Source organism: Pseudopodoces humilis, chromosome 3, assembly GCF_049639895.1.
Source record: "Pseudopodoces humilis isolate 2021_Gansu_Grassland_sample_001 chromosome 3, ASM4963989v1, whole genome shotgun sequence".
NCBI classification, from domain to species: domain Eukaryota; kingdom Metazoa; phylum Chordata; class Aves; order Passeriformes; family Paridae; genus Pseudopodoces; species Pseudopodoces humilis.
The window spans coordinates 4,957,826-5,160,923 of NC_142202.1; the positions used below are offsets into that span (position 1 = coordinate 4,957,826).

The 203,098-nt window shown below is 44.2% G+C and overlaps 5 protein-coding genes across 13 annotated transcripts; all 5 read left to right on the forward strand.

The window, feature by feature from the left end:
* Positions 1–25,075: 25,075 nt before the first annotated feature.
* Positions 25,076–59,729, forward strand: LOC106628309 (uncharacterized). Of its 8 annotated transcripts, XM_014254688.2 has the most exons (5): positions 25,076–25,509; positions 34,888–35,031; positions 36,289–36,392; positions 50,802–50,844; positions 51,377–51,650. In XM_014254688.2, exons 1-3 carry the CDS (start codon positions 25,116–25,118, stop codon positions 36,387–36,389), a joined length of 639 nt encoding a protein of 212 aa, XP_014110163.2. In that variant the 5' UTR covers positions 25,076–25,115; the 3' UTR covers positions 36,390–36,392; positions 50,802–50,844; positions 51,377–51,650. The 8 variants fall into 8 exon arrangements, with proteins under 8 accessions (XP_014110163.2, XP_087909381.1, XP_014110164.2 ...); XM_088053255.1 differs by lacking the exons at positions 50,802–50,844; positions 51,377–51,650 and adding an exon at positions 59,706–59,729; XM_014254689.2 differs by lacking the exon at positions 50,802–50,844 and having other exon boundaries at positions 51,377–51,649.
* On the forward strand, positions 52,503–66,267 carry LOC102112814 (D-beta-hydroxybutyrate dehydrogenase, mitochondrial-like). Its single transcript, XM_088053252.1, has 4 exons — positions 52,503–52,845; positions 59,706–59,858; positions 62,567–62,697; positions 65,259–66,267. The coding sequence occupies exons 1-4, from the start codon at positions 52,503–52,505 to the stop codon at positions 65,604–65,606; spliced, it is 975 nt and encodes a 324-aa protein (XP_087909378.1). The 3' UTR covers positions 65,607–66,267.
* Positions 66,268–71,976: 5,709 nt separating this feature from the next.
* Positions 71,977–87,766, forward strand: ANKEF1 (ankyrin repeat and EF-hand domain containing 1). The gene is made up of 10 exons (XM_005525439.2): positions 71,977–72,046; positions 76,720–77,106; positions 77,536–77,735; positions 78,726–78,875; positions 79,348–79,471; positions 80,335–81,145; positions 83,684–83,910; positions 85,133–85,302; positions 86,459–86,596; positions 87,644–87,766. Exons 1-10 carry the CDS (start codon positions 71,977–71,979, stop codon positions 87,764–87,766), a joined length of 2,400 nt encoding a protein of 799 aa, XP_005525496.2.
* An 875-nt stretch (positions 87,767–88,641) lies between these two features.
* Positions 88,642–138,866, forward strand: LOC102112625 (uncharacterized). Its single transcript, XM_088053891.1, has 16 exons — positions 88,642–88,662; positions 89,810–89,966; positions 90,047–90,150; positions 90,274–90,621; positions 90,760–90,888; positions 90,968–91,082; positions 91,179–91,277; positions 91,511–91,679; positions 91,752–91,900; positions 91,973–92,219; positions 92,296–92,728; positions 92,801–93,718; positions 118,939–119,023; positions 136,166–136,302; positions 138,253–138,503; positions 138,656–138,866. The coding sequence occupies exons 1-16, from the start codon at positions 88,642–88,644 to the stop codon at positions 138,864–138,866; spliced, it is 3,573 nt and encodes a 1,190-aa protein (XP_087910017.1).
* Positions 137,851–199,439, forward strand: SNAP25 (synaptosome associated protein 25). 2 transcript variants are annotated; one of them, XM_005525438.3, is made up of 8 exons: positions 137,851–138,052; positions 170,421–170,555; positions 171,203–171,244; positions 179,436–179,484; positions 187,456–187,573; positions 191,591–191,716; positions 193,823–193,967; positions 198,118–199,439. In XM_005525438.3, exons 2-8 carry the CDS (start codon positions 170,484–170,486, stop codon positions 198,184–198,186), a joined length of 621 nt encoding a protein of 206 aa, XP_005525495.1. In that variant the 5' UTR covers positions 137,851–138,052; positions 170,421–170,483; the 3' UTR covers positions 198,187–199,439. The 2 variants fall into 2 exon arrangements, with proteins under 2 accessions (XP_005525495.1, XP_005525494.1); XM_005525437.3 differs by lacking the exon at positions 187,456–187,573 and adding an exon at positions 187,711–187,828 and having other exon boundaries at positions 137,870–138,052.
* Positions 199,440–203,098: the final 3,659 nt, after the last annotated feature.

Below are 203,098 nucleotides of genomic sequence, written 5' to 3' on the forward strand. Positions count from 1 at the left end.
AGGTGCATTGGAGCTGTGTGGGGTAGATGTGCTGGGCCAGGCAGAGGGAGGTGCAGAGGCTGAGGCTTTCATGGCACTAAGGCTCCCAAGGCCTAAATAGGTTTTTGCATAAGTGAAAAACCCTATGTTAACAACAACAGCTACAAAAACTCCATCAGAAATGTGTTCTTCCATTACCCGTAGTGTTTGCTTCTACTGTTTTTATGTCCCACTCCATCACTGCTCTACACGATGCTGTGAGATGAAAGGAGCTCCCCTGGTTCTTGACAGCACATGGTGTGTCAGTGTGTGCTGGGATGGTGAAGCTCCTGCTCCAGCCTCAGCACCTGCCCACGGCACTGCTGGGGCAGCACCAGCACAACAAGGGCTACTCTGCTTTCTGGGAGGGACATTGGGACAGCCCAAAATATAGCATAAAGCTATTCAAAAACCCTGGACCATCATTTTGACCTCCTAGATGTGAAATTCAGGGACAGGCTGGCTGGGTGCACCCTGAGTGGGTGGCATTGTTGAAGTCACTCTGTTGTTCCTGGTTTCAATTCCTTTGCAGCGGGTTTTGCATCCAGAAGCATAATTTGGAATCAGTGGCTACTGAAGAACATTTAGGCTTCTGGTAAAAACCCCAAACAATCCAACCCTTCCCCAGAAAACCCCATGCCAAGCTGAAACTAGAAGGGAAAATACCCAACAACTTGGTTTTAAACCTCACCACAAAGCTGAAGCCTTTCCCTGGTGCATCAGGGCAGAAATAATGTGGGACAAGGCAGTGAGGGTTTCCCTGCTCTGAGTCGGCATGAGTGATGTGTGCCTGTAATGCAAGGTGTTGCATGTCACATCTTGGCATGGTACATACAGCTTCTGGCAGGGGAACAAAAAGAAATCAAGCCTTTGCTATATTGTCTTTAGTCTTAAGTGTGATTTGGAGGAAACTGTCTCAAGGAATTAATTGGCAAAATGGGCTGATGGCTGCCAAACTACAGCACCAGGAGAGAGGCACTGCACCATCCCAGGAGTGACGAGGCAGGGTGGGAGGAAGCAATAATCCCTCTATATCCCATGAGGTGCTGGGAGAATGGGTGGCACAGAGGTTCAGTAAGAGGAACATGCTGAGACTCACACTGAAGGGAGGCTGATGCATCCATCAGCATAGGAAAATCCCATCCTGTGTATTCCCAGAGAGTCCTGGACTCTCTATCTTCGTGGCTGAAGCCAACAAGAAACCAGGTCTCTAACTGAGACATTCGTTTCTCCACTGAAGTCAGCCGAATTACCTGAAGGATGAATTTGACTATCTGATCCCTTCAATCTGAAAAAGAGATGTGTATTTGCACAGATCTACCCTAAAGCTTTTCAAAAAGGGTTCATTTGGCTTTTACCTTCTTACACACAATGGTGTGAATAAGAAATACGACTCCTCGAGTCATTGCAGCTGCCCTGAGGTAGAGTTGATGCAAATGAAAGGCAGATAAAAATTCAAAATGTCCTTTTTTCCAGAAAAATCAGAGCATAGGATTATTTTTTTCAAATTTATCATTATACATTTAAAATTTGATAACTTTAATTTAAAACCTGAACCAGTGGCACTAAACATTATGGCCTAAATTTCACTGTAATACTAAAAGAAATAGCAGTTAACCCCTACAAATTTTAGATTAGGTCAAGCCACTACAGTGGCTGAAGTATTTGCTTCAACCAGATCAGAGGATTCTTGAGACTCTAAGCCCGTTTCCTACAGACCCATTTCTTCTCAGGACACACAGAAAGATGTTGTTTCCTTCAGTTCACTCCAATTTGAGAAAACCATCAGGGATTGAAAACAAAGAGGGAAGAGGAGATTGCACTTTCCCCCACATGAGTCTTTATAAAGGTTTGATTATTAGAAACACTCCAGCGTGTTGTCAAAGAGGTAATATTTCCTGTGTTTAAAATGTCCATTTCAAATACAGAATCAGTTTTGATAACTGTGTTCTTCCCCTTGCCCCATCTGTCTGTCATATTTAAGATTAGCATGTGATTTAAATTAGAGCACAGTAACTAATGCATTTTACTTTTTTCTGCAGTGCACCTTAACACAAACATTAAAATAAGTCATGGAATAGAGGCGTCAGTCATCAGTTTGGCACTTAAATGAAAACTGTTAAGTAACTTTAGACTTAATATGCAGATTCTTAAATAAATATGGTAATAGCATATCCTGATCACAAGTGAAAAAAGAGTACCAGGCTCCAGTGAGGATGTATCAGTTGTTCCTTAGGAAAATAATTAAAAACCACAAATGAAGAACAAGATTAATTTAAATAATCAATTTTGTGTTTCCTGCTAGCTGATTTAAATCATGATGAAAATTGTTGATTAAAACCCCTTATTTAAATCTGTGCCCCTTAATGAGAGTGCAAGCCTGTGAACATAAGCCCATAATAGTAATAGAAGACTCTGTAGAGAAAAAATACCTTTCACAAGAATAGTTCCAGGGCTGGAAAAACATCATCTGTCCTTTGCAAAAAGAAATACATCTTGCCCAGCCAAGCAATTCTTCTCCCCTAAGCTCTTAACCCTGTGAAAAGATCAGGGCAATAAGTCATAGGATATTCACAGCCACATTATGTAAGTTCGACTGAACTGGTGATCCTTTTTGCTAACCGTTGGAGAGGAAGATGAAGTATTGCTGGAATAATTAAAAAGACAGGTTTGAATTCCCCAAATAATGCAGACAAACTCCCTGTCCAGCTATTGGTCTTGGTGGCAGCAGCCTTTTAAGGTCTTGAGCTGTTGCACAGGGAGGATGGCTGAAGGATGCTGCGTGGAGTGGGATTTGGCTTTGCCAACCCAAGCACCATGTGCTCTCGTGTAGACCCTGGCCTCTTTCCAAAATGCTGTTTAAGAGCCACTCCCCTGGTACCAGAACAATGACTCTCATAACTACATATCAAATCTCCTCTAAACTTAAGATGCCTTTGCTTTTCTTGTCAGTCTAAATCCAAGCCCAGAAGCACTCATTATGAATTTATAGCAAATGTAGACAACTGCATTTCACTGAGGGCTGTATGAGTGTCATCAGCCTGTACAGGTATTTTACATGTCCACCATCCACTAAAACGACTTTTCCCAACAATCCACATCACTTCTGGAAGTGCATTGGTGCAGCCTCATGGCCTGCCTCTCTATTAGCAGGGGTGACAGTCACCTCTATTTCTGTGCTGCTTAGTCCTCCCTCCTGCAGTCCCTGCTCCTGGGCTCGCGTGGTATCTCCCACAGAGATATCTGCCCTTCTGGCAAGTGTACCGTGGGATGAAAGCCTGAAGGCATGACCTTCACTGTTACTGAGATCAGTCACCAGAAGACAGACAAAGAGAACAGATAAATTTCATAAAGGGGTTTTTAAAGTTATTGTATATTTTTGAGGTATGATTTCTGGTATGCCTGGTATTGCTACTGCCAACATTCTTACTGCTGAACGAGGATACACAAAGATCTATAACTAAGGATATTTACACAGACTTATCCTCACACACCTGTGATTCTTCCCCTTCGACTCACATTTCTGAGGGCAGCAATGAGCCCCGACCCTGCAAGGCAGGGCACAAGATGCTCTGCAGTTTGCGTCTTCCCAGGATGCTGGTTGCAGCACAAGGCTGCTCCAGCTCCAGAGATAACTCTGTGACCTTGCAGGAGCTTGAGTCCTGTGATGTGCCCTGAGCATGGCCTGTCCTGCCTGAAAGGATGGCAGTGTGGGACTTCATCAGGCTCAAATCGCTGTTCCCACCTGCCAGAGCCTGCAGGTCCCAGCATCAGAGCACAGGGGCCCTGCTGTATTTTATCAGTGGGTGCTGAGCAGATACTAGTTCAGGGACTTCTTGGCCTCTGTGATAAAGTTATAGGGATCCATGAACAATTGTATTTACTCCTTTTCCTCCCCCTTGCATTTTGCAAAAACAGTATTATGCTTTTGTGTCACACTGCCCTGCAAATCTGTTTCCAAAAGGCTGCCTTCTTTCTTCAAAGATCATTTACAGTACTAAGAAAGATCTCTCAGAGCCCTTGACTTTGCAGCTGGCAAAGTTTACAACATGTTTACAATACCCTGCATAATTTGGCCATGAGATAATGTATAGTATAGTCCTTCAGTGGTGCACAGTGGGAAAAGAACAAGTAGAAAAAAATAAGGTAATGCAAAGCCAAGAAAAACAGATGGTAGTGCGCTCTCCAAGGGGCAAGAATGAATAAATAACTGCAGAATTTTTTTTTTGTCTGAGGAAAAATATATTGTCAAATCAATAACACAGATTTTAGGAAATGCAAACTAGATCAAATGTGCATTTTTTCAGTATTAAACAATGGCACTTCATCAGGAATGATGGTCTGCACTGCACGTGTTTGTCTATATGAAACAGAGAGAGAAGCAAAAATACCATTGCTCCAAAAAGTTCTTGTTTGACCTCAAGGTCACATTTCATACTTTGTGGGAAGTTCTGCTATAGGTAACAAGCCAAAAGTTCAGGTGGAAATCAGAGCGCCCCAGCACACACTGTGCCCTTTAGCAGCACTGTATCTTTGATAATCTTAGTCAGGACTGCAATTCTTAGAGAGAAGAACCTCTTGACAATTTTAGGAACTTTCCTGTGCCTGCTGTTAGGGCCACAGGAAACTATACTCATTTAATACATCTGTGCATGCTTCCAGAATGGTTAACTGATACCTTTTATTCTTTTTGACCACATCAGGTCAAGCCAAAGGGGGAAAAAAGAGGCCCTTAAAAATGGCCAAGTATACAAATACCCTAATTCTCCTCCAGAAAAAGATTTTTTTGCTTCTCTTAAGTCACCCAGAGGAAGCTAAGCAACATATGGGATGCATGAAAGTTGCTCTCTGCAAATCTGTCAATCCATTTTAGCCACGCCGCGCATCAATCCCAACTCTGCTCTGAGCACGGCGTCCCTGTGCAGGCGCTGCCAGCTGGCCCGTGCTCAGCTCTTCACCAGGAGACAAACCAGCTCCTGCCCTGGGATCCAGGGGCCCAGAGAGCAGGAGCTGGAAGGCACCGAATCTCTCATGATCTCGCTCTAGCTGTGGTGCAAGAATAATTGTTGCAGCATCCCCAGTGCTCGCTGGGCTATGGTGATGTGGAAGGCTGGGGAGCAGAAGGAATCGCAGGCTGGAAGGAACTCTGACAAAATAACCTCTTGACATTGTGGCTGTGCAAGAGCCTGTGTGCTCAAGGTCCCAGGTTAGGTCCTCTGGGCTATGATGGGGACTAGCACAGACCAAACCCTGTAATCATGGAGATCTCCTGGTGAAGTTCCCCAAGAAGTTACATCTGGGTAGAATCAGCCACACCCCAAAGCAGAGAATGAGCAGCCACCAGAGCTGAGGTCCCAGCTCACCATCACACAGCAGCGCTTTGGAAATACCGGTCTTTCCTGACACACGTGAGGTGGGGAGTCTCCATTTTCATTTCTGTTCCAGAAGAGCTGAACTTACAGTGTTGGCTGATTGTAAAAATTAACTGCTTTTCCCCAGCATATTAATAAATCAGAGTGATGGGGTATTTATTGGAAGCCAGAAGCCAGCAGAAGCAATAGGAAGGGTCACCTCTTCACCTTATTGCTTTTTGGGATGTGGTGAATGCTCCATTATCATCCCCACAACACCATTGAAAATATTTTCATTGAAGCTCCATTTTCTGTTTTGCCCATGCAAATATGAAGAGCAAAGTCACTGCTACTGCCTTAGTTATTCTATCTTTCTGCTGGGAGTAGAACCTGAGCTCTTTAAAACCATGTACTCCTAAGTTCTGGAAGCAATCACTTTTCCTATGCAAAGGAACCCTCTCTCTAAAAAATCAAAGTCTTGGGAAGCAATAAGCCCACAGAGGAGCTTCCCAGCTGCTAAAAGCCCTTGCTCCTTACCCTGCAGGTGCCAAGCACTCCTCCATCCACAGGAACTCCAAAAGACAACCAAGCCCCAGTGATGTCCAGGAGCACTCCAGAATATACAGCAGCACAGCTGGGTCCATGTGCCTTTAGGAGCAAAATTGGTCAGAGGTGGCTCCTTTTGCAACAGGACAGGTTCCAAAGGGACACGAGATCTCAGAAGAGGCAATCACTGGGAATGCCTCCAGCTCCAGCCCCAAGCTGCAAACTAAAGTACTTGCTTTTGTTAGAACATATGGCAAAACCCTGCATCCTACACGTGTTTTAATGCCAAGTGTGACTCTTAGTTTGGCATCCTACACGGCAAAGAAGCCAGCAGGGGCTTTGTCCAACAGAGAAGAGGGATGAAAGCAGGCAGTTTATCTCACTGCTCTTTCATCTTCTTTTCCTGGTCTGCATCACATCCCTGGGTCAGTCCAGCTCTGGCCATTCTTGGCTGTCCTCAGCAGTCCCTTCACCTGAGAGAAAGTGTTTCTGTACCTGACCCTTCTGCTGCAAGCTTCAAAGGCCTGCATTGGAAATATTTTGTAGCCCAAAGCATTTTTCTGTTACAAACAATGCTTTGCAGCAAATTCTAGGTAGGCTGATATTATAGAGTAACGTAATTCCAATCACCTGGTAGAATACTTTTCTGATTCTCCTTTACGAATATCAGTACCCAGCCTATATTCTCTCTCTCATACTTAATCCTCCAAAATTACACTGATCAAAGCAACCTGCATTTATAAACTGATGTGCTCCTGAATTCGAGAGATTTGCCAAGTGCTAAATATGAGGTTTCTCATTATAGTCAAAATCAAATTCATATTCCAGCTGCCTCTCAGCTAATATGCAGCAAAGGTTTAGCAGTACAAAACCGTGTTTGTAGAACCAGACACCAAAGATGATTAAATTAAACTGCAAGGGGAATCAGTACAAGCCTGAAATTAGTTTGCTGAAGATAGCAGAGTTCATTTCCTCCCCATGACAGATGGAGCCACCTTGTGACCTTTAGTGATGAGAGCAAACAGGATCATGGCTTTGCCAAGCCTGCCCCCTCTCCATCCCCAGCAGAGCCCTGACTGAAAAATCAGCTTCAGCCTCCGCTGGCCAGGGTGGAGGGCCTGCAGGATGCTCAAACCCCAGTGCAGCAGGTTCAGACACTGCCCTCTCCCCCATGGGCTGTGATCCATCTCCTCCCTCTCAGTGGATGCTCTCCAGCAGTCCAGGCATGCATTGAGATTGGAAGAAAAACTTCTGGGTTTATCCTGGTGGTCTCTGTTCAGAGCAAAAGAGTCTTCATGCTTTGATTTGATCACGATGGCAAAGCCAGGAAGGTGCCTGAAGTTGGCAGGGTGAGTTGATAAGATGTTGAGAGCAGGCAGGAGTAGGAAGGCATCCCAGGGGTGGGTAGGCAGTTACTTCCTTGATTTTGCTTTGCTAATCTGGCTCTTTTGAAACAGCATAAAAATTGCCAGTGGGAAAAAAAACAAACCTAACTTTGGCCATAGCAAGAGAGCTGAAGGGATTTAAAGCCTATGTCAGTAATAAAAAGTTGTTTATCTTCTCTCTCTCACCCTTCCCCATTAGCTGTTTTTGGGCATTATCTGTCTGAGCACCCTGGATACTGCAGTTACGCTGATGGCTACATGGGAGCGATGGAAAACAACCCGCTGAAAACAAAAGCTTCTCTTGACTATTACATACACACAGGTTTGCCAAGACACCTTGTTCTCTCCTAGCAGCCCTTCTGCCAGTACCATTCTGGGTCTTCTCGGAGCACATATGGGAGAATAGCACCAGGTTGTTTGCTGTTCTTGCCTTGCTAATGTCAGTGACCTGATTTACAAACCAGACTCAGACCACTGCTCCTATTTGGTGCATGGTATAAACTGGTGCTGGTCCTCAGAGACTTGCACACAGTCAATTTTCAACAACAGAAAGGATTTTCACCCTTGAAGAGGTGAGGGTTAGCACAGCTCCTTGGCAACATTTAAATTGAAAGGATAAATTGTAGGAGTGGGTATTTCAGGGCAGTAGCACAGTCTCTTACAAAACCCCCCTTCTATCCAAATATCCAGGCCCAGGAGGGAAAGAAAAAAAGAAAATCCCACAGTTGTGCAGGTCTGTCAACATGGGGTATGTGACACCTGTCCCAGCAGTAAGCAAGTATGGGAGTGGGTAACCTGCTGATGGAGCTTCCTCTGCCAGACAGTAGCTGGGTGTTTTCTCTGCTTTGCTCCAGGGGTAGATGTGCCCTCTTTTGGGCAGAGCAGAGTCTCCCAAGACTGGGCATTGATGGCATGAAAACAAACCTCCCTGCCTCCATCAGTGTGGCTGAGCAGGTGTGGTGGCAGGAGAGGAGATAACACTGACCCTCAGTTGGGCAAGGAGTGGAGAAGGGAGAAGACCATATTATACTTGAAAGCCAAGGTGGCTGATGGGCTGCACTTGCAAGGCTGGGGTAGAGCAGCAGCAGCCCTGACAGAGGGCAGGGAGGTGATCCAGTATTGCCCAAAGAGAACTTTTAAAGAATGCAGCCGAGAAGGGAACACACAGCAGGACCTGAAGCTCCAGTTGCCCTGCCTGAGGTGGCCTGACTGCTCCACCCAGCTCAGCTGAGCCTGGGCATTGCCACGGAATGCAGGCCATGCTCTGGGCACCATCACGCGTTATTACCATCCTTCCTCTTGACTACAGAGGATGCAAAAAAGGATATGAGGTTTGCTGCCAGAAAATCCTGTCTGAATAAATAATGCAGTTTTAAATTTGAAATGGTGAAGCTCTTGGGGAGCTGATCCTCACTGTGTTTGAGGCAACTGCCTCCTGCCAGATAAATGCACACACCACTGAGTCCATGTGCTGCTGCAGCAGTACCTAAGGCCAGTTGGAAAAGCCAATATGGTCCATTTCTCCTGCAAGATCTCCCAGGGGAAAAGTGCCTCAGCCAGGCTAAATACTTCACTTGTGCTATATCTGTATGGAAATTGCATGTTTTAAGGTTTTGTTTTGAATGAGAAAGAAGTCAGACCTTGCTAAAAAGGCTTGGGCATTTTCGGAGAAAAGCAGTGCATGGTCCTGCTTCCTGATTGCTGAGCCACAGTAACTAACAAATGAGGGCCATACTGCCATAAACTCTGTTTTCCAGGCTTCCCACACAAACAAGGCACTAACTATGGGTTTTCTTCCATGGCTGGAGACAAACACACCTCTGGGCAGCATGGGGATGGCCCTACACCAGCTAGTTTCTGTTGGCTGACAAGCATCTCCTCCTTTTCTTCTTCTGGCTAAAGGCTGACTCAGTTTGTCATGGCAGAAACCTTGCAGGAACAATATTAATGGTGCTTATAAAAACAAACAAGCACACCACACCACACTCCTGCCATCATTTGTCACCTGCCCTAGCCATGTTTTACACACTTCTCACTTGCAGGAAATCATCCATGACTTGAGGAGATGCTCTTTTTGACGTCTTCCTTTCTGTGAATTTTCTGTTTCCAAGTGAACATGTCTAAGACACAGGCCTGGGAAAAGGAGCTGCAAACAAGGGTGAGGACCAGCCCTGGGGTTGGCAGTGCCACTCTACCCTCTCCTGCCAGGCTCCCCAACAGATGCTAATCTACTGTCTGTGATTACTCTCTCTAGGATCTTTAAACCCAGGCTTTGGGGATTAAGGTGCCCCCCCTTCCCAAATGAGGGAATCCTCCCTTAATCCATCCCTGCTGGCACAACAACACCAGGGGCATTTTCTGGGGGGTGTGGTCCTGACTCTGTATTTTGAGGCCTGTACAGAATACCACACCCAAACGCCTGTGCCTGAGAGTCCTCCAGCATCACAACTCTGGTTACAGATCACACCTTATAACCAAAATCCCTTTCACTGTCCCCTTTTGGTGTTGTTGTGGTGTTATCTGGAGTCTCCAGCCATGGGAAGCACTCTTCTCAGCCTTACTGCTCCGGGTGCTCTGAAGCAGCCCCTCCATGAAGGACAGAGCCTTTTGGGTTGGTCATCACTGCTTTGCACCCAGTGGTTGAAGCAAATAGAAATAAGAACTGAGGAAAAGTGCCAAAACAGAGTCAATCTTTAACCAGCTCAAGGAAGGTATGGTCTCATTTGTCCTTATTCAGCATTCATCTCTGAGCGGCTTCCACCCGTTTCAACCCACATTTCAAGGCTGCCAAAGCCTGCACAAACCAAGCAGGTTTGTTTCATTGTAGTCTTCCCCCCGTCCTCCCGTGCCCAGCTGCTTTTCCACCCATGTTTGCAAGAACCCCTTTCTTTCTGGGGATGCTTTTGCCAGGTGACCTGTGGACACAGACCAACCCACAGCAAGGAGCACATCCCACTTCCCACTTTGGCTCATCCACAGGGCTGTGCTCACTTATCACAACTTTTCACTCTATTTTTGAATTGTCAGGGCTGGCTGAGCATCCCTCTCCCACCCTGTACTGTGTGAGTCCTGGTTTATGGGACAGCTGTTGGGGGAAAGGATAATTGACAGTGTAATGCTGCATCACTCTCAACCTGAAAATTCACTCCTCCGGCTCCCAGACTCACGTGGCTCCAAGACAGTCAGATTTTGTATGTAAAAATCTTTTAAAAATTTCAAGACCTATATAGGCTGTTTACAAACTGCATAAGACTAATTTACACAAGGGGTGAAAAATATAACTCTTCATAGATCTAAGAAAACAACAACCTGTCTGCCAACATCAGCTATTAAAAGCATCCTGAAATATAACCTGTTTCCATCGTTCTGGAGTCTGACTTGGGAGGGAGGGAGCACGACAGGGCACTTTTGCCGTCTCAGGAGCTCCCTCCAGCGTGGCGAGCGGCGGCTCCGGCTCGGCCAGCACACCCGGGCACTCACAGCCACCGGGGCTCCGGCTCGGCCAGCACACCCGGGCACTCACAGCCACCGGGGCTCCGGCTCGGCCAGCACACACGGGCACTCACAGCCACCGGGGCTCCGGCTCGGCCAGCACACCCGGGCACTCACAGCCACCGGGGCTCCGGTCGCTGCCCTTCTCAGGCCGCTGCTGCTGCAGGTGCAGAGCGCACAAGAGGGGTCGGAGCACACCCCGGGTCCCCCGATCATCTTTGATTTAAGCCCCTCGTTAGCAGCGGCGAGCCCAGCCCCGGGGCAGAGCACCCTCCATCACGCCGATTTATACTCTCTTCATCTGCTGCAGCAAGGATGATTTTTCTCTTTAATCCGTTTTGGCTCTAGTGTGTTCCAGCTTAGCGCGAGCTTTGCTGGGGGAAGGGAGGCTGGGTTTGATTTGTGCCAGGGCCGGGAACAAAGGGACAGAAAGCAATCGCCTTGCACTGCTCGAAGCCCGAGTGGGGAAGGGTCCTCGGCACCAGCCAGATTCCCCCCCGCCCCTTTGTTTTCCCAAGGCTTTGCCCAGCTCTGTTTACGCGTGGCACTAATAACCTTTGAGAAGCAGCAGCATTGCTTTAAGCTTTGAATTGCTGTTCACAAAAAGAAATGTTCATCCCGACAGGCTCATTGTCATGGCAACGGGAGATCCTCCTTCCCTCTCACAAGGATGTCGCTGCCGGAGAGGCGATGCCTGCTGCCTTGTCCCGAGGGATTCAGCCCTGCTCAGGGCAGGTATGCTGGGAGCCGCAGTGGGAGGAGGATGCAAGCAACAGGAGAGGCACATTCCCCAAGGAGTGTTTCTAGGTCTCCAGCGTAGCACAGATCCAAAGGAAAGATGGGGACTGGTGAAGTTTAGGTGGCTCTGACATCAGTACATAGCAAAGGGAGGATGATGGAAGTAGGACCTTTGGATAATCCTAATACCTGCTCCATTTAGTGAGTTACTTGGATGGATAATATTCTTCTGCAAGTTACATTTTGCATGTAGCCCCTGCTGCCCAGGTGTGGTGATGCTGCTCCACTTGCACACTCTGGCACAGGATGAACCTTGTGTTGGGAGATCTTATCGGTGAAATAAAATTAATACATTTTCTCTTCCAGTCATATAGAGAATGCACAGACAGCAAGCCCCACTCTTGGGAGCTTCCAGCTCAAAACCTGGGTCCTTTTCATGAGAAGGACAGACAAGGACCTAGAAGCAAGTTGGGCACAAATGCTACAGCAATGTTCTGCCTGGAAAACACACAAATACCCCTGGCAATGCCAAGCATTGAATGGAATCAGTCACAATTAAAAGTCTACCATCATCATCTCTAAATGAGCGCCATGGAGAACACAAAGCAAAAGGAATCTACTTCCCCCAAACTGGGAATGACACTCAGTTTTTCCTGGCCACCAGCTTTCAGCTGCAGCAGGAACCCACATTCCCAGCTCTGCCTAAGCCTGTCAGTGAGCAGGTAAGAGCCAAGGTGACAAATTCTGGGTGAATTAGAGAAAAACCATTATTTTCCATAGATGCTGCATTGATTTTGGATGGCAGAAACTCACCTGACCCAATATAGACTCAAGAGGTCATTTCTTTCGGAAAACCACTGAGAAGGAACAGGTACTTTTGTTTGCTGGACTGGCTGCTGTCATCTGCTCTTTGTTGTGGAGATTTTTGCAATACCACCTCTAGACCAATAGTGGGAAAGCAAGAGCCACGTGTTCTGCTCTTGGCTTTTCCTTTCTGTCACAACATGTATCATCAAACGAGTGCTGAAATGCTGCCCATTTCACACAGAATTACTGCCTCTAGTAAGATTTCATTAATTGCAAATGAGAGTAGGACTTGGCCCACACAGTGGAAGTAATAGATGGTCCCTACAATTAAACATTAAGTGTATGTCCATTGATCTACCCGCAGTATTTCGAAATAATTAGGCTGGCACAATAGATCTTAGTCTCTGTGAATCTAATATCCCAGAAATGATTTAAAGTCTTTCTGATTCTACCTGCTTTGTGGAATTCTGCATTTCTCCTGTGACTCGGTGCTAAAGCAAGGGCAATTTAGTAAAATCCAATGAGGCGTGCATTGCATGCTAAAATACAATTTCCTTTTCAGTTTCCCAGGTGAACAGTTTTCAGTTTTACACCAGTTCTTTTTCTATATGTTTCCTTAGATTTACCTTCCTAAAGAATTTGAATTTTAATGCGTCCTTTGCAAATCCTTAAGATGCTGTAAACAAGAAAGGAAGGTTTCAGGAAGAATGGAGAGAAAGTTTTCAAGAACGTTTGAAGCACCCCATAAAGTCAACATCTATTTCCATAGTCCCCATTCCCAGGTTACTTACTACAGTGCCACTGTGAATGATTTACCTTTTCTGAATGTATCTGACTTCTGCCTTTATAAAACCAGCCTTTAAGAATCCTGTCTCAAGGAGGAAAAAATAAAAGATCATCTGATAAGCCTTCAGGTCTGGAGCTTGGTGAAGTACAAGGGACTTGCAGCAGATACAGCATCTCCTTACTTTGCTGGTTTAGCTTTGAATGAACAAGTAAATCTGGAGCTGGAAAAACAAGATACTTATTTCCAGTTAATGAAATGAGGGACAAGGCAAGAGCTGCTGGTTATGAAAGAGAAGAACATGGAGACCATAAACCACTTCAATTTGCCAGCTTTGGGTAACATCACCCTTGTTGGCTAGCACAGCACTGAATACAAAGTACATTTGGTAAGCCTGGGTTTTGCTTCTGTATCCAACACACTTGATAGTATTTCATATACCTGAAGTCCACTTATTTGCATGCTTAATTACATCCTGGTTTCTACCCAAGAGCTATTGACTCAAGTTGCCAGGAAAAAAAAATTAAAAACAGAACACACAACCCAAGTAAATGCTAAAGTTAGAGCATTATGTACTGAAAAGCCAACATAAACACCACACATACTCAGCTCCAATTTTTTACCTGTATGTGAGGTATCTTTTTGTTTGGTGGAGAGGCTGTATTTAATTACAGATGGACACATTTGAAAGATTAGCAAATGAAAACCAGTTTTCATTAGATGAATGCCAAACTCAGCCAAAAAACCAAAATTTAATATTATCGACAACTGATTTATACCTCCCCTTCCTCCCTAAGGTCCACTTGCTTAAAAATGCAATGCTGAAACTGAGCCTCTTGCATCCAGATCATTTTGCAAAGCTCACTGAGGCTGCTAGAGAGCTGTGCTCAAAAATTAACAAATCCTTACACAGTGGAGTGTGCTCAGCCCTTTGCTCAGGTTGCATCCTAGGCAAAGGGCTGGAAAATACAGTGTAGTGATTTTGCCTGCCTTTCACGCACAGACATTATATAGAAATTTTGGATCGTGCCTAAACAGTCTTTAGGGAACATGAGAAGTACTAAAAGAACCAAGAGAGCTTGGTCACTTCTGTAACTCTGCTCACAGGTACACAATACTAAGACTGGCCTTAACAAGTGTCCACTTGTGTGATGGCTGCTCTGTGAGTGACTGTAGTTATCTCCTGTCACTGGTGTTTGGCACCAGCTGAGGCAAATAGCAAAGGCACAACAGCTCAGTGCTGAGCAAAACAAGGACTTTGAGTTGCATGTCCAGCAAAGCATCCAAGAGTTAACTGGGGACAGCCTCTGAATTCAGTCTGCCTTTCAGTTTGGAGACTGAGGCCACAAAGGACTGAGATACAAGTGGCTTGTGGGGAAGCTGCCACCTCTGTGGGCAAGGACACAGCCTGGTCAGGGCCATACCACCTGCTAAGGAACAGCCTTGCTGCCAGCTGGGATAAAAAAGGAAGGTGGAGGAAGGACTTGGGTTTTTCTGTCTCTCTCAATGCGCTGAGGCCCATCCCTGCCCTGACACAGCTGCTGCAGCTTGTGCTACCAAACCCCCACTAATTCTTCTGAAAGTGCTGCAATTTAAGCATCCCTTTGCAAGCTGTAGGGGCTGCAGCATTTTGGGACCCTCAGCACAAGAGGTTGTTTGCTCCTAGTTGAACTGTATCAGTCCTCTCTAATATTCCCATAGTGTCAAGTCAGCTGGGTTACCTCAAAACCCCTTGCTGGGGTGTGAAGTGACTGATGCTTTCTCTGAAGTTCTTGATGTAGGCCAGGTTTAATATCTTTTGATATCAACAGAAGCCTACCCGCTGAGCTCTATATACTTTGAATCAAGCACTGTGTACATAGATTTACCACTTAGGGCAATGAAGAACTTGGTTTTTCTGTCCTCATTAACACTGATGACATCCAGGCATCCAGATTGTTTGTGTACCTTTAGAAATGCCAGCCATATAAAGCACAATGTACTCATGTACAGCATATGTGTCCTTTTCTTTGCTGGGATTCAGCAGAAGCTGTTTCTGGTTATAAAACATAGTTCTTGGTGAAAACAGCCTGCACCCAGTGCAATGATGAGACAGTGGAATTTATTCCATCACACAGACCTGTTGATTAAAACCATCATTCATATCACTGAAAAATGAACAAGCACAGAGACAAACTACCCTGGAGCTTGCTCTTTCATTCTATAGTAATCATTTCACACAACATAATTATCTTGAAAAGTTGCTGATGACAAGGCTAAAATACAAAAATATTCATGAGTATCTCCACGAACAGTTTATTGATGTGCTTGCTAAATTTTCAGCACATACAGAGGTTGGGAGAGGTCTTTGCTTGTCTACATTAACATTTGCTGTTCATATGAAAATACAGGCTTGATGATGTTAATTGCAGCTCTTTCATCTTTCTGCTTCAAGCTGTATTATGACTGACCTAGCTTAAATCTGCAGAGCTAAAGGGATCCAGAACCAGAGGGGTACATCCTGTCTCCTATCTTCTGTGGTGTTCCACAACATGCCCTCCAATCTGATCTTCAAGGCAGCTAAGAGACCACTGCCCAAGCTCTCCTGTCTGAAGGCAGTGCTGGGGTAGCTCTGGTAATTTGGGCAGAAAAAGGATGCAGAGGTCTATTTTATTATAATTCTCCTGTGAATGGCACAGTCTCACATGGAAGGCAAAGCTTGTCTGAGGTTCCAAGGTTGAAAATGCCCACGTAGGTTGTACCACAGCTGTAGGCAGCAGTTCAGGACTGAATGAATCACGAAGCACAGAGGCAGCTTCTGTGGTTACAGTTATCAGCATAATGAACTGCCTGAACAGGCAGAGGAAGGTTTGCTTTGAAGGAAAGTCATGCAGCAGAGAAGTTGGGCCACTTCTTTTGGGTGCAGTGTAATTAATGAAAGCCACTTTCCTGGGAGAAATTCCCAGGTCAGCTTCCCTTGGGCACAAGGCACTGAAGTCCAACCTGATGTGCTGCAATTCAGAGCCATGCCAAACCTTGCACCCAGATGGAAGAATTCTTCTGTCCCTGTCTCTGCTGCACTTCCCAGACAGCACTGTCAACTCCAGACATACTTCAGGAGGAGGAATGGAGAATATAAAAGGCTGAGGAGAGCTGCTGCATCCTTACAAAAATGTGAAGGACAGGTAGATATGGCTTCAGCAATGATTTTCCTGGGAACAGACCGACCAAGCAGTGAGGGACTGTGGTATCAGCGTGATTAAAGCCTCTTGGTGTGCTGTGCTTTACGCTTCACCCTTCTCTCAGATGGAGACTGGTGACACAGGAAGGGAGATAAAAAGTTCTTATTTCTGACAACAGCCCTGGAAAGCCTGGCTTTGCAGCAGGCCAGGAAACGCCAGGCTTTCAGGAGTGGGATTTGTGCTCCTTGCAAGAAGGAGGCAGTGGAGCATATGTTTTTAGACACAAAGTATAAAAACAAAATGAAAATACATAAGCATTTGTTATCTGAGGCTATGAGCTATATCTTGCAGATTCAGGGAGGCAGCTTGGCTGAATCCCTCTGGAGGCACCAAAGCCTGACTGGGAGCAGGGCCAGAAAAATCAATGCTTGGAAAAACACTGCAGAAAGATTACAATTCATTCATACAGGAGCAATTAGGATTTTCCCAGTGAAATTATTAAGTCCAGGCAAGTATACATGGAAAAGACACATGATGCCTTCTGGAGGAGAAGGAGGTTGACCAGCTGGAGTGATGCCAGTGGAGGGCCACCAGGCTGGTTGTGGGCACTGACTGGCCACACCAGGGCTGTAGAGCCCAGAGAAGAAGAAGTCTCCATCCTTGGGACGCTGAGAAAGAGGATTTACACCACAACCAAACCCTTACAAACCCCATCCTCACCAGACCCTAATCTATTGCTGTCAGACAGGTCTCTAAAACTGACACTTTTGGGGCTTGCACAGAACGCTTTGGAGAGACCAGAAATGAAGGTAATTCAGGTAAAATGTTGGATTATCACAGGTGAAAAGGACTCCCAACACATTTGCAACTGGTTGATGTTATTTAAAAGGTATTCTGTATGGAAGAATCCTCTGCAACAGCTTATCCAAATCAGGGCGTTGGTTTTTCCTGCTCAGTGCCCTGCAGGGGGCTTCCTTTGCTTTTCTGTGAAGACAAACCTCTAACAGAGACCACTAAATATTTCTGATCTACGCTGGTACACAGAACTAGAGAATGTGTTGACAGGCAAAAGCAATTTCATTGCAGCCAGGTTGCATTTTTAAATCCCCAGCCCCTGACTTTCAAGAAAAGTCTGACTATGGTGAGCACGGAAAGCACATCCATCAGTGTGCTGGGGAAAAAGAATGGGAAACCAAAAACCAGAGTGTGTCCATTTTGAAAATTAGCAGCTCATATTTTTCCTCTGCATTTAATAAGCTTCTGATTAAGAAGATTTTCAGGGTTTCCCAAATACGGTTTCTTCTCTGGCTTAAGTCAATTTGGTATCTGTACACTCAAGAAAAGCCCATGTGTTTAAGTCAGAAATTCTGCATTAATATTAATGTTGAGCAGGAAAGGAATTTGGGAGTTGGAGTATTTGGCAGTTCTAAGAAATGTACTCAAAGGTGTGCTTAAGCCAAGACATAACCCATTTTTGTCATCACCCAGAAGTTTCAAAGAAGTGCCATTGGCTTTTTCCAGCATGGGAAGGATGCAGCAAACATCAGGATCCGACTGATAATCCCAGGGCACCTCCACCCTAATTGTCACTCTGACATAGAGCTCCCTGGTGGCTTCCATCAAGTCATTTCTCCTGTCTGACCTAATTTTCTCAGCTGCAGAAGCAGGATAATACTGACTCATAGGATTTATGATGGGAAAAGGATTTATTTTATCTTATAAACCACAACTGAGAGATGCCAGGAGTTAAAGGCCCAGTGTGGCAGCAACAGAGAAACATGGGATCTCTTGCATTAGGAATTTGGTGTTTAATCAGCAAGGGCTGACCCAGGGGGAGGAAGCAGCAATTGCATTTCTAAATGGGGAACAGTTGTTCTGATGAATTATTCTGTACTTTATCTATATGTTTAATTTTATGTTTCCATTCATTCAACTAAGAGACCATTGAATAATCTGTGATTTTGTTAAATGAACAAATTGCATGATGAATTTTGTACTTTTTTTCTTTATAAACATGATCATTTTGTTCCACTCTGTAAACTGGTGATTGCTGACAGAGTTACATAAAACTTTGAGAATGTTTATGGCAGGGAATCAGATTTCCCAAACAATAAGACAGATATGCCAGGTACATAAGATCACCCTAAAAATATGGAAGAATGCCTGCCCGTAGCATTTCTGCTGCTTTCAAGACCTGTGTTAGTTTTCCTGGTTTTCTAGAGAGAATCATTAATGTTCTCCTGTCAAGTGAAACCTGATAAATCTCCACTGGGGGGGTCTCTGTTCTTCAGAGTTTCCAGGTTCAATGCCAGCTCAATGTCCTCCTGAGATTCGAGGTTCTCAAAGGGGAAGGAGACTTAATAGCCTTGATGAAGTGCAGGAGGGCTGTGGGCAAAACTGTGCTGACTTCCCAAAGGGAGGTCCTGACCAAACATCCAGGTCAGGTGGTTTACAGAGATCACTGGGAAGCCCATTTTCCAGCACTATTTCATTTTCTCAACTAGTCCCCCTTTGGATTGTTACCCACTCATGTTCAGGGAATACTTGGTAGCCATGAACATGATCATAAAGAATTACAGAGCAGTTGAGGTTGCCAAGGATCTCATTTCCCTAGTCTAAGTTGCCCAGTCAAGCACAGCCAGCCAGAGCAGGTTGTCCAGCTCTGTATCCAGCTGGATTTTGAATGTCTCTACACATGGAGAGTTTCCAAGACCCACAGCAGTGTAATTGTAGTGAGTTCATCACAAAACTCCTGAGAACTGAACCAGCTCTGAAAAAGAGACTGAACTTAGATGTCCACCAAAGTTCCTTTCAACTCAAATAATTTCACAAGACCATGACAAGCAGGACCATAATTCTGGCAAGATGCATTGCTGTGTTTTGGAAGAGCTTTCACAGCTGTAAGGAACCATGTGAAACACAGGCTCCTTGGCCCATGGATTGACCTAGGGCTGGAGTTCAGAGAAAGGGAAAATGCACATCTACGAGCCATTAGGGGGATGCAGAGGAGGCTCCAGAGGATGCCAGAGAGTCTCTGGCTGGAGTGGGGAACAGCCTATGGCTCTGTCCTGAGGAACACTTGATCTACAGCTGGCCTTGGAGGCCAGTTGTTCATGGCAGAGTGCAGCTCAGGCCTGAGGCTGGAAGAAAGGCCAAAGGGACAACAGGATTTTCAGAATGCCAGGAGCAAACAGAAGCTGTTTCTGCAAGCAATCGCGCTTCAGGAATAGCTGACCTTTTCAGGGATTTGAGATCCAGTACAGAAACACTCAAAGAATGTGAATATACACCATTAGAACATTACTACTAGTCCCCAGTGGCTACAAAATTCACTGCCAAAATCTGAGAGAAGACAAAAGACTTCTACTTCTAGCAATGTATTAGTCAAGTTAATTAACACAGGACTTTGTTATAACTTAAGGGTCTCAAACTGACTGATAATATTTGTGAAGGTTTCAAAAATTTCTACAGACCATAACTTTGCTTTAACCTTAAGAAATTATATGGAAGACATAAAAGGATATTTTAACTGAAAAGGTCAATGCTTGCAAGTCAACAAATTAATAATTTAAAGTTGTCTGTGAGATGTAAGTTTGACCCAGTGCTACTCGTGCCCTATAATGATGTGCTTGCACACTGATTTTCAGGCACTGAGGGCTGTGTACCCTTAAACCTCTTGTGGTGCAGCTGTGTGAGGTGGCCATGCTGTCCACACACCATGCACCTCTCATCATTAGCTGCCTTTTGCATTTTCTCCTGTTTGCTCCTGCTCCACTCAATTAGTGAGCTGTGACTAAACTGTGCTCAACAGTGAGCAAGAAGCCTCAAGTGAAAGGAAATTTGCCTTCAGAAAAGAAAAATGGGAAGAGTACCAGAGCATCTAATGAGTTATATACCTAAATAGGTCAGGTTTTTTTGAATCACAAAGGAACATTCTTTGTAAAAGATTTTTAAAAAAAAAAGAACTGGTAGTTTTCTTCCTTAGATTCATGGCCAGAATAGTAAAACATCATGTGTCAAACATCACAGAACACTTGGATGCATCCATTAATAAGCAATGGGGAGCTTTTCTAGGAGTCAGGTAGGACTAAGCTGCCAGCTAATTAGTGAAAGAACTCTTTTATTGCCATCAAATATTGCTTCTGGTACCAAATTGAAAATTTAAAAGGCATTAGCTAGTCATTGTTTTCATTTCACTTCAGGAAATCTGCAGGAGTTACAACATTACTTACTCAATGTACAAATTCTCCAGACTTACTGAATGGGAATCAAACCAGCATCTCAACTTTTCTAATAATAAAAAATTTCAAGAGAGGAAGTGAAAAAAATTGCAACTTTTATTCTCCCCCACTCCTCTTTTCAACTTTTTTCTCTTTTTAAGCCTAATTTTAACTCTTTTCATGTTGCTACTGAAAACAAGAGAAAGGAAAACAAACACAAAGGGAATAGAGCAAAATTTAAACTCTGTTCCTGTGCTTGGGAACAAAACCATGCTCTGTGGCTTTAAACAACAACTTTCCTTCAGTGAGGAACTGAATTTCCTGGTGATCTTTCATGCAGGTATAATACTTTGGAGTAAGGTTTACAATCAAACAGAAGGGGAAAAAGAGCTGCTGACCACCAGAGAGCCTCTGAAGGCTCTCCCTGCACTTACCTTTGAGCTCTTAAATCTCTACAACTCTCCTGAGCACACTCCAAATCACAAATGAATTTGTACCTCCCCTTCCACAGCAGAATAAACCCAAAGTGTAGGGAGGCCATTTTAAAGCTGACATCAAATTTAACAATATTAAAATTATTTGATTAATAAAAAAATATTGAAATTATTTAATTCATAAAATTAAAATGCTCATGGTAATGCAGGCAGCAAAAGGGAGGCCAAAAGACAACTGCACCAACATTAAACCTGGATCCTCAACAAGTGCCTCAAAGCCCTGTGGTGCCCCTGTAAAGCCTTCAAGTTTCCTGGAGGTTTGACTTCAAGGGTGTGGTTTCTAGGAAAAACATTGCTTTTTATTGCTCCTTTAGTAGTACCAGGAACACAGAAAATAAAAGAGTTTTAGGACCTGCTTGAAAGAGGTTTAAGGTAAGGCTCTAATTATACAGAGCTTAAATAGCACTGACAAAATTAAAAAAGAATATACAGCTCCCTGTAACAGGCATTTTGAACCATGTGGTCAAATCAAGCCAGTGTTGACAGACACCAAACCTCCAACACAAAGGTGTCCCCTTTACTGGTGGCCAGCAATTTTGGCAAATAAAGGCCAATGTAGCTATTCTAATAGATCACTGTTGATATGGTTAAAGAAGTATCAAGCTCAGAAGCAAAGGCAGATCAGTGCTTGCTCTCCCACAATAATTTCCAGCCATCCTGCAAGGAGAGTGAGCCCAACAGAGAAGTCTGGCACAGAGAACAGCAGCACTGTCATCCCAAATCTCTGCTCCCCTGCACGGGTCTCCCTTTCCCTCTCACAAAGCCCGAGAATTCAGCTGATACAAAGACAGCACATATGGTTTCTTTCTACCTCTTCTAACACACCAATTTGTGGAGAAAGCTGTAATCAAGTGGACTCAAGCCTGACATGAGATGTCCAGCACACACTGTCCAGTGAAAATCCCAAATCACTCTGCTGAAAACAGCCAGCCACTTTCTATGAGAGCCCAGGAGACCCAAAGGAATCACTCAATAACCCAGCTCACATGACACACGTATTCACCCAACTTCTTGCTCAACATGAGAAACAGCAAACCCCATGTAGAAATAAAGCATTAATCAGTCATTTCTTGAACAGGCTTGAAAAGAGCAACCTACTAATTTTAAATGATGCAGCAACTCAAGGGTTAATGGTGCTTAGGAAAGGATTCAGTGGAAACCCTTGGAAGAGTTAGGTTGGTAACTGTAGTGCAAAACACAAACTGGTGACAGCCAGAAGAGGAGCCAATTGTGTCATTGCTGCCCCATGGGTCACCAACTGGCAAAATAGGTTTAAGCTTGCAAATATGGTAATATAAAACCCAGGGCAAAACTGAGCTCCTGACTGTTCCCAGATATTGCAGTAGTGGAGACAGAAATAAAAATCACTGCTTTTGAAGTGTTTTCTTGACCTGCACTAGCACCTTTCATTTTAATATTTATTTGTTGACTACGAAGAACCATTGAAGAAAGAAATCATTCCTTGAGAGAAAAAAATTACAAATAAAATAATTTTCTCAGTGGTTCTGGGTAGCTGGTGGTTCATCTCTTAAAACCAGAGGATTTCTGGGGAAGAGCAGAAGGGTCAGCCTAGAAGAAGGGTGGGAATACTGACATCCCCTATCTCAAGAGCTGCTGGTGTCGGTGTGGTGGGGGAAGCAGCCGCTGCTGGTTCCAGAGGGGTCACCCAGGGCTGCGGGACCCCCAAAATAAGGGGAGGGATAGCCAGGGTTGCGGGTCACCCAAAATGAGGAGGGGAGAGGAGCGAGTTTTGCCAGCCCCCGCTGCTGCAGCCCCACTGGCGGCCAACAGGTGGCGTCACTGTATGCATGATAAATGGCATTTACTAGAAAAAGGTAAGTTGTTTTTTTTTCCTATAAAAAATGACCCTAAATCTGATGTGAAACGTCGGCCTTCCGTGCACCCCACACAGAAACACACTTCCCCAACTCCATCACCATGGAAGTGCAGTGAGGAAATAAATTCCAGCTGGCCTCACCGAGAGGTAAAAGCCCACACACCCGAGGCCAGCGAGCGAAGGCTGGGGCCAGTGCCTCCACTCGCCTTCTCCTGCCTTCTGGGCTGACCTTTAGTCTCCAGTGTTTAGAGGAGCGTGAAGGCTTTTCACGCTCTGTCAGTACACCTAACAAGCAGGGTGTTCAAACTCATTGTTTACAGAGGCAGTGCCTTGAGTTCTTCCTTTCTGGCAGCAAAAAGGACCGTGACCCTTTTTTGGCCAGGACTGCAAGGATACAGGAGGCTCAGGCTGCCTATTCAAAGCCTGGCAGGTACAGCCTCATCAGCCTGCAGACAGGAGACAGGAGCTTGCCCTGCTCACACCTCAAGCTGGTGAGACACACCAGTCCAACCAGGGCCACCCACTCCTGCTCATCCATGGCTGGGGAGGGCCAGTGTCCCCCTCAGGCATGGCAGCCACAGCAACTCAGTTTGCCACTCACTCTCCCTGCCAAGCATGGCAGCAAGGCCAGGGCTGTGCTGTCCTCACCAGTGGGGAGAGACTCGTGCTTTCCCAGCCCAGTCAGAACTGAGCACAGGCATTTACAGTCATGGCTCCTGTGCCAGGAATAGGAATGATACTTCTTTCTGCTAAATAAGCAGTGCAGGTAGTCCTTTTCCACCACAGATTTTTTGCAGGCCATGTCCTGCCCACTCTTCTCGCAAGAAGGGCTTAAAGATTTGTAAAAGCTCTTGGTGAGTAAAGTAAGTCCCCCAAATCCACACAGCCCTGCTGCCTCTTGCTGCTGCTGAGCCACTGGAAAGCAAATTGGATGTTACATCCCCTTGTCCATGCCAAAGAATGATCTGCATGTTTGTACACATGCTGGGTGGGGTGCACAGTGTGGTTTTGGGGTGCAGCTGACAGTAACACCATCCCAAAAGCACCTGGAGCTGGATGGCTGTGATAGCACATCACTACTGATCCACACGATGGGATCTGCACGTTTGCACGGAGGATGAGCAAGAAGGACCAGTAAAACGTGTGCGGGTCGTGCTGACAGCCAGTCCCACGCTCCCAGTGCCTTTCCAGCTGGAACAGGGAATGAACACAACTCCCACCTGCAACACAACCACACCTTCTTAAGGGGGACCCTTTACATGGGCCCATACCAAAAATAAATAATAAAAAAAATAGTATTTAAAGAGCAGGTTTTGATGCCAAGGGTTTAGTGTGATCAGCAGCACTTGCACTGTGACCAAGAAGGGACAGAAAGGCCTTGCCTACAGCCTCAGTGAGAAAGCACAAGAAGAGCTGGCAGCATCCCTCCTGACCCTCTGCTGGAGGTCATCTGAGTTTTGATGCAGCATTCACCTTTGCTGGCCTCACTCACAAGTTTACTGGGCTCCCCCCAGTTCTGCAGAGGCTACAGCAGTCGTAGGGAGCCCTGCTCTGTGCCCTGCAGTCAGAGATAACTACACCCCGTGCCATGGCACTGCTCTGCCTGCCTGAGAATCGGCAGAACCCTTCCTTAAATCTCTGTTGTCATTAAAAAAAAAAAGCTCTTTCTCCAGCACCCAGCTTGTTTCTTGTCTCTGACCCTCCCTGGACTGGCACAGTTCCTAGAGCCCAGCAGCACAGCGCTCCCAGGGTGGTTTGTTTTACAGCACAACAGGGCTCCCACTCCTGTGCCCACTTGGGTCCCTGCCCAGATTCACTGAAACCACCTGCATTACAGCAGTAGAAGAGTGGCAAATTTAAGAGCCTAAGAGTGCCAAACAGATATGGGGGATTATTTCAATTTCATGGTTTCCCAGTGCTATGCACATGCCCTTTGAAGAAATCCCTTAAAACTGTCTGCTTCCAAATAACCTATATACATCACTGGCCCCAAAGACGACACATGACGAAACGGCCTTACAAAACAAATCCTTACATTTCAGCCCAGCAGAGCATCCAAGTGCACAGCAAAGCCAAGACAAACTGCTTTTGCCTGTACGTGGCTTGAAAATCCCTACTGTTGCTCTATCCCAGAAAATGATTCATCCCCCCACGGGGCTTTGCCTTGCCTCCGCACATTTCGCAAGGCTCCTGGCTTTATAACAGCGTGGTGCACGCGGTGACTCCTGGCAGATTCCTCGGCTCACTTGAGAGTGAGGAGGCAGAAGCTAATCCTCCTAACAATGATTTTCCTCTTGCAGCATTTCTTCCTGCTGGCCACAGACTTAGTGCTTGCCATGACCCTTTCCTGCCTCTTTTATGCCTTCGCGTGCGTTTCCATCGCGTTTCTGACCTGCTGCGTTATCATCTTCTCCTTTGGCACCGCGGAGAGGAATGTTGATGTGAAAAGGAGAGCAATTGTAATTCTTGTGTCCAACAGTTCCATTGGGAGGATGTTTGCAAGGAACCTGGATAAAGCAGGTTTCGGGGTGTCTGCTGCACAATGGTCTGCTCAAGAGGCGAGGACAGTGACAGAAGAGTGCTCATCGAACAAGGAGGTAGCCCAGCTCCATCTGACTGAAGATGAGTATCAGAAGACAGTGAAAACCTTCATAGAAGGCCACTTATCCCTGAAAGGTAACTTTTAGGGCAAACTTGTGGATTGTAGAAATTAAAATGCATAAGATTGTGAGATTGTAGTTCAGCAAAAGAGAAAGGCAGGAATGCTTTAGCAAATGGCAATAACACTCTAACTTCATTGCATTTTGTTGTGCAAAAAAAAAATTTTGCTTTTTCCAGGGGAAAGAGCCTGCTTTGGTGGCTGTGAAGGGCCCCAGCAGACCCCAGTCCCTGAAGGAAGGCAAGGTAGGCCAAGGAAGGAGGGGGAGAAGGTCCTATCAAGGCACAGGGGGCTGGACTTGCTCTGAGAAGAAAATACAGAAATGAACAAGGGGGAACAAAGCACAGACAGTGACCTGAGGTGTGTCTGATTTTTAACCTCTTCCAGAATAAAAAGGAACCCAACTGAGCTCCCTCTTGACTCCTTGGCTGCTATGGGATTCATAAGAGTCAGGTCAGAGCTTTGTGTGGCAGGCTGGGACAGTGTCTCTGAAGCACACTGCCATAATTTCTGTGGGAACACAGGGCCAAAAGCAGCCTGCAGAGCTCATCTGGAACAAGCATGGGGCAAGTGTCCTACTGAGGGGATGGATGTAAGCACTGCTGAAGAACCTCCCCTGTCCTTCCTAGGTGAAGGGTGCCAGTGGGAAGACTGGCTTCTGCCCTGCTGAGTAACCCCTGGGATCCAGGGATCTGTATCCCCACAGCCATAATTTCACATCACTTGGGAGTGATGGAGAATTCAGCCTCAGCCATCAGGGCTGTACCCTCACTGCCCTCAGGGCTATGGGGTTACAAGGGAAGAGGCCAACCCCTCTCCTCCACTGTGAACCTCCCTAAGAGCCCACTGAGCTGCAAAGATCTCTCTGCTTCCCCATACTGCTGCCTTCCTTCTCCAGCTTCTCCATCCCCCTCCTCCATGCTCTTCTCTCTGTGGTCCCTCCGAGGCTCCTTTTGGGGTTTCCGAGGGCAGCGTCTCTGCTCACTCGCACCGAGCTGAGATCTCAGAGAATACCCACATCTCCCCCAGGACAAGTAAGACCCTTGCTACTGCTGCCCAGCACTGAAAGTTGTCTCTGTGCTCCCAGGCCCTGCAGAGGAAGGACATTTTGGAAGTCAGAGCATGCACCATGAAGCCTCCTGTACTGCAGACACCCTTGGAGGGGTGGTAGGGAACACTAGCCAGCACCTGCTGCTGGCTGCAGCTATTCAGGACACAGTTCTCTCACGTTGCTCTTCTCCTCAGAAGCACCCAGTAGACCAGCAGTGCCTGTGCAACTCTGCATGGCCCAGGATACATCCCCCTATTCACTGCCTGCCTGCAGGCTCCAGAAATGGCTCCCTGCACACCAGCAGTGGGTTTCAGACTGAGTGCTCAGCTGCCTGCATGAGAATTTAGGCCCATTACCCTAGGAAAATTACTCTGGTAAAACCTTCTTGTGTGGACAAGGCCTAAAAGCTCTCCAAGCTGAGTATCAGCATACTTGTGTTCTGGAAATGAAGAACAGAGGCTTTCTTAACCAGTGGGAGCTGGTGATTTCTGTGGGCCTGTGCTGTTCTAATTTGGCACAGTGATACCTGTCTTTTTTTGCTCTTGGTTACTTTGGTCCCCATGCCAGTTAAAGGCTTTTGTGGGTGTCTTGTTGTTTTGACAGGGTGATCTGTTGTAGGATCTGTGAGGTTTTACTTTTAGGATCTCCTGCATAATATTCACATCACAGATGTGGAAATGTATTTCCCAAGTGCTGACCCAATTGCATGGCAGATCAAAGCAGTATGTTGGGAGGGGGAAAAAATAAAAATAAAAGAAAAATAAAAAGAGAAAGAAAAACCTCATTTTTTTTCTTGGGTTTCTTTGTTAACACTTTCAAGTAAGTGCTGATATTGATTTTGCAAAATTTACTATGATATTTTTGGCATAGGTGAACATGAACACTCACCACCAACCGACTGATAAAAGAATTTAAACCAAATCAAAAGCCTGCATTAATGGGTTCCCACATGCAGTTTGGTCAGCAGGATCTGAGAGAGATCCTTCTCCTTGGCAGGAGAAGAGTTAATCCTGTAGAGCAGAAGCATTACACCATCTTCTCCATTTAAAAACTTCTCATGCACTTTGTGTATGCAATTTTTAGCTTCTAAAGAAATGAACCTTTGCTAATTTTTATGGGTTTTGTTTTTTTTTTTTTTTTAATTACTTGTCCCCATAGGACTTTTTTATGGTTGTATCTTTGATATGGTAAATAAAATGATACTTGTTCTATATAATCAAATTCATCCTAAATGCCTTTCAAAGTAACACAGTGAAGACAGAATCCCCTAGTCATGGTTCCTTCTAGAATTAAAATACTTGTAACAGCTAAAATCATCTGGCTTTCAATCTAGTACAGGCCCAGCAACCCAAATTTTCAGGAAAGCTAGTACATTTATTTTGCAGTGACTGTACAAATGAATAAGATGCTACCAGGCCTAAGGAGAATGTAACAAAGACACAGAGAAGTGCAAGTCAGCCCCGTTCCAAATTCTTCCTTTGCTGTGTGATTGCTTAACTTGTTTCATAAAAAGCCTTTGTTTCTTCTGGTTTTTAGCCTTTGGTGCTTTTAGATCAGATATTCAAACTTTCTGTGACCAAGAGGTCAAAGAGACAGAGGGAAAAAGATGAGAGAAGGAGTTTTATTGCTCACCTCCAGTAGCTGAGCTTGTACTATCAGATATTGCAAGAGCTCTTGGCATCATGTCCAAGTCCTCTGGGATCGAGCTGCTTGAGAAACTGCTGCGCCGTGTTGCTCTTTGGGCAGGTTGCCTGGAAATAATGGCAATTGCTTCACAGTTTTCAGGATTGACTGCAGGGAGGGTGGAGTAGGGCAAGGAGGAAAAAATGTAGTGGGAGGCAAGACCCAACAGACAGCAACCTGACCTGACTCAAAAAGTGTTCAGACAACCAAAGTGCTCATCTGGTTAACTGCTGGAGCCTCTGCTGTCACAATACCTCAGGGTTCACCTGATCACACACAAGTCACAGGGCTAAGCAAAACCAGCACTGACTGTGCCAGAGGATCACACAATGGTTTGGGTTGGGAGGGGCCTTAGAGGCCATCTAGGTCCAACCCCAATGCCATGGGGAGGGATGCCTTCCACTAGACCTGGTTGCTCAAAGCCTCATCCAGCCTGGCCCTGAACAGTTCCAGGGATGAGGCAGCCTCTGTAATTCCTCAGGCTCCCAAAGGAGAGATGATCCTTGATGTGACCAATGCCTCACCCTGGACAGTCTTCCTCTGTTCATTCAGATCTCTGCTTTGCTGAAGTTGCTTACAAGAGTTCTGTTGGTTTTCATTGGGTTGGGATTTACTTTCTTGTATCTGAATCTCAGATAAGACCTGGCAACTGCTGGATTCTTTGGTACTTACCCATCCCCCTCCCTCTATCCCTGTTTCTCAAATAGGAAGGGCAGTAACTTTTACACAAGCACAGAAATAACTGATGCAAATTAATAATATCAATTCCTAAATAATGTTAGGACCTGTCTGTCACCACCACACTTCATGTTTTTCACACCTGTAGCAAATGCACGTTTCCAAGCCTTGTTCTGCAGGCTCCAAAGGGCCTGGGAAGAGCTGCCTCAATGCAGACAGCTAGGCCAGTGGGAGATATTGGACTGTCACCCTTGGCCATCTGTCCTCATCTCCATGTTGCTGCTGGCAAAGTGGCTCTCATGACCTCTCCCTAAGTTAGTGCAGGTAAGATCACGTTATCATTTGATCAGTTTAAATGAGTGTGTTAAGTCGTGTTAATCCAGCTCATTACTTTCTTCTGTGCACTGTGGGACACTGATGAAATCTCTTTGAGCAGAGCTGTGAGGGCAGTCACACCAGCCTGTGAAGGTACAGCTAATCCTGGGCAAGGAGGGGTGTCCACAGCTGCAGTGGCTTGCTCAGGGCTGTGCACTGAGAGGTTGGCAGAGTTATACAGAGACTGAGTTGTTGAGGTTTCCAGCAGCCCCATGGCTCCTTGGACAGTCTCCACCTCTTCCAAAGGTCAGGCTGCTTTTGCAGTTCTGCTGTGCAGCAGGTAGCAGTGGTAGATGCTCTCCAGGTACTTCCCCTTGCCTCACAACTCTCATTCAGCATTCCCAGACTTTAGTTTGCTGTACAGTTTAGTCCAGGAAGGCACTCTTGGGATAGAGATCCAGAAAAGAAGACCCTACAGTGAGCCTGAACAGGAGACAGAGACATTGGAACTGCTGCCTTGTGTGGTGACCACACTGTAGAAACTTTTGCTTCTAAGGATGCCAGTGTGGTTGATCAGGTTATGCTATTAGAAGGTAACCCTTACTCACTTTCCATGCTGTGCTTTCCATAGGATAAAGGCAAGGCCATCCAGTCATTCCTACACTCACAGCAGAGAGAAAGTTCAGCTTTCTTTTGGAACAGTCTAGCTTAGTGCATGGCATGAGCAGCCGTTCCCACAGCTGCAGAGATGGATTGAACAGATGCAATAATCATTGACTGCAATAAACTACGAGGGAGTAGGAATGAATAAAGCAAACAAAATCATATACTCATGCAATTTTAAAGAGTACTGCATTATTTAACTTCACTCAGTTACAAAAACTGCAGGCCACCTTGGATAAATCAGCCCATTTTCCAAGCTGTAAATGACCATGTTTGGACTTAGGAGTGAAATGAATAACTTTTGCAGCTATGTTTTTGTGTCTTTAATGGGGGTTATCCAGTTTTTGAAAAACTGGCTTGCAATTATATTGCCTTCCTGTCTCTTGGGGATTTATCAAAACGAGAGAAGCACTTTGATACAGCAGAATCAGGGCTATGAAACCCAGAGAGAGAAAATAGATCTCATTCTAAAACTATAGGCTGGGAAGAGTTATTTATTTTAAGATGAAGGGGAGTTTCCCAGTCAAAGCTTCTTTTTAAAAGTAGGAATCTATGCATCACCTGGAGTCAATGTGTCTTTTTCTTTTTCCAAATGAAGCCCTGAATCCAGTTCCTCTGGACATTTTATGGGAGGCCAATTTTCACTTCCTTAAAGTGGTTTTGTAATTCTCTTTTTCTGACAGACAACTTCTCCTCCAAGCACCGAGCACCTGGGACAGCCACATAGAACCTCCTGATTAAAGTCTTACACAATCCAGAAAACCTGCAGCAACACTTCTCTTCTGTCCCCATCCCTCACTCATTGCCTGTGGGCAGAGCCCATTTGGGTTCAAAACCTCCATCCCAAAGCTTTGGTTTTTTGTTGGTGGCCAGAGGATCACTGCTTGCAAACCAAGATCTTTAAGCAATAATTTAAAAAGCCTGTTGGTCTGCCCTATGTTAAAAAGAGGGTTATTTATTTGGGTGCATTCAGAACACGTTGCCATGCTCACCACCAATGTCAGCCATGAGTACAATATGGAAAGAGAAGGAGGTGAAAGAGCCATGCACTGTCAAGGCATTTTTTTATCTTTCTTCCAAACCTTCTGTTTACAGACAGGAACAGAAGTGGATCAGTTCTCAAAAAGAAACCAAACAAAGCCCAGGCAGTTGGATACTTATTTTACACTGTCTCCTAAATTCTGCCAGAAGCCGTTTTTAGCATCCTAAACAGAATACTCCTCACAATGCCCCCGCTTAGCTCATGTGAATTTTAGTCCTAAACCATAAGTTTATCTTACAACAACCCCTAGACAAGAGTTTTATTTCCAAGCTGCATCAATCATTAAACCACACAAGACTGAAGAGTGTTTTTAGAGACTGCCAGAAAGATATCTATATTTATGATATGTCATTCTTTATACGAGCGATCAACACCTTTTCATGCAACTGCAGTGGCAGGATTGGAGATACAAAGTAAAATAAACCCAAATTATCTGGGAAGCTATTTATTTATTTATCATTTATGCATGATGCTAAGCTAATCTCTGATTATGGAAGTCATTGGAAATAATCACAGGTGTAACATAACCCTTACACTAACTAAAAACTTCCCAGGAAAGAGCTTATCATTTCACCAGTTTAGAGATGTTGTCTTCCATTAACCAGAGCTGGGCAGCTTCTGACCAGAAGATATTTTGGAAAAATACCAGTATTGAAGCCCAAAGAGTTTTCAAACAATGCAGTTTGTCAAAGTGTGTGTGCCCCTGGATGTTTTTACTCTACCCCTTACCTCAGTCCTTCTGAAAAGGACTTTTTCCAGAGGTCAGTTTTAACAGGGAAAGGGAATCAAGTGAGAGAAAACATTTCTGCATCTCTGCTTTCCCATATTACAATGTTTGGAGACAGAAACCTGCTGAACAGTTCTAGCACATATGCTCAGAGACTTAATTTGGATTATATGGTAAAACTGAACATGCATAAAAATTGAACACTTCTGTATATGATAATTAAATACTTCCCTGATACAAATAAATTATCTTTGTGATTACACAACATCTGAGTAGATTATTTATTTTAAATCTACTCTTTTCATATTTCCCATTTAACAAACTGTTTTCCCAACACGTAGGCTGCAAACTCCAAGGTAACACAGAAGGACTGTGTGGCATTTTTGGTAGGAAAAGTGGGACAGAGCAAACTCTTGTACAGAGTTCTCCTTGCAGCAGGACAGAGAAGTTGGCCAGGTCTGTGGTCAGCTCAGCCCCTGGAGCTTTGCTTTGGCACTACACTGTTCCTCTGCTTTTCTGGGGTGGTCCTGAGGGGACGAGTCTGGCAGATATAGCCCGTGGCACTAAAGCTCTTAAAAATCCCAACACAGAGCTGAATTTCACCCCTTGGTAGGCTGACTTAGTAATACTGATTTCAAAAAAAATGGCATAAGTTTAGGCCAGGCAACCATCTGCCACCAGAGGGTTAAAAATGAACTTGGTTTTTTTCACATCTATTGGATTAAAAATGCACATGGTGAAAACATTTTAGACCTGATGTTTCAATATCATTAGTCAAATAATTTGTTCTGACTGTGTTGTCAAAAAAAGAAAAAAAATAAAGAAAAAAAAAAAAAAGGAGTACTTTCCTTCTGTTCTTAGGTGCTTTTCCCTGGTTTCTAGAACTACATTTATTCTTTAGTTTTCACTGCTCTGGTTTGGTCAAATAGCTTGAAATCTATGAGCTGTCTGATAAGAAATTACCCTGCCAGGCAGCATTCATTTCTAACCCCTGACTGAATGTAACTTTTTAAACCAACAGACTGAGGCACAACAAATAGGTATTTTCAATAATGAATAGCATTCATATTTCCTCCCATAAAAACATTTCTCACCAGAGAACCATTCCCAGGGGTTAATCCAGACATTTACACCTGTATGTGTCTATCTTGCACAACACCTGTCTGCTTCTCTTACTGGCTTTCCCCTCTAGATCCCAGTGTTGGCATTTAAATTCCATTCTGCCTTGCCCTCAATGTAGAAATATAAACACCACAGAAGTCCATTTAAACCTTAAAGCAGAGCCAAAATTTAGTAGCCAGAAAGTTTTTGATTTTTCTAATCCTGTTCTGGATTTGAAGCGCTCTTTTCCTGTAAGTCCAGGTCCCTGTCCTTCATTACAGCCTTGTTTCACCACTCCCATTTCAAGTGGCCATTATTAAATTTACTGAGATGTCACCAATCTAAAGCTAAAACTCCTTTCAGGTTGCTTGCCTTCCTCTCCTTCCCTTCAGCCACCTTTGTGGTTTCACATTAAATATACTAAAAATGCATTTTCTCTCTTTTTTTTGCTACTCAAGACTTGAACAAAATCAGGAAAGCTTTTAGTCCTCATTAGAGATTTGAATTTCCATCCTGTTTTAAATTATGGAGGGTACATTTTCCAATGAATAAACACACTGATGGAAAATTCCCGAGCATTTCCCATAACCATACACATAACATTAACTAATTTACCAGGTATCAAACTGCAAAGGGAGGGACCAGGTCCTTCTTATCCATCCATTCAAGAACAGCAGACTCCAATGTTATTTATATAAGGTCCAGAAAATAAAAATACAGGCAGAAAGATGAGAGTAAGTTACAACATTTAAAAAAAAAAAAAAAAAGAGAGAGAAGAGTCTATAATAATACAAAAGAAGCAAAGTCCCCAGATGTTTGGATGCCAGAAACAGAGGTGACAGGAAGAATGCTCCCGTCATCCATTTGCTCTCTGTATCCCTCTCTTCAGACCTCTCCAGCAGATTTTTATTCAAGCCACCAGCTCCAGGGCACAGATCATGTCTGTCTGCATCAGTCATGTGGATACTGATGCAAAACAGGTCGATGCATTGACTCTGCAACTCAGCCATGGCAGCAGGTAAAAGGAGACTTTGACTCTTAGCTCTGTTTTCTGAGAAGCAGAGAGGCAAAGTGCTGAGAAGGACAATTCTTGGCCAGAAAAAAGTCACCTGGAGCTTTTCTTGGGCTCTTGCTAGAACATTAGGGAGGCATTATTCTGGCTCTCTCTCACCAAGGCCAGGCAGGGCATTTCTTTCCTCAAGCAGGAAGTCACTGTCTCCTCCAACAGCACCCAGCCTTTCCCCTCTCCCATGGATGCACTATCTGGAGACAATCTGGAGCAGCCACCAGGTATTAGAGAAACATGACTCCTAAGTAGACACTGCATTCTTATGGGTCAGAGCCCCTTGGCACTCTCTTTTGAAGTTACCCAAGCAGATTAAAATCCCCTTTCAAAGATTATTCAGACAGAAATGCCCCAGTTCTGATTCATTTTTATTACAGAGTAAAAAACTTTTGTGCCTGGATATGCCCCCATGTGATATTTGGATGTAATGGCTTGGCATTACAAAGGGCATAAGAGCCTTAAAGAGAACAGGTCTCATTCAGTGATGGTTTCTAATAAATGTAATTTGATTTTTCCTCAAACATATTTCTTGGAAAATACTGCCCTTGCTTTGCTTCTAAGAAAAGCAATTTGCTAACATTTGTCTGATCATAAAATTGATTTGACCTTCTGCAAGTAATCTGACTTTCCAGCAGGTTGCTGAACTATTTGAAGTGCATTAGGTTGTTCATAGAACACAGCTTTCTCTTGTTTATTCTGGATAATCTATTCATATAACAGATGGAAACACTTCCAAAACTTTCATAGAAAGAACTTCAAGGAACTGATAAAAAAATAAATATTTGAAATTCCAGGGGAATATGTAATAACACATTTTGGTGGACACAGAGAGGAATAACTACCTTTGAACCAGCTCTGTTTCTAATGCTGTGACTCTTGCAAACTATGGCCCCCTCCTTCCCAGCATGGATGGCTGCTATTGAGCTCATTACCATCAGGTTTTTAATTAGAATGAGCTGCAAGTGGCAAGATTTCATCTATACCTGTTATGTCTTTGGAGAAACATCACCACGTGATTCAAGAATGAGGTGTGTGAGTTAACTTAGCTCATGTCCTGTTGATTTGGCAGGCATGTACGGGAAGATGAGGAAGCCATCGATCCTGATATGGGATGAAGGGACATCAGACACACGTGGGGTACCTGAGAGAAAAACCTCCTGTGAGGGGAAGAAAGCTTTCAAGGCTCCACGCAGGAACTGCTTATTGCAGACAGGTACAGCTGAACATATTCCATTTTCTGACAATGTCTAGATGAGGGGAAAATATCTTTATAATGTCACATTATAACATTCTTTCCAAAATTTCAAAAGCAAAGTTCGTTTGTGGCTGCTTCTCACCAGGGCTGGTCACAGAGAGCTTAAAATGTGGGTTTAAAGGTTTTAGCTAATATTCTGGAAAAATGTTGCTCTCAGATTGGTCTTTTAAACAAGACTACCTGGGTAGGACAGAGCTAAGATGTGCAAAATCAGCTCTGCAAAGCTCCCACTGTTCCAGGGACCAGCTGCGTTCCCTCCTCCTGACACAGAAAATAAAACCTCATGGCTCCCATAAGCAAAATGGAATTCAGTAACTGGCAGCACTGGGCCTTTATCAGATGGCAGAAATTCTCCTCCTGGCTTGCTCTTCCCATGGAAAATACTGCTGTTTTAGCATTCACTTGGAAGAACTGTATTGTCAGGGCTAGTTGCTTGTAGGAAGACTTCCTGATTAGAAATAACCCTCTAATTAAAACATGTCACATTCATTTGTAGTTACTTATTCAATTATAAACTACAAACAATAAGTTTGTAGTTTAGCTGTGTGTGAAATGTCCTCTGCAAGACTGCCACCACTGGAAGGTGTTCTTTGGGCTTGTAAGGGTCTCTACAACGCAGGCAGGTTCTGCCCCTGGGGAAGAGATGACTCTGGCTGTGGTGTCCCAATGCACTTAGGAAAAGAGCAGTAACAAAAATTAAAAGAGCAGGCAGCTAAATACTCCTTTATGAAATTGAAGGAAAAAATAGGCATCTCCTCCTTTCTCAAGTGGTAGGGATTAGATGTGGAATATATCCCAGAAAGATGATGTAAACAATCCAGAAATCTGTCTCCCAACTGCCTGATTGTCCCACCCATCCTTTCTCCCCACAACCCCTCTCTGGATCCCAGGCAGTCAGCACTGGGAGGTGCAGCACTGATGCTCACTGCTAAACCTCCTGCTGCTGGCTTCCATGACTCAGGTCATGTTTGGGGGGCACATTTGCACTGTGTGGAGGGAGCTCCGCTGTGAGCAGCCCCTTCCCCACAGCCCTGGTGCAGAGAGCAGTGGCAGGAATGGGACAGGGAGCAGTACCTCCAGGGTGTTCACTCTAGGAATCCAAAGCCCATTGAGGCTGTGCTAACAAAGTTTGGTTTTCTGGGTTTTTTTTAAACATTAATGTCATCTTTTGCTATTGAGTTAGTGGTTTAAACAGTGTCACTTTTCTATTTGCAGCTCTCTGCATCTCAATCCTCTTTCACCCACTGACCTGTGTCTTGAGTTTCCTGAAGAGAAGCCCACAGCTGCTCGTGCCTCTGCTGAAGTCCAAAAACTGACAGGTGAGGCAGCACTCAGGGCTCAGTTTCCTGCCAGAGGTAACCAGCACCTCCCTTACCCCTGCTGGGACAGGGAAGGGGGACCCAGGTGGTGGGGAGAGGGCTGGGAGAACTCCCAGGAGCAGCCTCCTGCAGCACTCTGACACCTCAAGGACACTGCCTTTCTGCCTCAGTGTGGCCCTGAGGAGTCCAGCCCAGGGCACAGCAGTACATTCAAACCAGTAGCAAACAAGACCAGCCGGCTCAGTCTCCAACACTGAGGCAAAGCATTAACTGCTCTCCAGCAGCTCACTGGATTTTAAGATGTACAATAGTTCCTCTTAAAGGGGAAAAACCCAAAATATCCTGTATCTTGTTCATTGCTGGACCATCTGCCCCAGTTCCTGTACTCTCACTGCTGCAGGCTCTGAAGGCCCTTGAATTCCATTTACTCCAGCACATGGCTGGAAGAGCAATTGAAATGGTGTTCCCCAACATCCCTGCTTGAAAGGGAACACCCAGGGCACCCTATGATTCCAGGCTTTAGGGCAGGAGAGAAAACAGAAAAAAAAATTAAAAACAGAAAATAAAAGACCAGACGGTTCATGAGATGACCTGTCAGTGTCCCCACTGGGCAGTCTGATCTTTTCTTGCTAAAGGGGAGAGGGTCCCTGGCTCTCCATCTAACACTGCTGCAGGTTTCTGGTTCTCAGTAGCATCTTTAACCTTTCTGAGTGTTGGATCAGGGCCCACAGAGCAGGCTTTGGATGCTGCATGGAACACAGAGGGGGATACAGCCTGTTTGCCCCTGCCCTGTGTCACCAGTGGCCGCTGCAGCAGCTGGGCTGAGGCAGCACATGCAGCCAAACAGCAGCAGGAATGAACTCAGGGAAATGAGCAAACAGCACTGAAGAGTTGAAACACTCCTGCTGTCTTTCAGCCAGGAAGGGAACCCACAGAGCACTACACATTAGCACTGTCACACCACAATGAAAAAAAGGAGAGTAGCTGGGATCAGAAGTGACAAACTCCTGGCAGCAGGGGATTATGAGCAGTGACTTCAGTTGCAAGACAACAAAAAATGTGGATGAAGACAGAAAACACCTTCAGAACCATGACACAGGTCTGCAACTTCCTTGTAAGTCTAATCTGTAAGGAAGAGAACACCAAGACACTGAAATTTTGGGTTGTTCATTACAATGCTGTACTGTGCACACTGGGATATGCACAGAGGAAAAAACATCTGAGGTGAAAGGAAATAAAGGAAGAACTCTGCTGGGAAGCAAAACGCTAGGGTTTGGTTTTTATTATCTAAAGCCACAACTCAGAACTGCCTGACTGATGATAAGAGATGTCACCCTCCCAGGGAGCTGGATCCAGGGAGGAAAAGGAAAGCTTTCAAAACAGCTTGTGTAAGACATTAAACCAGCTTAATATCAAATCAGACTGAAAACAAACATTTTAATTCTGTAACATCAAAGCACTGAGAGAGAACATGCTAAAGCAGAAAATTCCTGAATTAAAAGCTTGAGGTTTTAGTCTTTACACATTTGGCAAATAACCAGTTACATGAATAATGCCAAACCCATATATTCTGCAGAACATCCCAGGAAATGTTTAGTCAGAACCCTGCTCTGTCAATTCTCTCAGTGTAAAATCCCATTCTGTGCACATAACCCTGTACAATTTCAGCTGATAACTGTTATTTTCTCCTCCAAAATATGGCAGGGGACATGTGTGGGCTGCTGCATAGCTACTGCTTCTCTCCCAAAGTGACATTCAAGCAAAGGATGCTGCCTGCTTGTGTACACTGTTGTATTCATGGTCTGAATTAGAAACATTATTAGAGACATTATGTGAGCAAAGCTCCTGAAGACCTCAGTGGAAGTTTTGCTGGCCCTAGGACTTGGGAACGGCCTACATTTGTTTATAAAGCTTTGCAGTCCATTGGGATACAGGGAACTACTGTGTGCAAGCATAAAATTATGACTGTGAGGCAATACCACCATTAGATAAATTATAACTTCACTTAAAAGTATGTTTAACACATATTAGTTATATCAAACTAACACTGAAGTTATAGACTGCTGAAGATGACTAAGGGATCTGAATGCCCAGATGCTTTTAATTTGAGTGGGAATGAGGGATTTGAATTCCTTAATTCAATAGTGTTGAATGTTTCATCACTAATGTATAACACAAAAAAATGAAAGCAACTGGCTTTTCAAGCCTACAAACCTGGCCAAAAGATTCTGGCAATGTCTTTTGAGACACATTTCCCCAAGCATACAGCCATTAAAATCAGAGATTCAGAAAATCCTGAAAGTATTCCAAGTCTTGATGAATGTTTTCAGAAAAAAAATCCAACAATTCCAACATGATTTTCAATAGATCACTTGGATCCATTTAATAAAAATGTAATTGGGCTATAAAAGTCTGCTAAAAGAAAAATAGCTTTAGCACCAAAATTCCATATCCTGCAACTCAGAACAGAAAGAACTGATCATCCAAGACCTGTTCTTTCACCTCAGTCTTAACTGCAATACTTCCATTTTTTTAACCTTTTTAAGAAAGTGCAGAATTTAACTTCAAATAGAACAGATTTTCCTGGGAAATACGGTAAAATTATTTCCCAACAGAACTGAAATGTTAGTGGTGATAGAGAACCAGAGGGAAGCTGGTTACATGAACACATCCTTTTACCACTTTAAATTATGTTAATAACTAATCTACAAGCCAGTATTATTCCTTTATAGATGTCTGCATGCCTGTCAAAAGATACTAAGAGAGGATCCCCTTGGATTAAAGACTCTCCAGCACTGTCACTCCCTTAGTAACAATATCACTCTATTTTTGGGGACATTTTTCTCCTAACTTTCCTCCCCTGAGCAGGGGTCAGACACAGGAACAGCTCCACTGAAGCCAGAGCAGGTACTAGCCACCTCCACGGTGGATATTGGGAGGTATTTCAGACAGCCTGAGGTGAGAAACTTCCCTTCATGTGTTTATTGTATTCAGGAAAGGACAAAGAAGGAGGAGAAGGCAGGGAAGCAAAATAATGATTAGTGTAATGGGATTTGCTATTCTTGTTAATAGTTTAATCAATATAAACATACAGAACCCTCTGACGTGCTTGCCATGCTCAAGTTTCTCTATAATTAGCTCAACACTCTTAAGCCATGGTTAGTACCACCTGCATTTCTACTGCTCACTTCTGCAACAAAGAAAAAAGCAGGACTGGGATTTTCTGTATCTAAAATTCAGCCATGCACAAGTGACCATGCCTTGGTGTGTCCTGGCTGTGCTGGATACTCCAGACACACAATGTGGATGTGACAGGTCTTGGGACAGGTGGGACTTGCTCAATATGAGCAGAATGATTTTATGTGTGCTGTGCTCCAAGGCTCTGCTTGCACCAGACTTGCAGGTAGAGCCACACGTTCTTCTCACCTGCACTGGAGATAGCCCAACACTTCCAAGGCTTTGCAGATCACACACACCTGGAATCTATGCTTGTCACACAGTTTTTCCTTGGAGGAACAACTCAGCAGCAGCCCCTGAGCTGAGAGTTCATCAATGAGGTAGTGAAGAGATGCAAAAGACAGGAAAGCAAGAGACACAGTAAGATGAGGCAGAACTGGTCCCAGGGTGGGACAGCACCAGGCCCATGGAGGTCACTGCAGTGAGGCTGGTGGTGCCACACAGGCTTTGCTGAGTTTTTTACTAGAGCAGTTGTGTCTGCAATTTGTGCCATGTCAATCAGGGGATGTTACTGGTGTCATACCACAGGACACAGCATGTGTTCTAAGGAGCCACAGGCCTTCCTTACAATCCTTTACCTTGATTTTAGGTAGAGAGAGAAAGAGAATTTGTGTTAACTTTTGCTCTCGTCTCTCTAAACAGATAGAGCCAAAAGCATATATAAACATTGTATTGGTGTATCAGTATAAAGCTCATTTAAAAGGCTTAAAACTGACTTTGAAATAAGCTGAGACAATCTCCAAATTGACAAGTGCAAGGCAAGAGGGGAAATAATCTCTACAACTGGCAGATTTCCCTGAGGAACATCTTTCTCCACTGCAAAGCTCGAAGAGGGGGGCACTCCTCCATCCAAATGCCTGTCCCCACAACCTCAGGAGAGGGAAGTTGTGCCATTTATAGCTGCTCATCTGTGAGCAGACACTGCATTGAAACTGTGACTGCCACAGGCAGCATCTGTCCGAGCAGCCTGGGTCCCAGAGTACAGGAACTCAGAAATCATGAAGTCACAAGATTAGTTTGCTATAATGTGTTTAATTTATTTTGGCATTCCCTAGGGATGAAAATAAATAGCAAAAATGAGTATGGGCAATGCTGTTGTATCAGCTCCGAAAAGCATGAAAAACCACAACTGCAAGAAACAATGTCTCATGGGTAGTTATTTTGGCCTTTTAAATATTTTTTTTTTTTAATAAGGAACAACTCACAAGTTTCCATTGTGCCACTTGGATGCACTTTGCACTGCACTGTGTCACAGGTCAGCTCGTGCCCAAGGCAAAGCCTGAAATACCATTCCCCACTGGAGCGCCAAGATTGTCACTGCACAAATACGTTCAAACAGATGCAAATACTGATAACGCAGCGATACGGGAAAAGCTCCATGCGTCCAAGGAGAAGTTAAATAACAATCCTCTCTTGCCTAGGACCAGCAGAACAAACTTCAAACGCCGATCAAAACCTTAAATACCCACTGCTACGGCTGAATCCTTGTTTCAGAAGGGATCTCCCACTCCTCTGCCTCTTTTCCAGTGGATGTGAGAACCTGTCCACCCCTACAGAGAGGACAGTGAAACTGATAGGAGCATTACAGAGTGTGACTTGGGGAAAAGAGAAAGTCAAGGGGTCTGGAGTTCTAATCCAGTGCTCCAGACAGGCTTTGGATAATGCTGCTGACTGATCGTCCCACAACATTTGAACTTGAGCATTTCTGTTAAAGAAATCTTAACATTTTCAAGAGCTTGGGTTTAGGAAACTGAGATCAAGCCAATTAGACATTGGTTGTCCCACCAATTAGTCAGTTTTCCTAATGAGGAGAATTCAGTGAAACTGCTTTCCTGGGAGCTTGTTTATAAAGCAAGTTCAGAAATCAAGCAAAAAATCCAGTTACCTTGGTTATTCCCTATTTGCAGTACTACTTCTGCTGCTGCTTGGAGAGCTGTCAGAAACCTGTTCTACATTACTGCTCTCTATCAGCCTCCAAAACCATCACTGAGGGGCTCAGGCAAAGTTGAACCAAATCAACAACTGGTACTTCACACACTACTTATCAAGTGAGTTTCAAGTTAGATATTGTGATTTACTCCTTGCTGCATGCACCCTCCTACCCTGTTCTTCTCTGTACTCACACATATAATACTTGTTACCCTAGAAAGTTACACTTACACATTCAATGCTTCCAAGATGGAAAAACTCTGGATAACTAGAGCTGTACTGCTAAGAAAACAAGATACCCTTTCCATTGAGATGATATTACTGGCTCAGACTTAGTTAAGTCAGCCTGGATTTATGCTGGTAGATTAGTGTAAATCAGTCCCAATAGAACCAGAGGTCTAGAATGGATTTCCAGAGATTATTTAGTCCTCTGGTCTGGGTAGGGGAGGACATGCAAAGGCCATTCCTGACAGGGTCTAGCTTATTTTGAAAGAGTCACAGACCTCTCCCAGGAAATCTGCTCCAGTCCTTCACACTCCCTTAGAATCAGATTAGTTACTAAAAATAAAGTGCCCTGATTTTCCCCGGAAGCAATTTAGCCCAAAGTTTCTTATCTTAACTGCCAGGGTCAGGAAGACCAAATTATTGCCTTTTTCCTTCACAGCAGCTGCCAGTGTTTTGGGGAGAAATAGAGTCTTCCCCTCAGCCTCTCTCTCCTGAGGATGAAACCCCCACCATCTTCCCTAGCAAATCAAGCCTTTTAGACCTTGGATCAGTCTTCCTGAGCCTTTTCATACTCAACCCAGTCCAGCTCAACTTTGAAGTACCCTAGGCAAAAGCAATGCTCCTGCTTGCTGGATTATTGCACTTGCCACAGGGGGAACAGTCCTGCTCACACACTTCATGTGCCTTTTCCGTAACAGCATGGTGTTTATTGATGATCAGCTTGTGAGCCATCAAAATCTTTCATCTTTATTGATAAGTCACCTACACATGTAGCTGTTGGTCCCCAACCTGTCCTAACTACAGAATAACCTATATGGAGAGTTTATTGTGATACATAAATCTGTTTCAGGAGAGGGACAATGCACTGTTAAAGCTGCATGGCAAGATGATTTTGGTGGGTTTTTTACCACCTCTCCACCTGCAAGCCTCATACTGAATTCTAACCCTGCCCAGTGTGCTCACAGCTTTCCCAAAGTGTTGCCAGCTGCAAGTTTAAAGTGCATTCTCCCTCTTGCCTCAGCCATCCCATGAAAGACAAAATAAAACCCCCCCTAAAACACATCCCTGTCAATTTTCCAACCAGTTTTGCATCCAAATATTTTCAGCCATATCATCATTATAAGGGCACATGTGAAGCAGCTTCAGAATTCAAATCTTTGAGTCTCGTGTCACAAAAAAAAATTTTGCTGCCTGTTACTCATCCCCTCAATTACTTTTAGGTGCTCTCCAATAGTTTGGTTATTTGTTCCAGTGTTTTTCCAGGAACTAAAGGTAAGCTGGCAGGTCTGTAATTCTAGACCTGCTTGTTAGCACCACTTTTGGACCTACAGCTCAAACCTGCACTACTGGGCTTTGCTCCAACAGACCACTTTAGCCCATATTTAATTAAGAGGGAGAGACATCTGTGGCTGTAGAGTGGTTGAGTCACATGCTTATTGCTACACATGTGCTTGGATGTTTTACTTGTTCCTAAGAATAGATACATATAAAAAAATCAAACAAAAAAACCCAACACACTAAACCCAAGCAAAACAGAGATGTATTTTCATACAATGCTTACAACTTTAAGAATGGAAATAGCAAGAAATACTAAACATTGATTTTTCACTGATCCTAGGAGATCATTCTCCAATGCTCTGTGATCATCTCCACTATGGTGACTTCTCCTGCTGCTTCATTCTCTTGTTTTGTTAGATCTCTCTCAAATCTCCCATAATACCTATTACATTATGCCTCCAGCACATTCTTCAGCCTTATTAGTTCTTCCTTTAAGGGAGATAATGAATTGATTAGATGTCACTTAATCTGTCATGAACTGCTATTGACACCTCTTGCAGCAGCATTCTGTGCATTCCAAGGGTGTTTTTATGCTTCTGAAAGAGAGAGTACTGACAGCTCTGGAGAGCAAGATTGATCTCACTCCCAGGCCAGCTCTGTCCAGAGCAGCTCAGACCAACAGAGCTCTTACATCTCCTGACTTCAGGATTACCTCAAGCAACATCCCAGAAGGAAACAGCACATTGAAAATGGTCAAAGGACCAGCACACAGCAACAGAGCTCTCCCAGACTCCTCTGCTGCTCCCCATTGTCCCCTCCAACCTCTCCTGATCCCTGCCTAAGGCAGTTTGCTTAAACACAGCCCTTGATCTCATGCTGCTGAAGCAAATGAACCACTTACAGCAGTGGAGTGAGCTGGACTGCCCTCCCCACTGGTAATTCCTCAGCTCTGCCAGCCCAATGGATAATTGTCATTGGAACAGAGTCAATGGATCATCAGGTGCTGAGTCCCAGCCCCTAACTCCCATCAGTTTTGCTCTGCTGGGTTTTCCTTCTTTCTGTTGCTGCTTGTTCCTCCCTTCCAAGCTCAGGATGGATGTGGTCAGTCAGGTTTTCTTCCACACCTCTTCTATCTAATTTCTTAACATTCTCTCCACATGAATTATTTCCCCAGATCAGCAAAGAGACCTCAAACCACACTGCTTATTCCAGATTAAATTTATCTTATGCATACAGAATTGGGGAGGAATTCCAGCTACCAGAGCTCTCTTGCAAGCTAATTATTCTTCAAAGAAGTTTTAGGCAGTCCTGGGGAGCATCTAACTATTGATTTTCTACTCTGTATAATTTCTCTGCAAAATGTAATCATTCTCCTCCTTTCTCATACTGTCACTTGTCTCTCAGAACAACCTGGGAACAATAAAATAGTGGGATAGAGGGCACCAAGAAGGGCACCATCAAAAAAGATATATCTCTGTGCAAGCAGGGGCTGTAAAAGCAAACCCAAGAAATGTCTGTAGACCTTGTTTAATATTCATCAGCCAGTGTAGGGTATAACTGAAACCCAAATGTAACTGTTCTGAAAATTCAGGCTAGAAGGAAATCAAATGGAGACAGCGCTCTCAGTGTGCTGCCATTTCAGAGTTTCTCATTTCAGGATTTCTAGAATAAATGTACCACAGAGGGAAATGTTATTGAATACATTGGTTGCTTACAAATGGCTACATTTTTATAGAAATACACTTACTGGGAAAAAAAAAAAAATTGGCAATCAGAAACTCCAAAGAACTGGCCTAGTATAAATCTATTCCTAAAACACAATTTTATGGAACAGCAAAATAAAAATGGAATTGAGACCAGCACATCTTAAAAATCCTGTTGTGCAATATTAAGCTGGGGTTTTTCCTCCATCTCCTTGCACAAGAAATTGTGATACATGATTAACTTAATGAACATTAAGAATGCCTTTTGGCTTCAGAAATTTAGCACCTTTAAATACACCTGTAATCAGAATATTTAAGCAGATACTGAATTCCCTGCTGCTGTTTAATTCCTGTGTGTTTGCTATGAGCTCCAGCCTATTTAAGGACACCAGGGAATCATGCTGAGGGACAGGCAGGCTCTGGAGGGGCCAGAACCGCCTTGATCATAATCAGGCGACACAGACAGGAAGATAAGGGCTTGTGAGGAGGGAACAGGGAGAACAGGGCAAAGCACTACTGCTCTTCAGTTCAGGGGTTTAGGAAAACACCTTTTTTCAGCTTCTGAAAAAAAAGGGCCTGTATGTTTTCATAAATGTAGGATAATATGAGGAGGCAGGGCAAAGGGCTCAGAAACTGCCCTAAACAATAACATTTCCATCCTGTTATCCTCAAAGAGCTGGCCCTGCCAGCCATGAACTCCCTCTCTGAACCCAGAACCTGGCTGTCTGTGCTGTCCCAGTGCAGGGCCAAGGAGGTAACCCCATGCAGTTGTTCAAAGATGTCAGGCTGGACAGTGCTTCTGGCAGCTGGAGATGGAACTGTGTCAGAAAAGCCAAACCTTCTTTTCCCTGGGCTTTCCAGGAGGAAACCAGACCTATTGATTAATTCCTTTTGCATAATGTGAGTGAGGTTTGGGACCAGAGGCAGGTGGGTGAGTGGTAGCTGCTGTCTCGAGTCACTCTCTGTGGGTCTCACATTGCACCAGTGAGCTTAGCAGCAAATTTCACTGTTTCTTCTGTTCAAAAGCCTTTCTGCTGTCTATGATACAGCTCCTCTTGCACCCCTCCAACTCTAAAATATATTTCCATCCTTTGGGCTTTTCTTTTTGGCTTTTTTTTTTGGCTTTTTTTTTTTTTTTTTTGAGGGGACATCAGTGTCTGCATGTATTATTCTTGTCCTGCACACAGGACGACTCAGACTTGTGAATAAGGAAACCAGGCTTCTCTGTCACGTTCATCTGATTTGATCTGTTCTCTTAGACCACTTCTCCTGCACTTCCTTACCCATCCTTGTGCTCTCACTACCAGCTGATACACTGCTAAGAAAAGGCAAATTATACTCAGTACAAAATTGCAGTGTAATTTCCACCAAGCTATTTCCAATAGAAATTGGTGTCTTGGATCCTCCAGCCTGGACCAACTGGCAAATGATGTGCCACCTTCTGGGCTGTCCTTGAACAGCTGAACACAAGGGCAATAGGAATTTCAACCACCCAGTCTCTGATTTATACCCTTAGCTAGAGAGGGATGACAGTAAAATTATCCACACTTTCCCCTGTACCAGCACTTCTCAGGATGACAGACCTGGGTGCTTTTCCAGCAGACTCCTGGCTGTGCTGGTCATCACCTCAAAGCATGATCTGCCCTTCACATGAATGTCACTATACTCTAGAAATACACAGTGATCTGGGGTTATTCAGCAGCAGCATCACCACGGGTTCTGTCCAGGATGAACAAACACAAGCCCTTCTGAGGCCTGTAAACTGATGGCCCCACGGAGCAGGGAAGAGAGATGCTTTTTGCTAAGAGAAAGAGCAGCACCCTCCTGTGCTCATGTATATTTATTGCACTGCAAACTCAGCTCTTTTGCTGCTCATCAGCACGAAGTATTTTTTGGCCATCAGCCTCCTGGGTCTCTTTCATTGCATCCCCCTCCAGCTGTGTTTTCAGGGATGGAACTTTTCCGCTATTCTTCTAAATCATCCCAGCCCGCCTGGTTTCCCGGCGGTATTTCCTGCTTGTCCGTTTGTCTGGCTTGCTCCCTGCCCGTCGGATCCTGGCTGATGTGCGGGCGCTCGGCATTATCGAACCCCTGAACCTGGGGCAGAGGGTGCTGCCCGGGGCTGCAGGGCAGAGGCCACTGCTGCCTGCACAGGGGAGGGAGAAGGTGTTCAGGACAACCCTCTTTTCCTGCAGGTTTCTCCCGCACAGGCTGCCACCTCGCGGGGATGGACTGGCACAGGCGTTTTCCGGGAAATAGCAACTCCCAAGTGCAAAGAGCTCATTACTGTCAATATTCTGCACTGATGATCCAAGGAAACCGCAACCCTTCGGGTCCCTGGCTTGGCAAAATTGTACAAGTGTAGAGATGATAAAGTTGTTCAGCTTCTAATGTGGTTGGGGGGATAAGTTCTCCATAAAAACAAGAGCTCTAACTGGCAAATCTATAGGTGCCATGGTGGAATATTAGTCAGAAAGAGCGACATTGGAACACTTACTCAAAAGCTACAGCCCTGCTGCCTGTGTCACTGTAGGAGCTCCTTGTATGAGTCAGATTTCACATTTCTATCTCTTGCACGGTCAGAATCTGCATCAATCAATGTAAATATGTCCTCTGCATTTTCAGGCACTTAATTTACACCATGAATCAAAATTACTGGAAGTTAATTCTGGGCAGATTTCGAGTAGGATATTTAAGGCCTGGGTAAACTTCTTTAAAATCTGCTAATTCTTATGCTGGATCAGTTTATTGAAAAATCATTGAACCTATTTTGTATTTACTCTAATACCACTGGAATTTCCCAACAGTGTGACAGTGTAAGGGCTTTTCATCAACTGGGAAGAGTCCCTGTGTTCAGACATACGCTGTTTCTCAAATAAAATTAACTTTTAACCAGAGATAAATCCTAATTTCATGATGTTGTACCCCTTTTTCATTAATCCTCAAGTTCAAAACAGTTGACCTGATGAAAGCGTATCTGCACTGTGTGCCTAAGGTGAAAATATGTCCTGGATGAGACCATTTTGATTTCAGCACTTTCCACATCTTGTCACCAGGAAGAAAAGGAGACTTGATCTCCCCTCATTCTTATCCTCCACCTCCAACTGAAGTTCTCAGTTTGCTGTGCTGAGGTAATCCTTCCATGACAGAAGTGTGTATTAGTCTGTGTGGACAAGCAGCCCAAGCATTTTTACTCCCTTGGGATCATTTTGCAGTAGCATTTGGAAGTCAGAATCATCCCACATTTGTCTTTCAAGTCAGAAATGAGAGACATACAGCAGTGTTTATTTTTTTGTTTGTTTCTGGAATGTGTTATTTAGAAGGTATAGGGTGTCTTTTCACTTTCCACACTGCCCCTGCATAAGGAAACTCCAGCTGAACCATCTGTCCCTGGGCCAGGGGTGTTCCAGCTGAAAAAGGATCAGTCACTTCAGGTTAGAGAAGATGGCAAATTTTCCTGCTTCTAGGAGAATTTTCTTTCCATGTCTCTCTCTTGCTTTGTTACCACTCCAGTACTGCCATAAAGTACTTAATCTTAGGGATTTACTAAAATAACTTCTGACAAATGGAAAACTTAATCTCTGGAATAGTCTGGACACCGTATGCAGCGACAAGTATTTGAAAATGTTTCATGGGTAGAGATATTCCTGCCTTGCCTTTTAAATAGAAGTCATCTCCCTTTTTTTGACACATTGAGCAATATACATAGCATCCTAAATCTGTTTTGTCAACTGAGTCCAGAGTTTTTTAAAAATATGCAGCAAGATTTTAATACAGCTCATCACATTATATAGAACCAGACATCCTGCTTAGTCCTCAAAGGCTCGATATTCCCCATGCACAGCCCACATGCAACTGCTCCTGTCTAATTCCATGGGATGACAGCCTCCCATTGGCTCCTTTCCTTTGACACCACGGCAGAGCCTTCTCCCAAAGTAGGACATGCAGCTCTCCAGCTCAAAAAACTGTAAGCCTTTCTGTTCAGACTATCTTTGGCTGTTTAACTGCACCAAACCCCCATATTTTGACTTTCTTCCTGGAAAGCTACTTGTCTGAGTCCTGAAATGCTTGCCCACAGATGCAAATTCAGTGTCAGCTTTTTGGGTATTTGCAGCAAGCAGCGTCATTTATGTGTTAGCATTAGAAGTAAGAACTTAATTTGCTGAACTTCCAGATGGACTGGTCAAGATGACCTATATGTTTGTTTTTTTTCTTTTGGATAAGCATAATTTTCACCAGCACCAAAAGGTTCCATAAGCCTGCCATGCTGTTTACTGTACAATAGCAAGAGGAGTGTTACATGGTCTGGGGGCTGAGGTGACAAGACAGAATGGATGCCAAAGAGAAGTCACATTTGTCAGGAATTGTGTGATACAGCCAGCTCCTATGGGTCAGAGATCCTGATCCTGCACCTGAAAATCATGAAAGCTCCAAAAGCATTAGAATGTTAAAAGAGGGGTCTGTATTTATAGTTCGCTGGAGCTTTTTGGAGGCACTCTGTCAGATTATCAGCATTTTTACAAAGCTTTGTCGAAGTGGATCTCTGCACCAAAAGGGATTCGTGTGAAACCAAGGATGGCTCTGCAGTTATCTTAAAAGACATCAGAGTTTCCTTGCTTCCGTCCTTGCTTCAGAATACAAAAAAAATAATGACTTCCACATGATGCCGGAGAGTTGAGCCTGTAAGAAAGACATCAAAGACCATTACTCCTCCTACCCACTGCTGAGAGTGGGCACCACTGAGCATGGCAGATGGCAAATTTTGAGACAGCTCCAGTTTGCAATAAGGCTGCCAGGAGGGGTAGAGGGCTGAGGGAACAGGAACAAGAGAATGAGTAAAATAAGCAGAGGTGAGTAGATATGATAATAGGGAAAAATGTAAGATGATTAAGAGCAGAGAAAAGCTACACTGCCTCCTCCCTTCCCTTGTAGCTTGATTTTGGCTGGAGTTGTGCTGGACAAAGATCTGTGCATATTATTTAAATGCCCCCAAGCAAGCTCTGCTACTCACGGCCACTGATCCTCTGCTCAGGAATGAGGTAAAAAGGAGATCTGTGTTCCCTGAAATCAACCTGGAAGTCCCAGGGTGCAGTAGAGGAACACAGCCCATCCCAGCTCTCCTTTATCCTGGTCCTTTACAGAAACGTGACAGTCCTTTAGAAAGGAAGTTTGTTTTGAGGGTAGAGATAGCATGGCAACACAATAGCAAAAAAAAAATATTATGATGCCTTCCCAGAGCAACTTGTTATTTCACACTGTAAAATTTACTGGCATTTTACACAAAATAAAGCTATAAGCTTTGAAGAAAAAGCTTCAGAGGTTGCTGTTCCCAGAAATGCTCACAGAAAGAGCTGAAGATTCCTGGACATTTTCTGAGAGCAGAATTTTCCAGATCCCCATCAGTATCAGTCTCTAAGTCTCTTCCACTTCCTCATCTACTTCCTCAGAATCCAAGCCTTCACTTAGACTTGCTACAGGTAAACCACAACTAACTGGAATTGCATAAGAGGTACAACAGATTAAGATAGAGCTAAAAACTTCATTTTTTAAAATTAAAATAAGTCCTAAAGATGGGAAAGATTTCAGAAACTAGACAAAGTATTAAATTCAAAATACATATTATCATGCAAGCATGTGTATGTGTGTGTACACGTGTGTCTATATATTTGAGTTAGGAACAGAATACTATAAACCAGAGGAAAATCATTCGCAGAAATAAATAAATTTTACTGCAAATGTGCTGCACTGGAGACCTAAGTGGCCTCATTTCCTGGACTAGGTAGTCATGAAGTTGTTTTTAAGTGTGAAGGACACAGTTGCAATCCATAACTTTCAGCCTAAATGATTCCATTGCTTTGAAAACATACTGCTCCTGTTCTCAGATGGGAGTGTGTCACATTTGTGTACCACCTTTTTAACACCTTTAGGTTTACTTTTTTTTTTTAACAGAGCATAAAATTCAGAGGTTAGTTTGGTCACCTCTTAGTCTTCAAGAGAATGGTTTTGTCACTGCCTGTGATCCTTATGTTATTAACAGGATACAAAAGCTGAGAGAAGAGACTGGCACACATGGATGAGAGGTGGGTAGGAGTCATGGAGGAGGAGAATTTGGAATCCCTCCCTGTCTTTTTATGCCTGAGGGAACCAGACAGGGAAGCTGGCTGGAGGACAGGCTGTTATCAGCTCTCATGATTTTGAAAGTTGCATAATTAATTTGTTAATAAAAAGACAAAGCTTTGTGACTCATGTAGTTGCAGAAGACTGAGTGATCTTTTAAAGGCTAAAAAGGGGAGGCATCTCCCAGTGTGATGGAACACGATCAAATAAATCCTACTGAGGACAAATATCTGGGTATCTTCTTTGGGGTTTACCTCTCCATGTCCTACTTTGTCTCCCAGCAGCAAAGCACAACCTGCTTTCCCAAGCCACTAGAGGCTTTGAGTCCTATTATGCAATGCCTATGGAGAGCAAAGCAGAAGAAAGGGAGAGTACTTAACAATTTAAAGTTGAAATAAACCTAGGCAGATGTGCAGCCATCGAGAGTAAAAATACAGGAATGCCTTGGCCCCTGGAAAAGCAAATTAAACAATAATTATTCCCTTTCTCCTTCAGATGTCATTAAAAACTTTGTGTCAGTGCAAAGGTATCCCCAAGCAAACACAAACCACAGCTGACTGCAGGGATCACACAGTTTCTGGAGACTCCTGGACAGCCGGGCAACACCAGTGCAGAAACCCACCTGCCACAAGAAGATACAGACTGTTCACTAAATATAAACAGGGCTGACTGGAGAGCCACAGGGATGTAGTTTAAGCAAATATTTGGGACCTTCTCTGTGTGTGTTAAGACCTGCTGCTTCTTTTGCTGCTGTGTATATGTCAATGAATGACTGCCCCCTTTCAACTTTAAATCACAATTAATAAAGGCATCTGGTTCTTTCAGTCATTTCATTTTACTCAGAGGAGGCAGATATGATAAAGTATCACTTTCAAGAGCTGCTTGGTGAGTTGCTCAGATAAAAGAAAGGGCAGAGAAAATCACATTTCTCCTGTAATTGTAGCTCTCGGGGATTTTTTTTTTTTTTCAGCAATGTATAATTGTCACTTTAGCCTACAAGAAACAGACATTTTCCTTCACCATGGGGTAATGTAGCCACCCTTGAGAAAACAACACAGACCTGAGCCGTAAAAAACCCACGTGAATTTAATACTGCAACGTAACAGATAACATAAGATACAGCAACTATAACATAATAATGCAGCTGTTTTAGAAATCCCCACCTGACCGATCTAGAAACACTCATGGCTGCTTCTGTGTGTGCCCTGTGGCCAGTGTGTAGTGGCGGGACTGTGTAAACTCAGCTGAGCCGGGAAGCCGAACTGCCCATACCGCTGGATCTCGGCATAACCCAGCTCCCTTTCGCCGGCGCAGCTCCAGCTGACCAGGACATCATGCTTCCAGCCTGCGCTTTCTTTTTGAAACCAAAAGTGGGGAGACACCCCGGTGGGAAGAAACCAAGCCCCGGCCTTCACGAGCATGCAGCCGCTCGGGAGGGCCGGGAACCGGCGGGATCGCGATCCCGGGCCCTCCGGGGCGGGGCGGCGCCTGCGGGCGCCCGCTGCTCTGGGGAGGGGATGCCGGGCAGGCGGGGAGGGGGTGCCGGGCTGGGAGGGCTCTGCCCGCAGGTTTCCGTTCCTCCCTCGCTTCCAGGCAGCGCGGCTGTGGCGGCGCGGGCGGGATGTGGGCAGCGGCCCCTCTCCTGCTCCTGCTCCTTCTCCTGCTGCTGCTGCCGCCGCTGGCGCGGCTGTGGCGGCGCGGGGCGGCGCGGCTGGAACCGGCCGGGCGGGCCGTGCTCATCACGGGCTGTGACAGCGGCTTCGGGCACCTGCTGGCGCTCCGCCTCCACCGCCTCGGCTTCACCGTGTTCGCCGGCTGCCTGTGCCCCGGCGGGGACGGGGCGCGGCGGCTGCAGCGGGAGGCGGGCGGCGCCGGTCGCCTGCGGGTCCTGCGGCTCGATGTGACCCGCGCCCACGACGTGCGAGCCGCCAAGGAGCTGGTGCTCAGCCACCTGCCCGAGCGAGGTGAGGCCGGCGGGGAGAGAGGGCGGGGGGCTCGGCTGCCGGCAGCGCCAGGCACCGGCGGGCGCCGTGTCGCCAAGACGGCGGCTCGGTTCGCCCGGCACTGCTGGCTGGGAGGTACCTGAGAGGGCCGGCTGGACTGTCACAGCGTGAGGGTGGCGAGCACCGTCACTGATGGGCTAAGTGCAGTTACCGCTATCGGTAATGACAGCAGGATTTTATTAAAAATCCCTTGGTGCGTACACGGACCGGTGTCTGTCCGAAGGTGCCGACGGTGTAAAGTGGGCGTGCTGCTCAATGGCGCCACGGGGGAGCTTCACCTTTCCACCGGGACAGGATCTCCCAGAGTGGAGCGGCCCTGGAGCCACTCTGCTGGTACCCAATAGAAGAAAACGGCAGAGAAAGTGCAGAACAACTGTGCAGGCATTGGAAGGATGGGAATGTGATGCCTTTCTGGGCATGACTTGTGAAAGAGGAAATAGGTACAAGAAACGCAGCGAGGGCAGCCGCCGTGCCATACCAAAGCAGCTGATTCTTGGAACCACTTGAGGTTTGCCAGGCTAGTCCCTGGAGAGGTTACTGAAAGGGAAACATGTCAATTATACACCCTACAGGGAGTGTGCACCCAGGGGAATGGATAGACTTAGCTCCAGAATAACTGCAGACAATCTAAATCCTGGGTTATCCCTTCAGCACACATGACACAGCGCAGGTGAGGAGGCCACGGTCACCTCCTTTCCCACTGGGACTGCATGGTGAGAATTAGCCAGTGTAATTCTGGGATACGCTTGGTGTAGAGCAGATTTCCACAGGCTCAGAAGTGGGATTCCCTCCAAATCACAAACACTTTCTGCTCATACAGGGAATAAAAGTGGAGAAAGAGGCACAGGGAGAGATAATGAAATGCAAGGCTTCTGCCTGCCTGGCTTATTAGCTCATTGGGAAGGGGATGGAATGAGAAGTGAAGGAAAAAAAAGCCACATTGCTCATTAAGTACCTGTATTTATGGTTGATCTTGACCTTATTACAAAGCACAGCTTTTCTCCTCAGGCTTTTCCTCAACCTACAGACGAACACAAGTGTCTCCCAAAAACCCTTAAAGGCTCCATGGGGACCAGGCCACTTGAAACTCTGGGTTTCACATAATTTATCCTGCAATTCTGACAGCTTATGCTGTCCTGCAGTGGTTGTGCTCATGCTGCCATGTAGACCCTGGAGTCCAGAGTCAGCACTAACTTGTGGGCTCTCCTTGCTGCTTACAGGTTGTGGTTGTGCCTTCAGATCAATTCCAGGTCCCTCCAGACACCCAGCACGGCTGCTGTGGAATGCAGCAGGCATACAATGTGTGCACAGGGTTGTTCCTGGGCTGTCACTCAGGCCCTCACGCCCGGGACACTGGGCTGGGCAAGCACATACATTTTATGAAACCTTTTTACATGGCTGGGCAGCTCTGCTGCTACAGAATTTTGAGAGTATTCTGCAAAGGCAGAAAAGTAAAAGCAATGTTACAGATCCAGGTAGTGCAAAGGCACAAGAACCCTGAGTGATGAAACCTTAGGACATTTTCCTTTGTGGATCATGGACAGCCACATCCAGGGTCTACAGCAGAGAACTGACCAAAGTGGAAATCAAATGCAGCTCAGACATTTGTTATGAGGAGAGCAAAGAGTGGGTGGTGAGGCCGGTAGACTGTTGTAAATAAGTTCTGAACAGATAAAATATCCAATGGCTTTTGGTTTTTGCACAAACAATTCAAACTGTGTGGATGTAGGGATCCAGTAGATTGTGCTGAAAGGTTACAGTAGATCATGCATTACCTTGCTTAAAAGCTGTGAAAGCTTCCACCTTTTAAGTAGCTGCTGGAAGTGCTCTGTATGTCACTGTTAGCTTTTAAGTACTTTGGGACAGTTTTCTCTGTTTCTCCCTCTCCCTCCTTCACAATAGGACAATTCTCTTCAGCAATTTCCTGTAGAAACTGTGAAGAGGAACCTATCCCTGGGAATCACTAGGTACTGCTTAGGGATTATTCCCTCTTGTTTTGCCATTTTAACTATAATCAGTTTCACACAGGTATGAAAGATTTTAAATTCTGAATTCTGATCACCAAAACATTCCTGTATCGTTCCAAAAATAGTCACTTCAATAATCCCAGGCCTAGTGGTAAGTGTGCAAAGGCCACGGATTCCAAATGCAAACTCAGAAGTTGGGCCAAAATAAAGAGAAAACAGTTAAATGATAATTGTTTTTTGCATGCCTGCATTTAAATAGTTCAGAGTAAATCCTGGTAAACATTAAATATTCTTTATGATTACAGCATCATCCTTTCCATGGACTATGCATCTCAGACTAGTAGGGCTTTTTGGGAGATACGCTGTTTTTTGAGTCTCCTTAATCTGCCTTTTTCCTGGACCCAGGATAAGTAGACTTAAAAAAACTAAAAGAGACTTTCTGCTTGAAGTAGGCCATTTGGTATAAAATGTACACAAAAAATATGTAAAATATAAGAATAAAATCAGAGTATCAGGAATAAAATACAGTTCTCCCTACTAGTTCTGCTGTAACCATAACTAGCCCAAGCTCTTCATTATCTTCTCTCTCTCTGTTATGCAAGAGTAGAAACCCAAAGCCGATATGAAGTAGACCAGGACTTCAGAGCATGGTGATTTGCAATTCTATTAGACTCTAGAGCAAACCTCAGAATTTTTCTGGTTTTCTTCTGTTTCAAACCAGAATTTCCCTTCCTTTTCTTGCCTGTTGTGAGTGGGTGACAACTAGTGGGCTAGCTGGAATGGAGGGATATTAATGTTAGTCCCGCTTCCTACTCCAAGGTTATTAAGTACTCTCTTACACTTAATTATGATTTTCTATTCATGGCATTCACCCATGGTACAATATTTTAGTCCAGACTCCCTATAGAAATAGATTATCCTTACAGTGAAGAGAATTTCTGTATAATATTCCAAGCAAAGGCTGGTGACTCATGAATGGATGTAAATATAACTCGGGAATCTCATCTGGCCTCGTCTGCATTGCCACAAACAGACTGGGTTGTTCCCTCTCCTCATTTTTCCAAAGGAACACGGCAAATCACACTATCCTGCCTTTGGCTAGGTCTGGAATCTATCAGAAAAGAACTTGTCATTTTCACATGGGCTCAGACTTAGAGAAGAAACTCCAACGATCAGTGATCCCAAGAAAACCTGTTAGAATTTGGAGAGTGTAGCAGAATTCTGGTATTATCTGAGTGTTGGCACCAACACAGAAACAAACTGATTTTCAAAAGGTTTTGCAAACCTGCAGCTGCATTAACTTTAATAGAAAGAGGACTTTTAAGAGTTTGTGGAAAAAAATATCAGATATCTTTTGGGCCGAAATAAGGACTTTGGATTTGTGCCTTTTGGTCACCATGTTGTGAAGCAGAAATTATTGGGGAGCTTATGTGAGAGCTGGTGTTCTCCAGAAAGCTTCTCTCACTAATCTTAAGTTCAGTTTCCTAAAGTGATTCTTAGACCCATGGCTGTATCTTTTAATCTTTGTTATCAGGATCTATTTTCCCAACGAAGAGACCAGTGAAACTCTCTGTGACATCCAGTCCTGCTTTCCAGTTTATTTTTTCCCTGTCTTCTGAAGCATAGTCTAACACCTCTCTTTATAAACTGTGTTTGGACTGAGTTCTGTTTTGACAGTCTGACACACCAAACATCAGCTGCTTTTTCCAAATGTGTCTCTGCATGGACATTGAGGAAATGCAGCATCAGTCTCCTTCAGCTGTTCAGTCCTTGTGCCTTGGCCTTCAGGATTTCCATCCGCATTTTTTAGGTTACCTGAGCTGCATTTGTCTAAGCAAATTTACAATATGTTTTGAATGCACATTTATAGCATTAATTTTTACCACAAACATTTCAGGAAAGGAAGACCAAAACAGATTCAAGTACCCTGAATACAGAGCTGAGCAGGTTGTTTCTCAGGAAGTAGGAAATATCCTGAGAAAGTGGCATAAGGGAATAATGAACTGTTTTTCATTTGGGTAGAATTTTGTGAATTGATTCAGCTAAGCAAAGTGCCAGGAAACATTCTGGAAAATATCAGAACATTTCCCATTTGGGAATTCCAGAATGTTCTAAGAAACAATACATTTTGCTTAAGGGCAAACAAAGTGTTTTGAGATGACCGGGTGCAAAGTGTCTTTTTTTGTTTAACTTAATCTTCTCTTTAAAAAGTCTGTCTTAGTTTAACTCCCACCAATTTTCCTCTTCATGGCTTTTGATTTGGATACTACACAGAAGGAAGGAGCCATTATTTTGTGAGCTCTGTTGATACACACAGGCTGGCCTCACCAGCAGCCACCTGGAGGCTTTGAAGCACACAAGGCAAATGGCTGGAGAGAAAACTTAAGCCTTGCAAGCTAAATTCTGAGTTTCACAGTTTAGAGAAATAGGAAGAAAATCAATTGTCTAAAGATTAATGGCTATATTTCTGAAGGACTGATGAAATCAGGGTTATGTGGAGCAAGTGTTCTTTCTGTGCTGCACAGAGTTCAGTGGCAGAAGCAAAATGACTGTTTTTAATTAGAAAAGGTAAAGCTGAAAAGATCAGAAAACAGCTTTTGTTATGATGCCAGGCTTTAGTTTGGGTTGTGTTAGCTAGGTTATGTAAAAATAACCCTGAGTATAGAAACCTCCAGCTTTGAGCAGAAACAGATGGGGTGTGCAGCCACTCAGCCCATCTGCAGATCACATCACATGCAAATACAAAAATACTGATAATTAGCTTCTACAGAGGGCTCTCTAAGCCATTGATCTGGAAGCATTTTATGGGGAGGTAAGTCCCATGGGGCTGGGTTCCATTTTGAGATGGAGAAATAAAGCCAGAGAATGATGGAAAGACATGGAACAATACAGCAGTGGCAGGGGGAAAAGGAAGTCCAGGATACCCAATTCTATGGCCAATTTTTAAGGGCATTTCCTCTCCTCTATCTGCTAACATTTGGGGCCACGGAACAGAAGTGAGTCCAGAGGAAACTGTGGCATTACTGGGCAGCAATCTGTCTGTAACTGAAGTTGTAAGAACGGTCCAGTGTCAAGTATTGCTGTGTGACAGGCTGCTGAATAGTGATTGATTCTCTTTGGAGGACAGAGTTATCCAAGTTCTGGGGGGTAAATTCCTGATTTTGAGTGTTTTGCCCTGCAAATGAGACATTCACTAAAGGAAAACAGTTTCTTTCTCTGTTTAAAGGCCGATTTTATTAGGTAATACATGTAGTAGTGTACATATATGTTAGAAAAGCTTACAGGGGTCTGCTTTACAAATTAATTCCAAAATTTTAAAGTTTCATCTTTCACTACTTTTGTGAATGAAATCTAATACTGGCAGTTCTTGTCAGGGCTCTGGAAGGACCAAGATACCATGAAATTATTTCAGTAGGTTTGTTGGAGAAGATCAGAAAGGAAAGGGTTCAACCCAAAGGTTTCTGCAGTGCCTTCACTAAGGTGATCAAAAGTCCCTTGAGAATCACTCAGCTGCCACAGGTACAGGAGGCTACAGCTGGGTCAGCGTCACTTTTTCCCCAAACTCTTGTGTCCAGAGGGAGGAAGAGAGGCACTAAAACCTGCTGTGCCTCTCCAGAAATCCAGGATTGGAGGTCCTGTAGAAGGCACGACAAAACAACTATTTGCCTTGGACACCTACAAGGGTTCTTTAAAAGAAATGCATGAGAAAAATTGTCAAGGCTGGCAGAACTAAACTGCAAATTCAGCTGTTTCAGCGCCAGTCAGGCTGCCCTGGTACTCCTGAGTTACACTGATGGTCACCCTGGAAATGCTGTCAGTCAGGACTGGAGGACAGGAACAGAAATGCACTGCATCACTCTGTGCTTTGCTGTACATGCACAGTTACAGGCTGTGCAAGGCAAGAACAGTCAGCACGGTTTAATCAGCGCTTAGGCAGCGTGTCAGCTCCAGCCTGGAGTGCTCCCCACTCCAACACACAGCATTCCCACAGCCCTGTTAGCACTGCACAGGGCTCACAGGAGACCTGCTGTGCCTTTGGGCTAAAGGCTTCAGCTTCCTGTCACTGAGCTCTGCTAGAAAAAGTTTTGCTGCCAATATGTTTCTGCTTGTAAACACTGAAATCTTTCTGTTTGTCAGGGGGCAGGCTCTTTAGCACCAAAATCTGTCATTACATGGGGAATAAAATTATTCAAAAGTACAAAACTGAAAAAATACTGACCCTGATTGGTAGCCACTGACCCTGCTTGGTTACTTTACCTCATGTTGCAGCCATGTACCTGATTGTGGCTGATTTCAGAAGAAATCAGAGCTCAAATCTTGGAAAAAGATGCAAGACGTAGGCTCTTAAATTAGTCAGGCACTTTTAAAATAGTGCCCCTTAGCCTTTAGACTGCTTAATATAATTTTCACAAAGCTGCTCATAGCACACAGTGGGATTAAAGTAATTAAAATATCATGGTAGACCACACTGGCAGTAAAATGTAGTCTCAATGAAGCCTCCCAGATCATGTTATTCATAAATATCTTAAGACAACTGTAGAGTGAGGGATTATTAAATAGCACTGAGACTTACAGGAATGGTGTCCCTGAACATGGGAGGAGGGGGATAGAACTGGATGATCTTTAAGGACTTTTCCAACTCAAACTATTCTATGGTTCCATTTAGTCCAGATTATGGCTACAATGGCATTCCTTCATTAAACAAAACATGCCTGCACTTTTAAGTGGAAAAGATAAAAATGTTATGTAACTATACAGTTTCCCCCAAGGGTCCGAATCAGAGGTGTTGCTTTGTTACCTAACAGTGCTTGCTTTGCAGTTAAAGATGCTTCCTGACTCATTTCTCTTCCATAGGTTTCTGGGGGCTTGTCAACAATGCAGGAATATCAACATTTGGCGAGACAGGGTGGCTGCCTATGGAGACATATGAAAAATTTGCAGATGTGAATCTCCTTGGGAGCATCAGGACAACTCTGGCATTTCTCCCCCTTCTAAGGAAATACAAGGGTAATGCTAATCCACTGTTATTTAGAGTTGTAGAATAATTAGCTTACTATAATCAGGGTAATGTAGCATCTATAAAAGAGGCTTTAATTGTCTCTCATTGAACTGAAACGACAGCTTCCTTCTGTGTGGCCTGAAAGAGCAACTTGATCCTGAAAAGAGGGTAAAGTCATAAGGGGAAAAAATATCCTTAAAGAGTCTGTCTTTGCAATCCATAGAAAAAAATATTTAAAAATAAGGATTTCTCTCAGTGTTTGACTCAAAAAAGAGACGAAGAACATTTACCATAAATCATTAAGCCCAGGCAAACCTTTTTAAGCACTGACAATCTGAAAACACAAAAATCCATTAAACTCCTTAATTTTGTTATTTAGGCTTTACAATTTTATTGTTTGGCAACTAGGAGAGGAGGAATGACCCTGCAGAGGTGAACTAGAGACATCCAGCTTCCAGTTCCAGCTCTGTGAAGCCTCTGTGACCTTGGGCAGGAAACTTCAAGTATGTAGAGGTGCATGGGTATCCAGTGAGATAAATGCATTTGCATGAACCTCCCTACATGTGGGGTTTTTCCTTCTTTCTGAGAAGGAATGGTTCAATAACCCTCTTGTCTTGGGTGCTCTGCAGTTTGTTCCCTACCTGTCTCCATCTGTGTTTGGGGAAGAAGATCCCCTCTTCCTTGTCTGTTCTGGCTGTAGGCTCTTTAGAGTGAGGATTTGTGCTCTGTGTGCAGCATCAAGCAGAGGAAGGGGTAGATTTCACCTGGAAACCCCAGGTGTCACTGCTACACAAACTGTTGGTAAGATAAAAGCATCCCTTTTTTGGGCTATTCTGCTTCTTTCTGTTTGGCTGGTTTTGGTTGATGATATTCTGACATGAGAAGAAAGAAGCCTTTAAATACTGCAAGCTGGATGTGTTTTTGTAGAAGAATGTGCTATTGTGTGTATCCAGTGAATGTGTTATGTGGCCATTACACAGGGAGACATCTCTTTTCCCTGTCATGTCCTACTTACTGGTGAAACTGTGTGATGCTGATGCACCTGAGGCATTTCTCTGACCCCATGAATTGCACAGGGTTACTTTGAAGCAAAAGTGACTAATTGTGTGTGCAACATTAAGCACATGCATAAACCTTTAGAACGTTTGGGTCTGGAGGGCTGAACACAGAGCTTAGCTCAAAGGAACATTTTATATCTCTCTCAAGGCTGTCAGTGTTTCCTTGATTAAGTCCTGCACTCCATTTTCAAGTACCATCAGTGTAGGAGAGGAGGTCAAGGCACTCCAGGAAGAATCCAAAAGAAGAATCCTAGATTTCCTGTCACCTTCCTTGAAGGAATAACCAGGACAGCTAAAGCTTATGAGATTGGGGACAGCAAGTGACCTCTCCAAATGAAAAACTTGAATTACAGACATTAGAGCATCCTCTTGGGAAATCTGGGTTTCAATTCCCTTAGGCACAAAGAGAAGTTAAATGAGGTGTCCCACATCCTGGGTGTGTGCCCCAGACCACTCAGCTACTGGACAAAGGAGGCAGAGGTTATCCTACCCATGGCTTACTGCCATGGATGTGCACCTATTCCAAGAAACACTACAAAATTATTAATACAATTATTATTACTTTTAAAGGGAGGTAATGCTCTCTAGCCTAGGACTTAAACATTCTACCCTGAGAGGAGCAACATTTCCCCATATCTTTTCCAGCTGGCCAGGCCAGCTGATAGAGCATCTTGATCAGCAAGCTGGTAGTTATTTTCCTTTCACTGTATATAAGATTTATTTGGGATGTTGTAGGAAGGCAGGAAAACTAATTCAGAATGACAGATTTCACTGCATTCCCATGATACCTTTTGATATCCCCCAACACTCTTCATTTTGGTGAGATCTGGGGCCCAGATGTTATCTGCATCTGTGGCAGGAGTGCAGCTGTGTTCTCTGTATTGAAGGCCATCTTCTTCCTCACCTCTGATATTTGTATATCCACACTCAGACATTCCTTACCCCATGGTGGGACTAGGTGACAGAAGTTTACAAGGAAACAATGTAAATGAACCACAGTCCCGTGCCTCAAATGAGGAATCTGCTACTTAAGGCATGCCTGCACTCAGCAGGAGTTAGAAAGGAGGCAAAAGCAGCACAGATCAGGGAAATCATTGTAAGGTATTACAAACCTGCACACATTTGGCAAGTCATGTTTCCTCAGTGAAGCTTATCACTGTACAGTCTGTCTTGGACTTTATATGCACAGTTATAAAACCAGGTCTCAGTGCAGAGATATCATTAGCACAGAAAAAACTGATATTAGTAACCATATATCCAGCTCAGGGAAAATCACCTCCCCTCTCTTCTGCAGTCCTCCTCCTCTTACTAGCACAGTCTCTTAGTACTATTTTTCAGTCATTAGGGCACTGCTTTGTTTCCATCTTTTTCATCATATCTCAGGCTCAGAAGGAATGACTAGCACACTGGGAATGTGTTACACTTTGTATAGTCCAAAATCTGTCACTAGGTGGAAGATTTTTGTGTGAAGTTTTCAGCTTAATGAATGCCCTTCTGTGCTGGACTGCACACTGACACTGCCCAGTTTTGGCACAGTGTACAGTAGAACAGTCTCCTGCTAAACACCACATTCTTAGCAGCTCAGAAGACTGAGATTAATTGATTCCATGTTAAAGACTGAGAGTGAAGTTATATTATTTGTACTGTTTTCTTTCTAGGACGTATTGTTTTCATGTCCAGCATCATTGCCTATTTTACTTTGGGAAATGGCATTTATTCTATGACCAAGGCAGCTATTGAAAAATTTTGTGATGCTTTAAGACTGGAAATGAAGAAGTTTGGTGTCCAGGTAAGTGATGTAACAAGAACCTGGAAACCAGGTACGTGATGTAATGAGTTATGTGAAACAAAGTAACAAAGGTAAAAGATCAGAAATGCATTCATGGATGCAGCTTCCTTTTGGAAAGAGGTGGTTTCTCTGTGGCTAATCAGTCAGCTGGAAATCACTGGGAACAGCAGTCCTGGGTGATGTTTTTGGTTCTGAGAAGCTGGTGGGTAACAGGTCTGTGTGTCAGCAGTGAAACTTCCACCCTTTCTTCACATCCTCCGCAGTGAAGCTTCCTGACACAGGCTGCCTGAGCTCCCAAAAGCAGTGAGGAACCCAAATGTTCCCTGGGTGGCTGCAGAGAGCCCAGACACTGAGTGCTGTGCAGCCAGAAGGAGGCTTGTTACTTGCCTGAGGGGTTCCTTCTCTCCTCTTACAAGACTAACTCCTTGCTTTTTGTGAGAACAGCTATGCTGCAAGAGGCAGCATTGTGCAGAGTAATTATGTTTTTATTCTCTTAACCTAAGAGGCTCTAAGAGTGCTCTTAGAGCCCTAAGCAACTCTAATAGTCAAACCTGAAGCTTAGATCACTAAGTAGATTCACTGGGCTTTTTCCTTGGAGTCACTCTATTGCTGAAACATTTTTCTCAAACACTCAAAGTCTTCCCTGGCAGGTTTGCATTGGTGTATTGTGTTTATGTACTCAGATTTACAGCATTGTTCATAAGCTTTGTGTTGGAAAATATTACAGCTATGCATCTATTAGCTACCCCTGTCATATAAATATGAAGGGCTGTAAAATACAAGTGACTTTACACATCCTAATACCACACAGCACGATGAGGATTTCTGCTGATTAGCAGAGGATAATCTCAAATGCATGGAAAGGCTTAGTTTAACAGGTTAGCTACTCTGGTTGTCTTGAGATTTTTCCTGTTCCACCTCTGCAGTAGTCCCAGCCCATAACTGAGTGAGTCAGGCTGACAAACATTTTTGGAGTATCTTTGAGAGGTGTTTTTCTGTTTCTCACTGTATGCAGAATGCTGGCTGGTATTTGCCTGAGAGCCTACACTGTGGAGAGTCTACAAAATACATGGTCCTTGTTTCCAGTGCTCCCTTGCACTGTTCTGTGCTCCTCTCTGTCCTTTCAGGAAAAAGCTGCTCAGAGGTTGCAAGAAGCAGATAGAGCTATGGCTCTGTCCCACTGAACTCTGGCCAGGCAAGCTGACAGCCTACAGGAAATAAAGTGTGTGTCTTCCAGTGGAAAGGCTACAAAAAATGTGGGAAGGGCAAAAACTAAACCATCTATCCTTCTGTCCAAGCCAGCACCAAAAAAAGAAGCTTTCAAAACCCCTTTGTTAACAATAAATCTGGGAAGTTTACTGGTGGCATTAGTTTGGCTGATACCAAGCACTTTTCTAAATAGCACCAGAAGGGTGGGCTCCCGAGGATGCTGTGTGACAAACCTGCTTGAGGCAGCACATGGTGTCCCAGCTGTGCACACCATCCCTCTGCTGGAGTTTATCTGCATCCCTCCCTTCTCCCTGTGCATAGGACCTGCACCCCAGTCCTCCAGAGAGCAGCAAATCCATCACCACACAGGTCAGCAGGCAGGGACTGACACAGGTGGGAGCCTCTGCTGGGTGGGCTGGATGGCTGAGTGAAAACATCAGGGTTTTATATCATCACATACTTCCCAGAGAATGCCTGTCAGATCACCAAGTCTCTGACACAGCTCAGCATGGGTTTTCCTCACCTTGTGTTGCAGTCTTTAGAAATCAGGTCAGTTAAATGCCACGGAGCTTTTAATGTTGCATATCTACAAATAGTTTGAACAAGGCTGCTGCTAACTGAGGAACAGCATGTGTGCTGTGAGTGCTCAGCCTGCTCCAAAACTCCTTGGAATACTCAGAAGGGAGCAGAACAGCAGCAACACACAAAGAAAACATGTGGAGCAGAAAAGGACTTGTGTGCTTTTCATTTAAATCTATGCACACAGATCTACAGAAATTTGCTAGTGGCTTCAATGTGAGGCAGAGCAGGACCTGAGATCCCTCTGTTCTTTGCTGACAAGACCTGGTTTACTTTTAATTACATCTACTTGAGGAAAACAGCACTTCTTTCCCCAAGACCCGATAATTTTCTTTGATATCTCCTTTTGTCCCAAATTGGGTCAAAAAATTATCAATTGCAAGGTTCTCCACTGAGTGAAAAATCCAAAGTGTTCCACTTTGGAGACATCAAAGTCATACTGAAATGCTTTGTCTCAGTATTGTCAAAACATTTATACTGTTAAGCATTCTACAGCAATCAAAGATGCTCTATTGCATTCTGAAGGTGTGCTGAGTAGTCAAAACAAGAACATTAACTTCAGAGCAAAATGAGGAAGTCAGAATAAAGCACCTCTGCAATCTTAAATATTTTACAGGAATATATTTGGTTTCAGTCAAGTTTCCAGGGTTAAAATTTCAACAAATCAGCATTTTCTGGCTGTCTGTAGAGAGCTTTTGTGTTACTGACTGTAGTATTTAATTGAATTCACGATGACTGATTGCACCTTAATAAGTTTTACATCTTCCTTTCAGGTCTGTATTATCCAGCCAGGAAACTATGCACGCTCTACAAAAATTCAGCCACCACTCAGTGCCGAAGAGATCTGGAGTGAACTCAGTGAAGAGGAAAAGGCTGTTTACAACAAGGAGTATGTTCAAGAGCGGGCAAACTTTTTCAACAGTATCCTCAGTGAGGGAAGCACTAATGGCAATGAGGTTGTGGATGCTATGGTGGATGCTCTAATATCTCCTGCACCCAAGGCACGTTACATGGTGGCAAAGCTGAAGGAGAAGGTCCTGGTGTTTGTATGTGCTTTGTTCCCAACTGCTGTGATGGATTCTGTTCTGTCTTATGCTCTGAGCAAAGTAAAACTTGCATAGCCTACAGTGGTGCTATTCACTGACTCAGGTGAGGCCATTTATACAATGTGAAAGTCAAAGCTGAATTTAATGCCCCCATGTGTCAATAAAGTGACACCAATTAACCAATAAAAACTTTGGGGCGACCCCCTAGTCAGAACTGTCACTGATTGCTAGGGAAAAACATACAGGATTTTGTGTAAAATTAAATCATTTGTTTAAGTAACTTTATCTCTCCTCTGTGGAAAAACCCCATCCACTTAAGCCGCTTTAGTTATTGCCTGGAAAATTTAATACATCTTTTCCTGAAGCAATAGCAGGTTATTGTGTTACAGACATGATGCAGACAAAATGGAGCGCATCCTAAAGGGCAGCTGTACACCTGAAGTCATTACAGCAGAGATGAAAAGCCCTTACTTGTAGAAACCTGAGTAGCCATTTATTTAGGGGAGATAGGAAGAGGTTAATGGAAAAGTCATAGAAAGGAGCATTGGACCTTGAAATACTTTGAATGGAGTTAAATGGCTGTAGCAAGTTAGGAAGTCTTGAAGCTCCGAGCAACCTGGTTTAGTGAAAGGTGTCCCTGCCCACAACAGAGGGGCTGGAAATTGATGGTCTTTAATGTCCTTTCCAGCCCAAACCATTCTGTGATTCTATGAATAATAAACTTGTAATATAAATACATTGTCTTTGCTAACTAAAGTTCAGTCCTTTTTCAGGTGCTCTGGATAAATCTGTAACAAAGCAAATATATCACAGACTTTGGAAAACAGGTTACATATCCCATTTATAAATGAGTATTTAATCCTAAATGAACTCTATTTTTTATCTAATGTCTGGACTAATCAATGTGTTGACCTGAAGTGTAGTGAGAGAGCTAAACACCAAGGAGACATATTAGTATACTTGGAGCTCAGAACATTCAGGTTTGGCTGCTATTGTAAGGAATAAGGTCTAAAGAGAAGAATACAGGAAATAACAGGAAAGGGAAACATTAGTAACATTTATCTGTGAGAGTAATTGATCATGGTAGCCCCATTAACACTCTCCTAGTTGTCATGCAAAAGATTTACACATACAATTTTAAATTTGACTTGGTTATGGTATTTGCTCTGGGGCCAAAAGATCCCAGAAGAGCTGGGATCAGCTGTGGTGGCAGGGACAGATACAGGGCAGCAGTACTGAGCATTAGTTCCCCCATGCCAGGTCTCCCATATCAAATCAAAGACTCTGCTATAAGTTGACATAGTTAACTTTTTTATCTGAAGCAAAAATTTCACTCTATACCTGGGAAGTCCTTCCTAACATAATTAACTAACTACTGAGAAAATTTATGCTCTCTCATGGTGGGTAATTTGGGCAGTGTGAGTCAGGAACATAGGTGAGATGAGCCCACAGAGTGACAATTCCAGGCTCTCTTCTGGTATACTCAGCAGTGGAACAGCCACTGCACCTGTTGGAGATTGTGGAACATGTTATTTCTCTTTCCAAATGCTGAACCCATCCCTGGAGCTGGCATTGGCAAGAGGACAAGCCTGGGCTCCCAACTGTTCCACAGACTGTCACTAGCAGGATAATCAGGTGATTATTATCCCTCTCCTCATTTAACCACAACTGAGCAAGGCCAAGCAAGGGAACAGGAATGAGGCTTATTCCAACTGAACCAATCAATTTCTTCTATAGGAATTCCCCCTGCTTGACCTCAGGGATTTCAGCAGCCCTGCATTGCTTTGGAAGCATTGCTTTCATGCTCTTAGCTGTTCTTTGTGCAGATTACCCTTCCTCACAGTAAGCAGCACAGGACTCCACAAGCAGCTTTGAAGCCCAGATGTTTCTCCATCAGGCCCATGGTATGTGTGCTGATCTCTGCCCCCAAACCAAAGTCACTTATCATTACACTGTCTCCCTTCTATTTACATTTCTAAAAGCTACTGCACTAAGTTTCTGAGAGCCAGCACCACCAGATCTGGCTCACAGACACAAACTTCCAACTGAAAATTCTTTATTTGCTGGGTATGGGGTAAAGCATGTGATCAATATTTCAATACCCTCATGTAACATAAGATGAGAAAGGCTCCAGAACATTTATTCCTTCACCTTGAAAACTGAGAACTTGCAGTGCATAGGATTTTAAACTGGATACAGTGACAGGGTGAGAACTGGTGGAACAAATAAGACAGTTTGTATTTTCATTGTCATCTAACCATTGGCATGGCAGCTAACTGAAAACCAACTACAAAATTATCATCTTTATTCCTTCCCCTCAGTTTTTTAACATTATGATCTGCAGATAAAGAACTAATGAAGAGAGTCAGAGCTTGTTATTAACAGAACATCCCACTGAAGTAATCTGGAATCCTCCCACTGAGTTCTATGTGTTCCAAGGCACAGTGTTAGACAAATAAACATGAAAATAAATAGTAGAAATAATTTCAGAATCCCTGGGCTTAGTAGAAAAGAGACCCTCAGAGGAAACAGTGATGGAAGGGGTGCAGCATTCTCTCCTCCACAAGTGCCATAGGGTACAGAAGCTGCAGGATCAGTAACAGAAGGTTTTAGTGAACAAACCTTGCTAATCAAGTCAGTGATGAACTCTGAGGACTCCCAGAGCTGTCCGCTCTTCAGTGAACTCCTGCCCTGCTCTGTGGCCCTGGAAAGCTCCCCTGACTCTAGGGATCCTAGCCTTCATCCTGGCCATGTGGTACCTGGGAAGCACATGCTGGGAGTGCACAGTTGCTGGACTGCCCCACCATCCCTTTTTACTTTGCCACATCCCTGGCTGAGGAATGCCTCCCTCTTCCTCAGTAACTCTGAAATCACCTTTACCTCAAGTCAAGTTGAAGTGCAGGGGCATACAAGTCTATATTTACAACATCCAAAAAATAAACCGTTTTAGGAAAAATTCAGGTGATAAAGATAAAAAAACCAAACAACCCTCCCCCCCCAAAAGCCCACAACCAAACCTCTGATGACATTTCTCTTACACCTGAAATACCCCTCTCCCAAAACCCAGCTAAGCTGCTGCAGACCCTTTCCTGAGACTGTTTTTCTATGTAGCATTCATCTCAGCTGCATTCAACATAGAACTTCTTGGAAAAACGCTTCAGCTTTTATCACTATTTGTTTATAAGCCTTGCTGACAATTTGAGAACTTTTTTTTCCCTTTGAAAACAGCCACGCCAAAAGAGACTCAGCTTTCTTCCCAAGTCTCTTCTCCAAGGACACAGTATCAGGTACTTAACAGTTATTTCACGGATTTTCTCCTTGATGAAAAGGGCTATTCCTAAGAGTGCATATTAACTGGTAGAAAGAATCAGTGTTGGTTTTGACATTAAGCAGTAACAGAAAGAGTATAAAGTAGCATAAAAAAAGCTACACCAGTTTAGTAAGTTGTACATTGAACTGAGTGATACCAACAGCTCTGTACAGTGGCATCAGAAACAGAGCAGATCCCAGGAAATATAGGAGGAGGAGCTGGGTGGTACCTGCCAGCACAGTTCTCAGGAGGCTGTGCTGCTGCATGAAACAAAGATTGTCTCAAGGAGACGATTTCCCTCCCTTGAGAGGGCACAGTTGGAGCAATGCCCCCACAGCAGCTCCCAAGACGACCTTCAGAATTAGCCAATGTGTAAATTTATGTCATTCTCCCAAGCTGGCAGGTCTGAATAGGGAGATTTTGGGTGGAATACACCACACAGCAGATTTTTCTTGCAGTAGCATCAGAATCCAGAGAGATGAATAGCAGTGATAATTACTTCCACGGTAGAAAGGCATAAATGAAAACCAGACAATCCTCAAGCACACCTTGCAGCAGAAGTCAGGCTGCCACCAGCCCAGCTCCCTGTGATGTCAGCAGGACTCCAGTGCCATCCAGCCTGAGTCCTTGTGGTGCACGGCCTCCCTCCAGAGGTCAGCTGTGGGACAGCTGCAGCATCCTTGTGCTTTGACATCCACAGAGAAAACCCAGCACAGTCCAGAGACAGCAAGTGGAACAGAGGATGGCAGCTGCATTGTTCCACATGTTCCAGGAGGAACTGTGTAGTGCGGTCAGCCTGGCACCTTCTGCTAGCACCAAACCAAACTTCACAGCCTTTGTGTTTTGAATATTTGGAAGCACCTGTTCAGCACTGAAACGTTTTCATGTGTCATTTGATTATTTTGGAGCTGCAAAGTGAGCATGTCAGTCATGGGGGCTTTATCTATCATAGGGAAGAATGTATGTTGCAGGAACAATTGAGGTTAATGTTTAAGAATATATAAAACAAAGGGGAAACATATGCTCCTCAGTAATTAATGCTTTTTGAATAATCTTGATTTGGAAATGATTTAGTAGTGATCTCGTTATTAGACACAGTAGGTAAACCTATCTACTGTGGGTTCCATAGGTTGCATTCATCCAGGGAACCACAAAGCCAGTGAAGCACTTCTTGGATTGTCCCAGAAGCTCCTTCCTAGCTGTGAGAGATGTCCCACGTGGAAAGGGAGGGGAGCTGCTTGCAGCACCCAGGAGAAAGCAGCCTCAAGGCTGTCCTAACTCACAGCACATCGGAGCTGTGGGCAGCACTGCCCTCAGGTGAGGACTCTTGCAGTGACTCCTGGGGCCATACCAGAGCACATGCACACTGTGCCCACATCTGTGCTGCGCTGTGTCTCCCAGGTTTGGCTCTGGGAGCTCCAGGGTATGTTCAAAGCTCAAAGCTCCGGACAGTTTACACCTTTCCTTCCTTAGTGCAGTCAGTTACATTTTTACCAGCACCATCCCACTTGCATTCCTGCAGTAGCCTGGCACTCCTCCAAAACTGAGCTGTCAGCCAAAAAGAGCCCAGCAGCTTGAGGCTTCAGACCTTGGAATAATTTTCTCTGGTGTGCTTTATTTATCTCTACAGGCAGGGAATACTCTGAATTTCTCTAAGAGGATTTTAATCCTATTTATTTTGGAGATGTTGCAGTACCCTAATACCAGAGCAGCACCTCTGCTCTTGAAGCCACATTGCTTTGAACCATCCAATATGATGCTGAGCTGCTAAAAAAGGATGTTTTGCTTCTTGCATCATGAATCCTCATTATCACTCTCAAAAAGCTCATGGAAAGCTGATCACCATGAGAAAATAAGCCAAGCATAAAAATCTAAACATATACATATTCAGTTACATGCATATTTGGGGTAAGATGCCAAATACCCAGACTGGTTATAGTCTGTTTAGGGTGTTTCCACAACTTCCAGAGAAAAGGCATGCAGATGTTTCAGACAGGATCTTCAGTTATTTTCATATTGGACTAAATTTCTAAATACATGTGCTAACTTTTCTAGTGGGCATTTAATGTGTGCTGCTCAACAAAGTGAAAAAGGAGAATTTACCCCGGGGCTTTGGCCAAGACATGTGTCTCCTTATTTGTGGCAACAGCAAAAACAAAAATCTTACACAGAACAGGCTGAGGAATATCTTCTACTGTGCCATGTCTGCATCAACCATTTAGTGCAACCAAGGAGAAAGAGAAGGGCCTGGATGCTATGTTTTTCAAAGAGGAAAGCAATCCACCAAGGCACAACAGTGCATCACTACCAATCCAGCCAATTTGCACCACAGAGTGCTGACATGAAATAGCTGCTGCACTAATGGCACTCCTTGCAGGGTAAATAATAAAACTTTATGCTAAAATAGTGTTTTCTCTTGTTGTGACTCACCACACAGTCCCATGGCTTTCATCAAATGCCTTTCCATGCTGTTGGACATGCATCCAGCTGTGTCATCACTTTCCTGGGAGAAGAGATTTCACATCAAAAAACTATGTTTTTTTTGTTTTGTTTTGTTTTGTTTTATTTCCTAATGCTAGAGGTGATTTGCAAATAATTCAACAGCCAGCTGGGCCAGGAACAAGACAGGTAGTGTCATAGATATGACTATTGAGCCTGGCAGGAGCACTGAGGGTTGGGAAATTGGAAATTTGGCACTAAAGGAAATGGACAGAAAGGAGATACAGAGAGCTTGGATAGTCACAGTGTTAGTGCTGTAGCCTTTTAGAATGATTTAGGCTTCACTTGACAGGCTGTGAGCGTTTGCAGTTGGCTAATACGCAGACCTTGCCACTCCATTTTTGTGGCAACTCCAGTAAACCCTGGAGGTGCCACAACCACACAGCGTTGCTAAGTCAGCTACAAGAAAAGAGAGCCCACGATACCCAAGTCCTTCCCGTGTGCCCGCCTCACCCTCAGCGGCTCGGAGGGCGGCGGGGCGCTGATCTGTACCCATCTGGGGGACGCGGTGGTGCTGAGGGGACCGAGAGAAGGCGGTGGTGCTGACTGAAGGGCCCCGCCGGCTGAGGGGAAGCGGTGCCGCCTCACGGCTCCCGCCCGCCCGACGCCGTTGCCAAGGAGACGGCCATGGCGGCAATGGCGGCCGCTGAAGAGGGCGAGGGTCCGGCTGCGGCCCCCGAACCCTCGGCGTCTCCCTGCTCCTCAGGTGAGTGCCCGGGGCTGCCGAGGGTCGCAGCCGCCGCCGCTGCCGGGCGTGGTGGCGAGAGGGCGGCGGGGCTCGGGACACCGCCTGGCCGGCGCTGCGGAGGGGTTGGGGCAGAGCCGGCGGGCTGTGGGGACCGAGCGCAGCCTCGCAGGACACGGACGCGCTGGACATCGCCCCCCTCACGGCCCGCACCTCTCGCCGCGGGCAATTACCTCAGTTTGGATGTTTGCACGGCCAGACCAGCGCGTCCTTGGCAGGGAACACTGTTTGGGTCATCACCAGCTCTCCAGCATCCTCCCCTTCCAGCAGTTTTTCTCCCGTTAAAGCCAGTCTCCTCTACAGGCCTCCCGTTCCTCTGAGTCGCAGTCCCAGGGAGAATAAACCAAGCCCGGATTTATCCCTTACCTGGCTTCCCCAGGGCCCTGGGCAGGAGCGGCTGCTCCCCCTGTTCCTTTTTTCCTGGCCGCAGCAGAACTTCATCCCCGACTCCAGAGCACTCCAGAGGCTTTCCTGGAGCCCAGCTGTGCTCCTGGCTGAGGAGCCACCTCCCCTGAGCACCTCTGTCCCCGCAGGTGTTGCTCACAAACCCGACTGCCAGGTGCTGGCTGGCCCCAAGGGCTGCCTGCTGCTGGCAATTTGGGCTCCATGACATCCCAGTTTGGATGGATACTGAGGTGACTGGAAGTTGCAAGGCAAGATGAAGACAAAAGGATGCACATCTTTTGATCCAACCCAGCCAACTCGGGACTGCCTTTACAACACTCAGGACTGGGTTCCGTTTCCCAAAGGACTGGATCTGGGCTGAGGTTTCCACAGGACATTGAAACCTGCTCAGTTCAGACCTAAGTGCCCATCACTGTGCTCAGCTGTGCCTCAGCTCAAGGCAAGGCATTACTGGAAAATTAACACCAAAAAACCACAGCATTATAGGCAATTCATGATACTGGAATTCAGTTTTAGGAAGATTTTGTTGCATCAGAGTGTTGCATCACTCCTATTAAACATTAGTCACAGCCAAAAATCCAGTGCAATTTTACATAAAGCTGTAAATACAGCATGGCACTGTTACCATATTGGTTCCTTTTATACTGACATATAGGGCTCATGCTTATCTCTGTGCCCAGCATGCAAAGGGATTACATTTAGAAACTGCTCAGCTATTTTCTCCCACTAAAGATAAAACACATGAAAATTTTGTTTACTGGTTTGTGAATAGTGATAAAGGGATGTTTTCAACTGGAAATGTTGAAACTGAAAAACATTGCAAACTTTCAAGAAGGAGTCACAAGTGCTTCCAGCAGCAGTCAGGCACCGGGCTTTGACTGGGAGACAGGGAATGAGAGCACTGGCCACCAGAACTTCCCTCTCTATCAATCTACCTCCATCACAGCTTGGAAAATGTTGTGGGAGAACAGGAGACCAACTAAAATGATTTTCTTAATACCAGGTGTACCGAGAAAAGGATTAATCTGGATTTGAATGAGTTCATGCTCTCTATCAAAACAATGACACAAGCTGGCAGAATGAAGGTAGTGAGTCTGTTGCTGTTTGTCAACAGATAAAATTGTTGCTAAGCAAATGTTACAAGCTTGGGATGTGTGGTTAGGGTTTCAGGAAGCCCTCCCCAGAGCATGTCTGTCTCAAAGTCACACTAGCAATCCTCATTTTCCATTAAACCATCTGTTACAGGTGAAGTGATAAAAAAATTTATGAAGTATACAGGGTTGATAGTATTTACCTAATGAAAATTGACAAGATGCTGCAGTTATATTTTCACTTTAGAAGCTTTTTTTCCCTTGCTTATAACTTTACATGACCCTGGATAGCGTTTTTTTATCCCACCTGTCTTTCTTTGATGCTGCTACTTTAGAAACTTCTAATAAAATTTGATCCAGTCACTTTCAACAAATGCTGAAAAGAAATATTAATTTTAACAGTTAAAATGTTATGGTTGGTTTCATATCAATTGTTGGCTCTTAATGCTTTGAAGCAAAGACTTCAAACTGGGTAAGGACTCAGTGGTGGCTGAATGGTGATAACAACAGACTTCACTATTGCAATAAAAATAATTTCAGTTATGCTCATGGAAATAATTTTATTGCTGTGTGTGAAATATTAAAAGAATACTGGGATAAGCATCTCAAAAGCACCAGAAAAAAATCTGATCAGGAATAAAATTCTACTGAATTATGCATTATACTGTAAGCAGAAATGAAAGTGTGCAGTAAGTGTAAGTTGTGCCATCAATCCCATGTTCTGCATGGGACAGAGGTTATAGGGAGCAAGCATCTGAAGGAATATCCAAGATAATCCATGAAGTAAATCCAAATTCATATGTATCGAATATTATATCCATTTGTGCCTTCATAAAGGTTAGTTACTAGCAGGTTTTTACCAACTGCAGTTCTGCTCATGTTCTGTGGCATTACTAACCTATGTTCAAGGAGAATGTCACTTCTTCAGTGTTTGCTGCTTCAGGGGGAGAAAGAAAGGAAGAGAAAGCAAGTTCTCATCTTAAACAAGTTCCTGAAAAAATGCTGTGCAAAATCCAGGTGCAAATCATGAATAACAGAGGGAAGAAAGTTTTTTGAAGTAAACCCAAGTTCCTTACTGCTGCAGGACGATGGGAAGTGGGACAAAACCATAAGAGAACATTTAAGCTTGTCAGTTCCATCTAAGTATCTTAAAAAACGTTTCTTTTGCTGAATTTCAGTGGTGTAAGTACTGTAAGAGCCTTCCCTGCAGAACCTTCCTGCTGCTGCTCCTCACAGCCCCTGCAGAGTTTGCATCACAACTTTTCCCTGTACTCAGGAGTCAGAAAAAAACTTCCTGTATTGAGGGTTTGCTCAGAAATTGCTTCCTGAGGCTTCAGGCTCTAAAAGCCAGGCTCTGTGGGGACTCCAGTGTTCACTTCTAGCAGGGCATTACTCTGAAGTACCCTTATTTCTCAGCTCTAAGCTTTAAGACTATAGGTGTAACTCCTGCCAGCGGGATAAAAATCTCTGCATTTATTCCCTTTCACTGGACAAAATGCCACAGAAAGCACAACATGGTAGGGATGAGAATGAACAAGTCACATGTGACAGATTTAAGTTATTGCTATTTAAGGATTTAATTGTTTTATATAAGAATATACTTTGTTTATGATCAGAATGAGGGTTATGTAAGACCTAAACAGAAAGGGATTTAAATAATGCCATGTTTGAATGGAGAACATCTGAGAGCAGCTGACCTATTCAGATTTCACTGCAAAGAGGAAGACTTTGCATTGTTTAACTACCCACTTAAACACTTCTGCAAAGGAGCAGCTTCTAACAACACCTTCACCCAGCATGGCTGGACGCACAGGGAGGGAGCTGAGGGCCTTCTCTGGCAGGGAAAACAAGAGGGACAGTTCTCAGAAATTTGCCAACAGTTGACCCAACCTCCAAAACTAGGCTGGACACAGAACTTCCGAAGAAATGAAGGGCAATAGCTACAGAAACTACAACTGGCATGTACCTATGGTACAAAAATTACCTTTCTATGTATTCCCAACCCTCAGTCACCTTAGGTCATCTTTTTTCTACTTTTCCTGCAGTTTTCTCTCAGGCTTCCTTTCCAGAATGGGAGGTCTTGCCTCACAAAGTCTGTTGGAATTGTGCATCCTTCTGCATCTCTCTCTGCAATCTCACCTTCTCACAGACATCCACAAAGCACCCAGCAATAGCCAGGCAGATGCTGGTCCCATGTACAGACTACACTGCAATAAATAAAAATCCCAAACAAACCAAAACCCAAGTATTCTCTAACAGATGTTCCTTCACCTTTTTGAGTTGTATGTCCTGTAAGAGTTCTGGAGGATGGGCTGACCCAAGACTTGCTGAAGCTGATAGGAAGCTTCCAATCCACTTAGGAAAGCTTCAGAAAGGCTCCCTACAATATCTGACCCTTCCTGAGCCTCCAGCCGCAAGTGCTGAGACTAACTAAAAGAGACTAAAAAACCTAAAAGAAAAAAACCCAAAAAGCATTCAGAATTGAGGAAAGTGCAAAGTACTGTGTTGAAGTTTTGTCAAGAAGCATATGATGCATGACCTGGAAGAACCTTTTCCCAGACCAGTGCCTTGCTGTCTGCATCTTTTTTCCCCCCAAGGTTTCTGTTGCAGAGAAATTCAACTTATACTTTTATGTACATAGCCTAGCAGGAAGATCATGCATCAGCTACCAAAAATAAGGAAGGTGCTCAGGCACTGATGAGGTGATGTTAGTATCAATTTTAGTATCAATTTTATGTTTCAGCAAGTGCAGAGGACACGGTGTCTTGCCATTTTTTTTCCCATTGAAAATGACAGATGAACAGCCTCCCGTCAGGCTTCCAAGTAATTGTAGATAATAACAGTTCCTTGAATGGAGAGCAGTTACCCTACAGCTTCTTAACTTAATTTTCTCCTTGAATGAGACCTCTTCGGAACAGTTGGATGACTATAAAGAAAAATTTTGCAAGGTGCTATTTGGGTTTATGTAGTCTTTATATGTGCTGCCCATAATAAAAGATGAATTAGTTCAAAGCCTAGTGTTCTGTCAAGGTAAAGTGGATATTTTCGTGCTGTGAATATTGTCTGATTCCTGATTTTACTGGCATGTCATTATAATCTCATCTGTGAGATTACATGTTTTCTTTTTTGTCCATGCAGAAAGTACTTCCTTGAAAGAAGACAATCTTTCCTATCCTGGGATGCTACCAGTAGATAAAAAGCTTCTAAACTTACAGATCTACAAACTTCTTCAGTGTGTTCACGAGAAAGACAAGAAGCAAATAGAAAATCTGATCCAGAAAGGATTCCCAGATCTCATTAATTACACAGAGCCTAAGGAAGGATACAGCGCCTTACACTTGGCCTCCATGAAAAATGACATTGAAATGTGCCGCTTCCTGCTGGAACACGGAGCTCATCCAGATGTCCACGACAACATGGGATGCACTCCAGCCATGAAAGCAGCTGAGCTAGGCCATGAGGTGATTTTGGAATTATTAGCAAAAGCTAATGCAGACATGACTGCTGTGGATAATGAAGGGAAAGGTGAGTGAGAAGGAAATACCACAAAGCAATCCCTTAACTGTATGATGCGCTTACTACATGTGATGTGTCCTACCTGTGGAGAGGAGCTGTGGTTGAGGATTATCCTTACAGCCCAACAGAAGCTCTTGGCCATACAGCTTTGATGAAAATAATTCTCCATGAAGAGTCTAGGCTTTTAAATCATGAGTCTTCCAGTAGAGAGCTGAGAGGTAATTTATGATTGAGAACTGCATTCCTCCTATGACCTGTGACATAGTAAACTCTGGTGTACTCCCCAAGTAAAGACTCTAAAGTAGAAATTTCTTTTGCATGGATACACCCTCAGTGAAGGGATCTCTACTGCAGACTGGTCAGCTGTGAAGCTCACAGCCTCATTACCCTTCTGGTAATTTCCTTTTGCACCCTAATCTCCACTGGTTTCCTTTGCAGGTATTTTGTTTTACTGCCTTTTACCTACAGCACGCCACTCCCACTGCCTGCAAATTGCCTTGGAATATGGTGCAGATGTCAACAACTGTACTACTACTGGGAGGTCTGTGCTTCTACAAGCCTGTGAGCAAGCTCATGAGGTTAAAAAAATATGCCTGATTTTCCTGGAGAAAGGAGCAGATCCGCATGCGAAAGACCCGGTATGAGCATTTCTGTAACTAAGAACAGATAGAGGAGTATACAGCAGATTACATGGCCTTAAATCCTCCCATTAAAATAATAAAGCAGTGACAATTGCTTAACTCTGCAGCCATACCTCTTCTCTTCTGTACCACCCTTTCTTTGGAGGAGAGGGATTTAAGTCTTCTTTTAGATTTTTGTAGGTTTAGAGCACAAATATTTCCCCGAACTTAAATGTAACTGGGCCAGCTCTGAGGAGCTCCAGTTCACTGTACCTCAGCGGAGAAGTGCTGATTTGTACTTGCCTTGATGTGTCATTAGATTTTCAGAGTTGAAATAATATTCACTAAAAGGTAAGTCCATTAGGGAAAATCTGATGAGTAATCAAGGCAGGAATGAGGCGTAAGAAACTTTTTTTTTCTCTTGTATGTCTCAATGATTTATTTGTTTGCTTCCTTAATTTAACAAAGACCTGAAAGACTGAAGCTCTGTGCTGTTGATAAATCAAGAAGCTCAAGCTTTCCCTTAGAGTTATCCAAAGCAAACATCATTATCTAGGAAAAGACAACATTAATGTATTAGTTTGAACTTTTCCCCACAGAACCATAGTGAAATTCCCTGTTTGCTTTGCCTTCCCCATAGCACTCCTCCAGCCATAGCTCCTTATTCTCCTGCTTTCATAAGCTGAGGTGGTATTTTGTGTTAGATGTTGTAAATATGCATGAGAAGATACTCAGAGAATAAAGGATTCCTTAACTAAGGAATGGATTTTCATGGGCTTTATTCAAGGGACTCAAGCCTTCAGTGGGATCTGACTACCTTAGCAGCACTATGACAAGATTCTGGAAGTTTACCTGCAAGTATCTTTGAAACTATTAGACTCTTCTCCTTTTCCCAGTAACAGCTAAAAGGAGACCTCCAGTTTTATGCCAGCTCGGAACAGTCAGATCCCTCTGCCGCAGCCTTAGCACACGGAACAAACCGTGCGATGTTGTCTCGCTCCCCTGCAGGCCACGGGACGCACAGCCGTGATGGAGGCTGCAAGGGAAGGTGCTGCCGAGGTGGTGCTGGATCTGCTGCGGAGGGGAGCCGATGTGAACCTCTTTGACTTTGAAAGACACAGCGCTGCACATTTCGCAGCCAAAGGAGGCTTTTTGGAGGTATTAACGTTTGTGGTGTTAAAGCATTGCTGCAAAGCCAAACCTGGGTGGTTTTTTTTTTTGTTTTTATAGGGTTTTGCTTTGGGTTTTTGGAGAGTATTTTTGTTGGGTTTTTTTGAGTCCATTATCTCAGCTGATCAAAACATAATAATCAGTAACCAAAAGCAGATTCTTTTAAGTATCAAAGGGATTCCAGCAGTGATAGATAGCCCAGACAGGGGCTTAAAATGAGCTGGCAAGAAGATTGTCCTTGGTGTCTACAACTAGACAAGGCTTCTGTTTCATCAGTTAAATAAGCATAATAGTATAGAAAACATTAATGGTATATGTGCATTGACCAGCTGGACATGGGAGAGAACTTCATTATTAGAATGGGAATGTAAGATATTGCATTTATTTGTAAATCAATCTCACATTTTCACATGTTAAGAAACAGACAAGATTGTTGGTGGGACTCTGTTTGCTTTTCTAGATTCTGACGATTATTTCAGGTTATAATGCAGACTTGAAACTGGTTGCTATGAATGGTAACACACCACTTCATTACGCTGCGGAGGGAGGATTTGCAGATTGCTGCAGGTATATAGGACAAAGAGGTACACTAAAACTAAGTTACTTTGCAACTATTATCTATATTCTATTTCTGTGCTAAAAGGAAGATTTTGTTTGGGTATCTCTGAATTATTTGATTCTTGGATACCCTGTGGCAAAATTCTCATTCAGAAGGGTCTAACAAGGGCTCTTATCTCATGTGGATGAGAAAAAATTACTTAAAGAAAGCAGCAGAAACACCAGGGATTTGTATTACTTGGTGCTGGACAATATTAAGTGGTTTTGGGTTTAGTTTGGTTTAGATGTATCTTATTAAAACTTCCAATAGAAAATTTTTGACTTGATGATAATTAAAAAAAAAATCTCTGTGCAGTCATGAGGAAAACTTGATGCCCATGGGTATTGAAACATGCCCTAAAGCAGGTGTGATCCTTTCCTGACTTGATCAGATGATCATGGCACTTCAAGCTTTGATCCAAGAGGACCACACAAAATCCCACATTCTGTTCTTGTGATCAAACAAGTGATCCATTGCCAAATTTTAATGTTAGGGTATAGAAATAAGTGACACTTTAATCTTAGTTTGCTTCTTAACCTTGCTCACCACTTCAAGTAAAAATGTAAAGTTTCCACTGAACTTCTCTCTTTTTATATGTATTCATGAGAGGATGAATAAATAGAGCATGGGTTGCTCAATGCTTCTCCCTTTGGGAAAAAAATAGGGACATGTGGCTGACCTTCCAGTCTGGGACCAATGATGTGGTTCCACGTACAATTGCTATTTATAGCTGAAACAGTATAAAATTGTAGGCCTGTGGCAATGAATTGCCTGTGTATTACAAGTTTCTTATATTACATAATTAGGAGTTCCACTGCACTATTAGCCCAACTGTGTCCATATTTCTAGGCTGTGATCCTACATGGACAAATTTGGCAAATCTGAGCCCAAGGGATACTGCCAAGAGTGCTGGGTTTAAAGCAGCAGCAAAAGTATTGCGCAAAGCTGAAAAAGCCTTTAAAAAACCAGATAAGACCCTTGCCTGGTACCTGAAGGTGTACGACTGGTCCCAGCAGCACAAGGATGCCATCTGCAAGGAGCTTGAGACTGATGAAGAAGGAGATGGGATGGTATCCAGAAATGATTTTATATCACTTATTTGGAAGCACTGCGGCACTGTGCATGTGGATGAGGAACAAATAGAAGTTCTTGCTAAAAAGCATGAAGTATCTACTGACAGGATCAGCCTTGATGATTTTTTTAAAGGCTCCAAATATTTGCAGAAAGCCTTTCTGCTATCATCCTTTGGGCCCAAATCAAAGAAAAAGAAGAAACCGCCAAAAAAAAAAGGCAAAAAAGGCAAAAAAGGCCTCCCTGTGCCGATTTGTGTAATACCAAAGAGTGAATGTCCACTTAGGGAAGATGGCCTCCCTACCTACATGGTTGAGGCTGTCCCACACATTCCTGAAAAGCAGCGTTTCAAACGGGAACACCAATCCACCCATCCACTGCTCGATGACCGTGCCTGGTACGTAGATGAGCCAAGGAAAACCCTCATAGATATCAACTACCTTGTCAGAGAAGGAGACTTTGTGTCTCTGCAGAAAGCATTCGACGAGGATGTGCCAGTAGACATAAAAGATAAATATTACAAAACACCTTTGATGGTTGCATGTGCAAGTGGCAACATAGTTCTCGTGGAGTTTCTTCTGGAAAAGGGGTAAGATAATTTCAATTTAATTGCTATTTTGGGAAGGCTTTCAAAAGCATAAATATCCAGTAAATATCTAAGTGCAAAAGACTATGGTTTGCTTTTTGCTTACATAACATTTATTATTAAAATTAGTTCCCTAAGATCTCAAGTCACAGGAGGTAAGTTTATTATTTTTCACATTTTAGTAGAATGGAAATGAAAGCAGCCAAGAGATAAGTTCCCCAGGACTGAAATTTTTTGGTGTCTGGACTGCTGACATTTGGTCAGCTGCAGAGTTCATAGCCATGTCTCAAGTAGTGCATCCTCACAAGCAAATTCTCAAAACTGGTGAGTGATTTTGGGGAAATCTGACTCAAAGGACTTGCCTTAAATCATTGAGGTGATCCTGGATTTTCCTGTTCCACATGCCTGGTTTAAACTTTTGCTTTCCTCTGCAGCTCAGGCAGGCTGAAACAGCAGGATTTACATCAGAAACCCCTGCTACTAATTAGCCTGCTCCTCATTTTAGAAGTGCTTCAACAATTCTGTAGCCTGCAGACACACTTGTGAACAATTTCAATGACAGCTTAAAAATTAAAGCAATTTCAGAAAGATTCAATATATTTGTGTAATAGCATAATCTTTTATTGTCAGACTGCTGTGGTCCTAGAATCCTTTACATAAATGCTTAAATGAATATTTACCAAAGATATTTATGTTGACTTTGTTCTCTCTACCCAAAGATAGAATTCATGTTAATATTAATACCTCAGGGAAAGTGGCTGTAGTCATTGCTCTGCTTCCTGCAAAGGCTAACAGCACATGGATCTTTACACACTCTGGTAATTACACTGACATTCCTAGAGCATATGGAAAATTGTGTAATGTGTATATTCAGGTTTTCCAAAGATAAAGATGTAGAAGATACCAAATTAATCCAACAGATTAATCTCTACTCCTTTTACCAAGCCTCAGTAGACACACTGGAGTCACATCATATTTAACAATAAGACCTAGAAAGGCAGTAACTTAGCTTAAAAAATATTACCAGTTTTAAGGTTTTTTCAATTGACAGAAATGAAAATGGAGAGGAAAGTTATCAGTAGAATTTAGGTTTGTATCTCTCAGCATCATGGACTTGCAGTTTGGCATGGGCATTCAAATACCTTTTACAATTCAGTACAGAACCACAAACCATATTGAATACGAAACAAAACATTTATCCAGACAAATGTTTAGCATTGATTATGTTTAAAATTAAATTGGTGGTATCTACTTTCTATTTTCCTCCAGAAAGAATTAGAAAGAAATGGAATTTGGTCTCATGGGAAATTCTGTGCTTGATGGGCAGAAATGCACAGGAATTTTTAAATCAGTGCTGCATTGTCCCTGTTCCCATTGATTGGTTTCTTTCTGGTAGAATGAAGTTAGGAAAAAGGATTCAGGGGCACAGAGTCTGAGTGCAGGCAAAGAGGCTGGGTTGAGAGAGAAAGTGAAATAACTGAAGTAGCTTATTTTAATGAGAATTAAAACAAATTAAAACTGCATATGAATAAACCATAACAGCTTAGTGACTGAAAGATAGATAAACATGGTAGGTCAGGGGAATGTACTAAGATCTCCTCAAAGGTAGAATTCTGAAAAAGACTAAAAATTTAAACAAGGAAAGGAGAACAGATGAATCTGTGCTTTTATCTAGACAATTACATGTCCTGAAGTGCAAACAGCTATCCCTGGAAGCAGCTTCTTTCATAATTTTTCTTCTTTCTCCCTTCCACCTTGTCTTTTGGGAAGATAGCAGCTTTTTGACCACCAAGTGGGACAGTGACCTTAACTCCCTTCAGGACCTTCAGGGCTGATAATGCTTTTCCTCTCAGCTTCATCCAAAAGCATCATATTGCAAGGATCTCCCCTGAACTAGCCCTTGCTTTCTGCAGAACATCCCAGTTTTAATTTGGGAGCAGAAACAGATCCTAGTCAAGCAGAACAGTAGCTGAATAGTTTTTCAATGCTCAGATTCCCGAGGGCAGACCTTCTGTAACTCCTCTGTCGAAGGGAGAAGCCAATGCAGAGGAATGAAGCAGGCAGAGGGCAGCAACACTGAAAGGAAAGGTGAGCACTTCCCTCTTGTGCAGGCGAGCCCTGCCATGTTGCCACATGTCCTGTAGCACCTGTTCTTGGCCCAGAAGCGTACTTTTAAAATTTCTTATTCTGCTTTCTGCCGTTCTCAGTGAAGCTGGAGCACGAACACTAACAGCCTTTCACAGGACTAAGTTGTTTGAATGCCTGGGTTTTTTCCTGTACCCATGAAAAGTTCCATGTGAAGGACACTGATGGCCTAGGGGGGGGGACATGAGCAGCACTCAGGCACACTTACAATTGCTATTCTGTGACAAGTTCAGAGACTCAAAGGGTGTCAGAGCAGCAGTAGCAATTTGAAAATAGCTATTTATATTGAATATGCCATTGCAGTGTGCAGTTTCAGTTGATTGCACTTTGAGCTGGGGCTGTCACTGTGGATACTTGACAGCTTCAGCTACCACAACTGCTCTTACTCCTGTGCAGGGCTGATGTAAATGCAACAGACAACTTCCTGTGGACTCCTCTGCATCATGCTTGCTATAATGGACACCTGGATATTGCTGAGGTGCTCGTGAAGGCTGGAGCATCTGTGAATGCCCCTGCAATAGGCAGTGCCACCCCGCTGATGAGAGCCATTGAGGCCTGCAGGCTGGACATGGTCTATTTTTTAATCACTGCAGGTGCTGATGTCCAAGCTACAAACAGCAATGGTAAATAGCAATGTCTCCAAAATAGGCTGTTTCTTTATTAAGAATGCCTGGAACACTTTGAGAACTGTTCTGCATTTAGGGTTGTGGTCAGGATTGGGATGAAGGTAACAGGTTCAGTTAGTTTTCTCCAGTCTGGAATCATTATTGAAAAAAAAGTCAGCTTTCTTGGGCTTTACATATCTAGAAAATGAGGTAACATGATTAATTACTCAATTCAGGAGACTGTTACTCCTCACAAGATACATACAGAGTTATAAGTGGCTTTAATGAAAACATTATTTCCAGTTATTATTATTTGAGGGAAAATTAGATTTCAGTTGTGGCCCAGAGTATAGTCTGCCACTCATTTAAGTTATTTATTTTTAGGCACAGGCAGCCATGGTTAAAAAACTTCTTTGCTGCTCTACATGTAAATATAACTCCAGAGAAAAAAATACTTAACAGAAAACCAAATCTGAGCTGGTACTGAAGTGTTATCTCCTCCCAGCTGATCCCTCATTCAGTGTTATTTCCATTGTCTCCAGAGTAACTTAAAAGTTAACATGCATCACCTTTCAAGCTCTTGCTCTAACATAGGAAACAACATTGCTACACAATGAGACTTTCCTTGCCAAAATGCCTAGTAGCGAAACCCTGCTTGCAGAAGGGATGTGTATTCCTTATTTCTTGTATCATGTGGAGTTCTGGTTCACACAGCAGCTCACATGTACTTTACAGACAGAGTCTCATAAGAACCTGGACATATTTTTTCCTTCATTAAGCACTGAAGCTGTTCATTTACACCATAGAGCTTTCTCTTGCCAGCCACAGAGCAAGTACAGGCAGAAGGAGATGGCTAGCACAGTACAAGGTTAGGAATGCAAACCATCTCCTAGTGCTAAATGCTCTCAGCTCTCAGAGAACAAAATGACAACCTGCAGGACCAGTGTATTAAGCTGCAAATGTCAGAACATTAAGAACAAAGCAAGCAATACAAGAATTCCTGCAATATTCCTGCAATGTTACTGCAAAATGAGTTTCAAGGCTTGTTTCTGCCAGGTCTTATTTCTGCCAGCAGTGCTGATGACCGCTAGTCCTCACACCAATGTCAGGCATGCTGCTGGCACATGGGATGGGTAATAAAATACTGGCCATATTAAATTCAGTTGATTGTCCAGTTGCAATAAACCAATGCCAAAGTTAATTTTCATGGTTTACACAGCTATTTATTTTTTAAATACAGGAAAGACTGCCCTTGATCTTGCTCAATTATTTGAAGATGCCACAATAATTGAACTGCTCAAAAATCAACTGCAGATTTTGGCAGAACAAGAACAAGAAAAAGAAGAAGCAAAGCCAGCAAAAGGTGGAAAGCCAAAACCAGCAGAGCCACCGAAACCTGTGAAAAAAGAGGTATGAGAGATGGTAACAAAGAACTGATTTGCTAATAGTTAGCAGGAAACTTCTTTCTTTCCTTTCTTTGCCACCCAATTCTCTCTAACGCTGTAACTCAGGCAGCTTTGTTAAAGTATTTTCAGATGCCAGTGCTTCTTCTTGTGAGTATTAGAACTTGTTCACTGGTTGAAATTTGTCTTGCTAATTATAAAAACATCATGTCTTTCCCAGAAATACATAAGTCCTGTGTCACTGACAGGACACAGAAAAAGATTTCCTTTTCTTTTTCGTTCCTCCTGAAGTATATGCTCATCCAGCTCTGTTGTGGCAAACACTGAACAACTGGAAAGCGTAATTTCTTAAAGGGAGAACCTCTTTTTTTCACAAGATAAGAACAATACCCTTCGAACTGGTAAAAAGATTTTTTATTCTCCTAGTTGAACTCACTGAGACAATACCAGGCTTGCTAACTTCTTATTTTCCATTTTGTCTCATATCCTTCCTCTTCCACTATTTATCTGAGTCCCATTTCTCAAATCCCACACTGATGTTTGCCTGTTTTATTCCTGAATGCTCTGCCTGCCTTGAGCCTTGAGCACCTCAGCGTTGCCCTATTCCCAAACTGACATCAGCCCCTGTGACCACATGCAGGGTCTCTTATTGTGGGTGAGACCTTCCTGATTCACCAGTGGTACTTGTTGGTCACATCCAGGATGCTGTTTAGGGAGAAGATGCAATTGTATCTGCATGGCTGGAAGTGTCCTTCAGCTGCCCTGGACAGTGCAATAAATATGTCCCAGTAGCTAAATGTTGGCACCTCCCTTTCACAAAGGTTTTGAATGTCAGGGACAGCACAGGACTTTCAGAGACAGAAGGATGACAACCTTAGGTGCTTGTTTATTCCTCACTTGGAAGGGGATGGGATCACCAGTGGTACAAGGTGACAGTCTTGGGAGTCATGAAGAGCAGTTAATGTTTTAGTGCCCGAGGAGGAGAGGTGCCTTTTACCTTTCAAAAGGATGGCCCTTGCAATTTTTGATTTTTAAAAATAAGCTTTGAGAAAAACAGATTCTGAACAGATTAAACATTGTAGCAGAGTATCAGAAGATGCAGGATGCATGCCTTCCTTCTGAACATGACTTATTGTTATAATTGGTACCTTCTTCCCCTTCAGTCTCCTGAGGAATCTCAGCCACCCGAGGAAGAGCCTGTTCCTGAAAAGAAAAAGCGTTCCCGTAAGGGCAGTGCTGCTTATTGGAAATCTTTGGCACCGAGAGAAAACAAGAATGACATCTCCTTCAGACCCAGAAAAGTATGTACAGCAGCAAAACTTGAGTGCAGTTTCATGGTAACTTAAAGGTACCTTGCTGAGATCAAAACCCAGAACAATCCAATGAAATTTCTGCTATTCAACTAGCTTAGAGATGATGTGACGCAGCCTGGAGAGGTTGCCACCAAAAAACAGTAAATTAAAGAGTTTGTGGATGTATATTATATAGTAACACATATATTTATATAAAACAAATATTTGTGGAAATCAAACTCTTATCAGGTTTTAAAAAAGGATTAAAGTGGAGCCACAGTAAAATAAAAATGCAACTACATTTATGATATATATTTTTATACTCCTGCTTTTAAAAGGTGGGAGTCTATTTGCATAACATGAGCACCAGCTTCTATCTTGCTCTCTTGATTAGTTATCACATGATGACTTTTGTCAGTGACAGTTAATGAACTAGATGGATCACAGCACACTAAATATTTGCCTCCTAGAGTTGGAATGGTAGAAATGTAACTTTTCTGTCAGGGTCTTGTTAATTCACACTTAGAAATAACTGAGAAACAGAACAAGATAATCATAATAATATAATAATAATTAGTGAGGTAATTTTTGCAGTATTTTTTTTCTCCTTAAAAAGGAAAAGAATACCACTGCTGGCTGAGCAGTTGTGTTTGGAGTTTGTTTATCATTTCCCTAACCCTGATTTGTGCTAGTTTCCAGAGCGGTCTCAGAGGACTTAGGCTACATAGCTGATGACTATACAGCTAATTACTATTTTCCACTCTGAGGATCATGAGCCCAAGTCAGTAATTTTAAATAATTACCTTAAGACCATCTTTCCCATATTATCAGAGGCCATGGCATGTTATAGATTGGAAGTGACAACAAGAGAATGCTCTGTTTATACACACACAAATTGTTGACCTGTCTTCTGCCAGGAGGCCTCACTGCTTCTTTTCTATGTCTCATAATGGAAAGGAGTGCTAGAACACAGCTCTCTTTGGCTAACAGTAGCTTCTTAGTGCTTCTGTTGCAAAAGTCCCATTCAAATTAACTACAAATGCCTTTATTTTGTAGATATGGAGCCCTGATGCCACAGCAATACAGCTTGCAGAGAAGCGAGAATTACTTCAGGAACGCGCTACTCTTGTTGGTCACATGGAAGATTTTACAACCCTCTTCAATAGAAAATTTGAGTAAGAACAGCATCTGGAAGAAGCTACTTCAACACATATTTTGAGGAGACAAAGATGTAAAGGGCTACTCCTTTTCAAGGAAGGAATCGTACAGTGCTCAGTAAATGTATCTCAGTTACCATAAAAGAAAGTCCTATCAAGTTTTTCCTCTCTAGATTATGTTGCTTGCACACAATCTTTTGTTAAGGGCTTAGTCTGGAAAAAGATTTATCCTCATGTGATTCTAAGTCTTGAAACTGACTCAGTATACTTCATGGATAGTCAGTGTTTTGACACACACATGTCCTTTGTAAAACTGTAGCTTTATAAGGCTTTCTTTACCCCAACACAAAGCTTCTTCCTGGAAGATACATTACCCTCCTACTCTAAATATATAGCTATGAAGATGGCATTCTGTAATTAGCTACGACAGCAATGTTCTGATTTGTCTGTAGAGGCAACAGAGAACTCAGAATTTAAAACCAGAACCATCACTGCCCAGTGTATTTCTTTCATGTTCTCCCATTCATTTGTCAAAGTGCACGCGAGACCTGAAACTGCTTCCACCCCAACAGGCACATACTGTTTTCCTTCTGATTTCTTGAAAGGATCATAATGTCTATATAATAATCTGTAATCCATTTGCCATGTCTCCCACAGACCCTTGTTATCTCCCAGATGTAGGAGGGCTCTCGTAGGTGGTGCTGATGGAGACCTGCATTACAGAGTCCCAAGCCACTGAGATCATTGAGTCCAACCTTTGACCACCATGGCACTGAGTGCCACATCCAGTCTTTCCTTAAATATCTTCAGGGACAGTGACTCCACCACCTCCCTGGGCAGCCCATTCCAATGTTAACCCTTTCCATGAAGAAATTTCTCCTAATGTTCAACTTGAATATGTATCTCTTCATCCTCCTGGTAATTTTTCTAACCTCTTCCAATTTGCTCAAGGGGGTTATTAACACTGTTCTGGGGCATCCAAAATTGATATCACATTCCTTTTTCCAATTTTTTTGCTTTTAGCTTCTTTCTAAGAGATTTGTTTTGCTCCATCACTTCCTGAACAACCAAATGAAGCAACTCCCTGTAAGCATTCCTGAGAGCTGCAAAGCTTTCATCAATAATGAGCCTCTGAGGGTTGTCCTAACTTTTCTCCTGAAGAAAAACATTCCAACAGATTTGGATCACTCCATCACAGCCAAGGGATCCCGCCTCTGATGCCATTTTAACATTATGACCCATTTCTGAGGCCAGGTAACTGAGGTTCTTGTTAATATTAGGGAATAATAAATCCCCTCAGGGGGAATCAGAGTGAAACAATACTGAATGACCAGTGTGTGATTTTTATCTGTCAGCATAAAACTGCTGGCTGCAAATGATTGTAAATAACGAAAATAGTAGTGCTTCAGTTAAGTCATAGAAGGCAGTGTGGGAAAGGAGCCCATGAACAATTGTAAATGAAACTGCATCTCTGAAGGAAGGAAAAGCAAAGGGGCAATTTTCTGAACAGTAGCCATCAAAATAAAATCAAGCAGCAGTCAAAAATTATACTGTAAGGTAAAACTGTGTTTCTGTCAGAGCTCTGTCATGGAGATTACCTAGGACAGTTCACAGCCTTCACATGTCCAATGAGGCTTTTCCTTGTTCTTAGTGTAAGGCTGAGCAGCATACCATTCCTTGTGGGATCCTCCACTACTTGTGTCAGGAAGGGATCATCAAAGCTTTCCAGGAATCTCCTGGACTATCTGTACTTTACTGCATTGCTTATCCAGCAGCTGTCAGGGTAAAGTCCCTCACAAGAGGGGAGAAACAGGACCTGTGATACTGAGGCTGCTTTGAGCATGCTGCATTGTGGCATCACAGTGGTGTCAGAATTAGGAGGCTGTGGCTTGTGCAGGACACCCACTGCAGTCCCTAAGGGATGGGGGAATAGGAAAACCTGCTTGGCCCAGAGGTAGTAGAGCTACCTCACAGCTTCCCTCACCATCAGACTAGCCTGGGACAGTGTGACACAGAGCAGCACTGCAGGCATACAGTCCCTTAGCCAGGGGCAATACTTGAGCAGGTGACATCCCAGCTGCCCCTGGCCCAGCAGGGCCAGGACAAGGGAGCAGTGGAGCATCCCGAGGCTGTGGAGTGCAGCCGGGATGCCAGCAGAAGGCTTGGCAGGTCAGGGAACGCCATGTCAGGAGCCCCAGACTTGGTGAGCCAGAGGCAGACAGGTCAGCATGTTCTCCCCTTCCCTGCCCACCCCACGGGCCCCACATGGGGTCAATGGGCTCAGGTCGGGCTGTCCTCACAGGGCAGATGGCAGCTGTCAACATCGACTACCCCAATAGCCGCCAGCACGCGGTTGAGTCTGAGCGGCTCAAGAAGGCCAGGCTGCATGTGGAGAAGGCCATTAAGGTGAGGAGTTTGATTTCACATGGCCCTGAGATGCCACATGCTTGCATTTGTGCACCTGTGGCTCAGGAGAGCTGAGCCAGAGGACTGGGGTGGGGCAGGCTGAGCTCGCTGCTCTCCCCACAGGAGAAGAAGATCTTTGCAGTGCAGGGCCCTTATCCCGTCATCCGCCGCCTGCTGCGGGCCCGGGGCTGGGTGGAGAGGAAGCTGCCCCGCAATGGCAGACAGCTGAAGCAGCATCCTGGCGACCAAAAGAAACAGGAGCTGGAGAAGAGGGCAAGTGGTGGCGGTGATGAGCAGGGGGAGGCAGTGCTGAACCCACGTGGTGGGGCACAGCCTTCCCTGGGCACCACAGAGCCCCTGCACCACCCATGGTCACGCAATAAGGAGAGCAAGGGGGAAAGGGAAGATGAAGACAAGAAGGAAGACAAAGAGCACTGCAGTGAGGACTCTGATGACATCCATGACCTCATGGTTAGCTAAGAGGGCTAGGGCTGAGCTTTGCCACAGCTCCCCACGTCCTTCCCCTGGGACCCTCAGGGGCAGCCTGAGGCAAGGGACTGGGGCAGGATTAGGACTCCCTGTCTCACCCCAGCCCACTCCCTCCTGCAGTCCTTCCTGGCGCAGGACCAGGTGCCAAACTTCCTGTGGACCATTCGCCTTAGCAACATTGACCAGGAGCTGCTGCCAAAGATTGAGATGGTGAACCGCTTTCCCCGGCTGTACGCGCTTTGCACCAAGGTGGGAGCACAGAGGCCTCAGGGATGGGGTCGCAAGGGGTGGGGGTGTCCAGAAGGAAATGACAAGCTTCTCTAAACAGGAGGGGCTGTGTCAAAGCCTGCAAAACTTATCCTGGTTTGAGCAAGTCGACCTGAACACCTTTTTCCCCCGGTGCTACCGGCTGGGGCTCATGGACGAGCAGAAAGCTTTCATCGGTGAGCCTGGAGCTGTTGCCCTCATGTCATCCCTCGTGCTCCAGTCTTCCCACATTCTGTGCAGGACTGGCTAGGGATGATGCTTCCTTCTTGCAGAGGATTTCCGCCTGACGGCAGCTCGCAGCCTGCTCAAACTGGCCCTGCAGAAGGTCGAGGACAGGCGGGTGGGGACAGAGCAGTCCCCAAAGGTGCCAGGTGAGTGCATGGAGCTGGCTGAGCGGGATGGAGGCGGGGGATGAAACAAGGAGTTCAGGGTTAGGGGCATGTCTGAGGGCTGAGCTTGGAGACTAAGCCTCTGCTTATGTCTATGGCTTGAGACCACTTATTCCCTCCCCTGCCATAGCTCCAAAGGCACCCGTCCCACAGGGAGGCTCAAGGCTTCAGCTAGCCTGGCATAGGAATCCTTTCTCTACCCATGCCATCCACAGCAGGGCCGCACTCCCCCCTGTATCCCCAGCTGGTGCAGGAGGCCCTGGAGGTCTGTGAGCAGCACCTGGGCGTCCTTGGGCACCGGGACATCGACAGGAACACCCCGTCGCCCTGCCGGACATGCATCGCCTGGGACCGCTTCCTGCAGGAATATTACCGCGTGGCACAGTGAGTGCTGAGCGAGACGGGGGCAGGGGGACGGTGGCGGGGCGGTGCTGAGCCCCCCGTGTCCCCCCACAGTGAGGGGACCAGGCTGGTGCTGAGCACGGAGCAGCAGGAGCAGTGCCAGGACGTGCTGCGGCGCCTGGAGGAGCAGCTGCCGCAGCTCGGCATAAAGGGCAACCTCAACGTCTGGATCCTCAAGCCCAGCGCCAAATCCCGCGGCAGGGGTAAGGCTAGGGGAAGCATGGGGCACGCACATCCCCACGGAGAAGGGATCCCACCATCACTGTGTTGCCCAGGCATCGTCTGTGCGACGCGGCTGGAGGAGGTGCTGGAGCTGGCGCGGAGCTGCACGGACCCCGCGGCGCGGGTGTGCGAGTGGGTGGTGCAGAAGTACGTGGAGCGGCCGCTGACCATCTTCGACACCAAATTCGACATCCGGCAGTGGTTCCTGGTGACTGACTGGAAGCCACTGACTGCCTGGTTCTACCGAGACTGCTACCTGCGCTTCTGCTCCCAGCCCTTCTCCCTGCGTCACCTGGAGCCGTGAGTGTCCTCCCCCTCACCCCCGGCTCGCAGTGCCCAGCCCCCCGGCACCCCCTGACCCAGCCCCGCTCTCCAGCGCCAGGCACCTCTGCAACGTGTCCATCCAGAAGCGCTACAAAGCATCACAGCCGGACCCCCGCGTGCCCCCCGACAAGATCTGGTCCAACAAGCAGTTCCAGGCATACCTGGCACGGCTGGGGCGGGCGGATGCTTGGCAGCGGGTGATGGTTCCCGGCATGAAGGCGGCGATCCTGAACGCCCTGCGCTGCACCCGGGATCAGGTGGGCTCCCGCAGGGGCAGCTTTGAGCTCTTCGGGGCCGACTTTCTCATCGGGGAGGACTTCCAGCCCTGGCTGCTGGAGATCAACTCCTGCCCCACCATGAGCCCCTCCTCGGCGGTGACCTGCCGGCTCTGCGCCAACGTCCAGCGGGACACGCTGCGCCTCGTGCTGGACCGCAAGGACAATCCCACCTGTTCCATTGGTGCCTTTGAGCTCCTCTACAGGGAGGTAGGCTGGGGGCTGGGGACAGCCCCACCTCAGGCACCCCGAGCCCCCACTGCCCCTTGTGTCTCCCTGCAGGCAGCCGTGTCCTCATGCCTGACTGTGGGGCTGAAGCTGATGGTCACCGGCTGTTCCCTAAAGAAGTCCCGGCAGGCAAAGCTTCGATCCCAGGACAAGCCCCCCACCACCATACCCAGTGCTCCCCAGTTCCCTGCATCCTCTCAGGACAGAGCCACCAAGGTCCCCTGGTCCAGAGCATCACGGGAAAAGCTGCCTCCTCTGAGGCCGCAGAGCAGCTGCTGCCCACCCAAGCCTGAACCACCAGCAGTGCCAGAGCCCCCAGACGCCTCTGCTGGGAGCCAGGAGCTGCCATGGCTTCTTCACCTGGTTAGGCAGCCCGAGGAAGCTCAGCCCCAGATCAGTAGCTGTCCCAGGGATAGAGTGCCAGGACCACCAACCCAGGGCCCCCCCAGGAGCCCCTTGCAACCCTCAGGCTGCTCTGCTGGAGACCAGGAGTTGCCATGGCTCCTTCATGTGATCAAGCAGCCCGAGGAAGCTCAGCCCCAGGAAGCTCAAGCCCAGACAGCTTCACCGCCGATCACCAGCTGTGCTCTGGATAGGGGGCCTGTGCCGCCGCCCTGGGGAGCGACCAGGAGTTCCTCGCAAGCTCCGGGTGGTTCTGCTGGGAGCCAGGAGCTGCCATGGCTCCTTCACCTGGTTGGGCAAGCCGAGGATGCTCAGCCTCAGGAACCTCAGCCCACGGCAACCCTCCCCCCGACTGATAGCTGTCCTCCAGATAGGTCACTACCACCCCAGGAAATGCACAGTAGGCCCTGGCGACCCCCGGGCTCCTCTGTAGGGAGCCAGGGATTGCCACAGCTCAGTCAGCCGGGTGGGCAGCCCCAGGCCACTCGGCACCACACAATTCTGCCCCCAGTCAATGCCCGTCGCCTGCCGAAGGGGCCTGTGCCACAGCCCTGGCGACCCTCGGGCCGTGTACCGACTCCTGCAGGACTTCCTGCCAGGCCAGCGCGCCCGTCTGCGCTGTAACAGAGCTCCAGGACCCCCGGTCCCCATCTGGGACAGAAGAAGCACATGCCAGCTTCAAGAGGATGCAGAAGACCTGGGACACAAAGACACCCCCACGAGGGGACAGCGCCCTGCCTGTCCCGGATGGGGTAACACAGCAGCACCCGGCTGCCTCCCACACGGATGAGACCCCATTGCTGTGCCACGATAGCCATCTCAACCCACACACCTGCTTTAATAGACTTTTGTGAGGAGGAGCCTGGCTTGGACCTTCTGTGTGTGGGAGATGTGGACACAGCTGGGGATGATGCTGCAGGCAGGAACCGGGGCTGCCAGGGCAGCTCCTCTGCTGGGATACAAACAGAGGCAGGAAAAGCTGCCTCCACTCCTGCCTGCCTGCAGTGACTCCTGCCAGACAGAGCTGTGACAGTGATGACATTGCTGCATCCTGGCACTGGGAGCTGGCTAGGCACAGATTACTGGCAGGGCGCAGGGCTGGTGGCCCTGCAATGCCAGGGGGATGCCAGGAGGAATCCCATCCTGTGTATGTGCCAAGAAAAGTGGGTGCTTGAGCCTGGCAGTAGGTGGGGATTAATGGGCTGGCAAAGGCAAGTCAGGTGTCCCCAGAACTCCCCTGTGGGCATGAGGGCTTCTTGGATATACAGGAAAGGAGGTGGGGGGAGTGCAGAGGGGGCCCTGGGGCAGCACCAGCTCCTGCAGCTTCCTTTTGTGACAAGGTAACACAAGTTGTTATAGAATCACAGAATCGGTCTGGTTGGAAGGGACCACAGTATATCATCTTGTCCCACCCCCCTGCTCAAGCAGGATGATCCCAGAGCACATGGCACAGGATTGTGTCCAGGAGGTTCTTGATTATCTCCAGGGAGGGACATTCCTTAGTCGCTGTGGGGGATCTGTTCCAGTGTGTATGAGTTCTTCCTGGCAGGTGGAACTGGCACTGCCAGGGCAGCTCCTCTGCTGGCAGAGAGCTCACAGGATCTCATGGCTCCCCAGTGCTTGTGCCCAACAGGCCCTGTGCCTGCTGCTGTTCTCTGAGAATGGCTGGGCCAGGCCCCTTCTGCCCCTCTCTGGGCTGGGCAGACATGACCAGTGCATGACACATCAGCTGCAGAAAAAGTCTGGTGCTTCTGGCAGAGTTCTGACATGGAGATTAGCTGGGGGAGTCCTCTGCTGTTAGAGCCAGGTCCTCAGGCCTCCTCTCTGCAAGAACCACAAAGTTCTTCCTCACTGGGGAACTCCTGCTATGTTAAGGTACAGACAGACCATTTTCTCCTGGCTGCATTCATCAGGGCCACTGGGAGCAAGTGGAAGAGAACCTTGGATGCAAGGAGAAAATCAAACCTGGCCAGCAGCAGGGGCCATCTCCTGAATCAGTTTGGATCATGTACCTATGATGGTGAGTAGCCCCTGAAAAAGTTGTTTGGCAGAGCAAGTACTGAGAGGGGAGCATCTTCTGTTCCCCTAGGAAATCCTTATAGGCATCATCCTTGTGCCTTCTCATCCCAGCCAGAATGGGCTGCACTCTCAACAGTCTTCACATGTAGTTCCACAGAAATAAAGGGAGAGGTGCTGACTTAATTGATGTTTGATAGCTACAACTCAGTCAGAAAACCCAGTGCTCAGGAAACATTTTTGCATGACTAGTCAACTCATTCAGATGCCAGTGGCCCAGAGGCAGAAGTTGGAGCAAATGGAGGGGCTTGGCTGGAGTCAGGAAGAATCTTTCAAGACTGTTCTCAGGGGTGGCAGTGAGGATGTATTTGGAGACTCCCCCTTGTACGTCAGCAGTGGAGTAGGAGAGTCTTGCATGAAGCAATGACAGCAGCATAGGAAGATTCTAGGGATGTGAGAGCAGGTGTCACAAGGACAGTCCAAGGATGAAGATCCACAGCTTGAATGATGTCAGCAGAAATAAGGGTGTTGAACAAAGTGCTGGAAGTAAACTGAGCAAGGGGAAGAACTGTGGTAATGGACTGGTTATGGAAGAGCTGAGTGATCATTTGGTGGATGGATTCAAAGGGGGCCAAGGGATAGTCAGAGAGAGAGAGAGACCTTGGTAATAGAGAGGAAAGCTCTGCTCTCCCAAGTGACAGATCCTTCTGGGAAGCTGAATCAGTTGTGTGTCAGAAACTGTATGGAGAACAAGGAAATTTGCAGGTAGGAGTTCAAACAGATTACTACTGTGACTCAGTCTCTTAAGATGGGTAACACAAGTAAAAAAATAAATCAAAGGGGGAAACCAGTGCAGAAAAGTTAAGCAGAGAGCAGTAACAAAAAAAGGAAATATGAACTCTGCACATGTACACAGTCTAAGGCCAGAGGAGTTGTATGGCAGTGCTGCTTCACAATCAGGCTGTCATCTAACCTTAGTCACACTTTGTCACGTGACTTTTAAGTTCAAACACTTGTGAAGCCTTCATGGATTGTTTCAAACTAACACAAGTACCTTGGGCTGGCTGCCCTTGCTCCCTCAGAGTGCTTCATGTCCTGCTGGATTCATGCACACCTAATTCCCTATTTCATCCATACCCCCACCCAGGCAGCCCTCATGTATCTACTCAAAATGGAAACATGCACAATGAGTCCCTTGGTGCAGTTCCTTGTTCCCAAGGCTTCCCTAAACCTCCCTGGAATTTCCCCAGCTTGCCTCTGCTATGGATGTTCAAGGAGGAAGTTGTAATCACAATTACCTTGTGCTAAGCAAACAGGGCATCAAATCATTGCTTTGATACCACAACAGCTTCAATAAAAGGCACAAAATAGCATATATATGATAGAAATTCCTTTCACTCCTCAGATTAATCTTACAGGTATCCTACATCCAGTACATGTATTTTTCCCAATTTATCATATATTTCACTAAGTATGTATTTATGACTGAAATACAAGAACCTGCTTTTTCCTCCCCATTTTAAATACATTTACTACTCAGTTGGGTGTTTCTGAAAGGCAACTTGCAACACAAATATTGTTCTAGTCCCAGTAATCTGTGCTCATATGCTAATGCAAAACAGACAAAAATTCCACAAAGTGGAATTCTTGGGCTGCTGTAAGTACAGTGGAGCTAATAAATACATTTACAGCTTAGGACTTTTGAATGGCTCCTGAATAACCCAGTTTTATCAATTGTTTGAGATTGAATCCCAGGAAATTAAATTTAGCATTACTACTGCCACAAATCTCTTGCCATAGCTCCAAGGAACACTTCATGTATAATATCAAATCAGGGAAGACTTTCAGTAGGAGGAATTGTATTGACTTTAATAGGCTGGAGGGAAGGAGGATTTCCTCATCCCTAAGTAAGGGCTTCACTTCTTGCCCCCAAAATGAACTTGACTGGGGCAAGGCTAAATCATGATGTGTTGGCGTTATAAGCCATGGAGACCTCCTGGAAGAAGGCAGGGGGAAAAAAAAAGTTAAAGTAGCAGAGTATTTGCTGAGTGTGATGTTACAGAAGGATGGGGTCAATAAGTCCTCTTCTACTACCAGCAATGCCTGTACAACCCAACAACTCTTCTCCTGTGGCACAGGTTTTGCAGGGAAATCAAACACTCTGGAGCTACTACAACTGTTGCAGCCTGTGACGTGCTGCTTACAGGAGAAACAGAGCCCAGGGACCCCCAAAGGCAGGACAGCTGTAGAAACACAGAAATCAGTCTACAAACAGGAATCTGTTAGTTCTGTGCAATGCAGCTCCTACCCGGTGACTAAAGATGCCAGAAGAAGCCTGGCACATCGTAGGGAATTGCTGTTGAGCTGTGCAACCATTACACAGGACACAAGAGCCAAAAGTAGCTTCAAATTGCCTATTAATTCTGGATGCCTGTCAGCAATTGTCTGATGAGCCAGAGTGAGCTGGCATCTTCTACAGAGGAAAAAAAAAATCAAATATAACCATTATTTAAAAGAAATAGCTAAAGAATCATTTCATCATGACTTCCATCCCCTTTTGCCTTTTAGTCCCCTTTCACAATGGCTGGTTCCTCCTGGCAGGACTCCCCTCTCAGCTTGCTGGAGCTGCTTAGCCCTGTTCTTCCCCCATCATTTACCCTGTCCCAGCTGAGGGGGTCACACTGGTAAAGGTGCAGGGCTCCCCTCCCAGCTGGCTTGAGCTGCCTGTGAATTGCCAGCAGCTGGGGGTATCTTCTCCCAGCCTGAACATTCAATGCTTCCTCCTTGTCACCGTGTGACTCTGAAAGCTTGAAAGCTTTCCTGGGTGAACAGATTTTAATTTACTGGTAAACAAGGAATATCCACCTTCTGACAGTCAAACCTCTATGTACTGACAGGCTCCATCCCTATTTGAAACACTGATTTGCATCTTTTTGTAAATGAGTTTGCTGAGGCCAGGCTTGTGCAGTGTGCTTTCAGTGTGGGAGGAAGCTTTACCTGAATATAAAAACATTCAGTGAAAATGAATTTCAGAGATGCATGTTGTTCTGCTTACAGAAACCAGTTTTAATGTGACTTCAGCAGTCACAGCAGGATTTGAAAAATGCTGAAATATGGTCCTTTTAAATAAAATTTTCATGAGGTATGTAATCAAAACTTTAAAACTGGCCATTTTCTTTCAGGCTCAAGATAGGGTTATAAATAAAAAAAAAAAAAACAAAACCAAACCAAAAAAGAAAGAAAAAAGGAAAAAAAAAAGAAACTTCATCCTAAATATCTCTGTTTTAACAGAATTTTGAGACTTACCATCAATAGTTTTCACTAAAATAAATAACAGCAAATCTGTAGGTTTTGGGCAGTTCTGTTTCCTTGACTATTTGCATACTTATCCAGTCAGGGAAGACAAACAATTGCTCACGACAGGTCTGACCCATCACCACCAAACACCTCAGTTGCAAGGCTGAATGTTAACTACTGCTTGTTTACAGGGAATGCTTGCAGCAGTCTCAGGAGCTTGGGAGAGGTTGGATCACTCCAAAGGGTGACAGAGCCCTTGGCATAAGAGTGGGTTTGGTGTAAATCCCCACTGAGGAGCTCTTTTTGCTTTGGTCCTGTTGCTAACTGGGGAGCCTTGGGATGCCATTACACGTGTGCTGGGGGCAGGGTAAAGCAAGATCCTTGCTAGACTCCGAAATTGAAAATCCTGCCTGAACCTTCAGAAAAGTTTTCTGAGATATCATAAACACTCTCTGCCTTGGGGCCTGGCTTGGTACCATGTAAAACACCTGAGAGACTCTCCACAACCCTGTCTTTAGTTGACACTTTCAGTCTGAAACTCGGCTGCAGCAAGAAACTGCAGTAAAGAGGTCCTGATCCAATGTCTGCCCAGGAATCTTGTGTTAAAGAGGCACTAGAAAAAAAAAACAGCTATGCAGGTCAAGCTTCAGTACCACATCTTATCACCTGCCTCTCCTTTGTGCTTTGAAGAGCTGCCCATTCCCTCTCTGCACCTCCCTTCCTCCTAATCAGGAGCACTGCAAAGGCCTCCTAAAAGCATGGAAGAAGGAGTGATGGCACACTGGCAAACCCCATCATGGCACAGCAATATATAAAGACCATTCTCCTTTCTTTAGTAGTAAAAAAATGCTTTGTAATTCTGAAAGGCTTACACTACAGCAGCTGAGACATCAGAACTGTTTCACTGGGTTCTCTGCCCAGGGTCCTGACAACATTCAGAGATTTGCCTGGAAGCAATAAACTAAGCCAAAAAAATTACAGCACAAGTGAAAGGCACAATTGAAAGTCACATCCAAACGGGCAAGACACAGTGCCAAGGCAGTCAGCAGCCTGGTGGATATTTTAGGCTATTTAATCCTTCAAACATATGCCAAATATCTACCTGCAAGACCTCAATAGGAAGCTTTGCTTCAGTGAAGGGTTCACTCCAAAGAAAGGTAAATGTTGGCGCCTTCCTTCCACTGGAGCTTCTAATAACATCAAGTTAAATAATTATTTAATACTAATAATTGCAATACAACACAAATAATTGGATCCCTAACAGTCCTGTTCTGGGGAGGCTGGAATGGCAAGTAGCTCCCCCACCCCTAAAACTGAATTACTTTGTGAGGAAATCGCCTGTTTGAGGTCTGCTCCTGGGGGCTGGGGCACGGCGGTGGTGATGGCACAGGGGGGGAAAGGGGCAGTTTGCCCAAGTGCCATGAATAAAAGTCACTGTCAGGGGAAAGATCCCTCCACAAGGCTTTTGCCTTGGCTGAGCAGGAGGGACCCAGCATTTTGCACACTCTACTTTCTTCCCAGCCCAGAGCAGGACTTGGGGCACAGATGTCAATCTGAGCTGCTTTTCGCTTTCCGTGCGAATATTTATCCACTGCATTTTCCTCCTGCCAGGCAGCTGACAGGAGAGAGGTTCTGGTGCAGAGCACAGGCCAGAAGGACAGAACTCTTTGCGTTCCTCCAAGTGCAGCAGTGCTGCAGGGCCGAGCCCTCGGCACTTTCCCGGCCGGAGAGGACCCGGGGGAACCTCTGTCCCCACCCATCAGCCGCAGCCGCTCACCATAACACAGAAGAGGAAGATTTTTCTCCCCGTTTCTGGCCACTGCTGCAGGGTTTTCGCAGCAGTTTTCTTCCGATCTCTGCTGCCCTCTGGTGATGCGCAGCCGAAGGCAGAGAGAAGAGCCCTTCTGAGGAACCAAAGCCTCGGTTTTTGCAGCAAAATCTCACTCTCACCCTCATTAAAACCCCAGCATAGGCACAGCTGGTTTGATTCTTCTTTGTCCCCAACACAAAACCTAAGGTCATTCGGTGAAGGATTTATTTTCTAATAGCACCACGGGGAATTCATTGACAAGTTAATTCATCCTTATTATCTCACATCAGGTAAATACTGGTTTAATCAATTTACAGACTTCAGTATTAATTAAAAAAAAAAAAAAAAGGTAGGATGAGGATTAAAGATACTTGAATTTCTCTCTGCATCAGGAGTCATTCTGAGAAACTTAACCCTGCCCCATCAGCTGCTGCTTACAACCCCATATTTAGATCAGGCATCTATTTTCCATCAGCAACTCAGGGAAGGAGCTACCTCTCAGAGGGTCTTGCCCAGACCCTGTGCAGAGCTCCGGGAAAAAACCCAGGGGAGGATATTCTCTAATCCCTGCCTGATGTGCTTTCCAAATAAGTTAAGAAAAAAGCTGCATTTTTAATTATAAATGCTGTGACAAGCGAGTAGGGATGGACTCAGACTGCTGCATGTTCCAGCAGCCTTCATTTTCTCCCAAGCTCTGCTGTTCCCGTCACCTGCTGCAAAACAGATTTTTAAACCACACACAGACTGCTCTGCCTCTCCTGCATGTGCTGAGACCAGTTGAGAGGAGAGAAAAAAACCCATTAGGCAGACTCCTGGCTGAAGAGGCAGACTTGCTTCAAGCCTGCTCCTCCAGTGCCTCTCGGCATCCTCCTGGACAATCTCCATGGCTCAGCACTGCTCTGCAGGGCCCAGAGGGAAATGCTTCCCTAAAGCACCTGCCAGAGAGCTGAAAATTGCCAGCAGGCTATTCCTCTGCCACTTCACTTGGTCACGGTAGGGAGGCAATGCAGCCCTGTGGATAACACACCGAGCCAGAAATCCAGACCCTTGTTTCTCTGCTGCATCTCTAGGAACGATCGCTCCATTCCTCGATGCTTGAATTTCCACCTCTGCATCATTTCCACTGTAAAGCAGTGTGAGAGCTGTCGGTAACAAGATTTATGATCATTGAGGAGTTACTTAGTACAGCTTTTAGATCCTGCTCCATTGATTTTGTTTCACAGACTCTGTGGCTCCTGCCTCTATTACCGGTTAACTCACACCGGCCCTCCGGTACCTTCTGGCCGTGGTGTTTCTGGAGGAGGATTCTGGCACTCAGAGCTGCACAGACAGCCATGATCACCAGGGGATTTACAGTCTAAATTAGAGCTTGAATATAACCTTGTTTCTTTCTTTTTGTATTATCCCCTTGGACCATGTGCTTGCAACAAGCACAAACCACAACCACCAGTGTCATATTTAACTCATGTGATACTTAAGAGGATGAAACAGCTTTCTCTGATAAGCCCTGTGAAAAGAAAGTGGTGATTGTAGATCCTAAAGTAGGTTATTCCTCATCAGTCATGTTGCTTCTATGACTTGTGGCCAGTTCAACACCCCTTGTAAGATCTTCTGCCCTGTGCTGTCCTGCTCTGCAGTCCCAGGGATGTGATGGGTACAGGGTTTCTCTGAGCTGATGCATATTTTGATCCATAATGAGTCATTTTAAACAACTGTGCTGCAGGGCAAAGGGAAGGACCTTGTCCAGGTTATGGTGTTTGGGTTCAGGTGAGGAGATGAGTTAATAGCAGGTAAATGCACCTTCTGCCTCCAAGACTGTTGTGGGTTGCATTATTCGGATAGCAACAAGCAATTCTCCCCTTCAGTAAAATCTATACCATTTGGCTCAGTGGGATTATCACTTAATAATTAAAAAAAATTAAAAAGCGAGCCAATGTGGCAGAAGCAGATTGCCTGAGCATCCTTTGTGTGTGGATGTGTCTGAGCACATGAGGGACCAGGGGCCTGAGTAACTGAAGGGGAAGGTCTCAGGAAGCCTATGTCAACATCAGATAATTCAGCAGCACTTCTGCTTTGTTTATGCAGTTGTCATTTGGCCTCAGTCACAAAATGAAGTCTCCCTTCAAGTAGCTGAGCTGCCAGTTTGTGGTCCATTATGAAACAGCACAAACTCAGGGTCAGTGCTGCCTGTGCTTTGCCTCCCTGGTCCCCCATATCTGAATTGAACTAGGTAGGCTGGGAGGTTGATTCTGCAGGATTTTCCATTTCCTAATCCTAACAGACAGCAAGCCACCCCCAAACACATCATCCTACCCTACAGCTGCTTTTAAACTTAAATCAAAACCCAAGCAGGAGGTCAGTACTCCACTTCTAGACCCAAATGCCAGCTTTCCATTCAAACACTTTCGTTTTACTCCAAATCCCATTCAGAAAGCCACTCTGGACAGACAGTGTCTGCAGACAGGAGACATGAAAATGCCTTTGCCACGTGGGGAGTTTGTGGACATTGGAGCCTCTCTTCTGCACCACTGGACCCTTTGCTGTTCAGGATGCAAATAATCATCACTGAGCTCCACTGACAGATTTGGATTTTCATTTACTTGGAGAGAATGGCCAGTTCTTAATAAGATAATTAAAGGTCCTCTTTAATAAACCAGCACAAGACATTTTATGTCTCCCAGCTAGTGCCCAAGGTAACTGAAGTTCAGATAAACACACTGACAAAGAAACATCCATTATACCTAATGTTTATTGACCAGATTTTAAAAGCAGCAGGCTGCTGCAGGAATCCTCTGGAGAGCTCACTGCTGCTGTGCTGCTGGGGGCTGGCTCCACACTTTGTCTCACTCCGCTCTGTTGGCATTTGGAGAGCGCCTTCACAGCCTCCCATCTCTCCAGTGAGAGATCAGAGCTTCTCCAGCTTTCCTCCTTCCGCTTCCATCCCTTACTGCGACAGTGGCTGAGAGCTCAGTGTGAGCCAGCCTGCCTGGAAACACACAGAAAGGCTTGGCTTATCGCCGCTGAAACACAGCTCTCTGCGCTCCTCGTTAGGGTGCTGCACTAATTAATATATCATAGAGGGCTGTCAGGAGCACATGCTGATTAACCTGGAGAGGGGCTGGGGGGAAATGTGATGCTGGAGCTGGTTTCTTTATTTAACTCCAGATCTTTTTGCCTCCCTACAGCAGCAGCTTTCTGCCTGTGCTTCTCTAACGCTCTCTGTCACAGCCCCAGGCATCACAACAACTTTGATTTCTTAAAGAGAGACACAAACGATAGTTGTACTGAATTATTTTTACCCATAGATATCACAGATGTGAAGACAGAACAAGAAGTGAGAGTGTCTTAACAAAACTAACCTGCCACACTCAGCCCCAGCATATGAAGATTCTTGTGAATAATCAGGAGATTTCAGGTCAACCAAAAGGCTGTTAAATTATGTCCATTTCCTGAATTTCTAGTGTAGCTGGATGGCAAAAGCACAGTGTCTTCTCACCTGCTGTTGTTTTTACTAGAAAACAGTCCCTCAGTTTCTGCTACCTGCTGTCATCCTTCTTTTGGCTTTGCTTTATATTCCTCATGCCCTCTGCCTGATCACAACAACTAAAATCTATTTGGTCTGCCTTGTTTCACCTCTTTTCTCTTTCTCTTCCTTCTGCAAGCCTGCACCTCATCTGGGCTTCCTCTTCCCAGACAGGCACCATGCTGGATTTCTCCTCTGCTGTAAGTGGTGTTTCTGCTACATCACTTCCAGCTCCGTTTGCTTCTCCCTCTTGCATCTACCTCTTCCTCCCCATGGCTATCTTCATTTTTTGGCTCTCCTTTTACTAAAACAGGCAATATTCCCCCACTGGAGGAAGCACTCAGCGCAGTCCTTGGGCATGGTTTTGAATTCCCATTGCTCCCAGAGTCTCCTTCAGTTACCCAAAAGGGAGCTCAGCAGATAAGTTTTCAGCTGCCAGAGAGCAAAAGTCCTCAGGAGGATTCTCTATTTCTGTCAAGAGCTTCTCCATTGCTACCACCACATACCCAGATCATATATCCTAATATTTTTCCATGGGAAAAGACAAGTCAGCCAGAACTTTGTGACTTTCAAAAAGCAATCTCTGATTATCTCACAGTTGCAACCAGGAATGCCTCGAGGAAACTTGTACTTCTGAATGCAGCCAGGGCACACACAAAGATTTCTTGTTGGCAGGATTAAAATCTGCACTTGTGCTGCCAAAATGCAAATGCCACTGTGAGCCAGCTGAGAGCACACTGCTAGTTCCAACCCTTTAAATAATCCAGATGTGTGATTGACTGCCATTGCTCACTTTGTATGTTGGGTTCACACCTACAGGTCAGACCAGCAGGATGTACCTGGAGCTTGTGTCAACACCAACCTGCACATGTTTAGCAAGGGCTGCTGGCACACAGAAGGAAGCAGGCTTGACAGTTGCCACCATGCGGTATTTCTGAGAAGTCAAACACCACATTCTGCATTTCCTTCGGGGAGTTTAAGAGCTCTGATCCTTACAGCTCCACAAAGCACTGGGAGACGGGGGAGGGAAAGCACAGAAAGCAGCAAAACCACCCATCACTGCTTGTGTGAAGCACTCCATCCAGCTGGACCTGCAGCTCTTCTTTCCCAGCTCTGGGTTTGACCATGCTCTGCAGACATGAGGAAGCACAATGCTCCAAGGCCAAAAAATCAGCACAGAGTGAAATGACCATGGCTTCCTGCTTCCAAGGAACCTCGAGACTCCCACCTTTGTAGGGGTGATAGCTCCCAAAGGTCAGTGATCTGTGGGACCAGACCAGCTCCATTACAGGGCTCAAAGCTGGTTAGATTTGGCCCTTCCTGCTGTCACTTGTTACAGTTGCCCAGACCTGTCTCCACTTTGTGCCCAGCACAAGAGGATGAGGACATGCAGCTCTGGGAGCTGAAGTCACCCCCATGGCCAGCACGGTGCAGGTGAGAGGCTGGAGTGGGTGGCAGTGTGGCAAACCACACACAAGGACTTGGCAAGGCATGAAAGCACAGTAACTTTAGCTGGAAATTGCAGCATTCCCTTTCCAGTGGAAGGATATTTGCCATGAGCATTTACCAGAGCCCTGGATCTCTACTCTTCTGCACTAACACCTGCTCCAGCATGTGCAGTAAAGTGAAAGTTACCACAGAGGAAGGCGCATCTTTGCAATCACCCCCATATGCCCGAGCTTCACCTCCCTTTAGGGAAGGTGTGATCCCAAGGATGACAAGGATAACTGACATCCCAAAACTACCTAGGTTAGATCAGGCTCTGTTTGCCCAACTACATACCATGAAAAGGTACCAAGAAAATCCCTTCTCGAGATTGGCTGCAAACTGCCATATACATAATTTACATTTATATATACGTATAAAAGCTTATTTATATATGTAAACTATATTTACATACAAACATATGTTAAAGCCTTTGGTAGGGTTGAATGATCCCTACAGGCTGTGCTATTTGAATTTCTCAGGGAAAGACTTTGGCTGCACCAGGGATGCTAAGCTTAAGGTATTTTTATGAAAAAAAAAAAATCATATTTTTCAATAGTTGAAATTCTTAAGGCCTTAATCAGGTTAGAGGGATTTAGAAGTTAGATCAATATCTCATCACATGGAATATAGAATTGGCTTCTTTCTAACTGCCTACAATAATGATTTTAAAAGGAAAGAAAATCCTACCATTTTAGCAGACTTCTCCAAGTCCGCACAAGACACACTCTGGCAGCCGTGTGCCACCCTTCTGGTTTCCAAGAGCTCTGGAGCATTCCAAGGCATTACTGCAGAAAACAGATGTATTTTTATGGTAATCGTTTTAACACCTTTGACATTGTTTTGTAACTACCTTGCATCCCAATATGCTTCACAAAGCTGCAGGGAGAGGTAAGGGCTGACGAGTCTAAATTTAAGGAGCAGGAAACCTGACTCACTGCTGGCACGGGCTCCCTGCAGGAGTGGGTAAATCACCCGGGGTGTCTGTGCAGCACCTCGCCCAGGAGCCCTTCTCCCCTCAGCCATTAGCTTCAGGAGACATTTCCAGGGAGCAGGTGAGGATGAGAAAGCAGGTAGCATCCATGAATGTCTTTGTCACCTGCTGCAGTGTGTCCTCACCCACCTTCCATCACCACACAAGCAAGTGTGATCTTTCCGTCAGCCTATGGGTGGCCAGGCTGACAAAAGATCAGTGTGACAATGTTGTGTGGGCAGGCCAAACCTAAATTTTGTGCTTTGCTTTAGGCAACCAGTTCTAAATAACAGTGAAAACTAACCCTTCAAAACAGGCAAATAGCCTTTCAGCCACAATTAAAAGCCGGGGGGTATTTTCAGTTTCTGCTCTAAGCATTCTACATTTCTAATGGTAAACTAGAAAAGGGGAGAGTATATAGACATACATGGGCTTTGATAAAAAGGTTGTATTTAATTTTCAGACATCCAGGAGTTGTTTAGTAACCTCTGGAAATGTGTTGCTATTGAAAATGGAAACATTTTGATAACCATTTTTGAAAGACCGTGAGAAATCTAGAGATGCTTTTCCTCTGGTCCTGCCCTCAGCTGGGACAATCCCTGACTGCCTGGGACCCCAAAAGAGTTGTGAAGTATTACCCTACAGACAGCCACAAGAGCCTCTGGGTCAATGTGTGTCTCAGTGGCAGTGTTTGTATCTGACAAATTCTCTGCTTATAAGACCCATGTGTTATGGTGACCCTTTCCTATGCTACAAGCAATAATCAGAGAGGCCTTTCTGGAGGAAGGAAACTGGTGGTGAGTGAAGGATAACATCTGCAAAGTGATGCTGCTGCTAAGATTTCTGCACTGACTTCTGCCACGAGCAGAGCCAGCAGAGCTCCTTGGAGACAGACTCCTCCAAAGCCATCTGCTTGTGAGGTGATACCTCACACACCTTGGAGGAAACAAGCAGAAATCTACCACAGCTCCCCTGCCCCCCTGGCTGACAACCCAGAGCCAATAAAGGCTAAGCCCAGCCAAAGAATTAAATATCATGCTGGAAGACCAAAGCGCTCACTCCCCTGAAACAGAAGGTAAATATCTCTAGTATTTACAGTACCAAAGTTATATTGGAAAGCTCTCCCACAGAGACTCTGATTCAAAGGAAAGTGTTGCCAGGGTTTTGGCTAGGACATGGATTTAGTCCCAGTTGCAAAGCCATGTCCTGAGGACAGGAGGGACTGGGACAGCCAGGGTCACACAGCCCCCCAGCTGCCTGGCTGAGGAGCAGCAGAGCATTAGTAAGAACTGGAGGGGAAAATAAAAGAGAAGGATAAAAATAAAAATAGTCAAACTCCATCTTATCATTAATATAAAAAAAATATAAAAATACTCAACCACCATTTTGTCCTTAGTACAACAGGCCCAGGTTATAATTTGGGGGTGCACCCCTGCTCCATCAACCCCACCACTCTGCCAAATCCCTGACATACTGGAATAGCCCCGAGGCACAGGGCCTTGCCACCCCAGAACAGGGATTTCCTTGGGAACATCAGCTTTGCTCCAGAAACAGGGTGATGCCTGGTTTGGATTCAGACTTCCTTGCTGTCAGGAAGCCAGGTCTGTCCCATGGCTTGGCTGAACACTGGACCTGGAAGCAGGAATAATCTGAGGCTGAAATGATGCTGCGGGTCAGAGAGGAAAGCAACAATTTTGCCCTCACTAGCTACATCCCCAGTCCTCTGCTACCCTGTTTTGCTGTTGCTCCAGGCCCTGTGATGGTTGAAACCCCTATAGGCTACCATGGAGCTGCAGGCACTGAGCATCAGATCAGTTTTCCCAGGATGCTCCTGACTCAGTCTCAGGATGCAGCACCAGGCAGACAGAAGCTGCTTTACCCAGCCTTGCGAGCTGCCTTCCCTGGGAGCCTTTTCCTAAACTATGCAATTCCTGAATCTCTTCAAATAATCAAACTTCAGGAGGAAAGCGAGAAAGAAATGCCTTGTGGGATTCACTTTGTTTCTGGGGAAATTAAAGGCAACAAGGCACCAACAAGACAAATCCCCTTCATGTCAGCACAGAATTCTGCTCCGCACGCAGAGCCCTTCCCACAGCACAGCTCATCCCCGGTGACTCGTGGGAGCAGCTGGGGCTGTGCAGCCTGTCCTGAGACACAGACAGCTCCCTCTCACACACAAAGCATCCTCCCCAGTGCCTCAGCAGTCTCTTTCACCCCTTACAATGTAGCTGAATGTTTTCAGCTGTTTCACTGCAGTTCTCCAAAATCTTCCATCTGCAGATCTCGACAGCTCCATCCTCCTCTAGGGTAGGGACTGCCTGCTGCTGCCAGCACCGTATCTGCACTTTCTGGATTTCAGCCTTGGCAAAAGAACAGGACAGTCTGAACCCAGGGGAGCTCTACCACCAAAAAGTGATAGCAACAGCCTCAGACTCTGTTTGTACCCCCAGTTCCCAGCGTTGGAGCGGAGAGCAATCCCTCTCCATTCTCTTTTGCACTGGAATTCTGGCTGCAGGAGTAGGGCTGCAAGGGTGGTGGTGAATTAGCACGGCAGGGGAGGTTCTCAGGGCAGTCACCAGAATGGCATTCCCAGCAATGTGGGCAGAGAATGAAAGGGAAAATACCCATTTTCATTCTGATGTAAAAACAAAGCTTTCCTAGGTTTAGAGCTTCTTGACCCATTTCACTTCTTGGACCCATTCCAGAGCTTTCAGCCTGTCTTTGAGAGCTGGAGTCCAGCTCAACCCATGTCCAATATCCCTCATTTTTGATGGCTTCTAATCATGCCCCAGCTACCAGTTCATCCTACACTGGTTGGAAAGCAATGGATCCCTTGACATACACATACACACCTCCACCCCCAGCTCTGCCTTCTCCTTCTGCTACTCAGCACATCTGGTCAGCAGAGGAGCCCTCTGAGTTTCCCTGCTTGGTGTGGAAGCATTTCATTTGTGTCTCATTTTGCTGCAGAACAGAGCGTAGGTGCTTTCTCATTGCCAACCACCCCCTCAGCCTTCCCCAGGGGATATTCCTGTCCCCTGAGCCTGCTCTGTGCAGTGAACCCTCAGACACCAGCGGCAGCCTGAGCAATTGTCATTAATAACATCATTTCCTGGGGATTGGAGAGGGAAGGTAACCCAGACCACCATATGAATAAACACAGCTCTGAAATGGTGAATCAGAAAAACAGGCACTCATTAAATATCTCACTTCTCCCTGCAACAGCCTCCCTTAAATCTAAAAAACAGCTCTTAGAGGCTATACATGGCCTTCCTCCCCTTCCATAGAGAGCCAAGGAGCCTACAAGTACTGAACAGGGCTGGATTCAGAGAAACTGAAGAATTTTTCTTAAAAGCTGCCTCTTTTATGGTCTTCAGTTGTATTTTAGCTCAGAGCTGTCTGACCAGCAAGACTTGCAGCAGTCTCTGAATCTGAGCTCCCTTCCCCAGACTGAACACATGCCTCAGGCAGACAGAGATGCTGAGGGGACAGAGGCTACAGCAAAAGCAGAAATGTTGCACTGCTTGAAAATCATTTAACTTCCAATAACTCACCAAAAGCAGCCAGACTGCCACTAAAACCTTTCATCTCCCTTGCTCTTCCACAAGTATAACAGTGAGTGGCTGCATTTAATGTTGTGTAGTTGCTCCCAGCCTGAAAGCCCACTTCCCAAATTCCAGCCTGGAGAGAACTTCCACTGCTGAGTAACGAACCCTGAAATTGGACAGCGAGACTTGTGACTGCAACAGAAACAACAGTGCTGCCTCGACTCAGAGGGAACAGGACCAGAACTCATAAATACCTTCAAGGTGACAGTACATGAGAAGGCTGGAAATTATTCATAATTTAGCAGAGTTTAAGACAGAACATTCACTTACAGGTAGTAATGAAGGAAAATACCTACACTTGTGGGAAGTTCTTGGCAGGAAAGCTGTAAAGAGCTCAGCAATGTGAAAAACTCATTGAACAGAAAGAAACTCTGTCTGGCTCAGGCACAATCCACATTCCTGTTTCCCCTCACTCAGCTGATATAAAGGAGGGCAATGAGGTCAAATCCCTTGTGGCTCCACCAGAGCTCAGGCTTGCAACCCAGCAAAGCTAAAGTACAAAAGAAGAGGAGGCCACGAGCTGCCCAAGTGTTTTCACAAATATCATGAACTTTGTTCAGCATGTGACTAAAGATATCAATACATGTGACCAGTAAAAGTTTATTTTTTCTCCTCCATGTAGAGCAGCAAAAATACATCTCCAGCCATTTCCAGCACATGAAGAAGCTGGAGGGGCTGGAGACTGAATGGCTGCTGCTAATTTATTACAGTCAAGTGAACAACATCCCAATCTGCCATTGCATTTGCAGGCTGATGGAAGAAAAGGAAAATAAAGGGGCTGACAAGGGATATCAGTCATTTCCTTGGTGAGCTCTGTGCTGCCTCACTGCTGCTGTCAGACATTCTGACCCATGCAAACCTTCCTCAACACAAATGTGTGACCCACACGTGTTATGAAGTGCTGGCACCTCTCTGCCTCTGGGGAAATATTGGGAAGGATCACATTTCCTTTTTGTGTCTTAACAGGTTCCCTGTATTTCTTTGCAGCTTCTCCAGTTTGCAGCTGCAACAGCAGCAGCCCTCAGCAGCAGCAGAGTAGCCTCCAGGCCCAGTTCAAATCTATGATTTCCTTCAGAATTTTCCACAGCAATGCTTCCCGCTGTCAGTTTGTGTCTGCATCCCCATCATGATGCACTGGGCAAGAGAGAACGGCTGGGGCAATATTTCCAGCTGCCCTTGGCTTCCTGAGGAGCTCTGAGACTGCTTATTTCAATGTTGCTTCAATGTTTCTCTCCTGTTTGAGAGTCTCAGTACATGATGCTCTACTTTGGGTAATTAATTTTTAAAGAAGCTGTGTATATTAATGCAAATTCTATTAGCGATGCCTCTTGGCAGCCTGGGTATTAAATACAATGCCAGTAGCATGACAACACTTGACAGTCTCCACAGTGGTAAATTACATATATTATTATTTTATGCCACTTTTAATGCTTTTAAGACATATCCTTAAAATAAACTGGAATTGTTAGTATGCTTGTACTAAAGCACAAAAATATTCCTTCTTAATTTAGCCAAGCGTATGTTCCTATTAGAGCTGGAGATGCCAGATAAAGGCTGGCACACACCATGTGTGGTGTGAAGTGGTGGAGCTGTGTTGCCTTCAGAGGGATTGCAGAGGCTGATATCAACGAAGGCTCTGACTTGCTGTTCCTTTGGAGCCATAACTTGATATTCCACACTGGATGATTATCATCAAGGGACAATCACAGCATTTGACAACAAGCCCAACTGCTCTGCAAACTGTTTTGGTGGTGGAAATTTATAAATCTCTGCTTGTGTGGTGGCCACTAGAGAGGGACAGAGGAAGATGCTTTGCAAGTACAAATCCCTGCTTGGAAGAGTTTATAATGCAGAGTACAGTGGCAGCACTGTCTACATTGGATTCAGCCTTTCCACGAGGAAGGAGAAAAATCTGCTGACAGGTTATATTCCACAGCAAATAAATTGTGCTGACTGCTCACAGCTGAGCAGGAGTTGGACACAGGAAGGGCACTGAGCAGGATCCAAGCAAAGCTGGATCTTGCACAGCATGAGGGATTACGGAGACCAGAGAAAACTAAACAGGGCCAGCACAGAAGTGCCTGACCCAGGTGTACTACAGTTCACTGCTCTACTAGTTCATAAAGCAAAGTAAAGCTAATCAAAAGGTCTCAGCCCCATGTGGGTGTTCAATGCAATGCCACAAAACAGGACAAATAGATTTCTAGTTCTTTCCTTTTTTTAAATTTTTTTAAAGCAGCATACAGAAAACATGGAAGCAGTTAAGCTTTCATTTCAGAAGCTGGGATGCAGCAGATAACCTGAACTCAACATCATAACAAAACCTGGAGCTGTCCAGTTGCACAGTGGTCTTGGTCACAGCTTCACATTGCAGGAGGAAAAATGTAGCAGGAACTGATGTTCTGCTCCAGCAAACACTGTTTTCCATCTCCTACCTTTGACTCCATAACCTCAGCATCCTTCAAATCAAAGGGGCACATCCACTGATAAGGTCAGGCTGCTCTCTGGCCTGGAGGTATTCACCACTGCTCAGCTGAGTTCACCTGGGTAGCTGCACAGAAAGGAAAAGGTGCTGGCTGACAAAACCCAGTCAGAAGGCACCAAGTGCCCGCACGGAAATGATTTGTGACTGGATAGCATTTTGCCTGTGTCAGGAGCCAGCAAGGCAAAATAGGTCAGATCGGTATTGTGGATGAGTCCTGCTACAGATGGGACCTTGTGAGGATGCTGCTGCCTGCAGACATCTCAGGCTCTGCACATGGTGGTTTTGCTTCCCTCTGCAGTGTGTCAGCTGGGACAAGTCACGCCTGCAAACACCACAATGCACCAGTCAGTGCACACACACTGTGCCACCATGGGGATAGCTGATCTTGCAGCACAGAGGTTGCTGGGAATGGCCACTTCTTGGTCCTTGCTCACCTGCACATTCTCCAGCCCCTTCCTCACTGAGAAAGTAAAACAAAACACATGCTTTGGTATGTAATTAGGCAGCAACAGCGATGTCCTTCTTCACCAATGACTCCCAGAAGATGAGAACCAAGAGGCCTTGTCACTTGTGGAAAACATCATTGAGAAATCCCTTCAAGTCTGTATTCTTTAAAGTCTGCCAGTACCTCCTCTTGTGTGGGCCATGAAAGAGGCACTGAATATCTCTTGGAGTAAATCTAACACAGCACCACCAGTGCTCCAGTGATGCTAGGAGAGGCCCATGGCCTCAGGCAGCTGCCTGTGCTCCCCTTAGAGAAAAGTCTTTTCAGAAGGGTCTTTTCAGACTTACTTCCATCAACTAAAGGCTCAAAGCAGCTTGGAGGTAGTGAAAGGAAAAGGTAAGAAGGGTGCAAGGGAACCATCCATCACTTAGGGCTTGGGAGTGGCTCTCCAAATTTCTTTAAGCCTCAGGTCCCAGTTCTGTAAATGTAGATATTTTGTTCAAGGTCAAAAGCCTTGTTCAACCCCAAACAGCTTTCCTCACATCCTTCCTCACCCATGCCTTCATTCCTCCAGAAAACAGACAGAAGGGAGCAGGGAAAAAAAAGCATTGGCACAGTTCTGCCTTGGACTACCATATGCTCCTCTGAATCGCCTCTTGTCCTCTGAACAACCAGTTTCTGCTCTCTCCACTCTCACAAGCAGATGAAAATATCCATACTTTCCTCAGCCACATCACCTGACATTTGAAAACCCAGCCCCCTGGCCCTTCCCTCACCCCACTGGCACAGACCACATTTCTCTTCCCCACTGAGATTTGGTTGGTGGTGACGAGAGACTTTGGCAAAACATCCTATTCCAAAGCACACGGCACATATGAGAGAACAGTGGCAATCATCCCATCCATAATGTCAGAATCTAAAGAGAGATTTAATCCTATGGTATTTGAAGACTTCACAAGAACAAGTTTCCTTTTTTTAATTCGACTTTGGGATTTCCTGTAACAGAAATAATGATCTTCAAATTATCCTTTCCTGTTGGAAGGAAACTTTTGCCGTACAAAACATACAGCAATGCCTCAAAGCAGTTTTTACCTCCTAGGAACAAAAGGTCACCACAAGAAAAAGTGCAGGAAGCAGAACTTGCACATTGCAAGGATCAAATATAGGTCAACCCTGGCCTGCTTTGATTTTTCTTTTTTTTTTTTCCTCTGCACTGAACAAAGGTTAATTCCACCCCAGGCCAGACCACTCTGGGAGGGAGAGTGGCTCTCCTCCACCTCTTGGCTCCTCCCTAGGCTGCATTTCAAGCCAGCCCCAAGAACCAGCAGTCAGCAGTGTAACAGTAGTGTTTATAAGATTTGAGGGAGTCTTGCTGTTTTTTTTTTATAGAATGCAGGGCAGGTTTATTTTGAATAATAGTAGTGGTATTCCCACATATTAACTGGAGCACCAGACCTCTGGTTACAACTCACACATTATACTGCAGGTATCAGTTCCCCCAGCAAAGCCAGCTCTAACCTCAGTGCACTGAACTGGCCTTCTGCAGACTTTGCCCCATCCCTGCAATGAAACAAGCTTTTGACACTGCAGCAAGAGACCCCAGGGACTCACTGAAGGCAACTTCTGCACCTCCATACAGAGAGAGATAAGGCTTTAGCAGCTGCAGTCGGGAACACTTGCCAACAGCCCATCCACAAACCACATGAAGCAAGGGAAAAGCTTCCACCAGCATTGAAGTCAGCCAGTGTCAACTCTGATTTGCTAAAAAGCAAGTGAGCCTTGAAGCCTCAGAAGTGGTGTATGGGGAGAGTAGTCAAGAGGTCTGAGGCAATCCTCCACTCTCTGAAACCATCTTGTACAAAGAGCACAGCAAACTACAGCTCCAATGGTGCAGAAGCAATTTGTTCGCCAACAAAAGGCAGGGGGGAAAAACAAAGACTCCTGTGGAATACTGGAGAGGGAGGGAAAGAACACAAGATTTCAACAAACTCAGCTTAAAATCCAAAGACAGTTCCAGGAAATTCTAGAAATGAAAGTAAAAGAAAAAGCAGCTTTCCTGGATCGCAGATGGGACTTCATGGCAGGTAGACTTGTGATTTTCCAAGAAGGAAAAGAATTTGCCTTGACAGGACAGACCTAAGGACAAAGCAATCCAACTTTTTGTGATATTTCACCCTGCCATTAGTTCCACCCTGCAGGTGTCCAGCAGCCTCTCTGCAGTTAACCTTAGTGCCAGTCACTCCAGGGGGATGAGTCTGTTCCTGCCAAACCAAAGATGGGAAAGTCTCTACACACCCTGTTCATCCCCAGAGATGATAAAAGGGACTGAGGGAAGAGGCAACTTCCTCTTCAGATCACAACTTGAGTGTGTTAAGGTGGTTTTTCCTCTTGTGAAATGATCAAATTTGGAACACAACTGGCATAAAACCAAGTTGTACCTCAAGGTACCATGCCCTGACCGTTCATGCACTTCAGTCATGTTGGCACCTGTCTGCCACAGCCCCCAGCCATCCTGCAAGGCCTTTCCCTGCTCCTCCTGCACTCTCTGTGGCCCACACCCAAATCCAGTGGCTGCAGCAGAACCCCTCACTCTCAAAATGCTGATGGACAGAGAGGGAAATCCCACTGCCATCTGACCCCTCCTCCAACTGCTTTGAATTTATTGCACCAAGGAAAACAAGGCAACTTTCCTCATTCTGCCTCTCTGCTCAAACCTCACGGAGCTTTCCTGGGTGTCTCTTAGCAGACAAGGAAGGTTTTCCTGAAGTGCAGCTTACAGATTGCTGCACAAAAATAGTTTATTTGCTTACAGTGTCAGGAATGCAACATTAGGGATGCTCTCAAGTCACTCCAAGCATAGTATGACTACAATACAAGCTACTGGAGCAGAAAGCCTTGAAGGGGGAAGGGAAGCCAAGGAAAAGAAAAATATTTTTTCAGGCTGTCTTGAATGCTATAAGCCTTGCTTTTTTTTTTTTTTTTCCTTTCCCTAATGTGACACAGAAAGCTGCTTGGGAGACCAGAGAAACAAATGTTTCCTACGTGGCCCACTTTAATGAAGTATTGATTAAGGCAAAATTAAAACTGCATTTGTAAAGCCCAAATAATAAATGCTGCTTTGCATTTATAGCACAAACCTCAAGCTCAAAGATCTTTCATTAATGTCTTAGTCACTTGCAAAATGGCTTTTGAGGAAGGTTTTAGATGCTATGTGAAGCCCCAGATCATCACGAATTAGGGCTGCCTACATAGTAAAATTATGCTCATCAACTGAGTCAGCACTGGAACAAGTTTAGCAATAACAACACTTGATAGACAATAACAAGACAAATTTAAGGTACTGCAAAAATTTTATTACAATGTAGATGTTCTATGCAATGGCTGTCACTAGAAAAATTACTACAGTATGTAGCTAATAGCTAATTTTCAAAAATGTTTTGCAGCAACTTTGAGCATTCAAATGAAAAGTGGGTGTTGTGAAAGTGAAAGCATTTGAAGCCAAATTTCGCTCTTCGATGTGCTGTTATTGCAGCTCCTAATGAGATTTCATCTTATAGCCAAGAATGAGAGAGGTAACATGCAATTATTTGTTTGGGTTTGTTATTTTTTTAACTGAAATGTTACTTCAGAGCTTGGTGAAGGAGTCTAGTTATATAAAGGGTTCTAGAATTTTTAATTTATTTTTTTACACCTGTATCTTTGCAGCAGCCAGGCTTTCATAAAATAAAACTGAGGTTAAATTGAGCAGTAACTCTTTCCCTAAGTGACCCACTGCATCGCTTCCTCCCCCATTTGCCATTCAGCTCCTTTCTCCAAAGCTGCTCCAAAACATTGGGAGTGTTTTAATGCAAGTTTAGCCATATCCTGTGTGGCCACTGACAATCAGTTGCCCAGACTTCTCCTGGCAGGGCTAAATATGTTTGTGCTATAGGAAAAAACAACACCATATGGCAGTTGTTTGATCTCTAAGCAGAAGCTGTGTTTTTGAAAACTGATGAGCTCCACCTGTTTAGAAAGTTGCATTTCCCTCCCAGACGCTGCAAAAAACTTATTTGCACACTGTACATGTCTCCAGCATCCAGGATAAGAAAACTTTGGAGATCTCTTCTAGACAATCTAGATTAGGACTAATTCCTGAAAATCTGTGGTGTCACTACTGTCTTCAGAGATAATCAGGGACTGGATTTTCCCCACCAGGGAAAATGCCAGTCTTTGATACTCTGACACTGGCAGCTGATGGGATTTTCCTGTCCATTTGCTGGGGTGTTGAGCCCAGCTGCAGCCCCTACATTTGCACATAACCTCAGGTACATATATCCAGTTACATAAGGCTGACACACCACATAACCAGCCTGCCTTGAAGAGCCTCTGACATTATCTTGGATTAATTCCACAGGCCAGTAATTCTTGTTCAGTGTATCTGTGACATTTATATCTACTCTCAAATCACTTCAGGACATAAAAAGTGTTCAGCCTTTCATGGGACAAAAAGTGTTCACTCTGACCTGCTACTGATGCCAATTAGAGAGCAACCAATACCTAGTTTGGCACATTCCATTGTGACATGATGTGGCCTGGAAGCATCCATAGGAAAAAAGGACAAAACTAAAAGCTCCCCAAAACCCTAGGAAAGAGACATGAAGAAGGGGAGAATAAGCACGATCTCCCTATGCAAGATGCTGGCTCTGCTTTCTTTCTTCATGCTGTGAAACTATTTGCTAAAGGAAATAATTTCACTCCACTTCCTTCATGAAATTACTCTTTAAGTGCTGATTCTCCATCTGGTGCACAGCTCCAGATTTTGAAAGATATTTAGGGATCTAGCTCCCAATTTCAAAGAGATGTCTGACATGTCTTAAAAATCAAATTTCTATCTTTACATGCAACAACACATAAGTGTAACCCTTAATTTTTAAGCTGGGGGAAATGAACTGTAAGAGAAGAGTGAATTAAGAAAACCAAACTTGACCTTGAAGCAAGATGCAAACTTTGATGTGAAAGGAAGGTTGTGGACCACATCTGTGTCTCACACACAAGAAAACCAGCCATATGCTACAACAAAGAGTTGACTGGTTTGTAATAGTCTCTTGAGTGTGAAAATAAAAGTTAAACATTCTTCATATCACACACACTTCAGTAAAGGGCTCACTTGACACTCACTTGCCACTAAGATCTGGCTCCCAGGGAGCTTGGCAGGGAGCCCTGCATGAGGTGCCTACTTCCACACCATCTAACCAAGGCCTGTTCATGGAGTGGAAGTGGAAAAGAGCCTTGCTAAGGAATTCTGTTCCTGCAGGGAAGTGCCTGTCCAAGCTTCAGGGACGCAGCCATCACACCGTGGGGGTCAGGCACAGCACCGTGAGGCAGGACACAAAGGACTCAGCAGACTGTGAGAGGCAGCACTCTGATCCTCAGCATGGCTCCTACACCTCCACCAACCATCATCACCTCCACTTCAGCCCCCTGACACATCTGCAAGCCACAGACAAGAAATACATCTTCAGAATAAATGAGTTCCCTTGATAAGCCTGAGCTGCTTGCACATTTTCTCCTTGTTGGGAACTTGAAAACTCTGCACCTTTGCTAATATTTTTCCTGGATTGTGTCTTAGGTTGCAAATTAATTCTTAAATTGGCTTTTTTTATCCATACACTCATACCATACTGAAATACACATTTGCTTTTTTTAAGAATCTTGCTGATTTTCTCATTCAAATGAAGTTATTTTAAAGAGACTCAAAAAAGGAAATTTCTTGAGTCATCCATCCCTAAAATGTTTTCACTATCATGAGTCTATCCACCAAGGACTCCAAGGGACACCAAACCCCAAACAGCTATCCTAAAATCCTTTTGAGTTATAAGCAATAATTGAAGGCCAACCTGAATTTTTTCAGTCTAAGAAAAAATGCTGTATAACTTATTTGAAATGTGAGCCAATCTCCCAACAGATGAAGGTTTCAAACAGCTTTCTTGGTTTTTAGATAAAGACTAAGCTAGGATATCACTACAAAGATAACATGTTCAACACAAGACATGTAGCATATCAGTTTAAGTCAGTCATATATTCTACTCTTCTGTCAGCATGGGATCTTCCAGAAAACTGTAGTCTTGCTGGAAAACCTTGCTTGATGTTTCATTTCTTATTGCAGTGCCAACAAGTAGCCAGGCAGGTGATATGTGAGGGCTACAAATTCTCCACTGAAGTCAGTGGCATTACACCAACTCCAAGCAAAGGTAAGTCAGGCCCATATTTCATACTGTTTAAAAATTAAGGCTCAGCACACTGCCAAGTCTCCTCAGACACACTGATGTCTGAGAAGTTTGCTTCAAGAAACAATTAACTGGCCCATTCATCCTGTGAGCTGTTCATTCAGGAACCAAATGACTGCCCCCTTTGTATTAGCCAAGATTCCTGCTCTCACATCTCAGGATAGCACTCAGTAGCAGCCTTGAAGAACCACTTAAAAGTGATGTATTCATTATTCATTTCCAGAGTTCATTAAATAATCTTTCATATTTGTTTTCTTTGTATTTTTGCCACAACAGAGTGCAAATAAGCTAACTGCTGGGTCTCAGAGGAAAAGATCAAGGATGCTGATTACCTCAACATACAGCCTGTGTTCTGCTGGAGTTTACAGAAGAGCTTTGCTGCTCCTGGAAGCCTCAAAGCATGCCCTGGGTAAACAGCAGTCACTGCCTGCAGTCCACATCACCTGGGCACATCACCCAGTTTGGGAAGGGCTCTGACAGCCCTCACCAGGGCTCTGGCAAGAGTGGAGCATAAACCATAAACCAGCAATTTCCCTTGGAAAGAGGCATTCAAGGAGGAAAACAAGCAGCAGGCAAAGGCTATCCTTAGGGAAAGCAGAACCAGTATTCCACCCAGGGAAAACCATCCCCAGAGAGAAAAAGAGTACAACATCCATCCCAAGCACTAGGCAGGTGTCTTCCTGAAAGCAGCACAGAACTGATTGATGCTGAAATCCTGGTGAGGAAGAACCACTGCTATTGGAAATAGTCAGAGTTTTAGGTTAAAAGATTATCCCTATCTTGACTGATTTTCAGTCAGAAAGGGGCTGCTCTTCTCCTCACGCCCATTTCTGTCACAAGATAGATAAATTTTGCAAACCTGGAAAGGCCAAGAGAAATACATCCCCCTCCCCTTACTGGCATTTGATCCTGGACCAGGCAGTTCCCAACCAAGCTGGAGCCTGCTGGCCACTCTGCAAGCTGCTTTTATACTGCTGTCCTCAGAAGCCTTTACATAGTCACTGCATCTGCTCCCTGGGGCTCTGGGGGAGGAATAACCAGTATCGGTGGCCTCAGGGACTCCCACAGTTGTTTTGCAGAAGCTCAGACTGTTATTTAACTACTGCATCCTCAGATGATAGACTGAGGTTATGGCAAGCAGTAGAGACTCATAGTTTCCAGAAGGGCAGTGCTGCAGAAAAAGCAGCCTTGACTTTGAGAGGGTGGAAGGGGAGGGAGAGGGCTGAGGCTGCAGTGAACTGGCCTAAAAACATTCTCACATGTCAGTGCCTTGGTGGCCCTCAGTGTCTCACAGGATTAGCTCCTTCCTGAGAAAGTGCTGCACTGTGGAGAGAAAATCCCTAAGGACAGGTACCATCTCCCAGTACGTGGTGCCTAAAGTGAGCTCTTCCTCTCCCTCTCCAGCTGCACATACCTCCCCCTCAGCACTAGGAAAATAGAATTTATCAAGTGCCCACTGCTGAACACGGCACAGGATCAAAGAAGAGCACAAAGGAGCACTGGAACCTATGCCAAGCCAGGGCAGCAGCAGATGCTGCCACATGGCAGGGATGTGTTGATCCCAGTGCTGTGTGCATTTCCCACCCATAGCAGCACCAGCTCTGCTGATATTTATCTTGTCTTCCCATGGGGCTCTGGTTAGTAGAGCTTTAAATATTTTTTTTCCTTCTTGATGTGGTTGCTCAGAATGAGGCAGGTGAAAGGAGACACAGAGGTCCTGGATGTATTTGTTCAGATGAGTTTTGTTAGCAGGGTACATTGCTCCTCTCATCAGCTGCCTCCCACCTCATTTCCTTCCCCCACTCAACATCCTCTGTTATTTAGGCATTAGTGAAGGCAGCAAAATGGTTATAGGACTCTGGGGATCCTTTATCAGGAGTTCTGTACTTATTTTAAAGGCCTGTTTCATTCACATATGTAAGGATTTCTCTCCTAAGGATACTCCTCAGGAACTAATCCACTTGAGAGAACGGATGCCGTGTAGGTGAAAAGTAAAGTTCTGTCTTTTTGCTGAATTACTACAAAGCTAATCAATATTTACCTGCAAACTTTCTCACCACCCTACAGGACAGCTGCTCCAACACATGGAGCAGAGATGAGTAAGGGTGCAAAAGAAGGGAAAGCATTGTTAAATCCACTCCTATCCCATTAACAGGGCAAATACAACTATTAAAAAGGCGAAAAGGAGACTCTTTAATAAGTGCAGTTGTAGACAGTTGTGTTTTCACCTGCCACACTCACCATTTACCTGTTCCCAGGTAAGCAGTATGGGCACTGCTGAGCTTCACCCTCAAACCATCACTCAGAGCAGCATGAGGTTGCTTTTGGTAAAGCATCTTGTAGACACTTAAGGAATTTACTATGAGAGTAGCCTTTGGCACTCCGCTCCCTGTAAGAGAGTCAGATCCTCAGAATGTGGGTAACTTCAGGAGACAGCAGTTACATCCACATATATATACCAGCATTTTGAGATCCTCTAGCAAACTAGACCCAGGAACAGATGCAGCTATCTTGAAGATTTAAGGCTCCAGGCTGGTTGGAAAGTTCAGCCTCACTGGCCCATCATGCCTGGGGATTTGTTTGCCTTGGGCCCAAACGAAGCTGCAGATTTATCAGTTTTGTCCTCTGAAAGAGACAGATGTCAAACATCAGTACTGTCACTGCTGGTTCTCAAGACTGCCTTGGTCTGGCCTAGAGGTTAAGATCTGGTTCAGCAAGAGGAGCCTGGAGTTCAGCTAACCTGTGTGTAAGCAAACACAAAGCCCAGGTACCCTACATAGCACAGGGGCTTTCAACATCTGACACAGATGAGGACCCAATCCACCAAGTTCCTTTCCCCAGAGACACAATATAAGCCACCTTCATTGCCATCTGTGCAGCCTCTCTTAGGCCAGCAGAGAAATTATCCCAGCATTTTCATTCCTCTTTTCAGTAGGACACCAATATTCCATATGTTCTATGCAGTCAGTGTGGGGGTGTTCTGTAAAGGAAACAGGTGTTGAAAGGAGCTGGTAACAGGAGTGGGATCATTCAAACATGACAACACTTCCAGCTGTCCAAGGGGTCACTGGTGTCCATTCAGTGATTGATGAAATTATCTGAAGGTAATTGAAAGATATTCACACCATAGAAAGATTCATCACCAGCCTTGGCTGGCTCTGGGACAGGCTTGGTGCTAAAGGGAACTCTCCTGACTTTATGGATTGAGAAGGACCAGGACAAAACATGTTGGCAGAGAACAATGACAAAAAATCTGACACCACACCCCTCCCTCAGGAAGGCTGTCATTCCTTTCCTAGGCATCTTTTTGTCAGTCTGTCTGTATCCCACCACTCATCAGTACTCTGTGCTTTGAAACATTTGAAAGATCAAAGAGTTTCTCTTGCTCTAAGAGGGAACAAAGCAATGGGCTTGTTCAGACCATGCTGCTTCCAAGGACTCTGCAACTAGAATAATCCATGTGGGCTGCTCTACTGGACCCCAGGGAACACACACACCTCTGTTAGGTACACCAAGAGCACTTCAGACACAAACATGAACAAACAGAAAATTGTCAAGAATAGAGGACACAGAAATAGGTGCTGTTGTGATGGATTTCCCCCAGAAAATAAACTTAAGGGTGATTCTGTCTCAATAATAATATCAGTCTCCTTCATACTGGGTTGAAAGCTGCAATTAAGAATTCACTCAGGGTCAGATCTCTAATTAGTTTCTCCCATGTTGTGTACCCTGGGAACCATAGAGGACTCCAGAAAAATTATGCTGGAGGAAGAGTCACTTGGGTTGTTTCTGTTGTGGCAGGAGGTGCAGGGGAAGAGAAGGAGGAGAAAGACATGCTCCACCATCAGAAGAAGAGATCTTAAGGGTTTTACACCCCATATTGACTGGATTGGCTTTTTGAAATTTGACTTAATAAAAACAGGCTTTCTGAAGCAGCCAGCTGCTGCCTGCCTTCTCCCCCACACCTATACAAAAGCAATACAGAGTGGGCTAAGTTACTGCAGCATCTTCCCTTGCTTTGTTTTATTTTTAACTCTCTGTCTTCCTCCAGTTCTCAGAACAACTCCTGCACAGCCCTGTCATTTCAGACTCATTTCCCCCAGTGGATTTCAGATTCTTGCGATATTTCAAGTATCCGTAGATGAAATGTCAGGACAGATTATTTTTTCTTGATCTCAGTACCTCTTTCATTATTTTCACTAGGCTTCTGAAAAGTACTCATTTTTCTGAAAAAAATGCGGACAGCAGAGCCTTATTGTACACATTATTTCTTCTGACCTGAGTTTTGATGCTGGTTAGGCCATGCTGCTACAGCACAAGCTACTCTAAAGTCAATCCCTTCCCTTAACACAAGTCAACAAATCAGTCTTGGCCCATGTGCCCCAAGAATGGCAAAGATAACATGCTTGGACTTCTTCCATCACATAAATTATGCCTTGGAAGTGAAGATAATGGGGAAAGTTACAATTTTTAGCTCACTTCCACCTGGGATTTTTTATCCCATTATCTACTGTTTATATCATTTCTCATTAGACTACCCTTGTGTCTTATGAAGAAGTCAGCATGTCCCCTGAGGCAGGCTTCAAGGTATATTCAATACAGTATTCCTAGTTGGTTTTGAGTCATGGAGGAACAAAATATACCACCTGAAAATGATAAACCTGCCACCAAGCAACCTCTGCTCTCATAGCCATCACTGCTGTGTCTCACACTTTTCCCTGGAGCACTGTAGGAAATGTGCCACAGTCCCTATCAAACACCAGGCTTCAAAGCCTGGATGAAAATGACACAGAAAGACAACAGCAGTACCCACAAGTACCAGGCTATGCAATGTTTTGCCTTTTAACCATACTGTGTTTCACAGGAGAGGAACAGCTGCAATAACTCACCACAGATACATCCTTTGAATCTCTCCAGCCTCCTGCTGAGGCAAGATGAGACCATTTCTGTACAAGTTCTCCTTTTCATGGAGGAAATTGCAACCTCTGCCCAAGCAGGACGGTCCCTGTCACTGTGCTGTCTGATAAGGCAGCTCAGAGAATTCCTCTTGCTGTTTTTTCTGTCTCAAAAGTTTGTTCAACTGGTAGAAGATGAGGACTTAATCTTAGGTTGCCATCAAAGAAAAGTAGTGAGTCCAGATGGAAAAAAAAAGTTCCCTCATGAGTTACTGCCTTCCTCTAGAAAACAAAGCAGTGATTTTTACCTATATTTTAACATACCATTGTATAATCAAGCTAAGTTGAGCTATTTGTTCTGACCAATATCTGCCTCCACCTTTGAGGAATAACACCCAAGCTCCCGCCCATGAATGCACGATTGCTGTTTTTTCTTTAGATCTGAGAATTCCACAATATCGAGATATATTTTTTTGCCTGATGAAGGCTAATCCAGACAAAACTGAGCATGTTCCTGCTTTGCCTGCTCTCTCCCAGACCCCAGTATTTTCTGCAGAAAAACAACCAGACTTGAACATCCAGCTTCCTACTCAGAAAGACTAGAGGATACTGCCACATCCCCACACAAAATTTTCACATTTCACTTTTTATGATAACACTTCTGTTCTCCACCTTTTCTACATTTCCTTGTATCTTGGGGTATGTCAAGAGCTCTCATTTTTGCTGCACAAAATAGAAATTGAACTGAGATCCCAGCTCAAACTTTTTCAAAAAGTGAAAACAAGATAATTGCTGTGTCCGCTGAATCATATCTGGGAGTCCTGGGAGAATAAAATTGGGAACTTTGCAGTACACAGGTGGATTCCCCAAACCAGAGCTCTGAATTTCAACTGCACACAATGATCAGATATTTCATCTTCCAGTCAAGATGTGCAGAACGATGAAAACAAAGGCTTTAGATCTCAAGAGAGAAATCTAATCACCATTTCTCGGATGGCAAAAGGTAATCCACATGTAGAGAGATTTACCTGCAAAGCTTATTGAAGCAGCACTGGAATCTCATTACCTCATTCCTCCCATTGCCTGGCAGTTTCCACAGAGAATGAAGGCAGTTTGGAGCTCAATCCTGACCTGTTTCACTGCCCCAGGGAGGGAGCCAGCAGGAAGGGTTTGTACTTTGTTGGTCTCAGTAACCACTGAGAATTCAGGGGTTCATTTACATTGTTTGACTACACCTAAACAGGCCCACGTGAAAACTGCCAGACCTAACAATGAAAAATATTATAAGATTAAGGAAAAACTGTTATATAATTGAATCATAGTTTGTCCTGCCAAACCAGGTTCTTGCAAATTGCTTTGAAAACTGTGACTGAAGCTCATGCCTTTGCTAGCATGGCCTTTTCCTACAAAAAATCTTGCCTAGTTTGGATATAGTCTTCCTTTCCCTCATTAAGCTATTGATACTTGCATGTGTCTGTGCAGAGGTAAACCCCAGCAATCCACGTAAGCAGCCTTTTGGAGCACCTAAGTTCATAGCAAAATTGATAATGGCTCTGGGAACAGGTGTCACAGTCTGCACACTGGCTCAGAGCTGCAGCAAAGTACTGTCACTCCACAGGTTTGGGTTCTGAAGCCCACAGGTCAGTTTTTGTTAAATCTGACATTTTAAGTGCAAGGGCCATTAGGAGATTCCCCAGTGTTTCTGTCCACTGCACAAAATCCACAGTGTTTATTGTGTGATCTGAGCTATTTCCCATCACAAAACTGCTTCTTATTGCTGTATTGAGCCCTATTCTGATGTGCTGCTGCATCTTTACCCAAGGGGCTGCCTGAGTCCTGGCTGGTGTCTGCAAGGTCATTTAGCAAAGCAGTGGCTGCACTGTCCTGCCATGTGAGCCCACCACAGGACACCCATCCATATCACACTGGTGGCAGCCCTGCCCCAGATGCCAAGCAGGATCTGGAATGAGGAGATATGCACTACTTTACCTTCCCATCATCTTCCCAATTAGGCAGCTACAAGACTGTCTCAAGCAAAAAAAAAGAAAAAAATCAAGATCAAAATCAATAATTCCTTCCTCAGAGAGAGTCTGAATTATGATCTGAAGTATATCACTTTAAATTTAAATACCTCCCAGGTTTCTTAGATTAATCATAACCGTTACCTTGCACAATCTTGGAGTTGTCAGCATACAGGGAAAATTTACTGAAAGCAGAAAAGCAGAGACTAGAAATGGTTATTTTGTACTGCCTTTTGCCATTCTTGCCTACTTTAGACCACAAACTCATTGGGGCATGGGTATCTTCATCGTTATATATGCTATACAGCACAAGAGAAGATGGGATTAGCCTTGCTTTAGGCACAACTGTCATGTTGATTTATGATTGACAGGGTTATATTCAAATTATGATGTGCCCACCACTCCCAAAAGCCCTTCTTGGAAAAGGCTATATACCAGGAAAAAAAAATTATAGGATTTCTACAGAATGTTTTTAAAAAAGGAACTTTCAAAACTCAGCAGCTGAACTGTAATGCTAAGATTCAGATTATGGCCTGCAAACTGCTCCTGCATTGAAAGAGAGGAAGAACTGATTAACACACTGGTTTTTGTTACTCTTCAGATGCTGTCCCACAAGCACTGCAAAACTACAGTTTAGCTGTACAGAATGGGTTTAAAGAGAAAAAACAAAACCACCACCAAAACCAAAGAGAAAACAAGAGGCTTCTAGCACAAGTTCTTCCCTGCAGTCTGATTTCCAGTGCAGGCAGGTGGAGCTCAGGGCTCCAGCCAGCACGCAGTATTCTGCTGGCTGGGGATGCAGCAGTCTGCACAGTGATTGCTCAGTGCGCAGAGAGGAATGCTGGCAGATTGGTTCTGAAAGGTCTTTAATACAACCAAAAGGACAGAATTAATTTACCCAGAAAAGATAGAAAAGACCTTTTGCAATAATATCAATAAAATCTCATTCAATCCCTACCCCCCCAAATCCTCACGGCAAATTTAAGACTGATTTATCATCAGCTGGCTGAGACAAGCAATTAAAATAGAACATTAAAAGAGACTTAGGTGAATTCGGCACTCTGTGTGGATATGTGGCAATAAGTCTGTTCCCTGGCAGTGTGTGGGAGAATTCCTCCCTGCTGTGGATTCATACCTAGTATCAGGCATGGCCTCACTTGCTGATTGCCAAATAAACCCTGGGACTGGTGCATAGGATGGCAGCATCCCAAGCTCAAAGAAAACAGTGCCAGGGCTGACTCTTCATACAGGTAAAGCTACATTTCCACAAGGAAATGTCATGCCAGCTATAAATTCATGCAGGTTTCTCTCCCCTTCAGCCTGTGCTGTATTATTATCTGTTTATGGGGAAAGTAAAAACAACAAATTGTACAGAGATTTGACCCTCCCCTCAGCAAAACCAATCAATGTCACCAAGCAGATCAATTGAAAGAGAAAGATTCCAGTACCTTTATCACACCCAGAAGTTTCTCCAGCTTTCAACGTGAATAAGGCTGTGTTGTGGATAGTCATCTATGTAATACAGTGGTAACAGCTGGAAGTTTTGGATTGGTCCTGTGGCAACACAAGAGGGCACAGCAATGCTGCCCTATCCATGCAGGGCCACATTCTGGCTCCTATCAGAAGCACATGTGTGAGGAGCAGGGAAAAAATGGAAAACTCCTGGGAGGAGCCTCCAAAGCTTAGGAGGCAGCATATGATCCAACTCCCCCGACACCAGCAGGGCAGCTCCTACTCTGCCAAGCTCTGTACTGTGACAATCTTTGGTCCATTTTCTACCAGCTGTGGCTGGAGGTGTAAGTGCTGGAAGCACAGCTTTGAAGTAGCTGAAAGCTAGAAAGCAAATATGTGCTCCAAATGGATTATTTTTAATTTCCTTGAGTACCATGTATTTGAGGCTGGACTCCCAATGAATTCAAGTAGCTGAAGTTACCAACGAGCCTGGTGCTGCTAAAATCACCCAAATGAAATACTCCTACCTTGAAAGGACCTTGGCTCCAGCACAAAGCTATTTCTGCCTTACCATGATCAATTCTGGGCTTTTTGTGCAGGAGAGCTCAGATCAGCCAAAGGGTTCCTTCTGCAGAGAGGCTCCAGTTCTGACACAGAGAGCTGGTGAGGCATCAGGGCCATATGCCAGGTGACTCACAGGAGCAAGGGGACATTCAGAAACCAAACCAAATCACAGAACTATGGGGTATTCTGGGTTGGGAGGGACCCACAAAGATCAAAGCCCAACTCCTGGCTCCCCATAAGACCTACCCAAGAATGCCACCATGTGCCTGAGGGTGTTGTCCAAATGCTCCTTCAACTCTGGCAGCCCCAGTGCTGTGACCACTTCCCTGGGGAGTCTGTTCGGTGCCCAATCACCCTCTGGGTGAAGAGGATTGAGTGTGAAGAGCTTAACTAGCCTCTGTGGGCCTTCCCTGCAGACCTTTCCTACTCCATGAAAGCTCATTCCCTTCCAAGGGTCCTGCCTGCTGGGAACAGGAGCAGCTCTGCTCCCTGCTGTTCTGTCTGCCAGCAGCACACTGGGCAGGGCTGGGGAGGCAGGAGGAGCATCCTGATTATTGAGGAAGACAGTCAGGGCAGGTAGCTCAGGGTGGAGCTGCAGACTGAGCTGAGGAGGGCAGGGGACTGAGGCAAGAGGCCCTGAACTGGCCCTGACCCATCCAGAGCTCAGTCTGCAGCTTCACCCTGAGCTACCTGCCTTGAATCAACGTGCCTATGCCTCCTCAACACTGGCATAACAGGCACAAAAGACAAGCTGCAACAAAGCTCTTTTCATGTCCAGACTCATCTTGCATATGGCTCTGGACATTGCTCCCCTGCTTCTGGGGCAGGCAGAAGCCTCTTCTGTTCCTTGAACTACTGAAAACAAGAGTCAGGTATAAATTTCAGCACATCTTGATCCTGTTTGCATGTGCGCTGTGTGGTTGAAAACACCCCAGGAATAATTTACTCCCATAAAACTCTTGGGTGGTAGCTTGGGATCCCCTGACAGCTAAGTGCTCACAAAGTCTGGGGCAAGGACAAGGCAAAAGCCAACACTGGAGCACGTCAAGTGAGGCAGCATTAGCACCCCAGGTGAAGCCCCTGAGCAGGTAACACACAATTCCCTGCCCAACCACAGTGTCATGGCAAAGACCATAAGAATTTGCCTGACTAGCTGTCCTTTTACAATCAGACAGACCTCACAGCTTCAACTCCATTGCTCATACAGGGCTCTGCTCCATCCTCAATTCTTCACCTCTTCCTGCCTCTCCTCAAACATTCCCCTGCACAAACCTCAGCCTGATACAAGCAGCCAAGTCCCAGCAGTCTGTCATCCAGAAGCCAAGAGTCAGTCTAGACATTAAAGCTTAGTTTTGGCCTTCCTTGGGCTGTGTAAAAAAATAATTGGTCATCAGTCATACTGCAAAGGCTTAACCTCCATCCTCCAGGTGCAGAAAAGTCAAATAGCAAACCATGAATCCAGATTGGGGTGGGACAGAAGCTACCACAGAGGGGACATCAGCTCCATTTACCTAGTGCCTTTGCCTCACATTGTCTGCAGAGGACATAAAGAGCCCTCATCTCCTCTGCTCAGCCAAACCAACAGCCCAGCTCCCAGCAGAGCAATCCCCAGCATCCCTTGAGACCATAACAGCAAAAAGAATGCCAGAGGCAAAGGCCTATTTTAGTCTTCCTGTTATCTGGATCATCCTGGTCATGAGGAACATTACAGTGTTTCAGCTGTAGCAGCCACACTAAAATAACAAGATAATAAACAATTAAAATAGATTATTATTTATCTAGTCATCTTTTAACTCCATCCCTTCACCTTGGAAAGGTGCTGGGAGATCATGAGTATGACCAAGTCTCTGGACATCTTTCAAAAGCATTTTTGACGAGTCAGACAAAAATGCCACAGGCCTGCTCTGAGGCCCAGCAAGAAAGGAAGCACTGCTGTAGGCACTGTCAGGATCTGGAAAGGCAGCTGAGCCTGAAAAGGGCTGTAATGGGCTTAAAAGAGGTCCCAGGGTAGGCTTCATCCTCACCTGGGGCTGCTCAGTTGTGGTCTGGGCTGGCTCTGAGGGACTCCTCTTAATATAGGGTCTCTTCTTTTGGCAAGTGTAAGAGCTGCAGTCTGACTGGTGGGTGGGTTGCTCAGACAGTCTTCAAGTAATGAGGATTTTTGCTGCATAAGAAAGAATCTCTAGGGAACTATTTATAAGTGATCCAAGAGGAATCCATATCATCCCTCAGCCCAAAGCTGTCTGCAGACCTGTGTTAAAGCCCACAGGAAATTTTGGATCCGGTCTCCACATTCTCCAGTCCTTCCCTCTCATCTTCTTACACTGCAAGAGCACACCTTGATCAGGCAACATGAAAGCAGCTCCTCAGCATGGCAACACACCCAGGCCTGACCCACAACACCCCCTGCCACACCAGGAGCAGGCTTCACAGCGGTGCAGGTGCTCAAGTGTGATCACACTGCAGTGTTTGGTACTTGCATGAAAATGTAAATTCAGCAGTAAACTGACATCTCAGATTCAGCTTTGTATTATGCTTATACCTCATATGAGAAAAAGGCTCGCTAATTAACCAAGAGGAACCCATAACTGTGCATGTTTTAGAAATAGGCAGGTCAAAGAACACTCCTTAAAACACCTGGGGAAAGAATTAGGCTGAGAGAAGTACACTTTTCTTCAGAGAAGCATTGGTTTCTCAAAATATTTTAAATATTTGTGAGTTAAGGAAGAAAAAAAAACAACACTCCACATTCAGAGGCTGGGGAGTTCTTGACAGATTTGTTTCCCGCACTTGTAATTTTCAGCAAGTTTATCAATTTAAAATAATATAAATTATCTGCAGAACACTAGGAGGGGAAATTGAAATAACTCTCAGGAAGTTACCAGGGTAGTTTTTACTACCATTTTAGAGATATATTAAGACATTGACCCATAAATCCTCAGACAGAATATTCCTGTTAAACCAAGGATGCACTGGACTCCTTTTTTGCCTCAAAAAAGGCTGAGGTATATTGCCAGGAGCAATTTTAAATCTACTGCAATGTATATGGAATCTGAGGAACAAAAATACAAGTTACGTATTTGTCTGGTCTATCTTAAAACTCAGTCCTGTTGTATAGCACAGACCTGGCCTCCTTAGAGTCACCTGAATTATTCCAGATGTGCATCTGTATGACAAAGTTGACATCACAGCCCAGAGGAACACTTGCCACTTCCCCCAGAGTGGGTTTCCTGTCAGATGTAGTCTCTTTCTGGGCAGAGATTAAACAGACACTTTAGGCTTTCCCAAGAGCCCTTAGTGACAGAAATGAGTCTCCAAAAAGATCAGCAAGCTTCTGCCTTTCCTTTACCTACAAACAGAAACCTCCTCTCCAAGCAGTTGCCCCATTGGATTTGCAGGCTCTCCTTGGAGAGGTAAATTGCAGAGGCATCACCAGGTCCCACTGGGCAGATGTATAGTAAGCAATATGTGAAGATGGAAATATTTACATCCTCAACAGGGAGGATGAAGCAACAGGATGAGAGGCAGAGACAGATTCAACCCCTACACGTTTCTACAGGGAAAGAGCAGCATGTTCTGTGAAAAACCAAGGACTGTTCCAGGCAGTGCTCATAGAGGGGGACTTTTGTAGTTCAGCCCAAAAAACACCAATTTTCAACGTGGAAATGACTTTTTCCAGAATGGTATAGTTGTCCAATATCCAGGCTTGGAGCAAAACCCAGGTCACTGCCCTTCTTGGTCTCTTCCTCCACTCTGCACAGCGAAAAACAAGAGAATTTGCCAAGGTGAGAGAACATTTTCTTTCACAGTACAATGAAAATTGGAGGAAAAGGTGTTATCCAAAATTCAAAACTGAAGCCCTACAGCAGCAATCTTGTGATGGACAGTAACACTCATAAGCTCTGTAACTACCTAAGCTCGCTTGTCTGATGTATTCCATATTAATTACCTATGTTGTGGAAAAGCTAATGGTGAGCAGTACAGTCCTAGGATCTATGAAACCTGGATCTCAAACCAAACCAGACAAAATATTATGCCTGTCCATAAAAGGCCTCAGCTACTGAGTCTTCTAACCCTGGAAGTCCTCTTACACCACACCTGACTCCACACTCCAACTCTCTCCTCAGAAAAGGACTCTTTAAAATAAAGTTTTTCACTGAAAGCAGCACATAATGGCCCTGACAAAACGAGGCCTTGGTGACAAAAGAATCCCTGGGACTGTGCCTACATTAAAAAATCAGAATTATGTGCTTGAGTGGACTGCACATCTCTTGTTTTGTCTTACTGAGGGTGATCTAATGTCCTAATGTGTGGCAGGCAGCTCACAGATAAAGACTCAATGAGTGAGGAAGTCTTTCCTTTTTTCTGAATCACTCCTATGGATGCCCAAAGTTATTGCAAGTTATTGCATCAACACTGAATCATTCCCTCCTTAGTATATTTAAGTACAATTCATTCCCTTCATAAAATTTTTTCATTCCATTGAACTAAAAAAAAAAAAAATCATTAAAGGGAGAGGTAAAAGCCCTATATGCTTACTTTCAGCATCCCAAGTCACTTAGTCTCAACTTGAAATTTTAGCTACACAACCGAACAGCAGCACTAGTTGTTACATCAGGAGTTTGGAAGAAAAGGGAAAGGAGCAGGTGAAGCAAGCCCAGGAGACATCCAAAAGGAAAATATCTTTAAAGCTCCCCTGAATTAGTGACACTTACCTGTTTGTTCCATTTTGTGCCTCTGGGTTTCTCTGAAATAGAGAAGAGCAATTATGAAGTGACCCACTTTCCTCCTGTTTAGATTAAGGAGGAAACAGAGGGAAGGGAAAGAAGGGGAGGAGAGGAAGAGTTACAGAAGGATAACATCAAAGGGTAGAGAAGGAAAAAACCCCAAATCCTTACAGTAGGTAGGAGGGTAAATTGTGATGACCCAGTTTAAAGGAAGAGCAGGAACTAGACCTACTAACAGTCAACACCTTCCCACGCACTATAAGGAGAGGAAACAGCAAGGGAAAGGAAAAACTTGGTGCTTACAGCTCCTCTTTGAGCTACAAACTCCTCCAGGTTAAAGTTTGTGCAAGGGAAGTTTCATACCAGAAGAGCAGCTGTCTCTCACCAGCCCTTTTAACTGTGTAAGGGAAGGGTGAAGCCACAGCCACGTCCTGGTCGGGGTGGAACAAATCAGGACCAGGTACAAAAATTAAGGTCAAAAGAGCTCAGCCAGTTTGCATTAGCTGAGGCTGCCTCACAGGCGATGGTGGAGGACACATCAGGATGCCAGGGAAATGGTCAATATTTCTCCTTGTAAAAGAGCAAAGAAGTGGCATGACATGTGCTAAAGTAAGAGGAAGTCACCATGATGGCATGGTCTGACATGGCAGCTCTAGCCTTCATTCTGGTGTGGGCCAGCACCTTCAGGAAATCCTCATGTGCTGTGACTTTCACCATTTGCTGTAGCAGCTGGTGGCCCAACTGGTGAACCAACACCTCTGCAGGGGACCCTCACAGCTGTCCATCTCATGGACAGAAACCATTATCTGGGAGCAGAAGGGGCGTTCTGGTTTGCTTTATGTTTTTGTCTTTTGCTTCAAGATTAGTGAGGTTTCTATTTCCCTTCTTAAATCCCATTTACCTCACTCAGTATAATCAGGCACAAGTGGAATGAAGTTAGTACTTGTGCACCACTTCACAGCATTCAAAACTGATTCAATAAATACTGTGACAAACACATGTATTGTGCAGTTGGCAGTTATAACCATAAAGGAAGGACCAGCTATACCCTCATCTCCAGGTGGATTATTAAAAATCACAACTCAGATTGTTGAACTCATCACAGCTCCACTGATTTTAAAGTCTGCACAGAAAGAGAATTGTGCTTCTCAGTTCCAAAAGTCACAGTTTTAAATAGCCTGTGTTTTCTGTGAACAAGAAATAGCCCCCAAAAGCATAACCTCGTTAAAAGTGTGGATTAAACCAGGACTTTAATTTGCACTCACTTAAAGATTAGTTGTCAGGGTATATGGCTAAAATCATACGGGAAGTGCAAGTAAATGACATTGTGTGCTAATATATTGGTGTGTGCCACTGTGTTTTCATGCTCATGGAAAAGTTAGGCAAAAGAAACAGGAGATTGCAGCACCAAACAGCAGGGGGAGGTGGGGGTAGCAGTGGAACCCAGGCTCACCAAGTATCTTAGCTCTGGTTGCTCTTTAACTGGTCAGGAATCAGGTACCAAAACACTTTTGGGGATCTGACTGTGCACATCTAAAAGAGTGATTGGGAAATCAGTGGGGACTCATCTCCAAGAGTTTATGTTACAATCGTATTTTAAATCGCTCTATTTTTGAACATAAGCCTCAGAGGAATCTTGGCTTGGCCTAAACTGGAGCACCTGATCATAGACAGGTCCTTTAAAAAGCCCACAGCTAAACTGTGTATCTAGAGATCCTGAAAATGCAGGGGAAAATTAGGCCCAGCCATTCCCTCAAATTTAATCAGAAGCAGCCTGGGGCAAATAGATGCAAGTACTGTTGATGGTCAAAATTCAGAGTTACATAAAGAGCAGTGAATGACAGAAGGTAATTAGGAGTTCTGCATAAAGGGCTCCATCCTCAAACTGTTCTTATTGCACAGCCCATATCAGACTGGGGCATGCCTCAGCATCTCAGCCTGGGAAAAGGCAGAAATCAGAGGGGCTGGGAATTGTTCAGTGCCAAAGCAGGTATATTTTTCCTCTCTTATTTGTTTTATGCTTAGTTCAATTTCTTTCCCAGCCACATACTTGAGGCACGGATGAGCAGCATTTGGATAAACAAGATATTTCCCTCTCTGCTGAAAAAGGAAAAAAAAAAAGGAAATGTCTGAGGAAGGTGAAGAGAATCAAGGCAGTCTTTGTGTTACAAGGGACTCTAAGAGAGCCCAGGAAATAACATCCAGGATCTGGTGTCACTGTCAGCATTTTGGTGTTTCCCTCACTTGGCTGCCTCACAGCCTGGCTTTGCAGCACACAGGGGTGCGGGTTGGAGGCTGAAGGTGATGCTGTGAGCAGCCAGGAAGCTTCCACTGCCCACAGATCTCAAACCATGGACAAAACAGGGGTTGTTCTTTCCCCCTTTGAACCTGCTGCAGGCTCTGCCTTTTCTGCCCTTCTCCAGCTCCTGGCTGGTAATGTGGGAACACACATCTGCTGTCATGCAGGAGAGCATGTTCCCTGCCTCATTATTCATGGGCTGTGCCCACAGGTACTGCTTGTTAAGCCTGCTGAATATTTGCCTGAATAATTAAGAAGGAGCTGAATCATTCTTAGACCAAATTCCGGTTTTCTCTCTCCTCCTACTTGTTTTATAGACTTCTCTTCTCACATTTGCCCTGTACACAATGTCAAATACTACCAGATAGAGTCAATAAACTCCCCATGTGTTTTTTCTTCTTCTTCTGTTTTGTTTATTATCCTTAAAAGATGCTAAAGAACCAGTTAAAATTTCTTAGTAGCACTTATTGCGACAGAAATCCCGGTGCTGCTGTGCAAAAGCCTGCCCCCCTCTGCATCTCCCAGGATAGAGACAGCCACATTCCTCAAAAACACAGGATCCATCCCTTCCCTCGTGCATTTTCAGAATAACTGTACAAAAGGTAGTTGTTCCTGCTAAGCTTATGGGCAATGTTTGTGATCTATTTAATGATTCTGCCCTATGTTGTTTTATTAAACTACGTGATTTCTGCTGCAGCAGAGCTGGAAAATGAATCTTAAATTGAACAGTTTTCTCACTGGAAAACTACCTCTTATCCTCCTCCCACTCCCTCTCTGCTTTCTCTTCCCTTTACCATTCCTTACATTTCTTTCCCCAAGTTATGCTGCATTTTATTTTGCCTTCACTGCATTTTCCTCCCCGACTTTTGATGCAAGGAGCCAAATTCATCCTTGCTGGTTTCCAATGGACTGAAATTCTTCTCTGAGGCGTTATTGGACTGAATCCAAACCCAGCCAGCATTTTGCAGTGCTGGTGGCTTAGCCAAAACAGGAGTTTATAATCTCCCTTTTCCTTCCCTTATCTACCACTAATATGAATTATTAGTAAGTACTAGTATTGCTCTCTCGAAAATCATACTTCTTTCTGAAGCACCTATCAGCCAAGCTGTCTGACTGAGAATTCCTTTTTAACTTTCTGTGTATGCTAGGAAGTTGCATGATGCATGCACACGGACAGCCTGGATTCCAGAGCAGGGCTCACCCTGGGATTCCTCTTGCCATCTGCAGTGCACACCTAACCCGAGAGCTGGGCGCGATTAACCCCTGCGGGAACCGGCCGGGAAAGGTTTGTTTTCCCAAATCGCCGTTTATGACGCTAAATCCGTTTCCCAATCAGCCTGCTGTTCCAGATCCCTCACCTGGAGGGGGGTGTCTGCACGGTGTTAATCTCAAGCTGTGTTTACAGCCCGGGAACATGATAGGTTCTCTCCTTCCCTGTGGTTTCTGTGTGCACAGCTCATTAGATGCTCTAATGCAGCAGGAAGCCCCTCTCGACTGAGAATTCCTTCTCGTATATTTAGCAAACTTTTGACTGCTTCCTTTTCAAAAGAGACTGAAGGACATATTTTCGTAGGAAGAGGGTGAGACTCACAAAGCACGATCTACAGTCACGTTTTTCTGTGGGGAACTACAGAGCAGGGGAGGAGGAATCACCCGCAATTCTCTCTCCTTCTCCCCCGCGCCTCCCTCCCCTCCCCTCCCCGTCCCTCCCCCACGCCCATACAACCATAACACGAGATGAACGCGCTCCAAAATACAGCTGCATCGCCTTCCCTCTCTTCCGGTTTTCTTCGCCTTGGCAAAAGGGGGGGCAAGAAGAGAGGATGAGGATGGAATTATGGCTAATGTGGGACTGATGTTTTGACTCAGCCGCTCGCAGACTGTTGAGAAAAGCCTGCACGCACGGTGTCAGAGTTAAACACAGCCAGGGTTCGCTTATTGCTCGCAGGAGAGGCTCAGACAGGGATGAGGGAGGCATTGCTGCTCATCTCCTAGTCTGGATGGTTCCATAAATGAAAGCGCTGAGGCTTGTGGAGTGAAAGAGAAAGGATGACTGAGGTTACGAAAGAGAGCATCGCACTTCGACTGCAATCCCCAACCTTCATTAAGATCCCCATTAAGAGATAAATTTTACAAACATACACTGTTTTGTATGAAATGAAAGGATTTCCTCCCCATTAGAAATCACACTGGAGACAGCTCCATTTGCTCCAAATTAGGTACGCTCAGAATGAATATTTTAATTAATTCATGATAAATAAGACATGCACTTTCCTCAAACAGAGTTACCGTTTCCTTCCTCGGCAGCAGTGGGATGTGCTCACTGTGCTATGTGTGTGTTCATGTACTTGCCCAGGCTTTATTTTTGATTTCTCTCTCTCATTTTTCAACCTGGCCCTCAAATGATCAGTTACAACACATGTCCTTAACCATGGATTTCCTCGTGTTTGGCTGCTCCAACTTAGGAGAGGGGAGGGAGGAGAGGGAGAATAAACAGATTAACACACTCAGACCCCTGGCAGGATGTTATGAGAAATAAAAAGAGGGGAGAGAAGGAAGAATTCACACATAAAAATAGAAGCCCACGTAGATTGGCCATATATGGAGTACCGGGGACTTCAGAGGGATACCCTCTTCGGACCACCCCTTTGGCGGAGGAAATCGCTTCTGCGGGAGGGCCCCTGCCCCCCTGCTCGGGCGGTTCGCCCGCAGCGGCCCTCAGCCCCCGACCCCGACCCCGGCCCCGGGGAGGCGGCGGCGGGGCGGCTGCGGGAGGCGGCGGGGCCGGCGGAGGGAGCGGTGCGGCGGCGATGACTCAAACCCGCCCGGCCCGCTCTGCCCCCTCCCGCTCCCCCCGCCGGGGAGGGCTATTAAAAGCTGCTGACGTAGGAGCGGACGGCCATCTTTGATGAGGGCACGGCTCCCGATCCATTGAAGAAGGAGACCCGCGGAGGTCAGCAGCCTCCTGTCCTTGCCTCCCATCCAGCTGCGGCACCGACCCACCGACCTCGCTGCGCCGCGCTTCGCCAGCCCAGGTAAAGGTGGGAGACCACCGCGGGCACCGGCTCAGCAGGGGGAGGGGGCCGTATTGACGATAATGAAATGGGGAAAAGGATATATTTAAAGTGGGACCCGTTCGGCTTTTTGTCTCCAGCCTCTGGGCTGCTGAGGGGACAGAGAAAGGCAGGGAGAAGGGGGTGATTTCGCTGCCAGCCTCATCCCCCGCTGGAGCCAGGGGAGGCAGCCGGGCTGTGCCTCTCGGCCGTGCGGGCGGCTGCAGGCCGGCGGAGAAGGGAAGGTCGGAGGAGAAGGGGAACCAGCGTCATTCCCAGCCCCGAGCGGGGAAAAGGGTGTGCGGGCGTTGTGCGCTGCTGGGCCGGACCGGGCTGTGCCGCCCGGGGCACTGCAGCGCCCGCACCGCGCCGGGCTGCGGCGGAGCATCAGCACCGCGGACAGCGCCGGGCCCGAGCGGGACGGGGAGAGAACGTGCGTCTGCGTCTGTCTGGGTGTCCGTGTGTGTGTTCAGCACCGCGGACAGCGCCGGGGCCCGCGCCGGGACCGGGGAGTGAGAGGCGTCTGTGTCTGTGTCTGGGTGTCTGTGTGTCTGTCTGTGTGTCTGTGTTTCTGTGTACGTTCAGCACCGAGGCCGCGGGAGCCGTCGCGGTGCCTCCGCGGCGGCAGCGGAGGCGGCCGTGCTGCAGCGCCCTGCGGCTCCGAGCCCCCCGCCCCGGGGCTGCCCCCCCGGACACGGGACTGGGGAAGCGATTCCCGACTGGCAAGCGGCGGTGCTCACTCATTCCAGGACAGGACCGCGGGCAAGAGCAGTTGGGATTGTGCAGCTCGGAGTGAGAAGAGGGAAAAATAAAATTTAAAAAACAACAAACAAACGAACAACAAAAACAGGCAAATAACATCAGTTTCTGCAACTCATCGGCGTTTGGCACTTCGGCCCCTCTCCCTGGAGAGGTGTTCGTGCAAGGAAGGCGGGGGTTACATAACGCCCAGCCCGCGGGGTCCCCCCGGGGCCGGGCACTGCCCGCAGGGACCATCGGCAGCCCGCCGGGGCTTCCCCTCAGCCGCGCTCCGTCCCCCGGCGCCGCTGTCCCCGGGCGCTTCGGGCACTGCGTGCCGCGGCTCCGGCGCCGCTGTGCCGTGACACCGGGGGCTCAGCCCGTGCCGGCCCCCCCGCCCCGCTCTCCGCGCTGCGGAGCGGTGCGGAGCCGACGCCTTATGTAACGCGGGCTGCCCCGTCACGGCTCCTGGCTCCGGCTCTCCCGACGCCGGCGGTGTTCCCTCCGCCCGTCCTTTCCGCTTCCCGGCACCCCAAACCCCTCGGTGCGGTTTCAAGTTGGTAACTTCGCTGTTTTGTTTTTTTTTTTTTCTGCCGGGCCGAATAAACAAGGGGAGAAAGGGGGATTGGGCTGCGTGTCCAGACACTGCGCTGCGTAGCTGCGTCAAACCGGAGCCGCGGGATCTGCCAGATTTACGTGCTTGGATTAAATAATTGCTGCTGGTTTCGTTCCCAGCTGAAGACGGGGGGACGGGGGAGCGGGGAGTGGGAATGGGGGGCTGATCTGCGGCGCTGTCCGGGGGTGGCAGAGCAGCCCCTTAACCCAGACCTGCCTGCTTCCAGCTCTGGCCACAGCATCTTCAAGGACTTGCCTGTCCCACACACCCACCTCGTCCTAGCCCTGGGCATGGAGCAGCTCCCCCATTGATCAGCACGAGGATGATGTGGGGCAGCCACCCCTGTGGGTGGCAGGGGAAGGGTTGGAGCCATCTGGGAGACGAGTGCTCCGGTGGGTACGGATGGGGAAGCGACTCTCTCCTAGGCCCCCAGCCACCTGCACACTCCTGCAAAGAAGCTAGTCTAGGAAAAAGCAGCAGTGGTTTTCCATTGCTGCTGCATCGCGCAGAACGGGTCAGCCAGGAGGTGACCACCGAAGAGTTTGGTTCCTAGGATGGGTGCCAAAAGATAATAGAGGTGACCAAACCAAAGATGCAGGCAGGTCTGATTGGCAAAAGCAAAAGCTTGTGGCTGCCTCTAAAGTCAAGAGGAGTTGCAGAAACTCAACACGGTACAAAACCAAATGCAGCTAGATAACAACCCCCAAATAAATGCAGCTTAACTTACTTTCCACAGCTAACTAGAAAATGAAAGTGGCATTTCCAAGAGCTCTCGGGACCAGGCTGTGTGTCCATTGAACTCATGGGGGCAGTGAAAGAAAGAACAGCAGAATCCTACCCTCAAAATACATCTAATGAGATGCAGCTCCACTTCCCAGATTTATTGCACTGGAGGTGGGAGCTGCTTTTCAGGTCAAGGGAAAGCTTTTCATTTTTCTCCCTATGCTTTAGGTATGGCAACAAATAGCAAGATTAAGGTGCTAAGACAAATAAAGCACGATCTCTACCTAGTGCTTGCACTGCTTTAACTGCGTGAGGTAACGAAACAAAACACTTTTCCCGTCAGTGTGAACAACTTCAGCGATTTTTATGTCTGTGTCACAAGGCTACAGCTGCTGCATTTGTAAGCAACCCTCAGGGGAAAATTAGAAAGTATATGGCAAGGAAAAGGGCTCAGTTTGCTAATGATTTCTTCTCTAAGGAACAAACAGCAGAAACTGTTTTCCCTTTACCTTGGCTTGTTGTCACACAATTACTCTTTTTCTTGCATTCCCCCCCCCCAAATCTCTGCCATAACGTTTTATAACATAGGGAGGGTACTTTCATCTGTACATATTTATACACACACACACACACACACATTAATTTCAGCGATTTCTAGGGTTCTAAGCTGGATAAAACCACAACAGATGCAGGCTGACTTTGCAGCATTTGTTGGGCAGAGTGCATTTTTCTGTCTGTGGAGTTTCATGCCCTGCTACCAATGCAGTCACCTTTTGGCTGGGCCAATGCCAGGCAATCTGTAACAACAGACTTATTCAAGCATTTCAGAGCTTTAGAGTCTAAGCAGACAAGAATAATGCATTGCTGGAGAGCTGCTACAGGATGCACTTCTCAGGCAGATCATGATTACCTCTAGGAAGTTGGACTTTGGAGCGGGCATAGGGCTTGTCTATCTACTCCTGGGAATGCTGAGATATAGTTTGTCAGGGCTGTAAGTTGTCAAGGAATAGTTTATTTTTTTTAGCTTATTATTTCTGAGCCTCTAACGGTGTCTTTTTCCTTAGTTTCAATAAACTCTGGCTTTCTTTCCTTGCAGATTCAGCTTGCTGCGTTGTTGCAATGAGCACTTTCCCCAAAACACACAAGTTATATTCCTAGTTGTTGTCTGTCACCCCTTTGTTACTCCCTCCACAAATGCTTAGACACACACAAACTCCCACCACCAAAATCTGCCTCTTATTTGATCATGATTTTCAATATGCTGTCCCACATCCCACTATGTTTTCTAGGACTTTCCACCAAGCACAAAGACAAGTCAACTGCATAGGTTCGAAATTGTTCTTTCTGCTTTGTGATGGCCCCAAGGCTGACATTGCAAGACCCGAAAGTGGATCTGAATGGCCTAGAGGAAATGTTTGAACCACTTGCCCTGCTATTTTAGAGGGAAATTTAGCTTTGCTCTTGCATCTTTCATCTTGTTCACTTGCTATTTCCTCATTACCTCATGCTCACCTACAATCCTCTCTTAATTCCTGCTAAAGATCACCAGGATGAAAGAAACACATCACAGGCATTAGGACCCTGATGTGAAAGGCAATGAGTGCTGTCTTCTGATTTTGATTATTCCAGCAGGTCTAATCCAAAGTCAGCTGGAATCAAGGAAAATACTTCCCTGTACATAATTTTGTGAGACTTGTAAAAGAATATTTAGCAGTTTAGGTTTTTCAAAGGGAAACAAATGCTGTGTATGTATTCCCTCTGAAATATACTGGCATGCTGTGATTCTAAAGAGAATGTAATATTGTATTATAACCTTTTCCTCTTTTTTTCTTCTCTTTTCTTCTCTTTCTTTCTTTATTCATTTACTTTAATAATAAGAGACATGGTATCTTATCCACTGGAGAAAGCTGAACTCTACTACAGGCACAGGAAGGAGAAAAGGGAAACACTAAGTAATTAATCATGGCTATTCCTGGCCTTTTAGAGCTGAATGTTAGTGCTGACCAATCTGTGGTCTGTCTGGCTATTTAAGAGATTTTTTTATTTATTTCTTTTTCTTTAGAGCTAACAGTGCTCTATTTCACTTTTTGAATGGGATATAATTTATTATTAGGCTCAATTGGTGTGAAGCGGCATAACTGAGTGCTACAGGCTGATAATCTTCCAAGCTGGGACTCCTTATTTGTATTTTAAACCAGAAACGGGTCTATTTGCTAAAGGAGCAGCTCTTTTAAAAAAAAGAACTCATTTAGAATGCTGCCCTCCCAAACCCCATCCCTATTTTTTACCGGCCTGGTGTCATTGTCGCAGACCCTCATGGCCGAGGCTCACACGGCCAGGCTGCCTGAGAAATGGTGACAGCGAGCAGTGATGAAGCAACAGAGGAGGAATCCTGCATGTTATGCCTCTATTTCAGGTTGGGTTCTGCTGCACTCTGCTGGTACATAACACCATCAGAACTTGAATATGACTTAAAACCCAGGACGCAGTTAAATTTTTCCTAAAGGCACAGTTATATGCAGAAAAAGTCAGAAATTCCTTGCTGTAGCCATTAATTGTTCTTCAAGCTGAGAAGTAGTGTGAAGTTTTCCTATATTCCAGTAAGTGCACAGGAAAATTATGCTTCTTCTATCAAGTTTTTTAAGGCAACATTCTTAATGGCAAAGACATTGTATTTGTAGAGTTGAAATATGAAAGAACAGAGGCAAAGGCAAAGCCAAGTCTCACTGTCCAAGTGTCTAAAACTGAATATGTTCTTATGTGTTTTCACTGTAGTTATAGTTTTTCTTGTGCTTTTGATATGACCAAGTTTTTGTGCCAGCATTTACTGGTAGAATCCATGAGCAAAATTAGAGTTATCATAGACTATGGCAGCGCTAACAACTAAAATTTGTATCCTAGACATTACAAAAGGATGCCTCACATAGGTGATTTCCAAAGTTAATGCAAGATTTACTATTTCTTCCTCAAAACCTACAAATTATCAGGGAATTGCACATACAAGGCACTGCAGAGTCCTTGGTAAGGCATGTTTGCAATTTTGCATTGATCTCCTCCATCTCCCACATTTTCTCGGTAGCATTCCCTTGCTAAAAATCCCAGCAAATCTCCAAAGGCTTTCACTGTCACTAGTCTGTAAAAGAGACTACAAGTTTAGATTGAAAACTAAAGCTCTGATCACTTCACAGTTTGGTGTTCGTCATGCTGTATTTATTTGTTATACTTACTCTCCACCCAAAGAAGAGGAATTCTGTTCCTGAATTGCAACAAAGTTGTAGAGGAAGTAGTAATTGTATTTTTCCTTTTGTATAAAAGTTATTTGGAAGATGAGCCAACCTCTCCTTTGGTTCCTTTTCCCACTCCTGGAAGTTATAGCTCCCAGTGGAACTGTGCAGATGCCAGTTCCTTGATCTGTCTTACAGAGGTAAATATATTTCCTCCAGCTACTCTAAAAAATTTCACGAAACAAAAGTATACTTCTTCAGAAGAGCTCATCTGTCAAAATAGTGTTACCATTCACTGATTCTTTTTTTAAACAGGAACAGAAGTCTCCCATGCATATTTAAGCATTTTTTTTCAAATAAAAGCTACTAAAATTAGCTTCACTATGCTTTAGATGCAAATTAAAGTTTTCTTTCTCTTCCCTGCACTAGTATTTTTTTTGTTCAGTCTGGTCCCATTCACATCCTGAGGCACCTCTCCATTCACCTCAGAGGGATTTAGCCAAGCTTGTATTTCTGCAGGCATCAGGGAATTGCTGTTTGGTCCAGCTCAGCGCTGTTTCTGCCTGGAGCCTCTGCACCCTGTGCACCCTCGTGGGCACAAAGCTCTGCGGGCTCAGGGCTGCCTGTGCCCTGCAGTGCTGACCCTGCCAGCGACTGATATCATTAGGAGAGAAATTTCTATTCCCTGTTTATTAGGCACAGACATCTCTCAGGGATAATTTGCTCCTGCAGAAAGCAGTAGGAAGATGCCAGGCAATTAACTGGACTGGAGATGTTTGGTAACATCTGAACTTCAGATATTGGGGGTTAGGGATTAAAGCACCAGGACCGCACATGGAATATCTGGATTTGGGTGCAAGTATCACACATTATATAAATGTAACCTTTGCCAAGTGTCTCAGTTGCCTCCATCCATAAAAGAAAAAGCTGAGATTAAAACACTTCCAGTTTCAGATGTAGGACAAGTACCCTCTACCTTTGAAAAGATATTTTAATGAATATTAGGGCATAGCAGTTTCCAATGCCTGGGGGTGGTGATCTAAACTCGATACCCCTAAAATACAACATTCTCCCAACAAAGGTAGTTGTCATTTACTTAGAATTTGACAGGGTGTTACCCTACCACGACTGTTTCCTTCAGGTTAGTAAAAGGCTTGGCTGGAAGGATCATATAAATCCAGATTATTACTATTGCATTCATGATAGCAAGAGAAGAATGCGATCTCAAACCAGAAGGTGGATTAAACATTTCTGCATTTGCTCGTGCATTACACAAGACCAGGACTTTGGCAGAGCTCTGTGTTCCTCCAGAGCTGCAATGAGCTGCAGGGGAGAGTGGGACTGAGCCCTCTCCCTTCAGCAGCACCGATTCCAAACCAGTAACATGAGAGCTGAACATACAGCCCAGGTATGTTCTGTGAATATTTGAGTATTTTGGCCAAACATTTGCTTTTCCAGAGACCATTCACCTAAGTGAATGTAATTTCAAGGGTATGAAATGCCCTCAAGAAAGAAACCAAGGTATGCAAACCCAATTAAACTGGAATTCACTGGACTTCCAATAGCCAGTTCTCCCCAGAGAAGTGTTTGTTTTATTTGCTCAGCTGCATGGAGACAGGTACTGGTTGCATAGCTTAGTGAAGGATTTTCTGCAGATTTTCTGACATTAAAAATGTGATCTTGGGATACAAAATTTGCAATTCCTGAAAATGTAGGTCTTTTATTATACCAACAGCAGAGGCAAGAGGCAGAAAGGCCAAGAGCAGCAAAGGGGTTTAAGATGGCACTGGCTGAGTACAGGAAGGGGATTATGTAGCGTGGCTGGTGCTGGTCACAAGAGACTGGACTTGATAAGGCAGCAAGTCTCTTCAAGTCTGATGTTCCTAAGAGGTTCTCTTATTTAACAGAAGAAAAGAGAGGAAGGAAAAAAAAAGGCCTGGATTGTTCTTTGCTGTCAGTTTAGTTCGTTTTAGAGATGAGCACGTCATGAGACAGTGGAAAAACCCCTCAAGGCGCCAGGAATGCACTAAGTATAATTGAAAATGCTCTAGACCGTCTTTGTAAGGCAACAGTAGGCCATCTGCAGGATTTAGGTTTTCAATATTATCAAGGCATTTTTAAATCATTGTGTTGTCTTGTTCCCTTTTTCTTAATTAGCCGTTTTAAATAGTACAAAATAGGCTGCTCCTGAAGCAACTTCAGGCTCTGAGGATCATTTTCTAAGCCTGGTAAACAAGAACAGGTGTGCACTTCTAACAGGCTGACAAATAAGAACGCAAGAGAGCTGCCAACGTCACACAAAAGGTCCCCAATTTCCAGATTAATGCTCAGGGTACTTAAGGTTACAGTATTAAGCAGGCTGGTAGAGGGTAGCATGTGACAGAAGAGCCAAGCGGCATCTCTCATCCTCTGGAGGCCTCAATAGCTGTGCTGCCTTTTTTTTTACTTGGAGTTTGGGGTCTCCCTCCCAGTCCTACCTCAAATTCTGCAGCCTCAGCTCTCTGCTCTTCTCATGTTCCCCAAATGCCCTGAGGGAAATCACCCCCTCAAGAGAAGGAGATGCAGATAAAGACCCCTTTCAGCCCCATTTAGGACAGGGAGCTTGGTATGGACAGACAAAGCTTTACAGGCAATGGGCCACCCAGAGCACAGAGGGACAACAGGGAAAGAATAGGAAGACAGGAACACAGTGCAGGTGGAGATGAAGAGCTACCCCCTCAGAGCTACACGGACCTCAGGGCTTCCCTCTCCTTTGAATGGGTCGTTGAGTAAGAGGCCAGAAGATGCTACCCATCAGTGAACTGAACCCCTATAAAACAGGACATCCCACAGGTTGCAGGTCCTCTGACTTAACTGTTTCTACAGCAGTACAATATTCCAGCTTTGCTTTCAAAAATTGCTTGCAGTGAAGAGTGTGACAATACATTGTTTTTAACTGAACAGTGAAATCCAGTAAATTCTTTATTGTGGATGCAAGCATTTACCTGTGAAGTTATTAAACTGCTATTTAGATTGATGAGCAGCTCTGCTGCTACCATACTGTGATTTTCCTGTGGTTACCCCTATTCCTTTATGGAGTAACACTTGCCTTCCTCTTTAGAGTTCATATTCTTAAGAGCTCCATTCTTTACCAGTAAGGATCCCATATTTCTGTCCTTCCCTTGCCTGCAGAAAGACTTTGCTTGCACCTAGAAGTTTACTCACACAACTTTTAAAAGATTCCCCAGCCTGGCAGGTGAAGAGATAAGACACTGATCCAAAGGCCAGGACAGACTCCATGATTCTAGGAATTAGATGTTCAAGCTCAGAATGTGAGACTCCAAAGCCGTTTAAAGATTTCAATTTCTTTACCTTCTTTTCGTATTCTGTTTTTGTGGTGACATTTCCAAGAAATGTGTTGTGCACTCAGCTGTTCTCCAGACGGAGTTCTTCTATTCATGCCTGCAGTCAGAATCTATTTCTCAAAACAATCAACTTTCTACAGCAGGGAAGGCAGACACCTTTCAAAATTTAACCAGGCTCTCCAGTATTGTCAAACACAGTAAGCCAGTTCCTGAGCTTAGATGATTTACTGCATCTTAACCAAAAAATGATCCACTGTACCAATAAGGATGAAGAAGAGAACAAGAGGATAAAAATAAGAATGAATAACATGGGGAATGAAAAAAACTCCAACAAAGCACAAACCCAAATACCAAAATAAAAAAGACAAAGGCCAGTAGACTCAAGAGAAAGGACAAGATGGGTTTTTTGTTTTTTTCTCTTTCTTGCTGTTCTTTCCCTACAAGCACACCATTAACAATTACCTTGACTTAAAAAGTAAACATCAATCCTCGAGTTTTGATAGAGTCATTTTAAAGGTGTCTTGAAATGTTAGGTTATAAAACATCCTCACTCCTGATGCCCAGTCTGCATCCCCTTAGCAGCCACAACCTTCTGTTCCATCTTTGCATTTCACAATGCAGAGGGGGTGCAGAGGTGTATCCTTAGTCCTTATCTCAGTTTTATAGGTACATATAGACAGCAGGATGGCTGGATTTGTGAGCAGTGTCCCCTGTAGCTGGTGTCTCAGAGAGAAATAGCAGAGCTAAAGGATAATGACTGCTACCCACTTACTGCGGTGTTGGAGATGTGCACTTGCTCTGCAGCACTTATATTGAAAATAAAAGCAAACCAGTGTTTGTAATATCACAAGGCAGAGCCCAGACATTTTTCCTTTTAGTAGAAAGCCTAAAAAGGCCCACTTTTCAAGTATGTTAGAAATAGAAGCCTGTTTCAGAAGAGACATGAAGTTATCAGTGCAAATTAATAGCACCAGATGGGGGGTTAAGTTGCTGCCTCACAGCCGAAGACATGTGAGTGAATGAAAGTGGTAGACTATAAAAAGGGGATCATCAGAAGTGATGAGATCCCACTGTGAAGTGGGATTTGTGAATGTTGTGCTTGTGGTTGTAAGCAGTTGCTCAGATGAATGGTTTTATGGGCCGGAGCAAGGGGGAGAAGGGAACAAAGTCATGGTCATTTTGTAGACCATGTCTCATAGCAATGATTTTACTGCTGTTTTTGGGAAAAGCCGCTCAGCAGGGCAAGCTACAATTGAGCATTGTGGAGCTTGGTCTCATGAGCTGGCACACAGGAGCCAGGGAGCTCACCAGAGCAATCAGAGAAATGTGGCTGTGTACTGGGTGTGTGTGGCAAAGTTTTGGGGGGGATGTAAGGGGAAAATTCTGTGAAAAGCTGCCAGAAACTTCTCCTGGGTTCAATGGAGACAGTCATAGCTGGCTCCAAGATGGACCTGCTGCTGGCCAAGGCTGAGCCTGTGAGCAATGGTAGTGGTGCCTCTGGGATAACAGATTTAAGAAGGGGGGAAAAAAACTGCACAAGAGCAACTGTAGCTAGAGAGAGGAGTGAGAAAATATAGGAGAAACAGCTATGCAGACACCAAGGCCAGTGAAAGTGCTGGAACAGAGATTCCCCACAGCCTGTGGTGAGCCAACTGTGCCCCTACAGCCCATAGGTATCTACAGAGGAGCAGAGATCCATCTGCAGCCCGGGGAGGAGACCCACGCCAGAGCAGGGGGTTGCCCTTATAGGCTGTGACCTCATGGGAAGCTCACACTGGAGCAGGCTCCTGACAGCACCTGTAGACCCAGGGAGAGAGGATCCCATGGTGGAGCAGGTTTGCTGGCATGAGTTGTGATCCTGTTGGGAACTTGTGCTGGAGCAGCCTGTTCCTGAAGGACTGCACCCTGTGGAAGGGGCCCATGCTGGAGTAGTTCAGGAAGGACTGCAGCCCATGGGAAGGACCCAGTTGCAGAATTTAATGGAGGACTGTCTCCCACGGGAGAAACCCCATGTTGGAGCACAGGAAGAGTGTGAGGATTCCCCCCCTGAGAAGGAAGGAGCAGCAGAGTCAATGTGTGATGAACTGACTGCAATCCCCATTCCCTGCTGGAGGGAGAAGGTAGAAAATTGGGACTAAGGTTGTGATGAGGAAGGAGGGAGGGGTGAGGGGAAGGTGTTGTATGATTTGGGTTTATCTCTCATTGTCCTACTCTGATTTGATTGGTAATAAGTTCAGTAACTTTCCCCAGGTTGGGTCTGTTTTGCCTATGAGATAAATTGCTGCATCACCTTCCTGTCCTTATCTCAACCCACAAGCCTTTAGTTGTATTTTCTCTTCCCTGTCCTTTTGAGGTTGTGGCTTTGTGGCTCCATCCAGCCATGGCCAGCCCATCACAGGCTGTTGAACTGGGACAGCACTAACTGGGTTGGCCTACAGAACAACAGGGAGCTTTGTCAGGAATACTCCAGCTTTAAGGGTGCTGTTACTAAAAGAGTGGCAGTTCTTACATTAAGAGAGCAGCTCTTTAACAGAGGTATTTCTCAGAACATTTCAGTGGAAGAGGAGGATCTGTTTGGCGCTAACTAAGCCATTTTTAACTCTCTGGACACTGTAACAAAGAAGCCACAGTTCCAAAGCAAATGTCTGGAGTTCAAACAGTTCAATAATGCATAGCTGCATTATGCAGAGGACAAGCTGTGGAGCTGCTCCTCCTTTCCACTGGAAATGCAGTGTGCACCTGGAGCACACAGTGCACAACAGAGGCTCAGAAAGCCTTGAACACCATTCTTTACATGCCCCAAGAAAACAGGGCTGCAGCTGTGCTCCTTTACACTACACAAAAACCAACATCACCACCCTTCCCTGAATCTCAGAACTAACAGTGACTTAATTCTGACTGAGAAACTGGGCAGAAAGTTATGTATATACAAACATACTGTGGTTTGTACAAGGCAGGAATGTATTGTATTCTATAAAACCCTGAATCAGTTGAGCATAATAGGTATTTTGCTGATGAGTCACCATCTGTCTAAAGGAGAATGTGGTCAGGTCCTCTCTCCAGCACTGCAGAGTAGAACTGACTCACCTCTGCTGGATCTGTTCTTTAAGCCCAAAACAGAGGCAAGGCTGAGAAAAGTGGCTCATCAGCACCTCAGTAATCACGTGGCTGAGATACACTCAAGGTATGACGCACTTGAAGAAATCAGAGAGCAATTTGCAGCAAACTAATTATACAGTGAAATCCCCATCATTTTCTGTGTTCTGGGAACGCTCACCACAAATTTTGATTTTCCTTGGCTTACTCTTCATCTGAAATGATTTGATGAGTCCTTTTTCAGAAAAAAAATCTCTGGATCTTCAGACTGTTCACTGCACACATTTGAGGCTTGACCTGTACTGCCTTCCTTCTATATTGTCCCAGGGGCTTCCTGCCCCCTTACTGAGTGTGCAAGGGCTGCAGATGTGGGAAGGTGTGGGAACAGTGAAAAGCTTGTGTTTCAAATCCAGAATTTGCTCTCTCTGAATATTCCTAATTAAGTATTTCAAAAAATGCTATTTTGGCAAGCATTTTTTCCTGTAACTTTATCCACAAGATTTTTGACAGTAATCTTGACAGAGTCATGTGAAATAACTTTGTTTTGAGGTTATTAAAATGCAGAATTGCAGCTGGATGTGTGCTGGTCCCATTTCCCCAGCTGAGCTATCACGTTCATCTCTGCAGAAATAGCAACTGTCACAGCAACAGTCACAAGAGATGCAGCCCTCAGAGAATCACACTGAGCAAAGAAAAATATCTAGGACAGTGATTTAGCTTGTCTGGATTAAAATGTTCCTCATAGATCCTTTAGCATTGTTTAAAGTCATCCTAAAGGAAGATGACAGGCTGTTCAGGCCTGCCACAAGTAACACAGAGGAACAAATAGTTATTGTGGGAAGGCTAACACTGCATTCTACATAGAAAATTCTAAGCAAGTTCCTGGGAATGCTGGAACAAGAACATTCGACCCGAATTTCAGAAAATCCCTTTCTGTGCTACCATATGTTGGAGTATGGGGAAAAGCCATGAAACTAACTTTGAACTAGTGAGGTATAAAAAAGTTTTGTTCTGGGTGACAGCCTCATTTTCACAAACTCATGGTCACTCTGAGATGGGACATAGCAAACAAGATGCAGGGCATCAAAAAATGTGTCCATTTCAGGACAGGGGTGGAGTATTCTGAGTTGAGTTGGAGATGTGATTATTTAAAAATTTTTAACAGAACTGCCAGGACCTGTCTCTCTTCAAAGGAAGATGAATGCATGTGGACTTGTGAGGGTCAGCAGCAATCTGGCATTCTTTGGGCAAACGATATACACTGCAGGACTGCCAGATACAGATGGACTAAAGGGAAATGTCCAGTATAACTGCAGATGTCATAGGAAATTAAGCCGCTCACTTGTGCTTGTGATTCAAGAAGTTCCATTTCTAGGTCAGATGACAGCTTAGTTGGCCATTACTGCAAACATCTCTGACTTTTCTTGAAGTTTTCTGCCAAGAACCCATAAAAAAGCAAGGGACAAGTGCCATTTGTATGGGAAGCACATTGTAAAGCCATGTGAAGAATTAACTTGATGAAGGTTAACAATGAACTAGGGAAGACAGTTGTTAAAGGATGAGGTTCTTTAATACTCAATAAAAAAAATACATTGACCAAAAGAGCTGCAAGTATTTGTCACTGTGAAAGCTAATATTGCCAGATTTGCATATGTAAAATGTAAATATTTGTTCTGGTAAACACAAATATTATTCTTTGTGAACAATTAGGTTTTAGACTAAACTACCAGTAAAGTTTATTCATCTACTCTGTTGTAGTGTCCTGTTGAATAATGTCCTGGTATCATTGTGAAATATGGGTCACTGAGAGATTGTTTGTTTAATAAATCAGACCAGCAAACAACATGGAAATACTATTTAATCAATGCTGTTGAAATGAATTTTTTCAGAATTCAACTACCTCACTCTGGATAAATGTCTCCATTACTGCTTAAATTAATTAGTATTTCTCACATAAGGACATTTCAATTATATGGTAAAATCTGAAAGCTAAAAATGCAAAATATTGGGGGAAATTTAGTACTTTAGGTTAGAAATCTTATGCATTTGTAGCTATTCCAATTCCTGAGAGAACAGTCCTTCCCTCCAGAAGTAACATAACCTCTCGCCTGTGTTTTAGTAGCTGGCTGACTAAGTATGTGTGCAGAATGTGTGACAAGGTAGTCAGATCCCCAGGCAGTGAAAACAGAACTTTGATTTGCTGGAGGAAAGAAATGGACTCATTTCTGTCAAAGCTTTGAAAAAGATGACAGTAATTTTTAGAAATAAATACTTTGACTTTTTTTTTAATTTTCTGTAAAAGTTCCATTTACATAAGAAATGAAGAGTTTTAATATTAGTAAGCATTTTGATTGTTATTTGATTAGTCTATAAAATCAATATATTGCACATTTCCAATGAAATAGAAAACTTTTTACTGTTTCTTTGCTTACTTGTGTCAGTCTTTCTGTCTGGCATGAACCTCGTTCAGCTCCTGCCAAAGAGTCTCTGCTGATGGATGACATTTGTTCTATTGTTTAGTCCCAAACCCCCTAACACACTTACACTGATTATAGATTTCAGAGCCAAGAAATACTGACATTCAATAAGAACTGGGGAGAGAAGGAGACAAAGTTTTTTTGTTTGTGCTTTGAAGATGCTAAAAAAGCTTTCCCAGCCTTGTAACTTTGGCAACAGAAATACAATGGAAGTGGGAAATGTTTATGTCTCATTTTTGCACGAGATGGAGCAGATGAAGAGCAGTTTGGACTTCTCATGGCCCAGCCATTTCAGGAGATGTTGCATCAGATGTCTGGGATAATATGGAAGCTGTGGCTGGCATCCTGTGATGCAGGTTCCTGTCTCTTCTGGAAATAGCATTAAACAAAATGAATGGCCTTGAAATTTATATTGTTTGGAATAGCAGGTGCTGTGCCATGAAAGAAGGATCTCTTTTAAATCAACGAATTACTGGAGAAATAATATTTTAACACTGGTATCCTACTGAATTCTGTATTTTTACCTCAGCATACACATGTGATGGATCCCTTGTAGTACCCTATGGGCACCTTCTCAAGTCTCAGGCTGTACAAAATTGCTCACCAGGACAGCTGGAAAAGATGAACACAATTCTCCTTTTCCGGGCTTTGCCTACATTCTGTGCCTCTCTGCTTGTGGGCTTCAGAGAGGCTTAAAAGAAAACAAGCTGATAGGAGCTGCTGTTCCTTAGTGGCCTTGGATGGGGCCACCAAGGGCCTGGGGCTACCTGTTATCCTGGGAAGATTGCCAAGGCACCTGCTGGGAGGTGACTCTGGGGACACATGGAAGGCTCATATTCTGTGATTATCTTCTGTTTAACTTTTGATTTGGTCATATTTAGAGGCTGCCCTTACCCTGGGGGTGGATGATGACTGAGGGGCAGAGGACAGGTGTCCACTCTCATTCCTGGGTCTCTGTGAGCAGTTGTTGATGCCATGAACCTCTGGTGCTTTGCCCACAGACCTTCAGTGTGTGACTCCTTTTTGTCCTCAGTGGTTATGGCCTTCATGTCCGGAGGAGCAGGCAAATCCCAGTGGTGAGAAGGCAAGGGAAGGGGAGAGTGCACCTAGCAACTCATAATTTCTCTTCTTAAATGGGGATAAGCAACACCACGCTGGTTTTGGATTTTTGAATTTGGTAACTTTATGGGCAGGGACCCGTAAAGGCTCTATTAACAATTTCAGAAGCCAGACTGTCCTGACAGGCCATCTTCATATCTCACCATTTCTGCCTCCACTAACCATGGGCAAGAGTTAATCAGCAGTGGAAGGAAGGAGCCTTCTCAGCAGCACAAACGTGGCACATGCCTTACCTAGTCAGGCTTCACTGCCTCGATGACATTAATTTGTTCCTGACCTAACGCTCCCAGCGCTGCAGTTCAACGTGTTTATTAATTCTAGGAACGAGCTTTCAGATGAATTTTATTGTTGCACTGAGACACAACGAGGTGAAGATATGTTAGTTCTATTCCATTTTCCATATCTATGCCATAAAATGTTGCATTTGTGCTGCCTGTATTATTTGTGAGCTTGTATTAGTGCTTAGCTTAAGGCCTATTGAAATGTCCTGGAAATAAAATAGCCTCATTAAGCTTTGGGGTAGATTTTAAAATTCTTGTTCATTTTTCAAGTCAGAGGAGGCTGAAGCAGCAAGACATGCCAAAGAACTAGGATTCCTATGTTACAAAAAGTTTCACTAACCTGGCTCAGACACATAAAACTACTGGGAGAAATTTCCCAGTGGATGATCACTCCTGACATTCATCGACTTCTAACAGGATGCATGGGTTGGTCTACTGTTTCCCAAAAATTTGAAATTTGTCACATTCCTCAGAAGAAGAAGAAGAAGGCACAGGTTATTATGGAAACAGGTGCCTGGACTGAGTGGACTCATTTTGGGATGAGTGCCACATTTCAGTAGCAGAGAAATTTCTTCTACTTGATGTTGACCAGTAGGGGAAAGCTCTGCTTTCAAAGAATGATTAAATATGAATAAATATTGATTTTTCATTATGAATAAATATCTGCAATCAGACAAGTTAATCAATATAAGCTACTTTGAAATTAGCCTTCTGAGCTAAACTTTGCTACCCCTGGGTTCATAAGGAAGATTCTATTGCTTCAGTATGAGAGAGATTAATGCCCCTGAAAAAAACTGTGCAGGAATTTTCTTTCTCACCTTTGCCTGATGGGAAGAAGGATTTTTATAGTTCATTAAAGAGGGTGGCCTTTTCCAGGCTCTTAGGCCAAGTCCTCAGAAAAGACAGATTTTATATCCTTTCCTCAATGAACTCAGCACTAGTTTAGTTCACCCAGCCCAAGGCACTCCACTGCTTTTCAGCAGTGAAGAAAAAGAGGAATTCAGAGCCCTCCCTCACAGGCTGGTGGTTTTTTTTTCTTTAAATACAAAATTAATCTAAAATTAATTTCAGCTACAGCTACAGTTATTTCCATATGCCAGGACAAAGTTTTAAATCAGGATCTGTATTTTGGGGTTCCTGAAATTCAGATGGGAGCTAAGTTTACTTCCCAGACTGCTGACAGCTGTCTACTCGGCACTGATGATGGTTCGCGTTCATCCAGGGCCTGTCTGAAGTTTCAGACAGTGATTACCCTTAATGTCTATTGAAACTTGAGGAATTAATTAGTCTTTTTTGTGACTCTGCTATCCTGAATTACTTAACCTGGATTCAAGGCAGCCTCATGGGGCAGAATGGGGGATGCAGGGGAAAGGGACAGAAATAGATAATCTGTCATTTTATTGTCGTGTCTCCCTTCACTGGGTTTGAACAAACGCAGGGCAGGGCACAAAGCCTCACCAAAAACTGCACTTCTCCCTCCTCCAGAGGCTGCCAAAGCTGACCCCTCTCCTCACCCAGCACCCCAGGGGGCTGCGCCAGGGTCTGGCTCAGCAGGGCTCAGCGCTGGATCCTGCAGCAGACCGCACACGCTGCAGCAGCTGATGGCAAATCCCCGAGGCAGAGGCTTCAGTGCATCAAACAGCAGAATGGACACTGCAGCACCCCCTCCCTGCTCCACTCCTGCCGAAATGTAACACCCAGCACACCTCCTCAGCATCTTCACTGCAGCCTTGCAGGGAGCACTCGCAGCAGCGGCTCACTGCAGAGACTGCAGTGCCCTCTGCTTTGCAGGAACTGGGGATGTTGCAAGGAGGTGATGCTCTGGGAAAGGAGGATTTATGGGTCTGGTCACGAGTGGTGGGAGAGGGGGAAAGGCATCCCACTGCTGCTGGAGCAGAGGAACACAGTGAGGACAGGAAGGTGCTGCAGAAAACATGAGGGCTCATAGCATCGCTCTGAAGAGGGGAGCGCTTCTTACTCTCTGGCAGCCACCCAGACCCAAAGTGTAATAAACCCACAAAATGGATTCTTTTTGTTTAAAAATAGATCATGCCCCCCCACGGGCTCCTTAAATAAATCTCTTGCCCCTGTTCTGTTCAGCTCAAGGTCACCTGGAAGCACAGCCCTTTCGCTACAGCACTGGTGTTTCAGCACGAGTGCGGAGAGCAGCGAGCCCCAGGGCTGTGGCCACAGATGTGCTTCCTGACTTTGCCCATTGCACTTTGCATCTGGGCTAAGCCTGGGAAGTTTTTGGACAACAGTTTGGCTGTCAGTCACAGGGCTCCGAGCTTACAAGAGCTGAAGTAGTTACAAAGCTTTCTTAAGCCACTAACTGATGTAAGTGACATAAATGTTCCCCTTTTCCCTCAACAATGGGTGTTTTATTTATTTGCTTGAACAAGGAGCTTTTAGTCTACCAGATGGGTCCAGGCTGTATGTCCTCGAGACCTGCTCCTTAGATGAATTTTCAAAGCTTACAAGGGTAACTTCATTTAAATCTGTGGCCTTCAATCTACCCTTGGGTTAAGTGTGAAGACAGCAGCTGCAGTCCAAGATCTCTTACACCACATGGATTTTCTGCTGTATGTGCCACTGGGGCTTCAGGAAGGAAGGCATCATCTCCCTCTGTTTATTCACTTACTGAAAAAATATTGTTAGTATGGTAAAAGCAGTTGAAATATCTGAAATGGGCAATGTTGCTTACAGAAAACAAATTCTGTTTTAGACACTGAATTGTTACCATATTATTCTTAGGTCAAGAATGAAGAACCATGGGTTCTTCAGGAATTTAAATTACATAAAATACACTAGCAAACAATGATTGCTTTAGATTTAAATTGGATTACATTCAAATGAAGTTCATGCTCCATCCTGCTGTCTTTACTTACAGGAGTAGTATTTATAAATACATAGTAAAGCATGTCAATATTCTTGATTGGATCTTATTTTACTAACAAATTACTTCATTAGCAAGTATTGTTCTTGTCTTCAGAATGTTTCAATTTCTAAAAACCCTCACACATTTGCAGGAGGGGTAGAAGTGATGGGAAAGCTTTCCAAAACTAAAACCAGCTGAAAAAAATGAAGGGATTTTGGCTGATACTGAAAGACCAAAGCTCCTCTACCCAAACCTGAAAAGACGGCTCTCTACTGGTGGGTGCTAGAGGAGAGACACATTTACTGTTCCCTGAAGAGCTGCAGCAAAGCCCTTGGGTGCACCATGTGCTTGAGACACCTCACCTTGAACACTGGCTCCTTGGCCACTTAGGAGTGTAAAAGCACCTTGTGGGGTAGAGTATTTTCAATGCTTGATCTCATAAGCTTCACATTCCAGCCCTAACTCCCCACTGGGGACATCTCTGGAAGCCATCTACCACAGCTGAACATGCCTTTTGGGAAGATGTCAGTTGTTCAGCATTTCCCCCACGTCACAGGCTGCGCTCAGTGTGCAGCACCAGCTCGGTGCCACCCTGGGCTGTGCCCTGTGGTCCTTGTCACACTGCAGCTCTGGGAGCTGTGGTGCCTCTTGCTCCCAGCCTGGGTGAGGCATCCCTATGGTACTCTGGAGGCAGCACTGCAGAAGGTCACTTGTCCTTGGGACAAGCTGAGGTCTCCTACAGAGGACTGGGAAAGCAGCTGACATTCAGAAACTCTCTGGATTTATGCTCAGGTGAATGAATGCAGATGCACCTAAATAAATAGGAGTCTTATGAAGGTGGAGAGGTTGGAAGGTGAACTCTGTTTTTCTGATGCAAACCAAGCTTTGTTGGAATGTTTAGAAGAACCAGATTGGCTGTCACTATTCATCCACTGCAAGGAGTAATTTATTCCTTCCTTTTGGCTTGGCTTTTTACAAAGCCTCCGGTCTTAAAGACCCAAAGTCACCTCATGTGGGTCCCGCAAAGGCAGAAAAAGCTTTAGGGATTTAAATGAAACTAGAATTGGAGCTTTCATTGCCAGGCAGTGAGGCAAAATCCCTCTGCCCTCAGCTGTGTGTGCATACTCTGCTTGAAATCTGGAGCTGTAGGATATTGACAGCAGAACTGTGGGAATATCCAGGCACAGTTCTGGGAAAATCCTCTATTTGCTGAATTCTGTCACTTGTTTGTGACCAGACTGTGATTGCTGTCAAATGTCAGCTATTAATTTTTTTTTTGCTGAGTTTATTCCTGCTGTTTCTGTTGTTAGTATGTGAATTGCTCGTGTCCCAGCTCACTGCTGTGGTTCACCATCCAGCAGCTGAGTGAGGGGGTTGGTTTTGTTTCGACACGTGCTAGAGCCAAAGAAACCTCTCAGCCATGTTATGTGTAAACCTTCACATTTGATCCTCAATCTCTGCAGCTCCAGGTGTGCTTTTATATCTTAGATGGATATAAGGCAGCCTGGCTTTCTGCTCAGTTTCAGGGTATTTTGTGTGATGTTTTCTTCATTTCTACAGCACTGAATACACCCTCTTGCCACCAGCAGTAGTTGTACCTTCACAGCTCAGGGATCTGGGCATTGAATATTAAGGATTTCAGCAGAAGCCCCCATGCACCTCTATATTGCAAACAATTGCTTCCCGGGAGCCAGACTGCTGTAGCCAAGAAACAGTTAATTGTTGCTTATTTTATTTACATGATCAAATTTAATCTCTTGTTTTACTGTTCAGAAGAGCTCTATAAATCTCATGTGACCCCACGGGACTTACCCAGCTCCCGAATTTCCCAAACCTTTCCCCTGCAGATTGTATCACACAACCTGTTTCAACATATCCATCCTCCTTAGTGAGAACAAGAACTGCAGGAGGGGGAAAGGGGCAGCTCTTTCGAAGTGTTTTAAATTCTGTCCTTTCAAACCCAGCACCTGTGGGTTGATAAGATTCAACCAATAATAATGCAAGTGTAGGACCTGGGGAAGGAACAACATTCCCATAAGGAGCTGGAAAACTTTCTACTCCCAAGCACAAATTGAAAGGGAAAGGTTAGAAGCCAAATCAGACCATCTTGCATGCCCTTGCAGGCCTTAATTCCTTCACAAACATGTGCAAACTCAATACAAAGAACTAGCTAAATAAAAATCCCCATGCAGAGAGAAAGATTTTGATCCTCTGTTAAAACAGTTTGAGCGGAAAGGATTTTGCAGCCTCTCTGTTAATCTGCTGATCACGTGGCTGAAAGCGATGCCCTTGAGGCACTATCAAGCCTGTTGTTGAATTGATTGGTCAATAAAAAAAGAAAGGAGGAAAAAAAAAGACTAGAAGTTGTGCTCTTGTATTAGTACAGCTAAATCCTTGCCCGCAAGTCTGGGTAATCTTCACTGGATGAATGTGCTGGGGTTTTTCTCATCAGCCTGTAAAGGCTGAAATGGACTTCTGAAGAAAGAGAGGTTTCTAAATCAGCCTTCTTCGAATTTGTATTACTGATTCCTGGAAAATGAGTAGCAGCCAGGAATTAGTTGTAGGTGTGAATCAGAAAGCAGCAGGGGCCTTTGAAAATAAGTGAATAAGTTTTCCATATCCGTGGGCTGCTATTATGCATTCCTGTGGCTAATATAGTTTGTTACTTAGCCTAGAAATGTCAGATGCTTTCAATATTTGACTTGTACAACTCTAAGGGTGCTGTAAGCATTCACTGTATCCACCTCACATGGTAGTTCCCAATTTATTGGTTTTGATACAAGTATTCACCAGTAGACAATGGTGGATATGACCCAAGGATCTTCCCATTTAATCCTCCAGGTGTGCCCAGTGAAGGAAGCACAGACCTTCTCCCTTCTCTGAACAGCAGTTTCAGCACTGCAGGGTTTTGGGAATAGGTCTGGACTGGTCAAGGGTACAGCTTCCCTTCAGGGAGATGAGCTGTTTAACAGCAGGATTTTTTGTTATTGTGACTCTGTAAAAAAAGCCTTGAATTAATAAAATTTAAACTTGTAAAAGGTTTAGTGGTCTAAAATTGGGCTCCCAGCCCTTTTTGTTACATAAACTGCCTTTAAAAAAGATACTCTGCTGTGTCCTTAAACTGTGCCTGCTGCATTTTATGTACTCACACGTCTATCTGTGTGTCACCTGTGTATAAACAGAGAAGGAGGGGAGTTAAAAACTAAGTAAGGTCCCTTCTTTTTATAACATGGCTGTAGCTATTTCTTTTTTTCTTGAAAGGAGGTAAGCTTTTCAAAGTTCATGAACTCTTCTTCAGCTTTAAATCCTACTTCCACAGTTTAAGTTCGTAGCAGAGACCATGACACAAAGTAGAGGAAAGAGGAGCCAGGGGTAGGAAGTGGCAGAAAGTGAACCCTGAGCCAAAACCATGGCAAGGCACGAGACATCCTTGGGGGACACTCAGAGCATCCTCAGAAAGGTCAACCTTTTTCTTTTTGTTTTGCTTGTTCATTTTTAAAGCTCCTTTGCCCCAGAGAAAACCCACTGGCCATAGTGAGGAGGTGAAGGAAGACTCATTTTGGATAGCAGTTCCTCGAGGTGATGGGCTTTGACTCAGGCTTGCAACCTCTTGTGCCTTTGCTATTTTAGTGATAGTGTTGCATCTTGACATGACAGCGCCCTCAGCACAGATGGCTGCATGCACAAGGACAAAAAGCCCAAGCTGGGAAGTTCCCTTCCTTCTTGCTACCTGCTTCAGATGCTGTATGATATAACAAACAGAAGGCTGGGTAGACAGAACATGAATAATCAGTGATAACCAAGAATCCCAGAGACAATGATCTTAAATATTAATTTCTTAAATATCTCTTTTTGCTGTCCCTTATAGCTGAAAAAATCGTCCTTCAGTTAAAAATCCCATTCTACAAATAACATCATCAGCCCAGTTTCATAATGCTTATATTTTGTCAGCTGCTGATTTGACTCTGACGACTTAGTTAAAGAAGATTTCTGCTAAAAATATATCAGCCCACTGCTTGAAATGCTTTTACCACCAGGCAGAAATGAAAGGAAAGGATGAGTATTATAAACATAATGAATAGCTTTGTTTACCGCAAATACACGTCAAGAGGGGAAATGTTATCTATTTACATTCCTGATGCCCTCATGATTGCAGTGTATTTTACTCGCCTATTAAAATGTTTATATTTAGCATTAATTGATTTTTTTTCATTTCTGTTGAAGGTCCTTACTGGTGTTACACAGCTCAGGGTTAGGGGTAGGTGTGAGTCCTGGGCTGCAGAGAAATCTTGCAAATGCAAACCATGCAGAAAGAAGTGAAATGTCAGCTGAGTGTGCTGACAGCCTGTAACAAGCAAACCATCAGGGGAACACCTTATTCCTGTCTATCACTTTGAAATCAAAGTTTTGACAACATTGATGCTGACAGGGTTAACTGTGTCACTGCCAATCTTTTACATTAAAATATGCAGTTATTGTTCTTTCACCACAAAATGCTTTTCCATATTTTTCCCTTCTATCAAAATCAGCAGCCATTCCACACTAAGCTTGTGCTACTTAAGCTAAATGTGCTACTTAAACTCTCAGCTTGTTTCATCCAGTCCTAGAAGTATCAGAACTAGTAAAGATGGGATAGCACCCATTTTTAACATACAAATAAAGAACCTCACATCTGTTCCAACTGTGAAGTTATTCATTGTTACGTTCAATTAACTTTTTAAAAAAATCACTTTCAAATTAAATAAAGTTACAAAATTTCCTCCTGACTTGCAGAGTTCCATAAACTGTGGCAGAAATTAGCTCTGCTTTGTGACAGGCCAATGCAAATGTGCTCCCTTTTCTTACTGTAATACTCGTGGGTTTCCTTTCTATCATCCATTTAGCCTAAAAATACCTTTTGCAGTTTGTGGGTTTCCTTTCATCATCCATTTAGCCTAAAAAAATTCTTTTTCCAGTTTGAGAGTTTCCTTTCTATCATCCATTTAGCCTAAAAAAAAAAAATCCTTCTTCAATTTGCGGGTTTCCTTTTCATCATGCATGTAGTCTAAAAATGTCTTTCTTCAGTTGTCAGGCTGCCTTCTTGGATCATTATAAGAAATTTGAGGATGATCTCTACTGGTTTGCATTTGCTGCCATTGATTTGATCTGTGTGTAATACAAGAGTGTGGAACTCTTCTGACGTTTTGCACTGACTTTGCAGAGGCAGAGAAGATGCAGGAAAGGTTGAGGCAATGTGGAGCAAGGAGGTCTTTTGAACAACTACTCATTTAATGCTCTGTTGCAGAAACTCAAGTCCCTTTCTCTGCTGCCACTGCGGCTGCTCCTCTTGGTTTGTGAAGGCATAAAAGGAGACTCTTCACCCACGGATCATTATGGTTTGGAATGCTGAGGGGTGATGATTAACTTAAATCAGGAGATCTGGAAGAGGTCTGGATGTGTATATGGAGTGGGGGCTGGACCAGGAGCTCTGGCACTCTTGAGAAGACTGTGCAGAGAGAACAGTTTCTTTCTACAAACCTAGGAACAGGCCTTGCAGCAGGCCTTGTGGAGCCTGGTGGGAATGCCCCAGGAAAATTAGCCATGCTGTTTTCTTATTCCTTGCTGTGTCTTGAAACCCTCAATAAATGTTTTGCAATACTTCCATTTTATATTTCTATTCCATCTCAGAGAAGCAGAAGGGAGCAAGGTAGAGCCCCAGAAAAATCTGGCAGAAAATCATTTAAGATGCCAAGCACTTCTATTTGGTGTTTCCACACTCACACCTGCCCCTCCACACACTGCTGGCCTCTCCCAGCACCATCGTCACCGTCTCGTAGCTCCACCTGAAATTCTGACCCCACTATGGTAGTGGTGACACTTCCTCCAACTTGAAATGGGGCGTGACTTTCACCACTAGGCTCTAAAATTGGCCATTAATCAGATTTAGTGGCTTAGGAGCACTGTAAAGAAACCCAGGTTGGAATCAAATTGAAGAGAAGCTTGTCATTGCTGGAGTGATGGCCAGTGAATATTTTGGAGACATGTATGGAAATCATGACACAGTTAGAAATCTCATTCTCCAGCTAGGCAGATGCCTTTAGTTTTTCTCCAAGATTATGGCTTCAGAATGCAAACAGCTTTGTCACAAATCAAGATGTTTTCTTTAATCCTCTCTCTAATACCTGGATTTCTTGTTCTGAGCCATCAAGATCCAGCTATGTGAATGGCAAGTGAGGTTGTAGGATATTTTGGAGCAGGTATCTCCTGGAAGGATGGGGAAGCACTAAGCCCTTTGAGCAAAGTCCATCCCCTCATTTAAGATACTCTGTGAAACGCCAGCCACCCTTTTCCAAAGAAGACTAATTCAAATGGAACTGGCATTACCAAGAGCTGGTAGGATGACAAATAGTCTGCCTACAAGGAAAGGACTAACAGATCTCATCTTTCACATCATAAGAAATGCTGGGAAAGGTTACAAGTCCTGTTTCTGTACCTCAGAGAGAGAGAAGGAGAGAGAAGGAAAGAAGAGAAACTATTTAAGCCACAGGACAGCGCCCAGCACAGGAACAAGCTGCTGCTTCCTAGCTGGGAATCAATTCAGGCTAGAAGTAAAATGTTTTCCAGGTATTGGAGAAGTGAGGGTCTGGACTCAGAGCTAGGAGGAACACAATAAGTTTAGCGATTCTTAGGACATAGCTTGTTAAATTATAAATTAAGCTACATGAGACAGGGAGCTGCAATAACAGGGAATTTGATTCACAGCAACCTGTTCTGTCCAGGTCTCTGCTATGTGCTGCCAGTAGATGTGGTGCCCACTCCCCCTAAGAAGGTTTCTCTCTTCACCCTCCACCTCTCTGCCTGGTTGCTCTCCCAGATAAACAGAACAAACATTTTTGCCTTGAATGTTTTTCTGTTTCTGTGGGAAAGGGAAAAAAAAAAAAAAGGAAAAATGTAAAAATGTGTGGGTACATAGGTGTAAAAATGACTGCAAAGAGATAACACTTTGAGAGGTTTGTTTTCTTCTTGCAGTAAAAGGGATAGAAAGTCAAGTTTTTATTACTCTGAGGTGACATTGTTACAAAATGGCTGGTCTGTGCTTTTATGTATTTTTGGTGTGGGAGCCTGGTGCAGCGGCAGGGCAGGAGTGTGTTGGAGGAGAAGCCATGTTGTCTGACAGCCGACAGGATAACGCTGACCTGCCTTGTATTGGGGTGGAGTGTAAGAGGTGCAGTGGGACCATGTGACAGGATGCTCACCAGCATTCATCCCAAAGTCCCAGGTGTCCTGGATGCCAGGCAAGGTGCTGGTCCATGCCCTGAAACACCTGCAATTTAAGTAGGACAAAGCAAGGGCAAGATAGGAAGAAAGAGAAGGATTTTATCTGTGTTGTGTGGATGGGAAACAGATTCAGTTGTTAAACATGGACAAGCAGTCCCATCAGAGGGTATCCAAGACACCTGCACGGTGCTGATGGATAGAGCCAGCAGCAGGAAACCAAACACCTGCAGTATCTCACACAGCTCTAGGGATCTGTCTTCAGGCAAGGCAAGCAAGCCCTGAGAGTAAAATAAGTTGCCTAAGGTGATGCAGGAAGACAGGAACAAACTAGGAATTGCCTGCCTCTCCTGAATTCATTTGCAAGATCTCAGTGCCTGTCTTGTCCAAAGTCACTCCCTGACAAGCCCTCACCAGTAGGCATTACTCTTTACTGAATATCAAGCAAGAATTCGGATTGAAATTGGTTATTATCACTATACTCTGTCAGCCTGGGCTGTGGAAGTGGGCCCAAAGGCTTAAAGCAAAGCACTGGGACAGCAGCAGGGGAGAGATGAGGTGTCTGTGCCTTGGGTTAAGGCTGACAGACCCTACAGAAACACAGCTCCAGATTTTTGGCTTAATCTGTAACACAAATGTTAAAAAAGGTGTTTTTTTTGAAATGAGAACTTTGCTGAAAATCTTGTGGATAAATTAGATCCATGCAATAGGGTGTGCTGGAGAATTGATGTGAACAGCATCAAATACATATTTCAAATATATTTAGAAATTAAATTACAATTCCAACTGATTTTCCATTGTTACATTTTATGCAACAGTGTAATATGTTCAAATAGGATTTTTCATAACAAAATTATTTGATTTCTTCTCCAAGTGCTTTCAGATCAGTTTAAATACAGTAAGAGTGAAAACAGGGCATGTTTAGTTGTAGACAGTATTAACTGTGGTAAGCTCTGTGTCAAAGAAGATGGAGATGACAGAAGTCGGAAGAGTTGGAGCTTGTGAGGGCTGTTGCTGAGAGCCCACAATCTATAAAAATCTGTGTTCCCAGCTCCCATCAATTTCTCACCAGCTGTTGCCTGTCACACCGACTGTGGGCAGCGCACACATGACTTTCCTGGCTTTCCATTGGGATCTGCCTTCCAACACTTCATCCTCAACACATCTTCAGGGGGAACATGCTGGTGTCAGTAACACACACAGGTAATGGTTTCTAAGCATCCTTTTCCAGCAGGTTCACACTTTTCATGTCATTTCATTCCCTGCTGGTTTTATCAGGCAGTTCCTGGTCTAAATTGGGCTTTGGGGTTAATGCCAGTGCATTTTCTATGATCCAGCTGCCAGAAGCCCCTGTAGGGAAGGCTTGTGAAGGTGGTAAAAGGCATAGCCAATGTGCTGGACAGGTGAGCTGTAGAGAGCTCCCCACAGGGCAGTGGTAGCTGTTGAGGAGGTCCAGCAGGATAAAGGATGTGTCCTGTGACAGGAGGATCCTACATAGCCCTAGAGCTGCCTCGTGCCTGATCCCATAGAGGCTGAACACCCCTTGGATGGCACATGGGAAGCCAAATGAGGGGCAACACTGGGGATCAAGGATGACCCCCTTCATCTGTAGCTGCACTTCATCTCCCCCTTTGACAGTGTTTCTTTTTCTACCAACAGCCAGCCAATAGCAGCAACCCAAATTCCACCTTTAAATGGCCCAACATCCATCCTGAGACACTTGATTCAAAGTCTCTCCTCAGGTTTTTTGTGGCTCTACAAACACCTCACCACCACAGTAATGCTTTCAATCCTACAAGAAAGAGGCACAAAGAGTGGGATTGAACCAGCTCTGACTTTTTTAGTAAAATACGCCAATGCAGTCATCTTCTGGCTACAAATATTCATGGGAAGAGTAGCTTTAATAACAGGGAGAGTGCTTAAAAAAGAACATTTTATTGCTGTGTTGCCTTCACCCCAGTAAATTGCAGCATTTTCATTTTCCTGTATTTATTGCATTGAAGTGTTTATATCCCTGCGAAGCAAATATTTGCTTTCAAAGGTCACTCACTGTATCTCTCTTCCTCTGGGGATAGACATAGATCTCTCTGAGCCTTCAGTATTACTCCATATGGATTATATAATGTTCTTGCTAAAGGATTCCTTACTGCATCTTGGCACTACTGAAATAGCAGATGCAGACTTCAAAGTTTAATAGGAAAGGCAATGCCTTTCCATTAGCCAGTCTCTCTTTGTGTTTCTCTCTCACGTTCAGTCTGTTGTGCTTCTGTACGAGCACTGGCACAAGGTACGAGACTGTCTGCAGGGAATTTGATGTAAATGACCCAAGTGCCTGGAGTTACTTGCATTGTGGAGGAGACACAGAGCACAGCCTGGAACATGCTGTACACAGTATTTTGTAGCGATGTTTGGGCTTTTTTCTCCTTTTCAAAGAGCACCGTGGATGTTTGTGTGTGAACCCAGAGGATTTGGAAAAACCAAGGTCCTTGTAAAATTTTGAAGCTGATTTGTATAAGAAAATACTGAAAGTATAAACACAAATTGAGTGAATGTAGGGTCTGTAACTTCTGTAGCAACCCCCTTTTTTTTAAAAAATCAAAGCTTTAGTTCAAAAGAGCTTAACATATTGCATCCCCACTTTGGTCTTCTGGTCCATCATCTCTGCAGGGACCATAGATAAAATAAAATGTAGTTTAAATTAAAAGTACAGAGTACACTTTGGAGAGTTTATTCCAGTTATATTAGAGGTTCCTAAGGCAGTTGTAGGATTTTGATACTTGGTTCAAATTAACTTGAATGAGAACAGAATGCAAAATATCAACTAGTACCAAAAATGTAAATTATGCAAGGAATTTGCATAAATTTGCATATTACCCCAAGTCCTCAGTACTATCTTAGGCCTTTTTCTGTTCTACTTAAACAAGAGCAGGTTTCCGTGGGCCTGAGCCAGACCTTATGCTTTTGAAAGTCAGTCTAGTATCAATAAGAGCAAATTCATTAAGCTTTTACTTGACCATTCCTGTAGTCATTAATTTTCAATGTTTTAAAACATCAGGAGTTTTAAATAAAAGCTTTTTATAGGCATTCCTAAGAACCATAGAGGGGGAAATTTTAATTTGTACATTAAAAGCAATAATTCCCTTTAAAATGTAATTCTCTCTCTACAGGATTTTTATTGATAATAGGGTTTGTTGTTGGAAATTCATGACACTGGAATGGCATTTCAGCCTAAACAGGACTTTTCAAGGAAAATCCTATCTCTAATCTGTCCTATTCTACATTATAAATCGCAAAATCTGAAAAAAAAATTTAAACTCATTCCCTGCCATCTACAAAATATATGTAGTTTATCACACTGTGTGCAAATCAGTAACCTTTGTTGATTCTTGGGCACCGTTTTCTATTAAATAAAGTTGAATCAGCACAGCTGCAGGGTACTTCTGTTTATGACTAAAACTTGATGTAAAATTACTTGTCTGGAAGAATGCTTTTTGCTATTTCTCAATCCATTCTAAGTGCTTTACAAATACCAAACAATCTCAATAAACCTGTCAAGTTCGATCACTTGCTGCACAACATCTCTCTGGTTACAAGCTCTGACACTTTTTTTAGCTTGATGCAAAATAAGATGCGTCTGTCACTAAGATGCCAACTGGTGGTTCTAACAAACCAAGAAGGGTAACTGACAAAAACCTCATGAGCATGGAGTGATGGGACAAGGGACAATGGCTTCAAACTGATAAGCAGTAGGTTTAGATTAAGTGTTAGGAAGAAATTCTTGACTATGAGCATGGTGAGTAACTGGAACAGGCTGTCCAGAGAAGCTGTGGATGCCCCATCCCTGGAAGTGTTCAAGGTCAGGTTGGATGGAACTCTGACCAATCTGGTCTAGTGAAAGGTGTCCCTGTCCATGGCAGGGGGTTGGAATGAGATGATCTTTAAGGAACCTTCCAACCCAAACCATTCTGTGCTTCTGTGAAAGTCTCTCCAAGTTGTTTCTTATTTTTTTGCACCACCCATCACCAGCACTGACTCATGATCAAAAAAATTGTAAGGAAAACATCAAAAGTCAGGCTGGAATCTACCTGAGAATGGAATTTTCTGTGAAGTTTTATTTACCTGCAGAGACTGACCAACAGACAATAAATAAATAAATTGCTGTTGTCAATAGAAGCTCTCATGTTACCCCCACTCACTTACAGGTCTGTAATTATTCAGCTCACACTGGATATGCTTAGAAAAATGAACCAAAATTCCCTGTTAGCATCCCACCCTCTCACTGATGCATCACCTCCCACTTTACAGCTAGTGAGATGATACCAACAGACACAGCACAGAACCACTTTCCTGCTCCTCAACATCTACATCTATTTACCGATTAGATCAGTCCCAAAGCCCTAAACAAATTGTCCTGATTTTTGCTAAAGCCTGGTGCTACTATTCTGCCAGCACAAGTGTAGTGAGGTGTACAGGCAAAGGAGAATATTGTAACTAGATGCTTGAAAACTAGGTCCACAGACTTAATCTTGGTGTTCTGGTACAAAGGCTATGCCAGAAATATTTCAGGTCTGGGTTATGCCTCAATCTGGGAAAAAAAAAACCTGAACAATTTGTGAAGCAGTGACCAGTGCTAGAGCCCGCCTGTGCCAAGTGGGACAGGAGTTTGGAGCATGGTTCTTTACTGAAATAGCTTCTTTTTATCCCACCTGAGCATGCTCCATTTGCTGGCCAGGAGCAGTGTCTTCCTGGAGCTGTGTGCCACGAAGGGTGCCACCAGCACAGCAGCAGGGTGGGAAGGCTGGGGTGGCCTTGAGAGTATCCCCACACTTTCACATGCTCTTCCAGAAGAGAGCAGTTCCCGGTTTATCTTTTCCTCCTAAATATCCAAGTGCACCATTTACTTGTAAAGCTCATTTCCTGCTGTTTGTGAGCATCCTTGAAGTGTCCGATATCAGCCAGAGTATTAGCCATGAAATTAAGCTCTGCCTTGGCATCAGCCAGGGCTGCAGATGAGTTGCCTAAGCTTGGTCCTTCACACTGCTGTGACCACACAGCTGGCAGGAGCAGGTGGCCTCCTTCTCCAGCAGACATTTGGGCTCCTGTACATGGTGTGACCCATCACAAAATGTCAGCCTCCCTCTGACAAGGATGTGGCAATGTGCTCAGTGATGAAAGTAGAATGTCGTGCCAGTAGCTGCAGGGCTGACTCCTCGAGATAGATTTCTTCCTGCTGTAGCTTCAAAGAAGAAAAGCAACCATGAGAAAGGGCACGGCTAATGTGAAGGCATGAAGGTCACATATTCCCTCTCAGATAAGAAAAGCAGCAAATCTGTTGTTGAAGCTGCAGAGGAAATGCAAGGAGCTATCTGCTTTCCTTACACCTTTCTAAGCAAATAGGGTGTGATCCAGGAAATACTGCTGCCACCCAGCTGTACCTGCTCAGCTCTTACTCCTGATGTCCTGATGGAGAGCACCATCAAAGAGAGGAATGATTTCATCTCTAATATATAGTAACTTCCATTTAAACAGAGTTGTTATTGCTAAAATTTTAGAGCCAAGCTCTGCCCTGACTTATCTTGTTTCATAAAGGCTGCACATATCGCAAAAATGGAACAGAAAACAGCCCCCGGGATCCTGCCTTCTTTAGAGCAGTTTTGCTGAAAGAGGATGCTTTTGTCCTCTTTCTGTAATTGAGCACGATGGCATCTGCTTTATGGCTGTTTACATGCAGTCCCCCTCAACTTCCCCACCTCCTCTGCACCTGCAATTAGGTTTTCCTGCAATGAACAAATCTAACAGTCAGTGAACAGTAATTTGCAATGTGCCATACTTGAATCAAGCAAAGAAATAAGCCGGTGTTGTTGTTATAAAGACCTGACAGATGGTAGGAGGGCCCGCCTTTCTTAATCAAGTCATGCTCAGTAATCAGAGATAGCTTGAATTTGTAGCAAAAAAGAAACCCTACCAAAACAAGGATTAATGGGCTGCATCCTGACCTCTGGTTAGGACCAGCTCAGGGGTGTCCTTCTGCATCAAGAGGGATAACTAAGATCAGAATCTGACCCACTTTGTGGAGAAGTTGAAAATAAGTTATGTCCTACCCTCACTTCCCCCAAAATGAAGGATTCTCCCAGGGAGACTTCTCCCAGTCTAGCTGCAAATATCATTTCATAGTCTGAACTATAGTATGGTAGACAAGTCATTAACCAATGAAAATCTGCAAAGTTTCATAGTCTATAATTTAATTGCAAATGTGTTAGCTGAGCATCCAGCCCTCCAAGCAATGCAGCTGACACACAGGACATGAGGGGCATAGGCTTGACCTTGACCTCCTTCACATTAAGCTTTTTAATTCTAGAGAAGAATGAATGTGTTTCAAGACTGTTTCTGGCAGCAAATAATATCTCCTGAGTGTCCAGCTTCTGTATGAATTGCACTTGAAAAGTTAAGAAAAAAGGAAAGATTTGCTCTCAACTATGCAGGAATTACTATCCAGAATGAGAGTTTGGGTGAGGACAGTGATGTAATAAAAGCCCTTTTGTGGGGCTGACATTTAAGCACGGCTCCTAACTGCACTGTTTCCTTTTTGCTGTCTTCCAGGTTCACAGAGCAGCTGAGTGCAAATCCTGATCTGCGGCATTCCCAAGCACCCCCACAGCTAAAATGGCGGAAGACGCGGATATGCGCAATGAGTTGGAAGAAATGCAGCGGCGTGCCGACCAGCTCGCTGATGAAGTGAGACCAGTAGCTAAACTGGGAACTTGGGGCTGGGTTTGGTGTGAAACACACAGCCAGAAATAGGAGCTGATCCAGCAAAGGATTTCTAGAGCTCTTTTCCATCAGCTTTACACTGAAAGCGGAATTGGAAATTAAATGAGCTGGGGTAAAATTTAATGTCGTGTTTAGTCTAGATTAGGACATTTATTGATCGTCAGTTTGGTTTAGGTATTAGATTGTGCATCAATTTGACTGGCCTCAGAGCAAAAGGCAGCAATTTAATATTTTCTGAGGATTCCTTCAATTTGTCAAACCTATTAAATCTCAGAAGTCACCAGTTATGTTTGTGAAGAGTCTTGGCTGAAAACCACAGGCTTTATTTTTAAAGTGGAACACCTGCGGTTCTGAGCAGCACCGCCGCAGTGTGTGAGCAAGGGGAGCACAAGCCTTGGAGATTGCAGCTGCCTTGAGGTGTGCTGGGAACTGCTGCTGCATTAGCCATCCGTAGAGCTGGAGATAGAGAGATCACCAATGCCCTGCTGATGGCCTGATTTGGAGGGGAGGGAAAGAGTGCAGGAAAAACATCCTGTCAGCATGAGCCTGCACATTAGCGTTGGAAAGCGTAACTTGCCAAATCTTAAGAGTTTTTTCCTGTGTTTTTTCAGTCCCTTGAGAGCACCCGTCGAATGCTGCAGCTTGTTGAAGAGGTAAGGACTTGCATTTTATTTGCACTTCCGTTGTGAGCAAAAGTGATGGAGAGCCTGACACTGGAAGTGTTTTTTTTTAAAACTCACATTGCTAGGGCCTGGCCATGGCTTTATGTGCTGTTGTCCTGCTCATCCCTACCCATCACTAAGGCCATGCAAGACATTGTTCCCTGGTTGCCAAGGCACTGGTTTGGTCATACCTGAGGATCCACTGAGACAGGATTCTGGAGATAAATGAAGAAAACAGCCTCTGAAGGTGACCTGCAGTCAGGGACAAGTGGCTAAGTTTGCTGCAGAGCTCCAGGAGCCTCGTGCCAGCACCACTTTCATGTCCTTGGCATAACACTGCAAGAGGGGAAGGTGAGAAGGGCCCTTGATCCATTTTCCCAGTCTGCTTTAAATACTTCCCTCTCCATAAACCCTTGCAGCTATTTATAGAACATTGGTCAGCACAGTATTTAAATGCTATTTCTTCATGTATCTCTGAAATATTTATCAGGATTTCAAGGCTCACGAGATGTCCTAGATTGACCACATTGGAACAGAGAGTTCTCTGATTTTCCATGGTGCTAAGGAAGGGGACCCCAGCTTGGTCCTCACAGATAATACCTGCCTGGAGGGAAAAAAAACAATTCAGTCAGGCTGTATTTCACCCTCTCCACAATAAGGGGTTTAAAAGTTGAAAAATCTCAACTCAGTTTAGTTTTGAGTGTTCAACCATCAGGTGGTGGAAAACTTTCCTGCCGCCTGACAGGACGTATTATTTTCAGACACCATGCAAGCCCTGGTGCTGGAGCTGGTGACATTTTTAATCAGGGTCATCAGCACTGACAGTCCCAGTACTCCTGACAACCAGAGGAGTTTCCAGCAGAGACAACGGGAAGAAAATTACATCAGGTCCCATGTTCAGGAACAAGCACAACCTCAGCCGTAGGCTTTATGGCCTTGAAATCAATCACCACTGTGAAGATCAATGGAGTCCAGTGGAGACAAAATTAAATTTCCATGTACAGACAGACAGATGGGTCACTGAGCATAGCCAGCATCACTTCTCCTCCACAAACACTTTAGATTGGGGCCTGTTGCAGGCAAAACATGCTCTTGTCTCACGAGCAATCTGTCCCTTTTTGCTGCTCAGTTCCCTGGACATGCCATTCCTAACCACCACTTTACGTCAACTCTGTGCTGGATGCAGCTCCTGCTGAAATCAATTCAACAATGTGGAAGAGAGTCTCATATGAATACCCTCACAAGAGAAGACAGGAGAGCCTGCTGCCCCAAAATGCCTGGAATCTAAATAGACAAGGCAGATGATGAGTGGGAAGAAGGAGAGGCGCAGGAAAGGGAAGTGATTTGCTCGGGGCCAAGCCATCAGTAAATATCAGCCCTGCCTCTCCTGAGCCGTATTTGTGCGGCCTATGCACTGCTTGAGTCTTCCTAACATATTGAACCAGCATATTGTGAATGCCACTGGAATTTCAGTATTAAATCACAGCAAATGGCAAAGTGGGAGGAGAACTGGGACTGCTGAATTTACCAATGAATTTATGTAGGTCTGTAGTGCTTCTTGGAAGAGCTCAGCATCTCTGGATCTGGCATTTATTCAGATGCCACAATATCTTCCTATCCAAACAGAGAAGTTGCTAAAACTAGCACTGAGTAGTCAAGGGAGTTCTTCTAAAATGAGGTGAATATTATTTTCACTAAAGTGACTACAGGAGACCTTTAAAATTCTTTTGTGGCCTAACCAGCTGGTTGATTATTCCCATCCCCTTTCCTAGGTACTTTTTAAAAAAATGCAGCATTCAGGGAGTGAGAGATTTTATACCGAAAAGACAAATGGTGAGAGTATTTGAAATTGAACTGGCACTGCTCTGATTTAATAAACCCCAAATATCCAATTAGACTTCCTCACTTAGAAGAACCTGTCTAGCGGGTAGAGATAGGAAATACTCAGGGAGAGAATGCTTTTTACTCTGTTTTCTTCATACAGCAAATCTGTTATTCCTTTCTTAAAGAAAAGGATGCCTCTGTGTTTAAGCATTATTACTGTGCACATTTGTATGGATTGCTGTCATGATACTGGGGAAATAGAACATAAACAGACTGACTGGACTCCATCCTAGAGATAGAAGAGTGCTGTCCATCCAAAGAAGCCCTGCAGCCATGTAAGGCCTAATTGCAGGCCATAGCCTGCAGACATGTGCCCAAAGGACCCACCCTACTTGCCCCAGACTGTTCAGGGTTCGGAGATGAAGCCGTGATGCTATGGGCAAGGAAATCCAAGGATGTTATTGTTTCTTGGTTTTGTAACTCAGCTTTGCAAGTAGCTGATTTTTCCAGCCCTGGCACAACAAGGGAAGCAAGAAGTGTTACAAAAGCAGCCACAGCTTTGCCCCAAGGCGTCTCCGTACTGGAATGGCAGATTCCAAAACCCAGTTTGCTCCATGGTGCCCATCATGCCCAGGCAGTGTGGTTAATCTGCACTGACCAGTGCTCTTTTGAGCCACTCAGTGCTATAAATACCTGTATTTTATGATGATGCTATGCAATGTTTGGGCCAAAACATAAAATAAAAATGAAGTGAGGCAGAACAAGTGAGGCTAAATACAGTTTGTAGCTGACCTTCCTTTCAGGTTGGAGCTTTTTACCTCTGAGCAACATTATGCAATGCAGAATATCACGTGCAGGGAGAAAAGCTGGGAGTTTGCTCCCATCTCTCAATGCCACCACCATGGCCTTTAAGGAAAATCAATTGTGGTAGTATGGGGAAAAAAAGATGTTTTGTAGCTATGAAGCAGCGAGATAAAAATAACAAGATCGTAGTGGTAAAAGCTGAGAAGAAAGCACTTAGGAATGTACAGACAAAAGGGCTGTTTTGTACATTTAAATCCAGGCAAGACTATCTTCTCTTATGTGAGGTGAGAGTGAAGTATCAAAGGTGAAATGTTGAGCTATAAATGTTTGACAACTGATGCTGCCCTATGCAGGGAATGTACTCTGAACACACAGAATGCCATTTTACCATCTGTGAGTTTACCCTGACATTTATTATCACAGCCAAATGCTCCATAGTCTGAAAAACAGAAGAAAAAGTGCTCTGTTGATTTAGAATTTGGCCCAAACCTTGTCAAAGCTGATTTGAAAAACCCTTTTGGTTTCATTAGACCTATTGGAACTATTGAACAATTGGAACAGTTCTCCTCAGAAGTGTCTTAACCAGTGTAATTCCACATATCTGGCACAAGGGAACGTGATCCATAATTCTGATCTCACTACTTCCAATGCAGGATCAGACCCCTTTGTGTGTGTTAACCTGGGGGGTAGCAGATTCACGTGGGCTGAGGATCTGATTTACCAGGCAGAGCAGCAGTGTGTGACTTTAATCAGGGAGACATCAGAGTGTTAACTGGGTGACAGGGAACCTGGAGCAGGAGCTGAGCAAATTTTTTACTACGGATGACTAAAAAATGTTTCTTTGACCACATTTTTGTCTTTAGCGTGTTGACAGTTCTCTTTAGTGTCTATGGGAACTGCTAGCAATGTCAGCCTGTCCTAGTATGTAATTGTCTGTATTAATTTATTCAAAGCAAACTCTATAATTTTTGATTAAAGCAAAATTCTTCATTGAAGTGGAAGTTTATGTGTTCTTCACATAACTAAGAGTGTATATATGTTTTTCAGGATATCTCCTGAAATGCAGGGGAAGTGATTTCCAGAATTTGGATTCTCTATCTGATACATCATCCCCTTACAGTGTTAGGAAAATCTTCCCTCAGGCTAAACCAAAATTTGAGTAGCTGCATTTGGTAGCATAGAACCCAACACACTGTGTTCCTGGAGGGACTGATGAGCCCTTTGAGAAGTCATTCCAATTGTCTTCTCACTTTACTTTCCATCTTGGGAAATTAAGTTCTGTAACAGCAATAACAAGAAATGATACAGCAATGCAATTCCCCTCCAAAGTGCTAGGCAAATTTTAGTGAATGTTTTGTTGCTAGCTTGCTTTGAGTGAAACTCTCATAAAAAAAAAAAAAAACAACCAACCGACCCAAATTAAAAACAAACAAAGTTTTAAAAAGCTATTACAGAAAACTAAGGATAATGTCTATTAAAGCCTCCAAAGGGGCTGCCAGTTACGCTGTTAAGTTGGCTTCACTGAAACACTGACAAACTAGAGTATCTATAAGTTGAATTAAGCCCAGAGGTTTAAAATCATATGTTCTGGTTCTTTGATTAATACCTTTGCCAGTGGCCAAATGGAAAACCTGGGCATATGCTTCATATAAATGATGCAGAACCCAAACCAGTACTGCTTGTTCATTTGCATTTATTCAAGCATTGGAGCCTGGATGAAAGATCGAAGGACATAAACTTTCCTAAAATGTATGGGGTCTGTTTCACCTAATGTGATACATTTTTAAGTTGGAAGTGTTGGCCTCCTGCACTAAAGGGTCATCTCACATGCAAAATTATTATATATATTATATATTTCACCATCTGCAGAATACCTGCATTATGGATAAACAGAGGAACTCCAGGGTTGCCAGTTTAATGCCTCAACATAAGCAATTCATGCTGTGGCATTTTCTTCTAAAGGACAAGAATGTGACAGGTTGGCTGTGCCATGGCAAAATCCAGCAGTCCAAATTCTCCTCTCAAGTTCAATGAGAAGGCAAGGAGAGTCAGAAGTTGTTCTCAAAAGAGATGGCTGTTACAGATTAAAGAGCTGGATGAAAATGGCATGTGCTCTATGAACTCTGTAGGGTGCTGTGAAAGAAGCATTTTCCATCTCTCTGGCCTCACCTAGCCTAAGTATTTCACCTTTTTGAGAATCCTTATGTTGCTGCAAACTGAACAAGATTGCTTGTACAAGGACTGGAGGGTCTGAAGAAATTCCTCCATTGCACAGGAAGGAAGAAACACTCTAACCCTTGTCAAGGTGGAACTTTAGCACAGAATCTCACACCATGATGGACCCCATGAGTTCTACCCATTCATGGCTCCCCACACAGGATATCACTGATGTTGGTGGATATGTGTGGGAATCCTTCCTGAGCCCTCAGGACCAGACAAAGCCAAGCACAGTCACTGGGCCCATGATGATGAGAGTCTGTCATCAAGGATTCAGGGTCAGAGGCTGTAAAACCTGTGCTTCTGGACTGGCACTTCACAGGAGAGCTTTCAACACCTCCTCTTACACACTGTCCCAGCAACCAGCTCGAGTAACACCTGCTCCACTGAGACCAAGGGGAGTTTCTGTGATACTTCTACAGCAGGAAATGCCAGTGTCTGTGTGCCCCCCAAATACACTTGTTGGGCACATTTCTTCCTCTTTATTCTGTTAATCATCTTTCCAGGGATGCCTCAGTCTATTGTCACTGGGGGGTCAGTCACTGAGTGTTTCTCTCCTGCTCAGATATCTGGATGATGAACACGCTTTCAGAATAGTTCTGTCTTACAGACAGGTTTGGGTTTGAGTTATCTAAAATATCAGTTATAATGGAAATACTGAGTTTTTCTAAAAGTCTGGACCTATTTTAAATGCATGAATATGATTTATTTTTTGACTGACTTTACACATTTAATTCTTTATGTGGAAGATCTGAAAATTAATGTTTAATAGAAATTTGGAACAGAAGGAGATTGTCACTTGATGTCTGAATCACTTCTCATCCTTTTCAGTCACCACCTCTTTATTAGCTTCAATATGCTTTGGATTAGACCACAGATGCAGACAAGTTTATTCGCTGCACACCCTTTAATATTTTTACATTTGTGTTAATGCTGTGGCAGGCTGTTAGTAAGAGATACAGTATTGTCTGATAAAATTAAATGGCACTGACAATCAGGTAAATAACAGAAAAATTCACCTCTTTCTCTTTGTGTAAGGATTTGATATGAAATACAAACCATAGGGTCTAATTGATGAGTTCATCTCTCAGCACATGTCTTGTATAAAGGTGATTTGCTTAGATGTCAAACACAGCAAGAAAATAAGGTCAGAGGGTTAAAGAGCAGTAAATATTTCTCAGCCCGATTATGTTTGATTCACCAAAGGCCAACAACTATCACAGCACCAACTAAAGGTTTCTGAGTTCAATATTTGGAAGGGTCCCAGGTCATACTGCAACATATTTACTGAAACACAAGGTGACTCAGGACCCAAGCAGCCTTCTTGTGTTTGCATGAGTATGTTTGTTAAAATCTGGGGTGTGGGGTAAAACCTCCCTGGGTACCAAGAGTACAGAAAGAGACAGTAAAAAACTGTTGCACAAGTGGTGCTTAACAGACCTGCCCCACAGAAAAGATAATTAAAGGTGGTTTCTTTATTCTAAACTGGCAAACCTAAGATAACCCTTGGACCCTAAGTTTCTAAAGGCTGCAAAAATAAAAGCTGGCTGGGATTCAAGTAAATACAGTGTGAACTTGAAGGGAGAGAGAGCAGCAGTGGGTGCCTGGTAGATGGCTGACCTGAGGGCAGCGGGGTGCAGCAGACCATGGGGAGAGGCAGGAGGCATTTTCTGTCCATCTGGCAACTCACACAGGGACTTTTTAAAAAGAGAAAGCAAACCAGCCTGCACACATCTGATGTTTTCCCCAGTTTCTGCAGCAGTGTAGACATTACAGACAAGAATGGGAGTGCAGGGAGAGGCAGAGAAGAGCACAACAGGAGGTTCCTCACATCCCTCTTGAGCTGACCAGGATCCTCTGGAAGTGCAGCAGAGAAGCACCAGCTGCACCAGGCAAACCCTGAGCATGGCAGGGTTGGGCTTGTGGCTGAAGCAGCATGGGCTGTGGGAGTCTGGGAATGCCCAGTGAGTGTGGACAGGGCAGCTGATGGCCAGATATACTCCTCTGCTCCCACAAAAACTGATGAGCAGTGAGCAGGGCAGCTGGCAGGAAGAATAACATGAAGTCCTTGATTTGCCTCCAGGAGTGGGAGGGTGGCTTGAAAAGCAAGAGGGATGGTCAGGACTTCAGTTTTCTGTTTCTGATGTGGCTGTGCAACTGTGGGCATCTCCCTGCCCTCTGCAAAATTGACACCAGCACCACCTTTATCTATTTCACAGAGGCATGCATAGCTTTATGTTCATGGCAGCAAGTAAATTACTGCTGCACATGTCTAGGTAGCTCTGCTGTCAAGCTGTCAGGCCACAGAGGACTTACTTCATCTGTTACTGACATGCAACAGTCAGGAGATCATTCAGGCCATTAATTATTCACAGATGTTATCACTGCTGCAGTGGAGCTGGTTTTCCCTTTGTAATTAAAAAGGAGATAATTTGAGGTGTGATATAGCTCAGTGCCACAGCACCCAGGAACCAGAGACACCTGATCACAACTCAGAGTGATGATAACACATAATAAAAATTGTACCTGTGAAAGGTGCCCTACCACTGGCTTAGGCAGGTGGGAGCTGTGACAGGCTCAGCTTTGCTGCAGCCCTGTAGCCAGCAAAGGCAGTGGTAAGATTCCCACTAAGCTGTGGGAGCAGAGGCAGATTCAGCGTGTGGGTGTTTTGAAAATCCTACCTTCAAGCTCAATTCAAAGTCCATTAATGCTAAAGGTGTCTGTTGACTGTATTAAAACTTGGCTCAAACCCATATCTATTAGATCACTGAGCCAAAAAATATGGCTTAATCCTATTAAATATTAGCCTGCTTTAAACTGGATTTCCTAAGTAGGTAAGCTTTCTGACTTCTGTCAGCAGCAAGAGCTGTGCACAAACCCCTGTGCTGCCTTCCCAAACATGTTTGTGTAGTACCTGTTTTCCCTGGGAATTTCTCCTTTGAAATTAACATCCACCTACAATATCAACACCCCATCCTCCCTTCTCCTGCTTCATTTAACTTGGAGATGAACCTTCTCTTTTTAGAAAATACTCTTGTGTAAAGTGATTATTTTAATCTCAAGGTCTGTGGCTTTGTGCTTTCTGTAGAAGTTTGGTATCTCAGTGAATCCAAAAGGATTTATGGTGCAATGGAGAGTACCTAGTTATTTACGCAGTGTCCAGGCATATAAGGCCTTTGGACTGTGCCATCAGCCCCTTGTCATTCCTTTCACTGTTTTTCTTGTGTCTTCCTATGTCCCATAGCAAGGGCTGAGTGTTCCCTCACTGATCTCTCTTTCTCTCTCTCTCTCTTCTCCCCCTCTCTCTCCTTACCTTGCTACCACTATTGGGATGTAGAGTAAAGATGCTGGTATCAGGACTTTGGTTATGTTGGATGAGCAAGGAGGTAAGTTCAGATTGCTTCAGTAAGGAAGTATAACCCTTCTCAAAGTGCTGTACTGACTGTGTGCAACCCTGGAAATGAGGGACAGAAAATACGTGTGGCTGTGTATGAGAATCCCAAAACCTCTTTGCCTTTAGCTTTGTTGTCCAACAGAGAAAAACGTACAACAGCTGCCTAAGAGTCTGTACTTCCTTTGATCTGCTTCCCATTAATGTCAAAGAAAGCTGCAGGCTGAACTCATCCAAATCACCATTTGATTTCAGCAAGATTTGGGTCAAGATCCAGCTATATGAGAGAAGATTTGCCTCTATAAGTGTAAAATCCAGCATTATTTATGCAGGTGCTATGTAATTTTCCCACTTAAATCACAAGTGAAAGACATGCAATAAATGCATCCCAAGAGAAGGTAAAATGGGTTTAGTTTGTCTAAGATTCAGTTATTTTTTTGTACAATAGTAAGGCAGTGAAAATGACAGAATTTTAACATTAAAAGATATTACACAATCAGCTCATTACAATTGTCCATATAGGAGGTTTCAGGCTTAGACTACCTGTCTGTGGATGACAATGACAAAGACAGAGCCCGATATATTCAATACATTCCAGGAAATTACATTTTTGCCCTTCATAATATTACAAAGAAAAGGTAGCTTTCTCTCCCTCTTAATAAAACTAATAAGTCTTCATTTGCCATAGACTCACAGCCCAGCAAAATGGTGTGTCCAGTAAATCAACAGAGTAGAAATTTCTGCTACTCTCTACCAGACCAGCCCCACAAAGGCCCTTGTTATCATTTACTATGTGGCATGACACAAAATTATTATTAGTAAATGTTTTCTGCAGAGGTAATGCTGTATTACTCTTCAAACCCAGACACTGATAATAAACAAGGGTACGGAATTCTTGGGAAATGGACTGCAGAACCTGACAGGCCCTTTCCAGTTTTAATGTCCCTGCCTCTCTGACACTTTAATGAATGAAAAGTAATAATAGGACCTAAATGGAAAGTACTTTCTTCTATTTGATTTTTTTATGTATGTCTCATTGCTTTCCCCTCACACCCCCCCCTTCAGGGAAAAGAATTTAACTCAACCAAATTTTGTCACATCGATTTTTCTTGACAAGAAAAATATTACAGAAAACATTTTGTTGTCTTCAAAAAATAATGGCAGTAGAAGAACTACCACTGAATACAGAAAACCAAAAATTACTTACGTTGAAACAGATATGGCACCTGTCTAAATAATGTGTTTTGTTTCAGCAGTGGATTATGAAATTGTAATAAATCACAAATATTGTCAAAGTATGTTAATACCCAGCAATGTAATTCACAGGCAGAGCACCAGAAACTTCAGTGGTTCCTGAGAAAGTATGTCTCTGTTCTTTAACTGCTGTATTTCCACAGATTGCTAGGGAGGTTTATTTTGATTTTAATCTTGAATTTTGTTGGGGTTTTTTATTATTATTTTGGAATTCTACTATTGTTAAACCCCCATATTCAAAAGTTTTCTGACTGATTCACTCTATAGCCATGATAGGAAGGAGAATCTGGGTAAGCCAAGGAGCTGAGACTGGACACACGCACCTCTCTGGAGCCCAGGGAGCTCAGAATTAAACCCTTATTGAGAGTGAAACCTGAAATGCTTGTTGTACAGTCAGAGATGCAGGTAGTCAATACCTGCAGGAAAGAATCAGAAGGTTTCGAAGCCTCTTTAAATTGGTTATGGTCATGCCTTAAGTGGTTCAGTAAATTTAGCTTTATGACTATACAGTGTGGGTTTCTCAAGAAAAACAGCCAAATAATGTTACCAACCCTGAAAATACTGTAACCTTGTACTATGCTAAATGTTTAATTAAGTTTTCTGCATTTTAACCATATGTAGGTGCAATAATTGCTAATTTTTTGATTTCATTTTAGCGATAAAGGACTTACACTACTGGGCAAAATACGCTAATGATGACTTTGAACCCTCTGTAATTAGTGCAATGTGTGCAGCTCACGGATGTCTCAGCAGATTATCAGATTAAGGAAATAATTTGCTAACACTGCCATGTGATCTCTTTGCAGCTGACTGCACAAGTCACTTAAGATTATTAGGTGTTAAATATACAGAAAACATGACATTGATCTTTCCAGTGGGCGGCAGGCAGAAGATCTAATCTCCGCACTTGCTTGAAGCTCTATTTCTAGGTTTCCTTACAAAATTGCTTGTTTTGAAGTTAAACAGACCTTACATGGAAAAGCCTTTCTGAGCCAATTCAACCCAAATACTGCAGAGCAGAACTGATTTTCTGGTATCAGTAAGCAGAAGTCTCTGGGATCATAAAAGGCAGTAAGTCAAGGTAATTTCACAATGCCAGGTATTTGTACAACAAAGCCAGCCTGGATAGCTGCTGTTGCCCAAAGGTTTAGCACAGCTGGCTGCACAGCAGGTTACAGAGTCTGTCATGACCCACAGAGATCTGGAGCTTCACAAGAGCTCTCTGTTTCACAGGGAATGGCACTCCCATAAAAACCAGAGACCTCCTCCAGTGTCCTTTGAAGAATGGGAATCTGAGTAGCCCCTCTGCAATATGAAGAGTTATAATTTTTTGGGTCAGGTATTATCACTCAAACCAGTTCAACACAGCTCTTCCCCTGGGGAGCCCACAGGAAGGAGTTAGGAGTTTAGACTTCCCTTGCTGGGTTTTTTCCCATCACTAAGGAAGTCTTTCCCAGACCACATGTGCATCCATAACACTTACATTTTTTTAATCTGGCCTTGAGTCAAGCTCCCCTAATTAGTGATTTAAATATAAATAAGTATATAACTCTTTAAACTAAATTACTTGTATTTTACATGAAAAAATAAATGCTACCAAGGATTATTAATCAGTGGCAATTCTTCTGCTTCTTCAAAACATGCTTAGAAAATGGTTAATATTTGGATGCATTTTGGTTAAAAGCAGAGAGCAGACATGAAACTAACAGTACAAAGTGAAGATACGAAGGTAAACCTGAAGTGTTAACACAGAAAAGGTCCCACAGTGGTAACTCTGTTCATCCAAAGGAAACTCCTATCACCTGGATGTATTAGCAGGGTTAAAGATTTGCACCTTCAAGGACACTTTTTTTGTGATGATGTCCTCATGCAGTTTATTACAGAAGAATTTTGTTCCTGTATTGCAAATGAGGTGGAGGGGAGAAACTTTTCCAATATCAACAGTAGCATCACAGTCATTTTTCATCCCAGACAAGATAGGGGAATAGCCACAACTTTGATAAGAGACAAAAAAATTGTCAGTGCAATTGGAATTTTCTCCTTGCACCACGAGTGCACGACTAGCAATGCCAGGGAACATGGGGAGCAGATTAATCAACCCAGCATATCTTACTCTAGATCAAGCTTATAAAGGAGATAAAACTTGGAAATAATTGGGCAATCCCACAAACAAAAGCACTGGCACCAGTTGATGGCCCATATGCAAGCTGACCTCCGCTGCTTTTGCAGGAGTTGTGAGTTTGGCAGTTTTATATGTTATAGCTAATTAGCAAAATAAAAGGGGACTAACAACTACTCCAGTTTTCATGAGGAAGGTGGTATTAATTATGCTGAAATCGTAGCACAGAACAGAAGACAAATGAACCCACACAAAGCAGGTTGTGCCTTTGTCTACTGTTATTTTTAGCACAGCTACACGTGGGCTCACAGCTCTCCCCTCCAGCTTTCTTCCATTGGTACCTGTGCACAGCAGTGCCTTTCAGAGCACAGCTAGGTCAGAGCTCAGGATTTCTGAAAAGACTGTCCCAGAAACACACTACACTCCAATATGATTCTCCTTTATGACAAATGGGATGATGGCATAGAATTGGAAATAGTTAATCTGCTGAGTCTCAAACTAAACCCTCTTGTATGCAATTAAGATTACAATGTGTTCTTAAGATGTCCTTTCTCTTTTTTTCCTTTTTTCTCTAATTAAAATTGTCCTTGGGGGAAATTGCTTCACTGCACAATACTCCAGGCAAAGGAACAAGTTCCGATCTCCACAGGCATTTAACTGATATTCAAGCACAGGTTCCGGCTCCCGGACATCAGTGAAGGAATATTTGCTATAAATTACAGATGGGGATGCAAAGGTGAAGCAACACCACACTTGCTCTGTGCTGATCTTGCTACCAATACCTTGTAGGATGCTTTTGTGGCTGTTTTTGCTCAAGACAACACAGGAGCAAGGATGTCCTTGCTACAGCTTCCCTGCCCCAGCCACTTACCCAGATCAGGTACAGGATGGGGAATTTCCAGGATGTTATGGAAGATCCTGGCAAAGACCCATTGGCAAATGGCCACAATGCTATGATAAAACTAGTGGGACTAGCTTATGTTCCTTCAGTTACCTTACAGAAGTAATTCACAAGTATGATGATACACGTAAAGAACTATTATTGTTTGTGGCTTAAGATAAGCCATTAGTTTGCTGTAAGATATGGAATAAGATTTATGGTCACTACCTTGAAATGAAAGTTACGTTCTCAGACATCAATATATACAAAAAGCATTGCAGAGATTTCCAGCGGAAAAAAAATGAAGGAAATCACAATGAAACATATCTCTGATGTGTATTCTACTTCCAGACAGCACCAATTCTCTTAGGTATATATGATATATCATACATAAATATATAGATGCAATTTATTCAAATAATATTGCAACAAACTGTCAAATGATGTTCAAACTCTGACCTTGAAGGGCTTCTCTAAATGGAAGACAAAAGACATTATCTCTTGTAGGTGTGAATTTGCGTAGGTTCATGGCAGTATATGCCAACCGTCTTCCCTAAAACCTTTAATACAGCACAGAACGTTGGAATAGGGAAGATCCATGGAAACAGACATTAAATTAACCTCTCTATAGCCATCTGATTTCCTACCGGCAGTGATTCATTCCAGGCCACATTTTAATAGCAGTTATACCAAAACAAATCCAGCATAACCCCATTAAGTTAATTCCACTATAATATTTATGCTTCAATAATTGTGGCTGGACTCATGAATCTATTTCCTTGCCTGTGGGACCAGATCTTTGACAGGTATAAATTGGTGTTGCTCCACAAAGCCAGCATAACTATGCTGATTCAAACCAGTTACCAATCCAGCTCATGACATTAACAACTAGCAAGTGGTTTTGGGACCAGCAGCCAGCTGTCTAGACTTCTGGGCTACAAATATGACATGGGGTTTTTACACTGATGAGGTTTCCTTTAATGGAAGATGAATTAGTTGTGGCTCCCTTTCCTATTCAGAAAAAGCACAGAGATCACACACAAATGCTGAAGCAGGATAAATAAAGTCAGGATTCTAAAGAGGGCTGTAATTTAAATGAAAGTCTTTGAGTTATGTCAAATATACTCTTCAATACACACTCATTTATTCAGGCAGAATAGGAAACAGGTAAATAAAGTTCAAAATGATACGGCTTTAGAGAATGTGCATCTGGGCAAGGAGAACTGCTTCCACTGAAAGCCACCGGTGGTAGCAGAACTAGGACTGATCCACGCAGTGCTAACCTGGATTTTGCTACTGGACAGATGAGGTTAGAGAAGCACTGGCAGGAAAATCAATGGAAGAAAGGTCAGTATCTCTCATTCTCCCCAGTGTCTAAATGCACACGTGGGCACAGCTGTCTTTTAACTGCAAAGGGGCTGTGCAAGCACAGCGCTTGGAAGCAGGAGCTTGGAGCCTGTGACAGAAATGCAGCAAATGGCATCATGCTGCATGAAGCAGCATCAAAGCCAGCTCACACTCCCACAGCTGTTTCCCAGAGTGAGAGTAAGCGTCCAACTGTGAAGGAGCAGGCAGGACCTGGGGTTAGCAAGGAGCAGGAGCACAGGGAGAGGTGTTCCCTTTTACCACAGACTCACATTTCTGATGAGAATGACAATCTGCCTACAGACACAAACCAAAACTTCTGCTGAAGCCTAAATTACATCCTGCATTAAAATAATCCAACCTTGCATTTCTGGTTCTTGGCTCAGCAGTTTACCAGGCAGAACTTGTGCAGTCCTTCTCTCAGGTTTCCTTCTTGGTTTCCCAATCCTTTGCTTACACAATATGTGCCTCTTTTAGAGGACAGTGCCAGGTAACTCTGATCCTCTAAATATATCCTTGGGTTTGGGATCAATAACTCTTGTATATCAGGAGAAAGGCCTATCCAACTGAGGAGAATGAGAACTGGCAGCAGAAAAGCAGATGAATCTCACCATACCAACATAGCACTTCTCATTCTCAAAGCCCAGTGTTTAATTCTTGCCCAGTGCAAGAATTAAACAAAGAATACAAGTTCAATACTTGAATTAGTCCAGCTTAAATAATTTAGGATTTTCTAGGCCCTAGAGGGGTGAGGTTCCTGTTTTCCATTAAAATTAATTAAATAAAATTAATTTTAATGGGAACTGGGTATCTAAACCCCCCAGAAAGCTCTGAAAAGCTAAACCTCAATTGTTATTAGAAACCCAAGTAAGAAATCAGGCTTCTTCATGTTCCCAAAGAAGTTAAGAGGAGTTTTTCACTGACATCAATATGCGTATGATTTTTCTTCTAAAATTTTCTTCTTTTTTCTGGGTTTTTTTTTTCTGGATAGGACTCTGTTAATGTCAGGGATGACATTAAATTCCTTCTATAGCCAGTGCTCTTAGTGTTTTACTGGGATTGCTTGACTTTTCCTCATTAGGTACAGTTACAATTTTAATGGATTGAAACACCACTCCAAGTAACTTTCTGATCCTGGGTAATATCTGAGTTTATCCTTTGGGAACAAATGGAGTAAAATTTAAACCCCATGTAAAACGCTGTTTGCACTGCAGATTCCACACAGGACCCTTGATCCCATTGGATCCATATCTGTTTATCTCACCGGAGAATCTGCTCCTACACTTTTACGTTGTGGTATTTTATTCCTCTAGGACATTTTCCCAAGCTTTAAGAGTGAAAAAAATTAGCAAATTAGCACATTAAGTTATTCTGAGCCATCAAGTCACTTAGAAAACCAAGTTACTAAGAAAACCTGTCACCCTTAGGTGGAAATATGCCAAACTCTGTTTAATGCCAGCAGGGAGACAGGGTCTATATGTGGCTGGTTTTTGGGTCTGGTGCTTCTTAACTTGCCCTGGAGCAAAGCAGAAGTGACCCCACTGAAAACTTGAGTCTTTACCCAATGCCTGTTTCCATAAGGTCCCTTGGGGCCAGAGACAAGGAACGCCACAGCCAGTGACCCTCTCCCAGAGAGCATCAGGCTCCCAGAGTGGTTTCAATTGTTCCGTGTTCACTGAGGTTACTCCTGATTTGCAGCACCGACATGGGGAAGAAAACCAGCCCTGGGGCCACACTCAGACTAGAGATCAATATCCAACGCCAGTCCAAGTGGCAGGTCTCAGTTTCCTCAGCCTCTGGAAGAAAGGGGACCTCAACACAAGCCCTTAACAGCTCACTCCACTACTGCTACCACTAACTACCAGCTCTCTCACTCACTAACCAAAGCAATCGTGCTGCCTAATTCCAAAGCATTTGTAAGCGTAAGTAACTGAAGTGTTTTCCATGGAAGGACATCTTTTCTCTAATTTTAACATACATAAATGCAAAATAATAACACTATCTTTCTTTCTCCTGGATGTCACTGTGTCTTAGTAAGTTGATGTATTGTATTATGTTTCTGGACCTTGAACTTTATAACCCTTCCTTTCTACATCATTACATCTTGTTTATATTAATATATTTCAAATAAATTTCTCCTTTGTTTTACACTTCCCATACTAATAAAAAAAATCTTCAGCATCCAATGCAGCATACATCCTTTCAGCAATGCATCAGCTCAGATTAATGCATTGTAATGTCATTATTAACTCAGTTCTACATGGTCATTTTTCATGTTCTGTTGAAGACAAAATCAAACAAACAAAAATACAATTCATTCCACACTGTCATCCCTTTGTCCTGACCAGAACAACTCGATCGTGTTGAAGAAGGCATGAACCATATCAACCAAGACATGAAGGAGGCCGAGAAAAATTTAAAAGATTTAGGGAAATGCTGTGGCCTTTTCATATGTCCTTGTAACAAGTAGGTACTGGGTACCGGCTCTGCTATGTGGTGTCCAGTTTTTTGTCACAGTGAATGTCTGAAGTTTTTGTCTTTTTTTTCTTTGTCCTTTTCCATCTGCTTCATTCTGTGGGGATAAAATACTTGTGTTTAATCAGAACAACTGGAACGCATCGAAGAGGGAATGGACCAAATCAATAAGGACATGAAAGAAGCAGAAAAGAATTTGACGGACCTAGGAAAATTCTGTGGTCTTTGTGTCTGTCCATGTAACAAGTAGGTGCTGCCTGCCTCATCTCTTTGAGCACTTAAGGCTGATCCCAAAGGCCTTGTGAAGCTCATCCTTGCTAGGCACATGGACAGGATGAGCATGTGGCATGCAGAAAGAACGATTCTGGTTCAAATGCATTCATTTCATAGCATAGACAACTGACTGGGGGTTACTGTAGATGCATTAAAATCAGGCATACTGCAGTGAAAGCTTCACTGTCGACACCTTTTAATGGTAAAAGTTTCAACATTTTACACAAAGTGTACTGAGTGGTTTCATTTTCCAGCGAACAAAAACACTGGGGCTACCTTATTCCTGGACACTCTAAATTTTGAAACATATTTTCACAAACAAGTTTCATAAACAAAAGAGCTGAAAAAATGCAGAAGAGGTCATACCAAACATTGCTCAAAATTGTGGATGAAAATCACAACCTTTTTCGTTGTTCAGCAGAAATAGTCCTTGATGAGATCTTGAAAGAGATGTGACGTTTCATAATTGGAACCCAACTTGAAATGGTTTTCATCCTGCCACAGGCAAAAAATTTGAGAAAACCTCAACATGCCAAATTTCTTTCATTTGGGTAGCACGTACACTAAGCAGAAATGTTGAAATACATCGAATTTGCTTGCATGCCATCACACTTGAACGAAACCGTCCTCCAAGTAATGCCAAGCTTGTTTTAAATGCCAAATGAAAATGTGATGTGCGGTTATGTGGGTGTAGGAAATCGGGGACCAACTCAAAGTCCTTGAGGAATGGCAAATCCAGCATGCAGTGAGTAGGCATGAAACCAGGTTGCAGTGAAAACATTCCTAAATGGTTGGCCAGAGATTGTGCAAGAAACAAAGCTGAGTAGTGTTGCTGAAGTATTAAATTCCCTTTCTACATGAACTTTGTTCACAGCCAAAGCCTGAGCCTACCCTGATTATCAAGACCAAAAGGAAAGAGAGCTGTCATAGAGTTGATGGGGTGTTTTGCCAAAAATCAGAAGAGCAGGACTGGGGTTTTGCCTTACCAGTCACATTTATTTTGAAGTTAATTCCCTAGGGACACAATACAGATACTGCCTCAGTTTTTTTTTTAAAATCTATTTTGCTTCTATATACCAAGCCCTGAATACATTTTTTGGGGTAAACATTTTGCCCAGAATTATTATTGCCTTGATATGCAACGGGAGAAGGGGTATGAGGAATGTGAAGAGCTGCATACACCCCTTTTGCAAGGGGTGTGAGCTCTGACAGACTGTAGGCCTTGCTGCCCTACACCAGAGGAGCTGGTGCACAAGAGCTGCAGATACAAATGCAGCAGAAACTTTACATCTCCCACACTACACAAGCTGTAGAAGCTCAGAACTGACAGCCAGACATGTGACAGTGATGGGATTAGCACCTGGCACATGGCACTAAACATTTGCCACTTCGCCATGGCTGCAGCATCATGCTGCAAGAACAGAATGATTCTGCAGGTGATGCAGGGGGAATGAATTTGTAAAGCTGCCTCTTCCCTTCTGTAAGGCATTCTGACCCTATCAGTCTGCAGCCGTATTTCAGAGAGCAGTATTGCTAACCAGTGCTCAGAGGATGGATGAAGAATGGTTTTGGACACTGTTCCCTGGCTCACTAAGCCAGGACTCCACTGGTACAGTAACATGATGTTCTGAGGAGTGGAGTGTGGGAGAGAGAGAAATCCATACAGTTCTAGGCATCAGAATCACCATGATCCCCTAATGCTCTTCTGGCTGGTGGGAGATTAATGGCATATATCTATAAAAAGATGAACCACTTCACATATAACTCTACCCTGATAGACAGTGAAACTACAGTCCTCTGAGCCTTAAAAATATGTAAAGCTTGATCCTACATTCTTAGGAGACCCAAAATGCCCACAGCATGGAACTTTGATCAGGTCACATTCAAAAGGAGAAGTACTATTGACCATGAGCATATCCAAGCTCCACCTGTTGACTTTAACTGGAAGTCCACAAGAAAACAAGAGATCAGATTCTGGGTGTATAAAATCATTTACCGCAAATACTGAAACTGTCTCACTGACAAAATTGCACAGGTCTAAAGAACAGGCAAAATCCTGTAAGTGTATCTGCAGCAAGAGAATTACTTTCAGGCATTTCTAGAAATGCCAAAGCTGATGTATGGTTTCAGAGAACTAAAATTAAACAAGCCAACCATCATATTTTTAAGTCTTCACAAACTGTAATAGGAAATAAGCAACAGAACAGAAGAGTAGGAAAGATCCTCTTTTAATCTATATTTTATTTCTATACTGGATCATACAACACATCTTCAGGCTCATTTAAAACTGAGCTGCTTCAGGGAGCATGGAGAGAACATAACACCAGAGATGGGTTTGTCATGTCCTTTCCCAAATCTCCCAGAAGCATGTTCAGTTCCTCCCACAAAATCCAAGCCACAGAGCTGTTAATAGAACTGATTGGAGCTGACCAAGGAACAGGGAAACCACAGAGACTTGCAGTTCCCAGTGGTTTTGTTGGAAACAGACCCATTTCTGGAATAAAATCAAGAACTTATAACTGTGGACTCCAAACCCTTACATTCCCCTGTTAAAATGTTCAGTATTGTTTGGTGACCCAAATGACAACAGCCTTATATACGCTGCACATGTCAATCTGCCACTTTAGGGGGTGCCTGGATTTTAATTTTCTATCCATGGCAGCTCAGTCAAAAATGGCTCTCTGAAGGTTAATGTAACTGCTGCAAAATACAAATATAACAAGCTGCTAACAACTATTTTTGAAGTCCTGTGGTTTAAAACTCCTGAAGGAAGTGATGATCCATTTTTGCCTGTGTCTTGCTTATTGTGAAGGCTGTTACTGCTGATGCATTGAGGGTATGATGAACTACTGGGGCAACTGTGCTTAGTGAGAATGCTTTACTTATTCATGCCTGTAGCTGGTGCATGAAGAAAAATGTAGAAAAATTTCCCTTTCTGATGCTAGATTGCTTGTATCTTTTATTTTTTCCTGCACTCATTTCACTTCTGCCTATTTTACTTTTTGTCTCTGTGGACAAAGGTTTGTACATCAACTGTCGATGTATGATTACTATTTTCAAGTACCGATATATTATTTGAAAAATCTAATGAACCCTATGATAAAATCATCCCCAAATCACCTTGGGAAAGGTCAGTGGCTTTAAATGCCTATTATGCCACGTACATCTTGAAAAAATATCATCAGAAGCCAAATATTATTCATGGTAAAATGTTAAATTGTAGCCAAATCTGTTTTTCTCTAAGAGGGTGTGTTGCTGTGATGTGATGTACACACTATACTTGGCAGTTCTGTTTTTATGTCTGTCTGCCAGTATGTCCTCTGTGTTTGATGTCAAAACATATGTGTCACTGAAATGAAACAATGTTTTCTACTTATCTGTATTTCTTCTCTTCTTTTTCCTTTTTTTTTTTTTTCTTTTTTTTTTTTTTTATTCCTTCTTTCTGGAAACTAAGTCAACATCCAAAAACCTGTGTGAAGTGTTGTAGACCTGACAATTGCAATTCACCCTATTGGAAACTAAACCTCTGACCATCACAGTTGTGGCAGTAAAGTCAAAAATAAGCAAAAAATCCACCCCCTCCTTTTATTTAGGGTTATGATATATCGGTATACAACCAATGACCCTCTATCTGAAAACTCATTTGCTTGATTCAGCTTTTAGCTTGGAGAGGTAGAGTTTTGCATTTGTCCTCGTGCACCTGGTGCTTTGTTACTCATCATCTTTTTTGCATAGGCTTAAATCAAGTGATGCTTACAAAAAGGCCTGGGGCAATAATCAGGATGGTGTTGTAGCCAGCCAGCCTGCACGTGTCGTAGATGAACGGGAGCAGATGGCCATCAGTGGTGGCTTTATCCGCAGGTGAGCCTTTTTATCCACTGTTTTCTCTCTGTTCTCCTTGTCACTGATATATTTAGATTTCTTCCATATGGTCATGAGTTCTGTGGTGCTCATTAACTCCTTCAGAGGTGCTGGGTAATGTGATGGAGCCAGGGTTTTCCACCAAGTGGTGCTCAGATTCAGGTTGATGGTGATTAAGACACATTCTAAAGGTTTACTGCATCCAGGGACTTCTCCTGACCCTGAGGGTCACCTGAGCTCCAGTGTAAAGGATGGTGACCTTGCCAGAAATCCTGGAAATAAGAGTCTTGGCCCTGAGAACCAGAAGATGCTCGAAAACACAAGCTCAAACCTTTCTTTTTGAGACTGCCCGATTTGGGCAATAATAAACTAGAAATAAAGTCTATCTATTTATTTCATAGCAGCACTGTGAGGGTGCAGACAGCCATGGCCAGCCAGCACTGTCCTCGGCACTCCAGCTCCCTGTGTGAACACTTTTCCTGGGGGCCTTATTATGGGTCTCACTAATGAGACTTGTCAAATGCCTTAGAAATGAAGTGTCAGATAAATACTAGTTTATTGCCATTATGTCTCAAGGCATGTAATGCCCATTATCCATCCTTGCCAGAAGATGCACCAAAGCATCCAGCAGCCCTCCCTTTCTTTTCAACAACAAAAAAGCCTCAGGCTTCCTGCCAAAGCACCGAGCCAAGCACAGAACCTGAACAACACTTTAAATTACAGGTGCACCCCTCCACTGCTTGTGAGTATCCTCAAAACCTCACTGCATGGGGAATGATGCCCCATTCCTCAGCTGCTGGGAAGCCACAGCTATGGAGGAACAAAGTGGAAATCCCTGGGCTCCCAAATCAAAGCCAGTTTGATGTAGTTTGCTATATTAAAGGCAACCCCACTGCAAAATTCCCGCGAGGGGTCCAGCACAAAGTACCTTCTGATTACAGAGCTTATGGGTCCTGTATTTAGATGACAATGCTATCAGCATGGATAATGGCATACCAGTAGGCAAAGCTTTGATCTCTGAAGATTAAGGACACTAGATTAATAAGTAATTATCTTTCCAAAAACTATTATCCACTTATTTTTTTGGCTGCTGTGATAAAGGGAAATCAGTGTGATAGAAACAATGCTGTCATGCAATCTGGAGCGTGGGATGGAGTTGCCATTTAAATTTGATGGGTCTGCCATTCACTTTTTTTTTTTATTTCTGGATGGCAGCCCCATGAAAATGAAGGCTGGGGCATGATAATAGAATAGCAGTGAAGAAAGTTATGCTGCACCATAATTGTTCTGCAAATAGCCTGGAGCACCCTCTGGGTACCTACAGGAACACAAATTGCATAATAGGCTCAAAGTAGAAATTTCTGAGTGGGACCCATAGACCTTGCTTTTCCCAACATCAGTCACCAGCTGCTTCTTCAGTAACTGGAGAGTAGAACAGGGCCTTGGCTCAAACACGGGTTTTTTTCTTCCAAAAAGCAAGCAACGGTAAAAGAGGGTGCTAAGAATGAGAGATGAATGATCTTTTACTAAAGTCACTAAATCTGAGAGAAGCTGCTTTTGCCTTTCACCAGAAACACAGTTAATTAAGATGTTGGGCCAGGATATTCACAGCTGAAGCATCTCTCTTCCCCGGTATCTCTGTGAGCCCCAAGCGTACCAGGACTGGACAGTATTCATTAGCTATCTGCAGATCAAGGAGGGGAGCTGCTACCACTGTAATTCCACCACCTTCCAGCACTTTCCATGAACACCAACCAAACACAGATCCAAATGGAGCACCCTTTCATTCTTTGGGAAGGATGATCACTACACAGAGGTGCAGCATGTGGTACAGGCAAGCTCAGACAGCAACACTTCTACTAACAGCAGACATGAGCAGTATAAACAGAGCACTGATAACTCAGACAATTGAGCCCAGCATCCAAAAAATAAGCATGTAACATTTTTCAGGTTATCTACTCATTAATCCCTTTTGTTCAAAGTTGAGCACAGCAGCCTGCTCCTCGGGTGACAAGCAACAGAGGATGCAGTGGAGGTTTCAGCTGAATCACAGTTTCAGGGGGAATGTCCTGTCTCAGCTCTAAAGAATTGTTTTTATGCTCCCAGGGTAACAAATGATGCCCGGGAAAATGAAATGGATGAAAACCTCGAGCAGGTCAGCGGAATCATTGGCAACTTACGTCACATGGCCTTGGACATGGGCAACGAGATCGACACACAGAACCGCCAGATTGACAGGATCATGGAGAAGGTAAGAGCTGCCATTTCCATGAGGACCCCAAAAGGGGCTGTTTTCCCTTCTCCAAACATTGGCCTGAAAAGGACAAGGGACAGAAATAGCTCCTCTCTTCTTCCTCCAAATCCTTGGGCCAAAGCAGAGCTTGCTGCTGTGAATTTGCACCTCCAGTGCAGGCTGGGCTGAACCCTTGCTGTTGAGTTTACCACACAACTTCAAGGGGACCCTTTAGCAGACATCAAGGCTCCTTCTGCAATAACTCTGTAAAAGGACAAATCCCCTGAGCTATGTTGAACTGCAGGGCTTGGATCTGACTGTCCTGGCACTTCCTGGAAAGATTTTAATCCTCTTGGGCTTTTCCTTCCTCAGAAACTCCATGAGCATCTCAGGATTAGATCACCTGCTTGGAGGAGCATCCAAAGAAGGATGGAGATTTATTAAGCAAAGCTTTTCCATATGATAACAGTGCAGCCAGTTTTGTCATGCTGCTTATAACAACATTAGGACAGAGATCTACCTGCTCTCTTAGGGGAGGGTGTGTGTGTATGTATATATATATATATATTTATATATTTATACATAATTGGGCCCCACACGGCCCCAGTGGAATACAAAAGCTCAGCACAAGTTCTGCAAAATCACCATCTAAAAAGGCAGAGAGCACTGTTCCAGTGCCAGACCTGCACTGCAGATTTCTGAAGCAGAGCACAGCCCCTTCCAAGCCTGGCTGGGAGCTCACTGCCATCCTCAGATCCCAAGATCTGCAAGCCATCTGCATTGGTACTGGCAGAGCTCCAGGCACAGGCACAGGCAGGCTGAAGTGACATAAGAGGCTAGATCTGGTGTAAAATCAACACCGTGCTCCACTTCTGCAGAGATTTACACAACCTAAGGATCTAACCAAGGACTTACATGTGGTGCTTAGAGTTAATTCTGACCTCAAGTGGTAGAGCTGATGCTTTTGAGCCTTCTTACACACAAGCAGGAAGTCCATGCCTGTTTTTCGTGTCAGTTAACAATATCAGAGCCCAGTAATAAAAAATTAAGGAAAATACTGCACTGAGGGATTCACACCAAGAGCTTTCCTTTATTGGAGGTAGATTCTAGACAGAACTGGGTGAAGTATACGCTGTCTGAAGGGTGGGATGATCATCCCTGACAGAGAGGCAGCCATCTGGCACCGTAGAGCACATGGCTTTGCGCTGGTCAAAAGTCTTGCTTTATAAAGCTGCATTTGTTTGTTTGACTGGATTGGAAAATGCACAGTATTACTGGGATGCCATTATGCACCATTTCATATTTTTGGGAAAACAAGGAACATTGGGGATTTACTGCTGCTATTCATATGCAGAGAAATAGAAAGCAGTACATGTCTCTATACTTTGAGAAGGGACAGGGAGTTTATACAGCCTCCACCATGAATACCTTTAAATAAGAAGCCATGACATACATTATTTTCTCAAAGCAATGAGGACGTGCACTGTTGTGTTCCCACTTCCTCTGCTCATGTTACAGTGGCAGGAGACATGCCCTGTGGATGGAAATCAGTGGCATCCTACCCATGCCTGCAGGATCCTATCCCAAAGTACAGCAAGCCCAACAAGTCACTGTTCTCCTACAAGCTCAGGCTTGCAATCATCTGGATTTTGAAAACATTGACCAGGCCCTCTGTGCACATAAGGCACATAGGCCAAACCTCGAACAGTGCATGCTGAGAGCAGTGAGCTGAGGGACCGGCCTTCCACAGCTATGTGCTCTTCTTACAGACTTTGGCATTTTGTACAGCAATGGCAAATAACATTGGCAGCTAGTACATTCATAAAATCACCCAGGGCCCTTGGCTGAGGAACAGTGACACATTTGTGAAAGATGGATTTGCATCGTACACAGAGGAGCCGTCATGAGAGCAGCACAAAAATAAGTCAGTCTTAGTGAAAAATAAGCCAAATTTCTCAGAGTAAGGACACACAGTAATGATGTACTAGAAAAAGGAACACAATGTATTAGTAAAACCCTCTATAAAAACCAGAAATGATGGTTAGCTGGATAACAGCGAAACCACAATTGCACACACATCCAGTCTGCAATGAAATATGCCAACAGACCCTTGTCTTCCTCGCAGCACTGCCAGGGTTGTTTTCCTGACCAGCTAGAGCACTCTGCTTTGGGTCGATTACAGCCATTAGAAAGATCCTTAGCTGGCAGAGTTTGCAAAAGTTGGGGTGCATCACAAAGCTAACCCAAGGTACCCTGGGATGCAGCATAAACCTAAAGGATTTATGTTACACTAGATGCACCCAAACCAGAGCAATCTCAATGCAGCAATGTAATCTGATCTATCCACAGTAATCATGACAGCAATGAATAAAAGGCTTTATTTATCCTTTCCTTAGATCAGAAAGAAAGGGACAAAAACCAAAATGACAGTGTGATGGGTAGGTCAAATGGCACCATCACCAGAAGAGCTTGTCCCTAAAATCTATCAGGAATAGAAGCTGGGGGGGAAGTAGAGGGAGCTCAAAGCACTTGTCTTGACCTAAGTGGGAAGGTCAGCACAAAGAATGCCACTGCCTTCAATCCACCAGATCATCCACCAGATACTAATGTCTAAACATCATTAGGAACATGATGTTTCATCACTGTTCAATGAATATTCATACATTTCCTGACAAAGGTAACTGCTTCCAAACCCATTAACTTTTTAGGTAGCCTTTTGGCAAACGCACATAAAATTGTACTGTGGTAGACAAGGTCAAACTCACGGCTAAAATAAAGGAGTGTGGCTTGTAATAAGTAGTTTTGCTGATTTACGCTTGTTGAGGAGTTGGCACATGCTACTGCACTAAAAATACACATCTACATAGCATTTTCCAAAACAATTATGGAGAAAAGCCCAAGATACTTCAGAAAGATTTATTGCACATCAGTATAAACATTCTTAAAGGATTTTTAAATGCACGTGGGAAAGTTGCTTCACCATTCTCGTCTTTGCAAATTGGAGATTTAAAATAAATCTGTACAATTTGGATACACCCCAGAGATGTGGGAACAATCATCAAAACGAACAAAATGCAGCCATCAAACCACAAAAAGAGTTTACTATTGGAGCCCATGCTTTTAAAGCAGCAATACAATTCTCACCTTTCCCACAGGTCTGATTTTAAAAATTGAAAACATTTTCTATCTAGTCCCTCTGCTAGAATAAGTCGGCATGGCAACGTGGGGTTGAGTGGAGATTTGCCAGTTTTTGTCAGCTAAAACAGTGTCATTAGTCCCCAAAACTAACTTCTGCAGAGCTACAGAAAGTCATGGTCTATCTTCCCACTCAGAGAGAACTCCCAAACCTCCCAAGTGGTGCCATTTTATTAACGGCATTTTATAATCATGGCAGGTGTTACCCCAGGGAAAACAGTGCAGTTAATGGCTCAGTCTATGCTGGACTAAATTGCAGTTTGATTACTTCAAATCACAGTAGAATCCCTGCTTTTTCTTAACTCCTGTTTATGCTGCTGCCCAGTGAGAGGCTACTCTATCCTGCATCCACATTGGTGAACTCTGGAGTACTGGCATCCCTCCCAGTTATTCCCTTCCTTTCACATGCAGAGCAAAGATATCCAGGCTGATCTGTTCAAAGAGATTTCTCTTTCTCAGCATTCCCTATATCAGATGATCCAGCTTCTCTGCTCCAGCAGTGTCTACATTGACCAAAATTTTAGCTTTGACTAGAACCTGATGATCTAAATTAGACCACAGTCCAGGTACACTGAATCTTTGAGGGCTCTGAAGCTTTACCTCAGCAAAATGCAGATACACACCACCAGTTTTCATGCTGTCATATGTTACCATCGGTACCACCAATGCTATTTACAGCACCAGCTGCAGATCTGCCACCACATTTACAAAGTTCAGTGGAGCTGACTACAAACAGAAAAGCTCTTCTCAAAGTCTTCATGAAGTAAAACCAGAAAAACTGTGATCTCCTTTTGGGTCGCTAATACCACTATAAAAACCAGCTCGCCAGTATTTTCAAGCTACATTTTTCCGTGATCTAGCCAAAATTATGGAAGAACCCACAAAACATTGTCTTTCTTCCCTATACTCTTTTTCTTTCTCATACTCTCTTTCTCCCTGTACTCATTCTTTTCTTTCATTTGTGTTTCCTCAGGCTGATTCCAACAAAACCAGGATTGATGAAGCCAACCAGCGTGCAACAAAGATGCTGGGCAGCGGTTAAATGCAGAGAAGTGCATTTCCTTTTAATGCTGTCCAGCAGGGCAGCACCTTCATGCTTTTATCATGGTATTTATCTACTAGGTTTGCACACATGCACATATCAGCCCCATTGTAAATGTTGTCCTGTGTAGTTTGTCAGCTTTCCAAAAATTATACTTGTAATTATTTTTTTCTAGATATCTTTCTTTCCAAAGGTTGTACATAGTGCTGATTTGATGGCTATAGCTCACTATGATGTTTTTTGGGGTTCTTCCTTTCCTTTCCTTGTTTCCGTTTTGGATTCCTTTCCTTTTTTCCCCCTCTCTTCATTTTTCTTTTTTTTTTAAATGATGTTTGCTGAATGACAACACTGTTGGAATGCTAAACGTGCTGTTAACCTTTAAATATACAGTATTGTTCTTGTAAAACTGTGACATTCCACAGAGCTACTGCCATGCTCCTGTCTTTGGGTATCATGATGTTTAAGCACTTAAACCTGCTGTCTTCAGTTCTTCATTGCCATTATCTGTTGTTATGATTTCATGATTAGACAATGTGGAATTATATTACTATAACAAGCATTGCACTAAAAAGTGATGTGATTTATGCATTTATGCATGAGGAATAAATAGACTTTTAGACTCCTACTTAAACAAGAATTTTCCCATGGCAGTAGCACACCAACAATGACAACAAAAGCATGCTCAGTATTCGGACTCTTTTGGGACTATGTTATACCAGCAAGTTTGCAGTTGTGCCACTTTTTTCTTGTTGATATATATATAGTTATTAATCATGATCATTTTTTTAATTATGAAAAAGAGGGATTTGGCACTCACCATTTAGCCATTGCCAGCAAAATAAAAGCTTGGCTGAAAATATGTCAAAGACAAAAAGAAATAAGTGTAATATATTGGGTTTGTCTGCTGCTTTTGAAGACTATCTTTTGGAGGAAACAACCACCATATGAAATGGTGCAAAGAAATGTAATTTTTATAAGGCTCTCTCTTACTAGTCGCTATCCCCATGTGGTTTGTTATCGGTACAGTTCTCTGTTGCTTACCTAGAGCTATGCACACCAAATCGCTGAGATGTTTAGTAGCTGACAATTAAAAAATAATTAAAAAACCTAAATGAATGAACTCTAGATAAACTGTGAGATAAATATCATTTACAGCATGTAATATGAAAATTCCTTATGTCTCCTGTCAGTTTGTGAAGTGATTGACATTTTGTAGCTAGTTTAAAGATTATTAAAAATTATAGATCTCAGAATCCATGCTTGCTTTATCCATTTGTTGCCCTACGTGTCAGTGACAACTTCATATTTGCCACTTACCTGGGAGAAGAAAGTCTAAAGACTCTTTACAAACTGCTTTTCTATTGTATTTCGTGGGAAACTAAAGATTTTGGTTTGCAATACCGTAGAAAAGTAACTACACTAAAAATTACACTTGGTACATTCCAAGTGACTGTTATTTTAAATAACCTGGCTCGTATTGCCAAACACTGAATCAAAATATTTTTCTCGTGTTCCAGGGAAAGAAAAAATGAAATAAATATTATGGTACAGAAGGATACAGTTCCTTAGTAGATAAAATCCATTCCTGTCGTGCATTTGGTCATGTGCTAGCACACCTCTTTATAAGGAAGACTTTGACCTACAGAATTTGGATAGTCTGTTAACAATAATTTTCTCAAATGACTAACAACAACTAGGGTTTGCTGCCAATGAAAAATGTTATCATATTTTCCCAGGTTTTTTTCCCCTATATGGACAAATTAGAATTAATTCTGCATGAGTGACAATTCACTCATGTGTCTCACATGGCCGTAAGTCAAAATACACAAAGAACATAAATACTTGCGTAATTAAAATTGCATGATAATGCAGACAAGCTACATTTTCTTTAGCAGCTTTTTATTTTTGGTATCTATTAAAAATTCATTTATGCAAATATTTCCCCCTGCTACTTCAAACCAAAGAATAAACTTCAAGCAAACACTTTTAATCTGCTGACCATTTCTAATCCTGTCTGTTCAGGCATTCCAGTATTTGTGACAGCACAATCATTCTGCAATGTCAAAGCCTACTGGGGGAGGGCAATAATCATACTGGAAAATGCATCACAATGGGAACATGCAAATGCATGGATATTTGCAAAGGGTGAGAAATAGATAAAAAAATAATGAAGATGTTAATGGAGGTATTATTTTTTGTATTTGACAAGAATGCACCCTATCTGAAGAAACTCACATTTCCAAAAGCCATTAAAGCTGATCAAAAATATAACTGTTGCTGTGAAGGAACGTGTTTTGACATCTGTTTTCATGCTGAACAAAGATCAAAACCCAAACTATTGGAACTTTTTTGCCAAATGGGAAGTATAAAGGACAGAAACTGTGAAATGCTTCATTGCAGCTGTCTTTGTATCCTCCTCCAGTACACGCAGGGTCTTCTATGAGCTGGCTGAAAATTACTTCAGTAAATATATTTAATACATTGAATTTCTCTGATATTTATGGAAATTGACTTTTCTAAGATTAATTATTCTTGAATGAATGCAAAGAAAGGCTCGATCTCATGTAGTTTAGCACTACAACAATCTGCTTTTGTTTGTTGAGTTGTGTGCACCCCAAATCCCTGACATAGCAGCTGACTCAGCAGGGGGGAAACCCCACATATTTTAACCAGAACACTGCCTAGAACGTGGCATTTCCCTTTTTGTCCCCTTTCTCCCTCTGGTTGGCCCCTGGGTCCCCGATGCAGACAAGCACAGTGCAGAATTACCTGCTTGAGGGCAAGGCTCAGTGGAAGGAAAGGGACACGGCAAGGAGCTGCAATTACAACTCCCCCAAGATAAAATGGCCATATTGAAAAACACAGTTTGATAAACTATCACTTATTTCTAGACTTTTAATGCCATTTCACCAATGGTTTCTAGGATGGCAAGATCTTCATGTTGGTGTTGGTTTGAGGTGGTCATAGGAAAAAGGTTTTTTAATATTCTCAAGTGGGATAGCTGAATAAAACACTCAGCTGGATAAGTTGAATAAAAAGACAGTGTCTCCTGAGCTCTAGAAATCCACAATTAAAAACTTTTCATTTCATGCATTCTTCTCCTTTCCTAGCCTAGGTGAGAAATAGCAACATAAAAATAACCCCAAGGAAGGATATTTGAATGTTATTCCTCAACAGAACAAAATTCATAAGTAGCATAACAAGTCATGAAAAAAGAAAAAAAAATTACTTTCATCAAATATCTGACCTGATTTTAGCAGGGAGAAACTAAGAAAGAAAATTGAAAAAGGTAAGTAAAAATCAAAGTGGGTTGCTTCTAAGAAACCTTAAAACTTTTAGGATGTTAATGATTCCCAACCTTAGCATAAACACAGAGCTTTTGAACTCAGGAGTGTTACAGCTTTCTGGAGTGGCACCAATGCAAGAAAAGAAACTATGGATAATACTCAGCATCTTGTGGTTTGACAGAGCACGTGTTATGAAAAGTGAACAAATTTGATACAAAGGTAAAGTGAAAAATAACTATTATTCCTGAAGATTTGATGTTATTACCGTATATAAAATTATAACTAAAAAATAATCAATGTTGCTTTATTTTAATTCGTTTTCAGGAAATGTAAATTATATTAGCTTACATGGACAAAATACATCCTTCATTTCTGAAGAAAACTAAATATGCCAGAGTTTGCACAGCAAACTGTAAGCGCCCCCTGAGAGAGATGCCTGTGCCATGTGACACGCTTATTATAGATATACTTTTAATCCAGAAATAGAGATGGCAATTTTTCTCCAAAATATTCTGTGTGCACACTAACTGCTAACCTCCACTGGTTTTGGATCTGGACCTGAATGTGCAGACATCACCGAAGACTTTTATGTAAGGGATCTAGAAGCAGATAAACCAATCCACACACTTTTTTTCCCCCTCCTTCTTCCTTCTGCTTTGTGTACATGTGCACATATAATTCTTTTATTTTAAAGGCATTGGAAAGGGAAGAGATGAGTACTTGGTAATAAGGAAAATTATGTGTGTTAGAGACAGCTAAAGTATCTGCAGGGCTGCTGTGTGCTGTGGGCGTAGGTGTGTAGGATGTTACTGCTGTCTGTTGAGCCATTTAGTTGCCTTTCTAGAGAGAGGACAGTTTGTTTGGAAGTTAGTAGAACAGAGTATTTTTAAACCTGCAAACAGCTACAAGAAGTGCAGACAGAGGAGAGAAACCCTGCTGAGAAGTTAGGGCGTTGGGCTGGTTGGATGGGGTCAGGTGGGCAGGTTCCACATGATTTATTTTGCCAGTGTTGGATCTCTGTAACCGTATTAAGAGAGATTATGTTTGTGTTGTAAAATACCAAACAGTTTTGAATGTTATTTTGTAAATGCAAAATACCCTATCCCCTTAAAAAAAAAATAAAAAATCAAAACAAACCCATTATGTGGGACCATGCTGATTCCCACACATTTGGGATCTATTCCAAGTTCACTGTTACCTATTCAAATTCTGCTCATAATGGGTAACCAATCTGGTCAAGCAGTGGGTAGCAGATGGAGGTGGGCTCATTCTCCTGGTGTGCTTCCCAGCTCCTTGCTGAATGGGAAAGGTGGTGGCTGTGGGATCAGGGCTCCCTCCTTGCCAAAACAGAGCTGTGGGCAGTCATTCATGGCTGACTCCCAGCCTTGCACTGCCTTTGCTCCACACCTTCCAGACCACAGCTCCCCCCACACTGCTCCTGCTCCAATGCACCCCACACCTCTGTTCTCCTCCCCTGGCTTCTCTTGGCTCTCTCCACTCCCTCCTGCTTCCCCCAGCTCCCACCCAGCTGCTTGCTCCCTTCCTGTTCTTCTGGTGCTGAATTCACCTGCTGTCCCCCACTCCACTCACTTCTCATCCCTCTGCCTTCATGTTTTTTACCCCTG

Bases quoted from the DNA above. Each gene is read 5' to 3' on its own strand.
- ANKEF1 (XM_005525439.2), top strand. From the start codon at position 71,977: ATGGCGGCCGCTGAAGAGGGCGAGGGTCCGGCTGCGGCCCCCGAACCC. The intron at 78,876-79,347 runs GTATTAACGTTT...TTGCTTTTCTAG, and splicing joins CCAAAGGAGGCTTTTTGGAG to ATTCTGACGATTATTTCAGG. The intron at 81,146-83,683 runs GTAAGATAATTT...ACTCCTGTGCAG, and splicing joins GAGTTTCTTCTGGAAAAGGG to GGCTGATGTAAATGCAACAG.
- LOC102112625 (XM_088053891.1), top strand. From the start codon at position 88,642: ATGTATCTCTTCATCCTCCTG. The intron at 90,622-90,759 runs GTTAGCTAAGAG...TCCCTCCTGCAG, and splicing joins ATGACATCCATGACCTCATG to TCCTTCCTGGCGCAGGACCA. The intron at 136,303-138,252 runs GTTTGTTTTCCC...CGCTGGAGCCAG, and splicing joins GCGGGAACCGGCCGGGAAAG to GGGAGGCAGCCGGGCTGTGC.
- LOC106628309 (XM_088053255.1), top strand. From the start codon at position 25,116: ATGATTTTCCTCTTGCAGCATTTCTTCCTGCTGGCCACAGACTTAGTG. The intron at 25,510-34,887 runs GTAACTTTTAGG...TTGATTTGGCAG, and splicing joins AGGCCACTTATCCCTGAAAG to GCATGTACGGGAAGATGAGG. The intron at 35,032-36,288 runs GTACAGCTGAAC...TTCTATTTGCAG, and splicing joins GAACTGCTTATTGCAGACAG to CTCTCTGCATCTCAATCCTC.
- LOC102112814 (XM_088053252.1), top strand. From the start codon at position 52,503: ATGTGGGCAGCGGCCCCTCTCCTGCTCCTGCTCCTTCTCCTGCTGCTG. The intron at 52,846-59,705 runs GTGAGGCCGGCG...TCTCTTCCATAG, and splicing joins CAGCCACCTGCCCGAGCGAG to GTTTCTGGGGGCTTGTCAAC. The intron at 62,698-65,258 runs GTAAGTGATGTA...TCTTCCTTTCAG, and splicing joins TGAAGAAGTTTGGTGTCCAG to GTCTGTATTATCCAGCCAGG.
- SNAP25 (XM_005525438.3), top strand. From the start codon at position 170,484: ATGGCGGAAGACGCGGATATGCGCAATGAGTTGGAAGAAATGCAGCGG. The intron at 171,245-179,435 runs GTAAGGACTTGC...ATTGGGATGTAG, and splicing joins TGCTGCAGCTTGTTGAAGAG to AGTAAAGATGCTGGTATCAG. The intron at 191,717-193,822 runs GTGAGCCTTTTT...TTATGCTCCCAG, and splicing joins AGTGGTGGCTTTATCCGCAG to GGTAACAAATGATGCCCGGG.